Source organism: Melopsittacus undulatus, chromosome 4, assembly GCF_012275295.1.
Source record: "Melopsittacus undulatus isolate bMelUnd1 chromosome 4, bMelUnd1.mat.Z, whole genome shotgun sequence".
Lineage (NCBI taxonomy): Eukaryota > Metazoa > Chordata > Aves > Psittaciformes > Psittaculidae > Melopsittacus > Melopsittacus undulatus.
The window spans coordinates 61572426-61816218 of NC_047530.1; the positions used below are offsets into that span (position 1 = coordinate 61572426).

At 39.0% G+C, this 243793-nt stretch overlaps 3 protein-coding genes across 5 annotated transcripts in view; 1 reads left to right on the forward strand and 2 right to left on the reverse strand.

Moving 5' to 3' along the window:
- The window catches only part of MMRN2 (multimerin 2), a 20029-nt gene extending 11025 nt beyond the window's left edge, over positions 1–9004 (forward strand). The window contains exons 3-7 of the mRNA XM_005153644.3: positions 966–1072; positions 2474–2542; positions 3790–3963; positions 4990–6900; positions 7914–9004. Of these exons, the coding sequence (XP_005153701.2) occupies positions 966–1072; positions 2474–2542; positions 3790–3963; positions 4990–6900; positions 7914–8302 (2650 nt within the window). The 3' untranslated portion in view covers positions 8303–9004. The remainder of the gene's footprint in view (positions 1–965; positions 1073–2473; positions 2543–3789; positions 3964–4989; positions 6901–7913) is intronic.
- A 4137-nt stretch (positions 9005–13141) lies between these two features.
- Positions 13142–96618, reverse strand: BMPR1A (bone morphogenetic protein receptor type 1A). Of its 3 annotated transcripts, none has more exons than XM_034061737.1 (13): positions 96467–96618; positions 56951–57072; positions 39437–39644; positions 28061–28223; positions 26121–26223; positions 24272–24371; positions 23079–23178; positions 22029–22173; positions 21132–21324; positions 20463–20760; positions 19551–19726; positions 18689–18819; positions 13142–17843 (listed from the first exon to the last, which is right to left on the reverse strand). In XM_034061737.1, exons 3-13 carry the CDS (start codon positions 39501–39503, stop codon positions 17718–17720), a joined length of 1602 nt encoding a protein of 533 aa, XP_033917628.1. In that variant the 5' UTR covers positions 39504–39644; positions 56951–57072; positions 96467–96618; the 3' UTR covers positions 13142–17717. The 3 variants fall into 3 exon arrangements, with proteins under 3 accessions (XP_033917628.1, XP_030908963.1, XP_033917629.1); XM_031053103.2 differs by lacking the exon at positions 96467–96618 and adding an exon at positions 64313–64394; XM_034061738.1 differs by lacking the exon at positions 56951–57072.
- Positions 96619–111170: 14552 nt separating this feature from the next.
- LDB3 (LIM domain binding 3) lies at positions 111171–225436 on the reverse strand. The gene is made up of 19 exons (XM_031053386.2): positions 225394–225436; positions 225164–225289; positions 192661–192812; positions 176842–176917; positions 164751–164773; positions 161175–161378; positions 155077–155246; positions 154074–154110; positions 139507–139542; positions 137236–137442; positions 132927–133088; positions 131227–131334; positions 127786–127833; positions 124936–125063; positions 118507–118801; positions 117125–117305; positions 114802–114922; positions 113276–113391; positions 111171–111276 (listed from the first exon to the last, which is right to left on the reverse strand). Exons 2-19 carry the CDS (start codon positions 225254–225256, stop codon positions 111187–111189), a joined length of 2247 nt encoding a protein of 748 aa, XP_030909246.2. The 5' UTR covers positions 225257–225289; positions 225394–225436; the 3' UTR covers positions 111171–111186.
- Positions 225437–243793: the final 18357 nt, after the last annotated feature.

The following is a 243793-nucleotide window of genomic DNA, read 5'->3' on the forward strand; positions in this document are numbered from 1 at the left end:
ACATGTTTATTCATTAAAAACCAAAGACCATGGCTTTTTCACGATTGTCAGGTCATAATACACACACACACACACACGTCTTAAAAAGGTCTCTGCCTGTGGCCACCAGTGAGACCATTTACATGACAGGAGGTAGAGATGTATTATTGTCCAAGTACTCACTCTTCTCTCAGCAGACTGGCTGCCCAAAGAGTACTGGTGAAGGCCAATAGCATACCATTAGGCACCAGAACTGGCACATTTTTGAAGCTGGAAGGCAATGACTTCCAACAGACTTCTGAAACAATATTTAATACTCACCTACATGCATTTGTAGTTACTTGATTGCAAACATGCTTTTGTTATTTAATACAATTAATTTCTCTGAATGAAGAAAGTTTCATGACTATCTGTAGTTGAGTTTATAACAAATCTATTCCTTGGGACCAGTGACATTTTGGACTATTTGTTTAAAAAGAGAACTTTCTCTACAGCTCAACACAACATTACAAAAGGTCAAGCTCAGTCCAAATTTGATTGCAAAGAACTATCACAGTAACTATGAGAAGTGCTTCTCTGACAGCTACATAATTCTGCCATCTGTGACATTTTTCAGACTTGTGAGAGATCAGTGCCAAAATGCTTGGAAAAAATGTCTGCCGAAGAACAATAAAGCCTGAGGCAGACCACTGGAGCCCTGTTTGCTGAATAGCAGCTATATTATGTGTGCAAGTGAGAATGGGCACACACTGCCTGTTGTCATCCTGAAAAACAATCTTATGTAGGGGAAAAAAAATTGCTGTGGACTGCCCCAATGTTTTCCTAAGCAGCAGTGATAACGTTTGTATCATATTTCTTAACTCTGTTCTGCATTAGTCATCTAGGACACACTTGGCAGCAGGCTGCTGCTACAGTCAGTGAATTTACCCTGAGTGATGCCAGCTGAAGATGACTTGCAATCTAATGCCCAGACCCTTAATCCCCAGGTACAGGACAGCTCTGAAGCCAGTCTATCAAGTGAAACAGAAGGTTTTGAAGTCTTTGCAGTGGAAATGCTGCCCTGGATTTACTGGCAAGGAGTGTGAACAGCATGGTAAGGAAAGCTAGAGAACAAGTGTGAGAAGCAAATGACTAAATGTGAGTCACAGTGGCAAGAAATGTTAGCTATTTGGTTTTGGGGTACTTTTGAGTATCAATGCTTTATTTTCTTTCGGCTACTCCTCCCCAGATCACTGATACCTTGAAACAAGTAGTTGTAATTAGCTGCAATTAGAAGCTAACAGCATTACCAATTTACTCTTTTCTTAGTAGCACGATTGTAATCTTTACACACAGAGAGAGGTATTCATTTGTGGGGGGGTGGGCAGGGGTGCCTGTCAGATGTGCAAGTCCATCTAGGAATGCCTAATTTCAGGTAAAAAATGGTGACATCAGAAAGCAACTCTAGGATGTGAAATACCCCACGGTCAGTTTACAGGATGAAGTCACCTGGCTGGGGAAACCACAGTGCATCCAAGTTCAAACAAGGTAGGCAGCATTCACTCTCCAGCCTGTCTTGCTGCCTCCTCTCTGCTTACCCTGGCTGCACAGATAGCAGATCCTAGGATGGGGAGCAGCTCTACAATACAAGAAGAGAGTCCAGGCGGTTATTTCCATGGAAGCTCTAGCACTAGCCTTTTTACACAATAAATTACTATAACTGTTTGCACTGTTGAATAATGATGTATGCAGCTGCTAAGTAAAAGAGAAGCAAGACAGTTTGGTTTAGAAAATGGAGTGCTTCATGGCATTGGCAGAATTTAGCAAATGATGCTCCAAAAATGGAAAGAGCATTTAAAGGGATTAAAAGTAATTCCCTCCAGCAATTAAGGCAATAATAAGAAAAAAGGCAAACATTTGTGTGAAAGTTTTCACACAATCTATGTCTAACTCACCTGCAAACTCCACAGATACAATGGGAGTGCCTGCTTTTATCTCTGTAGGTTTAGCTTTCCTTCACAGACGGCTTTTATTTGTACATACCCCAGCCTGACCCCCATTTATGATGTTGGAAAAACATCACCCCACGCAATGCTTCCAGTTTAGTCTCTCCTTTGTTACACTCACTGAACAAAACCAGCTGCTCCATCTTTATCTCCTCGTTTATTCAGCATCAGTCACTGTAGCTGGTGCCACCAGAGTGTTCAGGTAACTGGAAAAGCAAAGCATCTATTTGCCATAGACTTCTTAAGAGCAACAACTTGGCATGAGTTTAAGAAAACTCCAAATCCACTCTATTGCATATTACCATTTATGCAATGTTGTACACCAGCGTTGTACTGCAAGCAAAGTAAATTCCCCAGACAAGATGTTATTTCCTTAAGAAGCCTGCAACACAGAAGCCTATCTCCGCATCAGTTATGCTACACATGAAATTGCCCTGCATTGCCTTGCTAAACTGTAGTAGTTTCTGCATCTAAAATATTTTCACAGGGTTATTCCATCCCAATTGCAGATCCTAATTTTATTCTGGTGCCTGGAAATCAAACTGAAGAACAACAAGAAGAGGAGTTCCCAAACCACAGTATGTGCTTCAAGTTACTTTGCTTGCCATTTTTTCACCTCTTAGTCACTGATCAGGAAAAGAGATGTATTTTTTTAGCTGCAATTTTAACATGATAAACTACAAACAGTATCTCTAATGAAAGCATTATTTGGGAAAGCTTTGACACAACCAGATTTTTGGGCATAAATAAGGGCTTTTGCTGTAGCACTACATGGATGCTCTTGAAAAAGCATCCAGAAGTTTCAACATTGTATGCTGCCTGGTCATCAGTGATAATACCTAGTGAGAACGCCAGCTGGTATAAAGCATGAAACCTTCTAATGGCATGGATGTTTAACCCCTTGCTCTGTGAAACAGGTTCACAGGAAAGCACACCATGCTCAGAAGTCTAACAGGTCAACCATCTATTCAAAATGCTACTTCAGAGAGCTTTGAGATTATTATCATTATAAGATACTGTCAATTCATATGTCAGGCATTGGAATACTCCTACCAATCTAAGTATCCAAGAGGGACCTTTCCTTCCATCTGGGAAATGGTGTCGTTTGCAGTGCTATTAAGTATCTTCTAGCAAATTATCTTTAGGGTAGCATTGCAGCTCTGAAAAGTCTTCTGTACATCACACTCTCAGCACTGTGTGAATGAGCAGTGGCTTTACACAAGTTTATAAAACATTAAAGGTCAAAGGTAACCACGGTGGGTAAGCTCTCCCAGACTGGCACAGCTGGAATATACCATTTTCTGTGACTCTCAGTGTACACTTTGAAGTCTAAATTAGCAGTTATTTATTTAAAATAACATCAGTTACAGGGCCCCTCAGTAAGAGTCAGCTATGGCACTTATACCCTATGCTTCTGATTCCTTAGTGGAACACCTTAATTACTCTTTCATCCTCTCCTTTTATCCTGGGTTGTTAAACTTTGCTACCCTTTCAGTCAACGGCTTGAAAGGAGTTATTATTCCACACACTTTTATGTCATGGGGAGATGTTTAATGAAGAGCATTTTACTGCCATCATGGCTCGTGTAGCTTAAGTTCTCCCACTGATACTTAAATAAACCAGGTTTTCACAACTGTTGGGAAAAAAAGGTTTTGCAAAGATATCATGAGTTAAAGCCCTATAAATCAACACCCCCTAAAGGTCAGTGTAAGTCTGCAGAGCAGAAAGTACACAAGTGTTCTCAGAGGTCTTGTAGGAATACCTGTCCTGTCGCCTGGTCGCTGCACTCGGTTGCATGACTTTGTCTTTTTAATCTTGTGATTAGTGCCAACATCAGTGGATTCAAGAGAAATGTTGGAAGTCATTCAAAATCATGAGGCTTTACTGGATGATCTTCAAAGTGATATTCATCAAGCAGTCAGCAACTTAGGTGATTTACAGAGAATATTTGAAAGCAACGGTACAAGCATGGTGTTAGAAGTGAACCAGAGCAATTCAGGTGAGAGGTCTCACACAGCCTGACAGTAGGCCCTATAAAGGCATAGAGATTGGAAAGAGAACTTGAAAACCAAAGTACCCTGATAATCCTTGGTCTGCTGGTTGCTTCTAAAAAGAGGATGAAAAAAAAAGGGTGCAATCCCCATACAAATGAATGAAAAAAAAATCGATAATGAAGTGGGAAATGAGATGAAAGACAGATTCCTTCACACTTGCCTGGATTTCAGAATACACGTTAACCACGGAATAAAGACATTGCTTATAGTTAAAATCAGTTAGCTTACTGTTCTGCTTCTGTGGCTTCTTTTATGGGGATGCAGATTTTAGAGTTGGGTTTTGTTCTGTTTCCATACTCATGCTCTCTGGAATATCAGATTAGTGTATGTGTAAAAAACGTAACATTCAACCCATAGATGGACCATTATTCCTGCTGTATACCGGAGGGGGGAAAAAAGAGCCAGTTTGACCTATGAATATGAGCCACTGGCTCGCAAAAACATTTTCTAGTGATGCAGACTATTGTAGTCAGTCAATTTCAAGGCACTCAAGTTTGAACATTAAACTCAGAAATTCAGCCTTACTGTAATTCACACCTAGTACAGAAGCTTCACGTATTTTTCAAGTTACTTAGTCCTGACTTGGAATATTCAGCTGTTAGGATGCTGGATAACTTTGTGAAGCAGTGCCTTGTAGAAAGCATCAGAAAAAGAACATTATGGGACAGTCAAATAAGCAAGAGGCTACCACTTATAAAACTGCTTGTCCAGGGGTTTGAAATGATAGGGTTTTGATTTTTATGACTTAAATGGGCAGTCAATATGTATCTAAGGTATTGTCTGCAGACTCCATGTCTTCACAGTAACCTTGATTTAGAATTAGGCTATTTTTGCAATTATGAAAGTTTGGTCAGCAAGATGGCAGTTACTATAGAAAAATACATACCTGAGTTACCCTGGTTGGATTAAGATGTGTTCCAAAAACAGAACGTAAACTTTGTTGTTGTTATTTTTTTAACCTGTATTAACAGATCCACAGGAAAGGCTTCTGCAGCAAGTCTTGTTTCCCCATGTGGAGAATTTCCTAAGGAAACATTTTAACCCAATGTGGGCAAGCTTCAACAGAAGCTTACAGAACCTCTCGAACATGGTAAGAAACCTGTCCCATGATGTTGAAGCCAACAAGAAAAGCATAGAAAGATTCCAAGAGAGCACTGTGCCCAAGAAGGAATTCCAGGAGCTGGGAACTAAGTTTGAATCAAAAGTCCAAGAAAATGTAGTGAAAGTTGATCAAGTGAAAAGAGATATAGAGAGCCATTTGCAAAGGCAGCAGGCTAGTATTCACTATAACCTCACCATGATGAAGGCAGATACGGACACAAAGCTCAAGAAGTTTCACAAGACACAGCAGTCCCATTTCTCAGCTTTAAACAACAGCATGGAAAGCATGAAACAAGAGCAAAGCAATCTTGAAAATAAACTGGAGACTTTGAAAAAGAATTTAACAGAACTCTCCTCACACCACGGTCTCAGAGATGAAAATACCCAGTTAAGCACCAGACAAATAAATGAGATTCTGACAGGGCATGCAAAGCAGCTTAAAGAACTTTACATGGAGTCAGATGTGGCTTTTCAGAATATTGCAGTTTTAGAGAGGTGGTTTAAGGAGTTAAAAAAAAATGTCTCGAAGTCTAGGCCAGAAGATGTTATAATAACTTTAACGGAGAAATCAGTTATTATGGAAGAAAACAAAGCAGCCATGGAAAGGCAGATATCAGAGCTCAACTATACTCTCTCAAATCTTCGTGAAAACTATTCAGATCTGTTGAGGTACATGGAGGAATGTAACTGCCAAAGAGTATCTTCCGACACTGATATACTGGAGGAAGACTTAAATAATATCACTTATTCCCTTGAAGGCACCCAACCGAACTTGAAGGACATGAAGCACTTAGAGTCGGTGTTCAGAGATCTCTTGAGGAATGAAATTGAGGAGTTCTCCTCAGCTTTTCCATCTATCTATCAGTCCCTTAATCTCCGTCAAGAAGAAAACAGACAGCTTCAGTCACAAGTTATGGCTGTGTCAGAAGACATAAGCTTCTTGAAGAAAAAAGATGCAGAAATTCATGGGCACATCAAGTATCTCAACAGTTCTTTTGGCTCCCTTTTGGAAGATGCCATGAGGCATGAAGCAGCACTGGAGGCTTTACTGGGGGAAGAGTTTATGGAAGTCTTGTTTGAAGAAGATCCTAGTATCCTAATATCATCAGTATTTCAGCTGCAAGAATCTCTCAAACACATCTCTGGTAAACTCCAAGAACAAAATGTGACTTTAGAATCACTTATAAAGAGATTGCACCATTTGGAGAGAGGTCAACAAAATAATCATGATGGTCATATGTCATCTAAGGATCCCAAAGAAGAAACGCAAACATCCTCTACTCTAGATGAAGTTAATAGTCACCCCAGCATCCTAGAACACATGGAACCTAACTATGAGGCTGCCAAAGATGACTCCTTGGATAGCTCAGCTTATAATGATATCATGACTTTGAAGAATGATATCAAACACCTGAGCCTGGCAATCAAGAGGCATGAATCCATAAGTGACATGAATCTCTGCTGCAACCATACAATAGCTAATGTAATTGAGCCACTCAGCACTTCTGTGGGAATTCTCTCAGCAGACTTAGCAACCACCAAGCAGAAGCTGGAGGAACATCTGCTGCTTTTTAAAAAGCTATTTGGAAGCGATGAAGAATTAGTTGCCTCAAATATAAGCCTGGATGTTACAAAGATTCAAACAATGCTGACCAGAAGAGTGAGAAAGCAACAGAAAGGTCAAGACAAACAAAAAGACAAGAAAAAGTCTGAGAAACACAGAGAAAATGCACAAATGATAACTGGAAGAAATACAGCGCAGACAGAACCTTTGGCAAAAGGTGGGCTCTTTTCTTTTACCTCCTCATGTGCAGGTCTAGCTGTTTTCTGGGCCTTGCTGCAGGCTCCACACACACAGCATGTTAGTTGTAAGGCCTGACATATATCCTGTGGGATGCTGGAGGGAGAAATTCCAACATCATTTACATCCTCCCCTCCATCAAAATAAGCCACTTGAACAAGAACCAAGCTGATACACTGCTGCATTCTGAGGTCAATAAAATCACACCCATTATAGCTGCTGGGAAAATGGCCTTGAACAGATTCAACTTTAGATGTTCAGAACACAAAGTTTGTTTGTAGATGCTCATGTTAATGTCGTAGCAGTTTTCTCTTTTGAAGCTGGTGGGAAGTGCTAGGCTTCCTAGTCTTGCATCTTTTTCCTGTTGAGTCTGGAAGGAGTGTACTCAAAACACTAAAACCTTCCTAATGAGGACAATTACATTAAACGAACAACTATAATTCACACAAGTGGAACAGGGAGGACTGACTAGACAGCACACTCTCTTATGGCTAAGCTTTGGAGAGAAGTTTTCAGCTTATACTTGTGGCCAGTTCCCTTTCCTTGTAAACATGTGGCCATCAGTGCCTGGTAATTACAACCACCGGTCTTAGCGCTGGCTTTTATGGTTGTAACCCTTGTTAAGGACACAAACCATAGAGCAAATGTCAGCCCTGTAGGCATCTGTTCTCCAAAACCAGCTGAGACTGAGTAAGCAGAGAATGCATTTCTAACTCACTCTTTTAGGGCAGAAAAAGAAAACCCAAACAAAAAACGTGCTTCCCCCCTCCCCTCTACCCTGGATGGTCTCAGCCCTACACTTTTCCACGTGTAAATGGTATTTCCAGGGAACCATTTGGTCTAATCCCAGGCACACAGCCACTTCAAGCATTTAGCTCTGCAAAGCAGCATAGAGAGATCAGGCTTGACAAGGCTTCAATTTATCTCCCACCACTGTTGCTCCCAGGGAGAGAAGTGTTCACTGCTAAAATCATATTCCTCTTTCTTTTACAGACTCATTGGTGGCATTCCATGTGGGATTCTCAGAAGGAAAGGAAAAAGAAAAAACTCTGAGGTTTAATGAAACTTACCTCAATTATGGAAACAGCTATTTCCCTGAACACGGCTACTTTAAAGCTCCACATAAAGGTGTCTACCTGTTTGTCATCTCTGTGGAGTTTAGTTCAGGATCAGCATTAGGACAACTTTCCTTTAGCCGTGGGTACAAAAGACCTCTCTCAAGTAACCAGAGGAAAACACCAAATGGGAACACCATGACTACTTTTGCTATGGCAGAAATGGAGAAGGGGGAGAAAGTATGCTTTGAATTGCTGCAGGGCTCTGTAGTGAAACGGAGTCCACCGGGGACAACAATGGGTGGTTTCCTAATATTTAAAACTTGAATAGTGACATTTTATTTTATTGATATCTTTCCATAGATGCAATGGATCAATTCACTATTGCTTCATCTGTGATGCATTCAATCCTACCGCATGTGTTTAAACATAGCATTACCTTAGATTTGTCTTCATGCTTCTTTTCTGGAAGTGTTTGGCTTTTGATTAGTTGCTTATGAGCAGCAATGGGATTTTCTTTCAAGTGATAAGCTAATGGTTTGAATTCCAAATATATCAGCACAAACATTCCCAAATCCTTCCACTGTGAGAATTTCACCTAAGTAGAAATAGGGGACCACAGGCAGTCGCAGATTGTCTTGGAAACTTCTGCTACTTACTCCAATTCAATGTTTCAATTCAATGTTCCGTGCACAAGAACACTAAGAGATGTCCAGCGAACCCAGTAAGATGCACCCTATGCTAGTGTTTGTAAGCAAGAATCTTAGAGATGCCACAGTCTATTTGCTTCTGCCCTGTGCTGTATTTCAGCTACACTGTGAAAATGTAATAGTAATATAACAGTGTTAAGATTAATTACATCTACATGTAGACATTAGGAAAATGTCAACAATATTAAAAAATATTGCTGAAAATGCAGTTTGTTTCTAAAGATGATCCTGGAGAAATAGAATTAATTTAGCCCAGAATTCAGCATACAGTATACAGTTTAAACCCAAGCAAACAAGCGAATAAAACTAGCAATAAAAAGGCAAGCTCATTGGTCTGCTGTCATTGTTGAATATAAATTAAATTTATAATTAGAATGAACCAAATAGCAGAATTTCTGAACTGCCAAATTCTTTGAATTTCCAAAATCTCAAGATTACCATGTCTGGTCGTGTGCTAAACTTCTCTTCTGACAAATAAAATATCCAAATGGCTTTCATTTTAAAGAAGTTCAATTATTGTGGTATTTTTCCCTGCCTATCCTCATGCCTTACAAAACAATACTAAAACAACTAATTTTGCCAACATGAAATGCATTTAGAAATTCCTGATATTTCTGATGAGAGAGATAATTTCTTATTATGTATTTTACACCCTTTTAAGGTAGCATTTTCTAACAGAAAACTATCCTGCTATTAAGGGGGTTTCTCCCCACCTACATGTATTCTGAGCAACACTGAACTACAAAAAAACCATATCGGTACCAACACACATTGCACTCAAGACAACAGTTTGCCAAGCAGACAGTCTGTACCTCTAGAAATAAAGCTAGAAAGCAGCTTCAGCTACCAACTTGCTGTTATTCTTGATCCTGCAAAATCCAACAAAGAAAATGACTAAAAATGATCTCACATCTGCTCCTAGCCAATGCTGATTTTCACATGAGATTAATGGGACATGTCTTCCCATTTATCCAGCACAGAGACACATCTTGCATGGCTCTGTGGCAGGTAGCACAAAGTGTCTGCATACTCAGGGTCATCTTCTGTCCCACAGATTGCTCAAATAGGGAAGGAAGAGAAGAAATATTTGAAGGGGTGAAATCTCAAAAAGGAAGAAAAGCATCACATTGTGAAATTGGGTTCTTTCAGTACAAAGCTCCTATACTGGGCTATTCCACACGTTTTTACCAGAGATCTTCCAATTACCGACTTCGGTGGTGGCACCATTCTGCAATGCCAAGCTATGTGTGCTGCTTAGGGTATCTCAAGGAACACCCCATCTCCATGCACACCAATTCTGCAGCTACCAGTCAAGTTTCACAATTAAATACAGACAGGGGTCATAGGTACTTAAAATCACTTTGCTTGTTTTCAAAGGTTTGATAGAAAACTTCATCTGGACTGAAAACCATACAGCTACTTGGAAAAAGACATGGTAGGTAGGACAGCAGTTCACCCAGACAGGACTTCTAGAGGTCTGGTATCCTTCTGCTTACCAAAGTTTAATGTTGAATAAGCCAAGGAAGTTCTGAGATAAGCAACTCCAAAGTGAACACGATGTTAATATAAAAATGTTTTCATATTTGTATTCTTCAAATATGCATTTAAGTTAGCCACCTGCATACACAAAGAACACATACTTGACTGGAAGACTCGGTTTTAGACTACGAAGCAAAAAATTAATGACATATAATGGATTAAAATCTTCTATTGGCTGCGTAAGCCAGGAAGCCTGACTTCCTTTTCAAGTGCCAAGGGAAAGATGTTTAAGCTTACAAGGTTGTGGGATTTTTTTAAGTGAATACATCAGCTTTCTAATAAAGGCCAATCTTAACTACCTCTCAGATACAAGCAAACTATTTGACTACTGGTACAAATGTCTTTAAAACCTTCCACAAAAACTTGTTTTGTGGTCTGGGTTTTTTGGGAGGGGTGGGGTGGTTGTTTTTCTTTGGCTTTCCCCTCTCCCCCCTAAGATTGATACATCTGCATCACCATGACCTGCATTTTTAGGTAACAGACTAGAGGCAACAACAGACTCCATATTAGGACCTAAAGAAAAGAAAGATTTGCCACAAAAATGGCAAGTGGACAAGGATAATTAACTGACAATTTAAAACACAGCTATTGCTTGGTCAGTGGATTAAGAACAGGGGGATTTTCAAACATGAAAAACACACCGAGGTTGATCACAGCCATTAGAAAAAGACAGTTATCTATAAAAGCAGACAAATTGCTTCAACTGGTCTCATATCAGACCAACTAGTCTAGCACGCCTTAAAGCAGCTTCAGCCATGCAACAATACACACGGAAACACATACGTTCATTCCAAGATATCCAGAGGTATCAATCATTAATCTGAGCCACATATTAAAAAAGACAAAAAACCAACAAAACACTGTGCCTCTTAATGCCTTCAAGTACTTATTTTGTCATTGAAACTTTTACAACTTTATGAAGTTAGTATCTTATAGTACTTCACATTATATAATTAGTATTTTATAGTACTTTATACATTATAAAATTAAAGTCTCATGTTTTCTTTACCATTACTAAAATGACCTCCTTACTTTATTCAAAATGCAAGTACCCATTGCATAATAAACAATTGTACTTTCTACAGAACCATCAATACCTGGATTCTGCAGTCAGATTCATCTGAACTCATTTCATATATCCATATCAAGCCAGTCTCTGAAGTCCATGGTGGCCAACCCTTCTGAACCAGATTCATGAGGTGGCCAACCACAGCAGTGGTCCTCTTGTGATTCAGATTCACAGCTGGTATTGACTCAGCTACCTTAATACCAGCAAGAAAGCCTGAAGTGGTATTCTGGGGAGAGGTGAAGACAAAGCTGCTGAGGGGATTAATGCAATTAATGGAATTAAATCTGATCCTTTATGAAATCAGTGATATGTCTGCAATTTACTTAAAAGCTTGTGATTCAGTTCAACTATTCTGTATGCTTTTTGGCTTGCGCACAAAATGTACACGTGCAGTTTTTAGACATGTCACTAGATGTAGCTGTTTCAGTTTTTACTGATGCAAGCTCATCAGTAACACATTTTTATAAAGAGATAAAAAATAATCATACATAATTTTTATAAAGAGTTAAAAAATAATCAGGCATAAGCAATAACGTTCTGATATTTATTATTAGCAGGCAGTAGAACTGACTTTCACCTATTACACACACCGCCCACCTTTCTTTCAACAAAATCTCTATTTAGGATATAGCACCATCCTGTGGTCATTTCAAGAAGCAACATTAGGGGGGACAACCCAACTCTGCTCGTCAAAACGCGTGCAGTTTGTTACCCACAGAATTGTCATGATATTCTCCTGTAACACTAATATAAAAATCCCTATTTTCAATACAATCATGATAAGTGTAATCGGTGAAAATACTCCACAAACTACACAACAGCTACAACCATAAGGAAAAGTTTACTTTGCCAAGATACTAATTGCAAAGAAACCAAACCTTCGTGCAGCCTAATTTCCTGGTATTACATATTCTGGCAAAACCAAGTTTGAAACATACAATCTAGTCTGCTACTGTACTGTCCAGAACTCCACTGCAAGAGTTTTAGACATGACCTTACGGGGGGGGAGGAAGGTGTTGTAATTATCTCTACTATAGTCATAACAGTTCACATAATGTTCAGATACCAAAACCTTCTAGTTACTCTAACAAATTTTCTTTCACGCTAATGTTATTCCTCACCAAAGACAAAAAGAGAATACAAATTGATCTTACTTTTCCCTGATTGCAAACTAAAAGTGAACACTACAAAAAGTAGTAGCTGATGCGTTTCTACAATGAGAAAGAAAATGAATTCTGAGATTTTATAGAACTGTGTACTCAGACATCCCCCCTTGACTGGTCTTCATTTGCTTGAATCATGAAAGAGTGAATTCAGCAGGCTATACCGAAACAGCAGCATAATTTTGTAAGCAACAGCAAATGTTTCATCTCAAATCTCTTAATTTTGGTATCACTGCACAAAAAGAATGTTGTACACAGCGGGAATAAAAAAACCAGTTACAGAATCACCCATTCCTTTTTCTCGTTTTCCTCCACGAGCTTAAGGCAACTTGATATGGATAAAACCAACATGTGGTAAACTTGGGTATGTTCAAATAAAAGAATGATACAATTTTTGACTTGCCTCTGGCTTTGCTATAAGGTTCAAGAGAAGGAAAACACTGATTTACTGTTGTGCCCAAATTTAGTCCAAGGAACATAGAGCACCCAAATAGTTCTGAACACCACTGCACAATACGAGTGATCACTGACAACTTATTCAAAGACAGGGTGGGGGGGATGGACACTGGGGACAGGACCATAAACAAGCTATTAGAAGGAAGGGAATTAGTTACAGTATTACGATTTCCAAGTAATTAAATTTTTAAGGCAAAATCTTATAGTAACAAAACACATTACTAACGTGTACTAAAATAAGGTTATTTACTTAAAAATGATACATTGGACATGATCTGTGTACAGAACAAGCAATTCATGGTAAACTCAATAAGGCACCTTCTAAAGCAGATGCTGTACAAAATACATCAGTGTGTTACATTTTTAGAGGAGTATTCTACACTTCTGGCATATAACACACACAAGAGTGTGACCATTTGTCTTGCTCCACTCTTCTTTCATATTTTATTTACATCTTCTCTAGGTTAACTACAATGTTATTTATTCTTCTTGTATACAATATAATACATTTCATTTTGGGCATGGCATGTCAGAGCACAAATGTCACTACATGATGTGGGCTTCTATAATTGCATTCAAATGGTAAAACAGTACAAAGCAACAATCACATGAGATTTGTTCAGAAATTAGAAGTAATGTGCAATCCACTTCTGCTACACCAATCAAGGCTAATACACCATGACTCCATAAAGCACTGTACCATGCAACACTGCCAGCCATTTTTAGACATCACTCTTATTTGGCATAAAGATCGTGGATAAAGGCTTTTGACTTCAGAAGCATTGTCAGAATGAGGAAGTGCTAAATCATTTTAATATCTGTCAGAAGAGGAGCGTGTAACTTCCCTTTAAAAATATCTGCAATAGCAGAAGAATGCGTTTTAATTTAGTATCTTTGCTTTTCAAACATTTTAGACCATTAAAATACAGTCTGTGAAGGAAGAGTAGGTGAAATAGATCCAAATTATTTGTTTTATAAACACATTCAAATGGCCATTTAGATCAAGATTTAAGATTTAATTCTAGACTACTATGAAGGTAACCTAAAATATTAATTTTACTTTTTATTAATACCGCAGATTACACCGATTAAGGAAATAATTCAGAAAAAGTGATGGATATTGGAAAAGCTGTCAATTTCTTGGGGGGGGGGAGGGAAAAACCCTGAGGAAAAATTACATGTTGAGTAAAACTCAGAATAAACTCAAAATGTAAACCTACATTTGTCTGTAGGAATATCCTGTTTCTTGTGGAACTTACAAGTTATCAAGGAACACTAAAACTTTCAGTTGTTGTAACAGTAAGAATTACGTGACTCAAATTATTTTCCACCTAACTGAAATCACATGGAGCATTGTCTTAAAGACAAAAATACCTCATCTGTATGTGAATGTTTAAGAACTTCCAAGGCACAGTTCTGACACTCCCCAAGATATTTTGATTAACAACAAACATTGAGGACACATTTGCCAGTTTAGGGGGATTTTTTTTCTTTCTTTTTTAATGACAAGTGCTTAAAATTTTGACCAAAGTGAGACTCATCATATTCCAACAGAAGGATCCTATTACCCTCCCTGACCTTAAAGGCTTCTGAACTACAATACTGCATAAAGCAACAACTTAGCATTAGAATCTGCACTAAGTATACTTAATATTATATACAAATTCTTGGGCTAGCTTTGACTGAAGGCTGGGTTGGTCTTTTTTTCCTCCAAAATAATTGTTAAAATATCAGTATAGACACACTTCAGCACCAAACAGTGACTGACATTGCATGGAATGTAGGTATGTGCTCAAGTACTTTATGCAGCCAGATCCTTTACTGGTAACATTTTTTGGAGTATCAGGGAATCAAGGAATGCTAAAGACCTAGCAGCTCCTGTTAAAGACAATGAAAACTGAGTGTGAACCTAGTAACTGAAGCATTGAAAAAATGAAGGTTAAAGCTCAAGGCAAAAATATTCCTCTTCTCTCCAAGATCATCTTTACAGCAGCCAGCTCACGTCTTCTGTGTTAATGTGTAAACCAATGTAAGTCTTAAGATGTCTACCAAAGATCAGCACCTTCTTGCTTTGCAAATGCCTAACAATGGAGGAGAAAATAAGTGAATAGTTTCAAATTATCAAAATTCACACCTCCAGCAGCAGCTGAGGAACACTCGGGGGAAATGAAGTAAAAAAAGTTCATAGCTAATAATGCTGTGGCAACTTTTAACAATTTTAAATAGGAATTGGTTAATTTAAATAGACCTCACTGCTCCGAAAGTTTAAGCTAGGAGGGCACCTCAACGTTCTTCCTTCTTATTGATATAAATCCTAGAGAAGGAAAAAAATAAAAGCTTATCCCTTACATATTTTGGCTCATACCAAATCTTTTCCAACTACTTGTGCAAAAATTATGCGCGACGACATGATTAACAATTGCAACTCATCACACGTTTCTTGGCAATGGACGGAGAAATGTTGTCTTTAAAAAGCCCTTTATCATAAGGATCGTGGTATAGTATCATATATCTTTTGCTGTTTTCAAATAAGTTAAAACCATAGTTGACACACCTATGAACTTCTCGGCCAGAATACTTATTAATACTTAAAGGCATTACTGAACAAAAGTAATGACTTTATTAAAAAAAAAAGTCCCTCAAAATAGCTAGTTTTCTATAAAATACGTAGAACAGTTAAATAAAGTCTGTACATCACAATAGAAAATAAAAAATACTGCCATCTTTTGCCTGACCATTTACATTATGTGAACTACAGAATTACAACAAAACAAAAAGAAGTTCAGTTTTAACTGTTCACAAATCACATTAGTTCTGCATTACATTGTTTTCTCTTAGTTGTATTTTCAAGGGAAATTTAAACAGATGTCAAAACAATCTCCATGTACATATTTTAAGACAACAAATAATATGGCATAAATCTGAAGTTTTAACATTTTTTCATCAATTTTAGTATTATTCTCAGCTTTTTTTCTTCAAATCTTGACTATGGCATATGTCTGTGCATGTATCTAACTGTATACATCTACCTAGGACTAGGTGGTTGATGTTTATCTTTTTTTTAGTAAAGCACAAAACACACCACATAAATAACTTCCCTTCTTAACGTTATCTAGAACAAGGTTTACAGTACAAAGTTATAGGCACTTAAATTATCAAACAGGTTCAATGCAATGGTTCCAATACTGTGTGTTCAATCTTCAGACAGTTCACGCATTTGAAGCTTCAACTTGAGTTATGGTACTGTTTTCTAACTTCAAAGTAGAAGTGCCAAAGGAGTTATAAATCAATAAATCTGCTTAACAGTAACCTCGTGGAGGGATTCTGGCTTTTAAACAACTTGTATCAGTGAAGAAAAGGAGGGTACTACAGTTTCCTGTACGTGCCAAATAGTTGGCACAGTAAGACCAAATTTTGCAATTATGTTAACTTTATCTTCATAAATTATCTTTCAGTGCCATTCCTCCCAAGTGTGCTTAAGTAGTACTTAAAATACCCACTGATTTACCTTGTCTAAAATCTTGAGTTTTGTGACTGTTCACAACGTGATCCACAGATGTGGTCTCCTGCATTTACATCAGGGCAACCCAGCTCAAAAATCTTCATGCTGTGTATCTTTAACAGTTCACATATATTCAGTTCTCCTGGTCCTGACCTTTACTGCATTGTCTAATCTTCTGAGAGCCCAGCCTGTGCTTCCTGCCTTCCATTTTTGTGTCTGTAAATTAGACTTGCTCTCAAGCCTTTCAAAACTTACCTTCTGCCTAGTTTTGTCAAATGAAAAACCATGCTCCTATAGTTGACCAATTTCCTCCTGTACAGAAAAAAAGTCAGAGCAAAATGGGCACCTACCAGTGAATCCCAATAAAGGAGAAAGGCAAAACACGTCATCAACTGTCCCTTCTGTTAGGATGTAAGGTATTCAACAGCAAAAATGCTGGTTGCGTGTGGCACTGTGAAAAATATGTCAAATTTCATAGTCATCCAATTATAAGCCCACCAGACTGTGAGGTGACCAAAGCAGTCTGTGCCTCTAAGAGAGATTGTTTCCAGCTCTTTACAGACTTAGGCAGGCACTCCTTAATCTGTCAATGTTTTTTGCAGTTCTCCTTATGACCGAAACAAGAACAGAAATAAAACTGAAATAAAATTAAAACTGAGATTAGGAAGATAACTTAATAGCAAGGATTCTGTAGCAAATCGCTTGATTGTGGAGCTACAAAATGCATGGAACCCTGATTGTAAAACTTTGTTCATTTAATTATTTCTTATCTATCCCAAATGACAGCAAAATAATCCTGGCACACACATAAAGGCAACTGTTAAACTGAGTAGTATCGCAAACAGATTCATAACCTACAGCCTGTTTCACAAAAACTTGGTATGGATTGACTAGGTTTTATCAGGTAGAAGGCAAAAACAAACAAAAAAAAGCTTATATTCTCCATCTCTGTTGAATCCATATAGCTTGTGAGGCTTTCACAGAAAGCACTGTAATCTGAACATTCAATTCAGTACCCAGAGTTTTACTGGAGACTCACTATGTATGAATGAAGTCTCAATGCAGCTCAAACAAAACCAAAACATGTATTTTATCAAGGCTGTCCATTTACGTAGCACGTAGTGTATAGAGGCTCTCAGTATCACAGTCTATGACGTACTGAAAGATTTTATTAGCAGCCTGTAGAAGTGTGCTGAGAAAATATACTGAATCTCAGTTATTTCCTCTTTCCACATAGGTCTCACTCATGTTTGAGTGACTCATCTAGGAGTCCAGCTTTGCTCTCCAATGTCAATTTTCTATGTCAAATCTTTACATCTTGTGATTCCACCATCTTGGCAAGTGTCTTCTTGATCCTCAAGGCAGTGAGCCTCGAAGCAGGATTATGAGCCCAGCATTCAGACATTAATTTCAATATTGCTCTTAAACACTGTAAAATAAAAACCAAAGGAATAGTATTGTAACAACTGACAGATCTGAGGTGTGTAATTTGGTTTGCTTTCAAGCCCAAATTATAGAAGTCTTAAGTCAAATGCATAATTTCTACATTTTCTGCAAAATTGCAGATAAGATATTATAAACAGATCAACTAAAAAAACCCCAATAAAACAAATCAACCCCACCCAACAACCATGTCCCAATCCTCCTTCTTCCCTTCACTGCCAAGCACTACTAAGTTCTGGTAATACAGAAAAAACTGTCAAAAAGGATACAGCATATCTAGCTTGCCATGTGAAATAGCTATGTCTTAGTTACTGGTTCAAGCTGTGGCCCTTTAAAAACAGTTCTTCAATTCAGTATTTTACTTATATCATGGCTTGCCCTGAAATGTACCAGTAAAAAAAGAAAAAAAGGGAAATCTACAAACACATGGAAATTGCTTCATGTTCCATGAAATACCTTATGCCACAAACCAATACACTATATACATTAAGACTAATAAAACCAATTAGAAACTCATTTAAGTTTCAGCTCTAATCAAAACTCTTAAAAATATTCCACTATCTAAAAAGATCTCAATTAGAGCAGTATTCATACACTTGTATGCTGCTGAATTGTATCTTCCCCTTAGATACACGAAAAGATACATGAAAAATACAGTATTTTGTGTTGATTTCAAACCTATCTTTCTCCTGTTGTTCCTGTGAGGTTATTAAAATATCAGAATGTGTGGATGTAGTCCCTATTTTACAATGTTTTAATATTTTTTAAACTTAAATACACTTCCGTATCAAAGGAACAAACTGAACTAATTTCTCCTTTCAGCATACTCACTTCATCACTATTCCATCTATTTGATACTACTGGGCGTAGGCGTTTGACACACACCACTTCTCTCATGTCCTCATAGGATGGATCATTTGGCACCATGTCATAATATGGCAACTGATACTCTTCAACAATACCTGCAGATAATTGTGAAAGATCAAGAATCATTCAAAAAGGAAATAAACCCACATATCTACTCTCACATTTCCTTAGCCAGGAGCAAAAATTAACTCAATTTTGTGCCAGAGCAAACCCACCACACTGTTATACTGTGGTAAACCCCCCAGATTTCACTATACAATCAGATATTTACCAGAAAATCTCCAATATTATGAATATTAATAGCTACAATAATTCCTTTCAGTCCCTTTGACTTTGACACCCAGTGCAGAATTTGACATCTAATCCACAAAGGAACAGGAAGAAAGCATAAGACTGAAGAAGAGAATACAAGGAAAGATCTGTAAGGTCATAAAAAAGTGAAAGAAAAGCAAGGGCTGGTCACAAAAACATGTATAAGGAAAAAACCTGAATGACACCAAAAATACATGTATAATAACATCTTATCATCTACTTTTAAAAAGTTTTATTAACAGCACAGGGTTAAAATAAATATGCATCCTAAATTTTTTCCCAGAGCAGGCATTCTGCTTTTTGAGCAAGGAAGAAAAGCCCAAGTTGCTTAATTCTAACAATCAAAAAGGTTTGGCACAGTGATTTTCAAGCTGTAGTCTGGACAGACTGTTACTACTGCTTCTGAAGAGCACAAGGCTGTTGATATAGCAGGCTTGTTATACTATTTCCTGGTCAAGTACCATTAAAGCGAGATAAGGGCCCCGTAGATTTTATACGGAATATTAAAGCTTACCTCCTGTGACACAGCGCCGAGCCATTTCCCAAATGATCAGCCCGAAACTGTAAATGTCAGCCATGATGTATGGTTGGAAATGGTTTTTATTCAGGCTTTCATCTAGGACCTCTGGAGCCATGTAACGTTTTGTTCCCACTCTAGTATTCAAGGGAACATCAACTTCATTTGTGTCACTACATGAAAACATAAGGAAGTTAGTGAATTGTGGACTAGTACAAGACACAATATGAAATCCTGTATGATAAGATCACTACACTGCAAAGCTCCCATTTACAAACTGAATTATTTCTTTGATTTCTCTCTGTATACTACACTTAAGAGTACTTTGTGCCTCCATGAAAAAGATTATCTAGAAAAATGGTATCAAATATGGAAGCTGACAGTTTACTACTACTGCAAGACATTTAAAACACATATGAAAACAACTGGAATTAAAAACTACTATAAAGATGAGTGTATTTGGTAACAACTCAACATTATCTGCAAAGGGCTTAAGCTTTCTTTCAGGCTCTACTGTAGCAAAAATCCAATTCTCTGGCTCCACTGAACTTAAAATGAAGAAAAAGTATTACTTCTTCAATTAAGTTTCAACTCCCTTAACACTGTTCAAATTTTCTATGAGAATATATAATGATAGCAATGACTTTGAAAGGCCAATTACTTTGGAAGTCTCCTCTTCCTTTCCTCTACAAAACTACTGTTTTTCCACAAGAAGTCTTTTCATTTTTCATTAAACAACCTATTTCCATCTCAATGATTACCAGTCTACAAAGGAAGAACAGCATTTTACTCTCAAAGTTGAAAAACACTGAAAGCATGCAACCAAATTATTCTATCTTCCTTTAAAATCAGGTATTTGGTACATTACAAATAAAAAGGTTTACCATTACAGAGGATTTGTTCATCTACCTGTTAAACTTGACTGCAAGACCCAAGTCTGCAATGCAGCAGGTTCCATTTTTCTTTATCAAGATGTTTTTACTCTTCAGGTCCCTGTGGGCAATAGCAGGCTTGCCTTGGGTCCCATAAATTTCTGTGTGTAGATGGCAAAGACCACATGCAGCAGAATACGCCAGTTTGAGGAGAGCCCTGTTGTCTAATGTAGTGCATTTCAGAAAATCATACAACGATCCATTTTCATGATAATCTGTGATCAAGTACAGCTGTGTCCAGGAGCCAGTGCCTTTAATATCTGCAGCTATGAAACCTATGAAATATATAAACAAAGTTACAATGTATTTGTACATATTTTTTATAAAACATTTAATAAAAATTCCTAAATCTATATTGGTTTGGACTGTATTGGAAGATACTTGGCCCCGTTATGGAAAACAAACAATGTAGAAGCTCGGACTTTACTATATATGAGGTTACCATTTCAGTCTTCCAGCAGAGAGACTGCAAACATGTCTCCAAATCAACACCAGCACTTTCAGTACTATTTTATTAGCATACCCTAAGAAACATGCATTTGGTTATTCCATAGAAGCTATCATATATCCCTCCCAAGCCACCCACTAAGAACTCCTTCTCCTTCCCCTTAGAAAAGCTCTCCAGTACAATGTACTGCTTCCTTACCAAGGATGTTTTCATGACGCATTAGAACAGTTTGGTAAATCTCTGTTTCTCGGAACCAACTAGCTTCTTCTGTGGTGAAGAACACTTTCACTGCAACTTTTTCACCTCTCCATTTGCCCATCCACACTTCACCGTATCGTCCTTTTCCAACTTGCCTCACCATCTGAATTTGTTTGGCAATAGTGCGCTGAACCTAGAGAAGAAGAAAGAGGGGAAAGTGGAGGAAGGAAACTCAATGATTAACCAAAAGGACTTGGAAGAGCTGCTTCTCAAGCCTGGATTGCTTTGAATTTTGACACCATTGCAAAAGTTATTCTATGTAAGTTACCCATATTTTCCACTATTCCCATTTCAAACTACTGCTGCCTCCAAGGAAGAACTGTATAACAAACCCAGAAAGACTAAATCAGCTCAACTTCATATGCATTCCATTTGTTTTATTTTAGAAATAATTACAGTCACTTGTCTCACTGGCTAATTTTTATGCAAGTACTATATAAGAAGATTAATAAAAAATAAAGAACAACTCAGCCAATAAGAAGATGATCTATTTTATCAGATAGCAGACACACACACACAAAAAAATCTTTGAGTTTGTTCAGTTCAACACTTGTATTAGCCATTCACTGAATCTTTCTCTTAATGTCAGTAGGCTCTAACTGTCCCTAAATTTTGCCAATGGCAACACTTTAAAACAATCTGATTCAGCACTTTGTTTTAGTTTACTATGTAAATATGAGCTTTTGTATATGTTTATAGTTTGTGCTGTATATTTCACAGTAATTGCATATGAAATAATATACTGTATTGACGCTTTGCTTTCTTCTAGGCATTAGGTACAAACCAAACAGTATATTTAATGGAGAGAAGTTCAGTGAAGAAAAATCTATGATTTACCAATAACGGTAGTCCTGATCCACTCCCAGAACTCTGTGACTGGTCAATAAGGTCTTTTAATGACTCCCCAGCTGGAATAAATGCTTCATCTTGCTCCAGGTCACGATTGTAACAGTGCCTCTTTGCCATCGACTTACAGTAATGCCTTCAAAAGTAATAGGAGAGGTTCAGCTGAATTTCAAAAACCTTTGTCAAAATATGGAGTAAACTGAACGAGGAAAAAAGCTATTTAAATGTACAACCTTCCTTAAAAAAACTAAAAAATAAAAAATCAGATGTTACTGTACCTTTTTTTTCTTCCAGAAATCTAACATACATTAGTTAATATTAAACAGTTGCACTGTGTGTAGAGGCACATCAATTTCCTGCGAGTCAGCTGGAAATCCAGCATTTTCAGTACTCAGCTCACAGCCAGTTACTAGTGTAACACTGCTGGTTTTGGTTTAAACTAAAAGTCTGAATCTTGAACCATGGCAGATGAGGCTGACCCATGCATATTTCTGCTCAAAATGCTAGAACACTCATCACCCCCAGCACAGGGCTGGTGCTGACAGAAGCAGGCACTGTCTCTTAAACTGCACTTGCATTAACTGCCATAGCTTGGCTGATCAATTATTCAGTTTTGAAACACAGCAGAAAAAGTTCTAAACACATTTTTGTTGCTTTAGGTTTGTAAAAGCATTTAAAAGTAAATCTTGGATGTAGATGGAATTTAACTATCAAAAGTGACTGAAGATCAAAAACCAAAAAAAGCATAAAGATATTCCTGTTTACTGGATGATATAGCATCAAAGTTAAATGTAGCTTTGAAAACTGTAAATATTTTTTAGCCAAAGGACTAAATTCACTTAAATTCTACATTGTAAACATTTAATTTTATTTTGCAATGCAACATCTACAGAAATGTGAATTTAAATTATAAGTTTCACTTCCAATCTATTTTTATTAGAAATAAATATGATTAACTGAGTATATGTACAAAATACCTGTTCTGTTTACACTCATTTGGGAAGTAAAAAACACTGCCAATAAATAAAGTGCTTTCCTTACTTGTAACAAAAGCAGCTAAATAAGATGATCATGACAATTATGCAGACTGCCATAGAAATCAACACTGCCATCCAACGAATGCTGCCATCAAAGAACCCATCTATTTAAAAACAAAACCAAAAAAAAGGAAGAAAAGATGAAAGTTTCCAAAGTCTACAGATTAGGCATCTACTGCAAGCTGTTTAATTAGATATATTTTAATATACTGTGTATTTGAGTGTGCATAAACTGCAACATAGGTTTTGTCTGAACATTGGGAAATACTTCTTTACTGTGAGGGTAAACAAGCCCTAGCACAAGTTGTCCATAGCACAGGCTGTGGTGTCTTCCTCCTTGGAGAGACTTAAAAGCCATCTAGTCATGGTCCTGTGTAACTGGCTTGAGCAGGCGGTTTGAACCTGATAGCTCCAGAGGTCCTATGTAAGCCTCAACCACTCTTTGATTCTGTGACAGTATTGCAAAATGTCAGAAAGGAGCAGGACAGCTGATACATACAAAAGATCTGTCCACATGAAATTACACAGAATTTATAGTGTTACAGTATCAAAGTAAATATTTACACTGGCAAAGCAAAGAAAATTTCATTGGGATTCCAACAACAACAACAACAAAGGATTTAACTTGAGGTTTTTGGAGTTGTTGGTTTTGGTTGATTCTTGTTAGTTTGTTTTTAAAAATAGAAATGAAGGATTTACAGCAGTAAGACTGAGAAGGTATTAAGCAACAGTTAAACTAGCATGACTTGCCTAGCAACGAATAAGCACATGGAAATATAAACTGTCTTCACTGGGAACAACAGCAAGAAGAGAATCAATATAGAGTAAGTAACAGCTAATGTCAGAATACTTTTTTTAAGATACATTCATCAAGGCAAAAACATGGCAGAGATTACAAAAACTATTTTAAAAAGAAAAGAAAATGGGCTATGCAAAGAGATGAGATATGAGCAATCTGAGCAAGAGAATAAAAATACCATGGGTGACTGATGGAGGAAAAGATTAACTTGGAAGTGGCAGAAAAGGAAAACTGGAGTAGAATATGAAACCTAGTAGAGAGCTTATCAAAATTACTTCGTAAGGAAAAAACAAATCTGTGCAATACTGTAATAACATTTTCTCCTTATCTGTTGCATCAGAAGAACAGAATACACACTACATTTATTAGTAGCGGTGTGAACATCTAGGAGCTGTTACCTGTACTGTCAAGTGGTGGTAATGTTGGTTGTAAATCCTGATTGCAGAAATCAGTCCGACAGCACTCGATTGTTCGACGTAACTGTGCTTTAGGTGAGTCCTGTTGAAGGAGAATTGAATAATGGTTCAGATTTTGAAGTGATCAGCTAGGATGTGGGCAGGTGATGCTATGGATACAACACAGCAAAGACAAAAGTTTAAGCTCTTTTATTTTAGAAAAACAGTTTAACCTCACCACTTAATGTATGAGGCAATTTCACAGTGCCAGACAGTCATTACCTCATCTATTTAGGTTCATACGTTCTATGTTCACATTTTGGAACTTCTACTTGGTGCACAGAAATAAATGGATTCTACTTAAGTTAATGATATGTTAAATAAATGCTGCTCTTAAGATAAAAAAAAATGGAGATGAATCCCCTTACAAGTTTTTCTCTTGCACTCATCATAGCAGCACTGTTTGCATCAAGAACATCTTGAGAACACCATGTAAAAGATGGAGGGACATGAAAATTAATCTGGAAGTAAGACACTAATGTAAGTACAAGAACAATTTCAGGAGGTCATCATGACACCTTCACATTCACAGCTGTAAATGAAGTAAAGAGTACTCCCAAAAAGCAGAGTTACCCACAGCTACATTATACAGAAACTCAGGTCCTAGAGATATTGGGATAGGGGGGGAGGGAGGCAAAGTTGAGGAAGCAACCTAGCTGGTAACAACCCCTGAAAGATTTGGTTAATGTAAGCAATGTGACAAAAGAAAAAGCAAAATCCAGTCATCAAAAGCAGTATATATTTGCCCAGCTAGTGCTATATGTCCATTTTATAAATAAATCCTTGCTTTAGTAACTGTGTTTTCAGTTCCAACTTTTATAACTAAGAGGTTTTAAAGGCAGCAGTCTGCTTATTTTAAAGGCCCCTTTAAACCAAGGGCAAGTTATATTCATGCAAGTTTACAAATATGTAAAGGGTGGGTGTCAGGATGATGGAGTTAGGTTTTTTTCAGTGATATCCAGTGATAGGACAAGGGGCAATGGGTATAAACTGGAGCATAGGAGGTTCCACGTTAACATCAGGAAGAACTTCTTTACTGTAAGAGTGACAGAGCACTGGAACAGGTAGCCCAGGGGGGCTGTGGAGTCTCCTACATTGGAGATATTCAAGGCCCTCCTGGACAAGTTCCTGTGTGATGTACTCTAGGTTACCCTGCTCTTGCAGGGGGTTGGACTAGATGATCTTTTGAGGTCCCTTCCAACCCTTGGGATTCTGTGAATTAACAATAGATTAACTCTTCTACAAAGGAAAAAAAGCTGTATGTCAGACAGGAAAACATACACATTTGATAAATTGTGTACATGTTCATGGAACTTTAAGGGAGCTCTTGTGTAATCTGTGAAGACAACTCCTCATGATTATGCACTTCTGTCAGATAAAATGAAGAAAGCAAGTAATTCAAAATTAAAGCAATAGAGAAATTCTTCATTAAAACATAAAATATTCAGATTGATTAGGTCAACTATAAAGTTATCTCTTCAACTGAGGAAACACCAGACAAGTAAAAGGTTAATGTTCTTTGTTTGTTTTGTCAGTGCTTACAGATACTTTCAGAGAACTCCAACAATCTAGGATTCTATTTCAGTCTTTGCACAAACACCATTAAGTGTCTTTTCTGCCACTACTCACCCACAACTGTTCAGTCTCATTGTCCTCACTGGTAAAGGGCAATAAGCAAAGTTTGTGACTGCAGTTGTAAACTACAGAGATTTAATCTGTTTATGCAGTTTCCCTACATAATTTCCTTTGGGGATCTTAAATTTTAATGGTATCTCTCTTTTTTTCTTTTTACCTTGCACTGGAAGTCTGAACCTTCATACTTCATGCAGCCAGAAGCAAGTGTGGGTTCTCCATGCTCATCTTCCTCAATGATAGCAAAGCAGTGCCCATTAGTTCTGGAATAAACATAATTTGCGCGTTATCAGCATGTTTGCTGCTACATACACAGCATTACCTAATCATAATCCCATTAAGAAAACTAGAATGGAAATACCCAGAAAAATGCTAAATTTAACACAGTGGTTACCATACAGCTTGAGAACAAAAGACCCCCACACTATTTACAAACAGAAACCCTTTTCTCCCAAGCATTCTGTCTTCTACTTCCTCACCCCTCCTCCCCCCCTTCAGGACTGCTTGTATCCAACCACATACATGCAGTTGTTTAGAAGCAACTGAGGGGGTAGAAAACCAGAGATCTAACTAAAAAGGCGTACTGACTACAATATTACAGGTTAAAAAATAGTAACAAAAAATTCACTTGTGCCTCTTCTTGAAATGGTAATGAAAAGCTCTCAAGAGATATCCCAGTATGTGAAAGGTGGCTATTTCAAGGTCAAAAGCTCAGCTACACTCTTCCAACATGAGCTTTCTCAAATATTCAGACTTAGAGCAAAACAAACCAATAAACCTTCAAACCCACTTTCTGAAGTTGTCAGTAGCAAATCTTTATTCAATCACATTAGGAAAAAAAAAGGGCATTTCAATTCTCTATTATCTCTTTATAGAAATGTTTTGATTTCTATATTACCCCAAAATGTCAACAAGATTTATATGGAATCCCAAACCAATTTGCAATAGTAGGTCCATGATTTAAATATAGGTAAAAATTAAGATTTTATTAAGTAAATCAAACCCCATTCATTCCCTCATCAGATACTAAGGAAAACAAATCCAGACATTGTTGCTTGTCAATAATTTATTTAAAGAAATGCAAGTTTAGTAAGCATAATACCATAAAATACCCTCCACGTGAACACTGCCTATGTGTTACTAACTCTCCAACAGCTTTATTATCAGAATAATAATCTATATAGCCATTGGTCTGAAGGGGGAAAAAAACCCAAACAAAACCTGTACTGACTGCATACACGAGGGGGCGATAAAAAGCAAGAAAAATACATACCAAAGGCATTAAAATACTGAATAATGGAACATTTTTTAGGTGCAGAACTATTTATAAAATACTGTGTTTACATTCTAAAAGATAGTAGTGTTTATTCCACCTCCCTGAGTATGAAGCTTTGAGGGGCTTCATACTACATGCTAAAGTGAAGACTCAAAAGGAACAAGTGATGTGTTTCCTATTATGTATCTTTATATTAATTCTTCAGGAAAAAATACGAGAGTCTTAAACACTGAACTGCAAATGAAGAGAAAAAAGGAAAACCAAGGACATTTTATGACATGACTAAAGCATCTTAAGCAAGTGCACAAATAGTGCACGGGTCTATTAGAATTCTAATGCCTATCAAAGTTAAAACTACCCTCCTGTCCCCTCATGTGTTCACAGGATTTTCTCCCCACTCATCCACCTCCCTCCCCCTGCCTTTCCTTCATACTTTACAACTAATGTAACAAGAATTCTCAGTAAATGGTTATGTTGCTAACATTACCTCTTGACTACTACATGAAGAAATATTAGACTAAGCTAGCAGGTGGTCAGATCAGGTGGTTTAGATTTAGGCCATTTAATACACATTTATAAACAGTTACAGGTTACTTAAAACCTCAATCCTTAACAGCACTTGCTGGGCTAAATGACCAGTTGAAATGGCTCTAAGGTATGATGAAAACAGTACTGTTTAGATATGGATTCTCAGCTCTCCACAGAAATACTGAGTTTCTAATCAGCTATGGTCAAATCACTTGACAGAACCTCAGTCAGCACTCTAAGACTTTCCTCTCTTACGAGCAAAAACGAGCTTCTTCTATCCTGTATGCAATACTTACATGCATGTGTTATTAATAGCATCATCTGGACAATGTCCTGAGCAGTAGCACTTAAGAAAAGGTAAGGTGTCCTCTGGAGCAAGTGTTACTCCATTCGCTTGTTTCTTCTGGTCAGGATTGGTCTTCATTCCTGTGCCATGAAGCATGCTGTCAAGATTTTGACCTGGGCATTAAAAACCAAACCAAATAAAAAATATTTTTGCATCTCTCTGGTAACTGTTCAAGAGCTTCACATGTAAAATAATAAGAATAATTATATTAACAAATAATTAAACTATACGAGACAAAAGAGCCTCCTCTCCCAAGACTGTAGCAGAAATTTGAGTCAATCACTTTGTTGCAGAAACACCTACCTCAAATACTTTATATCTTAACCACAGATCTTCTAATCATAATCAATATAAACAGCAAGAGGGTATTTTCCATTTCTGAGGTGGGACAGAAAAGTAGTGATGTAACTGGTACGAATTTTACAAAGAAAGTCTCTCTCATTCATGTGTTTAGAAAACCCAACTGCTGACAGCTTGATAACCACAACAGTACAATTTTATGCATGACTGAGCATACTTAATATGCAATTTTCTGATTTTCTGAACTGAGGTCACTTTTTATGGATTCACGGTCTCATAGTGGAGCAGTAATAACTCCAAAATTTCTTGGTTTCTTTTTTCATCTCTGTATGTATTAGTACTTCAAAATAGAGCTAAACTAAATCTTGTTGGCAAATTAATTTCAGTTAATGACATGAGCATCCACACAAATGAGCTTTCACAGAATAAAACCAGGGGTGAACTACACTCCAAGTAGCCCTCAATTTCTCAACAGGAGAGTTAAGCATCATTTCTTCTAGTTCCTACTATTAACGTGCTTTTGTGAATGTAGGCATTCAGAAGAAAAACTCTGTTTCCTTCTTAGTGAAGAACCCACAGGAAAGAAAAATTAGGACTGACTGACTTAGAACATGCTTTGTCACAACATGAGATGAGAACATCTTTATTCCTCTCCTCCAGCTCATGATTCTACCAACAGAAAATCTCTTTCTGTCCACCACCTAACAGTATTCTCTGCTCTAAGTCCTCAAGGTGTGAATCGAATAAAGGTGAAGGAGTTGTGAACAGACTACCACCTGCTCTGACACAATTTACAGCAGGTCTCTGTGTGCAAGATAACAGAGCAACCAGTTAGGACTGACAGAAGCTTTTACAAATTCAGCTACAATCTGAAAAGTGGAGGTACCTCACTACCGCTCAAAGGATTTATCACAATCAGAATTTCAACCCAGAAAACTCAGAATCTCTTAAGAGTTTCTTGTGGCTTCCTGTCAAACATACTGAACACAAGCTGTAGAGTAATGACAGTATTACAGTCATGTTGTAACTTGCTTGGAAGATTGTTGTGGTCTCTCCCTCCTCCCTGGCAGAGCATGAGCTACTGCTGAACCCATGGCAAAGATGTACAGAAAAACTTGATTAAAACCCTTTGTACATACCACCCTCTATTGTAGCATCCACTATATCATTCAGCTAAATGTGCAATTAAATATTTGTGAAATTTGATCTTATTCTGAAAATAGCTGCCTTGCAGATTTCCCATCTGATTAATAAAGCATACCCAGTACATTATACTTATTCAGGAATTTCCCTAGAAGTAATGAAACTGTGTCTTTTTTAGATACAGCTAAGAGTATATTCTAAGAAAGTACAGCACCGTTTACCTAAACCCTCAAATCACTTATCCATGGTTTATTTCAAACGTAGTTTTCAAACAGTACTTCAGTAATGCCAGAGTTAAGCATTCCCGATATGTCCAGAGCATTAACAAGAAAGTCCAGTGTTAAGATAACACGGTCTACCTGTGCAATACGTGTTTTCAATTTAGCCAAATGGAATTTTGCATGTAGGAAATAGCAGCTCCTACAACTGACCCCTCTTTCTTTCTACAGATTTCTTTCTAGCAAAAATTTTAATATGGTGCCACAGACACTACACAACATTCTATATTCACATTCACCTGCTTAGAGAACAGGTAATGCTACTTAATATTTAAGTATGCATATGTACAAATATTGCCTTCCACTTTCTAAGGTATCTTTCCTAATTAATATGGCAAAACCCCCTTTATCTTCAGGGACATTCTACATCTTAAAAGTCTGAATACTTTATGATCTATGTCTTTCAGTCACTCATCTATCTTCCTAACTGAACACAGAATGCAGCATTGTTTTAGATTTGTCAGAACAGAAACCAAGGAACCCTTAAACATGGATGGCTTCTTCTAGCTCAGAAAGGCAGGAGACAGGAGATTTTTATACAGGTCTAGAGTCTTTTAAAGCAGTATTATTTTTCGTAAAGTAACACTGAAGCATGGCTACAGTACACCAAATATTAAAACTGAGATGAAATACATTTGTCCTCTTAATTTATTATGATAGACTGTTTTAACAAGATTTATGAAGAACACATACCAAACAGAACCCAAATCAGATAACTGTATTTTCAAAAAACCAGCATCTTCATCTTTTGTTGAGTTTATACAAGCAAAGATTTTTATTCAAAGTAAAAATTATCTTTGTAATGTGAAACAGTACTGCCCTGTAGCTTGTTTTCATCCTATAGGTAATATCTGAATTACATAAAGAAGGCAGGGGAGGATAACTTTACAGTTGTAGAAAGTAAAAATGCAAGAGTGAAGAGAACACTTAATTAAACAGGAGTTTAACTGAGTATCCATAAAAGGAAAACATTTAGATTGCTTGGGATCAACTCAGAAGAAAGGTTTTATTGTCCCTAACTATACCCTGTATTGCAGTACAATGATTCAAGCTCAGTATTACAAGAACTACTGGTGTCTATCTTGAGGATGCTAGGTATGGGAAAGAGAGTTAAATGTGTAAAATTACTTGGTTTCCATGCACCTGAAATCTTGTGACACTACAGTACTTGATGATATAATTAACGGCTTCTTTACCATGACACATGCAGTTGTCAGCTCTGCCATGCAACAAAAACCTTATACAACCTTTGAAGATATAAGTGCTATGCACTAATACACACAGCTTCAAAAGAAAAAAAGCTTTCACAGAAATAGAGCATCCAGAGATTTCAGGCAGAGCAAAGCTTCTTCCTCTATTACTTCCTACCCTCCACCTGTAAACTGCTGGGGCAAAATAATATACATTAGCAGCAAATCAACTATGAAACACTGAAGGACTTGTTCCAAGATCCTGGACAAGTTTCAGCTTGTTTGTCCAGCCTTGAGGATGACAGTATCATATACATTTAATCACACAAACTGCTCTATGATGTCTATTTTACCACGTTACAGAGAAACAATACGGAAAAACGTAGAACCTTAAATGAAGTATCAGAGAATTGGTGAGCTGAAAACATTCACTTTTCACGTAAGCACAGCATGACAATAAAGAGAAACAAGCTGACTGGACTTCATGTTCCCAATTTGTCATTTGCTCTGCCCCACTACAGTACTATCTCATATACACTGCATTAGTTTTACATGAACAACTGCTACAGATAAGAAGACATTTAAATGGCTTTCTGTTTAACTTTTATTTAATAAAGTAGAACAATGCCTGCCAATGTATCATATCCAGCCCTTAGTTGAAGATCTATTCAAAGAACTACTTCCTGCAATCCTAGAAAATAAATTAGATCATAAAATGTCTTTTAAAGAAGCACAGCATATTAAAAATGCCACTAGGACAGAAATCTAAGTCTACTTGAAAGCATGGCTTCAAATACTAGTATTAACACAGATAATCTTTAAAAAGGTACTGACTGTGACAGTAAAGTTTTATTAACCACTAAAACCTGAGCTACCAAGCAGTTGCAGCTCAATGCCAGGATACATACATCATTTCATTATGTCTTCTGATCTAATAAAAGATTTGTGTAACCCATGAAAAACCCAGTTCTATTAAGAAATGCAGAGAGTAGTAAGTGAAAAACAAATACAGAAGCCAAATTATGCTTATAATTTCTTATTTAACTGCATCTCCCCTACCTCCACAAATCAGCAAATGCTAATCTACTAGCCCACAAAATTCAAGTTATTCAATGGCTTCCTGAATTGGAATATAGCTATTCCCCATAAATACATTTTTACTCCAGATTATGTTACCCTTAAAAGGGATTTATCCTATCAGAACTACAGTAGTATCAGATTTTTTTTTGTAGCTACTGTGATCCAAGCTTGTAAACTGCTATAAATTTAGTATTTAAATAAAAAGGATCTTTGTCGAAAGACTACCTCCACCTGCCTTCTTGCTGGCACTAAAGCTGTTTGCTAGTGCTAGCTGACACTCAAGGCTTGCCCACATCAGGGTCTTCTCATAAAGAGAAAAAAAAGAGATAGAAGTCGTACCAAAACTCTTTACGTTAGATACACCTTCCTTATAAACAAGACATACCTTGAATTCTTATGTGGAAGTTTTAAAATGTTTTTTCTTGCTTTAGGGTGGAGATACTGCAAAATCATTCACTTTAACAAGTACATTTCACCTTTCTACCTATCTCAGACTTTCATAACGATTTAACATATACTGCCATGAGAATGAAACCTCAGTACAACTGACAGCTAGAGCAGAATACCAGGAATTTCTCGTAGAATACATAATAATTTAAAAAAAGCCCAACAACAAAAAAATTGATAAACATTTTTATGAGTACGAAGAAAATATCTTAAATATTTCTATGAGCTCTGTGCCTGACATTTTAGCCATAATCCTCTCTATAGTGCTTGTTTATATATCATGCCTGTGATCTCCAAAGACCAGGCATGTTAGATTAGTTCCCTCTAGCAGCACTGGCTCCTAAAACTCACAGCACACTCCCAGACTACTTGGTTAAAACCTCTCTCTATGGCCCTTCAGCTTTCCCATGAGCTACACCAGTGCTCAATCAAACAAAGGCAGGCAGCCCTCACTTCCCTACCTTCCCAGAAAGCAATACCCAGCCTCTGTTCCCACTTCCCTTCACTAAAAAGTAATTTCTGAAGACTACTCTCTGTTCCTATGTGTTCAGTACAAAAGCCAGACACAAGAATATTTTATCTGTATTTTACTTTAGAAAAAAAATACACCGTGTTCTAATTTAAATGGACTTTAAAAGAACAAAGTTACTTAAAACTAAATGTGAAATGATAAAAATTACATAACCTTCAAGTAATCCATTAAATTAATTTGAATCAGACAAACATTTACGATACATGTTTGCTGCCCATGTTTTAAAGACCATGGTGAAACCTGGTGAAATCGTTAGCAAACAGAACTATACTGTCCTCAGGGAATGAACCTGCTTCTGACAACTCTTAAGTTCCTCCTGCAGATTTTAGAGAATCTCTTTATTTCAAATTAGTTGAGATGTTTAAATTCAGTAACTATTTCACCTGAAATTCTGAAAGTGCATAAAAAAAATAAATCTATATAAAAATCTTTGAATAAAAGTAAGTATGACAGTGAAATCAAATCTCAATAGGTTTTTTTGGTTCACTAGTGGACAATGCCAACTTTTTAAAGGATTTCCATTTTTAATGTTAACACTAATTATTTTAAAATTAAACTTTTAACAAACTTTTCCTCATACTTATTGAATGCTATTAATACATTTTTAGTCAACTAATTCACAAGGATTAAAATACCAGTTTTCTGTGGTGTCTCTGAAGAACACAGAAAGGGGTGATGAACCACGTACCTAACATTACATCATAGAGTGAACTGACAGTAACAAAGAACAAAATTTATGAAACACACTTAAGTGTATATTAAGTTCTCTAACTATTCTGTTACATATAGTGATTATTTATGCTAATCAATACATTATAAAAACGATGGCCTCTACTTGGAAGTAAAACTGATTCTCTGAACTAAAAACCTGCTGTAGTGGGAAGACAAAAACATTTACCGCAGTCCTCAACTGTAACTGAAGCTGAAAACCTCTTGCCTTAGATGAGCAAGCGCAGGTAGATGAAGACGCCATGTAAGTCACAGGTCTGAAGACACTGCAAAGATCTTCCACAGCAAGAAGGGAAATAAAAGAATGTTTTTCTTGCAAAAGTTGCTATTAAAACTAACCATCTGTTACCCAAGCTTCTTCTTGATCATTTCTCAATAGAAGTGAAAAAGTCCAATCAAATGAGTAATGATTATGTTCCCCTCCTCCATAGCACCAACCTGAGAAACAAAGGCTGTTCACAAACATCATGGAATTGCCTCTGTTCCCTGCTGATGTTGCAAGAGTATTTTCATATTAATTAATGTATGAAGCCACTTGGTTTTTTAAGTTACCTGTTAAGGGATGGGGTGTGTATATATACATGCATATACACATACACACTTGCTACTTCATTCTGTCAGGTCTTGATAAGCCCTGAAATTCCTGCCATTTGAAGAAGCCTCCAAAACAAGTGAGCAAACCATGAAGCTTCAGCACCAGTTACTGAAAGTAAACATGCTGGGAGTTTCTACACTCTCTGCTTTTCCCTCCTTCTTCCATAAACCACAAATAGTCTTCAATTTCTCATACCATGTGTTCTCCACCTCTACTGGTTGCTTTACGGAAGCTTTTGGGAGAACTGAATACACAGGACTTGGAGAAGGCTGAGGCTCTGAATGACTTCTCTGCCTCGGTCTTCACTTAGCAAAGGCTCTGACCGCACCACCCAAATCTTGGAAGGCAGACACAGGGACTGTGAAAATGAAGACCTTGGGCCCACTGTAGGAGAGGATCTGGTTCAAGACCATCTTAAGAACCTGAATGTACACAAGTCCATGGACCCTGATGAAATCCATCCGTGGGTCCTGAAGGAGCTGGCAAATGAAGTTTCAAAGCCACTGTCCCTCATATTTGAAAACTCATGGCAGTCAGGTGAAGTTCCTGATGACTGGAAAGAGGGAAATATAACCCCCATTTTCAAGAAGGGGAAAATGGATGACTCAGGGAAATACAGACCAGTCAGTCTCACCTCTGTGCCTGGCAAAATCTGGGAGCAGATTCTCCTGGAAGGCATGCTAGGGCACATGAAAAACAACAAGGTGCTTGGTGACAGCCAGCATGGCTTCACTAAGGGGAAATCCTGCCTGACCAATTTGGTGGCCTTCTATGAGGGAGCTATGGAAATGATGGACAGGGGTGGAGCAGTTGACATCATCTACCTGGACTTGTGTAAAGCGTTCGACACTGTCCCACATGACATCCTTGTCTCTAAATTGGAGTGTCATCAATTTGACAGGTGGACCACTCGGTGGATAAAGAACTGGCCAGATTGCTGCACGCAAAGAGTTGTGGTCAAGGGTTCAATGTTCAGCTGGAGACCAGTAACGAGTGGTGTCCCTCAGGGATCGGTGTTGGGACTGGTCTTGTTCAACATCTTTGTCAGTGACATGGACAATGGATTGAGTGTGCCCTCAGCAAGTTTGCCGATGACACCAAGCTGTGTGGTTCAGTTGATACACTGGAGGGAAGGAATGCCATCCAGAGGGACCTTGACACACTTGTGAGGTGAGCTGATGCCAACCTCATGAAGTTTAACCATGACAAGTGCAAGGTCCTACACCTGGGTCAGAGCAATCCCAGGCACAGCTACAGGTTGGGCAAAAAGGAAATTCAGAGCAGCCCTGTGGAGAAGGACTTGGGGGTGCTGGTGGATGAGAAAATGAACATGAGCTGGCTTCAGTGTGCGCTTACAGCCCAGAAAGCAACCGTATCCTGGGCTGCACCAAAAGAAGCGTGACCAGCAGGTTGAAGGAGGTGATCCTGCCCCTCTGCTCTGCTCTCGTGAGACCTCACTTGGAGCACTGTGTGCAGTTCTGGTGTCCTCAACATGAAAAGGACATGAAACTGTTTGTTAGAACAAGTCCAGAGGAGGGGCACAAGGATGATCAGGGGACTGGAGCACCTCCCATATGAAGACAGGCTGAGAAAGTTGGGGCTGTTGAGCCTGGAGAAGAGAAGGCTGCGTGGAGACCTCATAGCAGCCTTCCAGTATCTGAAGGGGGCCTACAAGGATGCTGAGGAGGGACTATTCATCAGGGACTGTAGTGATAGGACAAGGGATAACGGGTTGAAACTTAAACAGCAGAGGTTTAGATTGGATATAAGGAAGAAATTCTTTACTGTTAGGGTGGTGAGGTACTGGAATGGGTTGCCCAGGGAAGCTGTGAATGCTCCATCCCTGCCAGTGTTCAAGGCCAGGTTGGATGAAGCCTTGGGTGATACGGTTTAGTGTGAGGTGTCCCTGCCCATGGCAGGGGGGTTGGAACTAGATGATCTTAAGGTCCTTTCCAACCCTAACTATTCTATGATTCTACGATTCTATGATGCACTTTTTAGCATCCTGCAAATATTTTTCCTTGTTGAAACTACTTTTTCCACTTTCAATTACATTGCTTAGAGTTTTCACCTTAGATTTCCTCTTTCCTACAGAAGTTCAAATACTTGATGATCAACTTTATTCCTTTTTCCCCTCCCCCCAGCACAACTCCTCCACAAATCTATGAACAAGAGAGGGGCTTGACTGTTTTGCTATTCACCACCGCTAGAAACCAAGCATATTTCATATGTTTGAAGACAAGCCCTTAGGCAGCTTGCATCAAAGAACAGACATGGTTTCAGCAAGCTCAACTTTGCCATGGCTTTCAGAACTCGCTCAGTATTGATTTGAAAGTCAGAAATATTCCTAAGACAAGGCAATTTCTTCTTTAGAAGCAGGCAAAAAATATTTACACAATCTTTAAACTTCATTTAGCTATATTATTTACTTTATTTATTGAAGCATTTTTAATAAATGTGAACGTAATTTAAGTCACTAATAAGACCTGAATAATCTTATTATTGTTTCTGTTTGCATCTAGAGAAAAAATAATTGTTCCTTCAGTTGATATTGCCTTTGAGTAAAAGCTTGAATATTGACTAATGCCAACAGGTAACCGTGACTTAAGTACAAAGAACAAAGCCTATCACTCCCAACCGCTTCAAGGGAAGAAGATGTCATCTTCTGTAAGAAGCAGCAAAACTGCTGAAATAAGAGCTGAACAAGCTCCACTGCAAAATGCTATGTCTAAGAGTATTTCAGAAAGCAAAAGACTGCTAGAAGCCACCTGGTACCAACACCTGGTCAAAACAGGTCCAGCTTCTAAGTTAGACCAGGTTGTTCACAGTAAATCTGGTAAAGTTTTTACTGTCTCTAAGGACGAATATTGCACAACCTCTCCAGGCAGCTGGGTCTAATGCTTAACCACATTCACAGTGGAAAAACTTCTTACAAAAATTTCCTTTAATGTGATTTTGCCCATTACCAATCTAATCACCTTACAGCTACCTGTAAATATCTGTAAACCTGTACTATAACCTCTGGCTACACCAAAACCAGGCTATCCCTATCTAAATAGACTGAGCTTTTTCTTGACAATTAAGAATTTTATGTCCACAACAGAAAAAAAGAGACTGGCCTTGAGAATTTCCCTCTCCCAACTTAAATAATGTAACAAAGATGGAAGAATCCTGGATTTAAGTTTGTTTTGCTGCTTTCAACCTTGAAATCACTGCTACAATAGAGGAGCTTAAACTAACACACAAGCTTTTCCCCACTCCTGAAATACATGTGTGCATGTATACACACAAACACACAGAATGAAGCTTAATGGCAGCACTTAAACCACGTAGGTTTAAGTTAGCAGACACTACTCTGAGCCCCTACAGGCTAAAAAGATGAAAATGGTCGAATAACTTGGCAGTTATACAGAAATACTTGTCCCACTTTGGAATAAAAGTGTTTACAATTCTGTAGGCTGTACTCAATGATACAGAAGCCTTCAGTGTGCTGGTGGTAGCCTCCTGGACTGAACCCCACAGGAAACATGAGGAAGAGTAACAGTTTTAAATATCTTTAACAAAGTGGAATTTTGCACAGATCTAGAGAGAGGACTTCTGCTACCTAACAGCTTAGCTGTGAATGCGTGTGTGGGATGGTAATTGGAAGAGCTTAAAGATAATCTTCCTTGGGCTGAGGCACTATTAATTTAATTTGGGTCTTAATGTAGTTAACAGCTCATCCTTGGTCGATTCCAAGTAAGTATCTTCAGTGACATTTACTGCTTAATACGAGTTTGGGTTATATTTAAAGGTACAGCCTTGCTCTCTGTCGTGCTTCCCCACAGCCAGGTTAGAAGCTGCAGCAGTTCCCAAATGCACCTTGGCACATGGTTAGAAGGGGATAAGTACCAGCATATGAAAAGAGGCAGGATCAAGTGGCTTGGAAGGGGCAGGTCCATTACATATGTGATGCAAGTCTGCTCTTAAAATCATTTGTCAAGGTATGTATCAGGCATAGTCCTGATAAAGGCAGCTCCACCAAATCCTTTAATCCTTTAATTGCAGGTACACACCAGAAAAAGAACAGAGAGATTGTCACTTGGTACTTACCAGGTTTCTTCCTCTGCCAATTTAATAGGTGTATCGAGTTGTTATTCTTGAAAGTAAAAAGCTCACAGAATAGCTCAAAATAAAATCAAGCATTAAGCAAAAATTGATGTAAGTATGGAAAGAGAATATAAAACCTTTTATATTCAAGTATTAAAATGGCAGTACCAAATTAGTCTTGTTTATTTCCCCTGAAACATGAAAAGTTCTGTGTTTAAGAGGCACAACTGGGAGAACAAGAAGTCTTACACATGGACCAACGATGGATGTACACGACTGATGGACAGGCAGAGCACTACTGTTCACATCCCAAACATGAGAATGCAATACCACTAACAGCTTAGATACCATTTTGCTGTAGTGACACTTGTCTGAACTACATGCAACTACAGAATCAGTTCTGCAGTGTACAGCTGCTAATAAGTAGTAAAGAAATAATAATAAAAATGTATTTTTCCTCCCACAAGTTATAATCTTTACATTTAAGCTTTACTTCCTGGTATACCATGAGTCAGTCACACTGGGTGATTCCCAATACTTTTTAATTCAACCAAATTTGACAGAGGACTTAAAGTCCTAATAATAACTGGACTTCCAGAAGTTTTTGATAACTGGTGGCTGGAAAGACAACAGACATACAAACAAGTACCTCCTCTAAATGAACCCAGGCAATTGTGAACATCCCATGCAATCGCCTTGGCCCATTGAGTAAACATAACAAGTTTATTTAGGTTAGTTAGACCACACAATCTCTTGACTGCTGGGAACATCAGAAGTCATGGGGACCTGCACACTGCAATTTAAAACAAAAAAACAACAGACAAAACAAAAAGAAAACCTCAAAACCAACCAAAACCCCCAACCACTCACCCAACCCCCCAATAAAAACACAACTGCACTAGGGAACAGAAAAATAAACTTATTTCAAATAGTACATATTTACCTTGAACACAGAGAATGATCAGCAGATAGGCTCCAAGCAATCGCTCATAAACTCTCAATTGAGTCATTGTTCACTTTTAATCCTTCCTGTGCAAGGCAACTGGTCCTTCTGCTTGACAAATGTTAAGCTTAGTCTGTCCGGTGAAGCCTAATACAAGATTTGGTGCTTGACTGGAAAGATGCTTTTGTAACTTTTCCAACTTTGTTTCCTGAAAGGTAAAAACAACATGTCAAGAAACTCCCTTTCTAAACTCCTCATTTCTAAAATGAACAAAACCAATCAACCTCAAGAGTTTTCATCACACTGATCACAACCGTGTGAATACAAAAAATAATTTTAAAAGCATATGTTTATTAAGATTAGTAACTGAAAACATCAGCCATATTTATCATCCAACTGAATTGCAGGATTAGTCTGAAATACAGGTTTTTAGTAACAACTGACGTGAATGTTTTTACATTCCTATCAAAAATATTAGGTACATTAACTGACTAGGCTAGCCATGTATTTTAGACTCATATATAGATATGACAGGTAGTATTTGACAGATTAACATGTAAATCTGTTTGGAAAACTGTTCTATTTACAGCAAAATTTATACTTCTATTTTTCTTCAAAATTAAACTCTGTGGTGACTTCCCATAACATTGCAGTGACAAAAGCAACACCATCTTGAGCCGCCGGTTGAACAATGCTTGCAGAGCTTTACTGCAATAACCCCTCCCAGCCCAGCCAAGCAAAAAAGATCAATTTTCATTGAAGTAGTTAGTTTAGTTGCCTTATGTACTCACAATGTTACTTTTGTTTTCTAGAATAGTACTACATCTTAAAAACAAAACAACAAAAACCAAAAGCACAATCTCATTCAACAGTTGAATGACAAAATTAATTTCTCACTTAGCATCATCTATATTCTAGTCCATATTCCTGTGGACTAGCATGTTACATATATATTTTTATGTATACATATATATGTATATAGTGTTTTCTAGAGAAAATACAGTAAGCTTAGTACACAACAACAATGAACACATTTATTATTTATCTCTGTTAATTCCAATTCAGAATCCTGATATCCTTCATGATTCCCAAGTTTTGTACCAATTAATCTCTCCTGGAAAATTATGCTACTATATGCACATGCCATTTCCTCCCCGAAATCAAACACAGCCCTACACATCCAGTGGATAACACAGAGCTAAGACTGTGTTATCCACACTGAGTAAGAAGTTACTTTTTCAGACTCCAGTAGTTGTGGTCACATTCTGCTTAACGAACTTTCTACAGCCATTTGCAAGGGAAGCGTAATTGGGCCTCAGAGGACTAAAAAGGCGCTCGAACACCTAAATAGTTAATTGCAACAACAGCGATGTCGCACAAAGATGAACAGAGAACTTCTTTTGCCTTTCCTCGGCCTCTTGTTTCGGTGGGCTTGACCCCCCTGACCCCTGTCAGCCTGGCGCTTCTCATGAATGCCAGAATGGCGTTTGCTCGGGGACGGGCTGCAATTACTGTTGGTGGCCGCTTCCAGCATCAATAACTCAATGTGTCTGTCGGTGAGACCCCACAACTTTTCATTTTAATTAGTCTTCAGAGGCATTTAACATGGAGGCAAATTAGCGGCCGGGCCGGGAGGTGTCCGTCACTTCCAATTCCAGCGGGGCCGGGGCAGGCCGCCCGACCCCTGCCCTACTTTTCACACATCTCTGACTTCTCCCTAATGAAGCCACAAAGCGGCCTCTGCGCCAGAGGAGGCCTGGGCGCCTCATGGATGCTCCCAGAACACCACAGAGCCTGGCTCTGCCATGGCTGCTGCTGGGATGGACTCGGAACGACCACTACAGACTTCAAAATAAGCTTCCTGCAGAGGTAAAAGCCATGTGGTAACCCAAATATTCACTCTTCTTAGTGTTTCCTAATCACAAGTAGCAGGACCGATTCTGGCGCATGACAGGGAGGGTCCTTCTAGCTACAAAAACATCAGGCCAACAACAGAAGGCTGTAAGTATTATTGCTTTGTTCTGTGGTTCAACTGCAGTGAACTTCAGTCTCAATAAAACACATTGCAGCCAAAAACTGCCAACAACTTGTACGTAGTAAACCAATAAAGACTTTATTTACAGTATTATTTCTGCAGTCCATCCAGGGAAAAAAAAAACAACCAAAACCCACTAACAGTCTGTTTAAAGTATGTTTTAAAGATAATTTGTCCTACGGTAGTTACAAAAAATACTGTCCAAAAAATTAAAAATTGTCACAATCTCCACTTTGCACCTAAATTTTCATTAGTATTTCATTTTTCACATACATATGTATTAAAATGTAAATATGCATAAGAATGTATAAAATAGTGTCATAAAATGACACTGAGAACATGTTCTGCTATAATCCTAATTTTAAAATCATCATAATTTGAGAACGCTTATCAGCATGTAAAATACCTCAAAAATGAAAAGTGAAACCCAGCAGGGCTGCAATTACCTCCACTTTCCCTGAAATGCAGATATGAAGCCTTAATACTATTACTTGCATTATCTTTCTGTTGCTGCTACTGTCAGTGTCAAGTTTGCCCTTAGCTTGGTAAGTCTGCAAGGCTTGGGGCAGACAAGCACTGATCAGCCTTGCTGTACTCACAGCTCTCATGGTAACATCTCACTACTGGGCAGGTGAGCTTAAGCCACTGCTGGAAAACTAGTGATTTACATTAATTGTCCCAATATGAACTATGTGAACTGTGGTTGCAGACTCATGACCTATTCTACACTACACAAGTGAGACACCTGTGTCAAAAACATGAAGTGGACATCCTTTGAACTGTGCTTCTTGTTCAGCTCAGGAACTTAAATGAGAAAAAACCCTAAGACAATTAGTTCCCAAATAGGACGTGTTGCTCTTTCACAGAAATGGAAACAGTCTGAAAACATTTTGTTCTTGAAATCACCTGCCATTCCAATATAGCTATGGAGTTTAACAGCTTTAAAAAAGAGTTTAAAAACCCCAGACTAGTTGTTCTAGTGCTTCTAACAAATGCCAAACTGATGTTGTTACAACCTTCATATGAGAAGGTATTTCACTAAAAACAAAACCAACAAAAAACTACATTTGACAAAACCAAAGAGACCACAGTGATATCTTTTCGAAGCCATTTCTGGATTCCCCTTGAAGACTGGCAGTCCTGATAAGGCACATAATCTAAAGTGAACAACAGCTGGAATTTCTCCAAAACCTGCCCGGTATTAACGGTGTGGAATCACAGAATAGTTAGGGTTTCAAAGGACCTTAAGATCATCAAGTTCCAACCCCCCTGCCATGGGAAGCAACACCTCACACTAAACCATATCGCCCAAGGCTCTGTCCAACCTGGCCTTGAACACTGCTGGGGATGGAGCATTCACAACCTCCCTGGGAAACCCATTTCTGTGCCTCACCACCCTTACAGTAAAGAATTTCTTCCTTATATCCAATCTAAACTTCCCCTGTTTAAGTTTTAACCCATTACCCCTTGTCCTATCACTACAGTCCCTAATGTTAGCTGAGAAATCTCTATGAATTCCTTTTACAAACTACATTTGGCTGTTCTTTGCACATGCAGAAAGTTTCAAAGTTTGTACAATAAAATTGTCTTACGCATCCTGTAGAATTATAATACTATGAATGCCATTTGCAACTGAATTTTTACAAAGCAACAAATAGAAATAGATTTTAACATTCAGTAAGTTTCAAGCGCTATGTTTATTATCCTGTTTCAGGGTAGGAGTCAAGTTTAGCTAATATTCTACAGTCCTTTTGCCCTATCTTCAAAGAACTTTTACTTCAGCTTTGCATACTTATATCAGATTAAGAGATTAATGACACAACTAAATGACTGCTTCAAATGTGTCCAAGCACCAATTAACACCTAAAATGCTACTCTGCCAACAGAGTGATGCTGAATGAATTCAAACCTGCAAGTCAATCGGTTGATTTCCAGGTCTTCGTGCTTTTTTACTGTAGCCATAAAGAAGCGCTCAACTACAATCTGTTAAAAAGTATTTTATTCCTTAATCACAACACTCAATTTGTCTACACTGTGATTTATTATCCTTCCTAAATATAGTTTATTGAAGAAAATGCTTTTGTTATTAAAGCCGTGTGTAGTTTTTTCTAAACTTGAATTTAGACAGTGAATTCACAGCACTATCACAGCAGTTTAACCATACACTCTGTATGACTCCAAATATATGAAGCTAAAGTGTGCAAGATTTGCCATATGATACAAAACAACTCTAAAATCAGGGAATTCAGTGGTAACTGTTCTTTAGGTAGGGCTTTGTAATACTTTTCACAGCATGATCCCTAAACCAAATGAGCTGCACTGTCCCAAATTTCAATAAAGAATGGTGGTGCTGAATGTAATAAAGACAGTACTGTAAAAGAGGAACACAAGAAAAAAGAAAATTTGATATCTGACTTCGCAAGAATTCGAACATTAAATCCATTTCAACAGAAAAGATGTTTTAAAACATTTGCACCAGTATATACAACACCAAGGAAATGTATTTCCTGAAGCAAAACTTAAATATATTAAAAGCTTCTGCTATGTGCAACAGGGGCAAGGAGCAACATAGGTCACTGCAAGCATATTACCTCAATCACACGTATAGTTTTGACCATATCTCTGAGGTAGAAGAAAATACCAGAGATAAACTGGACTGTCTCTAAGGCAGTAAGCAACAACTTCTCTATTAGAGCTTAAAAAACCCCTGGTATGTTGCCACAAAGAAAATTATTAATTTGGATGAAAAGAGAGATTGTAAGAACACTAAAGAATTTACTACAGAGCAGACAACAACTAGTTTCAAGAACAGATGACCAGTGTAGTTCAAATGACATTGTTGAATCAGTTCAATTCAAGAATACTTACCCTTTTCATTAATAAACTAAGCACAAAAACTTTGATAAACCTTGCCGACAATCATTAATTTCCAGCTCAGCTGACTACTGTTTTTATGCAGGAAGATTTGGATCACATTAAGAACTGAAGTAACAGAAATGGAATGAAACAGAACAGCATGAAATTGTGAAAGTTACGCATATTGGAAACTCTGAGGAATTTCTGCTTCACATAGACTAGGAGTTCATGCACAGGACACAGCCACGTCCAAGGACTCAAGTACACTAATCAATTACAGAACATCCATGTGATGCTGCTGGAAGAAAGAGACAAACACAACTCTAGGATTTCCTAGGGAAATTTCCAAGTGGAAATGGTAAAGCATGAATAGCAGAGACAAGATGACTGATAAATTCAACACATGCCTGGAACAACTGATAATACTATCCGGAGAATAGGGAAGCCCTATGAAAGGAGACAAAAAGAAAAAGACTAATACAGTGAAAGTTGGCAGGGAAATGATTACTCTATGAAAATGTAAATAGGAATAAACACAAGGAAAGACAGCTGCTCAAGCTGAAGAAAATTACTGGTTCAACAACACTAGTTATGGATTAGACATTACAATTTATTTAGATCAGAAATGAGAAAACAATTCCTAACCACTGGTTAGCAGGTTCTAGGACAGATTTTTAAACTAAAAAGTGCCCCAAAACCTTTTCACAGTCTTTAGTTTACAAACCCTACTATCTCATGTAGCTGCAAGGTGACAGGATGGAAGCAGACTCTGATCCAGAAGAGCCCTCAAAATTCTGTTTTGTTATTCTTAACACAAGAATAGCTACAGGTTACCTGAGCTTGTTTGAAATTAAATAGTCAAATTTAACCAGTTCCATAATAAGAAAATAAGTTTAAATAAAAGTTTCAGTTCTGAATTGTGTAATGTTCTCAAATACTTATACAAGCCTACTTTCAAAATGTGTTTCTATTAGTTTATGGCAAGCCATACTTACACAAACTGTAGAAAAGTGCCATACTGAAACAGCCAAACTAGCTGTGCTAAAGTGCTGTCAAATATGTGAAGATAAAAACACAGGTCAATCCATTACCAAAATCTATGAAGAAATTATACAGTTGATGGAAAAGACTGCTGGCTATTGCAAGCTTGTTGGCTGCACGACCATCAACAAAATCTACTTCAAATAAGGTCCTACTTGTTTAGGCATTAACCTGTGCAAACTCACAAACATAATACCATTAAACTGCAAACTTTATTAGAGTTAATTAAAACTGCTAGTGACTGCATAAATTTTAAAGCCAAAAGATTGTGTGAATTATTTCAATGGTCTTTCTCCCTATGACAACTGCTACAAAATCTGAAACGTTAAATGAAGCACACACGTGTGTGCACTATATGCTTCTCAAAAGACTGAAATGAAAAAAAAGAAACCAGAGTTCTATTTGTGGGACATTTATAACCATGTGTTTCTAACACATGTACTGCAAGAGCAGCTTTGTTCATTCAGAAAACATGGTCTCCTAACTGCTTTTTGCAGCAAGAGAGTTCACAGTCTTAGAAAAGGAGTTGCTATTTTTGAGCAGCTGGAAAAGCTACCAAAATGCACCTTAGATACTCTAACAGAAGTCTTATGAAAGGCAAATTTCACACTGCTTTTAAATATCAAATGTGTGTACCTTAGGTCAGAATTTAGGAGCCAAACTACTAAATTATGATATATTTGTCTGTTTCATAAACAAAGTTGCTAACCATGAAGAAATTAAAGCCTAGCTGCTTTCTACCATGCCCAACACAATTAGGTAATTGGGGATGCCACTCACTGGACTCCTGAATGCCCATCTTACTGTTACTCTGGAATTCCAATTAAGTAACTGCTATAAAGTTTCTGCCATTATATTAACAGTAATGAAATTAAGCAAAGCTGTTTTCCCAGTGCCATCAGGTATTCAGACATATCCTACTGTATTACAAACATGACACATTCTCTTATTGGGCATACTGAAACGGGATTTCACTACACAGTTTTTATTCATCTTGAATAAAAATTTCCCCCTTTCACCTCCATCACATTAGTGATTATCTGGCTGTGAGCTTCTGCCCTTAAGACAATTGGCAAATGAACACCCATGCTCCTTCTACCATAAATGACATCGACTTCTGCTATTCTACCCAGAAGCTATAGTTCTTAAACGTTTTTATTATCTCTTTACCATTTTTCCTAGTTCCTTACTGTCATACCAGCCAACGTGAACAAGTAGAAAAGTCTCCGCATGGAATGCATTCCATCTCTACATCTAACAAATCCAAACTGAGAATGCAACGTAAACCTTTCAAATTTTGTTCTCAAAAAAGTATCTAGGAATGCCTTTTGTCCCCTGAACAGCAAGAGAAAAAGGTATTTTAATTGTTACAAATATCACACATTACTATTGAAAATATTATGGCCATACTATACCACTTACAAGACCTGCCACATATTTTGGCTTTGAATTACAATTACTTTATACAAACAACAAGCCCAGGCTGAGGAAAGGAAAAAGCTGGGCCTCAAACCTCAGTGCGTATTTGCTTACTTCTTAAAATGTGAACAATGGACCCCAAAATCAGGGCCAGAGCCTTTAAAAGTACAAATGCTTCCACAAGAAGGATTTCTAAAGTACAACATCCCTTTCAGCACTATAAAGACAAGTAATAAATACTTTCAAAACCTTGCAGTATGTTTTTTTCCATAATTTAAGGACAACTGTTCATTAATCTATATAAAAAAACACCCCCAGAACAACAAACTGTCAGGGTAAGTTTTATTATACTTGGATCCCATGTTTCTGTTACACCTATAACCTTTGCCCAATCTAGAAAAAGAAATTCACAGCTACTTTTTGCCTCCAAAGTGAAGGTGATTATGTGAATTATGGGGCTCATGCAGAGGTCTCGAGAAACTGGGGTTTTGTTCGGTGGTTAAAGAGAATCATTTTCATTTCATAGTGCCTAAGTAAAACAGCCTGTCCTGATTGGTTACTGAATTTAATCAATAACAAAGCATGCTAAACAGATCCATGCTTTTTCCCTGATGTCACTGACATCGGTTTCCCTGACAAGAGAAGCAGCAAGGAAGTGACACCCCAAAGCCCCCAGTGCCATCCTTAGGCCAGCCTGCAGCTCCAGCTCCAACACACTTCCCAATAGAAACGTTTTGCCCACACGAGGATAGTGTAAGCTAATTTCTGAGTAGGGGCACATTGCTAAGATCTACATCCCTCACGCAGAACACTGCTTAGAAAAAGTGGTTCCTATTTAAAAAAGAACACACATCACTTGAATTTCAATTTTAGTACAAAGAAAACAGCAGCAACCAAGCTGAGAGAATTCAGTAGTGCTTGTTCTTTTTTAACATGAAGAATAAATAGGCTGCAAGTACTTATCTCCCTCTTCCCCTCACTTCCACCCTTCATTCTCATTTCCTAGGCTGTAAGATGTTCCCAAGCCTCACTGCTAGCTGCCAGCTCCATGGAGTAAGCTGAGCAGAGCTCTCCCTCCCCTCCGCTCGGCCCCTCCCCTAGCAGCCCTAGGCGCCCTGCCTGACATGCTTTTCAAGGCGTGCTAGACTGCAGAGCAGACTTTCTGGCTCCACTTCCATTGTTTGCACGGCTGCTTTGCTCCTTATCCAGAGCGTGGATTAGCATAAGAATACTGTTTTCCCCCTCTGCAAGCCAGCTCCCCTCTAGAAGACCTCTACCTCTTAAGAATAAACAGGGGACTGGGTTTTTTGTTGGTTTTTGGTGGGTTTCTTTTTCCTCTGATTTTCTCTTTAAACCCTCTTCTTCTTCAAGACTTGTAGAAACCAATAAAATAACTAAATCTAAACAAGCCAGTCTGACAAGGCTCGAAAATACCCGATTGCTTAGATTAGTAATTACCAAGGTCAAAAGAGTCAACTTGATAATGCTGTTAATGGAGCCCTCGCTCCTTACACTCCAGTTGTGGCTATGATTTTAGTTATTAAAAACTGAAAACTAAACCACTTTCCAAACAAAGCAGGTAATACGTTCTATGAAAGAGTAACAAAAAAAGAGACCATAACACCTCCTTCCCCCTCCCCTTTTTATTTACCCCTGGAAGACAAGTTTAAAATTACCGAGGACAGAAAGCATTACTTATCAGCGCAACCCTCAGCCAAAATTACAAACCAATCCCCTCCAGACTGCTAGCAGCGATGCCTTAAACACAGGAATCACTGCTGCCTACTCACACAACTGCAAATCCTTTCTCTCTGGTATCCGACCAAGACGTTATGGTGACCCTTGTGAAGCAAGTTACATGCGATCTAGTCTTAACAAAGGTCAACAGAAGAGCATTTCATACAAAGCAAACCACTTGCCCTCAAAACACTTAACACTGTCAACATGGGCATATTTTTCTGTTCCACCACCTGTAAGATAACTGCTGTCCAAATTAATTCAGACATTATTTTGCCAGCAAGATAAAAACACACTTGCAAATGTTACCTCCTAAGGAAGCCACATAATTTTTGAATCACCCAATTCAGGACTCCTCAATGCACTGGGCAAGACAAAAGTACTTCTTTAGCAGTATTTGCTCAACACAGATGAACAGCAGAGACACAAGTTCAACATAATCACGATTTACTAATACAAAGCGCTGCTCAGCAAAGTAAGCCTTAACCCTCATTTTCCTCACCTGCCATGCCCACAGAGCACCATACTCTGCTGATACAAGAAACTGTCTAGCAGTTGTCACAGATCACTGTAAGTAACACACAGATATTCTCAAAGGAGCAGTCTCCTCCATGGGTCCTAAAAGAGGCCTTCTAATAACTGAATAGGCCAAATAAAATAAGTAGTAGATGCTGCTTCTTTATGCTCCTATAAAAATATCGATGTGGCAGGGTTAATTCTTTAAAGTGTTCTTACTATAAAAACAAAATTTTAGACATATGCCTTGCAAATTACATTTTAACTATTAATTTGCTTTTCATGTTATATTGCCCTTCTCACATTAAATTGCTGAAATGTATCCTTTCCACCTCTCTTACAACTCTTTTGAATTACACATATAATCAGGTAACATCTTTTCTGTCATCTGCGTGCCTTGACACTCAGACTAGAAACTCTCATTAGGGTATTTTTACAAAGTCACAAACTTCAGGCACAAAACACGAGGAGGTTACCACCTCCACAGCAAGGGCAGAAGTGAGCAAGTACTGCAGGTGGCAGGTCTAGCATAGCCTAAACCAGAATCAGTGGCAGTTTAAATTAATATGCCGTGCTCTGAACAGCTGTGGCTGATGAGCTGCCATTTGCTAGATACTGCCACAGAGGCACTGACCTCCAGTAAAAGAGCAAGGTGGACAGATAGGTTTAGTAACCTCACAAGCTGTCTCACTAGTGACCTCCAAAGCTTGCAAGAACCACAACACATGTAAGTAGGTTAACAAAGCTTCCATAATTCCAAGCAGAAAAGAAAAAAAGCAAAAAAAAAAACCCCACATCCATCTGAAAGCAAGTATCTTGTAATTACAACGTTCAGTACCTCACATGGAACCTGCAAAGTATTTGGTTATTCTCAGTATCATAGAATGAAAAATGCTTATTTATAAAGCACAACATGCTCACGCACAGTTACTTCACAAATACTTACTATTAAACCAGATGGCTATAGTAAGAAAATGCTTCCACAGTACAAATAATCTAATTCTATGCTGCATTCAGTTTCTACCTCCATCTGCAATACTTAATTTTTAGCTGTGAGAAATGTCATAAGGCATTACTGTTGTGGAAGAAATCTCTAGGACTCTGAGCTTATCTTACCCTGTTAGTATTCTGCAAAGTTTGCTCAGATGACAATACACTTTAATGCAAACCAAAGTTAAACTTCAAGTACATTGTAGATCCACTTGGTTAAATGACTACAGAAACAACATGGCATGCACATGCACACAGAATACTTCTTTTAAGTTTAAACACCGTATTTTCATCAAATATAGCTTCAAAGGCATTTCTAAATCCAAACACAGTAATCTTTCAGTAAGTAGAGTTCAAAGGTAATGTTTATACTTCAACAGTTATAGTCCCTTATTTTCCTGCATCAAGTGCTACAGTAATACTGTGGGGTTTTTCCACACAAAATTCAAAACCATACACACAAGAAGCATGACTAGAAAGCTCAATGAGATAAAATATTCAGTTTTCTTAGTATCTTTCCTATCTTTCCCAAAGCACTTCACATGCTTTCCTTTCTTTGACCCTTGTGGCACGTGACAAAGGAATAATTTGGGCACAATTCTTTAATTGCAAATGTTTCCCCTGTCACTGTTAAATGCCTCTCCTCTGGTGTCCCAACAATTCCTTTAGCTAAAAAAATATAATAGATCCTAAAAAGTAAATCCATCTGCCTCTCAAGTCACCTCTCTTCATTAATTCTGACTTACTAATTCACTCGGACTCATTATCACATTTAAAAGTAACATACACAATACCTAGGAATTAGGAGACTTACTTGCTTTACAGAATGCAATACAATTCATACTAGATTCTGAATTCCTATTGAACACAACTGACCAACAACAGCAGGAAAAGCCGCTCTCCCTGGTTCAAGACTTCCAAAAGGTATTTCCAGATGCTTTTTAAACCTTCCTTCCCCATCACAGCAGTGGTGACAGTATGCTTTCTTTTCATGATACTGTATGTCCACAAAAGGATTCCGCTACTGCTCAGGCTCTGGCTGAGTAACAGGCAGAGGAGGGAAGGAGTTGCCACCTACTGATGTACGGACACAGTAAGAGCAACAGAACTGTTGATGCTGATTTTATAAGACTGATAAGGAACGGCCTGTAACTACCATTTAAAATCTCATTAATTCAAAGATTGGGGATTCTGCCAAACAACCGATTTACTGAGGGAGAAAAAACTGAGTAGATTGCAAGTGTACATTTGCAAATCCTATGACAATTTAAAATGCACAGAACTTCAAGACACCTGTATAAACATCTCTTTTCTCATACACTGTCATCTCAAATATTTCAGGGAGTTTCCTCTCTACAGGCAGACTCCTAATCACTTTCATTGCACTGAAAGCCAAGATCACACTGTTTTACAGAAACATTTTTCATATGCTTCACCTGACAACTGAAACAGATCATTGTTTTTCAAATACCAGCAACTTGAAGAAACATGTCTGAATGAGAACAAGCCTTTTAAATCTCAGAACAACAACAACAAACTGTTCAAAGTGTGGTCAAGTGTACCATTTTGGGCACCCTTCTGCACATCTTTACTGTAAAAATTCTCCTAATGGGTACGACAACTGTCCCCTCTAGCATTACTCTAACGGATTCAAATTTTGTGTAGGTAACCGTTCAACTGCAAACACTTAAAACCTGAGTGCAAGACAACCTATCTGTATCAAAACAGTGAATACCCAGTGCACAGACACTTCCTCATTAATGTAAGCAAGCCATAGCTCCTAGGAAATTAACAAAATCAGCAACACAAGGCTGCTGTTTTCAAAAGTTTATATACATGCACAAATGCAGGAATAGGCATTTTTTCCCCCATGCAACTTCTGGGGGTAAGAAGTCAGAGGATTGTGTAAACCAAGTACTTAGTCCTAAATATGTTGTCTTTCCGATTTGTGGATTCAGAGTTGCAGAAGACAGGGACCATCCATTTCATTACCTTTACACACGCACTTAAAGTGGTAGTAACTGGGTCCATGAGAACGGATGGGTAGTGGGGTTTCTGTTTATTAAGGTAACAGTCTGTCACAGCTTTCCAGACACAGGTATACTGTTGCATTTCTAAAATGTCACAATAATGTCTGCTTTTCCATGTATAATTTACTTTAGTATTTTATTATTTCTATAGCTATCTACCTTACTACTTTAACTAAATAAAGAACTGTCTACTGTGTCAACACCAAAATCCTTGTTCCAGTGGAAAGAGCACCAAGGTACCCCTTTCCTCCCTTAAAGCAAGTATTTGACCGCAGCTCATCCCACCTAGAGTTGTAGTTTCCTTATCCTAAATTCATACTGAAATACTACTAAAGTACCTTTTGCCTTCACCACCCTTGCTTCATCAGTCATTCTAGAACTGCGACTACTTCCTTCATTTTTTCCCAAGCTATAGTATCAGCAGGTCAAGAGAAGTGATTCTGCCCCTCTGCCCTGGTGAGACCCTACCTGCAGTTCTGTATCCAGCCCTGCAGTCCTCAGTACAAGAAAGATATGAACCAGTTGGATCAGGTCCAGAGGAGAGCCACAAAAATGATCAGAGGGATGGAACACCTCTCCTGTGAGGAAACTCTGAGTCTGGGTTCAGCCTGGAGAAGATTCTGGGCAGACCTTATTGCAGCCTTTCAGTTCTTAAAAGAGGCATATAAGAAAGATGGGGACAGACTTTTTAGGAGGGCCTGTTGTGATAGGATGGGGGGTCTTAAACTGAAAGAGGGGAGATTCAAGCTGGATGCAAGGAAGAAATTATTCACAGTGAAGGTGGTAAAATACTGGAACAGGTTGCCCAGAGGTGTGGAAGCAGTGCCATTGCTGTAAACATTCAAGGCCAGGCTGGATGTGGTTCTGAGCAACCTGATCTAGTTCAGGATGTCCCTGTTCGTTAAGGGGGTTGGACTAGATGAGCTTCGAAGGTTCCTTCCAACCCAAGCTGTTCCATGATTCTATTCAACAGTTCTATGATCTTGCCTATTTTTCCTGTTAGCTTGCTTGTTAGATTATTAGTAAATACAACTATACTATACTATTACTACCTTTTGGCACCTCATCTGTTTGTTTGCTGGGTTTGGGGTTTTTTCTCCTCTTTTTAAACCATTCCATTCTAACAACAGAATATCGTTACTCTGTTTTCTCACTAATTTTGTAAGCACCTTAAGCTTATTTCTAAGTATAACTGACAAACTTACTAGCATCCTCAGCCTTTACATGGTGTCTATACTTTAAGACTGTGCACTCGCACACAGTAGCAAGTGTTTTAGGTCTTTTCTTCCCTACACATATAAAACACATCATCCTAATATTCTGATTATGGTATCGGAAATAACTACTGCCATTATTATACCAAGTCAGTTCATGACAAAGCACATGGGGAAAAAAAACAACCCTGTGGTTTGGTTTGGGGGGGATTTTATTTTTTTTTAATTAACCTGTACCATCAAGAAATTATTTTCCATTCTATTGTACAACAGATTTCCCTGTTTTCAAAAATTGGAAAAAATATGTAAATTTCATACCAGGTGATTAAGTAATTCATTAATATTCACAAATATTGCCACCTATTTACCATTATTTTTCACCAGAAGTATTTTAACAAAGAAAAGTTTCAGAACAGAATATTTAAGTTTTAAAAGATTCAAATTATTACTCAGGATTCTGAAATTCCCGTATTGTGCTGTAAATGTAGAACCTACACTCTTTAACCAGATGATAGAAGTAGGCCTTTTTAAGGATATTTCATGCCTGGATTAGAAATTGGAAAAGTAGCAAGTTTCTATCACACAGGTTTTTTATGAAGATAGAGGGTATTACATGAGGACCTTCATCTAAATCAACCTTAGATTTTTGTTAACAAGTAGCTGTTTATGATTTTAGACTACATTTTAACTGTATCCTTGGATTTATTGCCATGCAATTCTGTATCAACTACAACACTTCAGGAACATTTCATTAAACTTAGAACAACATCATTAGCCAGGAACCTCTGGAGAAGAACATTCTTGACTATTAAACCTAGTTCAGAGGAACCCAATCCGTCACTGACTTCTTAAGGCAGCTTTAAAATAGCACCATCAGAAACAAATGTTCATCTCATCAGATACACAAATAATATGCAAAATACAGCCTCCTCTTAATACATAGGAACTTGTCTGGATTTCTTGTGATCTGTTGTACATTCAACAGGATCTTCTGAGCTGAACAGAGCCAAACTAAAAACAGTAGAATGATGGCATACTTGGACAGCTTAACTCGACCTTCCTGAACCTTACAGTCTTGGTCCAATAGGAAAGGCTCTTGTTTTATGCTGAGTCAAAATCGTCACATGCCTGGAACAACCCAGGATGAGGCCAAATTGAAGTAAGGAAAGCACTGTGAGGAGGATATTGGTCAAAAGACCAGCAAAACATGTGATAGCACACTGAAGAACAGAGCAGCTCTGAAGTAGCATCACTGCCACTTCCTGTTTTGATCAACTGATTTGAAAGATGACATTGGCTTCTGGTTACTCCAAAATGCTTTGAGCACACTGACCTGCACTTCCCATTTGTGGTTTAAGCCTGGAGGGGCTCAGCCTGTTTGTTATGGAATTAACTCCTAGCAAAGCAAATTCAGTGGCAGCTAACCCAACCTTAAAGAATAACTGCTTCCTAACTGAACGGACTTCTCACGCAGTCTTGATGGTTAATAAGAAAACCATTGCAGGAACACCATCTCGTCACTGGCAGATTGCATTCTGAGACACTTTGGCATGTGCTCTTAGCTACTGAACGAACAAGCTCAATATTAAAGACATATTAAAATAAATTGACTTGAGAACTGTTAGAGATTTGTATGATCCTCTTCACTGAACCTTAAAACGGAGATAACCAGAGATATATAATCACAATTTCTCTCTGTCCACCAACTAGGAACTAATAAAAAAGTTACAAGACAGCAGTTCTAGATGCAAACAAAATGTCCCTTTCATATATAACAAACATTTAAAACTAAAGCCTTCACTTTCATGGGGTTTTGTGGGTGTCAAGTCATAAACGGGCTCAAAAAAATAAACCTGAAAGCAGGTCAGACTATGAAATACAATACCACAGATCTTCCACTTGGGAAGTACATAAAATGCCTGATCAACATCTGGGACATTGTACTCTGTGCCCACATGTGGTATTTATAGTTTTTCCCTCTTCTGGCCTTCATAACCTTATTTTTTTTCTTTTGTCTTTGTTTCCTGACTATTGACATGCAAGTACAAAGGTTTGAAAGGAGGAGGCAAAACATACACAGGAATAGAAATTATTAGCAAAAGGACTTATTTTTATTTGGATCTGATATGCTCCCTTCTTACTGTCTGTGCGCTTGTTGACTTACAAACCTGTAATACTTAGTACAAACAGGACACACTGTATCAAGGTACAGAGATTTTGTGTTGGAGTGCTGTTGCCATTTTATTTTTGCCAGATAGACTATTTACATACAGGGAAAGCATAATATAACCTCCTTCCCTCAATTGTTGCCAATACTATTACTTTTTAAAGGTAGACAAGAATAGGGGATGTGGGGGGAAGCATCTTGGGAAGGTGGTTTGGGGGTGGTGGTGTTGGGTTTCTTTTGCTTTTCCCATTAAAATCATATTGCGCCCAGCGTTTTCAACCCAGCTGTATTGATATGCTTATACAATCTGATGCTTGACACCAGAAAGCTTTTGTTCAGCCGTATCAGCAAAACAATAAGCATCACCAAAAATCCCTCTGCTCTCTTCTGCATAACAGCAGGGCAATCATGCATTTTTACCTCACTTCAATTCAGGATAGCCCTGAATAAACACTCAAGAGGGAAATACAGATGGTATCTCAAAAGATACTAATTAGCATTTACTGGTACCTTTTATTCAGAGAACTTACCTATACATGGCGTCTCCACGCACTGCCCTTCCCTCAAATCTCTTATATGAAAGGAGAGTTTTCATTAACAAAGATTACAGCACTACTTTGCTAAATACTACACCAGCTCTAAATGGGAGTGGGATCATTGAGAAAAGACGTCAGAGTGATGAAAGAACTGGTTTATGATGACCCATTCTTTACCCTCTACCAACCCTGTACCTTATAAAACCCTGAGATTTACCAAACACAGATTATCCGTTCAAGTTAGCACATCAGTCAGTCTTCTAAATGGCTGGTGTGGTTCTAATGTCCATGGCAGACCATCTAGATTAGTGAAGCTATTTAATGCTACAAATAAGTCTTAAAAGTACATAGTCTTCTATTAATATGCACATGTTCCCCAAACACTTAATCTCAATTTTGGAATTTGCTTGTATTTACAAACCTGAGAATAGAAACTGTTGTTTCTGATAGACAAAAGAATGATCTTTCAAGACAGTGCCTCATCTGCAGAGTCCTCTATTGATAAACAATCCAGGAACTGTTATTTATAGTGTTCAACTGTCTCTCTCACTGGAGGAGAAATGATCTGCTCTCCTTTTCAAGGAGACAAAAGGAAGAAAATGAGTTCTTGGGTTTGTGCCAGTGTGAACACTGTAATTTTCAGAATCAAGCCCATGTCCTTTACCTTTAAGTAGCATGTAAGTATGTTAAACCTATACTGCCTGTTGCTCTGTTTGCAGACTGTACCATATACAATTTGTCTCATGTGGGAACTTTTTGCCAACATACCTTTCTGTAACAGATGTCTCAGTAATTGCCGCTTTATCTTTGTTTGTAAGTGAAACATGGACAGAGTAGATCATACAACTCTTTCAGTATGGTATTCAAGAGTGTCATTAGCATACGGAAGTTGTGACAAGAAAGATAGGGTGGCTGCTTATCATGTTTGTTATGCCTGAAGTACCTGAAATAGTTTTGCATGCATTAACCTTACCTCAATATTGGGAAACTGAATGAAACTGTACTGTACTTCAAGCTTCCTCCAGACTGTTTTCATCTGTACTTCCACTTCATTAGTTCAAAGGTAATATTATGGAAATGCATATTTCTACTAATCTGTAAAACAGGAACAAAAATTGACTTAAGAGATAACTGAAGAAATTATATTGACAGCTTATAGCACATCATGTGAACTGTACATTGCAGATACTGGTATCTGGCATTACAGAAGCCATCTGTTATTATGAGCTGCTCCTAGCTAGGTAAGACTTCGGACTTCTGCATTTATAATAGTTGCACAGTTGCAATATATTTGTAAAATACCGACACTAAAAAGTAGTTAAATTTAATTGTACCATTAATTTATTCACTCAAATACTTGTTAAAAAAAAAAACATCTTTCCAACTTTTTGTTTAAATGCAGGTTTGCCTTAGATGAATGATGATGTCAGGGAGGAAGGAGGTTACAAATCTCCAAACAATGCACAAGCCAGTCTTTACTAAGCAGTGCAGAATCTGTACGACTGCAGTTTCACAACAAGAATCCACCGGTGTGACCACATTAGTTCCAGCACAGAAGTAACTGTGATATACCAAGAAATAATCAATAGGCTTATTGTAGCTGCACACAGGCATAATTACTCCTGGAAAGAAGCAGCAAAACAAGAATTTGGGGAAAAAGTGCTGGCAACAGGCTGGTTTTGTGTTTTCTTTGTGTTTCTGACCTGACATATGCCCAAGCATTAGAGGAAAGCACAGCACAGGCTCCTACCCAGCACTCTTCAACAGCTGTGAGCAAGTCTGACATGTCAAGTCCCAGTGTTTTCAAGTGCATTGTGGATAGCTAAGTTAGGTTTATCAGCTTTATTACTTAGATTGCATCCTGAGCGCATATCACCTATTGCCAACTATTCCCATGTTGTAAGTGTCACAATTTTTGAATGTTTCCATCATCCAAAGCTTTCAAAAAGGTGACACAAGAATTTTATCATTTATAAGTCTCAGTTTTACACCTTCAGACATAAGACCTTGAAAGTAACACAAAGGCTTACATGTCAAGTAATCCAGCTATGCTGTTAAAAATCTTACACTGTATAGATGTAAAGACTTATTTCTGAATGCCAAGGCAAACAGTACTGGGGCAGACAAGCCATGTGCCTGCATGATGTCCAGCAGAGGAAGAGTTTCAGCATCTACTTTCCTTCTTTTTTCCTAAGCACCAATAAAGACCTTTACCACAACAAGAAGGTCAGAATACTTCTGTCTCCATGTCCATTTATAAGCACTGATCCTCACACACTGAGGTTTAATAGTCTTGGTAATAAATAATAAATTTGTGTAAAATGGTAACCTGAAACCATGCTGAATATCAGATAGCACCAGTTCTTAAAGACAACTGTCTCCACTGAGCAGACAGGCTGACACTTGACTGTTATTTCTTCCATGGTAAAACTGAAAAAACATTCTTCCATGCAAAAGTGTTTGTTGAGATTATTTTCGCTTCCTTAAAGTAAAGAATCTGCAAAATATATCCATCTCTTCCTCTCTATAACCAAAGAACCTGAGTTTGTCCTCTGCTGGATTCCAAAAGAAACAACTATAAACCAGAAAAAAGTTGGTGAGTTTTCTGTTTTTACAGCATCTCCAATCCCCTTGTACTTAGTATCAAATTTAAATGAAGGTAACTTCTGTATTATTTAAAGAGGCCGCTTTACAAGGGTGAAGACATTTCTGAACAATGCCAGTCTGGGCCTTTCTTGTTTATTTTTAAACCAATGTCCTCCTGATGTTCTTTTTCCAAACTCCCAAACTGATGAAATTCTCAGTAACTGATAATTTCTGTAAGCATTCCTTGCATTTCCTCATCCCACTGCCATGTATCACATACACAAGCTCTGTTACCAAACAAAATGTAGTCAATTTCCAGATCTGCATGACTCTAGGTATGTCTATATTAGCATTTAATTCAAATCAGGGCTGCACTTTTGAAGTCGATCTCCCAAACAACCCTATTTTCCTTGCTTTGCTTTACATTACAAAGGCGTCTGCAACTACATGAACCAGATTTAAGTAAAACTAAATCAGAGAATGAGCTTCAGGTGTGCAGTGTACAAGCTCCAACCACTGACAGGAATTTAGCCACAGAATCAGATGAGGACCAGCTTGAAATAAAAGCCTCATCCTCTGTATAGTGTGGATGCCAGGATCTCAGCACATGACAGATCTGATCCAATTATATCCCACTGCTTGATAACATGGACACAGCCTCTTTTACGACTTAGAAAATTTTTGTGTCGGTTCCAAACTCGTATCTCCCTTTAAAAAAGGGGAACTACAAAACCTCTGTCAGAGATGGAACCAAAGTGAATAATAATTATTACTTTATGCGAGTGACCTCACTCGTTACTATTTCTTCCATTTCCTGCATTGGCATAAGATGCTACGTAAGAACATGCTTAATTTTATAAAAATCAATTGAGTTAAATGTTTAATACAGGCATCCAAAATGCTTAATTTTTAATGGTTTAGTTTTTCAAAATGTGTAGTACCATTCTTGATGGCATCTTCTGGAGAAATGCCATTAAGAATGCAATAAAACTATTCAATAGATTATTTGCACAACTCCACCTTCACTTTATTACAACCTGGTCCACTACAATGACTAAAAGAAGCATAAACAAATTCAAGTGCAGAGCCTCACAGTGCTTGTCACTAGTTAGTTACATATTAAATCTAGATTTATCTGGGAATTTTTCTACGTTAGGATTAAATTTGGGATCTTCATACACTATTAATTCAGAAATACCAGCATCCAATTGAGGGAAATAAAAATCTGAATTGCATGAGTACAGCAATTGCCTATCTAACCCAGAGAATTGCAAATGTGCTGCCATTGGCTGGCTGGGAACAGTCAGAGCTGATTTCTAAACCTCATTGCGGGGGAAGAAGGAAGGAACCAACAGCCATGAGCAGGCCAGACAGGAGGAACTCGCAGCAGCAAAGCTCAAGTCAGACTGACTCACCCAGAGGATGGAACTGTACTCAGACTGTGGACTGCTTTTTCTTGTCTTCCCACTTATCTCTAAATCCTGCTTCCCTTCTCAGTAGCTCCAGTTCCTCCAGCTCCAGGGCTACATCCAACTCTTTCCCTCACCTGTTTCTTCTTTTCATGATAAAACTTTCCTGGCATTTGACTTTCCCTGCATTCTGTTCCTTCAATTCATTCCTGTGCCACCAGTTTTCAGCTTAAATTACCTCTTCCTTCCCAAAGGACCTGGCTACTTGTTGCAGTTGGGGAAATATGCCAAAATTTGAGCAATGTCCTTTATTTGGGGTGTGGGATATGTAACTTTTATTCCTTCAGTACTAGAAATTTCACAGCAAAGTAAGACATCAGAGGTAGATGAAGGATTCCTGATGTGGCTATAAGCATTTTACTAAACTGACAAACCTACACTGAGTAAGCACCACAGCTTTTAGCCCAAAACCAGACATAAAAGGTTGGCACACAGCAAATCTGCAATTGCAGGAAGACAGGATGAGCAGGTGGGCTCTACCTTTAAATGAGAATTGACTTCCCACAGTTTGTACAAACAGAAGTGTGCAAATAGCAGATCTTTGTGCTATCAGACATCAGTAATTGAGGGATTCATTTTGAATGCAAAATTAAGGAACCTAAGTTTGGAAAGTAACTTTAATTAAAGTAACATAACAGTTGATGTAATTCAGTATCAGTTAAGCACATGATCACACAAGGACTCATTGCTACAGACTACAGTTGAATACTTCTCTACTCACTCCAGCTTCCAGTTATTTCTTTACGGTTCTTTTACTTCCCCCAGCCATCAGGGTTTCACTTGTGCAGTTAGCGGTTCAACTAACCACTTTTATCCCAGCCTATGAAACAGAACTTGTTTTGAGCTTCCAGTAAATTCAGATCATGTCACAGACGTGGGCTACGGTGCCAGCAGGCAAACAGTTAAATCAGACCAAAAACCCCAACAGGGCTATAAGCTTTAGTGTGTGAGATTTAGGGTGGGAGCAAAGACAAGAAAAGCAGGTGGTGCCAGGAACGCAGTGTCAGAGACCTTATGGTCAGCTGATGGCTCTGTTAACCATACACAGCAAAGGTTTCAGAAGCAGAATTACTCAATTTCAGGGAAACTACAGTCCTAAACAAAAGACTTTTTGTTAGAAATCTATGCATGAAGGAAATAAAATGGCAGGCCCAGATGGCAGCCTAGAAGATCCTTCAGTTAACAGTGTCAAGACTGCCACCAGAAAACTTAGCCAGTTGCTGTAAGCAAGAAATACTGAACAACAGTGAGTATACTGCTTTGAGAAGTCCACTAAGTCCACTGTAGCTGTGAAATTTGAGTGGAACTTTAAAGTGAAAGCAGCTATGCCAAATTTCCAAATCCTACGTCAAAGTTCATGTCTAAGGATATGAATTTCTTAAGGAAAACCCTTTCACCAAATTTACATGTGAGAAAACCCCATAGCATGCAGGGAAAAGCAAATACCATATTGCCTGTGGCACATCTAGGGCTTCATGGTTTTGGCTGTGGAACAGAAAAAGTATAGGAGAAAGGACATATTGTTGAACCAACAGCCCTTCCAAATTCAGTAGAAATGGTACATGAAATAAAATGCGAGGACTGAACAAACATGCCACTTTCCACCCTGTGGACACTAAGTTTTCCAGGTAGCAAGATGGGAAAATAAGAGTCTGAAATGAAGTTCACGCACATTTATCCAATCCTCAAGGCAAGCTAGCTCAAAATCATTCAAAATCACTTCAGTGAAGATATAGCCACATGAAACCCAAATTTATGCCCACATTTAAGTTTCAATAAACAATCACCAAATTATCCTTGCAAGGGTTAAAACTGCAAGGAATAATACAATATGCCAGCACTTTCTGTCATACTGCTCTTCACATCTGTATTGCAGTGGTTTGGCCTTTCCATGTGTCTGGTTGAGACACTCAGATTAGTTCAGGGCACCAATGATCTTTCAAGTACTTCCAGGTTGTTCTTGGAAAGCCTAGATTTTGTTCTCTTTCTTGATTACTGCACAGATCTGAGGAGGCAGAAAAATAACTGCTGTCATTTGTGGGGAGTTATACAGAATTTCAGATATTGCCTTGGAATAGCTGGGTGAAAACAAAGTATTACACAGAAATAATTCAGACTTAAACTGGGCAATGCAAGTACTAACCTAACCTGCCTGCTTGCCTGTAGGATAAGAGTGCTGCTGCCTCCAATGCAAGAACATTAGAAGTATTAGAACACAAATTCCTGAATAAGGCTGGAACTGTACAGTACCAGACAGCAAGAGAGGATGCATTTTCCATGATGACATGAATCTGCATAAATCAAAATGCACCCATACTCTCCGCAGCATCTGTGACACTAGGAATTCATTACTGGGGCATAACAATCCAGACATAAACCTCCTCAGAACTGTAATGAAAGTCTGCCTCAGCAGAAGGGACAGCAGATTCCATCAAGCTTTTACTCTGTCCTGACAGATGTAATTTCCTGGAGCAGAAAGAGTTTAAGCCTCCTGATTTCTTAGAAGGTATCCTGAATATTGTGTTTTGGCATACCTAGCTACAGCATCTGGAGTCATTTGAAGGACTCCACAGCCTGCTGTGCTCACAGCAACCTCTGCGCTTCCAGTGAAGCTGCAGTATTCCTCTCAGCCATCTTAAATGTTCTTTGTCAAATGATCCAGTAGAAGCTAAAAAATCAGCTGACTCTCCATACTTTGGGGCTAAAAAGAATGTGACAACAGCTCACTGTTAAAACAAAAGCAGTTATATAGCTGACCACCCTCAAAGGCAATTCCATCAGCCTGCAGCACTGGTGATGCACCAAAGCCAGACAGTACATTCAGCACAGAGAGGTCAAGTCAGAATATGACTTACCAAGCTCTGTCAGAATACAACTGGGTTAGAAGACTGCTGTGCAACTCCTTTCATTGTATCCCACAGCTCTCCAAGTGTCCAAAACAATTCTCTAACAACTGCTTTTGCTTTTCAAGAGATTTACAACTAAAATGGTTTATCTCAGCTTTGGAGGCACCCAATACAAAGCTCCTCCATCCACAATCTCAGACTCCTCTCGGATACTGACAACAGACTGGCCCCATGATTAACAGTCTTCTGTTTCATTTGTAAGAGCTACTAGTGATGGAATAAGGAGGAATGGCTTTAAACCGAAAGACGGTAGATTTAGATTATGTATTAGGCAGTTGTTTTTTCCTGTGAGGGTGCTGAGGCACTGGCACAGGTTGTCCAGAGAAGCTGTGGCTGCTCCATCTCTGGCAGTGCTCAAGGCCAGGTTGGACGGTGCTTGAAGCAATCTGGTCTAGTGGGAGGTCTCCCTGCCTGTGCTAGGGGGGTTGAACTAGATCCCTAGATCCCTTCCAACCCGTTCTGTGGTTCTATCATTTGACATCCCCAAAACCAAGACTAGTTATATACCATGGACTTCACACAACCCTTCCAGAGTTCCAGAGATGTATCAAAAAATACCTAAGGCTTTATGCTGCTCAGCCATCAGGCAAATTTCATAGTCAACTCTCCCAGCACAGAGTCCTACTTGCCACTTAGCTAACACACTGCCTTGCATGAATGGAAACAACAATAAAATCTGATCAGTTGGCACACAGGCTCAGAGGTGCACATTCTTATCATGATACTGATCCTGGGAATGTTGCCCAGGCCTCGGTTTCTCTCTGACAAAAGAGCAAATGGTATTTAGCTTCTGCTGTCCCACAGGACATATTAGACCACATTTTGATAGGTGATCCCCTTCTCCCTTCCCCTAAGATTGCAGCAAAAGTTCAAGTATTTCTTCAGTTTGTCTTCAATTCAAACAGTGAGAAACATCTTCAGGAAACCATTGATTTAAAAAAAGAAATTCCACAACTTCAAAATCCCATGGTCTCAGACATTATCCAAATACTACAGAGCAAAGAAGATGCCAAAACTGAACCTCTGCTCTGCGACACTGACTTACACCTCTGCGTGTGTGTAGGATTCATGTTTGGGTTAGTTTTTAATCTGAACCACAGTGTGGTGGATTGACCTTGGCAGGTGCCCACCAGAAGTATTCTCTCGCTCCCCTCCTCAACTGAATAGGGGAGAGAAAATATAACATAAGGCTTGTGGATCAAGATAAGGACAGGGAGAGTCCTTACGGGCATCACACTTGACTTGGGGAAATCAGTTTAATTTATTACCAATCAAATCAGAGTAGGATAATTAGAAATAAAACCTAATCTTAAAAACACCTTCCACCCACCTCTCCCTTCTTCACAGTCTTAACTTTACTCCCAACTTCCCTACCTCCTTCCCCCAGGGGCACAGGCAGACATGGAATGAGGGTTGTGGTCAGCTCATCACACACTCCGCTGCTCCTTACTCCTCAGGGGGAGGACTCCTCACACTCTTCCCTGCTCCAGCATGGAGTTCCTCCTACAGGAGAAAGTCCTTCATCAACTTCTCCAACACGAGTCCTTCCCACAGGCTGCAATTCTGCATGAACTGCTCCAGTGTGGGTCCCTTCCATGGGTGCAGTACTTCAGGAACAGACTGCTCCAGTGTGGGTCCCTTCCATGGGTGCAGTCCTTCAGGAACACACTGCTCCAGTGTGGGTCCCTTCCATGGGTGCAGTCCTTCAGGAACAGACTGCTCCAGTGTGGGTCCCTTCCATGGGTGCAGTCCTTCAGGAACAGACTGCTCCAGTGTGTTTCCCTTGCTGGGTCACCAGTCCTGCAGCAAACCTGCTCCAGTGTGGGCTCCTCTCTCCATGGGGCACAGGTCCTGCCAGGACCCTGCTCCAGTGCAGGGTCACAGCCTCCTTTAGCATCCCCTTGTTCTGGCATGGTGTCCTCCCTGGGCTGCACCACAGGCTGCAGGGGAATCTCTGCTCTGGCACCTGGAGCACCTCCTGCTTCCCTGACCCTGGTGTCTGCAGAGCTGCTTCTCTCACATATTTCTCTCTCCACTTGCTGGCTGCAGTGCAGCAACTTTTTCCCTTCTTTAGTACATCATCAGAGGCACTACCACCATCACTGATGGGCTCAACCTTGGCCAGCAGCAGGTCCACTTTCGAGCTGCCTGGCACTAGGCTCTATCAGACAAGGGGGAAGCTTCTAGTAACTTCTCACAGAAGCCACCCCTGTAGCCCTTCCTACTACCAACACCTTGCCATGCAAACCCCAATACCTATAGCCATAGAGGATCGTATTAAAAACAGCTTGTGGGTTGGTATTTTCTGACAAACACAGGTGAGAGGAACATATAGCTGGGAATGAGAAAACTTTTCCCAGGAGATCACTGCCTTCAGCAAACCACTACGTCAGAGCCATCATCTCCACAGCTCTGAACACATGGAAGCATGACAGCATCTTCAAGTAAATCAGGAGACGCCTCAGACAATCCCCTCTTCCCTAGGTCATTAAAGGCCTTCAGCATGAGCAGACTTTCCTGATATGTAAGTTTTCCTACAGAAAATGGACTAGACTGTTACATTAAAGAAAATAAAGCAATGCCCCTGGGGGAACAAATGCAAGATGCTAGAGCTCAAAAATTACTTTTTCATTCAGATATAAGAATGCAAACACATCCAGACATTTCTGGCAGTTTAAACAGGCTGTAAGTACTGAGAGCCATTACAATTAACGTTCTTCTAAAAAATCATAAAATACTTCTTTATTAGGTCAAAAGTATTCCTCCCCAAAAGCAAAATAAACACCTGAGTGTTCTGTTGTGAAAGACTGAGTTATGACAAAATAGGAATGGTTTTGAAGGTCAGTCATCCTGCATGTTAGTTATCAGCAATGAGAGCTATTGAAGAAGAATATGAACACTTTAAGGTCTATAAGTCTGCAGCTGGCACAGAGAGGGAGTTGACTATATTTTTTTCCCCTGGAGCTGTAAGAATGCACATATTCTATTAAACAGCCTGTACTGAAACCAAAATCCTATTGGCATTAGACACAAAAGCACAGAATTCTTGCCTTGCACAATAAAATCTGTTTAAGTTCTGCTAAAACATACAAACCTTAAAATTTGCATTGCTTCCCTCCATTGTAAAGTGAAATGAGAGAATAGGTCAGCTATCATTAAACCCTAAAACTGGCAGTGACTATGAAAGCAAGGGAAGCACATTCAGATTAAATTAATGCAGTGCACATCATATCAACAACCCAGAGAAGAGCATTAATATTTATATACTAAATCATAAATTTAGGTTCATGTTGATGTAATCCCTAGTGAAAAAAATGCCTAATTTTCTATAACTGTTTAGTCATACTTTAATTAACATTAGAATTTTATTACAAGTTGTTTTGCAAAGTGTTTTCCTTCAGAATAGTTATGAATTATCAGTACAGTTTTGAGAAAAACTGACTACAACAAGGGTGCTCCCATAGGAAGCAGGTGGGGCAGCCTGGAATGCTGCTAAAGATCTGCAAATTCTTTGGAGATTCCAGCTGTTGACAATCATATATATACAGATACATAAATATAGACAAGTTTTGTTCCCAGTAGGTCCATCCATATTCCCCAGAATACAACCTAATCACAGAATCACCGAATCCCAAGGGTTGGAAGGGACCTCAAAAGATCACCTAGTCCAACCCCCCTGCAAGAGCAGGGTAACCTAGAGTACATCATACAGGAACTTGTCCAGGCAGGCCTTGAATATCTCCAATGTAGGAGACTCCACAACCCCCCTGGGCAACCTGTTCCAGTGCTCTGTCACTCTCACAGTAAAGAAGTTCTTCCTGATGTTAACTTGGAACCTCCTATGCTCCAGTTTACACCCATTGCCCCTTGTCCTATCACTGGATATCAATGAAAAAAAGCCTAGCTCCATCAACCTGACACCCACCCTTTACATATTTGTAAACATCGATGGGGTCTCCCCTCAGTCTCCTCTTCTCCAAGCTCAAGAGACCCAGCTCCCTCAGCCTCTCCTCATAAGGGAGCTGTTCCACTCCATCATCTTTGTGGCTCTGCGCTGGACTCTTTCAAGCAATTCCCTGTCCTTCTTGAACTGGGGGGCCCAGAACTGGATGCAATATTCCAGATGTGGCCTCCCCAAGGCAGAGTAGAGGGGGAGGAGAACCTCTCTTGCCCTACTAACCAACACCCTTTCTAATGCACCCTAGGATGCCATTTGCCTTCTTGGCCACAAGGGCACATTGCTGGCTCATGGTCATCCTCCTGTCCACCAGGACCCCCAGGTCCCTTTCCCCTTCACTACTTTCCAGCAGGTCAACCCCCAACCTGTACTGGTACATGGGGTTGTTCTTCCCCAGATGCAAGACTCTACACTTGCCCAAAAGTCTTCAGAGGAGACAACCAAGCACAGAAGCCTTCTGCTTTAGCTTTTAGCCAAAGATAAAAAGCATTACATCCAGTCTCCTGCTCTCTTTAAAAGTCGCTATTCAATACTGTATAGCAAAAGAAAAAGAAAGGCATATAGAAATGTTTCAGGTTATTCCAGACAACTTCAGAATTCATGTGGTCCAAGTGCAGTATCCAAAATTCAGGTAGTTCTATGGTCTATACATTAGATCCTTTTGGATAAAACTTCAGGAAGTCATAATCTGACATCCTTCTAATGCACGATGTTCCACACAGTTATGTGAAGGGGTGTTTTGGCTTTTCTCAACTAACTGAAGTTACAGAAACAATGAAGTTTTTGGAGAGGAGATACAGAACTAGATATTTTACCAATTTTTGTAATTCAATAGTACAAAACCCTCCCCTTCTATATATAAGCAAAAGTGAAAGAGTACATTATAATCCATAAAGCCACATGAAATTACCTTGGTAATATTTGATTGTATCTGATCCCAAGTGGCCTGAACTTTCCTTTATCTGTTTAAAACAACAGGGTAGCACACTTCCTGTTCCAGTAACAGATTTGTTGGTCCCATCTCCAGAAAACACAACTCACCTTTTTGTGTAAAAGAGGTTACACATAAAAAAACCCCAAAACAACAAAACCAAACAAAAACACCTCAAAAGAAAGCTATAATTATGGAATCAGAAGTCTCTTATTCAGAAATCTGTACTAAGGACTTATTCCTGCTCAGTCACTGAAAACTCTCCAGACTTCGTTATTTCAGAAAAAAAACCCATCAGGGCAGTTAGAACAAAAATCCCAAGTAATCAGACTAGATACAGCTAAAGTATCCTTTTACACATTAGGATCTTAGAAGATATGACCATAAAAAGAACTTCCATGCTTATCACTAGGATGATGATACAGAACATGATTTACAAGTCTAAACTCAGGCCACCACAGACCTAACTTCTGCTGCAGCTGAGGTAAGCAGGTTAGAGTAAGGCAATGCTACATCATGCAGAATGTAATGCATGTGGATAGTTCAGTGGAGAAACTAAGCAGCTCAAAAATCCTCAGTCATTTCAGCTGTGAAGTCTTAACAACTATACCTTCAGAATTCTGGGATGTTACACTGCCTGTAGTTCTGTAGCCATGAAATCATGGACCCTTTCAACCTGACCTACGATTTCCAATGACAGATTTGTGAAGAACATATTGCACACAGAACAGAATTGAAGGGCACACACAAACACCAGGCAGGAAAACTCAACACCAAGTTCTTGGACATGCTGTGTAATTATCTAAATCTCATCTGGCCTCTTGCATTTCCTATCAATCTATACATTCAGAAGTAACAGTAAAGAATTCCAGTTTATCTCATGTCAGATTCCAGACATCACAGGACTACTTGTGCCTGCATCAAGAATATGAAAGACAGACAATACAGATCTCCTCCAGTTAACTGCCTGGGAATAGTTTCATTTTGTACAGCTAATCCACCCTTTATGAACGAATACTGTAAAACATGGGTTGTATCCTGAAAAGGGAGGACTTGAAGAGTGGATAAATTAAATCCATAGCTTCTTCAGCCAAAGAGAAGTTTTTGTCAACAAAGATCCATAGACACCAGAGGTGCTACCACCTGAGCTAAAAAGCTCACATCTGCTTAAACCTGCTGAGAACTCTGACACACTTGGTATTCTGCACATACCTTTAACCACTCTGACAATGGGGACAAAACTGACAGACCCTTTCCTTCAGACACATTGTAATATACTAACATGGACAGTGCATCATCCTACAAGTTCTGGATAAATATGGTATTCACAGTAGACCTGGTGAGTGCCAGGAATCATTCTCTGCTGCACCTGCCAGGGGATGTCACTCGATAAAAATGAGCACAAGGCTCATGGAAGGGGCAAAAGGGAGAAAACAATCATAAATTGGGTTTTAGCCAATTGAACAAACCTGGCGAGGGAGAGACCCCTGAAATATGACCACACATTTTAATACATGTTTTAAAGCAAAATACACTCTAAATGAGAAGTTATTTTTTCTTGAAAGATAAAGTAGGTTAAACTTCATTGTCTTTGTTCCAGAGTGGCATAAAGAATAACATAAAAGCTTTTTTACCAACATTGAGACAAATCATCAAAGAAATATGTACATTGTGATAGTTACATTGTTCAATGATGGTTTTGACAATTCCATGTTTATTTTAGTTCTGGAAAACTTGCCCTGATGCAACTAACTTAAGATACATTAAAGCAACAGTGTTAAGTGACCTTTAACAAAAAGAGAAGGAAAAACTCCAAACAACCCAAACCCCTCTGATACTACCAGCTTTCTCTATTTAGTGAAGGCACATGAGCCAGCAGCTGACATTTGAATCTCATCTAAATTCAAACAGGAAATTAAAGAGTTATCAATTACACACCAATTCACGCATGACTGCAGTGGATTCTCTATTGTAAGAACACTGCTAAAGGCATACTGGATATACTACAGGTAAGTGCATTTATGGAACGCTGGGGTAGGCATTCATGTGGGTTTTCTTTTGCCCTCAAGTCATGAACAGAGAAGAATCTCAAGTATTCTTAAACCAGAAAACACATATACCTCTAATATATATATTTTAAAAAGCTAAAATTAATTTTACAGATAAGCTTTAAATTATTCATTACCCTAAGTAACTGCTGCTCCATTGATATTTTCTGGGATATTTAAGAGAAAAGGAAAACAGAACATCTTTGCATGTTCCCTAACTTAGGTATTTCATTTCCTACCCACATAAGTGAATAAGATTCTTCTTTTAACAAAGTAAAAATGCAAAAATAGGAGTTCAGATAAACAGGTAACCTCTGTCCTCTCTACACGGAGAATCATCTGGACCTACTAACCTGTCAAGCAAGTACCACGGTTAATAGAGAAATAAAAGAACCAGCAAAGTGTTTAAAATTGGTAGCTTCCTTACAGGCCATGCTAAAGCTCTCTATGAACCTCAGCTGATTTAACACTTAAGATGTGTGACACCTATTTGTAAAATTATACAAGCAAAACTGCAGCCAAATATTTTTTCCTACTTCTCCAGGTCCATAAATCAGCTGCCTCCTCCTCCTCAGCAACTTACAGAGCTGCTTATAAAATAGCAACCAGTACTGTGACATTTAGGGGAAGGCAACAAAGACTTCCATATAAGGTTGTCAGATTAAATTATCTCATATGTTCATATGTTTTCATCTTCCGTAACACAAAATACAGACTATATATAGCACTACTCAAAGGTTCAGGCCAAAAAAAAGATCTGACAAGTATCTCTTTCTAAAGAAATTTGGCCTCATTTAGGTGAGGCTCAAGTGACAAACAGGCATATGACTTACAAACCTCACCAAGAGGAGCATTCCCTTGGAACACTTTAGAAATATAATAATGATGCACCCAAAGCATCAGACTTCAGGTAGACCTTTTCAGTATAACATCATTCCCACCAAACTAGAAGGCCACTGAATTTCCTTACTTCTTACAGAAGCAAATTTCAGCCCACTAACGACTTACTGGAAATTCAGCATTCCCTGTTTGACAAGAATGCAAGACACTTGTGAGTGTTGACAGGTTTCAACACTGGATAGCTTCCAAAAGTATTCATTGAAAATAGAAAAGAATCCCTATTCAAGGGAGCAGCTTCCTTATCAGGTGAAGAAGGATGAAAGGCTGTCCAAGAGCAAATTGAGAGTAAACAGAAAAAAGTTAGGTTTTCCTGGAGTGTTTTATAAAGAATTAGCTATTTACATTTTGCCTATGCTTTCTCTTTACAGTAAGGTATGTCAATTAAAACTCCAATATGTATACCATATAGCTAAACAATTATAAAATGAAGTCACACATACACACTATCATATCCACTTTTGCTTGTTCAAATCTGAAATGCAACTAAACTCAGTCAGCCACGTAGTCGCTTTCTCACTCCACCCCTTCCTCCCCCTGGCTCCCGGAGGGATGTGGAGGAGAATCGAAAGAATGCAACTCCCATGGGTTGAGATAAGAACAGTCCAGTAACTAAGGTATAACACAAACCACTACTGCTACCACCAATAATAATAATAATAAGGGAAATAACAAGGGAAGAGAATACAACCACTCACCACCCGCCAACCGATACCCAGCCCAACCGAGCAGTGATCTAGCCCTTCTGGGTAACTGCCCTAAGCTCTACATCCTGGCCATGAAGTGCTGTGGTATGGAATACCTCTTTGGTTAGTTTGGGTCAGGTGTCCTGTCTCTGCTTCCTCCTGCCTTCCCCTTCTCCCTGGCAGAGCATGAGACTCAGGAAGTCCTCGGTCAGAGTAAACATTACTGAGCAGCAACTAAAAACACTGGTGTTATCAGCGCTGTTCTCAAGCTGAAAGTCAAAAACACAGCACTGCACTGGCTACTAAGAGGGAGAAAAATGACTGCTACTGCTGAACCCAGGACACAATGTCTGTAAAACATAAAATAACGTAAAGAAATGTTATTTATGTAGCCCCTTTCTTATATACCACAGAATGGCAGGAAGGATGAAACAACTTTCCACCTTTTTATAAGCAGCTATGAAAATTACTAAAATTGACACAGAATTACATAGCCATACAGCAGCAGGCTCCATTTATAGGAGTGACTTTCACACTGTGCCACAGTAGTACACAGCTTCCCTAACTAGCAGTCCTACCAACTCAACCCAGGGTCAGAAATGGGTTATTTTCATGGGACTGCATTAAGAGCAGAAGATTCAGCAGAATAAAGTATGTATCCCAGATATGTCCCTGTGTTTACTTCAAATGATTTATTAAAGTATACATGACTACAAGCCAGGAAACAGCTTTCAAGTACACAAAGACGACTAGAGAGTCTGACTTGGTTCTTCTGGCTCTCTTTGTGACAAGATAAAACAATAAAAGTTACTAAAGCAAGCAGAAATAAATATGTTTAAATACAGGCTCTGCTGAACACCAGCAGTACTCTTGTACATTCCTTCTCACATTAGTATATTCTCAAAACTAAAACAGAGTAAATATTTGAGCATATTTAAACTGAACCACACAACAACTCAGTAACAAGCTTACAGCTCTTTGTATTTAAAAAGAAAACAGAACTTTAAAGATCTAAGCAATGCAATTCAATCTTGATCAAAGCAGTATGCAATCATATGCTAGCAGTCACTAGAGCAGATGCCTGCCTTTAGTGTAATATAAGCATCTCCATAACTTAACTCATCCTTATTTAGAAGGTATCAAATCTGGGGCAAGAACAAAAAATAAACTTGCAGTTACAGAAAGCCTAGGAAAGGGTGAGTACAACCTATTGTAATATATTTTGCTTGTTCATATATGTCTGAAAGTCAGGTAAGACCCAGAAATTCTCAAGTTATTCATAATACAAAATGTCTGTCTCTAATAAACCAGAATGTGATGTGATAATTCAGTGATTGGACTAAATGAGGTTTCGGGTTTGGTTTTGTTTTGTTGGGTTTTTCTAAATGAGGGGACGAGGAGCATACAGAGGAAGCAGATGATGACATGACACACATATGCATGACCCAAACCAAAACCTCTTAATCACATCCTTGAACAGGACTGCTAACTTTTACAAAGGCTTGCAGAGGCATAAAACAGCCTCACGTTACTTTGTGTTGCCTAAACCAACCTGGGAGTGAGAGGGGACAAATCCCCCTCCCCTCAATATATATTCTTCAAGATACAGCTCTAAAGGCATAAAGATTCAAGCATTTAAGAACTCTTCTGATTAATGAACAGCCTGTGGGCTTTCTTTGTCTACATGTTCACTCCGGGGTAAGGTTTATTTCTTTGTCAACACAACCTAATGCTTTGCAATCTGAATAATGACAATATCAATTCTTCTTTGCTGAGTCCAGCAAATCTCCTCAGGGGAGGTGGGATCTTCTTGGCTGGTTGTGTGCAGCATGTTTTCTTTCATTAAATAAGCTGAGACCTGCTTGTACCTCCTCTTTGTTAAAAGTAACAAAATATTTGTAAGTTATCTCAAGAGGAACATTCTTATATACTGAAAAATAGCAGCAGTCCAGATATGTAACTATTACCACACTACTTGTAACTTGACCCTAGAATTGACAAACTAAAAAGCAGCTTCAGAACCCTATTACCTGCCTTTGGTGGAAGTGGGGGAAGACACCCCATCATTTGAAACCTGGAGGATCAAGATGCTCTTAAAGATATGTTACTCCAAATAAAGGAAAAACATTAGGCAGGATGAAGTGATACTCTTCTGTTTGAGCTCCCAAATGAGACTTTCTAAGAGTTATAAAGAGGAGGAAGAACAAGACTTCACCCTCTATCAGTTTCAGAGGTCATAATGAAGAAAAGTTTATCAGCAGTGTAACACAGGATGGAGTCTTGAATAACTGAATATATTTATACTCTGAATGGGGTGAAGGAGGAAGATTGTTTAGGATGATGGAAGAGGTAAAGAAAAGCTGTGGAGAGAGAACAGCTTTGGTTTAGCTACTGCTCTTCACCAGACAGAAGTTAAAATACTCCAGAATTCAGCCCAGCTGTTCCGGGAGCAAAGTACTCACCCCAAAGCTCTCAGCCCTGCCATGCTCCTTCAGGTGCACTGACTATAGAGCATGATCAGAGCAAATTGCCTGCTGCACATGAAGTAATGACAAACAACTCTTCCATTAGTGCAGAGTAACAGCACATTATTTTTCTATGGGTCTTTCGGTACCTGGATTATTAAAAAATATATTTTATGCATTTAAAATAATAATTATTTTAGACTTTTACAATTCTTTCCCTCTTCAGTCAACTGCTCTTTCTTTCACATCATCGTAAATGTTAGATGTTTTCGCAGCTTAAGCTCTAACTTTAAAGTTGGAAGTATTCTGATGAGCCATGAGGGCTTCTTTTTATTTAAAAGCATGAAAGGATATGACACTGAACAAACTGAAGAGCCCACTTAATACTTTAGACTGTTCTGATATGTTTTAGGACAAATAATTGTGTGAAATGGTAAATACACAGCACCACCAGGACACACAGCTACTAATGAAAAGCAGATAAAGAGCTTTCCAAGCTATTGTCAGCAACAGTGAAACTAAAATAGTTTATGGAGAATCTAGAAACAATTGAACTAATGATTTCAGCTACTGCAGTACTATGAAACACTGCACAATAAGTATAATGGGAAGTTGCCTATAATCTGGTCTTATCTTTATTACATTTACCTTACTATCTTTGTTTTATCCTCCTTAAAAAGGCTCCCACTGATGCTATTCAGTTTATGTGCTATTAAAAAGAAAAAACCTCCAAAAAGCCAGCTACTCTGAGAAATACTACTGTTACAAAGAATATATGAGGGAGGAACAATTTTCACCTTTTTCATGAGCTAATCCTATGCAAGAGAACCTCCACTTCCTAACAGTAGTGATATTTAAGTTGATCATTCAAATGGAAATAATAAATACAAAAAGAAAAAGCAACAGGAAGAAAGCCCAAAATCCCAATGAATTCCAAGGAAACAGACTTTTTTGAAAACCTGAATGCAAGAGAAAAGCACAAACCAAGTCCTATGTATTTGCCTGACACTTGAGTTTTCTTTGACAAAACTACAGCTATATTTGAGAAAGCCTTCCAGTTCACAGATGAATTCTATTTCTTGTTGATGTTGTGATAAATTAAAAACAGTAAAAAAAAGGAAAACATCAAATGCAGTTTTAAATAAAAGCCAGTAAAGAAACGAAATGCTTATATTACCACTTTCTACTAATGGTATTGGTGGAGGGAACAAAACAGGCTATGGAAAACAAGTAACAGACACACAACTGCGATCAACGCACAATGTAAACAAATACAGGAACATGGGGACAAACTTTCTAGTAGGGCTTATTGCAACAGACTAAGGGATAAGGCAACCTGATCTAGTGGAAGATGTCCCTGCTCATTGCAGAGGAGCTGGAACTAAATAAGCTTTGGAGGTCCCTTCCAATGCAAACTACTCTATGAATATTCTGCTTTCTGGCTTAGATTGTACACATCATCTCACAAGTAAACATGACCTGCATGCTAAAAGTAGTCCTTTGAAGTTATTTTCTTACATTTCTATGTGCAGTCTAGAACATGTCATTTTTAAAGAGTCAAAATTGAAAGAACTAGTAACAAGAGATCTTACTTAATAACACTACATGGTTGATATTTGGAAACATATTAAAAAAAGACATGAAAAAGATTCCTGCCTTTAGTATTTGGGGAATTTTCTCTAGTTCCATTATCTGCCTTGAGGTTTCTGGTCCTCCACCAAGTTCCAACATGGTTTAACATTTTGATTTAAAGATTTAAAACGAAAGGGATTCTGGGGAGTTGAGCGATAACATTCACACTTGATAACAAAGCAATAGTTTGATAATAGAAAATTCAACTGGAAAAAGAATGCAAGAATCTACTCATGCAAGAGCTGCAGATAGCCAGAACACCAACTCAGAACCTGTCAGAATTTATTACCTATTATTATAGAAATGATACCTTTCTTGAGTCTGAAAGCCTGCCATACAGAAATTGCTGGTGAAAAAAAATCTGCTGTCAGTTTTCAATTATATCTATATAAAAATGATTGCTTACAGGCCAACAGTTCAATCTACAGCCATTTCATACCCTACCTCTCAAAAGGAAGGAAGAAAACTACTTTTAGTTCACTTCAAAGTAAACTCTCCCCTTCTAAGTCCTACAATAGGATCCTAACATTTCCAGAAAAATCATGGGATTCACAAGAAGCACATTAAGAGTTACTCCTTTCCTGGCAAGTTGTTTCTCATTTCATGAAACGCTGCCAAATCTAACGCTGACACAAGAAACACTTCAGAACTTCAACATTTTTTAAAGTCTTTCCATTGTTTCAAATACGCTCTTAGAAACAAACGTTTAACTTCCATCGTATTACACTAACTTTCCCAAGTCACAAACACTCCTAATTTTAAAAACCAGAAGTATTAAGGGCTGTAGCGAAAGATTTAAAATCAAACAAGAGCCCAAATCTAGTCAACAAAGTGGTCAGACTGAAAAAAATACAGAAAGGAAAAGAAAATGCTAGGCATGAACCCAACAGCTCCCACTGACAACATATTCAGATTGAGATCTTCAGATAGCTTGTAGCACTAAACCATTTGGCAGCCCTCCTGCCTCAGTTCTCTGTATAAAGACCAACTTAAAGCAGGGAACGGAAGGCTACCACAAACAGAAAAAATAGCCTATGTAGTTCTTCCTGCCCCAAGCTAGACCTTCAGAAAGGTAGAACTCAGGCCATTGGATACAAACAAACCTTAGCTACAAGTAACTCATTTTAGAAGTGTACTGGAGAAAAATAAGTAAAATATGTTAAGTCTTCTTCTAAAGAAGGATTTAATCTTAAAGCACACCAACCTGACCCTATAAACCGGCCATAGCTCAGTGCCCCATTTGTTAGGACAGCTCTTCCCTCAACTGTGAAAAGAAAGGAAGATGGTGGCACACTTGCAAACTGTACACTTTGGTTCCAATTTCCATTTTCAACCCTTGCTACACAATACAAATCAAATTCCACCACTGCAGCCACACAGACTAACATGGCTGGTGTTGAACAAAGTCAAGCCATTTCTGCTTCTGTTCTTCATTCACTAACTCAGCTGAAAAAAAATCATGTCAATTAAAAAGGACCAACCAAGCAATCTATTAGCCTGGGTTAGAAATCAGATGAGACCTAAACTCTCAGAGCTCCTGAGAAAGACACAAGGTGTCCACACATATATGCAACCTCACATATTCAAGCTGCTATCAGGCAGAACCATCAACCTGTAGAAGTCTCCAGAAGTTGTTCAGGCCAACCTCCTGCCCACCACAAAGCCAAATTCAAAGTTAGGTTAAGCTGCTCAGGACTTTGGCCAATAGTATCCTGAACATGCCCAAGAATGGCAGTCCTGCAGCTTTTCTCAGCAATATACCCAAGTAACTTACCATTCTAATGATTTTATTTTTTTAATACAATAAGAAATTACCTTGCTGTAACTTGTAACCACTAATTTATCATCCTTTCAACACACACTCTTGGGAAGACTATAGCTCCATCTCCCTAAAACATCCATCAGGTAGCTGAAGACAACACAGAGGTCATTCCTCAAGCTTCTGCAGGCTGAACAAACACCCTCTGCAGCAGACTGCATTCATCTCTCTTGTACTGGGGGACCCAGACCTAGAAGACCAAACATCTAGCCTGCTAGCTATGATTTCTGATCTAATTCAGCAGAAAGTGTGCCAACATCAAAAGGTTTAGTCTCAAACCCACTATTCTCCCACCAGCTGCAGACCAGAGCTAGTATTCCATGTAACCAAAGGATGAGGTTTACTCAACTCGTGATGGTTTTGGTGTCGGGTGGGTTTTTTCATTTGTTTTGGTTTGGTTTTGTTTCTTGATAAGGTGGATTTCTGACAGACCAGGACAATGAAGTGACTTAACCTGGTTACCACAATTACTACATGGAATACAACCAAAGAAGCGAAAGGTGCAGAATCACCCAATACCTCACTGCCCGATCAGATAGGTGAACAAATAACACGGTTTTACAGCAAAAGCAATGCTAGAAACATACAGCATATCCTCCATTTGCAAGGCTGTTAGCTCAACTACCGTGTTATTTTAGTGCTAAAATAATTTTGTTGCTTGCCATGGCAGATTAAGAGAAGTGTTTTGATGAAGAACTATGCAAACATTTTGCAAGGTAAGCATGCGTGGGCAGAAGCAACATAATTCAGATGTGTTCACTGCTAACTTACAGTGTGACTGCAGCAGCTATGCTGTATTTTAACTAAGGCAGAAGTTGGGTGTTGGTGATACAAAATTACCCAGAGCTCTGCCATCTATTAATTTACCCTGGATCTCAGCACAAGAGCTTCACCACTGCTTAAGACTGCTTGAAGTTTCTAAACTGTAACAAGTATCTAAGTAAAATAAATGATATATGTGCATTTATAGTCTTTTTCTCACTTCTAGGCATTATAGACACAGACATCTCCATTTGAAAATGATGGAACTATCTGAATTGCACTAAAACCCATTACAGAGGTACACATTGGAACAGAAAAAGGCGGGTTGGGATTTTTGGTTGGTTGTTGGTTGAAGTTCTTTTTAATCAATTACCTTTATATATTCTCAACAATAGCAGCTGTTTACTGCTTTTTGGGAATGGGTAACTTTTTTATTCAACACTACACACATTTTCACATATAGCATGGGACATACTACGTTGAGAAAACACTGAGAAGAATTTGGCTACAGAATGCATGAGGTGATGGAGTAATTTATTTTTCCTATATATAGTCTTACTAAGAAAATGGGATACAGCATCCGTTTTAATTTTTGCTCTTAAGGTCAAATTTTATTGACTTTCAGGTAAACTCAATCCTCCCCAAAAGTTTATGTTTGGATTTTAAACTTGTGGAGCAGACAATAACCAGCTGAAACTGGATTTCTCATGTTCAAGCTGAGGAGAAGAAAACCTGTACATGACACCTCAGCTGGGAAAGATAAAAGAGACAAAAGGCTCCCTGCAGCAAACCAGAAGAATCCGTTTGGGTCCCTTTGGTTTTGGGGGAGCTCCTGAAGCAGCAGCAACATTCAGATATAATCTTCATCAGAACAAGATTCTCTCTACAAGAGCTTCATTCTAACTAAAACAGCTGCAGGATTTTGACGTAGGACTCCCCATTTCAGCGAGTGATTGCTTTTATTTGTGGGAGGAGGGAGGGGAATAAAGGAATTCCTTTGATGAGAGCTGCACTGCTAACCACAGCCAGGATCGTTTTACCTCTTTTGCTACAAAGAGGTTACATGACATGAAGAAAAATCCCATGATCTAACAACTTTATTTCTTTTGTTTAAACAAATACAATTCCAACCAGTTTCTAGAGAAGATATTTGTGCAGTGGATTTGCTTTGTACATTTCACAGCACTCAATATGCAGCATTCATCATTTAGGCTCCCATAAATGTGGCACCTCATGTCCCTGCCGAGCCTTCCATGAACACAGCTGTGCTTAGCTTTTGAAGGAAATCCAGTCATTATTTATCTCGTACCTGCAATAGCATACAGGGGGCGGGTGGAGGGTGCTGGTCAACAGTTCTGGACACCTGCTTGGCAGAATGATTCACAAACTGAACTGGGGGCAGGGGGGACAGGACGGGACAAATCACCAAAAAACACAATAAAGACTTTTTTTCCCCTGAAATTATTTATGCAGCCTCAGAGTAGTACACAAGACATGTTATGAGCCTACAGGAAGAACAGATATAAGCTGACGTTGCTATATCTTTGCACTGTAACAACTGCCATCAATAAATATTCCACAGAGCATCCTATTCCAAAGCCACCTTGAAACTTCAAATACAAACATAGCTCTATCATGAAAAGCTTTAATGATATCCTCCCGCAGTTTGGTTGGGGTTGTTGGGTTTTGGGTTGGGTTTTTTGTTTTGGGGTTTTTTTGTTGTTTTTTTTTCCTTTTTCTTTTTCTTTAAATGGTGAAAGCTTTAAGAAGTGTGAACTAAGTACATAGCATTGTTGTGCCGAGGAACAACTGAGTACTGCTGCAGTGCAAACATTAAATGGAAATTGGACGATCTTGAAACATATTGCTTCAAATTGCTATTTTGTATCCATGGGAAGAGATGGGAAACAAGCAAAACACACAAACCCACATCTCCATGAAAAAGTAAATATTTATACAGAATTTACATAATTCTGTAAATATAGGTAGCAACGTGAAAAATGAGTAGGCAATAAATGCATCAAATAATTACCTTTCTAGCTCTCAAAGAAACATTTTACGCACGTTTCCACAAAGTCCTTATGAACAGTGTTACAGATAACCAAAACTAAACAGAGCCACAAGGATTCCTGATACCTAAAAATACTTAAAGTTCTTTCCCAAGAAGTTCTTCTGGTCACTCGGAGCCAACCCAACCCCCCGAAATCCGCGAGAACGGCAGACACCGGCCAACCAAGGCGGGGTCTGTCTCACATCTCCACTGCCTTCAACGGTGAAAACGGCCCCAAAACGCGAGGAGAGCCTCAGGAGGAGAACTGCGCTCCCCTTCCCCGGCCCCCACGGAGCGCACCTCCCCGGGGCTCGCCCCGCCGACAGGGGCAGGGCCAGGGGGGACCGGGCCGGGCCCAGCCCCGGCGCGCAGCAGCGGCGCTGGAATGCGGAGCCGGTAACCCGATCTCCTCCGCCCCTCCTCCCGCACCGCAGCATTTAGAAGTCATTTAACCTCTCAAAATGGCATCCGGCGCTGCCTGGCTGGGAATGGAGCTGCTCCGGTGCTGCCTGCAATAGGAACGAAAGCCGTCCGGGGGTTGTTCGGTATCTCTTCCCCGAGGGGAGGCGGAGGGGATGCGCCACCGCACGCCCGGAGCGGCCCGCTGCAGCCCAGGTACCGGTGGCTGCTCGTCACACCGGCGCGCTGCCAGCCTGCAGCAGCCGGCTCTGCGAACAATCGCTTCTGTGTTAAGCCATGAAGGTCTCATTTGTTCGGGTCATCTCTACCCCGACTAGACATTCACCTGACTTCCACTGAGCTTAGGAACGACCACGCCTTACTCAGAAGCAAGGAAAGCCTAAGAATAGAATAGTTCTTTCATCTAAGAAACCTCGCATCTCAGAACCAGAACATTCATGCATATTAAGACAGACGGAGTTTCATTCAGACAACCTCGGAAACCCAAGTGAAAGAGACAACTTTGCTACAAATTCACGTAATTTTTTCAGACTATCTGTATTTAGGGTGCAGGCCACTGCAATGTTCTAAGTTTCAGGCCAATTACATACAAATAAACAGTGAAGTTAACCCTCAAGGGGTGTATCTGATTTTACAGATACACAAACTGTGTGTTGCAACTTGGAATAAGTGTTTTGCTGTGAACAAAATAGCCACAATTTTTGCCATCCTGAAAGTACTGAAATGACCAAGATACCATTCTCCTACTAGATAAAAGACAGATTTGGGAAAAAATAAGTTATCAATCATTCTAGTGATAGCACAGTGTAAGAAAAGAGTAACTTGAAAAAACCATTTTTCCAACAGCACTAATTTTAACCATTAAACATACTACCAAATGCTATTATTCAATGAGGAACAGCAAAAAAAGCAGTCCTCAGGGTATCTTGGGAGGGTGCAAATCCTTAGGTCCATCAATGTGGCAACAAGAGTTCACACTGACTTTCTCCTGTATGATTTCCATAGGAGGTGTTTCCTACTGTTATTGTCCTATCTAAATATGACCCTGCAAAAGACTCATAAGGGTGGCAAATCTTCTGAACTCTCCCACCGGGAGAGACTTTTTGGCTATAGCATCTGTAGCACCACTTTGGTGTAAAAAGCATCCTACAAACAAAGGCTTCCAGAAACTCTAACTATCATCAAGGTCTGGGCCTAGGTTTTTAACTATATTTAAGGACTTGAAAACAGAAAATCAGAGCTGAGGGATCTTTAGATATAAGTTTCTTCACTCATACAGTTCCTCCTGTACTGGTCCTCAACTACAAAATAGGAACAAATTCTAAATGTTGAGATGTAGAACTGAAGCACTGTTTTCACGTTAAAAACTCAGAATCTAGTTAAGAATGTCAAATACCACTACAAAGGGATCTTCCAGAAGATTTTAAATCTGAACACACACACACACCCAAAAAAAACCCCAAAACACCAACACCAACCAACCCCAAACCCTGGAGTAGACAGCATGAGTTTAAAAAACCACCCTTATTAAAAAAAAACTACGAGTATTTCTTAGCCCTGGTTACTGCAGGTCAAGCATCAGAAGCACTACAAGCTGGTTACTTTACCCTTATACTCTAGCCAAAGTAAATGCAGGGTTGTTTGTTTCATTTATTTTTTTTCTTATGTATTGGAACAAAAATCTACTCTGATGCTTTTGTTATTCACAGAATATGAGCACTTTGAACATAAATATTTTTGTGTACTGCAACTGCTGACCTAACTTTGCAAGATCTTGTGTTATGTTACAGAAGGCAAAGTACAGTCATTTGGCCTGTATGCATCAATATACAATACATTTCATCTTTCAGATTATGCAAAACTCCATCTTTTAAACCTCTTCCTGAAGGAATCTCTCATCTACAGAATTTATTTATGCACCACTGATTTGCAATGTATAATCTGCATCTGATAACAAAAATTCAAACAAGAATCGCAGCCTCTAATCGACAGTATTTTTTGTTAACTCAGCATTTCTCTATTAACCTCAAGGTAAGAGAAAATGACCTGAATAGTCTTACAAATCAGTTATTTTTCTTTTAAAATATATTTAATAACACTTACTCAGTTGGAATAAAATGTATTCAAATTGTTGGTTAGAAGTGGAAGAGCAAGTATGTTTACACATTAAAACTGAAGCTCAAAACACCATAACGTGATTACCTAACAGCTATTAAATGGCTTGCAAGAAGTTATTAGTGATGATTCTCTTTCAGAAGGCCTGCATAACAGTTCCACCCTTAGCATCCTCCCTGTAGTTGTACTTTGTTGTGTCTTTTTTTAACATAAACTTTCCCCTCACTCCCACGGGTCATGTTTTGGTCTTAAGACCTACTATTGGTATATTTTACACAGGCACTATATATAAAGAAAATTAAGACAGCCTTAAAAATACGAAGTAATCCTGAAGGCTTCAATGGGGGTCAACTGTGCTGAAAATAAAAGAATAGATACAAATTTTACTGAGGATTCCTTGCTTCGAGGATGCACTGTATTCAAATAAAGAAGGCAGAAAACACAACTGTGATGTTTTAGGACATTCACAAGTGCCTTTAGTACTTCAGTTCAGCACAAGTTTTGTGCCAGCAGAGATTACAACCAGTCACTGGAGGAAGGGGGGGAGCCCCCACATGACAAAAACAAAGAAAGACCAAACTGATCGAAACAAATTCCTAGCTCATGTTGCTGATGGAAATGAACTGTAACAAATGAAGAGCAGTGCCAGGAAAGATACCTGCTTATAACAATTTTAATGTTTTTCACAATCATAACCTTCTTTGAAAGCTACAGACCACCTATCACAAAAAAAATATGTGCATGGTGAAACAACAACTATCTGCTAAAGACACACACAACAGGCTATATAAAGTACTGTTAAAAAGGAATACTGAAATGGAAAATGTCCTCTAACTTCTCTTAATTGTACCACTCTTGGGTGCATGAGCAATACAGGGCTCGGTGGGTATCATTCTAAATGAAGCATCCTGTGAACACACCTCATTTCATGTCAGAAACATGACAGTGAACATTAACTGTTTTAGCAAGTGCCACTTTAGACACCGATCTCTAACAAACCTGTGCACAAGTAGTCACAGTGCTCTATAACTGAGCTCTGTGCATCCAGCCAAATGAAGCTATGCCTATGCAGTATGCTTTCAAGAGCAGAGAAACAATCATCTGAAAGATGTATCAACATTTCTGGTTAAATAAAGTTATTTATAAAGTATACTTTTAGAAACTTGCATTCTAAAATAAAATTAAAAACTCAACAGTACTGTCAAGTTTGTCTGCATGAGAGTAAAAATATTCCCTAATATACCTTCCAAAAGCACAAGTCCTGGATTATAATGCTTCCTGAAAAAAGGAATTCAGTGCAAAAGAGCAGCATTTGGCAAATCCAGCATTTTCAAAAACAAGTGAATCTGCAACAAGCAGTTTATAGAGAATCTGTTTTCTGTTCCAGTATAATGAGTTCAGTAGGTGGAGGAGTGTGGACTGCAAGCATACTAATATATAAACATGTGGCTGCATCAGTACTCCTGTGACCTTGTCAGACATTTTAACACTGTATTTTTAGATGATTCTCTCATACCAACTGCACTGTTAAGATGGCATTTAATTCCATTATGTCCATTGTCAGAAAGCTAGTCTTCTGATTCAACTGCAGCAGTCCTCTCAAAAATACATTATATATATATACACACATATATATATATATAGTTAATTCTCAGATATAGTTCCCTATTCATAGCCACGAGCCAGCTTTGTGTAAGACATAGGAGCATCCACGTTTCACTTGCTAGATGCTGTGTCACTTTAAGCTCCTTTTGCCCAACTCTGCAAAACTCCTTGGATATGGGAATAGCATGCATGTTGTTATATCCGTCCCTGCTATATAAAGATTTTTATTGTGCCTTCTAATAAAGCCTAGGTAACATAAGGAAAACAGAAGAAAAAAACTCAGCTGAATTGATCCCTTCTGTTATGGCAGTGATGCCAAACACACACGTATGGTATTTCTGGTTCTTATACCTCAAGTGATTCTTTAATCTAAAATTTTCCCCTTCATTGTGGGGTGGGGAAAGTCATCACATATCAAACAACCTGCACTATGAGCAACAGACTTAGGAAGGCCTGGTTTACTACAGATTTGGTTTCTTTTTTGGTCTGTATCTTTTCTCAACTAGATCCAGTATGAATTCACTCTCCCTGTTCTTTGCAATATATCCATTTCCCTACTCACACACATACTCCTCTAACCACAGTTCTCTCCCCCTTTCCCTCCTACATCCTCTGGTGCCAAACAACACATCTCAGTGGCTGGACAGTATGTGCATACTGACCTCCCCCTTTATCAGGCATAGCAAGTTTACTGAACACTGCTAATCACATCATTCACCTCCAGGGACATTAACACAGCTCAAGACCTTTGAAACTGAAACAGTGCGACATCTACTCCATTATCTTACCAGACATCTAATCTTCAAGCCTGCTGACACATGCAACTTGTCTTTGAAGTTTTAGGTATTAGGAATTTGCCAAAATCCAGAACTTCACGTACTACATCAGGAACATGAAAACTACAAAACAAAGGACACAACTGCAAAAGAAGGGCAAAGAGGAAAGTGCAGATGGCAAAGTAAAGCTTCTGCTGAACTCATTTTTGCTTTGGGGAGGGGGAATATACTCAAGTTATACATTAAGAAGTTACAAAGGATCAGTATTATTCAAGCTAACAGAAAGAAGTGTTCCAAAACGTGTAATGCTCCCAAACGGCAGCCTTACCCACAAGCACATTACACTCCAACTGATCTGTGTTTGGAAGGGGCACTCTTGTTCTGTGTGCCAACACTGGCACTTGGTCTGCCCCCACAATTGTAGCTACAATGGCACGAAGTGAAGCCTACTGAAAAAAAAAGAAATGTTGGCTGTCAGCCTGTTTAAATTCCTACAGCATCAGAGGACTGACAGGCAGTGCTGCTGTGAAGGAAAAGGCAAGGACCCACAAGGTCCCATTAACAGGGAGTAGAACTGGCCCTTCGGGTGTACCCGGCTGCTAAGCTTGCTTATCTGTAGCACAGAACTGCCCTCTTCATCTGCTTGCTAGTTAGTTACTCATCTAGCAAATTTTCATTGCAGACATCAATGGGTGTCTACCTGGCTACACTGCTCCTAGTCCTTAGGAAACTGTATTATCAGTCTTTCCACACTAAGCAAAACAAAGTACCTGAACAGAAAACGTTCAAGATAAAGCAGACACTAAAAACATGTTACTTCATGTTTGACGGCAGTATCATTAAACCAAAAGCAACGAATGTGTCAATGAAGGTAGCTAGATGCCAATGCAATATAAAAAAAAAGTTGTAGGCATTACAGACACTACTGGATGTAACAGCAGAGGAGCTGACATGCCTGGGTGCATGTGGGTGTGATAAATGGCATACGAATTAGCCTGCTGCACTGTAGCAGATGTCTAGCCAAGCACTGTTTGTGACACCGCCTGCTATCAGACCAGTTGTGAAAGAAGGAAGAACAGTCCTCCCTTGCTCCATCCAGAAGCCTCTGTAGTTCCTGACCTACAACTGCACACGATAACTATGCTATTTCCATGAGCAGACACATCCTTCAACAAATGTGTGTGGTCACCAACCTGAACAGCACTTTCATCCCCAGCCACATACTCTGGCAGCATCTCTTCAACTAAAGTATTCTAGGTGAAAAAGGAAACAAATTTCGTATTTTACTGTGCTTGTGACTTGCCATTCCCTTACACATGGAGGGGGAAAAAAAAGAAGATAGTAGTGAAAAATTATTCCTCACCAGTTTCTTTTCATTGAAGGTTTGGTAAACTACCACCACCATTTCCTTCTCTGCTATTTCTCTTGCCCTGACTCAAGAAGCCAGAGCCTATTCAGTACTGCATCCCATTTGTTCTGCTGGGGGAAGAAATAAACCAAACCAAAACACCTACAACAACAACAAATAAACCCCAACCTTCTAGTTTTAATGGGATTGTTGAAATTGTGTTACTAAAACTATATAACATGCTTGTCCATATATAATGAATGTGTACAGCTGCATAATCACATTTTCTAAAAAACTTCTAATTACTCTATAGACTGCTGCTTCAAAATTGGCTTAAATTTATTTAACACTGTGCTACTTCTAAGAAGAAGTACTACTCCTCCTCTTCCCTTAGTCCGCATATGGCATCACAGTGCGCTGGAGCTTCTGAAAATCCTGGAGTTATTTACAGGGTTAGTTTTCAGCCAGGTTAGCAAACAAATCCAACCTTCCACCTGGACACAACTACACAAATACAAAAGTGACAGTAGAAACACAGCCAAAGGGAAGAAAGGAGGAGGAGTTTTAAATGCTGTAAGCAGATAGGTGCAATCTGAAGTTAGAGCTTCATAGCAAAGAGCTGCTTGGAAAATTATCCAAGGCCTCCCCAAGTGTTAATACCTAATTTAGAGCCTATTGCTGGTTTTCCTCTGTCTTAATTAAATTGCACTGCACCTACAGCACCTCATCTGATATTTTATCATCCAGGCATTCAGTACTGCTACAACCAGTTCAGTACTGCTACAACCTGTATTAGCTACGAGTTTCACCACCTCACCATCCACTCCCCTTTCCACACTACTTCGAAACACATGGAACAGAACAGGACTTGTCACTTGTTTCCAGCGAGGCTGTTAGCACCTCTCTGCCACAGGGGTACCTGCTGATTTCCTCCTGGGAGCCCAGAACTGGCCAGTGTCTCCCAGATACGTCCCACCAGTGCACATTGTCCCATCATTCAACTTATTTATGAAAATGTCACACCCTAGTGGTACTCAGCATTGACCCCTGAATGGTCTCCAGCTGGGCTTCACACCACTGATCGCAACTCTATGAACCTTGGAGCACATCAAGTTTTCAGTCTATCTCACTGTCCATTTGTCTAGTCTGTACTTCCATCAGTTTGTTGATGAGGATGTTACAAGAGGCACTTTCAAAGCCTTACTGAAGTCAAGATAATCAATATCCACTGTTCTCCACTCATACCATGAATTGGTCATTTCATCACAGAAGGCTGTCAGACACCTACCAACATCATCCGTGCTGCTCATCCTGACCCATAAGCTCCCAACTGACTCCTCACCCTCTCAAAAGACAGAGCTCCACAAATCACAACACCCTGCACCCTTTGCCATCCCAGCCTGTCCTTACTGGAGAGCCTGTAACTAGTCCTCACAGCACTCCAGCCATGTCAGCTGTCCCACCACATCTCTGAGCTCAGTAAGACTGTTCCCATGCAGCTTCACACAGACCTCCGACTTCTTTTGTTTGTGCCCAGTGTCTTCCACAACTTCCAGCAAGCAGAGTGAAATCCAAATGAAGTATTAAACTTATGTCTGTGTGGAGGGAAACTTCATATTGGCCACACTTTAATAGCCTGAAACCTTATTTCATGCTATCACAAAGTCACAGAAGCTGGAGCAAAAAAAATAGCGACAATGTAAAGGAAATACATGTATAGATATGAAAAAAGGTGTTATGCAGCTATATACAGACAAAGAAGATACACAGTTCTGTTGCTCCCGCTCCCAGGTAAAAAACCTGGAGGAGGGCTCTGATGAAGGATGACTCCCACTTTTGCTCACCACTGCACTGCTCCTCTGCCCACTTTCCCTGTTACTTGATTCCACACACTACCCTGCCCGAAGCCCCATTTCTGCCCTTTCAAATCCTCAGGAGAGCTTACAAATCTGTATTGGCAGCACACAGCTTCTTTTCTCACTGAAAGTAACCTGAAGGAGAATTATTTCACCTGCAGTTGCTCCAAGTACACATAGTACAAAATACCTTCCTGTAAACAAGTACTTCCTTCAAAACCAGATACACTTCATAAACAATATTCAACATTTCTGAAAAATGGGACATTTATCTTACGTAACCTCAAGTTTTAAAATTTTGGCTTAAATTCTTTGAAGCAAGAGTCAGCTTGGTTGTTATTTTTTTACAGAGCAAAAAACATCCTGGGCTTTTAGACTAAAATCACTTTACATCAGCACTCAAGGCAATTCCTGCTCAAAGACCTGCTATAACATAACGTTCATCTCAGTACCAACAGGTAACTCTGATGAACACCATCAAAACAGCACAAAGAAAAGAAGAACACAAAGGAAAATGTACAATTATACATTTTATAACTTACTTAGAGAATTTCTCTAACTAAAATAGTTTAATATTTTAAGATACTGTATAAAAACATGCTGTAGACATATACTTAAATGTATTTAATGTGCATTACAGTCTCAACCAGCCCCTGGTTATTAGGAAGAAGCTTCCACACAGTGGTACAATGTCAGTCATCTGTTGCAGACTGTCATGCACTTTGTCCTGGAGCAATACCACTGGCCATTGTTGGAAGTAAAACACTTGAGGGATATTTCTTCATTCATAACATTCTTTTCGCAGCAGTGTGCCATCATTTCATATAGTTTTATTTGGTTACTTTTCCTGTAATCAACCTCACCTCCAAAATCAAGGCAACAGAAATGAAAAGATTCTCATAAAGAACCACCAGGAAAGAAAATCACAGAATTTCACTGCAGTGAACAACCATACACACCACAGATGCTTAAAGACAAAGAAAATTCTAACATCAGTTCACCAGCTTTTCCATACACCTCTGCTCTCCCCACTACCATAGGTCCCCAAGGCTGTTACCAAAAGCATTACAGAGAGATGTAAATATTATACAACAGCATTTGAAACTTTCAGAAAAAGTTGACTAATGCCATTTCTCCAGCAGAAGCTCTGGCTAAGGAATGCACAGCTGCAGAGCAGATGTGTAATTTCAGCATTTAGATTCCATTATTTTAAGGACAATTTTTTTTTTCTAGATGTTTTCAGATTTTCTATTTCCATCTGGTTTTTGACCTCCCTCAGTTTAGTCCCCTCCTTTCTGTTTTAGTTCATTATACCAAAATAATTTTCTAAATTAGAAACATCTCTACATTTAAAAACTTGTGAATTTGAAGAGAGGTGGGGGAGTGAAGCAGGGCCAGGGGTGGAACAAAAACAGACAGATCAACAGAGGCTTGGGTTTGAATAAAAACTGTCCTGTCTGGGTCAGGTTTTATTTTACAGTTCCTGGTTTAACCCAAGCTGGCGAGTCTCTAACTGCATTCCTTCCAAGAAATCGTAAGAGCAGGAATCTGAATAGTATCAGCTATATGGCAATGTTCCTGCACCTCATAAGAACCCTCTGCCCTAACTTCTGAGTAGAACATCATTCCAGGTTTTGATTCTTCATCTTAGATTAACTTTTTTGTCTAAGAAGAATAACTTCGTCTTATGATTAACTTTTAAGTTTTTCATAGTTGTAAGCTTCAAAAAAACAAAAACAAAACAAAAAAAAAAAACCCAGGAGTTTTACAAAACATATAGAGATTAGTGTTAACCAGTACCTATGGTTGTCAACTTAACTTAGCAAAGAATCAGTGAACACAAAAGTAGTAAAAAAAAATATATATAAAAATTTAAATGGAGTTAGCATTGTTCAAAAAGAAACTTCTGTTCCTCTAACTAAAGTAGAAGACAGGACATACAATACTGTCTGTCTGAAACTCTGGCCCACACTGTAGGTTTTAAAGAAGAATTATCACTAGTAGGATCACTGGTTCAGCTCAGCAAGTGTAAAACCTATTGAATTGTTATTTTAGTTTTATACTCACAATAACAATTTGCCTGGGCGAGAAAGGGCACAGTCCTCAATCCCACTGAATAACATGCACTCCAGAACACTGCTACAGAAAACTTTCTGTACAATATTTTCAGAAAAAAAAAAGGTTGTGAACTAGCAAATATAGAAAATACAATTGAAAAAAAAGCATCAATACATAAAATGAAAAAAAAATACTTTTTTTGTTCTGTGGGATTTATTGTTTGCTTTGTATTTAAGAGTAGAGACATTCAAAACAAGTTTCTAAAAGGATACTTTAAAGCAATACAAACAAAAATTCTTAATCAAACCTCCCTTATCGTCTACCAACAGAGGAATTTGTGCTTAGCACTCAGTACCACTACATGACCAGAAGACAGTCCATGTTTTGGGTGTTGAACCTAAGAAGAATGGCTGCATCTCACAAGCTGGCAATGACCTCCTATGCCCTGTCCCAATCCCAGAGTATAATTAACACTCAGTTGTCCAAACCAGTGTCTGACAACTGCAAAGCTTGCCCTTCAGACAGCACAGAGAAGGGTACGGGAGGGTTTCTGAAACCTTCTCCAAGACACTTCTAAATTAAGAAAATTATATCTGAGCTTATTCACGACTTGTATATCCCTGAAACTCTGACTCTAAGCACATAATGTACTCATTTCCACAACAAATCTTTCATGGGCAGAATAGTCATTCTCAGCAGAAGCAAAGTCTCTAACGACTTTAGTCCTCCAGAAGTTATGTGGGTTCTGCTCACTATTTCCAGTCAAGCTTGGGATCAGGCTCTCACAGAGGGAGTACGAAGGCCTACGAACATTTTTAGGCTTTCTCCAAATCAAGAAAAACTTTTAACAGCAGAAAGGCAAGAGAGGATCAAATTTAGACCATTTCAACAGCTGCAGCAGTGAAAAGGAAATCACTTCCATGAACCAAGTCTGTATCCTGGCACATACCTTCTAAGACTTTCTTTGATATTTCTCTGACTTATCCCTGCTACATCTGCTTGTATTTTTATCAGCCAAAACATGGCAACATTAATAGTTTTCTCCTTAAGATAGTGAACTGAAGGTACACAGGCACAAAGAATTGCTAGTTGCTTGCACATTTTATGCTAAGAAAGTTGACTGAAATCATCATGTAAAGCAATTATTTGAGGACACAGAAAATTTAAGTAATTTTTTTTTGCAAAAAGCATTGCTGCTTTTATATGATGCAAATTAAACTATAGTACTGCAGTGCTGTGTTAGTAATACTGATTTTTTTCTCCTTTATAAGCACAGCCAAAGTCATCACCTACTGAAATCATGCTTAAACCTACTATATTTTCCTCTGTATTTTGGGAAATTCTATTTTGGAGACAAAATGAGCATCAGAGCATACAGCCACTTGCTGCAGGTATGCATGCGATGAACTACTACTTCACAGATTTTGTCTTATCAGAACCTTATAAAACACTTAAAGTCCATGCCCTTCAGCTACTCAGAGCACCTCTCCCAACCCCGAATACAACCACCATTAAATCCAGTACAGAGAGCAGACTCAGCTGATGACTGAGGAATAGCTTCAAGTCAATCGTCTTCAGTGTAACAACAGATGTCCCTGCAAAAAGACTAAGGTGCTAACACAGTGGGCCTTAAACAGGGCTTTGCTGTTGCTTCTCCTTTCATCATACATATACAATCTATGAATATTATCCCAATCATGAACAAGGGCTAATTTTCCTGCTTTAATACTTTCAATTTTATTTACCATATATAAAATGGAAGTGTATATTATAATTATAAAGCAGTAAACTTAAGCAAGAAATTCAAATGAAATGGGAAGGCAACTACAAGATACCAAATAGAAAAATGGCAAGAAATAAAACTATCTGGATGGTAAATCTAAAACAGATTGACCATATTTTTCATACCATTTTTGTACAGCTGAAACAGCAAAGTCATAACCAGAAGCTCATGCATCTTATCATTACCACAATAAAGTTCACAAGCTTCTTAATATATCAAACATACAGTGACCTAAAATGTTTGTGTCACGATCCCAACACAATGAATTTCAAAATACATATTGCAGAGATATTGAAGACTACAAGACTAATTATTCTGTTTTTCTTTTGGGGGACAGTAGGCATAAAATGCACCTAGTATGTTCTATAAACACAACCCAGTGAGGTGCTGGGAAGACCATTCCGGCGAGTTAGCAGCTTGTTCCCTAGCTGATTAGCCTGATCAGCAGCAGGCTAGTTATTTGTATCAAAGTAAACCTCTTGAGGATTACATACCCAGCCTACAAAGTACTGAGCAGATGTTTCTGAACTGAATCCCTCACAAAATGGCTACCTTCATATATCTTCTCAATAAGAGCATTCAGAACATTAAAATGATGTTTTCTGTACAATGAAGACAAATAAGGTCACTATCTGAACTTTTTCCCCAATTTTAAGGATCACCTATTTCAGTCTCCATACTACATTCAAAGGATACAATATAGCAAGTTAAATTTTACTTTTGTTTTCAGTTTTAAACATTTTTCAGCATAAGTAAAACTACTTTATGTCAAAAATATCAAACCCTCAACAGATTTCACAGCAACTTCTAAGGTACTGCAAGAAAATCGGGCATAAAGAAACTCCCCGCTTTCCTTTTAAAGCACTAACCATTGTGGAAGGCACAGAAGTCATGCCCGGGGACCATCAGAATGAGTGTGGTGGGGTGACCACAGAGGGTTCTTGTCCAAGAAAGGAAAAAGTGGAACTACTAAATGAGAAGCAGCAGAAGGTGAAAGTTTGCTGTGGGACCACTGAGCACATGCACTCTGTGCCTGCCACCAAGTCCTGCATTTTGGGAATATCAGCAAGTGAGCAAGGCTGCAAGTACTCCATCTGCACACAGGTACAACTCTGACATGCTGCATCTTTAAATTACTGATGACAGTAAGGCAAATGAAGAAAATTTGAGACAGAAAAAAAATGTCCTCTTCTTACTAGGGAGCCAAGAAATACTAGACACCTTCCCAAATATCCAGCTAGAAAGCACAGATCTGCAACTCATCTTCAACAGAAGCAAGGGAGAAACATACACATTTGTAACACATTCCCTGCCACGTACTGTCTGGTCTCATTCATCCATCTATGCTTTTCAACAATCTACCAAAAAAGTCACTGCAGCAACATGTGGCAGACCTTTACCTGCTCTTGGGAAGAGGTACTGTCCCCCATCATAAGTTAGCAGCCCCAACCACAAACAAAAGAAGAAAATAAGGGGTGTTTTTTGCCTTTTGTTTGTTCTCTTTTACGGGCTTTAGAGAAGATCAGCTTGTTTCTTTTGGAAAGCCCAGCTATACCAAAAATTACTGCAAGCACAAATACCAGTTCTTCGATCCCTTCTGTGAGAAGGATGTATGTGGATCTTCCAATCTATATATTTGTGCCTCAGAGTTTCTTTGAAAGTTGTAAATTTCTTCATTACACTGACTATCAGTTTAAGAGATATTCCATTAATTCAGTTACTTAATATCACCGTTTTCAAAACACTGTTTCCTTTTAAAATATTTAGGGACATAGTTTAGTGGTGGACTTGGCAGTGCTAGGTTAACAGTTGGATTTGATGGTCTTAAAGGTCTTTTCCAAGTTAAATGACTCTAGAATACAGCCCGCACTGATTTGTCATTACATAAATATAATGCCATTAATATTTAGCAAGTCCTTCCCTAGTTTTTTTTTGGTTGGTTGGTGGGTTTTTTGTTGGTTTTTTTTTTGGTTGGTTTTGTTGGGGTTTTTTTTTGGTTAATATTGCATAGCCACAGAACCTGTATACTACTTCTTGGAAGACAAACAACACATTATCATAATTGCCAATTTTAAAACCAAGTAAAAATAATAAGATAATCAATTAAAAAAAAGCCCACCCCCCAAAAAAAAACCAACAACCCCAACAACAAAAACTCACACAACACCCCACCAAAAACAAACCAAACCAAAACCAAAGCAAAATCATTTATCCACTATCATGTTGCCGCTCAGAACCCTGGGAAGTAGACAAAGCTATCACTTGCTTCTCCAAAATCCTTTCCTTTTTGTAATGCAATACTTCATGACATTTCATACATCAGTAATGCTCATCTATGACAAATGCATGTCCATTTGGAAAGAAGTTAGCAGACACTGTTTACTGCACATCTGAACACAAGCCATATTCAATCCCAAACACAATCATTATTTTGTTAGCCCTGACTTGGAATAGTTCAATAAGCACACCAACTACTATAAAGAATAAAGTTAATTACTTTGGTTACATGACTTACACTTTAGATCCTCAATTCCTGAACGCTGGTATCGCAAAAAAGCATATGTTGTTTACACACTACCATATTCAGTAGTTTTAATTCTCATAATGAAGCACAGAGTTTTCACTGCAAGGATCCATACACCGACTTTAAGAAACTCTACGGTCCAGCTACATATTGTTTTAGTAAATACTTATTTGACCAATGAATTCCAAGTAGCATGCTATTTCAGGCTTGAAATTTACCAACAGCTTTCTTCTGGGATTTGAAGAGGGGCTGGACCAGGTAACATCCTTTAAACCTAATTACTTCACAATTTAACAAAAATCAAATTAAAGAAGTCTGACCCAGGAACATGTATTCATTATCCCTGGGAAAGAGCAGGCAGTGAACATAGGAAGAACTGGCAGCTGAATCTCACAGCTGTGTGAGAAAACTTCAGACTACAAGTCAAAGCCTACCAGGCTGTATGTCTCTGTATAAATACATACAAAACACATACATAACAAACGAAATGTGGTGAATAACCTAAGAAAAGGCTACAAAATGAGCAAAAGCACAAAAACAAAGAACAAATACTTTGCCAGCAAAAATTTCATCCAGATTGCTACAAATGCCACAACATGGGGTATTTCTGGCTAGGGACTGGATAAAGTATCTGAATATAAACTGCTCTCATGTTAACGTCTTTTATTCCAGGATTACGTTCTGCTACAAACCAGGCAGCTTTTGCAATCTGGCCGTCTTCCTCGTCCACTAAAGCAGCTTCTGTATTCCTACACATAACAGGTTTGAACAATCCCTAGGACACTAACTCGATAAAAGAACTCAAAATTAAGTACCTGTCCAGAGAAAACAAAAACCGTAAATCAGAACCAGAATCAAGTTACCGTAGGAAGAACCATCACACAAGTTTCCACACAAAGTAACAGGACACTGACGAATGAAAATACCATCATTTACTATCATTCCCTGCTGCTGAATTCCGTCTTAAGTTCATCAAAATTGATTGAAGGGTGGTAAAGAACCATTTATGTTTTTAAATCCTATTCAACAGAATTTATAATCAGTTATGAAAACATCCTACTTCATCGGTGTTGAACAGCACAATCCTTTATGATTAAGGTACGCACGAAGATCCGGGTTTATTCTTCCTTCAGGTTTCCATTTCACATCGCGAACCGGTAACAGACCCGAGAAGCCGTTTCCCAACAAAAGGCAGACGAAGCACCTTCTTCCTCGCCCCGTCCCCACCACAGCCGCTGCCTCTCGCTCCGGCTGGGCCGCTCGGCACCGAGCCCGGCATTACAACACCAGGGGCGCAGACGCGGGGGGAGGGAGCGCACGGCGAGAGGAGGCCGCGGCGCAGGCTGCCAGGCGGCCCGGCCCCGCCAGCGCCGTGCCGGCGGCCCCCGTGCCCACGCAGGAAACCGCCGGCCCCGAGCAGCCTCCCGCAGGCCGACCCCCGCCGGCCGGGGAGCGGAGGGGCACCGCTCACGGCCCCCCTGAGGAGAAAGGCCGGTGAGGTAGAACCGCCGCCACACAGGCGAGCCGCAGTGGGTGTTCGCGTTCGACGGCGCTGCCCGGGGCCGGGCGGCAGAGAGCGAGACTCGGGGAGGTGAGGGGGCGCAGACCCTGCCAAGCACCGCCGGGGGTGGAACGGCCGACGGCGAGAGGAACAGCGCCCCGCGGCCCCGGCCGGGTGAGGGAGGGCCGCAGCGGGCCGCCCGGGACGCCCCTCAGCCGCACGCACGCACAGCCGGGGCCTCCGCGCCGGAAGGGTGGCCCAACCCAACCCAACCCGGCCCGGCCCCGCACTCACCGGCGGTGCGGGCTCCTCATCCTCCGAGGCCGGAGGGAAAGCGAAGGGGGAGGGGGTCCGCTCCCCGCCGCACTCCGCAGACGGCTCCGGTGAGACGGAGGCTCGGGCGGCACAGCGCGGCCGGAGCTCGGCGCAGGCTCCGTCCCGGCAGGGCTCCCAGCGCGGTGCGGGGCGGGGCGGGGCGGGCAGGGGCCGGATCCCAATCACTGCAGCCGACGGCCTCGCGGGAGCGCGCACGGCGGGGGCTGAGAAGGGTGGGCGGGAGCGCGCGCGCGTTCGCGCAGCCGCAGCAGCGGCCGACGGCGGCGCGTCCTCGCGTGGCCCCCTCCGAGGCCCTCGGCGGGGGTGCCGGGCGCGCTCTCGTGTCCCCGCGCGCGGCGCACCCCAGGAGGGCTCCCCGCCGCCCTGCCGTCAACACGGGCCGGCAGAAACGGGCCGGGCCTGCTGTTCCTCCCCCGGAGCCCCTCCTCGGGCAGGAGCGCAGGCCGCAGCCGGCCGCCGCCTCAGTGAGCTTGGCGCTAGGCTCTTTGCCCTGCTCGGCCACCCTCACACCGCCCCGGCACCGAGGCGTTCCTTACCCCGCCGCCACCGGGAACCGGAGAATCAATTAGGGTGGAAAAGGCCTGTAAGATCATCAAGGCCAACCTTTACCTCAGGACTGCCAAGTCCACCACTAAACTGTATCACTGAAGGCCTCGTCTGAAAGTTTTGATCGCTTGTAAAGATGGCTATTTTACCACTTCCCTGGGACAGAAGAAGTGGTGGGACCTTTCCCTTCTCTAGGAAAGAAGGGTTTTCCCAGTGAAGAGCATGGGGAGCTCCTCTAGGGAAGACCGGGAAGCTGTGTGGGCAGAAACTGGCCAAGTAGGTGTCATGGAGGCACTGCTGGCCAAGAAGAGGCACTGGGAGATGGGAAGCAGCTGGGGCTGGATATGGCTACAGGGCCCAGAAGCTCCATCCAGATGCTGGCAGAGTTGCCGCTGTGGAAAATGGACAAGCTGCCAGGACTGAGAGTAGGTGGGTGGAGGATTACCATAGCCACTTCCATGTGAATTAAAAGGGAGCCTGAGCGTGAGCTGGGGTGGGCAACGAGCAGGCAATGGTGGCACTAGCACAGGGAAAAAATAGAGCCTCAAATGGGCCTTTTAGCTTTGTGGGAAAAGAGTTACAAAAAGGTTGACGCTGCAGTGCCCTATGAGAGATAGAGTTCCATTGCAAAGGACAGGATTATTTGTTTGCTTTTTTCCATTACCTGTATCTCTAAATAAATAAGCCCAGTTTGTTAGATCGGAATACATTATAACTTCTGCAATGAGCTGCTTTGCTCACTGATAAGGTTGCTGAAGGCCATGATTTGCATTGCACTTCCAAGCTCTTCATCATTAGGACAAATCAGCAAAGTAGTAATTTGTCTGTCTGTCTTCAAATGAGGTCTCCTAGCAGTAGTGCAGGAGTTTTAATGACTGTATGTCATATGACAAGGAGACCACACTGTTCCCACCTGAGCTGCTCCTTTTAACCCTTCACTCATCAAAGCGGCAGCAGTTGTGTTGTTGAAGTGGTCTTGCCTTTCGCATCTCCTGTCACTTGGCTATTCTGCATCAAGGACTTTGTACACAAAGCCAACTATAGGGGGAAATGAAGTTCATAGGGATCATACAAACCTACTCAGTTTCCCTTTGCTGCAGACCAAAACACCCTTCAGGTCTTCAAGACCAGCAATTTTTAGTGTCAAGATGCCTGTCCAGATAAACTGTTTCTAGAGAATAACCAATTGGGAGGCAATCTCATTTACCGGTGCCAAAGAACTACATGTGCATAGACTGTGGGAAACACAGGCTTGCTTATTTAGTTGACCTCTCTGCAGCCTAGCTCCATTTTAGCATACTAATATTAGATAGGTCTTGTAAATACTGTGTACTGCACTCCAGAGTGGCCACCTCTGAATGTAAGATGAGAGCACTGCTGCTGCAGTATCATCACCTGCGTTATACCCATGCATTGCTAGGTGAGTGCTTAGCTGGCACACTATCCTATATAGCAAAACAAAAGAGGATGTGTAAGTTCAAACCTAGCAACTTTACAGACTCCTTTAAAATGTGAGCAGCTAAGGGCACACCTAGGAAGTGTAGGTGGCCAGATACAACTGTGATATGTATTTAAAAATACAGGTCTCATCTCACTAGACTTTTAGAAAATTTTTTCCGATAACCATCATCCAGAAAAATCTGTCAGTGTCCAAAATAAAGACAGCCTGCAAGAAAGACAAAATCACAGCTTTCATGCCAAATAATACAGAACTTGAATACTTATGTTTATAATTTCAAAGGAAAATATGAGTCTGCTGTTCTTCCACTCTGCTATCAGACTGTACCAACAGAATAGACACTTAATATGGAAGAAGAATGCAACATGTGTGTGTGTGCTCCCAACCAGAACCAAAGCTGTTAGAGCTAGCGTCTCTTTAAGTAGTATCTGTGTGGTTATATATTCTTGTACTTTTCAGATGCTGGATACTTGTTTAATAGGCATGAATTTAGCAAAAGCCACTAGCCTTGAAATTTATTTGATCCTTTGGGTGAAATGGATCAACCATTTCCACCCAATTCATGGTGAGTAAATCTGCACCTCACAGAAACTGCGGTTCCAGCTAGTACTTTGCAAGGCACTGAAGATGCCACAGGTGGTAGTCCCCATCAGGTCAGAAATCATGTTGCTATGTATGAAGCTTGCACTGCCATGGCCTATATGCCTATTCTCTGCATAAATGAGCACTGTGTAAATAGTTGTCTTAATCACAGAATAAAGTCAGTAGAAGAAAACCATCACAATGATATTAGGGCTGCAGAACACAGAATTGAACCTTGATCTAAAATGATGAATCATAACACCCTTAAAAAATATTTAGATTGTGATGGATATCTGGTGAAACATCACATGGATAGTACTGGTGTCTTTCAAAACAGTGTAGAACTTACAGTATATTTTCAATTTCATACAGGTATAAACTGTCATTTTTGAAACATACAGATTTTAACCAAAGTATGAAAACAATACAAATAAGCTAAAATTACTTATTTACAATCATACAGCAGTCTGTGTATGAGAAAGGGAGTGTTGGCCAATCCTGACACATGAGATGTTCAACCTGGTCTTAGAAGAGTCTTCTTATGTGCCACCTGAAGAACCCAGTTGTATTTTCCCAAATGAAAGTAACTGGAAGTTTAATCCAAGATTTTTTTGTCAAACTGTGAAGAATCAAACCTGGGTTTTTTTTTTGTTTTGCTTATCCTTTCAGGATAAGTAGAGATATCTATTTAAACCAGAAGATGAATACTTTAGACGACAGACAGTCAGAAAGACACAGGGTTCAAGTGAGCTAGTTATCATTAACAAACATCTTACTTGTTGAAGATTTTGGGAGTCTGCAAAAACGCGGACACATCAGGTTTTGGTAACATTAAATATTTATTTTGTTAATTGATCAACACTCAAAGACTGTAATCTGAGAATCTGAATATATTCATTGTAAATTTGGCCAGGATGGGGTGTGGAAGTCTAACATGAAACAGAAGAAGCAGTTCAGGACTGTCTGTCATAAGGAAGAGAGCTGTATTTGAAAATGTATAAAAAAAAAAACATTAATAGGATAGTCTTCCAGCTGTTTTCTTTGTCATTTCCTTTCCAGGAATTTCTTAGTAGTTCTTGGGATCACTTGGGAACTGCAAATCTTAAATATTGAAAGATCTTTAAGAACAAAGAGGCATATATAGGGAAGTCAGCCACATGATACGACTTTATCTTTGTAGATCCTTCTTCTCTTCAGTCTCTGGAATTCATATGTCTTATATCTGTGGTCCAAATACATTTTTGAAAACTGTTTGCAATTAGATGAGTATTTCTCTCTTACTGTTACCAAAATAAATATTCTGTGTTACATATTAAAAGAATATTATCCTTCAGCCAGGGACACAATTTTTTCACTTGAAATGACATGAATTTGGCTTTGTCTTTTTTCAGAATTGTTTTACTTGAAAGCATATTTTTTGATTATAAATTTATTCAGCTGTTTGTTACTTAGAGATGTCATGGATTTTATTTATCAAGTGTTGTAAATGTAAGTATAATTAATTCAATAAGGCAGAACCAAATCTGTGAGGAAATGCGTTTTTTAAAAAATTCTGCTAATGAAGCACTCATAGCAAAAAAGCAAAAGTCTTCATCAGCACCACAAGCCCTGGCGAACCTTCAGCCCACAAAGCACAGCATGGAGCTGAGCACAATGCAGCACTGCTCAATGTGCAGAGCACAGGCACAAGGAAACAGGAAACTGTTCCCAGGGCTTAAGAACTTGATGTATTTAGAGGTTACTTCTGGGCTCCTGCAGACCAGATTCGTTTTTAGCTTTGTGCAGGTGAGAAGAAGGATGTAATGGCTATACCTGTCATGTGCCTTACACAGCTGCTGCAGGACGTGAACTGGTTCCTTACTGAGCTGTGCAGTATGCAGCTCAGTGCATCAGAGCACTTTTCTTAATGTTACAAGTTCTCTAGGAGACATTTTGCCAGTCGAGCAAAATTTCCGGTTGCTTTTTCTGTTTCTTCTCTCTGTGCCTAGTTGAACTGTGTATTTCTGTTTTTAGGGATTCCCAGGTACAAACCCCGTATTGCAGTCTTTTCACAAGGGCATAATAAACCCTGAGATAACTCTCCTTATAAGTACAAAGAAACATTTGAAATTATTTTTTCTTAAAACCAGTGTTGGATAGCAAGAACATCAAAAGTCTTCACAGAAAAAGAAAGTGTTTTCAGGCTCAGCAGAGGCCTCACCTGGGTGCTTCACTCACATCAGTTTGTTTGGTGAACTAGTACTGTGTTTTCTTTAGAGGCCTGCAAATAAAATCCTGAAAATCTAATTTTGTCTGAGAAGATGAAGTATTTAGATTTAGTCTCTTAGTGCTGATTTTAAAGTGTTAATTCTGATTTAACTATCAGTCTGCAGTGCCGAGTGCTCTACAAGGAAGTTTGAATTATCAACTTCTCTCTAAGAGTACATCTAAGATATATTTGTGTGCCTCCACCTCTCATTATGAGGTATTTGTTAGTTGCTTTTACAAGTTTGAATAATCCTTAGATTGAAAAGTACGTATTAACATTTCTTGATTAACAGATCTGAATTCTTTACAAAACAAATGAACTAAATCATTTCAATTTATCAAATCCTTATTTTTTTCTAGTATAAGTATATATTTAATCATGAATGCATTGCTGTTAAATAAGAACAAATGCAGCAAAATTAATAATATGCTTGTATTTCAGTCACAGCCATCAACTAGTGTGTCTGAAAATACATAATGAAATTAAAGGCATAGCAATAAAGTTTTTCTCCCTTAGTCTGCAGCATACCTGGAACTGGAACTTGAACAAGTTAAAGAAACACAAACTACTAAATGCAAATCCTCACCAATAGTCTATAACCTACTTTGCTTCCAGTGAGGAACTGGCCTGTGTCTGCAAATCTCCTAATTTGGCAGCTATACCAAATTCAGTTTAAATTCCCACTGGCATCAGCAAAAATTACCTGATTAGCGATGCAGGATTGGAACTAAGATAATAGCATATTAAAATTCCACTATAAAGTCAAAGCTACTAATGGAAATTAAATCCCAAAAATATAGCATGTTCAAAGCAGTTAAACACTTTTCGGTTTACATACTCAAAAACTAAACAATAGTAGCTATTGCATGCGTGACCATCAGGAAACACAGCTGTGCTTCTTTGTGTTACAATTAATTACTTCCGTTGTATATAAAATTGAAAGTATTGGTACGCTAGGGCGGAAAAAGGATATCCTGATACACTGCTCCTATTTCCTTAGCAAGGCCTATTAGTGAATGTTTCACCATTAATTCAGTTACAGTGAATTATCCTGTAAGGAATAAAGGAAGGGTAGATTGAGTAGTTAATTGTTATGCTAAGAGCTGCATTCCTTTGCATGTTCACTCTCCTTAGTTTTTATCTCATTTTATGACTTTCACATGTGCTCTCTTTGATAGCAATTCACTTTTAAGTGAATTAGTTGCACTTAATAATGAAAGTCTAAAATAAATGTTTAGTTAACTATCCTTTGATTTAAATATTCTGGGGTTTTAAATATTCTGGGGTTTTTTTTTCTTCATGTTATGGGAGCAGAGAAAGCAAAAAGCTCTGTCCCTGTCCTTTAAAGGAATGAGGAAAATCTTGTCAGCTTAAGTATTTGTGGCCAGGTTCTCTGAAGCTGGCACACAGAGATACCTTTCTGTGCCAGTGATTTTCCCTAAGCTGGAGGGGGATAAGGATTCTTCCCCAGAGTTAGAGAGGAGTAGTAACAGCCCAGCATTTCTGTTATGCATTGGTTGTACTAAATAGTGACAGTCTGGACCCTAAGGATATACACTGCCCCCAAACTTTAGTGCCTACTTTTTAATAACATTTACCCTCTTTTTAGAGAACTTCTGAACAGAGAGCAGCTTCTGCAACTGCTTAGGAAGTCAATCAAGTCTCCAACAACTACCAGCCATGTAAGTCTATAAAAGGTAGATAATATGTTATGTATTTGATACTAGGAATTTAATCTGTCAGGATGCTCCTTCTAACCTAAAAGTACATAGTTGTGTGCATAGGTGTAATTAACACCACCAGTCTGTTTCCAGTCCATTACAAGATATGTAGCACAAAGCTCAGTAAATTACATGGGGGAAATGTGGAGTCCCTCAATGTGAGCACAAATAAATCCTTCAATCTTTGCAAGTTTGGATTCAGCCTACTTGGTGTCACAACAAAGTAATGGAAGAACGACAATACAGAAAAGCTCCCATAAACTGGTTTACATAATACAGATGGCAGAAAATAATCATCCACATAAAATACAGCCCTACTCTCCTTTTGCTGCAGAGCTGGCACTGGAATAAGAGACTCAAAGGATAACTATGTTCTGTCATTATTTCATAACAACACAGTTTTGATTCAGGTATGCTACATTTGATGCAACACCTAGAACCTGAATCTCGCTAACACTATCACATTTTTGCAAGGGTTTTTTGGCAGAAATATAGCGCAATATAGCATAGATGCTGTGTAGCATATATGCAGTAAAGCAGAAACTTCCAATTAGTGTCATATATATTGTGTATCCACAATAAATCTCAGTAAATCTGGTATTTCCCGGATGCATTAGGCTGACTGAATACACTCACTTGAGCAGCACAGCACATTGTATTTCTTTCTACTCCACACTGTTACCTAGCTTACAAGAATGTTTACTAGTAAGTCTGGTCGGGCTTCCATATGTGCAGAAATCATAGGGAAATTTATAATGTCCTCAGTCCGTACAGAGAAAAATTTCCAGGAAGAAAAAGGAAAGAAAATGGGTTAAGGAACATGCAGGCCTAGCAGTGGCATTGGGTACTGCAGGAGAACATTTAGTTGTGAAGGAATATATTTAGTCTTTGGTTATAATGCACAAATACATTTTTTATTCATATTTTTCATATGAAGTCAGATTTTGGCAAGTGTGCCCTTCTTTCTGCTCCCACATCTTCTATGCTATCAGAACAGTAAAGATGTTACCTCAAAGCACAAAGATATTGGTAATGAAAAACTGGTAACAAAAACTAGGTCTCTAGGTGCACCTGGTTTAATGCATTATCACTATGCTATGTATAGTAAATGGACTATATACCAACAATTTAGGCCCAAATACTGCAGGTATGAAACACATGCACTTAACATACATTTTCCATACATGCATATTGGAATGTTTGTATTCATCAACAGTAAGATTTCTTTAAATCAAACTAAATCATCTGAACAGTCTTTTCCAGACTACGTATTATTAGGTCTTAAAATAATTAAAATCCTGTGGTTATTTTTTGTTCTGAAATAGATCCTTAATTATGACTATGGATATTTATTAATCTTCCTAAAAATCCTAAACATCCCATTCCATGTAAGAATAAAACATTCCAGAAAACAAGTAAATTCTCTAGCTTTCCTGTAGCAGCAGTATTCATTCCACAACCACTGGAAGGACCATCAAATTTATTCAATTCAAAGATGTAATTTTATCTAGATCTTCTAATTAAAAGAAGAATAAATCTTTAATTCAGCTTCAGAAAGGCCTCAACTTGTTTTCAGTAGCACTACACATAGGAAAACTAAGAGGAAGCAGAAAAATTTCCATAAGATCTTTGTCATGAATGAAAATAATCTGATTTCTAAAGTAGTAAGATTATAAAGTACTTTTGAGGTGGAGGCAGATTTATCAGTGATACCTGATGCATACTAATTTATTATCCCCATAACAGTTAAAATCTATAAACTTTTCAAGAAAAGCATGTTTTGTTCAAAAGTTTAGCTTCCTTCAAAAAAACTTCATTCCACTTGTCCTTATTACACAGAAAAGTCTTCTGACTCAGTCTGACAGTCCTTATTAGTACAACGCATTTGTTACTGTTTTCTTTTGATGTAATCTTCCTAAAAGGAGGAGGAACTGTATTTTTAACAGCAATCCAAGGCATGTTTTATAGGCATACAGCACAGAATTTATGCCTGAATATAATCTGAATCTCATCCATAACTCTGATTTGGCTGGGAGAACAAAGCATTTCATTGTGTATTCAATAATGGTTTCAGCAATCTTATTCACACATTCCTTCCTTTCTTAATCAACAGAAACTGGCTGAATTTAAGATTCATGACTGGGGGGCGGGGGAGGGCGGACGGGACAGGGAAACAATGCCAAAGCCTATAGTTTTGAAATCACCACTTTTTTTGGAGCAAACCATAATCTCACTTCTATTAAAAATCTCTTAATGCAACTCTTGTCAAACTACTTTGCACTGTGCCCTTTTCTAACGAACTTTGCTCTATACACTTTCTGCACCCTTTAGCTGGCACAGTGCTATGCTTTTGCCTCTATTGCTTCCACTTCAAACAGCTGAACTCTCTGGGGATCACAGTGCACAGTTTAGGAATCACTGTCTTGTGCAAAGGTTAAAGGTCAGAACGGACAATCTGAAAACCAGCAATTGCAAACTGTCAGAAAACTGCAGATGTTCTGTTCATTCTTTTGAATTGTGTTTTTCCTTGTGCACGTTGTAAACAGAAATTAGGGCTGTAAAATAAAATCAAAGTGCACAAAGTTGTGATTCCTGATGCTGTACTTTGTAATGCTATCTAAAGCCAAGTCTGTTCATTTATCATCTAACTTCCTAATTAGGTTTAATATAATTACTTGTATCTTTAAAAATCCTGCATTCCTGAGGGGTGTGCATTAGGAATGCTCAAAATGGCTGTTTTTATAAACCACACAGTTATACGAAGCTATTCTTTCATTTGGAAGTATTTATCAGCACTAGAGCTCAGTTAAGATGTTTAAAGCTTTTTGTGTATTACTTAAGTCACTTCTGCTAAGAAATGGAAGAACACTCACTTGAAGTTAGGCAATCAAACTTTGTTCTCAGATGCATCAATGTAACCTAAGACAGAATTTACCCATTCCTCATAAAGTTACTATAAACAGTATTTGTTGACACAATAAGGTCTGCAACTATACAAGCCTTGCTAAGTTACAACATGTACTGTTAGTACATTACATTTTTAAGCAGACTAACACCATCATATAATCATAGAATGGTTTGGGTTGGAAGGGACCTTAAAGATCATCCAGTTCAAACCCCCTGCCATGGGCAGGGACACCTTCCACTAAACCAGGCTGCTCAGAGCCCCATCCAGCTTGGCCTTGAACACTGCCAGGGATGGGGCAGCCACAAATACTTCGAGCAACCTGTTCCAGTGCCTCCCCACCCTCAGAGTGAAGAACTTCTTCCTTGTATCTAATCTAGACCTATACTCTTTCAGTTCAAAGCCATTCCTCTTGTCCTATCACTACATGCCCTTGTAGTAAGTCCCTCTGCAGATTTCATGTAGGCCCCCTTTAGGCACTGGAAGCTGCTCTAAGGCCTCCCCAGAGCCTTCTCCAGGCTGAACAAGCCCAACCCTTGCAGCCTGCTTCACAGAAGAAGTGCCCTCAGATCATCAGCATTTGTTTAAAACAGTATTATCTGGATAACAAAACATTCAATATTGATACATGACAAATTTGAAATCAGTGCTTTTATTTTTTCTTTTCAGGTCCAAAGTAGAGAGAACAAGCTTGTGTATGCTTTCTTATCAGTATTACGTGGCTGAAAGCTGCCAGCTGTTCACATGCCATATTAATAAATATGCCCAAATCATAAAGCTTTAACTGTATTTGCACATTGCTTTTATTACGAGACTGTTTTATTCATGTTGGCACAGGTAATCCATGCAAGGTAGTTACTCACACCTCATAAACCACACTACATTCTGTTTCTGAAATAACTAGGAACTTAGGAAAAATAAATGCATCTAAAAGCAAGGGCACTTGTGGCATCAAGTCAACATGTTAATATATTATAAAACCTAGACTTCTAATATGATCACTGCAGGCAAGAAACCACTCATTTTCAAATTCTGATATTTATAAATACGAAAGAAATTAAGATCTGCTACCAGGAGACAAGTACTACAAATAAACGTTAGGGTGCCCAGCAGTAGACACTAATGAGTGTGTTCAGTGCAGTGGACATTCACATTATTAAACATAAATACAAATAGTCTTTAACAAAACATTTCACCAAAAGCACTGACCACTGAAGGACCAAAAGAAAATATTTTTTCCTTGTTTTGAATTGATTTTAGAAATGTGTAATGTGTAAACCCAATATAGTAAAAACTAACTTCTAAAAAGAAAAAAAAAGAAATAATAAGAGTGGGTTGTTTTTTTTTTTCAGGTAATAAAAGCAGTCTTCTTTGGAAGCATTTCATTTACCCTGTTCCTCAAAAAGAACAGAGGAAAAATCATTAAGACCATTTTTGCAGCATTTCACTGAAAAGTTATTGAACATTTTTTAATTAGATAAAAGACTGGTCTTTTTATTTGGTCATTCAGGGGTACAGTATCTTTATTATGTAAAACCTGACCTTAATTTGAATGAAAAGAAATATTTAGAGGAACTTAGAACTTGTCCCTGGCATCTATTACAAGACCTAAAACATAAACAAGTATACGTTACTCATCTTGCATATTTTTGTACAGAGTGTACATTCAGTGATAGTTGAAAGGCCCTATTCTGAATTACATATATCTATGTATCTTTCCCCCTCCATATCACAAAGGTGACATGTAGCAAAAGAGTGTCAGCAGTTATGTAGTATTCTACCCCTGTGAAAGTCAAAATACTACATTATTCTTCACAAATTTCTGGTTCAGATATGTGCAAAAATTATATCTTAATATAGATATCAAGGGCAGGTAAGTGGATTCCCTATTTTTGGACCATATTATGAAGCAGCACAAGTCAAAACAGGAAATTTATTACATGATAATCCTCAGGGTATCTCTGTTCTTCATTCAGAGATACCAGTGTACCTCATACAGTGATATGTAAACTAGCTTTAATCTCACTTGCTCAGACACCAGCTGGAGTCAGGGCATGTATTACAATGCAAGTTATCTGCCCAAGGAAATTTTCAGGACTCTCTCAAGCTAGTACGGCTCCCATTGAAGTCAGTGCTGCTGCATTTTCACTGTTGCCACTCTGCAAGCTAGCTCAGCTACGCTTACAGACATTGTATTCACCTTTCTGTCGTACTGACTTCAAATTTACTAGATTGGATCCTGTATCTCCCTTGCTCACCTCTTCTATAAGTATTCATATTATCTCTCTGGGCTGTAAGCTTGTAAGTTTACTTTACTTACAAGCTTACAAGTAGCTTGCAAGCTACTTGTGCCCTAATTTCTTGCTTCAAGCCCTTTACCTGACTGCAGTCAGTCACCCTGGCTATTACCATCTAAACCCCTCTGCCCCACCCCAACTATCTAACGTGTCATCTTAGTGAAACTGGCCTTACCTAGCTATTCCCCCTCCTCTGACATCAGCTTCACTAAGGGCTTCCAGTCTTCACAATGTGTCATCTTTTCACTCAACCAGGTGCCCCCAGAGCCCCTACATTCTGGCTGCCACAGGTGCTCTCCCTTCTCTGATCTAAGCCCCCCTTCCCCTGCCCACACTAAGATTCTTGCCTCCCACACCTCTGTCCACTGCAGCAGCTCGCAGGCTGACCTGGACCACTTCCACTGGCAATCTGGGCTCTCACGTGAACATGAAGAAAAGACAGTCCCAGGTGTGCTTCCTACCACCATCTCCTCACAGACTGTACCCCTGCCTAAGCTGCAGACCTCCATCTCTGGTCATCTCCTAAAATGCTTCCTTTACACCACCAGTGAAGAGAGAGCTTTTAGGACTTTGAGGGGAAAGGTGGAGAGAGACACATATACACACATGCAGATAAAAATGAAATTTCACACATGACATTCTGAGGCATCACAAGTCTTAGCATTTTGTGTCCTCCCAAGGAGCCTGACTCCCTCTTTGATGCTGATAGTCAGGGACTAGTCCTACTCAGTGGATAACACAGAAATCTTCAATGCAGTCTTAATATATAAAACACTCATGTGAATTTTCTTACATAACAGAATAATAAACAGCATTTTGTTGAATTACATCCAAAAACTTAAAAGGAAATCTGGAATTGTCTCACTGTTATGAAAAGGTATTCAATGAAGTCAAATATGAGTGAAAAAAATACTTCCATGATTACAATTTATGCCTCTAGAGAATATTATGAGCTAGATCTTTGGATTTTGTAATCAATGGAACCATATTCACACCAGCCCAGCACCAACTGAAAACAGAAAATTTGCTTGCTATATTAAAAAAAGGGCTTTGCATATAATGTACTAGTGGTCTAGAATAATTCATGCACACAAAAATCTAACCCTGTAGCACTCAGATCAGATCACTGCTAAGATCAGTGAGAACTAAGATACCAAGATACCCACTGAATAAATACAGGTCATACATATCAAAACTGCCACAGGCAGTTCAGGTTGTTATTTTTGTCCAAGATGCAGACTGCTTGCAACTAACATAACTCTCATATTAGGGCTCCAAATTCCTTTTTTTCTGCCACCAAGCTTTGGATAGTTCTTCATTCCTGAAAAGACTCAATCATTTCCTTAAAAAGGGCATTACCCATAGGAGGGAAAAGGCAGACAATGCTCTGCAATTTCTTGTTACTCAAAAAAAGTAAAATAGGGTGGGATGGCATCAGAATGTGGCCCATAGAATGCATCCTCAGCCTCAGAAACACTAATTCAAAATTAGTGAATTCAAAATGCTGCAAGCTGTCAATACACGCATCATAATTCTCACTTAAAGAAATAAATAAAACTTGAGTACTGATCAGCCTTTCCATTTTAACTTAGACTGCTATCTCCAATACAAAAGTCATTGATATTTAGAATTCAAAAGTATTATCAGTAGTACAAGTATTGCTCTTTAGCAAAAAAAAAAATTATAACTAACTGTTCGGACAACTTCAAAGTTGTTCTTAAAGTATTAGAAAAGATGACTTTATGGTTATCATCATTGTCAGATCCTAACTACTGTTTTACAGTGGCAAACAGCTACTACCATTCAGGATGTGTCACATTTAAACTAGTAAAAGTGATGAAGAGTGTGTGCCTATTATGCTCCATTAGGAATTTTTAATCAACATTAATTTACTGTAGGGAAAAAAAGAAAAAGATGCCCTTTTCCTAACTATATGGGACACAATAGGGAACTTTTGCAAGCTATCTCCCACTTCCTAGCTGTGCTAGACGGATGCGTGAATTCTGTGTTCATCAACGTGAAGATCCATACATAGATTCCTACTTCCCACTGATATCAATGGGAATTAGAAACCAAAGCAACAGGAAAGGAAAACTGGTTTTGAATTAAAAGCTGGCCTTTCCTGCCAGTTCTATTCCATTCAATGTAGGAGTAATCTGGAGAAAGTCAGTTGTCCTTTTCCATGAGGATTTGAAAATGAACTAATCTATTGTGCATGTATAAGCCAAGTGCTAGTAAGATGGACCCAATGTGCTTCTGTCAGTGTTACTGGGCTATAGAAGGCATTATTCTGTTTCCACTTTATTTTCAAACTAAGTTATGGTTTATCTCCTAGGCTTCCCAACTACATATGGATTTCAAGGCAGAATTCATATTTGTAAAGAATCTAAAATGTTTGATGCTATGAGGTGGCATCACAATGTAATGGAATAGCACTCACTTTTCATAGAGGAAATTCTAATCTATTTATTCCTGTTGGAAACCTATGGCCTTTGCTTCTCCAGATTATTGTATATGTGGCACTTACTCATTCTTGTTATGAAAGAAAATTACTTATTTCAAAAGGTCTTTTCCAGTTCTTAAACACTAATGTGTGGTCTAAGGAGTAAAACTGCTGTGAGTAATTAATTTGAAATTGTATTTGCATATTACTTTTTATATTCCAGTTTTTAGTTAATTTCATCATTTTTCCCCAACTGTTGCACTAGTTTGTATGTTTTTGATTGTTCATTCAGTAGGTTCCTGTAGGAACCTTCCAAAAGCATGTCCTGCTTTTACAAAAGAGGTTAAAGTTAAACTTCAGAAGCATCAACTTCCTAGATTTTACCAAAAGAAATGCTAGCCATGGTTATCAACTTTATTACTGCCCAGTTAGCTGTCTGGGTTTTTTCAGCATTACTGACTACCAGTTCCTCTTCATTTAAACATTGATGGCATGGGCATGCTTCTTGCACAGTGGCTTATCCTTCTTGGAGTAGAATGGCTGACCTTCCAAATTCACATGGCATACCTAGAATTAATAATAAACACAATCAGGAAAAAAAAAAAAGAAGAAAAGAGAGAGAAAGACGATTATTACAACTGTATTTTTCTTCTGCCTACACATTTCTTTGGCAGAAGTGCATCTGATTTCCAGGATCAAAGTGCATGCCTTGGTAGTTTTCCTACTCCATGTTGAGATTAAGCTCTAATTTGCATCTGCTCTTCTGCTCTCTCTACTTTCTTGCCATCACTAACCACTAAATTCACTAGTTTCTATTAAAAAAGGGCACACAATCCCCTTCCCTTTGCAGCTCCAGCATGTCTCAGCAGTGTTTGTGCAGAATGTCAAAGGAGAGTAGAACACTCAAGCACATGCAGCTAGCTCATCTAAGACCTAGCTTCTTTTCATGTATGATTTTTCAAAAGCTCCGGTTAGGTGCCATGGGCCCAGAGGTACCATACTTCCATGGTACTATTAGACACTCATTCCTATCATTACTTTGTCTTGGTATCGGTGCTTATGTGATCAAGGAGTCATTTGGACATCTGGTATCACTGAAAAATAATTACTTATTCTTACCAGGTTATTCTTGAACAGATAGAGTTCTCTGCCTGACTGCTGAAGTGCTGGTGTTGACATAAAGCACTTGAGAATGCATGGCCCAGGCAGGGCAGCCCAGGTTTAGATAAGCTTAAACAGCCTTTGAATTGTATAGGTATCTACACACAGTAGTGCAACACTGCTTGCAAGGTCAGAGTTGACTAGAACCACTTAAGAAAGTCCATACATCAGAAACTAGGAATAAGAATAAATGTGCATAATGCTTATGGCAGGCTTAAGACCAGTGAGCGACAACATCAGTGATGTGCTTCTGCAAGTGGAAGAAAAATCATGTGAAAAGATATGGGGATAGCATGCTAGAAATTAAGAGTTATGTGTTTATTTGCATTTGACTTAACCCACTGAAAGAAATTAGGTTAGTGCCTAACAAAAAATGCTGTGAGAACTGCATTAACAGAACTATCACCTCCACAGAAAATTGGGTTGCCAATTTAAATAAATACATAAGAATACAGTTAAATGAACTTACAAAAAGAACACGAAATACTCAGAGAAAGCGTCTAATATAAGTAACTAATAGCTGTTAATTTGGGAAGGAAACTCACTGTCTTAGTGTTCCTTTCTATGTTAGAGTTTCAAAAAGACTTCCATTTTCACAGGAATTTTTTTCTGTCACTCACTTCCATGTACCTTAAGAGACCTGTAGCTAGTTTAGCTTTAGATATTTATAAACATTTTTATACTTTCTACTCTTGAACCTAAATTTTAAAGTTAACCAACATTACAAATTGTCACTGTCATTTTTGGTGTGGCCAGCATACTATTTTTAGTTAATTAGAGGCTCTAGATATTATTACCTTAGGAATGATACATTGCAGAGTAGCACAGCTGTGTTAGAACCATACGAAGTACTGTTTATCATATGGATTTTACTATTTTGTGTGCAGAGTGTGGGAATTTGGCCACACTACATAGCTGTACATACACCACAGATTGATGAGTTTGACCAACTTCTATGCTAATTACTATTCATTCTCACTAAGCATACTTCTTTTTACAAGTTTCAACAAGCATTTTGCATGGAAATATGAACTGCACTGCTTTGTAAGTAAGATTGTGGCTATACTGTTGGGTATGGTGTTAATCTATTTTAAATCCTGCTTTATCTTTATTTGGTAAACATTGGAAGGAGTAACAGCAATACTGGTATGTATTACTGTATGTACTCTCTAAAACTGGATGCTTTATTAGAAAGCACTCAGTTGTGATGGTCAAATATAATAATTCTAGTAAGAGTTTATGGAGGACAAAATGATTCCCATCCTCCATCTGTAAGTAAAAAAATGAAATTCAATCCCTCTGCATTCTTAGTCATATGTTAGTCATTCTTGCTTTCAGGTCTTCTGATGTTATTTCACAATTTATGAGTATAAAGAAATGAGATAGTATTTGGGATAGAACCTACAGCACAAATAAAGCAGGTATCATGCCAAGTGTGTCCAAGTGCTTCAATGAATTTATCTCCAGCTTCAACAGGAAAATCACAGCCATGGCATTTTGTGCTGAACAAAGCAATATAATCTAAAATAAAACAAAAAGCAAATTTAGAACAAGCTCTTAACATAATTGTATTAAATCCAAGAGAAATAGAAAGCTTCCAGAGGATTATTTTTTTCTTGGTTTTGCTCAGTTTCTTCCTACATTCACTGAAACACACTGAAATCTGTTTCTTTTCTTTCATTACTTTAATACTAACTCAGTGCAAAACCCCACATCAGCATGACAGCTGTCATCACAAGCACTGGAAACAAAAAAATCATGAAATACAAAGTTATGTTTCTCCCCGTTTTAAATTAATGTATGTGGAAGCTATTAATAAGGACAAATATGGCCATACAAAACACAGTTTAATGGCCAGTGAGTGTTGCCTTAAGGGTGTTATAGAAGCATAATTTAAGTTTCTATGACTGGATTTATGTTCTCTCTGCAATGAGAGAGAATAGTGTGGAAACCCCATACTGGCTGCTTAATATATCTTTACTTCGAACATCAAGTGCGGTCTGAAAGATTTGGCATTGAAAAAGGTTAGCAGAAACTCAAAAGGTATATGGAATTCATGAGTCACTAAAGGTAATGGCAAACCCGCTGATTCTAATGGGTAGGTGCCAAGTCAGTCATGCTGTATGGTTTTCATTCTTTACTAAGAGTTACTCTGATTTGTAAAATTTGATTTGCACAGCCATAAGGAAGGAATCTCCAGAGAGGAAGATGCCAGAAGCTCATTAGATAGACAACACAGGGCTAACAATGGGAATATCACTTAAACCTTAACCTGTTTCCTGACCATGTCATGCAACTCATTTGCATGGCAAGCGCCATTTATTGAACTATATTACCCTTTCCATAGCTTGGAAGGCTCTTCCTTTCTTAGCTGGCAAGAAGCAGTTCATCTGTTGTAACACTCAGAAAACAACATCTGCACTACCATGTGTTGCACATCTAACAGAGCTATCTTTTCATATGTTGGTTGATCAGTTTTAGGGTGAGGTAGCAGTACCAGAAGTCATAATTCAAGCAACTTTAGTAGAGAGAATGTGGGCAGCAACCCACACATACTGTCTAGAAGTGCTACCAGAATCCTAAAAGAAGAATTTTTCACCCTATCACATGTAGATTTCTGGTGAGCAGAATCTACCAGGAGAGGGAGGGGGATAGGGGGAAAAGTGCAGGGAGAGAAGTAGAAGTATCATAATATGTGAGGGGGAGAAATGAGGTAAGCATTCTGGGACAGAGGCAAAAGACCAGTGGCTCTGCCAGTCTATCATGTAAAGTGGAGAACACAAGGGAAACACTTGTATATGCAGAGAGCGGAAGCAAAATCCATGCTGGATGGGTAACTGATTTTATTTTGTTTAGCTACTTCACTTTTATGTTGCTTCCATAAAACATGAAGCACATGATTACTGAGCAGAACGGTCCAGTTTGCCATACCTTTCTCACAGTAAGGTTCCCCATCCTCCATGTGAAAGAGGCTATTCCCAAATGGCATCTTACAAGCTGCACAGACAAAGCAACTTGTGTGCCAAGTCTGTCTTAGGGCATGCATCACTTCCTGTAAAGCAAACAAACAAACAGAAATCTCCAGTGGAATAGCATAATACTGTGACTACCTACTGAAGAACAACCAGAGGGCAGAGATGCTCTAAGTTTTATCCAATTCCCCCCCCTCAAAAGAAAGAAGTATGACAGAAATTGGGCTCCTCTGGAGAGAAAGAGGAAATAGGAGTGCAAACTTTCTGGAACAACGTATTTGCCAAAATGAAACAGCATAGTTCAGCCAGCTGTTTGTATCAGCATGCCCAGGCATTGTTGCAGGAGAGATTCTGCACAAAGATTCTGATTATTTTCCCCTTTGTTTTGACATGACTAGTATGAACTCTTCAATGCAGGAGTATGATTTGTTAAATAAATTTTAAAGCATAATTTTCTGAGACCCTGAAATGCATGGAGGTGATAATATTTTAATTCTTATGTTTCCAAGTAACTTATATTATGTACTAATTTCTTTCAGCTGCTCAGAAGAATGCTCCACAAACTGATGTGAAAATCTAAAAAAAACCAAAAAAACCCTGAAAAATAGGTTCTTAGATTTCAATGTACGTGATCAGTAGAAATGAATCTGTGTTGTCTGTTCCTAGGCCATGTGCTCAGCACAGGAAAACAAATTCTGTGCAACTGATTGACTATCAGGATTTTTATCAGCTTCTTTCTTTTATCCAGTATAGAGCAATGTCTATTACTGACAGCTTAATTACTATCTTGTCACGCAGAAGCCCTCCAAGTCCAAAACCTCCTGTACTGAGCTCTAGCTTCTCAGTCTTACTTGTACCCAAGATGTTGTTTGACAATATATCTCTGTCAAACAGTCCAGTTTTCAGAAGGCTGCATAACAGGTGCAAATTAATTTAACTTCATTAACTTCAGTGAAACAGCATAGATTTACACCAGCTGAGAATCTAGATCCTATTTTAGATTGCTTCCAGCTATATACCTAGACTCTTATTCTCTTCTAAAGATTATTTTTAATCTCCACTGGCTATAACAAAAGGGATTGAAGTCCTCTTCGATCAAGTGAATAGACAAAATAGTCTAATTTATGTTTGCCATATATCTCATTAGAGAACCACCATTTGAGATTCATTAACTTCTGTTACTGTTTGCAAACAACTATCCCTGATAAATAGGTTTGGATCCATTTATGAACCTCACTGGGCTAAGAAGCAAAAAACAGATTGAGAAATCTTATTACTATAAATAGAGGCAGCTGGCATCTTGGCTATTTTCCTGATGAAAATCCATAACAGGGAACTGATTTGTGCCAGCATTAATTAGGTAAGTTAAGTCAGTACTCTGCTGTAAAATTACTGCTGCAGCAGCAAACAAGAGTTGGTTGGAGCCAGAGCTTCACCATAAATGTCTGATGCTGCCATGCCTAACTGGCAATTGCAGAGAAAAGCACCTAGTCTGTCAATGCTAACATTTTGACAGGTGTCAAAAGGTGGCAGCTAAACAGTGAAAAACCACTGCGGTACCACTTGCTTCCTTGTTTAAGAGAACCATGTCATATGTTCTCTATAACTGCAGGCATAACACCCCTGCTAAAATTGTTTTATAGTATTCCAACCTCATCACCATCTAACTTATATGTATAGTAAATTTACTTGTACCTAAGCATGAGTACATTAAGATAAAACTGGCACCTAGTTTTGCCTTTCTGGAATTCAGATCTTTGTATTTATTCTGTATTTTCTTAACTATATGAAGTCAGCAGAATTCCTCTCAGCAGCTGTGTTGCTAGCTGCCAGTGAGGTGCAGCAAGAGCGATGGGCCTCTTCCTAAGATCACTGACTTTTCCATTGAGATTTAGACTAAGTCCTGTGTAAGAAAAAAAACCCAAAACAAACCCAGTTCAAGTCTTTTACTAGAAATATAAGGAAAAGATAGAAAAAAGTAACAGTATGTATCAGATAGCAAAGATCTAGGAAGTGTTACTTATTTTACACTCAGTGAGATGGTAGCTGGATTACATATTCTCTCTAAGACTTGAATACGGTACCGAAATATCCAAGATTTTTGCTAGATAAAAATTACTATAAAATAATATAGTTTTCATTTTGAAATAATCAAGAGGCTGGGGTATTATGATTAAACAGGGTAAATAATTAAGTATCTACATTCACTACTTACAGTCTAAACTACTTCATTATTTCAATGAATGATGCAGCTGGAGAAAGGGTTAAGCTTGTTCTCTTACCCCCATGATCTTAGTGTGGCATCTGGCACAGGTTGGTGCAAAGAACTGTTCATAACAGCGCTCACAGTACACACTATTCTGCTCTTCCACAAAGCACATATCAGCCAACGATGTCTTGCAGTAAGCACAATTGAATTCTTCTGGGTGCCAAGAGCGACCCATGGCTACCAGGAAAGGACCCCTGTAAACAATTTAATTATCTTAATAGATAAAAAAAACCCATTGAATGACCCTGATTACAAACCCACTTTGTTACACATCACATACATGTATAACAAGCATTCTACTTAAACCATGAAGGTGTATATTAAAATAAGATCCAGAAGCCTGAACAGAAATGGTCTTTTTCAAGATCGTTACTCACGCACTTTGCCAATTGGTTAAAATCTTTCATTATTGTTTAGTCATATCTATTGGATTTAACAGACAACTATGGGAAAAATAATTTTCCTATCTGCATAGCTATAAGTAGCCTTTGTGAAGAACTGCATAGACAACAAGAAAAGGCCAAGGGCTGTAACACAGAAGATAATGCTACTATTTGAAAGCATGAAAAAGCAGGCAAATTTCCAAACAAAAACACCCATATCTCACAATAGTTCCTCAAGTCTCCTGTCTTCTTTTCATCTGAGAGAGCATTGCATGTGGCATATTCAAGAAATGTCAGACTATCAGATGACAGCTTGCTGTTTCATTATACTGAAGACACATTAAATTCATTTTGGTGATTTACTCTTGATTGTTTTAGATACAGTGATTATTCCTGGAATCTTTCAATTCCAGAATATATAAAGGGCAATAATCAGCAGTTCCACACCACCAAACTAGCTCCTTTTAGTGAAAGGAGACTCATTTGACATGGATTACTTAAAGTTGGTTAGCAGTCCACAGGGTAACAATGGGCACTGGTCCAGCAGAATGAACTGGGAAAGGAGAAGGGAGAGGCATTCTATGAATCACTGGTAATAGAGCATAGGCATTATCTTTCTCCAGACACAAAAGCAACAATTACATTTGGCTGCTGTTCCAAAATGATGACTTCTTCCCTTTCTCTCCATTATCCTCCCCTCAGCCCCCAAACTCTCCCAATGAAGCTAGATGTCCTTCCTTCAAAGGGTACCTTAGGACCAGAAACTTGTTTAAAAAACAAACAGCAATCTGCCACAGCATCCAAAAATCAAACAATTAGCATGTATAACTTTGCAGTGATAAAAAGTGAACCACAGAATAGCAAAATGAGCTCTGGAAATGTTAAATGAATGAAGCAGAAAACAGACATCCCTACTAGGCAATTTAACTGACTGTTAGGCTCTGGTACTGTATATTAATATACAATAACCAGTGTCTCTGCTTCATCCCTTTTCAAAACCTGATGACCTTACCGAATTATACTGTTACAGTGCCCACAGAGAGGAGTTCGGCTGCTGGCTGGAAAACGCTCAGCCCTCTGAACTGTTCCTCGGGCAGGAGCTTGGGAAGAAGTTGAAACTGGAGATGGGTAAGCAGAAGTTGAGGCAGGAGATGGTACCGGAGCACCCCTTGGTAGGATGTGCTTTGTGACAGTGGTGGTGGTTTTTCCAGGTGCAAATTTCTGGGAAAAGGAGTCATCTGTTACCCAGGGAGGGCGACTTGCAGGCTCAGTGTTGGCAGGGGTGTAGGAATGAACTGGTGCCGGTGCTGTTTTAAGTATCCCAAAAGAAAGCAAGAAGTATTTTAAAGTCTTTTTATGGCAAAACAGCAACCAGATGTACTCATAAAAAAGTGACACATAAAAGCTTCAGGTGACATTTAATTATGGTCTGTCACATATTGCTCATTAATTCTGGACTGAAGCCAAGGATATCAGCACAGTCACTGACTTCTAATGCACATGCATTACAGAAGTCAGTGTCTGCTGGCTTTTACAGATTTTATGGAGATCATTTTTAAGGACATATCTTCATTTCCTAGTAGGAATGGATATGACAATTCTGTGATAATTTCAAAGACAGCCATATAATCTATTTAGGACAAGTTAAAAGTAGAAAGGCCAGATCATATAATAAAATTTCAGATGGAATTCCCCACAATTTTCAATAAGAAGTTATGCTTAATTTTTGATCTCGTTCTATTCATTAAAATGCAGCATTGCCAGAGATGTCACCAACACAGGCTCCCTGAGGAACCCAGAGATAAAGAGCACTAGAAGCAATATTGAGAGAGCTAGTTCAGCTCACATGACCAGCAAGGCAAAACCAAGAGCGCTTAGAAGAAGGCCTGATTTGTGGTTATGACTGATCACTGTTCAGTTCTTCACTTTCCCACAGACTTCCTGTATAACTTCAAGCAAAGCGTAGTATCTCTGTGCCTCAATTCCTATGTATAAAACTGAAATGTTACCCTTCTTTTCTTCCACCCTTTGACTATCACATGAAATCTTAGTGCAGACTGCCTCTGTGTTTGTATGTACCAGGCTCTAATCTTGGGTGGAGCTTTATCACATAAAAATAAGCAGAAGCTAGAGCCTGCACATACCAAAAAGCTTTCCCATTGCCCATCTCTTTTCAAAATGTCAGATCTTGTATTGACTGAAGTCACTGCCCAAGAAACTGCCTCGCTTTGCCAAGTACAGGAACACTAAATGCAGTTTGCCCTTTGCAAGGAAAACAAAGTGAATGATAGTTGGTTTGTGTGAGAAGGAACAGAAGTTTGGAGAGTTGAAATGTTTTGACCAAATAAGAGCACAGATTTGGGAACAGAAATCAGTTCTCCTGCAGTCTACTCAAACACCCTGCACCTTGTAGATCACAATGCCAATAAAATGATGCTCAAATACAACATTTACAGTTTTAAGGAGCTTGCAGGTATAAAGGTATTTCAACCAAGAAGGTTCTGAGTGTAACATGGATCTTTCTGCATAATTAAATGGCAAGATTGTTCTACTTAACACTCCTCCCTGAGCCCACACCCATCCACACAGAATACTGATTATTGGCAATTACAGGTACTTAAATTGCATATATATCAATCCACTGTGATCACCCCAGTGATCTCTGATTTTCTTCTTTTTACTGAGTTCAGAGTTGAAGCTAATGAATCTTCCTGATAAAATTTCCTTATGCTACACTATCAACAAAATTTCTGCTTCATAAAACTGTATCCCACCTTAGCTTCAGGCTTCTTTTTTAACTTGGGTATGGTAAACAGTGTTTAAAGATTTCAGAACTGAGTTTATATGCAATCTCTTTAAATCCTGAGGCTGTTGCTATTTATGTATTAAGGTATTAAGCTAGGCAAAATTAGAAGGCAATATTTCATCTCTAATTGGTGAGTTCAAAAGGCTCCCACCTATGGGGCTCTCTAATTAAATAAGGTGACTTCTAGCTCACTCAGTTTTGTGAAAGGATTCTCCCTCTCCCAAGAGCCAGTTCTCGTTCATGCAAAGAACAGCAGTGTATCCCACAAGGGGCCTAACAAAATGGTGACACATTCGAACCCAGAGTTCCAGAAGTGAAAAAAAAGTGCAGTCCAGGTACCATTTTTAGGATATCTTTTTCTATGACTGTCTTTCATAAATGCTTACAACCTCTTAGCTTTTCAGTTTTTCTCCCTTAATCTCACAATGACAGTGTTTTATGTTTCCAGTTTGTTTATTCCAACCAGTCTAGACATCATATGATTTATCTGGGTTCGGATTAATCTAGACTCTTTTGAATCATAGAATCATAGAATAGTTAAGGTTGGAAAGGACCTTAGGATCATCTAGTTCCAGCCCCCCTGCCATGGGCAGGGACACCTCACACTAAACCATGTCACACAAGGCTCTGTCCAGCCTGGCCTTGAACACTGCCAGGGATGGAGCATTCACAACTTCCCTAGGAAGTTCTATTAGAGCTGTAAACTTAAGCTTATATGAACAACTCTTATCTTAGTAGCTTCTGCCATACAAATTCACCTTTAATGTTTGTGTATTTCAAAGTCTTGCAACATACATGCAGCGGATAAAAAGGTGGTGTTTGCTGTTAAAATGTACTAACATTCAGTATAGAAGAGATAATCAGAATATTGGTACTGTGTGAGCTGACCCTTGACTGTTCAAAAACGAATACTTACAATAGTTTTGTAACCCAGCCTCTATCACCTTCTTTCACTCAGTCCTCAGACTCTCTTAGAGTAGGAGAGAAAGAATGGGACTATTGTTATCTTGACAGAATGGCAGAAGAGGTTTCTCTTAATAGCAGTAGGAGCAAGCCAGTTCCTTGCTTCTGGGGAATTTGGAATTCTCCCCATCAGCACTTCATTTGTGATCAATGGATATCTTCCCTCCAGAAAAGAAGGTGTGTTACCAAAGATGCATTTGATAAAGAGTCATATTATCAAATACTTTAGTCTTACATAATAGCTCACACTGTGAAAACAATTTCCCTTTTCTGTTTTCCTGTTAGTAAAATATGTAATGGTTATTCTTAATTTTCCAGTAACAAATATAATTCATAATCACAACTGATTTGGATTGTTCTACACTTAATAGCCACATCTTTGAAGGCCCAAATTTTCCTATTTACTGTTCCAGTACATAGTAGATGAAGAATAAAGCAGATATCACAACATGGAAGTTCAGATTAGATCTAAGGAGGAAGTTCTTTCCTGTGAGGGTAGTGAGGCACTGGAACAGGTTGCCCAAAGATGTGGCAAATGCTTCAACCCTGCTAGCGTTCAAGGCCAGGCTGGAAAGAGCCTTAGGAGACATGGTCTACTGTGAGGGGGGTTGGAACTGGATGATCACAAGGTCCTTTCCAACTCTAACTATTCTATGATTCTGTGTCCTTTGTATTCTTATTTAGAGGAATTTAAAATGGAAGAGGGTACATAACTTGCTGTTTTAGTTTTAAAGGTGCTCAGGATTGAGTGAGAAGTTCATTTGAGATCTGTGGGAATTTTTCTACCAGTTTCTAAGAGAGCAGATTAGGCCTTTACACTTGACCACTTCTACATACATGAGTAGCCCTATTAGGGCTTGGGATTTAAAAGGAAAGATTTGCTTTCTTACTTTAGGTATCATGTTACTTCGTAGTATAATTCTGGCATTTGAGTTGCTTGGACTGTATGCAAGCACTAGTCTAGGCTTGGAAAGCTTACAAGAAAGGAAACACCAGTATTTTTCTGCCATCTAGTGGACCTTGTTCAGAAAACAAGTACGCTGCTTTTAAAAAAGAGAAGGGAAAATAATTTGGAGTTCAGATTTTTCCCTGTAGGAAGAAAACAAAGATTTTTAGCAGCAGCCAATTCCTACTGCATTAGGTGAGTCAAAGTAACACTCTTTCTTTGCTTTCAAGCGTAGATTACTCAGATCTAAGTGAGATACTTACCAAATGCAATTGCGAGACTGTTTTCAGTATAAACAAAATTTAGCCCCATTAATTTATTTATTTTCAAACTGACACAGATTAAAACAGTCCTGTAAATTCTCTTAGTGATTGTTTCAGGTTTGTGGATATTGCATGTATGAGACTGCTGCTGCATGTTTTAATCTGGAAGTTGCTGGTCTACTTTTTAAGGGAAAACAGTAATTTCATTCCCATTAACACTGCTAACTAGGATAAAGACATTCTTCTAAAGTCTATGTTGCAAATCCTTAGAGTAATCTCCACTATTTCGGCCTTTTCACACAGTAGATTTAGAAAAATAGAAGTCTAAGAAATTATTTGATAAGTGAGAGTATAGTTATTGCAAAAGCCTGAGGTTGTATTCAGATTGGAAGAAAAGTAGGGATTTTGTGATCTCATTTATCAATTTGAGAAGAGCTGGTCTCTCAGATTGAGGCTGATTTTTATGCTTCTGGACAGAATTTATGTGCATTGACAAGGCTGAGTGAGGAAGTTTTATAACTGTCTTGATGGCTTGTTTCAAAGTACTATTGAACTTTCCCATCTGTGACAGGAAATGCCATTTCCTCCATTTCTTCCCAAGTGACAATTTCCTGTTTGTTCAGGGCTGCAACTGCAACTGTTTCCATCCCAAAACCATGAAGTGCTGCTACATCACATATATGAAACTTTAAAAAGGTACCAAAAGAAAACCCAAACATCTTCAGTAAAATCCTTGTCTGTGATCTCTTTTATACCTGAATAACTTTGAGGTTCAATTACAAAGGTATTTTAGAATCCTTTATTGGATAGTTCGAAGTCTTGATCAATATAGGGAGACTTAACTGTTTCTTTCTCTGCCAATCTTAATGCTATTTGAATTTTGTCTTTGTAATATATCACATTAGGTATTATTCTGAATTTTCTCCTGCCCTCTAAAATACACTATATCATTGCAGTGCCTGCAAAACAATTTTCCACATGCAGTCAGACAATATGCGCAGCTGAAGTAAATTTGCCTTATAAATAGCGCCACGGAACAGAGTTTCCACACTGTGTATTTTAAGCCTTTATTGCAGTGGGCTCAAAACCAGCAATATAAGGAGTTGCAAAGAAGACGCCCCTCACAGGAGAGAACAAAAACATTGCCTCTTATTCCAAGTCTAATTCAACAGCTAACTTTTTCTTTAGCAGATACAGCTACTAATTTGATACAGCTACAGATTAATTTCTGTGGCAGGTTTGCATATTTAGAACTGGAGTTTATAATTCCCCCAAATGAGCATCGGGCTTAGTATCAATCAGTGTATTTTGGAGACAGTTTGACTTGCCACAGTTTGCTCTGTTCTGCATTATGGAAATAAACCTTGTCTTCATCTTTCCTTCTTTTGCAAGACAAAAATAATAATATTTGCCTTCAGTGAGAACATGGTATATGCTGACACACTTAACCAAAAGCAAATGAGAAGCTGAAATCTGTATTTACTTTGAGACCCTTAAACAGGTCATGATAACTCTGAACTGGCTTTTACCACCTTTATATCTCAAATACAAAAATCAAGCAATTAATCTTTCTGTCTGCTTTATATCTGAGTAAAATTTCTGCATTGGTTTCATTTCAGTAGATCCAGAGATAGAACATTACAGAAGACAGAGTTGAAGCTTGCTAGAATTCTTAGCCTTTTCATATTTACTTGACTGTCAAGATATAAATCAACATTTTAATCCTTTTGCTAAGATCAGGAGAAGCTTAATTTGAAACAGAACTGCGTTTAGACTTATATTGCTGCCTCATTTAATTTATTCATTTTGAGGGTTCACATTTTGGTCATCAATGGTTTTAGTTCACTCTGTTGGTATCACATTAATACAAGGGGAATTTAAATAACATCAAGGAGTACATTTTCCGCATGAATGAATTATCAAATATATTCCTTCAGAAACTAGGTATGTGGGAAACACAAGTACAGCGTATGAAATACCTTAATAGGTTGATCTTTATTTAAACTATAAGCCTGAGTTTGGGAAGTTCAGTATGTGGCCCTGTCTATTTTGCAAATACATTCTACTCAAGCTGCCTTTACTTATTTTATTTCCTTCCAGAGTTGTGCATTCTTAAGCTGTTTTAGCAACTTTGAAGTGTAACTGGGCTCCCACCTGGGCACACTGGGTTATTTAGCAAATGTATTTCGTTTGAAAAACCAGGCTACATATTTTTGTACAGATTTCCTACTTGCTTTTCTTCTTTTCCCATTTGTTCCACATTTTCACTCCAAAACAGAACACAAATACAACATAATCCTCGATCTTCAGATAACCTGAAGCAAAACTACAAACTAGCAGCATTTGGTTCCACGTGTGTAAATCTTTCCTAATGTGTGTCTTATTGCAAGATGTGCACTCTTTGCATTTTCTCTTTCCAAAAAAAGCTCGTGCATTTCTTTTCTGAATCCTCTCAGTACTTACCTGGCTGGTAGACAGAAGGCTTTATGCTGGCAGTAGTAACAACTCTCATTTTGGAAGTAGCAGAAGCAGCAGGACTTTCACCATAGCTTCCAGAAACTGGCATTGGAGTATATGACTGGCTTGTGTTTCTAAAAGCAAAATGAAGGTATGAGCAACTTCACAAACAGCAAAAGTTACTGATACTGAAATAATGGATTTGGCAGCTTCCAAAGCACTGGGAGAGGAACTGTCCTTGAGAGCTATGGAGAGAACATAGTGAGATTCATTAGCTGTCATTGCTAAGATAGGTTGAGACAATTCTTTGGAAAGAGAAAATAGGCAAATAAGGATTTTGAATAATACCTAGTTGCTCTTGTTGTCACAGAAAATAGCTTACTGAAGGAATACAAGAAACTTATTAAAGGAATTCTAAGTTTAACAAGGGATCAGACTTCAGGAATGTGCATACAAAGTTTGGATTTTCTGTCCCTCTATAAACAAACAGGCCTATTCTTTTGTAAGATAAATCAATGAGGGATATCTCCTCGACTTAAAAAGATCAATTTTAAGAACAACTACTGCTACTACAAATACTAACTGTTTATAAGCATTGTACTCTTTTTCAGAGAGATTGTAGTGACCTTTGAAAACCCATTTCTGAAACTAACTCTTTCCCTGTTTAAACTGAAATCAGAATTTACAATAATTTTTCTAATGTTCAGATTCAGATAACCCAAAAGCACATGATATGCAATATTATGATACACTTGCTGCATCCTCAGGATTTGAAACATCAATGAGAAATAGCTTTTCTCTATTTTTATGGCTCGGATAGTGATTCTCAGTTTGACCAAAGTAATGCATTGAAATACATGCCTCTTCTATTTGCCTGTTACTTAGGATGATTTTATTTGTAGTGACTTTGCTTCATAGACCACTAAAATAGCATTATAAACAAAGCAAGCAAAAAAGAATAAAGTACAAGGAAGGGAAGCAACAGATACTGAGATGCGTGCAATAAAAAAAAAACAATTCATTGTTGAACATCATTCTTACTCACCAGGAAAACATACTTCTACTTTGTTTTCCCCTTCAGTTTCACTCTTTGTATGAACCAAATCCCTACCCATTTGTGCTGACAGCTTAGGAGTTATTTCCATATTGGCTTTGTCTATAGTAAAACAGCTGTCAGCACAAGAACCATCCAGCTTTGCAAGACCACTGGTCCATCTTGACTTGTACATTCCTTAGCAGTGGAAATAAATGCCATGCGGAGAATTTTTACATATGGCAAACCTAGCAAATTCCTTTGAGTCCTGGCAAAAAAAAAAGCCATTCTGACACATGTAAATGTTTGATTTTTAACTTTGAGCAAATCAAGCCTATCCTCGCAACAAAGCATTTTGATACTCTGACAGTGCTTATACTGTAGGTCTAATTTGCATAACATTACTGCCTCAGGATAAATTTATTTTGTCTGTTTAGTTAGAACTAGAAACTTAGCTATTGCTACAATGACTACAACTGATTATTTTTGTACTTAGTCTAGGGCTTAGGGCTATATGAGTGCACTATACCATGAGTGAACAGGATTCTCCCAGGATAAACAGTTTTAGTGGGTTTGTCTTCACTGTAAACTGTGTTGTGAACTATGCTGTGATTTTGTAACCACTAATGCTATTCTAAGCACAGTAAGACTTTTTACTTTTCATTCACACCATCTATTTCCTATTGATGCCTCCTTACCTGCAGTACACAAGACTGCACTGTATTCGGGGTCACTGGACAGAGGATCATTGCTCCTACCATAGCACAGTCAGGAAGTTGCACACTTCAGGTACACTGGCTTCACATACAGCTTTCAAAATGCCTTTAGCTGAACACATACTATCCAAGACTTTTCCTTGTTTAAAATTTACTATTCAAGGTAAACAAGACAGAAAACCAGTAAAACATACTTACCTTTACAGGATCAATGATCAATATTTACTATGTGGATTAAAAGATTTTACATCATGTGTCATACAGCCTTAATCTGAAAATGGCATACACTCAGGAAAGTCTACTCCCAGATGTGCAGGTCCACTGGTAGAAACACTCATTTGAAGCTCTCTTAATGTACAAAATACATAAAGAAGTTCTGAGCCAGACGACTGATACTTAGACTGTCATGAAGAAAAATGGTTATTCAAAATTCAAGTGCTTTCCAAAGATAACAGCATGGTAAAATGACACCACTTGTATATTCAGGGAAATAAAGTTAAAAAACCAAAGAACACCACACATAAATCCCCCCACATATTCACCAAAATCATGGCAAAATTAAAAGAAGTCAATTGCTGAACTATTTTACAAGTGTATGATGCATATTAATTACAGTGAGGAAGATCAGAAGACTCGTCAAAGAGAAATAAAATGGTACGCTACATTATTAAGTGTTTTAGTGAAGTTAAAAGATTTATCAGAATTTCTGCTGAACAGATGCATGTGATGAAAAGAAAGAAGGAAAGAAAAGAAGGGAGGGAAAGAAAAGAGGAAAAGAGGAAAAAAAAAAGAAAATAATAAAAAAGAAAGAAGGAAATGAATAAAAAGATGTCCTAAGGATCAAAGATGCTTAGACAGGAAGCAATGGAGCAATAGCACCTTGAGAAGCAGTGAAAGCACCCTTACTGAATTTATCTGTAGTAGCCAACGACATGTGACAGGCAGCAAATTAAACACTGGCTCTGAAAACTATTAGTTGTCAGAAAGAGTAAATATTTCTAAGCAGATCTTTTTTATGTTAACACTTTACTAGATGCCTACTAGAAGCAGAAAACTGTTTTGTTAAGTGCTTTTAAGGTAGTGGAGCTGCAGAAAACATATTTATACCTCTTCTGTGATTGGTAGTTGATGGAGGTGGAAGAATGCCGGTTGAAACTAAAATGAGACAAAAGTTGCATTTGAAAAAATATACCAAGTAAATTGGGTATCTTGTCCTACAGTGAATTTCCTTATGATTAAGAGGTGCTCTTAAGTGCTAAAGTAAACAACATGTACATATTTATAATCATATAAGCTCAGTATTACTTTACAAATTACATTTTGCTTGCTTATCTTATTTAAGCTAGGAATCATAGCAAAACCTCAATAACAGTAACATAAGTAAATAAATGAGCTGGGTGTACTGCTCCCTAAGTCATTCTCATTCTGTTTGTCTCATTCTTTAGTTGAATTTTAACTCAACCACTGGATTGTTTGCTTTCACATTCACCATTTCTTTGTATTAGAACAGAAAAAAATATGAGTTTTTTTGTCAGTCTCATAAGCTAAAGTTGCATCAAATCTTAAAAGAAAACCTTGAATAAACTGAAGTCCAAAGACCACCTAAGTTTCCTAGCTTATGAAGCAACTAGGACAACCCCACAGAAAGGACAGGCTGAAGATAGTTGCAGCAATAACTTCAAGCCATCCCATTAAACTTTTCCTTTGCTGTACCATTCTCCTCTTCATTTACTAGAGACAGTCTTAGGGACACAGGGAGATTTTTTTTTTTCCTTGGGGAAACAGCATCGTTTCAGAACATGAATGATTCTTTTCTATAAATACAGAAAGTACTTAAAAGACTGCGTAATGTATGATACGAGAAACGAGAGTATTCTGAATGAACACTGCTCTGGTTTAAACACAGAGCAGAGCACGGCTGCATGGCATCAGTCATACCCCACAGAAGCACAGCCCACATTTTCCAGAATTACCGGAAGCCTATCATATGTATCAGTCATTTCCATAGCTTCTGAAGAAGAGATTTTCTTCCCTTTACCACAGACACAGTGCTTGGATTAAAATCCTAGGATCACAAAACCTACCCCTTCCCTTTAGAACCATAGTTGTAACTTTCTATGATTTCTCCTGTTTTTGTATCCCCTTGGTTGCCCTGTTTTTATCTTCCAGATGGAACAGCCACTTGCATAAAGAGCTTCATTGTGTATTTAAAACCCTCCGGCTATGCTTTCCTCTTTGTAAGTAAGATTGCAAGTGAAAAAGTAAGATAACATTGCAGATTTAAAAGTAAGTGTAACACAGTCAGTTAAGGATTAATGACTTAGTTCTATCATTCCTCTTTAGGAACATTATACAGATTTTACTCTTGTTAGATGTTATGCATACAGACTCGTTCACAAAGGCAAAATCACTATAGAAACTGGATCTACCCAAGTTTAAAATCAGATTTAAATAGTTAAGGACAGTGATCGAGAAATCCTCCCACATTTTCTTGGTGGACCTTTTTAAGGTATCTAGAAGGAAAAAACAAACCAAATCAAAACCAAACCAATGGACACTGAAACAATGGTGGTAGAATCTCAGCCTCATTCTATCTGAGCAAGTTTTACAGGGTGGGGATACTGTTGTAACTAAGGTCATCCATGTTTTATTCTGAACTAAAATCACATGAAATGCTGCAATGTTCCAATGGTATATGTGAAGCTGAAACTGGATTTTTAAGTCTGTATTTTTGCATGCTTTGAATTACACATTAATTTAGAAGTCAGTTTTAGTCCCTTATGTTTGAATACACTAGCTATAATATATGACAGTTTTAAAAAAACATGGAAGTAGTGCTCAAAAATAAAGAATCTATTTCAGCTACAACACAGCCCTCCAAAAAACAAACAAACAAATAGGGTTTGCTTCTTTATCCAAAGAAATCATGGATGTGCAATAAAATAAATCTGATGAAGCTTTTACCAATGGAGTCCTAAAACTGATAGATGCAATGCATCTGTGATTTTATCTTTCTGCATTCCTCCAAAAAGTTTTCTTTAAAAGGAAGTCTTATATTTTCTGATTGTTTTTCTTGAAGGAGAAAAACTAGGATCCTCTGTGACAGCAATGTTAATCTCAATGAAATATGCATATACTGGAGAAGTAAGAAGTATTACATGCAGAACTACTACTACATGCAGGCTTCAGAGTGCTATTGTTAGTTACTACATATAATTCTCACTGAAGGCAGTAGAATACCAAGACAATCTCTTATGCAAGTGAGTGAAAATATACCTCTAATAGCAAGAGAGGTGTATGGGTCCCAATATAGAGACTGATAAAACATGAAGATGTCTTCTCTCCAGCCAGAGTAGTCACCAAGGCTTCAATCTAATCTTCTGACTGATGGATACACTGCAGTACTCAACTGAGAAAAACCCTAAAACTGAGTATTTTCTGTAGCTCAGATATTCACAGTTACCTTTGCTTAGGCAGTGAGGGATTTTCCCTGGTTATAAGAGACTTCTAATGTTCTCCTGCAACAACCATGTACAACCCTCTTCTCACAGAGAGTAAGTGACCATTCCAACTGGCTAAAAGAGATTTGCTACTAAAACAAACAGTGGATGAACAAGTACTGGTGATATTTATGAGCTTAATCATATCACATGTATTGAATAAAAAGCAATGGAAGAATTAACTCTGAAAATCAGTGAGTACTCTCCCAAGTAACAAGCCATAGGGCAAGAGAAACCAGCATTAAGTTGCATTAGGGGAGGTTTAGATTGCATTTTAGGATAAATTTCTTCACTGAGAAAGATCCTTTTTCACTCTTGAGAAAGATCATTATACTTCTTGATGTATAGCTTTGGAAGGTGTCCCTGTCCATGGCAAAGGACTTGGAACCAGGTGATTTTTAAGGTCCCTTCCAACCCAAACCATTCTATGACCCCTTTTCATATCAAGATCAGAGAGACATGGATAATTATAATCTCAAATGTATTGCTGATTCAGCTTTTCATGAAGATTGTGTTCAAATACTTAATCTTAAAATATACTGCTTTATCCTCTGTTAGTCCTGACAGAGTGTTAATGAAAGCAGTGAAAAGGCTTAGCAATGAAGCAGTACAGCAGCATTTGCTCTTTCTAGTGATAGATGCTACCTTTCCCTATCAGTGGTCTTTCATTAAGTCATGATGAAAAGCATAATAAAAGAAGGCCTGTGATTCCTGTGACCCTGTTTTCACCAAGAAAAAAAAGTGTCATTCTCACCAGTGTCACAAGACAAATATTTTCATCTTAGGATGGCAAAACCAGCACAAACCAACCAAATTAAACACCTTTGTTCCAAAAGGCTATTTTGGTCACATATGTTAAATCTAAAGCTTAGGTGTTTCCTAGCTCAGTTTTAATGTGAAAGATAAGCAAGAAAGCTGTTCCTTTAAACACGTCATGCTTTTCAGTGGTCTTTGCTAAAGCCAATCTCTTAAGAAGGTGAAAACCTTAAATCACAGAGAGTAATACAGAATAAAAACAAATTAAAAGAAGAGAGCTTTATAGATATACCTAGACTGAGATGAGATAGCAGATGAAATAGTGGAAGCTGCTACTGACATGTTCTTGGACCCATGATAAGGCTTAGGCTGTGAGAGAGAGCTGGGGGCTGCAGGCACTCTGCAGAAGACACAGTAAAAGCATGAAAGCATGTACAAAACAGTTTCAGAGGGGCAAAGATAGCGACACCAGAATGAAGCTTTGTAGGAGTTCAGATGCAGGAGGACTGCTGCGTAGTTTCCAGGAACAGGTTTTCTGCAGCATACAGCTGCAGACTTACAGAATAGCACAATCAAGCACATTCCTACAGAACACAAGACACATCATATAAAAATCTTAAACCCAGAGTCTATTGATTACTCAGAAAGACAGTACTTCAGGACAGGACTTTTGTCAATGATACATGTTTTGATCTGCAAGATCTGAAGATGTTTGAGCCTGAATTTGAGCTAGACTTTTTAATATGAAAGTAGTAGTAGACAAACAATTCTCCTATTTAAAACACCAAGTCATCAGCATGATTAGTTTAGTAAAGGCATTTACTTTTGAAGCATATATTAGACAATCCATTTTCTTCATGTTACAGTTTCAACTGGGGGCTAAAAATTATTTAGACCGTATCATTAGTTCACATAAAAGTGTCTTACAGCGCCATCTAAAGTATAAAGTAATACCTTATTCAAACCTCTTTTGCTGGCTGGATGACTGCTTTTCTTGCACTGAAATAAAAACACTGGAGTCCGGTAGGTCACAGTTTGGTAAAACTGACTAAAGTGAGAAACTAGTTTGCATATGTAAATCATTTCAGTCAACTGGAAAAATTAAGCAAGAAATAGACCTGCGAGAACATTTCCAATCCCATTCACACAAATGGAAGCTATGACAGACTGCACCTCAGATCTCAACTATTTGAAGTAGTTTACAATTCTGCTTGTGTTTTTCTTTGGACTTTTAAAGCATGCTACATCTTTTAGAAATGTTCAGGCAAAAAAAGGGGGGAGGGGTCAAATTCACTTACTGTCTCCAAAATTACTGTAATGTGACAGCAATATAAACACCACACATTTCTTTACGGACTGCCTTGACAGCTTTTAATATACAACTCTCGCATTATAAGTGTTCTGAATATACACCTCTTTGGAGCTCACTTTAGCTCTAGGGCTGAATCTCATTAGAGAAAAGAGAACAGAGAAATCTAACAGAAATTACTTAATACCTTACAGAGCAAGTCAAACATCAAATGTGTAGTTTCACTGACATATTGCTCATTGTCCACCATGTTATACTGACTTCTACTATGATATGGTAAACTGAATCACAGGAGTAAACAACATTTTCTAACTTTGCATTTCATGCCATACTGCAGAAACACTACTAAAAGTACCCTCATTCACTGTAATTATTATGAGGAGCTGTTTTAGTTTTATTACAAGTGGTGAAAAAAACAGTTCTAGTTTTAACCCTTGCCTTGCTTGTTGAGAATGTAAGCTGTATTGCAGACTTAAAGCTACATCTTTAGAGAAGTTTTATTTTGCAAAGTTTTTGTAAAATGAACAATGTGCTTCAAAATAAGAAAATGCACTAAAATATACAGAAGCATACAAAAGATTCCAGCTTTTACATACTACATTCTTAAGTTAAGAATGTGTATGCAGCATTTCCAGAGCCATACAGGGATGTATTTGCAAAAGGACAAAGCAATGAAGCATTACCTTTGGAAGGAGGATGAGAAAGACTCTTGCACTACTGAGGTGGTTGCTGGTGGCATCATCAGACAGGCTGTGTTTTGAGTAGCAGCAGGCTGATGGGCTGAAGCATGTGGTGCAGGAGCAGAGGCAGAACTGGTAGACACCGGAGCATGCTCAACAGGGGTACTAATTAGAGTTAAATTAAATAAAACAAGAAGCATCTTAAAAGGTGCATATTTAAATGTAGAACTACTATGTTTGAACTTGCAAACATAGTAGCAGGCTGTGTTACCAAGGGGAAAGCACAACTATGCAAAGAAAGAAAAAAATAAGACATCTGTTAGGCCTTCTCAGATGTGCAGTTAAGACTAATGCAGTTTTGGTGCTGCTTGACTTAAATTTATCCCAGCTGTTACTCAGTACTTAAGTCCTGCTTCCACTGAAGCCAGTGGAAGGAAACATGGTGTACGTACTTAAACGGTTGCAAAGAGCCTGTCACAAATTCTGAGCTCAGGTAAACTTCATCCAGTATTTACTCTGGGAGCTGAAGCTTATGTTAGGAGTAAACTTTTTAATTAGGTGAAGAAAAGCAATTTAAAGGGTCCTATTTCAGCATGTTCCTGCAAGCTCTGGTAGTCTAGGAATCCAGTCAGCACAGTCTTGTGTTGGGTTCAGGCAGTTTTGTGCAATACAGGTAGGAGGAAGAAGTTCAGTAGGAGTCAATCTCTGACCTAGATTCACCTTACATTACACTGGACAACCCATCAAACAATAAGATGCCTTTTTACACACAGCAGACTATGCAAATGGGAAGATGTGGAATAAAATTTTACTACTATGGGTAATGAGCATGAGTTTTATCCTTGTGGTGCTCCTGTGTTCTTGTGGCACAGATAACATGGAGTAGAGAAATATTAATGTCTAATTATTTCTCTATTTGATTGTAAAATAGATTAATTGAAATTAATAATAATAATAAAAATTCTGTGGTTATCCTAGTAGCCTACTGAACTACCAGTGTCTTTCATCACCTGCTATCAGAGCACCCAGGGCTTATTGACATATTTCAGCCTTAGAGCCTGACTCAAATTAGAAAGTATTAATCATCTCTTACAGACAGGCAAATGGGGCAAAGTTATCCATTAGAGTTTTGCAAGATAGTTTAGTCAAAGCCATTCACTGCTAAGAAATGAACCAATCTTTTGGGAGATTCAGTTTACTGTCTTCCACTCGCTCTGACATCAAATGAAAAAATAAATTATTAAGTGGACTTACAAGAATCAAGTTCTTTGCTGACTGTTTCAATAAAATTAATATAAATGAAAGAACAATAATATTTACCTTTGTTTTCCACTTGCCAATAAACCTAATAAATCACTAGGTCATTTAAAATTAAAAGAGGATTGGGAAAGATAAAAATAAACAAAAGACAAAAGCTTTATTTTATGTTTAGGCAGCTTTTACTGTGGATTTTTAAAATTATTATCCATAGAACAAATAAGCCACTGAAAAATAACTAATTGCAATTGGATTTTCCAGATTATTGCATACTATTTCAAGGCACAGACCTCAGAGGCAATATAAGCACGTGCCTCCCAGGCACAAGGGATGTTTTTCTTGATTCCATATTATTGTGCTGTAATCTTCCTCAGTAGTTATCCTAATCTTTTTTTTTCCTATAAGCAGGGCATTACTGTACATAACATGGTTTTCTTGTCCATAAGCTCTAAGAACAGAATGGATATGTTTTTACTTCTTTTGTCCAGACTTGTAAGTATATTGCCACATCTCAGTTCTTAGAAATGACTCCTTTGTGATCGTTGATGCTGATGAAATTCAGCAATTCTCTTGCACTGTGTACAAAGAATACCCAAAATATTCCTTCCTGAGCACAGTATAAAATAACAGAAGAAAGCTTAGAGTTCCACGACTGGTTTTCAGCCAAACCCTACCTCTCTAACATTCTTCCTCTCAGCTCTTTTCCTATGTGAATTTGTCACTGTGCAAATATTTCCTCTGTCCTTCAGCCATTCTATCTAATGTTTTCTTTGGCTTCTCTCAGAAGCAAGGATCCAAGAAGTTATACTCCTAAGGACCTACAGTGACTGCTTGGTGATTCAGAATTTGTGACACCCCTTGTTCTTCAAGGGACTGTCCCATTTCTCCTGTTCTCCTTTCCTCCACTTTCTTGTATGGTTTAGTAGTCTAAATGATGGTCTTTTATTTCAACTGAGTATTCTACTGTTTGATTAGCTGAAATGGAAGCATGGTTGTTATGCCTATCAATTTCAAAGCTGAATGCAACCCATGACAAAAGCAGAAAAGGAGTTATTTTCTTCCTTATGAGTTTCATCTTCTACTATATACATAACAAGTGAGCTCCTGAAAATACTCATCCTGTTCACAATTCTGCTTTTCAAATCATTACACCAAAAGTTTTGCAACAGTTCTGCAGAAGTTTGCCCATCATGACATGCATCTAAAATTCAGATCAGTTCTTCCACCTTGATGCACCAGCTTTATGATGAAAATTCTCCTGCTTAGCTAATACGGTATCAATTACATAGACTACATAGCAGGGTAGCTGTATATTATACATCACAGCTATGGATCACAGGCAAGTCTGTGACCAAGTTTTAATACTCACATTAAAAGGGTGTTCAGTTAGAATTTAGTACTTACATATCTTTGATTTCACAAACAGGAAACAACTGAAACTATACTGCACATTAAAAACGACCTTAATATATGTCCTGAGAACAAATATAGACTAGGAGTTCACATATTTTGTGCTTATTTTCACTGATGTAAAAGGGAATTTGCTACAGATTTCAAAAGAATAAGGACTTCATACCTTGAACAGAAGAAAACAGTAAAGTTACTTAATCATTGTAACGCTCTCCAAAATGTTAAGTGAAACACATAGTATACAATATGTGGACATGAACCTCTGTAGAAACAGGTTTGAACTAGACAAACACATATAGATGAAATAAATGCAACCAATACTGGAATACCTTATAAAATTTAAAGGAAATAAAACAAATTTTATCTTGCATGCTATTTGTAATGGCTCTTTTATGTCATTAAAATGTTAAGAGACTTGATCACCTTCCTGCGGGGTAAAATATATTCATTAACAGAACAAGGAATTGCAATAAGTATAAATGAAGTAGTTGTAACCATAAAAATCAGAGTGATCTGGTTATAGAAGTTATTTGCAGCTGGTAACTAGTCCTCTCCTCAATTTTATAGAAAGACTGAGACTATCTTGACTGGTTTTAGTTTAATCACTATATATTTTAAATAATTTTATTTAGGTTTTCAAAGAAAATAACATAACTTTTTATCCCCTTAGCTTGCCCCCATTTTAGATTTTCAATCTGGGGTTTTTTAGCCTTTCAGGTGCAGAAGAATTTAGGAACTGATAAATGTAAATGCTATTTTATAAAATAGGTAATTTATTATAATAACCTCATTTTTACATATGTTACAGAAGTCTGTGGCTTTTTCTTAATATAATTATTCTGTACAGTTTTAATTTTTATAGGTTTTTGTATTTTGAGGAAAATGAAAGGAAATGGATCTTCTCAAACATCTCCATATTTGTGGTAACAGATAAACATATAATGCACAATGTGAGTAAGTTAGGTGGATGAAAACAAACACATCTCTCTCCTCAGCTGATTTTCACTCAAGGAACACAGATCAGTAGAGGTTAAGTGAATAATAATGGTTAACAATCATAATGAGAAACCACAGCAACAAATGCACTCAAACATTTTAAAATAATGAGTGCTAATTAACCTGTCTTTCAACAAAGTCCTAAATTCTGAGACTTTCTGTGCAAATACCAATCAAGTGGATTATTAAAGCAGTACTTGGTCTCCTTTATGTAATTCATAAAGTTATTGTGAATACTCCAACAGATCTCTTGTAAAGAATTCAAACTACAGTGAGCAAAAATAAAAATGAATAGGCAAAAATTATTGCTTACTGTGGCATTTGTAGAGTAAACTGTATTTAGAGAAAGACATAGCATGGAAGACCTTTGCATATGAGTACAGGATGTTTATAGAAATACAATAAACTTCATCAGCTACTATTTCTCTGCAGAAGGTGCTTAATGACTGTTGTCTCTATACAGTAGGTGCAATCTTTAGCAGTGCCACTTAAAGCCCACATGAACTAGAAGTTGCTGGAATTTGTAGAACTTCATCATCTGCCTTCTAGGTAATGGACATTTCCATCTGAAGGAGTTAGAGGTTGTTATTACCAAACCACTCCAAAGCTCCAAACCAGGTCAGTTATGCAGTTACACGTCACAGTGTACCTTTGATGACTGGATGAAGTAAGAGGGAATTTCTGGCCAGTAGTAGTGAAACTGACCTCCCTCTGGCTTGTACCCGCTCCAAGCCTCACAGACCCCTTTGAGGCCACTGGCTTAGCATTGTCAGTTTTGGCATCCGTGGTGCATGATTTAGGAGGATGCCAAATACTTGAGGTCACATACTGTGGCGCATGTGCAGTACCTGTAGGCCTGAGTAACAAAGATTACAAGGGGATTTGTAAATGAGGTATTTCTTAGGTAACAGTAGGTATTTGAGGGAGAGACAGAAATCCAGCCCCAGAAGAGGCTGGTGGTTTAATAGAGAAAGGTTTGTTTGATTATTTTTAGTTTTCAGAGATACCTCTGCTTACCGTCCACCATACCAAATACAGCATCATTTTAGAATGCTAATGTCTGGCCCTTTGAGACAGCAGTTTATATGGAGCAAAGCCTTCAGAAAAAAAAATGAAAAACAGAAGTGCTGAACCTCATAATTGAAAAGTTAAGTCTAGATTTAATAATGTCAACTTGAATCCTCTGTCTTCTGTTTCCTGGAAGAAGATTTATATCTTAAATATCCAGTGTCCTCTTAATACCATAGGAGATCACCATGATATTGCAGACAAAGTCATGACAAATACTGACAGTAGGCTGTTGGATCAAGTCCAGAGGAGGGGTATGGAGATGCTCAGAGGGCTGGAGCACTTCTATGAAGACAGGCTGAGAAAATTTGGCTTATTCAGCCTGGAGAAGAGAAGGCTCCGGGGAGACCTTAGAGCAGCTTCCAGTACCTAAGGGGAGCCTAGAAAAAAGCTGGAGAGAGACTTATTACAAGAGCCTGTAGTGGCAGGACAAGGAGGAATGGCTTTAAACTGAAGGAGGGGACATTTAGATTACATACTAGGAAGAAGTTCTTCACTTTGAAGGGTGGGGAGGTGCTGGCACAGGTTGCCCAGAGAAGTTGAACACTGCCATGAATGGAGCAGCCACAAGTCCAGGTTGGATGGGGCTTTGAGCAACCTGGTCTAGTGCAAGGTGTCCTTGCCCATGGCAGGGAGGTTGGAACTAGGTGACCTTTAAGGTTCCTTCCAACCCAAACTATTTTATGATGATTCTATGAGAGGTTTTAAGAATTAAAAAGTACCTTGTGTAAAATCTGGAAACCATATTGATAGGAATATCAAAATATAACGCATAGCAGAGCTATGATGATAATTGTGGTGGAGAAAAGCTATGGCATGACAAACCAGTAGTATGACATGAACACCAGTCATACATCAGAAATTGTTCCTGATAAAATGAAGGAAAAGAAAACAGTATTTCAGTTAAGCAGCTGCATAGTCCTGTAGGTGATTTTGCACAAAAATAATTGCTGGTGGAACTGAACTAACATGTTAGTTGTTTTTTCAGTTTAATTTATATTCAGATGTTATACAGGAATCAAGGGGTTTATTTCATTCTTTCGATATCATTTAAAAATGAAACTAAATTTTCCTACTGTTCCAAGTGCCAGTTGCCATTGCTGGTCATAAGTGATGTTAATGTTTGCACTTGGATTTAACTGTATGCAATCTTTGTTCAAATCTGAGTTGTCCTACAAAACAAACCAAACCAAAACTAAAAAGGTGAGAGTCAACAAGGCAGGAAAGGAGTGCTATAAAATTCTTTCCATGACAAACTAAAAAGAGGCACTTCTTTGCTCCATTAAACAATTGGTCACGTTCACTCGAGAAGTATCTGTGTTTCAGTACTTGTATGTTTTAGTACATGAACTAATAAAAAGAAATGCATTTCTATATGTAATTGCAAAATGTGCTGAGCATGTCTGGGAGAAAGCAACTTTGAAATGCAAGAACTTACTTAGAGACATAATATGTTTTGAACCACATGACCCACTGAGGATCAATACAGATATGCAAGAATCTGATATATAAATGTTAATATACCAAAAGGATAATCTTATGTTTTAAAAACACCTCGAACAATCTAGACAAAGTTTAAAATGGAAATTCTTCTTAGAACTCCATCACAAACTGACAATTACTTGATAAAAGCTTCTTACTTTTTAGGTTTGTAAGTTCTGAGAAACATGATCCCCACCTGCTCCATCTCACAGAGCTTTTTGAAGGAAAAAAATGCCTAACAAACCCACTTAGTTGAAACCTCTACATTCATTGTCTGCTCAAACAGTGTACACACTTCATGTTTTTGAGGTAAGAAAGCAGAGGTAAACTCCAAATAGCAGGTAAGCTAAACACACATATCAAAAGTTACCTGTTTTCTGATGCTGCAGCAACATTTTCCTTGTCTCTGTGAAAGGAGGGGATATAGTATGAATAAAGTAAATGCTATTGCCAGTGGTGGCAAAAAAAAAACAAACCAAAAAAAAACAAAACCAAAACCCAGGGAGAAAGAAGATGGTTTGAGGAGAAATGTTTGGTTGCAAAAAGCATCCTAGAGTGGTTGCTCATAAATATAGTAAGAAACCTCTTCAGCTCTCCAAGCGAAACCCATCAAATATACAAGTTTACTGTATGCTGCTTCTCAGTTACAAACAACTTGGTTTCAGTATTAAAGTAAAAGGAAGGAAAATCAACAGTTACAAATTAGACATTTTATGTGTGTATGTATATAATTTCAGGCATAGTTTTGACTTTAGTAAGTTCCTCCTTAAATGTCAAGAATATTCCAGCAGGACACAGTCTGACACCAACTGCAAGTTTTGTGCAGTCCTCAAGAATCCAACATTTTGAGGTGATAGGCAGTTAAATGGTTAGCAAAGACTCACACAAGAAGCATTATGTTTGGCATCACTTAAACATTCTCCACCCTACCCAATTCAGTGCTAGTTTTCTCAATCTAAGTGAGATTAGAAACAAGTGAAATCATTCCTTCATTGAGGCCAAGAGTAAGTCAGCCCCAATTTCAGTGATAAGAAATCTGGTTGTTATTCTGTAAACACACATACAAGCTCACAAAAATTACTAATCAGTTTAAGTGCAAACAATTGTGTATCTGTAAGAAGTTAAGACATAGGAGTCTAAGGCTAAAGGATTTTAGTCTTTATGAAAATATCCAAGTGTGAAATCCAGTTTAGCAATTGAGATGGTCTCGATATTTAGCAATTTAGTGGGTGGTTGCATCCTTTCCCATTCAAAAGATTGTGCTGGAATTTCAGGATATTTAAAGTTGAAATACGTGAAATAAGAACATTTTTAACTGGGATCTAGGACCACAAAACACAAAGCAAATGAGACCTATTTGTCAAAAGACTTTTCAGAAGGAAGGTTCAATTGGGTAAATTAGGACATGTATTTATTTATATGGATTTGTCGGGCTCAAATTATTCTCTTACATTAACTCTGGAAAGCTATCCTTAATATTTTCCACATTATTAGTAATATTTAACACATTTCTATGTTTATGTATGCACATGTACATATTTATGTACAGTCACATACTATTTCCTTGGCTTAGCTCCCACAAAGTTATAAAAAACAGTCTAGTTTTTATCAGCAAAGGTTTGGGCATATGTGTTCTCTACTAATTTTTAAAACCTCTAACTTAAAAGTAACCCCTAAAATATATGACTTAAAGCTGGAGTTTCAAACCCAGAATTCTGTAGATTTGGAATAACCCTCAGATGTGGCTAAGAATGTTATTATGGTCAGAATGGGAAAACCCGTCCTGAAAGTAAATACACCAATAAGATCAATTGGTGCACCACTCTAAAGCAATGAGAAACCAAACACCATCTTTAAGGTAACCAAGCCATGAGTTCACTTGAACACCAGGCACAGGAAAGCCAGGGTGTAACAAGGCAGAGAAGGATGGATTAGAAACTGTGCAGGTGTGAGGAGGAAGTGTTAGTACACCAAGTACCATAATCATGCAACAATGTCAAAGCACCATCACAGCTTGAAAAAGAATAAAGCCTTGTTTAATTCCAGTGTTACCAAATATTCTATGAGAAATTACAGTCAAGACCAAGTTGAGGGTCAGGCAGAAGCAGTGTTACTATTAATTAGTAACAGCATTACTATTAATCTGATCCAAACATTTCTGCCCCATTAGCTGTGGCTATACTGAAGAATGCAAAAGAAAAGGTCACTTGACTTTGAAGTCAGAATGGCACAAAAACCTTTTCCCTGAGAGTACAAGCATAGGATAACACTGAATGACAATGGCAGGGGGGAGTTGTGACGGTTAAAAAGAGAGTAATAAACATACTTCCACAGAATAAAGCAAAAGAAAAGCAGAGAGTAAAGGGAAAGCTGGGTTCAAAGGTACACAATATTTGTTCATGGTTTTGCTTCCACAAACTACTCCTCTTCCCAGTCAACACGAGTTAATTCCCATTTGGCTAACAGTGAGAAAGGCTCACAATCAGATGTGTCTCTTGTTGGCAACACCTGTATTTTGTGGAACAGACTATTGAATTTCCAGCCTTCACTATCAAAAGTTCTTTAGCTAAAACTAAACGCAGAAGTCGTTTTACTTTTGAGTCAAACACTCTGGGGGAAGGCTCAGTGGCTTTTGGTAGAAGGGCCTTAGTCAATGACTTCTGAGAACAGTGCAGCTCCCACAGATCTTATTAAATATGGGACATATATCTTAAACAAGTTTTATTTATGCAATGTACTGTCTTCCCAGTTACACAGTATATAATTTAATTATTAAATGACAGTACATAATTGAATAATTAAATGTTTCCTTCTCATAAGAATATGCTACATGATAGGGTCTTAAAAAGACAGAGTTAATGAAATTACAAAGAATTGTAATAGTTGGAGTAGTAAAATGTAAAATTTATTTGCAAGCCAGGCTTGTGTGTGTGCACCAGGATCCTAGAGAGAGCCTAAAGAAACTTGGTGGAGCTTGTGCATTCTGTCTACCTTCTTCTTCGAGAATGACAGACCTAGACTTTATCTCTTGAATAGCTCCTCTCTGATCCATTAAAATGCTGTAGACAGAGAATCATTTAATCTGTAATGAAGACCTGATGACATAAGGAACATTAGGCATCCTGAGAGGTCACATGGTCCTTCAACTCTTCTCTTTCAGTACTGAAGCAATAAGGCTGCATGGAGACCTCATAGCAGCCTTCCAGTATCTGAAGGGGGCCTACAGGGATGCTGGGGAGGGACTGTTCGTTAGGGACTGTAGTGATAGGATAAGGGGTAACAGGTTGAAACGTAAACAGCAGAGGTTTAGATTGGATATAAGGAAGAAATTCTTTACTGTAAGGGTGGTGAGGCACTGGAATGGGTTGCCCAGAGAGGCTGTGAATGCTCCATCCCTGGCGGTGTTCAAGGCCAGGTTGGATGAAGCCTTGGGTGATATGGTTTAGTGTGAGGTGTCCCTGCCCATGGCTGGGGGGTTGGAACTGGATGATCCTAAGGTCCTTTCCAACCCTAACTATTCTATGATTCTATGACTTGTTCCTCCATATTCTCATGGAGAGAGAATTTCTTTTTCTCAGTGCACAAATGAGGAACTGAAACTTACTAGAATTGCTCATGGTCAAAGAGAAGGTCCCTAGCAGGGCAAAGAACTGAAAGAACTCCTGAATCCCAGCTGAGTATTTAAATCATCAGTTCACCCTCTTTAATAAGTGATTATGGATTTTTAAATAAATATTACTGTTCAGTTGATCAGTATTTTCCTGTATTGATCATCCAATAGTATTCTATAGAACCGTACCAACACATACTTGCTTTTTTTCAAAGAAGAAATAGTTATCAAGACTTAGACATTATTAATGCCTATATCTACTGAAATTTAAAAAAACCCCGGTTTTCTAGTAGTATATTGTGGATTTGCAGGACTTGTCCTCATTACAACAGCTTTCCTACAAACAGGTACTTATATTTATATAAACATGTTTGCCCACAAATAAGATTTCCTTTTGAGAAGTAGAAGTCACAAAATACTATAAAAAGAATTCTTATAGGGTGGCTGGGAGTAAAGTTATGTGAAAGCTGTTTCATAACTACCTTCCAAACATTTTTGTCTCAAAGGTACAAGATACTGACACTGCTGGAAGATGGACACTGAGATAGATTAACTGCTGTTTTGATCCAGTGAGGCTATTTCTACCATTCTATGGTCAGATGAATATAAAGCTATTAAGACTGCTTGTCTTTTTCTTTCCTCCCTCTAAGCTATATTTTTGTTATCTTAACAAAGACATCACAAGACACACAAAGATATCACAGGCAGTTAACTGGAGAGGAAAGAAGACAACTATCATGCTGGTCTAGCGAAAACTTGAGCTTGGAATCAGAAAAAAGAGGTAGAAGAGCTAATCTCTCTTTTTCAGCCACTGTAGTTGAGAATGTGAGCAGCCCACACCAAAACAATTGCAACATATCCTACCAGTATGCCTCCACCCAAAATGGGGAAATACATTTCTCCCAGAAGGCAGCCAGGTTTGTGCAGACAGTGTCCCATAATAGGAAAAGTATTATCATATATTCAGGGGGAGAAAAAACAACCAACAACTTACTTTCTACAAGTAGTATTGAACTCAGTCAAAGCATCTCACTAAAATCAAAGCAAATGCCTCCTCTGGAAGCATTTTAGTGGCATCTACTGGTATGCTGTTTTATTTAACTGTTTAATAATAAATGCATAAATGCACCTGGAAACATGGCAGCATCAGTGTTGGAGAAAGTTTACTTTTCCAAGATTTACACTGTGATATTTGGTATGCAAGCGTATGTTCTCCAATTTATCGTATTGGTAAACACATCACTTTGATAAGATCAAAGACTGCAAAAGGTGGAGCAATTGAGCTGGGATATGTTTCAGATCAATATTCCCTATCTTGGCCTTAAATGTGCAATTCAACTTATCTGGATGGTTCCCTCTAACTTTTGATAAGCCCACTGTAAAAGCAAAGGTATCTGCCACCAGGCACCTGAATGCAGGATCGGGACTTCGTATTTGTGACCATTATAGACAAACCTAATGCATAACACGTGTAGGTATTGTACACAAGGAAGTTATTCCCCTTTCACTGAAGTGACTTCCCCTTTCTCATCAGGACTTCACTTTTCTCTAGGGAAGCTAAGAGAGAACAAGAGCCCATCAATCTCATTTTCAGCCGGTAGTTTTTAGAGCTACTTTTTAATCTGTGCACATCAATAAGAAAATTCATACTTCCTCTACATGGTATTATCCTAAGTTTGAAGCTGCATCTGAAATACAGTAATATGTATTTTCTATTCAGTTCCTGAACCAAGGTAAGTGATACAAATTAGAGCAGTTGTCATTCCTTCAGAACATGGACTACATTTAATTTCTGAAATTCTCTTAAGTATATTCTTACCTTCCCTCTCTCATTTGTTATCATATAACATCCTGGTTCAGCTACAACAAATGGATAAGTGGAAATGAACTATTAGGAAGCTATTAGTATTTAGGGTAATTTTACTGACATTAATGCAATTTAGAAGCAGAGTAAAAGGAAGCTGTGCCAGAGCTATGCTATTTGCCAGTTCCCCAGCTCATCCTAAACAAATCTCTGTGAGCCAGTCTGACGATCCACAGACCACAGCTGAGTACCTCTGGGTTACACACACCTGCTGAAAAGCCTGCTACATGCAAGAACTGCTATTTCCTTGTTAGACTGAAGGCAGTGCAAGGGAGTAGTCGGAGAGAAAGATGACATTATGCACTGGTATCTTAGTTAGCCATCTACATTAGAGGAAGGATACATATCAGAATCTTAAAGGTTACACAATAGGAATAAAAGTGAAGTTAATTTTTGCCCATGCAAAAGCTCAGTGGTAGACAGAAACATGCAGAAAACTGAGATGGTAAAGACAAAATGTTAAATATAGGTCAGTACGCTCAACCCATCCTCCTCCTCCCTGCCCACCCAATCGAATCTGAAGCTTTAACAAGCTTTGTTAGCTTATGCACTACTTTCTCTATAAACTATTTTGAGAAAACCTTCATGGTATTTGCTGATTTCATTTGGAGGCCTCACTCTTAAAGTTAAGAGAGTTCATTTGAGTGGATATACCATGTCTTATGGTCACCACCTTTGATCAGTTGGTTCTAAAGTGAACTGGCTTGAAAACAAGGAATTTATGATCTCTAAATTAATTTTCCCCACAGAACTTCAAGGAGTATTTTGGGGAAGAAAGGCATTATAGTTGATCAGTTTTCCCTTCTGGTTTCACTCAGAATTCACAGAGACAATTGTTTCACTATAACTGTGTTTTTCTCACTCTCTGGGTGCTAGAAGGTAAGTGAAGATCAGAATGTAGTGAACTGATGTGCTTATTATTATTTACTGCAACTACGTTCCTTAAATGAGAAAGCTACCTATACAAGTCTTCATTATTTCTGAGACTGCTGTGGAAAAATAAGGCAACTCTTTCAAAAGGATTCTGGAGATCTGATTAGCATATAGATAGGAAGTTTTTGGCAATTGGGCAAGTCAGCAATGCTCATCATTGGAAATGAAGTTTTGTGTACATTTCAGAAAGCTGTTGGTCAAAGGCTTATAGAAGAAATTAATTATCTGGTACTACCACATACCATACCAAAATTCTAGGTTTTTAACTTTGCAAACTAAACTTCATGCAAGTATCCATGTATTTTCTTATATGTGGAATGACAGTTCTGGTCACTGAACAGTGACACTGCTAAAGAAGCTACAAAATCAACCCAGTCCCTGCAGAACCCGAGTGCACAAGTGAAAAAAGGTGTCATTTCTCCTGCTCCTGAAGAAGGCTTCAGGCAGCAAGAGCTGGACTTTCCATAGGCAATAAAGTAGTCCCTAAAATACGTGTTCCTTGATCCTGAAGATATACTCCACATAGTTGTGCATAATGAAAGCAAAACTGCAATGAAGAGAAAGTGACCTCTGCATTTGTTACATAGCAAAAACTTACTCTCCTTCCCATGCAGGCACAGGCATGACAAGAAGGAAGCAAGGGAAGGAGCCACCACAGAACCTTTCTGCTTTTGTATTTTTATCATGCACAAAAGGAAGAGAGGTCAAGTTCTCATGCCTGCTTTCCTGAAGTCACACTCGAGCCATGTCCCATCAGCACACACTGCATGCACTCAGTATTCTTGCGCACACTAAGCACAATTGTTGGTGAGGAGAAGCTGATTTGAGTAGAATACAAGGCAGCAGTATTCAGTAAACAGGTTAGTTTGTACCAAACGCTTTTATATCACAGCAGAAAATGAGCATTTCCCTGTGTCATAACCAGACAAGCAGATTTACCTGGAAGGTCTTTTGGTTTTGATTTCCTACTGGCATCAGCTTTGCTGTATCTTCATTAAATGCTTATAACACTATGTTTTACTGGCAATATTGGGAAGGGCAGGGGATTAATATCACTATCCACATCCTGCATTTTGCTTTAATTTTGTCATGGAGACTATTTAGAAGATAGTATTTGTCACCAACCATTGTCCTCTGCTCAGCAGAACAGTCATGGTTCAAATTATATTCAGCATGGCAGATACACCTGCCTAACATCAGTGCTATTTCAAAGGATTACATGACTCATCAAGTCTTCAATCAGGAACCTATTTCAAGCCTCACCATCATTAACTGAGAATATTTTTCCTAGGCAAAGCAGCAAATGGTCAAGAAACACTGCAAGATGGGGTTGGTTAATCAGAAGCAACACAGAGTGAGATAAGCCTAGACATATTGAGAATAGGACATAATGAGGCCACACTTGGCCTTTTGCTGGAATGAAGCTAGTGGTTTCTTTAAGCTGTTCGGGATTTCATATCAGGCCTATGTCTGTTACAGTCTCTAGCAATGAGATGTTGTAGAATGAGGAATCCAGCCCAATTTCTCCACCTTACAGAAAAAGCCTGCCCCCTACTCAGGAGGGGAAAAACAAGACCTCTTAATAGTATCAAGAAAGACCTATAATGTTCATTTACTGGGTTTGAAGATCACCATCCCAACAAAGAGGCAGATTTTTGAGGAGTTAGGGAATTACTAAAACATAAACAAGAAACTGGATAGAAAAATTTGCCTGACAGTTTAATTAACAAAGCCCATCCCTTGGGAGGTTTCTTGAGAGGGACTGTACTAAGCAGTACAAACATACTGTGGTAAACAACCTTGCCTTAGGGATTGGTAACAGCACCTTCACAAAAGGTCTTTATCATTGCAAAAGTTCCTAATGTTACCAGATATTGGAAGATTTTTTTCCAATTGTTTTTTTCTCTTTAATTACATAAATAACTGAAATTTTACAAGCTTGGAACATGTTTCGATCCTGGTTTTTGTGTACTCCCGAAAACAGGATTACAACTATTTCCCTATCTGATTACATGGTTTATATGTACTCAGTTTTTCTGATTAAAGTTATCTGAAGCAGAGCTAAGGGGGAGGGTTCCTTAACTACATCTCCATTAATTTCGTATCTGATCAAACTATGCTTTTTTGATTACTCAAAAATACCTTTAAAAATAACATTAAGTGTAAACATTGATATAATCTAGACATTTTCTTCTCCATTATAATACATGCACTAGGACTATTTGAAACAAATAGTGTCTGTACTATGTTCATAAAACATTAAAGTTTACAATTCCTATTCATGTGAAAATACTATTAATACTTATTCAGAAAAACATTACATTTGATTGAAAATTAGAACTGGAAGATTTTTCCTTAGGTACATTTGATGCTTATGAAAAAAAATTATTGAGATGTTAAATTCAATCAGAATTTCCCATATATAAGTAAAATCCAGCCACTCTGAATCAAAGTTTGATGGTAGCAACGTTCAGGAAAAGTTAAAGTTGCTCTTATTTCATGCAGTTCTGCTGACTTTCCGCAGGCACTACTAAAATGGTGTGATCAGAATCTGTGTCCCCATAAGGAGAATACAAATCGATGTTGTGCACTAAATGGCATGCTTACAGAACTGCTATGGTAATTACCCAAGAAAAGTGAAAGGCATTTTAAAAAGAAATAGTGCTCATTTACTCTTAAATAATAGTCAAAAAATATTATTTTTGTTTTGATGGCTAGATCTTTTTTCTTTAAACACTCCATTATTTTGTTGGTTCATACAAAATTCCCCTTGAACTGTAGCTTTTTCTTCCTCCACATAAAGCAGGGGAAAAAAAAGGGAGTTGGAGTGAACTTTGCTCTTGTATAGACTGCTGATGTGAATTCCAGATGTTTGGAAGCAGCAAAAAGTACAACAGATTCAATCTAATCTCAGGCACTTATCTCTTTGATCAGAATCCCTGCTACCAGATAAAGGTACCTAATTTGCAGTTTACAGAAGTTAATGGGAAAATAAAATATTGAGGGCTGTAAGCAGGGCTGCAACGGGGTCAGCCTTTCATTGCACAAAACAGTGTTTTATCACCAGAAACTTTTGCTTCAGTCAGTGCTGAGGACTCCTAATGCAGATCCTTCAGGGCTAACATCAAGTGTTTCTGTGGAAACCACAACCAGTTTGAGTTGCATTTTTTGTTTCATTTAGTGGTCAGAGCATAAACTTGAAAGGGACTGACACTGCTCTTGGTGTACTTCAATGAGAAAACAGGAAAACCTGGGGGCCTTTGGTACAGGTTCACCATATCTTTTCTGACACAGCTTAAAAGCAAAGTGTGATAATGTTGAAACAAAGAGAACCGGTTCTAAGCACCAGCAATGTCTCTGCTGCCTTCACCATGGGCACAAATAAATAATCATTGCCAGAGAATTAGTACTATTCAAATGGAAATGCTAAATGATATCATCAATAGGTTGTCATCTAACATGTATTAACTATGCTTTGTTCTCATTCACATCTAATACAACATTTGTTCATGTCTGTTGCTGTTCTTTCAACTGCTCTGACAGGTTTATTCTAATTCAGATAACCCAAAAGTCAGTAATAATTATAGGTAATAGGAGAAAGCTTTTTGACCGAATTTTCTATTGAAAGAAGAACTTTCCCTTCCACAATAATCAGCTGAAGTAGTTATTGTTGTGAAACAGAATAAAGTACTCTGTAAAACAGGCACATAATTATTTTAGTTTTAAAACCTTTTATTTCAGATAAAGCATGCTGCTATATACAGAAGAAAGATGTGGGTCAAAGAGTGATACAGAATGGGCAACATAATCCTTTAAACCTTACATATTCCTTAAAACTTGTGGATGCTTTTACAAACTTGAGTGCACCAGTAGAACTATATATTCTTCTCACTCCTAAATCACCTCTAGTAAAATATCATTTCCTCACAGATCCTGAGCAACCACAGCTCTCTCTAGCATTAATATAATGACAAACTGAGGTTTCCAACAGAAAACTTGCAGCAATGGTTTCAGCAAATGACTTCTACCAGTATAATATATTGAAGAAATATCACTTCATGTTGCTAATATCTTATTTCAAACAGCATCATTCAACTATGCAGACAAAGTATGTTGTAAATTTAGCAAAGTCTAGGCCAGACTCGGTTAGTTCTCGTCTTTCTTCCTCCTACTTAATTATCTTTACAGCAGTAAAACTCAGTAATCTCTCATTACTCTTCCTCCTAACAAAATACTGTCAATAATTCTAGAAGAAAATGGGAAGGAAGTTAAAGTCAAGAGAGTACAACAGGGATGTTCTCCTGTCTACTGAAGTTACATTTTATATAGTAAAGGACAAAAGCTAATCTACTTTATAATGAAGAACATGAACCAGGTTGCATCATTAGTTTCATTTCTGGTGACAGCGAATGGGTAACAGGCTAACAATAGGTATCTACAGAAGACAGGCACGCAGAAGAAGAAAGGCCCTAGCAGTAAGTATTTCCTCTGTGTGTGACACTCTTAGGCTCTAACTCAGGACAGCGGTTAGTTTTCTACTGCATTCTCTGTCTCATGTATTTGGCTGCTAAACGTGGGCTTTTAGCTTTTAACATTAAGGATTTGCGCGGACAGGCCGTGATGCCAGTTGCGCAATTTGGCAAAGCGTGGGCTGTTACGTTCCGTTTCAAACCTTTCCCTGTGGCATGGAGAAAGGGAGAGAGAGAAAGACAGAGAGAGAGACACACACAGAGAAGAAAGAAAGGAGGGAGAAAGAAAGGGGTTAGGGACCATGGCTACCACTCCCCTGCCTTATAACTAGGGCAATAGCAATTTATTTGGATTTTTTCTTTGGCTTTCAAATCAGTGCAAGGAAAACTGCAGGATCCGGTTTGGAACATGCACAAGAGGTTCTGCAGTTGTTCATTTCTGAGAAGTAACTTGATGCAACTTCATATTCTTTGACTTGTGCTTGGTAATACAGGGCTGCTTTTGCTAGAAATGCAGTATAATCCCATTGTTTCCCTGCCAGCAGATTCTCTCAGTTTTTTTCCTCTCTCCCCCCAGCTGAGCAGTCAGTGAAAGTTAACTCCATACAAGAGCAAAACGAATACAGATATTTTCCATTCTGTAATACCTAGGGCAGCCTATATATATATATCCTGCTGTCCTTCCTGGAAGGAGCACCAGCCACCAGTTCAGCAATACTTTTCTCAGTATAATGCAAGTGAGTACATACGCAAGTCTTCACATTTGCGTATTTCTGGTCATTTGTGTCAAAAAGCATAATAACACAGGATTTTCAAAGCATAGTCCTGTGAAGCACTGGCCTCCTCCCACCAGTACCCCTAGCTACTTCTGCTTGCAAGCTGGGGTGCTCGAGCAGGTTATAAGCAGTATTCAGCACCTCTCAAGGTTTTATCTTTTCTAGATGTTCTATAGTCTAAATTCAGGTTTGGTTTTGGTTTTTAACAGAAACAGGAAGAGGAGGCTGTAGGATGCAAGCACAGCCAAGAAGTACATCAAACAGAATGGAAAATAAGCTAATAAACTGCCCTGGTTATTTGCAAAAGGTCATTGATTCACTGCAAACAAGGTAATTTTCCTCCCATTATTTACACTCAAAACACAAGACAATTGTGTTAATGCAGCAGAACTTAAGAGTGAAACCAGCCAAACAGAAATGAACAGACTGGGCTGCTTTTACTCCTCAGGCTGAAGAAAGCGCAAAACAATACACAGAGTAAACACCAACACATTCACTGGTATTTCTAAATTCTTTGTTCCTAATAGCATAGTGCCATGCAAGTAAGCTCCTGAAGGAGTCCTGGTGTATGGCTTCTCAAGCCATCTTTCATGCTTTTAAGAAACTCAAAGATAGTAAGTATTCCTAGCTGAAATGCTGAAGCTTTATGATGGCATTTTTGTAAGTTACACTGGAGCATATTAGCTACAGTGAGTCTTGGGGAAATGTAAGAATTCCCTCTCTGCTTTAAAGACATACCCCTCCAATCATGGAAAAGGTATTCAGAAGCATCTGTTTCACTTGAAATGGATACCATCTTTCTGGAAGATATTCCATAACAATCATCACAACAGCAATGGAAAGGTTTCATAGCAAGTTATAATCTTGCACGTGCCTTCAGAATAGCAGTAGCATGAGCAAAGGAGAATCATGCAGTGCACTCGTTAACTGAAAGGAATATTCTGCCACCTGAAAACTCCTGAGCTTTATAGGTTCTGTTCAGAGCATACATTGTGAAGTTAGAAGCAGCAATCCAGAAATGACTGTGTGTGTGTAAAACACTTCCACCAAAACTCAGCTGTATGGGGTTTTCTCTTACTTCCCCTCCAATCATCCCCTCAATCCCCCCATTTCATGCAGTTTGTGCTGATTACACTGAAGAGCTGACACAGAGAGACAACGGAAAGCACCAGAGGGAAATCACTCACAGCATGCCCAGAGACCAGAAATTCCTACCCTGTGAAATCTCTGTCAGCTTCAGTTTTGGAATATGAAGGATTTCTCCAGAATGCCAGCACAGCATAGGATTAATTCATGCTGAATCTAGCAAGACTCAGGTTCCACAGTTCCATGGAAACCTGCTTTTGGGAGCCCAGGAAACCTTCCAGGTGATCCCAAACTGTGGGCAGGGAGGAAGGCATCACTGTACAGGCTGCCTAGAGTAGATACCAAAGATGAGTTTCTACTCCATTTTGTACTGGAAGAGGGGAGTTAAAATACAGACTCTATGCATCTGACACAGATACTTCTATCCTTTACAGAATCAAAAGTGCCAGGGGCCTTGCAAAAAGATTAAACAGAAGGGGGGTCCAGTATGCCCAACAGAGCGGTATGGGATAGATGCATGCATAACCAGGACTGTTGCTACGAGATCTGCAGTGGAGGATGTGCAATGTTTGAGGCATGAGGCCAAGACGGGCAAGCACTATCAGGTCGGAAGGAGACCCCATTTCATTCCTTTCACCAGAGTCATGCAATCTGCACTGTATAACTACCTAGTATATATTCCCTTCTGTTTCTACTACCAGTTAATGCCCTTGAATCTCTTTGGGTAATGCAGCTGTGTTTAGCTATAACCATAACTGTTCTTGTTAAAAAAGGATAACACAGTGATACCTCAAGACTGCAGAAATAGATGTGAAGCACAGTAGATATAGTCATGTACTTTCAGTCACACTGAACAGAACGTGCAATTTACACATGTTGATGTGTTACTAGAAAATTCTTTTCAACGTATCTGATACCATGTTAAGTTCCAGTATCTATTATTTTCCAAAGCCACAGACTACAGCTAGAAAGATTATGTCTCTAAAACAACAGACTACTCCCAGACAAATATAGGGTCTGTTAAATTCAGCACAATGCTTCAAATCCCATCATAAGGATTTGGATTTACACTATTACATCAAAACAGATAATGCACAATATATTTAATCAGAATTAAGCCTGCATATTCGAGAGAAGAAATAAATCCCTTAGGGATGTAATACCAAGCCTGATGTTCAGGCACCTAGCCATGAATTTCAGTGAACTGCAATGGGAGGTTTATAGCAAACATAAACTGAAAGTATACTTGTATTTTCACAGGGAAAGATGACAGACATCTTTCTCACTGATTCAACATTTGTAACTTGCACAGAGATCAAAAGCTCAGAACCTTTACAGAAACCACATGGCTATTCAAAAAAGAATTAGAAAAAGGAATAAGTGGATTGAGTATCAAAACCATCACAGACCCAGCCAGCAGCTCAGAGCACCTAGTGTGATACAGGGATTTGAAGTATGGAAATAGAAAACCAGGCTTGCATGCAGGATGCTCCCATTCAACTTCAGTTTTGAAGCTCAACAAAAAACTCTGTAATAAATCTATATCTATTTCCTGGCAGTGCAAGACAACATAAGATGATAAATCTTTAATTCCTTACTATGCCCCTGAATATATCCACTTTTTCAGTGTTCTGGGTAGATCATATGAAGCAAATATATCTACCCACTAGCAAAAGCAGTCCTGTGCTTCCATAGTCTACAAATCTGTTTGTATTTATTCCAAGCAAGACATAAGCAAGTGATTCTGGATACAGATGGAAACAATTCATTTACAGTATCTTTTCAGGAGAATAAAATGTCACTCACAGGGTCATCCAAATAAATTGCTCGCAAATTTCAGTGCTATCACAACATTATATATTGTCATCCAGTTACACAATCAAGTAGTTACACAAGGCTTGGTCTTAGGAACTATTGCATTCACAGACCCAGTAAAGTATGCAAAAGTTGCATGTGCAGAGAGTGTTCAGGTTTGGACACACACTTTAGGAATTTTGCACTGTCTTTCCTAGAAACGTGCTCATTTGTTATCCTTTTCATTCAAATGCCTCTCAGTAACAGCACTTTTAGTGATTTAAGTAAAGTATTAGAATGTCTGAAGACAAAAATATACTAATGCATGTTCATATTAATGCTGGTTTAAAACATTTTTGGTTATCAGTAAGTAGAAAACCGTATTTTTCACAAGGAGCTGCCTACCTTGACCTCCTCAGGGCTTCTTCATCTGGATCTTGCACTGCAGGCAAAAAAATGCTTTAGTTAAGAAAGGAAAGAAAAAAGGAAGGAATTTGCTTTCTGATGAAATTTTCAAGTTCTTTAGAAGCATATCTAAAGATACATTCATGCTGACTTCACAGCAGCGGATTTTGTAAGAACAGCATGAAGAGGAGCAAGCCCCTACAGCTGGGAAAGACATTAGTAGGAAAGTGACTGTTGCAAGTACTTCCTCATTCATTTATAAGCAATGTTTCACAGCTGTAGACAATGATCCTACAGAGAGCCACCTGTTCTGCAGGGAAGTGTGAGAAGAAACAGCAGATTTCATTTAATGAGAAAATACTAAGTATTTCCCCCTGGTGGGGGAAAAGTTCCTGAACTTCCTTCTGTCTAGATCAGAAACAAGCTCTGAGGTTAGTATCAAGCAGTCAGAAAAGCACTTCCATAAGCACAAGGAACAAAGTTCAAGCTCCCAGGACATTCACAGCAGTTCTGGGTTCAGATAACAGGGCTGATATAGCCATAGGTTCACCACAAGTAGTGATCCATGATTTTTTTTGACCTCTGGGTGTCACTCCTATAAGACTGTGACAAGAGACATAAGTTGTTCATCTTTTTCTCTAATGAATGGACAGTTTTGTATGTCTAAGCTGCTGGAAAATGAAAGATTATGCTGCAGAGATATGATTTGCAGCTAAGAAGAACTATGGGGTCCCAAATGCTCTTTTACTGTAGAGTCTGTCATATTTCCATGGTGAGATCCACAGCAGATCAAAGATTTTTCTTCGTAATGCATAAGGCTGAACATTTTGATTACACAGTTCCCTCCAGTTACACCCAGGGTTCTCTGATCTTAGCCCTCACTGACAATGACTACACACTGGATGTGAGTCTTCCTTGAGTATCAGTTGCTAATACTGACCTAAGAAAATGAAAACATGAGTCTAAAATCAGGATGAGGGGGATGTTTTGTTATTCCACTTACTGTACTCAGTTCCAGTCATCTGGGCAAGGATGCGAAAAGACTTGGACTGCAGATTGGCAGAACGGCGACTCCAGTCTTCACTTTCATCTTCAGGCTTGTTCTGAGTTTTAAGCACAGCCTGATACACCGGAGAGGCACTGTCTACATGCGGGTCTTTAAGAGGAAGGGTACTGCAATTCAGAAAGTGAAACATTGTGAAATAGCACATGGTAGCTGTCTTTCCAACCCCTCTCTGGTCTTAGCTCCTCATCCAGCATAACAGCAATCTAAAACATGGCTTTGAAAATACCATTTTTCAGAAACACCCCACAGAGATAAATTTTATGTGAATGAAGAATATTGTGGCTCATTCTGTCTTTGAAATGGCCTGTTATCATTCAAATCTGCATATTCAAACCAGTGTGAAAATGCTTGGAAATGTCTGTTCATGATTCCTCAGCCAATGCAGCCACCACTTCACAGTGGTTAAAATAATGGGTGGTGGCAAATGAGAGTATGCCAGGCAAAACCATTATTCCTCTGAGCATTCTTGTCCCATATTATTTCTTATAAAAACAGCTTCGTGTTGATACTGTTTTATGTCTTATTATAGTTTGGGGCAGTGTCTTTTAAGGATGCAATTAGAAATAAAAACTATATCTCATTATAAAAATAATGTGATAGGCTTTTATAAATTTCTCTAGAGATTATTATTCTTTCCAAACTCTGAGTTAAACTCCCAGCTGCCATAACTCTGGATTCATTGTCTACTAAACATGTGAAGCATAAGAAGTCTATACTTGTACTCCACTTGCATACATATTTTGTATCTGAAATCTTTAACAGCAGAATGTATCTCAGAGTCTTATGACATCTCTGCAGTATGAACCTGCAAAGTGATATATCCAGGACGAAAATCCCAGTTTTGCACACCTAAAGTCAAAGCTGCCAAGCTCTGTAGCACAAGTGTCCCAACATCTCTTTGATTTAAGATGCAAGATAGTAACAGACTTAGTAACTTAACAGCTTTTGTTTTTCCCTGTGAAAATAACTTCTGCATAGCATACAATTAAAATTAACAGAGCTGCAGAAATATATGCTGAGGGGATGATGTGTGCTTGGCATAACCTGGCTCTATGACTTCTGTAAACAGAAGATCTCTTTTTCAAGCATGTGATTTATGGTAACAGCTTTAATATGCTATTCCATACAGAGCTTTGCAAGCAGCATGCTCAACTTCATCAAAACTGTGAAATGGCTTAAAAGTTAAGGGCCATTTGTTCCAGCTAAGTCACTGCCATAAAATTCCAGCAGTTACCTGCTATAAAAGTTGCTTTCTTGTTAACTCAGTGTTCTCTAAGTTACCATTCTACAGAGAAAATCTACAGAGAAGCTGGGTTTGAAAGCCTGAGAGGAATTATGAACAAGCCAAGAAGCACGTCTGATGTCCTACATACACCAATTACTGTCATAAAAAGCTATTACCAGGTTGTGCTGTAAATATCAGTATTTCCAGCTGACACACTCCTCTTCTTCAGCACTGTGTAATATATGCTCTTTCAATTGATTTGCACCTAACAATAGTGCAGGATGTGTTCTTTGAGTAAGACTGGAAGGGGCTCTGGGACATGATGTGCACTTATACACATATGCTACGGGATTTTTTTCCTTAGAGGAATATTTATACTCCTCATAACCCCTGGGTAGATGCAAACTTCTCACTTCCTTGAGGATCCACCAGGGTACAAAACCCAGTTATTTTTCTTTTATTTGTTTCGCCACAATCGCTTATGTGATGGAGCATAGCTTAAAAAAAGCCTGACCCTTGACTTTAAACTCTGCCACAGAACATAAAAGTTACATAAAGAAGTCCCTCAGCATGGAGGCACTTCAGGCCTATGTCTTGGTACTGGCTAAAAGCAGACAGCACCTGGCCCTGTAATACTGTCACAGGCAGTTGCCTGACTGTGGCCAACAGTTAACTTTGAATCCCCATACTTACTTTTTAACCCCACTGAAGTTTAAAACCCTGCTGTGATAGCAAAGTTCACAGCTGCAGACTGTTGTAGGGTGCAAAATAAACCACTAGATAGATAGCACTACCAATTTCAACCATAGACTACTGTGGCAACAGCAGTGTGCAAGTCATGCACAGTTCTAAGTCCTGTGTTTAAATCCTCTAGCTGAAATGCTTTGTTCTTCTATTATGAAATATTATCTTCTATAGTATACAAAAAAGCAGTGTAAAGATGTATGCATAGATAATGTCATTAGCTCAAAGGTAGTTAAAAACGCTAAAGGTTGGACCACAAATTTCACAGTAGCAATGTGTGGCATTAATATGACATTAATATCCTTTGGCAGATGATTAAGGCAGGAAATGGAGCTTGGTGAATTAACCTTCCCTAGCAGAGTGAAACATGCTCATATAAATTGAACTAAATACATTGGAATATTTCCAACTCTGTCTTTAATGCAACAGGCCTTTTTCATTTTTTAAAATCATAATTATATTGTAGATGAGTAACTAGGATATATAAGCCACTCAGCATGGAAGTGTAAAATAGAGCGCACTGTTGATTACGAGCATTTAATAAACCTAAATGTGACAGATCATTCTTACAGACAGCATATAGATGCACATAACCATGTTAATACCTCTGTTATATCTCTTCTTAATTTAATATTTTTCCATCTGGGTGTGTATGTGCAGAAATACCATGCATCTTTAAGCATATTACTTTAAATTGATGTTATTGAAAAACTCTTACAGCTTTTGAGGACTTTCCTTATTATAAGCTATTTTAGTAGGTTTTAATAGAAAACTGTCCCCTTTTTTCACATCATCATACAAGTCACACACTAATAACATTAAAACAAGCTTTAAAGATAGTCAAACCTCTTTGAATAAGTAGCAATGTGATTTTTTTCCTTGCAATTCATTATAAACTAAGGCTTACCATGTGAATCAATCCCTGGAGTCATTATTCAGATTAATGTACATAAGTAGAAATTTAGGAACACTGTAGTGTTCTACCCCTAGTGTAGACATTTGATAAAATATTGTGACTTCAGATATTAGACTGATTCCAGTCTAAATTAAATTAACCCAACAAACAAACAGTTCATTTAGACTGGTAAACTATCTGACCAAGTTGACTTATTGTAGAGGATACATTTTGTGCAATCACATTATTGATCCTGCTACTAGAACTGTTAGATCTTAATCCTGACAAAGTTATTGGATTATGCATACTTATATGACTTTTGAATTTGGCTAAAACTGCATAACAGAATTTAGAAGAGGTTTGACAGAAATGTACTTGAAATGTACTGACCACATAGTTATACTGCAACTCTTGGCTCTTGGTATAGCAAAATCAATTAAAACAAAGCAACATAGAGGAGAAAAGATATAAAGTCAGGGCATTCTATTTTTTCTATTTTTAAGTTCCAGCATGAGGTCTGAATAACTGCAGTAGAAATAATTTATGTGCTTTCCTTTGTGTTTTCGATTTCCATGGGTTATATTTCTAAGTGACATGAACCTGATTCTGATCTCACTGACTTAAGTGAAAACATCACCAATTTCAAATGGTCAAGCTAGAAAATGAATTCTTATCCTAAGCCTGTCTCTTCATCACTGATAAAAGTAGTAAGCAACATTTCCAGCTATTGTCTGCCACAAAGAACAGAAGCCCTCTAGATCTGCAGTCTGAACATGCTTACCATCACCCTGTGGCTTCAGGGCTTATCTCTAATGTAAAATGAAAAGCCCAAAGAAGAGCAATTAAATGCTGAGACCAAATGATAGGCAGTGAATTAAGACAAACTGAAGCAGTACACAATGGTCTACTTTTATATGACAGTCTTCTCAGACAAATACATCTGCATAAGCATAATCAGTAAGACTATCAACTAAGCAAACTAAAGAACATCCTTGGTTTCCACAGCAAATTAAAGTTCAGAATATCACAAAGGTCAAAGCAACACCTTAAGGAAATGAGTTACAGATTTAATTAAAAGCTTATCAGTCAATGGGTAGGCCATTGTATCAGCACAGAAGACCTTGTCTTTATATCTAGACCAAAAATTCTGTGTTAATGGTAATAAAACAATCTACTGAGGAAACTGTTTAGTCATTGTTACCAGTTTAAAAACCAGAAGTTACAAGACAGGCTGTAGCTCACAGCACAGTAGATTTAGAAATTCCCCTGCACCTGACCCTGTATGAAAATAGGAACATTAGTTTATTCTGGGGCCAGGTGAATGTCAGGCTTAGGAGTTGTATTCCAAAATGAAGGACAAGCTTAAACAGTAGTTTATATACTGGATCTTGAAGAAAAACTTTTTTGCAACATTACAGGGGAGAACACAGTCATGGAGTTAGTTGTCTGCAAAGACTGGTGTTCCTCTAGAACCACCTGATACAAAAGGATTAATGGAAATAACCATTTTGAAACCAGCCATGCAACAGGTGTATTCCATGTTCAAAATGAGGATAAATAGTTAGAACAGAGCTTTTGTTAGTGGCATTCAACACAGCTCTTGCTGTGACTGGTGCAATGACTCCATGAAAACCTACTTTTTATTTGTTATCTATGTATCCATTCATTTAACTCTTTTCAAGATATAGGTATATACCAATATAATAATTTACCACATTATGATTTATGATTCAAGCCTCTCTAGTTTTTCAGATTCTTTACTTCATAATTTTGCATGTTAAAACAAATCCCTGCCCCTCAGAAGTGTGCTGTTCTTCCAGTTCTAGTTGCACTCGTTGGCCTTCTCTCAGTCTATCTGCATTTTCTCCTCCCCATAGTACAGGGTGTGTTGATCTCTTCCACTGGTGGGAAAAGATTATAACATTTTCCAGTCCATCAGACCCAGCCCCGTGACTGGAAATGCATTTCAGAGATTCTTTTAATGTGCTGTTTAGAAAATGAAAAGGCTCCACATGCTCAGTAGTGCAACTTTATAATCATCTAGCCATTTAAATAGGTAAAACTTTTAAACATTGCTATTCCCATTACAGTATTACAGCATTTAGTAGAAAATGACAATATATCACAAAATGTCTCTCATAATCCGTGCCTATGAAAGACACCAACAATTATAAAGAACACTTAACTTTTTCATTCTATTGTGCTAACTGGAATGAGTCTACATACCCCTGTGGAGATTCACCAAGTCATGGTCAAAACCAGCTAAAGGTGTTGTTTGGAAACCATCATGAGGGAGAGTTGCAATGAACAGAATGATGTTGGTGCAAAAAAAATCAGTGGGGGGAAAAAAGGAATTAAAAGGAAAAAAGAAAGAAATGGCCTGTAAAAGACAGAATAGGCAAATACATAAAACTATCCACCTGTTTAACAGGCCTGCAGCTAACTTACCGTAAAGAAACTATGTTAAAGTGTGTTGCTATACCTGTATTTTGTCACATGAAAAGAAGGAAAGTTCTCTTTTGGGTAGAAAGATATCAAGGAAGAGAGAAACCTGGCTACATTCATCGCATATGTAATTTCAGTTTAGTCATCATAACTGAGGATAAGATGATCAGCTAAGATTACCAGAAACATGCATTAGAAAAGCAGGATTAAAGATCAATGGATTTTGCCATAGTCCAAAGCATGTGTGTGAGACACATATACACTATGTGAACTAGGGCTAGGAATAATACAACCAAACACTCCATTCTGAAGAACAGAACAGTAGCCAGTACTAAATAAATACTTTGCATTCTTCATGGATCAGTACAAATTCCATCCCCTTTTTCTGTTGAGTTGTGCATATAATACAGTGCTTACTACAAAGCACAGTCATCATAGATGAAAATTCACCCAATGTCATTTATAGAGCACTAGATATATTTTTGTGGAGTTTACCAGTTCTAGAAAGAATACCAAAAGAGAAATGTTACATTTCCCAACTATCCATCCTTTTAACTTCACAACGATTAAGTGCCCTCAAACACTGTCTAGGATTTGTATTTTTCACGTGTAAGATACTCCAAAAGTAAAACAAAAGGCCCAGGAAGAGCTGCTGTGTCATGTGTGCAGGGACTGTCAGACGTATCATGCAGAAAACCACCATTACACACAAGGAAATAACCTTACCCAGCAAATTCTCCACCCTGGGCTTGTGCCTGGCCTGCAATGGCATCCATGATAGCATCTTGGGAATACATGCTGATCGGGGTGTTATACTGGGCGTGAATTATAGTAGCCTTCCCGCCTAGGCCTTTCACCTCAATGGGTTTGTGTGTAGACAGAGCAGAGTCCTTCAGGACATTGGGGTTGAACCGTTCCGTGAAGTCCGTGCTGGGTTATGCAAGAGTGAGGGTCGACAGGGAAGGAAGAGGAAGAAAGGAGAAAGGTGTGACAGTTAAGTGAGAGAAAAAAGCACCGAGAGAGGAGCGTGCATGTCTGTTCACAGCATCTCACCACAAAAGCTTCTGATCAGAGGGTAAGAGACAACATTAAAGTAACAGATAAAAGCTGTCTGTGCGAGTGGGTGACATTTTTGTGTTGGCTCAAGTATAAAGAGACAAAAAGGTGAAACAGTTGTCACTGTATAACGGCTCATGACAAATCCTTAAGTATTTATGTGATGCTTACATATATTAAAATCCTATTCTTACATGCATACATACATGTAAGGGTATATAAACATACACACACACACACATATATCTGCATGCCCATACATACTGCAGGAATTTCCAGTTTATTCATCCATTCATTCATTTGGAAGGGTCTTACAAAGTGTTACAGAATGCAGTGGGGTGAACAGATGACAGGTCATCTATAATTTAGGTTTCAATACTTTCTGTCTGGATTATTAATCATAGTGAAATTTAGTACTTGTGCCTTTTAATCTTCAAAGCTTTCCTAACAAAGACTAAATTAATCTTCCCAAAACGTCAGTACAACCAGCCGTGTTACCAGAGCATGATAAATGCTCAGCCTCAGATCAAAATATCCTACATTGCAATCAACAGAACTGCACTGGAAGAGTAGCCATCATATTTTCCAGGGGCTCCATTTATGAGGAAGGACACTTATTTGAGAAAATGAGCCATAAGCAAGTTAATCAAAGCTCCCATTTCAACAGAGTGAGTCAGGCTTCAACTGAAGAGCCCCTGGCTTCCTTGCAGTGCCTTGTTGTACGTGCTCTAGCCTAAGAGTTAGGACCAACTATTGCCTGAAGTTTCAATGAGCAAGATAAACCTCAGCTATCAGTCACTGGAGTAGATGCTCTTCCCCAGCCTATGGGAGATCAGATGATTCTCTACTCTGCTGTTCCTGTCCTGACAGCAGCAGGATGCCAGCAGTATAGATTTTATATGCTCATGAAACTTGGCAAAACTGGTAATTCTGTCCTTTGGGAAATAATGGGTATTTCACAAAGGTTTCACTTTGAACTGAGCCCAAAAGCTGGAAATGGTTATGTGTCTCCCCCCCCCCCCCCCCCAGATCTGCAAAATGTAATCCCGTTTGATTGGAACATTCTTCCTTTTCATTTTGAAACCATTACACTAAAAGTTTATCAGCTAATATAATGTCTTTGTCTTATTTTTTGCTGTGGCTGAACAGCTTCTCTGGTTGGCAAGGGAAAAATACTGTGCCTGTCTGCTGTGGGCTACCCCAGAGGAGGAGTGTTCAAACTGAACCCTCAGCCTGGCATGAAGGAGAAAGGAAAATCAAGTAAAGCTGGCAGCCATCTAATTTAGTTTTCCCAAGATGATCAAAGGTGATGTGCCAGGTGTGAACCCAGCTAGCAGATTCCTCTATGTTTTCAGCCTTTTTTTTGGTGGGATGCTCTGACTGAAGATTGACAGTAAGAGAGATACAGTCACACATCATCCAACATACCTGATAGAACACTAAAAGCCACATGCTCAAGGAACAAAGACATAAATAAGCACATGCTGCATTACAACCACAGGCTTTAGTTACATACATCAACATTTTAAGGGAGGGGACTGGGAAACTACATTATGCATTCAAAAAGTGAAAATCATCTTTTTAAAATTACATTTTCACACTCTGTTCATCAACCGTGACAATATTATTATTACACTGACATCATCTGTTGGAGGGTGATGTGCAGAGACATGCACGTTGTTATTATCTGGACTTTCTAGCATGCACATGCCTTACTTTAACAATGGTATCTCTTTTCTTCATAATACCCTAAATGATCACATGATGATTACAAACACACAGGTCCTCAAGAGCTTGAATTTAGTGTTCACTTCCCCCCACAATGTTAGAAGTATGGAAGAGATTCTATACCAAAAATCTGAGAAGACTGGATGAAAAGACAAAGGTTAAATAGGCCACTTTTAGAGAACAAAGTTCAAAGCAACTGGTTTCCACAACTAGAAAAATAAAGCTAGTCATCTTAGAACACCCTATACTTCCCTAACAGTAGCAGCAGTCATGATCTAGGCTTCCACTCATGGTATTTAAACTATTTCAGTGGTGTTTTTCAAGAGGTTTTAGTCACATTCCACACACCAAGGCAAAACTTCCACTAAAGTTAACAGGATTCCCATTAAAAAAAAAGAGAAAAGCATACAGTGTTTTCAACTGCAGAGTTTTTGTAGTAACTCTGGACATAAACAGAGGAGATGATTAGTGTTTGTAAGAGGTGCTGTGCAGAGACACCCTAGAGAAAGCTGGAGCACATCTGCAAAATAAATGGGATTTTCCTACTAAGCTGCAAAAGGGACAGAAAAAATAAATCCCAAAGCAGGTAAGATTAAAAACACCCCAATGTTGTGACTTCTGCCTTCTAAGATAAGTGTATCAGAGTAATTATCAGTGTAAATTGTACAATTTCATCACTCCAAAGGAGTTACATCCTTTGCCTGACATCACACCCACACCTCATTAAAATCAACAGAACGCCAGGTCAGTGTGAATGATATATATTAAATATTATTTCAGCTTTATGTATTTTACTACTTCTGACCTCTTGTCAGTTTAAACTTGACATTTATTTAATAAAGTTATTTCTTTTATGCTGAATTTAATGCAGTCTCCAGCAATTTCTGCACAACAATCAGTTCAGAGACAGAAAGCAGGGACTGAGAGACAATCCTCTGCCCCTAGAAAATTAAACATCAAAGCTGAAGACTCTGAATGTTCCTAAATAAAGCAGACCAATCACACTTACAAATCAATAGTTGCTTCTTGTTTGGGTTTACTAAGTTAAATTACTTTTTAGATATTTTCCGTATCAGTATCTTATACCAGGAGTGGGACCTTGGAAATGAATTTTGAGGCTAAAAATACACCACTAATAAAACACCAAAAAAGGCTCAGATAAGGTTCTCCAAATCCTGAAGACCTCAAGACTGCTTGAAGAGTTAGGAAGAATTAAACTCTGGCTGTAGAAATTAAAACATCTGAAACCATTTACAAGAACTGAGCAGGCTCAGATCCTAACTCAATTTGCAGCATTAGAACATCACGAAGAAATGCTGAACACGTGGTGTGCTTAGAAGGGAGCCCCACTGGACACCAGTGGCAGTGCCTGACGCTTGCCATGCCAGTAAAAGGTTCTTAAAAACACTTCCACTTGCAAGCAGACACAGCAGGAACACAAGGGATCATGCTACCCCAGAAACGTTCACGCATACAGCACAACACAAACACTTGCAACTATACAGAAGTGATACTAACTTGGCAGCAGTGTTGGTTATGACCTAAAAGAAGAGAAAGAGAACAAACAACATCAAAACCAACCAGAAAAAGTCAATTGTTTTTAGAGTGCAAAGGGCAAAAGGTATTTACAGAAGCTTACTAAAGCTTTTCCAGACCATCCACAAATAAGAACAAAAAGTAAATGCATGCCTGAAAACCCCAACATGATTAACAAAGGAAAAAATATAGAGAGTATATAGTTGATCCGCTGGGACTTAGGAGGTACCATGGCATTTTGGCTGAGCTTTGAACATTATTGCCATGCATCCTTAAAAGTACTATTATCAAAGTGTATGGGGAGAGGGAGCAAAGGGAAGAAAGAAGCATTTGTTGAGCATATTATCATTTGAAAATATCAAATGAGTGGTCAGATACTAAATATTCAGGGATGAAATCTTCTCCTGAAGCTGCCTTCAAAGTTGGTATTGAAAGATTGATAGTTTTGTCTTTTAAATGCTGGAGAATATCCAAAGAATATATTGGTGAGTGTTTAAAACCTAAAACTAAGGAAAACACCTTTGTATTTAACAAACTACTGGCCTAAATCTGACTGTACCTACATTATGCCAACAGTGGTGCAAGCTGATTAATTTCAGAATAGTCATTCCTAATTTATTCCATGTGAAAGGAAGCAAGTCTATGCATTCCGTGGTTTTTTGGATACCTATATCAGGATATTTTATTCCATCTGGTACTTACACAGTATGAAAAAACTCATATGTTTATGCTTCACTGCATGAACAAGCAGTAAGGGTGGCTTGCACAGCAATTCCAAAGAAACCTAATACAAAACTCAACATAGGCCTAACTCAGCCCAAAGCTGGGAGTGATGAACAGATAGCATGCTCAGACTGTTGCATTGCACTATTTGCTAGTAACTTTCTTTTGGTTGCACAAATAGCATTAATGGGCTATGACACTGACTTTAACTTATTTTTCTCAGAGCTTAGAATACCCATATTTTGCTCTCATATTCTTGGGTGAAGAGTAATTGATTGTATTTTGCACAAATTAAAGAGGAAGAGAGTCCAGGATCAGTTAATAAACATTTCTTCTTATTTAGCTGCACAGAATGCTGTTGATAGAACTGGGCACTGAATCTTCCAACTTGCTGCTGTAACATTTCTGGATCTGGGATTGATATAAAATACTGGACAACAATGTCATACTGTTAGAGTGACATTTAAAGTGGATTTGTCCCCTTCTGCCTTTGCCTTGCAGAACCTTTGATATTACTGCTTCTTTCTACATAAAGTCCTTTCGCACCAGCTCATCCAGCTGCCTCTTCCATGACGTAAAACACTCTAATGAGCCAAAGCTGCAGTACAGGCTTTGCACTTCTGCATTCCCATGGAAAAGCAATCACATACTATCGGATTTGTGAATGTTCTAACTTTATAAACCCTACATTAAGCCAAATATATCAGTCTGTCCCAGGGGCCAGGAGAGATATATTAGGAAGCACATCAGTGATCCTATATCCATTTTAGGTATGTGCAGGACAGCTGGGCACTCATTTACAACAAAACATAGTGTAATAGCAACATTTTCTGAAGTGGACTTCGATGTCTGCTTTTTAATCTTCTAATCCAGGTTGTATTATTCTAAAATAATACTTTAAAGGCAGAACTTCCTTAATTAAAGGAACCACTGTTTTGCATATAACAATATGTTCTTATAATGATATAATGATAAAAATCATTATGTACACACACTAAAAATAGCTCGAAAAATCTACTAAAAATCTCAGTAAAGATTTTTCTAGATGTGAAAAGGCTACTACCGCTTCCTTCAGAAAGAATAGTAAAGCTTTACTGCTCCTCATGCTCAGTACATGATGAGAAAATCCTCTCCAGTTCAGAGACACACATTATTTTAGCTTGATTCTAAATACAGACATGTATGAAACACCCAACTTGCTGCTCTCAGAGGTCACACAGTCAGAAGCTAGTAACCCAAGCCACCCAGCACATACTTGTGGGACAGGTATTTACTGCCCTTGACCTACAATGTGAAAAATAACTTACACTGGAATGAAAAAGAACCATGTTACAAGCTATTACTCACTCTTCGTATTTATTAATACTCCCCTTACCAGGGCTTTCAGCACATCAAGTTCCACACACTTAACAGGCCACATCTGTTTTTCACCCTGGGCCAGGGTGATAAAGCTTTAGTGTAAAACTGCATCGAAAATCAGATGCTTTGTTATTCTTCACAGATCAAGGAAATAATCTCAAAATTTATTTTACGTTTCTGACAGGATTTTCCAAAGGGTTTAGCTAAGCTTCTAACAGCAATTCACGCAATAAAGGTTAAATGATTTGGTGAAAAGGACACCAAACTGGAATATAAAACATCCTTTAAGATCAACCCCAGACCTGAATTTGCTTATAGTGCTAAGTGTATGTTCATGAATGCTTAAGAGATTTGGAGCACCATAATTTCACTATCTGTACACAGCATCTCATGTTGTACTAGATGATAAAAACATCCACAACAAAGGGCAGAGATGATTTTGCAGAGCGCACAGTGCTTTCTTTGTGCACTCTTCCATGTATATCCATAATGAGATCACGGATGATACCAAGTCCAAGGGTAGTTACTTGTTCCAGGTTACTCTCTAAAAAGCAGTGAGGAAGATGCCCCAAACTCCATTGGTAACACCCAAGTGCGAGCAGGAATGACAGGATTCTTGAACTGAATTTTCTCTGCGTGTAAACAGAGATGTACAATTCTCTGCTCTCAGAGGAACTGTCTGAAAAGACACATGTACTTTGGAGCTCTGGGCCCTTTCATGTTTTCAGAATGTTTCTGGGCTGCAGGATAAAGACTGATTATTTTTTAATAGAACAGTTAGATGATCTCTCATAGATTTTCTGATGTGTTCATTGGTGCAGCAGATATTACAGGCAGACAGACAGCAACTCCCTACAATTCTGATCAAAATAAAATATATCTCAGACTTATTCTAAGGTAGACCCTTGCTTTGTAATTCAGTGCACTGCCACAGGCATGCACTAACGTGTACATATAAAGGAGACACAAGCCATGGAAAAGCAGCAAAGTGAAGACAGTGAAGTGTTTTCTGCAGGTTCACCTTTTATGCACCCCAGCACTCACTGTCATATTAATGTAGTCCAATCACAATGCCCTCTGGAATCAAGAGAATGGATGCAGCTGTGTTGTAATTTTGGTAACAAAGCCATAGTCAGAATGCTGAGCCATCCAAAATACAGCCCCTTCACCCTTGCCCTTGCAGATGTTAAGGAGATATGTGAAGATAGTGCAAGAAAGATAGTGAGATATACTCCCCAGAAACTCTGCATACTGAAATAAGTCGTTTTCCTCAAGCAAACTGTAAATTAACAGGGAAGCATTCTGAGGTTTATTTTGCTGATCTTGCTTACTAACTGAAATGATTTTCTTTTAAACACTAATTGCTTTTCTTAATTATCCAGTAGAAGAAGGAAGGATAGGATTTTTTCAGATAAGTTAATTAGGACTGTTAATGCCAAGTGCTCAAGAGAGTATCAACAAATCATCTAAACTGCCTGAATCATCGAGAACATGATATATGCTCTGTAATAAGGATAAAATATCCTTACTCGCTACAACTTAACAACCCCCTAGTTTTACTCTTGCAAAGAGCTTCTGTAGTGGGATGTAACATACTTGAATATATGCATTTGCTCTCAGACCTCAAGTGGATTGTCTGAATTTCCTGGTTTTGCTCATACAGCCAAGTCCCTAGTACACTATTCCCCATATTCATAATAAGAAATTTATCTTCATTTTAAATAAACCCAAATAAACAAATTAGAGATCTGTCTGCAAATTAATACATGAAGACAGGAAAAATAGGAAAACTGTTTCACACTGCTTTTTCTCACATGTTATAGTTCCAGTTCCCCACTTCACAAACCTACTAGTTGATCTGCAACAGAGTTAACACTGAAAACTTTGATAGCATGGATCAAACTACCTGGGTAGCACCTAGAAATCATTCCTTGTTACATACAAGGTAAGAGCAAAGCTAACAGATGTGAGATGAACAATGTTCAGATCAGAGGATTCAAAATACTGCAATTTTGACTCATTTTGCATAGGAAGGCAAGAATTATAGCAGACACACCAGCTGACTAGCATGTCAGATTTGCAATTTCTCTTTCAGAAAGTACAAAAGATCAGATCTGTTTTATAGCAGCTTCTATAATGGCCAACAGTGATAGCTGGTTATATGAGACTACATGCATTAGTTTAAATCACTTAATGCCAACCCTTAGATGATCAGTTACTTCAGTCATAGCGTGCTCCTCATGCTCTGGTGACTATTGCCAATCCATATTGCAATTCAAATACCAAAGACCAAGAGTTATTCTATAATGGTTCTGTGTGTATGTTTTCAGGAGTACTGGAAAATGTAATGATCGTTCCAGACCTTAATCATGATTACCAGACAAATACACAATAGGGTAGGTACTATTACATTCATTTTCAGCAAATCCATTACTTATTTTAATATTAAATATTTTACCATATTACCTACCCTCTAGGAAGTCCACCTTCCGAAGCCCTTCGGTTGAGACTTAATTTATGCATCTCAGCCATTTCCCTTAGAGTCTCTGCTGAGTAAAGGCCAATAGGGTTGTTATACTGCCTTGCAGGGCTCATCTGGTGTACAGGACTATTGCCATCAGTCAATACTGGGTTTAGTTTTGAACCTAGATTATTCTTTGCAGGTGAAATGTCAGGAGTCACAGACTGAGAGGACATGGAAGATCTAACTGTGGTAGTCTTTAAGTAGGAAGAGCTATTTGAAAAGCTGATCTCTTGCTTGTTGTGGTAGCCTGAAAACGTTCCATTGGTTGCTAAAATACTACCCACAGGCCCAGTCGCCGTGTTAGTTAGAGGACTGAAGGTTGTTCTGCTGCCATTGATTTCCCAAGCAGGTTCCTGTAGTAGCAAACATGCAAGCCAAGAAAAGAAAAAAAGAAAAGAGCAATCATAGAACACATGCAAAAATAACATATCTGCAATTACTGCTTTCTAAACATATTGATAAGCTTGCAATAAATAGATTGGAGTCAAAGCACCCAACCTTTCAGGGAAGATTTCAACAAAGAAAGGCATTGTTTCAAAATAAGGGAAGCAAAACATACTCAGGCGTTTTTTTTTTAACAGGGTTTTAGTTGAAACCAACAAATAAAGCTTAACATTAAAAGAGCATTTGCTACTAGTCAACCTCATAGCAATGGTTTTATATAAAGACAACACTGCTCATTAATTTCTATGATAATTAAGAAATCTTAAGGTCTTGAGGTCAGAATCATTTGTGATAGTATACATACATAAAAGTCAATGCCATTATTATAAAAACATGATTGTAAACCACACCATTCTATTTTCCATGAGTACATTTCAAGTTACTGAAGCCCACACACTGCATTGCTTTCATAGGCTCTGGTTCATGCTCATTAGGCCATGCAGCATGGTTAGCAGATAGACCAACAGGACTCGAGAACAGGTACTGCTCAACAGACAGGATGCCTCTATTCTGATCATTTCTGCATAATTTTCACCTGAAGGAATATGTGCATGAGTATGTAGATGATGAGTGTATGATCCCACAGTCATGTCCCAGGTAATATTCCTAACAAGGACAGCGGGATGTATTGTTTTAGTTGAAGTCACCGGAATCTCCCACAATAGCTGTACCCATAGAAGTCTATGCTGGTGCTCAGATTAGAAACATTCTACCAAAACCCTATCCTGGAAAATGAAGTAGGATGCTTTCGTTTCATAAATGATTTGCTATTAATGCAGCTTTGTGAAACCAAAATAAAAGGCAATATCAAAAAGAGAAATACTGCCTTTTCAGCAACACAACGCAGGAAATAAGTTGTGGCACGAATTCTAAGGAAGTTCATGTAAAACTTCAATATTCACGTTGCCTAAAACACCCTATCACTGCTTCAACTCCTTCAGGTGCAACACCATTTAAATCCCTAGGACTGGAGGGCACTCAACTCTCTGTGGAAGCACAGAGCTCCCTTATAGTTAAATTGCCTCATTTCACTCCAGCTACTGGCAGCATGTAGTAACCACAGCTCTGTTCTCTTTGGAAGTATGGACAATTTTCTCCAAGGGGCATGCAAACTTCCCTTTCAGGTGAGCATTTTATACCTTTACTCTAAGTTATCTTATTCTTTAACTTCTAAAGGTTCAGTGATCGGAACATGAATAGCATGATTCTAACACCGATTATCTTGAACATCTCTCTAATGACTGCCTTTTGAACATAGCCCTGAGTGGGGGGAACTCATTAGCACATGTTTTAAAATAATGAATCTTATGGTTTCAAAAGCTGTTTCATTTTTCACTGCTGTTTGCCTGTAATTACATGTTTTGGGTGAAAAAAATAACCTCCAGCTGAGGTACCCAACAAACTATTTGAATGCTTGGCAAGTTACAGATTTCTCTAAAGCTATAATATCAATTTGTTGTTTATTGCAGAAGCTCCTGGCTCCAGCCTATCTTGGGCTTTTTTGCTGCAGGCAAAGGATTGCTTCAACCTCTCCCTCTGGACCTATATTACACTGCAGCCATAACTGGTACCCAGATGCCACAGTGCACACTCACAGTTAAAAGGCCCCCCAGTAATGCTAGCAGCATGCTGAAGTCCAGCTCTGGAGGACAGGGACAAGCAGGGGATGTTATCCTGAAGAAGGGATGGAGTCCACAGTCTACCCTCAATGAAAGCCAATACAAGAGCAGGTGGTGGCCTGCAGTGACATTTTTCCTCCTTTGGGCTGGCAACTGCTCCAATCACCATTTTTAACATCTTACACACATGTCCCACATAGCCTTGCAGGAAACATAGGCCTGAGAGAATAATTTGGTCTTTGATTTTCTACTTTAGCTAGTATTGGGTATTTACTGATAATGATACCAAGGATCACTAGAAAGAGAAATATTTTATATTTTTTGTTTGGATTTTCTATATTGCATATTTAAATTTAGGGAGATTACATTTGAAAAATAGAGATAATACTGCAAGATTAATTAAAATTCATAAAAAACCCCAAAACTAAAGGTCTACGGATACAATTAATCATGACATTAAATACATTTGTTTTGAATCAAAAATGTAAGACAGATAAAATGAATTGAGAACATTTTTCTTAGGAATAAACAAGAAGATTTTAGCTGGCATTAACAGCTGCCTGAGGCTGCAGAAATACATAATCCTAAAAGCATTTTACAGGCTATGCCTTCTTAAATAAATACATTTGAATTACACCAGTCATTATACTCTGACATCAACACCAGCAAATAACCAACCGTTAAGTGGCCTACTATAAGGGATTCTCTCTAAAAATGTGTTGTAAAAGTGGCACAAATGCACAAGGACATGTTCATAAATTAAGCCACCACTTGTGCAAATGACTTTTACATGCGAGCAGAGAGGGACAAACCAAATATTTAATAATAAAATGCAGAGGCGATAGAGAAGAAAAAGGATATGCCACAATTATACTTGTTTGTTGCCCTGAGAAGTCTGTGGCTTTTATCTAAGTTAACTGTGGGGTTCCTTTCCATACCCCGTAATAAAAGGACTTGCAAGGGGATCTGATTTTAAAGTATTATTTTTGACTAAACAATTTCTAGTTGTAATACCAGCATGCTGGCACCTCAACACTAGAATTCCCAGGAACCCAGCAATGCCAGGTTGGCATTCTCCATTTTGAGTTAATATTTATGGTAGCTTTAAGGTAGTTGCTTTTGCTGTGTTCAGGGGGAAAGGGATGAAACAGGAAGTGCTCAGATAGCAGCTGCTAAAGATTCACTACCCAATAATCAGCTTATTTACCTCTTCCCTTTTGTGATTGTCAAAGAATCTCTCATTCAGTTTATTCCCAGTAGATATTTTAGGATTCTTTTTCTTTCCTCCAGTTCATTGGCAAAACCAGCTCAGTGCAGCACTTCTGAAAGCACTTCTGAATGTGAAGGTCACATCTCTAACGCTAAGCAGCAGCACGGCTTTTAGCATTATATCACATGAAATGCAGCCAACGGCAACAAACGTTCCCCTGTTTCTAAACTCTCTTATTCCGTTCTGTTGCATTCTCCGCGGCTGGAAAAGCAAGCTAACGTTTCGAACTCTGCACATCTGATGCGAGCTTTCGGCCGACCAGAAGAGGGGGCTCTGACACTGAGCAATGGGCTTCTTCCCTTGAGAAGGATGCTGAGATCTACAGCAATCCCTCACTAGAGGGAAATTGCATTTTAATGTCCCACTGTAATGTCAGTGAATGAGCTCAGAAACTGATAAATGAAGAGAAGTCTCAGACTGTTGCCTTTACGAAATATTATTATTCTTTTTCTTTATGAACATTCAGTTTCCATGAAAGGCAAATGCTGCTTATGTATCAGGAAATAGAGAAACAAATTCATATTGGAAAACAGAAGTTTTTCAGTGCCTCTTCCTTTGGCAGCCCATGCTCTATTGGTCATATTGCTATGACCGTACAGTCTTTATTAATTTCTTGGAGAACAATTTTAATACTATACTAATGAATTTGACCTCCCAACACACCAAATTACTACCTTAAATGTTTTGCAGAAAGAAGGAAATGATGGCACCATGACATTAAATGACTGCACAAAGACATCCAAGAAATAGCTTTTAGCTTAGCCAGCTCTTTCATCCTGTGCTTCACTTTAAAAGTTAGTCACTCCTTCATCTCTTTTCTCTTAGCCACATAGATTCCCAAATTTGTCAGGAAACAAATCATAAGCATCATGAGATCCTCACTGAGTCTCTGAAATAACTGTGTTCAGTACTGTTCCATAAACAGGACAACACCGAGTCATATTTTTACAGTTAAAGAGGCTGCCTTGACAACTTTATGTAAAGGGACAAATGTTAAAGCTATGCTCAGCCTTATAGCTTCTGCTTGACCATGTTTTGTTCCCTCTGAAAAGCTTCAGGAATTCACCGAGGCTTTTTTTCAGTCCCTGGAATCATGCTGACTCTTCTTGTTACTTGAGTGCTTTCAGCATTAGTTATACCCTTCCTTCCAGCTATGCCACACCTATGCAAAAGACGACTAAATATTTTGATTCAATCCAAAAGATTTAACTAGACTAAATTAGAACTGTTTCAAGTTTGAGACTAATGTCAGGTAAGGAAATAGTGAAACTGCAAATCATTCCAGTAACAGCCCCACAGCTCATTAATTCCATACCTATGGTTGCAGAACCTATACCATCCATAATATTGATCAGCTCAAGGAAGTATGGAGAGAATGGAATGAAATGGAAAGGAATGTAAAAAAAAACCATAAAATCATGGTGAAGAACTCCGTGGTTTTTCTACCTTCCTTGCATGTTTCTAAAATAACGTATGCTTCTTTTCCTAAGACACAAAGAACCATAACCATAGCAGTCAAAGGAGACATACATGCTTGAAAATTAGTGGAAGCTGCAACTGGATCAGCAACAATGTACAAGAAAATGTATGGTTTAAACTAGATACTGAACTTGCACATGCAGATTTTTTTAGCTGACACTGCCATGCCTTAACCTTGACTCAGAGAAAGGTGAGAAAAACTTCTCTCGATGTTTGAAGACAACACTGTCATGACTGTCTTGTAATGTGGGTTTTTGCTCTTTTATGAAATGCATCAAATTCATTTCATGTGACCTGTGAGAGTCTAAACACTGTCAAGCAGCGATGTGGAGGTGACAGCTTCTGCCTATGTGACACAGAATTCTTCATTTCTACAGTGATACTGTTATTAGAAATAACAAAGGGACAAACACAGAAACCTTGAATTTTAAAGTATATTTACCATAACAAACCTTATTGCAACATCCCCAGAGCACTGTCTGTATCAGTAAAGACTTTATATTCCAGACTTTGAGACTTATCCAGTGATTCAATGCCTTCATACCCTTCCAAACCACCCTCAGGGAAGAATTTTTCTTCAGTTAAAAATTGACTGTTGCCTGCTAGTGTATATTAGTGACATAAACGTCACTCCAGCATTCTACTGCTACCTGTTCCTCCTGGGCCAAAGACCCTGCACTTAAGACCTTTCTTAATACTGCTACTCTGTTTCCCACTATACCTTGTCCTAGATACCACTGTTTTCCTCCAGAAGGGCTCTGGTAAATCTCTTTTCCACTGCAAGTACTGCCTGTAGCCCATTCAGAACAGGCAGCCTCCATGTTCCAACTCAAACCACCCTATGATTCTATGATTCCTAAACACTGATGCACACAATTCTCAAGTGTAAGAAAATATGCTCCTGAAAAAGCATTGAGTTCTTTAATCCTCTTCACTCTCTGAAGAGTTAAAATAAGAAATGTAAAGTGACTTTACAGCATTCATGCCAAAGGCACTTTTAGGACCTTTAGAAAAAAACCTGCAATGGGCGAAGTTAACTTTTCTATAGGGTAGATATTTAAGAGAGAAAACTGTTTGTGTGGTAAACAGCTTTAAATACATATGGTAGTGATTTTAAAATTGACACTTGCCAGGGAAGAAATGCACCCGATTGATAGAGAGTCATGAAAATCTCATGTATAGAAGCCTGTGTGCCTGTGATGGAAGTAAGGTAATTGTCATACCCGCACAGGTGCTACTGAGGGTCCCAAAAGGTAACTGTCAGTCTTGTGCTGGTGAATTACTCTGAATAGACTAACAGCATTGAAAACTAACAGCATTCTGTGTAGTTCATGAGAGAAAATAAGTACTCTCTTCTCCTTCCTCTATCTATTACTTTGCTGGTGCAGCTGAACTCCAGTCTAACTGGAAGAATGATCCATTGTTTTTCTTCTAGGAATCTCAAAGTACTGTTTGGTGACTCTTCCAATAACTTCCTCCAAGCTAAATTTTATAAGGTCAAGATAGAAGCAGAACCAACTCTGAGCAAGATCAATTCTTAATTTCATTTCCTCTGGACAAAAAGTTTACTAGATCCAGAGCAAAAAAAAGATATTATTTCTTTCTCAACTAATAAAAAGCCAGACAGGTTCATTTCAAATTTGACAGAATAAAATTGAATCAAATTTATCTCCCCAAGTGTGTTCTTATCTGTTATTTTGCACAAATTTGCAGTGGTTACAGGGATGATGTTATCTTCTGAACTTTGAATGTGGAAAACATGGTTTTCATAATAATGACTTAAAATTGTATCTATGGAAGTCAGAACTGCCAAAACTAGTAGAACATCACCTAATTCCCCATGTATTTTGATCTTCAGTATTTCTTATTTACACAACATATTAGGGATGACACTGGGATTCACAGAAGGGATAAAGTTGCAGAAATTGAGATTTCCCTCTCTCCATTTATCTAATTAAATGTATCAGGAATAAAAATGTCCTACCTAGTGCTTGAGCCTAAGGATATATAATAATTTTCCGGTACCCTTGCTCCCCAGTGCCTCCCAAAGATACAGATGGTGAGTTACCAGGTACAGTCAATGAATGCTATTTATTCTAATACGAACACTTATTTTATGGAAGATGACAAGATTTGACAACAGAAACCAAGCCATCCAGTTCCTCTGCCACCATTATTCATTAAATTGACTTATCCTTTTTATTTTTTATTCCCGTGTCTTTTGAATAATGTAACAAGAATACAATATGATGCAAGCTTCCAAATGCCTTTAATGTTCTCATTTCAAATCAGCATCTTTCCAGTTGTAGTCAGGACTTCAACACACTCAGGCACAGTCTAATGCTTTTTTCCCCAAGAATCTACAAAAGCAAATGTTGAGAAGCTTTGGCAGCCTCTTGCAGCCCAGATGAAAACAAGCTGCTCAGAATGGGTTAGACCAGATAACATCAGAGGACAGCTGGATGCTTTGGTTCTGCTAATCAGAAATTAACAACAGACAGATCACATTGCATTATGACAGCTTTGCTGACTGTGCATTCATTCAATGCTTACTTATTTGGGGTGGGTAAAAGCTGTTTCCTGTAGTAAGTATTTACCTTCACCATGGCAGATAAAAATGGTATTAACTTTGGCTGAAGAGAAATTGACACATACCTTCTGGTGGGGAATTACAGCCCTGGGAGTATCAATTCTGGGTGCTGTGGTTGAAATTGGCACTGGACGTTTAGATCTAGGGATAACCCCCCCACCAAAAAAAAAAAGAAAGAAAAAAAAGAAAGAACAGGTTAGCAATCTGGACTCCTGTTTTTCAGCTCTAATGTAATGCAAAAACGCTGCTTCTTCTAGTGACCACAATGCTTCTTCTACATCCTCATTATCCTCATTTACAAAGGTCTTAAATGTGAGAAAACGTTTGCTATAGTTTCTCCGAATGATGAAAAGCCACCAGCTACAGAAGCAGCCTCTGACCCAGGAGATAATCCCTTTTCCAGTGCTCTGTGACAAACTGCATGCTCATAGATGACAGTCAGCCACAACTAGATAAATACAGGTTTGGGCAGTATTCTGGAAAAAGGGACTTTCAAACTGCAGAGACTAAACTTTGGTACTGAGGCATCTCAAGATCAGCTCCTCAAAAGTTTATTATTTAAATAGCTTAGGTTGTATAGCAACTGCCACAATTTAAACCTCTCTGCAGGAAGAAACTGGGCTTCATTTCAGACAGTTTAGTGTAGTTTAAAAAAAGGCCAGATCACTACTGAATTAACAACATTCCACTCCAAATGCCTCCCTTTCACCTGTATTTGACAAATATACATACATCACCATTTAAAAACCAAAACCTAACTCAATTAAAATGCTTCCAAAACACACAGTTTGCCCTTTCATTTTCCCTCAAAAAAAGCACAAAGATACATCCTGACTGAAGCACTCTAGGACGCTCAGGTAAGTGAAGATGTATTTGTGGGTGGTGTTGCAAGAAGCTACATGGCTGTGAACATCCCCTTGAAGTCTTTCCAGTACACACGGGATCACCACAGAAAATGAAATGAAAAATGCAAAAATAGTTAAACAAAAGAATCAGAATTATATGAGTAATATCCTGTTGTCAGATCAGGATTATGCCTGGAATTCTCATCTTTCAAAAGTACATTTAAAATTAGGACAGGTACAAAACCAAAATACAAATTCTTAAAGCATGCAAAAATCAAGTGGAAGTGACTGAGGCATTCAGAATTGTTTGCTTTAGAGAGATAAGTAAGGGAAGACAATAGCAAGGTTTAGAAAATACTGAATGGCAGAAAAGGGGAAGTAAAGCTACGTTCCTGGACATTCAGTGAAATTAAAAAGACAACACCCATAAAATTGATAAAGTTAATAACTTTTTCCTATAGTACTTGATTAACCTGAAGTGAAACTAACTGTTACAAGACACCACTGAGACTATGAGAATAGCAGGATATTAGAAAGGATCAGATATTTATACTTGCAAGAAAAAGCCCAACAGCTGCTGTACCTTGGATAAAAATAAGTAGGATACAGACTCTCATTTGTTATGGCACAACTTAGAAGACCAATAGTGGAAGAGCATTATTTCCTTACTGAAGCCTGTGTTGTACTTTCCTCTGAAATACTTCCCAGTGGCATCTATCAGATAGAAAGCTGAGCTAGACAAAAACTTGCCTCATCCATAGTGGCAATCCCTGCATTAATACCTAGCTCCACATGGAGCTGTGTGTTTAGCTTTAGCTGCCACATCTGTAATATTTCCATAAACAGGAGTAAACGAACAAAGAAACAAAACTAAGAAAAAGGAGTAATTCTTACAGGAACTGTATGATTTCCATATAGAAAATATATAAGTTACACTACTTTGAGAGCTGAAAACAGATGACACGATAGATGCTTACCTCATAATGAGATACTATGAAAGTGAACAGTTTAAGGAGCAATGAAAACTGGAGTTTTGTTTAAAAACAGATAATTATCCTGTGAAATTCACTGACAAAGTATTCCTGAAACAAGAAGCTAGAAATGTAAAAGGCACTAATGCTGATACTCACAGTTGGAATCTATCACAATATACTCCCTAAGATATAATTATCTGAGAAACATACACCTTTAAGTTCTAAAAACAAGAGTTAACCACTAACTGGCTAGAACAAAATTTCCTCAGGCAAGTTACCAACTGATCTTCACTCAGGAGAGAGTGCTGTACCCTTCCTCCAACCACTTCAGCTTAAAAAGAGAAACAATAAACTATATTCATGCACATGTATCATGAGAGACAGCAAAAAACAGTGTCCCCCTTACTCTGCTCACTGATCATGAATTTTAGTGCCAAAGTTGCTCAGCAAAGTAAATGGTGGTTGTCATGTACAGAGGTATAGCAAACAACCATATACTGCATGTTTGACTCATATTTGGAAAATACTGGTATTGCAGCAAAGGAATTTATTTACCAAACTACTCCATCACTTCGATTGTTTATGGTATGTTTATTTTCTACCGCTCATTACCTGACCAGAGAAGATGATGTTAAAAAGCCGTATTTCTTCCACATTACTGATAAGTTATATCTGTCATTCACAGTGCTATCCAACCAAGGTATTTCACACTGACTTTGAGGTTTCAAGATGCTACTTTGAAACAATGAGTTTCCTACATAACTCAGCCCCACATGTTTGCAGCTTTGAGATTTAGAAACAGGATGATGAGACTTGCTAGATTTAGTAGAGTCTTGAAACAGCAAAAAGGGCAGAAGAGGTGAAGTCAACTTGTGGAATGAAAGTGTATGCACTTCCAGAATAAAGTGATAATTTACATAAAGGCCATTACTTCTCTTGGAAAAATATCTGGAAGTTCAGGTCAGTTTTTTCCTCCTGCTTTTGCTAGATGCAACACAAGTTTGCTTTTCAGCTGACAATGGTGCTGTTGTAAATGTGTGTGTCCAGATTTACATCTTAATCCATTGATTACAAAATTATTTTATTCTAAACCTTCAGGGAATGCATTTGCTTAGCAGGGCTATGAGGAAGATGAAAGTCCAAATCTCACAAACGACGGTGACAGTTTTAGATTTGATGTTGAAATGTTCCATCAAGATTGGCTTTGTGATTGCAATTGAATCTCAATTGTTAGACGTTTTCTCCTATATTTTCAAAGTTAAAAATGGAAGCAAAAACCTCATTTGAAAGTGAAAACTCAGAACAGTTTTAATGATGAATACATCATTCTGGTATTAAGTCTCCTTTCCACAGATACACCTTCCCTCTTCCTGAACACTGGTTCTCTTTCTTAGCGACGTTCCAAACCAAGATGGATGTAGTTTTGCAAAGCAGATAAATTTGACAGCACTGCAGATATGGCTGTCAAAATTTCTAATTGTTCCCACCTATATAAATATATCTTTACTTGAAGAGCACTTCAGTCCTGGTATCTGCACTCACAACAGAGGTTCATTTGAAGTCAACTGCATCAAGAGGAGCTGCCTGTCCCAGGAAGGGCTGCAAGAAAGTTCTGTAATGCACCATCAGTTTAACCCATGTCCTCAGGGGAGCACAATACTTGCAGAGAGGTGACATGATCTAAGAGATAATGGCTCTTTTCCATCTTCATGTGGCTTTTCCAAATTTCGTATCTTCATCAGTCAGTGTCTTTCTAATTCTCAGGACAGCTAAAATAAGCATTTCTTTTCTTACAGTAAGATTTTCCTTTCATTTTAATACATTTGAGCACTTATTTAGACCTTGTTGAGCATCTTAATAATGTTATCTTAATATTTCAACCACTAGAAAATGAAAAGGGGTCAGGTGCATGGATAGGTAATGAAACAGATTAGATTAGGTTAGAAGTGCCTAGAAAACATTTTATGTACTTTACTTGTCACCTAATTGAAACCAAGTCATTCTGGAGTGGAGCAGGTAAGCACATAGCAGGATGCAAAACAACAGAGCATGCAGAATTGGGCTTTTGCTATGTATCTATTTTAATGCAATAGTATCCCTGACCATTTGGCAGGGGTGATGGGGCTAAGAGGCATAGAGGGGACAGACCAAATATTACACATGGTTATCAATTTGAGGTGTCCATTTAATAAGTGATAAAATCAGTAATCTGTCACTTAAATCTTCAGCGAATTAAGTAGCCAAACAAAAGCTGCTTCTTGTTTGCAAGTCTTGCACAGAAAATCTTCAGTCTTGTGATACCACGGTTTAATTCTCTAAGCCCTGCCTGGGACATCAGCAAGCACTGTCTTCATGATTACAATGAGGTTCACAAATAAAACCCAGAAACACTTGATGGTATTTAAAATGTAACTGTGATCACTCTGGGGCTAGGATGAGACCTGCTTTCCCTCTCAGGTTATCATCTGTGCCTGCAAGAAAACTGGGAAAGTATTTCCATCAGCAGTTTTGCTCTCTATATATTAATGGTGAACACAAATGTTAACACTTAGCTGGATGACTGATTTCTTAATTATTTCCCTGCATTGTGCTGCAGTTAGATTGCAAGACAGGCAATTATGCTTTCCAGACCTAATGGTCATACCCACAGCTATACACGGACAAAAACTTCTTATGTACAAACAGCATCAACCTAAAGGGAAACTGCTATTAAAAAAAATCTATTAAAGAATTTGTTTGGAAGTATGTAGTACCCATCATCCCTTAGAAGGGAACCGAGTCAGGGGCAACCACAAACATTATGGGATAGAAAGGGAAAGGAAAAGGGAAGAAGCCGTGGAGATTTTTGTGAGAGGAAGGGAACTGGAGACATTTTGCATAAAGATGAGATTTTTGAAAAAGAGTATGTATCAAAAACATATATTTTGAGAAGAAAATTCTACTCTCCTGGTCTCTCCTTGACCGTTTCTACTTCTGCGGCATCTGCACAGTGCCTGTTGCATCTTCTTAACTCTTCCTCTTCCTCCTGCTATGCAAATTCTGTTTTTTCTCAAAGTGCCCTGAATTCTGTCCTCCAACCTGTTCCCTCCTGAATGGAGCAACTACTTCTTGATGCCTCCATCTCTTTTCAGTTGTCTTGGGACCAACAGTAAAATTCCTCTGTCCCAGCAGCTTCTAAGGGCAAACTGGGATTCTCTGCCAGTATCCCTGCCACTCCGCTCTGTGTGTGACAGTTCTCCAAAGGATACTAAGTATGGAAGATGAGGATGTGCCTGGCACTCACCCAACACACACCGCAGGCTCTACACAACCTCCATGGAGCATGGACACCTTTTTATCAGGCAGGTTATTTTCTTGTTGTCCTCTTCTTTCTGTCTTTGCACTGGTTTTAAACCATCTTCAAACCTTTCCTCCCTTTATTGCTACCAAAAACTCAACTCACGTAACCCGTAAAGAAAGGTGGATTTGTCCTCTGCAAGTTTCATCAAGTTATAGAACTTGTGCCTGCTGTCCTGATTGAATTTGTATGTAGAGATGTACTGGCATCAACACTGTTGAAAGCATACATTAACTTCTATCAAATCTATAACTTGGTTTCTATATAATAATAAACAGATCATAAGAATTTGAAAATGAGCTTTACTGCCGAATTACACAGCGATCAACTGTAGCTCACAAAACCTTATTGACATCACTATATTGTCATTCAAATGTCATCTCACACCACTAATTTGCTGAGTTGCTTTGTTTTAAGCTTAAATATGTTATTTTCCTATTTTGCTTAAGACTATTCATCCACAGATTATAATCACAATGGTACTATCTAAATTTCTAATGTTAGCCCAATCCAAATTCACATTTGACTTCAGATTTCATTACAGGAGTTTTGCACATCTTTTCTAGTTACCCTTACTAACTCAATTTGAACAGCATAGGTTTCACAAGTGAAACACATTTTAACTAGGCTGAAACAGAAGTCTATTAGAGGGAGGAGATGGGTTCTTTTTACTTTCTACTTTTCATTTACATGTTTTCTATGGCTATTACGGATAAGCTAAAAACATTAGAAGTTCCTCCCAAAGCTTGCTTTAAAATAACAGCAGAAACATTAAGGGGAATAAAAGTGGTACTTTCAGCACAGTACAGGCAGAACTGCACTACTTCAGACATTGAGAAATTATAAACAGAAGGCACTATTCTCACTTTAATAATGAATTGGCTAAATGCAGAATTTGGATTGCCTAGCTATAGAGAATGGAGTTACAGAATCAAAACAGACAGGCTGAAATACAATAAAAATTATCAGAGAGGGATCAAAGCTTAATAGTATATATTCAGATACAGTGTCTCACTTGAAATCTCTAACTTCAGCATAGAAATTTGTAATAATTTCATGACTACATTCATTATTTGTAATTACTGAGAGATGCTAAAAAATCTCTTTAAGGCAAACATACAAATAAGAAGATAATCTTAACAGATCAACTGCTTAAGAGCAGAAAAGAACATTTGAGTTATAAAAGGATCTAATAGCATAGTGCAAAGAATCAGCAATTATCAATAAAGAAGAGAAGAGGCACAGAATCCCAAGGGTTGGAAGGAACCTCAAAAGATCATCTAGTCCAAACCCCCACAAGAGCAGGGTAACCTAGAGTACATCACACAGGAACTTGTCTTGGAGGGCCTTGAATATCTCCAATGTAGGAAACTCAACAACCCCCCTGGGCAACCTGTTCCAGTGCTCTGTCACTGTCACAGTAAAGAAGTTCTTCCTGATGTTAATGTGGAACCTCCTATGCTCCAGTTTACACCCATTGCCCCTTGTCCTACCACTGGATATCACTGAAAAAAGCCTAGCTCCATCATCCTGACACCCACCCTTTACATATCTGTAAACACTGATGAGGTCACCCCTCAGTCTCCTCTTCTCCAAGCTAAAGAGACCCAGCTCCCTCAGCCTCTCCTCATAAGGGAAGTGTTCCACTCCATCATCTTCAGCACCTGTATACCCTGGTCTTGAGATGTGACTCAACCGTGCCCAGTAAACATAATAAATAACAATTTTTAACAATGGAGGTACAGACTTCAGAGCAGCACTGGGGACTGCTGCATTGCATCACCCTAAAGAGACAGCTGTCGAATCAGGGAATCACAACTGAACTTCAAAGATAGAACGATTCACAGAAAAATAACAGAGAGCTTTGTAACTGCCTTTTGCTCATACAGAGGAGTTCAAGTGTTGTCCAAATCTAGATTTCTACACTATGCAGATGAATTCTTTCCCTTGCCACTCAACATCTTCAAAAAGCAAAAGCTTAAGTCAGGATAATTTGAGCATCCTGACCACAAATTACTTTCTTTAGTCCCCCAAAGATGTTAATGAAGCATATTTACTCAGCTGGTATTCCTGTAACTCCTCTTACCTCGGATGTGCACCTTATCATGTGCCACATAGCTTTTAGAGTATTTCTAATTGACATATATGGGAGAAAAATTAGTGACCATGGAAAATTAACTACAGTACACCTCATTTAGGTCTTAACTTTTTCTGTTGCCAAGCTAAAACACTTCAATGAGGTTTCCATTAATGCCTGCATCTGAGATGCTTTGACTGGAAAGAAAGTCAAGAAAGTTAGGCAGGACTTAGCAAAATAATCTGTTTCCTTTTGAGGTACTCAAGTCCTGTTTGAAATTGCCATTACAGTAATGCAGAAACTCTACATGGCCAGCCTATACCCAGGGCTCAGCCTTGCCATGCTGCCATAGCCTCCAGCCAGGGAGATAACAGACATGAAGATGCCTAAAAGCCAGGCAAAACAGACTTTGGTGTATCACTGCTCTTGCTGCAAGAAACAATGGGACCATCAATACTTTAGATTTTGTGAAAAAAGAATGAGCCCTGGCAGCTTTCATGGTGGCTGGTGGGCAAGAAGCACCAGTAAAAATGATCCAAAGGAAACCATGAACTTCGCATGCTGTCATGGTTTGAGCATGTTTTGAGGGTGTTTTTGTTCAAGGTTTTTTCCAGCCAGGTGGAGGAGGGGAGTCCGGGAGGAAGGAGAGACAGGACACCTGACCCAGGCTAGCCCATGAGGTATTCCATACCATAGCACGTGATGCCCAGGAGGTATACTGGGAAAGAGAAGGCTGGAGGGGTAGAGCTGTGGAGGAAAATGGAGGAGGGAGCACATGGTGCTCGGCCAGGCAGGGTGGAGTGAGTTATGGGTCGGTGGCTGGTGGGGTGTTGTATTCTTTTCACTTGCTGTTTGCTGTATCATTATTATTTGTAGTAGTAAATGGCAGTAGGGGTTTTGTGTTATGCCTTAGCAATTAAACCGTTCTTATCTCAATCCGTGGGGGCTACATTCTTTGGATTCTCCTTCCTAACTCTCAGGGAGTTGGGGGACTTGGTTTAAACCACGACACATGCACAAATAACACATTACAAGATTGATCTAGTAAAGCTTTAGTATTTCACCTGATTGAACAGCTCCTCATTCCATTTCTAAAAAATACTCTATTATCCATTCCAATCAGCTTCAACCATGTAATTTACATTGTGACATAACCATGCTTAAGCTAATCAATATTAAACAATAAGAAAAGGTCACAGCCCTAATACATTGTGATCTTCCTGTTTACTATAACATTTTGGGTAACATCGACTTCCTCATTGTAGAATACAACCAGTAACTGTCTGAAAGAGTACAACTGTTGTGTACTTAGTAAGCTATGTCATCCCATTGACTCTGGTGAGATGTGCCCATGTTTCCTCAGCTTGACCTTTCCATGGTGGAGTGCAGTGTAATATGTGAAAAGATCATCACAGAGATAATCTTTCTCAGACAAGTAAGAACGATTTTCTTTAACCTCACCTCTAAGCTGGTATTTGGGGGAAAAAGAAAACTGACATGCACTCAGAAGAGTTCCAATCCCTAAGTAGAATCTTGTTCCCATGAAAACTTCATTGCCCTTTAAAGTCTTGGCACATATCCACAGTTTCCAGACTCTTTTCTAGAACTAACAAGAACACTTTATGCAGTGAGTGTAAATAGCAGTCCACTCAGTTAAACTGCTCGTGTAAGGAATATATTTATATTTATTGCAGTGACTGACATTGATATTTTATTTCATTTTCCATGGAAAAAGCTGCTCATTAGTTTTAACAGCATTAAATGTTACTACTCAAAGACAGTAACTCACAGCCCTTTCCAAATCCTAGCCTGACATCTGTTAACTGTCCTCTCATATTCACATACAAAGACAACTGGCTATGCAGTAGGATTCTCCTCTATTTCATAAGGAGTGAGAGAGGACCACCTCTCAGCTCACAGTAATACATGGTAGCTTCTTTAATCCACTAGTAGGATATGCTATTTTTAATGCTTTGAACATACAGCATCATCAGAAGTCTAGGCAGGAAACCTTGGTTACTGGAGGCAGAGGACTCAAGAGTTCAAGAGTCACATGCCTAAGCAAAATAAACTAACTAGTATCACATTTCACCTCCACAATTAGTGCTCCTCTTCTTTACTGATTTGCTTAAAATTTTAAAGTTATATCTCTCTGTGATTCAGGAAAGCACACAAGCAGCTGCTTAACTGCTCTGCTTTTCTTGTTCTGTAACACAGAGCACAGGTACATGCAGTTACCTACAGACTAAGGCGCTCACTGGGTGAATGGAGAGCTCCAGCATGGACTGTCCACATGGTCACAAATCTGAGTACTTGAGTCAGTCTAGGTCATAATTATTCCAGTGAACAGCACATGGAATATCTAACATTGCATGAGTTTTGACTTTCTGATATTTTTCTTTCTAATATTTAGCCAGTATTTTCTTAATTTAAGCATTAAATCCTACTGAGACTCATATTTAAGCAAAATTTATGTAGAACTCAAGGGAATGGGTTAAAGAACAGAGCTTTGTTTTCTAATTTTTTCTTTTTATACAGTTTTTTCTGAAGTGTCCTCAAATTTCAAGCTATATTTCTACAGAAATACGGATGTATTTGTACTTTAAAATAGGATGAGTTCATAATTTCTAGTGAATTGTTATCAAACACAAATGGCACATCTTTGTCAACACTTTGCTAAATACTGTGTTCCAATAGGAGGCAGGCATTCATATCCTTAATCCATGGTCTGGCATGGTCACAACCACCTCACTTCTGCATCTAGTAATTCAGAGATCCTTACTGGAGTCTTGATGTGGTCCTTGTTCCCTAAACTTTTAAATGCTGCTACACTAGCTGTTGAGTCCCAGGTGGGACTCCTGAGTGTGAAAGTGTTGCTGCAGCCTCACCAAAAGAGCAGTCATTTGGTACTGGGCATTCAGTTTCCATAGCTTGAAGACTACAGTCTGAAAGACAGGAACATCCAGGGAAAACTTAGTCACTCTAAGAATGGATTTCAGGAGATATATTCACAATGCTGAACATGAACACTAGTAAATTACCACTAGCATTAGTGTTCCTTTTAAGAAACCAAAAGTCATATTTATATGGCCTCAAATCCTACCTCTAGTCTGTAAGCAGCCTCTGAATGAAAACATCATTAGTCTGATGAATGTAACAGAATCAAATAAAGTAAAAAATTCCAATTCTGTATTTTAATTTTCTGTTAGTCTACAATTGTCTGCAACACTACAGTCCTATGATACTTTTAGGAAACATTTCTCCAGAGCAGTCTTAGTACTGCTATTTCAGATTACACTTTCATCAGTATTGTTTATATAGTTTTAATTTACTCTTAAACTGGGTCAGATACTTTCTTCTAATTCTTCTGATCATAAACTCAGCCTAAATCTGAATCCAATTTAAAATATGCCCATCAGCAGACCTAATACATGCAAAGAATTGGTTACTATTCACAGCTTCAGACAAAAGAAAGCAGTTTGCCATAACCACTGAATTCCCCTTGCTTACAGTTTGCTGTCATCACATGCCTTATTTATAGTAGGCCTGAAATAAATACTGCAGGATCAGCCATCTTTTGGAGCTGCACAAAAAAGGAAAGCTATTAAATATTTACCAGAAGTCTCTCACAGATTTATTTCTGAGACTTTCCCTTTCACCAGATAAAAGGATTATTTAGCTCACAATTTTCCAGCAAAAGACAGTCAATTTTGCCTGTCTGGAAGCGAATGGTAGCACCATTGGCATGCTCTGGGAGGGAAAGGTTGTGTCAACACACACCAAGCACAGAGAGTCTGCACAACCCCTGCTCCTCTCCAGCAGGGTGACACCAAGGCAGGAGCCTTAGAACGTTCCAGGAATGTTTGTACCAGCAGAATGAGGCGCGCTCATGTTACAGCACTTTCCAAAACCAAGCCAGTACATTTGGTGAATCCTTTCCAAGGAGGCTGATCAGATTCCTTGAGTTAAGATCAAATGAATGTTACAGATACTCCACTGAAACCGGCTGGCAAATAATATTGCACTCTAGTGCATTGCATTTACTGTGGATTTTAAAAAGAAACCCATTTGTATGGAACGATAATAGATTTTGCATGCATTTTGTTTTTCACCTGTGAAGTGCAGGACAAAAGGTTTGTGGCCAAGTATGTGTGGGACAGCCAGCCAGTTGAACTTTGACTGGCCTAGAACTAAAAATGCCTGGGGCAGCTGTGTAGCTCAAGTAACTGATTAGAAACTGATCCTGAAAAATGATTGAGAACTAAATTCCAGGAGGTCACAAAAGACTAAAAGCACACCAATGTCTTTTTCCACCACAACCCAGGTCATTAGAGTATGATCACAGCCTCCCATAGCATGGTCTAGCAGAACTTGTACCAATTCCCATCAGTTACGTCTACATTAATGTAGGTTTCTAAGGAAAGAGCTGCATCTATTTAAGTACCTAATGGTTTAGAGTATCAGCCTTTTTTGCCTCAATACTATCACACCTTATGGAGTTCTACTGGGTAACAGGGCACATTGCAAAGAAATTTCTTTTCCTTCTCCCTTCATTGCTGCTCTCTTCAACAAAGAAGATTTAGAAGACCTAGATCTATTCCGTCTTCTACACTGAAGGAAGCAGAGGTGGTCTGGAGGATCCATACTTTCCACATCTCTGGATCACATGCTTCTTTCTCCAAGAATGGTCCAAATAATTCAAATCCCTGCCACTTGCCTGTCTGCAATCCTTTAACTTCCCTAAAGCAGCATGGGGAGGCACACTTCAGGCTCTGGAGAACTGGGTAGCCAGACACTGAAAATAAGCAGTCCTAAAATTTCACGCAAGTAACAAGACAAGTTCTGTCCGCCTGATTAAACCTCTGGCACAGCTGGTGAGACCTCCATCCTAATTTTCTGGTTTCCCATGAAAACATAGCATGGATGAAGTGATAAGAACAAATTTAACAGGGAGCTTAGGGAAGGCAGCTGCCAGAAAAAACAAAAACAACTTGACATCCACAATTCCCAAACCCATTATGGATTTTTACATGGATATTTCAGCTCAGGCCAGCACTGTGCACTAAGCACTCACTGAAGAGCTGTGTTAGTGCACCTTGAACAGTGCAGACTGATGGTACTTGAAGAAAAATTAAGTTGGTATAGACAGAGAGTGCAGACTCTCACTGTGTAGGGAGGTAAGTACAAATGGGCAGTCTTAATGTTTCCCTTCTCCTATGTCTGATGTCTTGCAATTTGATGTCCTGCACAAGTGCTGACACCGTGTACAGCTTTTCTTGACAGCCATATAAAAACTAACCAGTTCCCCACCCTGAAAAAAAGAACCCCACAGGAAAATTGAGTGTGATAATAAAAGTGAGTAGCAGCAAATACTGTCCAAACTGTCAGGTTATAAACAATACCCATGAAACCTTCATGGCCAGGATCAATAAAAGGAAAGGCCATTGCTCTTGAGAGCCAAGAGCCATTAGAAAAATAAAAAGCTTTCTGTCTCAGAGCATTTATGTCTAGATTTCACATTCCACTGCTCCTTCCATGGCCTCCTAGGCTAAACAAGCAAGTTCACTTATACTTCCAGTGCTGCAACAGGGAAACCAAGTCACAGATTGCCTGGTACGGCATTCCATGACTTTGGAACATATTGTGTAGAGCTATGTGACTATTTCACGTAAATGTCCAAGATCACCAAAATTTAGGGCTAAAGTTTTCCCATCACAACAGTGAATTTCCTAATGCACATATATGCATTTGTATTTGAAAGGATTTCCAGTGTTTCCAGACTTTTATGTCTGGGTGGGCTGTACCCATCTCTACCATCTTTACAGAAACTAGATCTGGTTTTTCCATAGTAGTGGAACACTCCACTCCAGTTTTATTGCTGCAAGCCATGTCTAAAACAGTTAAAACGATCTCTTAGCACAGTCATTTTCCTGGTAACCAAGTGCAGGCAATTTTGCCTTTCTCCTGGTTTGTTCTTACTTGGTTGAAAATTGCTATCATTAGTGACTGCTCCCATATTTTTCATGTTAACTATTTTTCCTCTCACCAATAAAATTTTCATAGAATTATTTTTGTTGAGAAAAAAATTCCTTGTAAATTTTGTGCAGGTGACTAAACTGCCACAAGCTTTTGGTGCTTAAGCAAATTAATCCATTTGTGCTTAGGAAAACAATTTTTCAAGCTGAGATTAAGCTAACTTCCCAAATATTGTGGAGATGCTTTTTGTTCAAGACATTGGGATGCTGGACCTGCATAACTGACATGCATATGTCAGCTGGCCGAGATCACATGCTGATAGGGTTTAGATTGTACAAATACTGACTTGTGCAAAGTGAAAGCCAGCTTAATGCCTCTGAGCACAACTTTCTGAATAGCCCCTAATCATCGAAGAAAAAACACTCCATTAAAAATAATTACTTTTTAGTCTTAGTTTTTCCCATACAGCTCTAGCAAGGCTGAATGAGTCACCAATGCAATCTAATAGCTCACATGAAAAAGCAACTGTCATACCGAAGAGGAGACTTCATGAATTGTATACACTTAGAGCACAAATATCATCCGTAAAAGTTCTCATTTGCTAACAAAGAAGTTGTCTGACCTATTAGTGCTTAATAGTATTTCATATCACTTTACGCCATTTTTCTTCTTTTCAAAATGGATCTTAACTCATCTACATCTATTATCTATGCAAGCATATTTCAGTCTGTGAAACGCTCCATTACAGCTTACTTTGGCTGTCCATTATCGACATAACTTGATTATCTGAATCACATACTACTGTTTTGGAACTGTGGGACAAGGCAAGCCTTAAAAAAAAGAAACAAAACAATAGATGAGCAAGAAAGCAGTAAATAATGACACTTCCACTAGAAATATGTGGACAAAGAGTAATGTATATCACAATAAATAAGTCTTCAGCATTCTGAATAATTTTAAGAAAACTAGCAATTACTTTAATAATTCAACAATAAATAAGTTGTCCTGGATGAGGTAAATCACCTTCTTTTTTTAATGATGTAGCAACTAGATTTGTTGCAATTTAGATGTCAGCAAGTACAAAAGCAAAACTATTACTCACATGAGATGCCCCTGCCAGCACTTGATCAAAAATATGGTTTTAAGCAACTTACATCTGTGATATGCATTAGGATAATCTGGTTTTGTTAGTCAAAGATTTGAGAATCCATCCTCTGTGTGGAAGGAGAGATGATTATTTGTAGTTTTAAATGCCAAGCCACAGAGACAGCCACTGGACCATTTTTCAGGGCCCATATTCAGGAAAATTAACCCCAAATATGCAACAAGCCTAAGCACAAAAGGAAACATTTTCTTTCAGTGAAAAAACACGAGGATTCAACAGAAAAGCAGACAGAAGTTCTAAAATAAATTATCAGAAATTATTTTCCTTCATTTTCAAATCCAAAATAATCCAGAGCAATGTAAATATTTTTAAAAAGATAACATACATATACTCATAATATCACCAGCATTCGTTAGAACAGAGAAAAAGAAGCTGGACTGGGCTATAAGAATTCAATTACATGCATAAAAATGGCACCCATCTACCCTCAATAATTTGGAAAGACCATTTTCTTCTGGTGTCTAATATAAAGCCCATTTCAGTACATTTAGGATTAGGCTCCTGGTCTCTAACTCTGGCTGAAAACCTTCCTAAGTACACTAGAGGCACACATGCACATCCTATGAGGCAGCAGAAGTTACTCCATACATCTCCCTGCCTCACTTGCATTCACTGAAACAGCTAGAGAAAAATCTCAGGTTTTTCTTTGAGAGAATCTGGAACATCTCAAAAGTTTTAATTTAAACTCTTTTCTAGAAATTATCTAAGTCTACCCAGTGTTCTCTCAGAAACTAACAAATGTGTTGCAATTTTGTTAGCATCTTTCTACTTTGTGTACTTGTTTTATACATTATCTGGAATGCCCACTTACAGGCAAAAGTGGGAGTTACAAAGTCATGTGGAAAATTCAGGAATACATTTTGCTTTAAAGTACCCTGCTCTCTCTTGGAAACCTCAGGTAAAGATCTTTTTCCCTTAGGTGTTAGTCTGTTCCTGATACTGTTTTAGCTCTATTGCACACCCATGTATGAGATTTTCTGGTATATTCTCAGAAATTATACTTCCACATTACAACCTGCTTTCTGTACCAGTCTTTGCCTAGCCTCTGTAAAAATTACCTTCTCCAGAATGCAATAAAAATAGCAATTACTTTTTTTATAACATCATGGATCTTTAAATATTAATGCAACTATTACAGAAAATCTCTGTGCAAGGTTATCTGACTTGAGAGTAGGTTTCCTTGGAAGCAACATTAACCAGGAAGAGCTGAGAGACCTGTTATGTATTCTGGTTTAACAAATTTTAAACAGAAGCTTGAATGGATACAGGATTACACCTGAATACAGTAGGCTAAATTCAACACAGATACACGCAACATATCAACCATACTGATTTCTGTAATAATCTATGCTGATTTTGACAAGAATCAAAGCAGATTTTGGCATTCTATCTCATATCTGTGCATTGAACACATCAAGTATATCTAACAGACAGAGAAAAAACACTTATATCACTTAGTCAATAGGAAACCCTTAGTTAATGCAAGGACTTTTAACTTGTATCAACATACTTCTGAAGAGTGAGGCTCAAGTTGTGGCTGGCTGACTTGATCTTGTTCTGGGCCTCTAAGTGGGTCATGCTGTCAGTGTTGACTCCATCTATGGCTACCACAAGGTCGCCTTGGTTCATCTGTGACTGTGCTGCCTTACTGCCAGGGGTGATCTGTGTGGGAAAAGGAAAAAAGTCGTATCAGGATAAGTCATTCTGTATGTAAAGCTCTTACAGAGAACTCAACCAGATTTTTAATGAGGAATAGATGCAGCAATAAGTACAGTAATAGACACAACATTTAGCTATATCTGTTATTGTATGGGTGGAACAACAAAATTTGCAGAAATTAAACTCAAAGTTAACTCACATTTCAGGACAACATCTACTTGCTATTACTACCATTTTGAGAGGTTAAGCCCAATGCAGTGGTTCCCTTACCACATACTATCTCCTCCTCAAGGAAATAATAATTACTATTTATACTGGATTACTATATAGACACATTACTCAGAAGCAGAAAACCAATGAACTACTGCAGGATTTTATTGTGTTTTTCCTCCTAAACCCCATTTTTCCTAAACTGATTCATTACATTGAGCAGACAGAAAATCAATGTGTGTGAGGGGCTTTGGACATGCTTTGCATCTTTCATAGCAAGCTTGATAGGAAACCATACCGCTTACCCTTACCCACATACAACTACAGCTTCATTACCAAGACAGATTCTTACATACCCGAGATGACCTCATCAACCTGTTGGACTGACACTCCAAAGGCAGACCAGCACTTTTAGAAATAAGAAACCACAACGCTTCAACTACAAACCCAACTACTGAGACAACAGCTCAAAAGGTCTGGTCATTCACTATGGCATCACATTTTGTTATCTCCAGATGTCTTGTGAACTGCATCTTCTCTGAATGGACAGTGTCCTGACTTCACTTTTACAGAGTCCTCTCTGCTTGCATCAGGATGACTGATACAGTATAGCTACTTAATGAAACTTGACTCCGTTAGGGAACTCCAACTAAACCAGAAGAGCTTTCACATACCATCAGATTTTAGTGAGCACATTAGAGTTGTCCTGTGTTTTCAGAACTCAGTACTTAAAGGGTATGGCCATAAGCTATAGGTCTTTGCTCTCATTTTTAAATACTCCCCTACATTCCTCACTTCTAAGAAAACCCTAGGATAATCTAAAATACTAGAGCAAAAGCTACAGTCAAAAAGTCTGTTCCTTCACCACACTGAACATAAAAGAAAGATGTGTCTGATGATGAGCCAGAATTCACCCGTGAATTTAGCCAGACTGAAACTGGGAAGTTAAATTCCTAAGGAAACCAAAACCCAACACAAATCCACACACTTTTCATCATCAAGTGTTAAGTAAAATGCTTTAACCTCCCTTTCCCCAATATGAATTCCAAACACGTAAAAAAGTCCTTCCAAAACAGTTCCCTAGACTGTTTCTTTATTCTCTTCCACTGACAAAGAAGAAAAAAAAACAGAAAAAAACCCTTTCTTAACACCTCACTAAAGGTGCTCAGTACTGATGTTGGCAGTCTAATTGACAGTGTAATCTGACAATTGGAGTTGTCATTTTACTAGACAGGCTCTAGTATCGGGATGCTACAACACAGCACCCCAAATACTTGGACACCCTACATAAAAATAGAGATTACTTTGGAATTAGGCACTGTAAACAACATCCCAGAACTGATCTGACTGGAAGAGACAGCTTTCTATTCCTTTTAATTAGAGATAAGACCAATCAGAACTCCATGCTTTCCAAGTGAAGGACAGCTACAGATACAATGTTCTAATGCAAAGCAGAGTTGACTGATGATGGCAGTGCCATTCCCTGATGTATTTTTCTGGTGTTAAGGAACTGAACAGTGGGGAAAATGCTTCCTCATAGTTTCAATGATGGAGTTTTATTCTGCTGTCTAATGCACCCTCATGGAAAGAGATAAGTAGAAACAAGAGACTCATATTACAAGCATTGTTTTCCTAGCCTATTATACAAACATTAGCTTCTATGCTATGTAATTTCATTGACTTGCATGGTGTGAAGTACACAGAATCCATAAGCCTATAAAGAATATGGATTATTTGCAAACCTACTTGTATAGTTACTGAAAGACCCTGGATATATAATCTGTTTAAAATATTCAAATCGAAGTACAAAATTACACCTATTTTAGCTAGAAGCTAACAGGCTTCTCTGAGATTTTCAAGCGAACCCACAGTGTGCATTTCCAGGAGACATTAAGAACAGTCAGTAATTGCTGGGGACAAAATACCAGTGTACAGATGGAGATACAGGCAGCCAGATCTGAAGTGTCAAGGCACACTCAAGACGATCTTGTTCCCATTTTTAAAGATCCAGCTGAAAGGAATGGAATGCAAAGTGTTTATCTGTTGGTATTTTCCTTTGAAAACTCATCTCTGATCCATTAAAAATTTACTAAATATAATCACAAGCAGAGAAGATCTCACTGTGCCTTTGAGAAACCTTTCAGGATTATTTTCTATTTAAAAAGCTTTTTAAAAATATTTTTATAAATGAAGGGTGAATGATCATTAACTCTTGGAATCAGACTGCAAATCCAGATCTGTCCATACAGTAAATTCTAGGTTGCCCTCATCTCAGCCTCTCTTCTATTAACAGCAGTAACTAAAAGTAAAGAAATACAGTACTATCTAGACCAAATATGCATTTTCCAATTTGACCACCCATGTATTTTTCTTAGAACTTCTCTGGGCAAGATCTAGACAGAACTGTTTCAGAAAACCTTTGTAACTCACTTGCTTTGTATTACAACACTAGCTTTCAGACACTAGGTGCTGCAAACACCTTTATTCAAGGCTACAGTGATATCTTCCCCAGAGAGTCAGGGTATAGTTATTTCTGTCAACTGATTTCCAAAATCCAATCCAGGATACCACTGACATCTAGTTTTAACAGTATTTCTTTAGCACCTCACACCCAAGCACAGACTTCACCTTGAAAAGCCAAGTATTTTTCTCTCAGAAAAGCAGAGGAACACTTGCTGCTTCAGATACGTGAATTTTCAGCCCTCAGATTTCTTATGAGGCAGGCATCTGACTTCCAATATTCCCAGCCTAAAGCAAGTGAGCAGTCTGGAAGTACCACATGTTGCTTTCAGTGCACTATAGAGAATTCTTACTACGCTTTGTTGTGAGCAGATCTGTATACTGGGTGAATATATAGTACGACAGTGACAGCTGCGCCCTAAACATTAAGTCTGCACTGGGTTCAGAGTAACTACTACTTAGCAGGAGCTCTGGGAGGCAGTGTACAAAGTGCAGCTGCTGCACCACCTTGAGAACAGCAAGTGTTCCCATTCAAGCCCACTCAGCTACACTCCAGAGGGGGACAGAATAGGGATCAGGCATCATTTGGATGGCTGTTAAAATACTAACAAGAATGCTTGTACAATAGATGGATGGACACAGCTTTCCTACCCCAAGGAACTCCCCATTTACAAGTCAGACAAAAATACACAGAGAGGCCTATAGAACCGAGAGGTGTTAATACAGTAGCATGCAGCATTAGCTAGGGTATCTTGTTTTATCAGGACTTGAGTTATGCCTGACCCCTTCCTGACCCCAACCCCAAAATCAACAAGTTATATTTTCCACTTTTCAGAGGATCAAGTATTTGCTAGCACTAGACATGTGCTAAAGCACTAGGAGTGAATACTTTCTCCTTTTCAGGATCCCTGGAATAGAAGAAAATATTAAAAGAAAATACAGTATAATACACTTTTACAAAAGTAGACTATAATATACTCTTACAAGAAAATGAAAGGACAGGCAATAAGGATTATTAGAAAATATGCTTCCTTTATGGAGAAAACAGCATTTAAGTCTCCCCGTTAAATTTTCCAAGTGGATTTTCGTACAGATGCTTCCAACAAGCCTTCATAGGCTTTTTAAGCACTGAGGCTCACGCCAGCTCAGTTAGCTTCCTCATCTAGCAAACAGGAGCACGATCTACTGAAATGAGGGAAGACATGCTCTGAAACCCCACCACAGTACAGTCATGCTGAACTGGTGAATGCCCATATGAATACAAGTAGTTATGTCTGGATTGAAGACATCAGTTCCTCTACCACTGTGAACAAGTTGAGGAAATTTATATTAATGTTTCCTAAATCATACAGTCATAGAATGGTTTGTGTTGGAAGGGACCTTAAAGATCATCTAATTCCACACCCCCTACCACAGGCAGGGACACCTTCCACTAGACCAGGTTGCTTAAAGCCTCATCCAGCCTGGCCTTGAATGCTGCCAGGGATGGGGCAACCACAGCTTCTCTGGACAACCTGTTTTAGTGTCTCACCACCCTCACAGTAAAGTGCTTCTTCCTAATGTGTAACCTAAACCTCCCCTCTTTCAGTTCAAAGCCATTTCTCCTTCTCCTATCCCTACATACCCTTTCAAAAATTCCCTCTCCAGCTTTTTGTAGGCCCCTGTTAGGTAATGGAAGCTGCCCTAAGGTCTCCCCCGAGTCTTCTCCAGGCTAAACAAGCCCAACTTTCTCAGCCTGTCTTCATAGCACAGGTGCTCCAGCCCTCTGAGCATCTAAATGTGTCACTTTCTATAATACTACTCAAAGGGAAAACACTGGATTTTCCTAGAAAATATAAGACAATTCAATAAAACAGCAAAGAAAAGGAGTAAAACCCACTAGGACAAATCACAGGCAGAAAATACACCATATTCTATGATTCTATGATTTCATGTGACACATTAGCAGAAGACATGAAACAGGAACAGAGAAAGAAACAGCCTAGATAGTGGGATGCTTGTTCTGTTGTGTAGACTACCTTTGATGGTGATTTTTACACCTTTCAGTGTCAGCTGATAAATGTAAAGACAGAGAATGGCAAGAAACCGGAAATAAAAGTCTGCTTGTACCACTAACCAAGCCTAAAGAAAATTCCCTTTTTGCAGCTACCGTTTTCCTCAATAATATGTCTCATTGCTTTCAATTTACTACCAGGCTTTTTTTTTTTCTCCTTTCTGCTTTTGCTTTTAATGAGACAACAAAACCTGCCTTAAATGAACACTCATGGCATCTGCAAAATATGCCACTGACACCTTGAAGGGCTTCCGTTTATATAAAACAGAGCTGACCTGGCAAGCTGCAGAAACACTCTCAAGTGGCCTCTCAGGCTATGCTTCATCTGTAGTTAAGAAAGCAGATTACAAGACATGTGAGAACACCCAAAATAGCTTTAATCTACCTCTCTTAGGTACTAAGAGCCATGATGCTACAGCAGCACAGAGATTCCGTGGGGCAAACAGTCAAAACACTTAAAATTCAGGACACCCTGTACTGAAAGCTGTACTGCAAGAGCAGAAGGGCTACCCTCAGTCTCAGGTATGCCAGGCCGCATTGGAATGGTACCTCAATTAACACCAGAAATTTTCCTTCTACTTAATGTTTTTATAAGACTGCTGTTCATATATATAAGGTTCTTCAAGGAAGAAGACTGACAACTAGTCCTTCTTGCTAAGCTACATACACCCAGGTGATGAAAATAAGCCAAATGGAAAAGATTTTCAGCTGGGAAATAACAGGAAGTATATAGCCAATGCTTAGGAGATTTCCCTAGGCAATCTGGGGAGTTTCTTGGGAGTGAGTGTGAATGCTCTGGTTCCTGCTTGGAAGGAAGATCTATTCCATTCCTTGCTCCAACTCCACATCACCTAAATGAAAAATGTTCAGCCCTTTGTTATAAAAGAAATATTCTGCAGCTTAGCCTGTTAGAAGCATAACTCGTCTATGTACAGCAGCTATACAGATGAGAGTAAAAATGTGGATGTGGCTTTTTAATGGGATGTGTTGGCACAGCTATATAACTATGCAGCTCTCTAAATCTTGTATGGTGTGACTAATAGTAATCTCTCTTCTCATAATCTTCATCTAAAAATAGCTGTTAGATCTATTCAGTCTATTCTCAGTTAGCATCACATACTGTGCCAAGATAGTGTATGCTATGTATCTTACACAAGTGAAATGGAAGCAGAGAAGTGAGTCATATAATAACAAACCTTGATTATTTTGTTACAACAGTTTTTAAGGAACAAGTGAGTAAGTTCTTTGGTATCAAAGCTTAATAACCTTAATGCAAATGAAAACTGAGACTGTTAAGGTACTGATCCTTAGTACTCTGGCAGCACGTGTACCTGAGCAGTTCTGTTGACTTCCACAGGGCAATTCCCTGCAGCAAAGCAACACTCAGCTTGTAAGTGCTTGCAGGATTGGAACTGGCGAGTTTCTTCAAAGGTTCCCCTTCCTCTTCCCTATTTTTTTTTCAAATTCTAATTAATTTCAAGGCAGTTTCATAAGGTAGGATGTTTCTTTGTGTTTCAACTAGGCAGATCTCAGTTATCAATATAGCTTTTCACATTTTCACAGCTATCAGTTTCCTTAATTTTACATTCTGTGCAGCCTTTTTACCTCCTCATACAAAAACAGGTTGTCTTGTCTCCCTCTACAAGCATTAGCAATAAACTGAGAGCTTTGTGTCTTTTGCTATTGGCCTCTATGATAAGATGTTTTTTCTTTCAAGTTCATCCTGCTTAATGCAGTCCACTGTATATAACTAGGACTGCAATGCTTTATAACTTTGAAGGGCTCTTGATTGGTTCAGAAACAATAAGCCCTGACTAAAAGAGCATTTGAGACAATACTGTGACTTTCAGTTTGGCAGTTAGTGGCCTGCAGCCGCTTGTGATATTAAGCAACTTAAAATAGCTTTGACTTTGAGTAAGTCCTGAGGTTCTATCATAGATCTGACAGATGTGTAAGTGACTCTTCTGCTCCTGTGTGTTTTTAAATTAGGGTACTTATTATATTGATACAGGCTTACATTTAACTGTTCTTTAAATGTCCATTTGTTTATTGAGTTCTTTTTGTTTCTGGTCATCAGAATACCAGGGGAGTAATTCTTCCTCTGATCACTAAAACACAAACTGCTAGTTTGACGGCAAATAGCAGTCCTGCCTCTAAACCATAAATATGTGGTATTCGACTCCATACTTCGCCTACAGATGCTAGAATAGAATAATATACATAGGCATCTGTATGAAAGAAGACAAAACACAGCACATGTACACAGTGACAGAGGTGTCAAATCAGAATTAAACTGTGCCATTACATTTACATCTAAAATTTTAAGGAGCTATACAGCTCAATATTGATCTGTTTCAACTGGATGGCCCAGCATTAACCATCCATCATATAGCATCAATTACTCAAACACTCTCCTTATCCATAACTGTTTTGTACGTGTAGCATTTATCCATGCTCTGCGAGAGAATAAACAAAAGCACAGGCTTCAGACTTCAGAGAGTGAAGAATTCCTTTCAAGATCCAAGTGAATAGAAAAAGAATAGAAGAAACGTTCCCCTGAGAAAGTGCAATGCAAATTTTTTCTGTAATATGCTGTATCATGTTCAGTGCATAATGCGACATCCTGCAAGGCATCCCAGCAGGATCCCTGGAAATTTAGAGACATGGCAGTTAAAATACAATCTTGTCACATTTAACAGGTACAAAAGTTTCTGGATGTTTTAGGAAGCAAGGGAAGTTATAGACTGAAGACGTTCTTTTTAGGTGTTATAACACAATACCTTAAGCTTTGTTTTCCTAGCTTTTCAATGGATCACAGAGATGCCACTTCCCTTGTGAAGCCACGGGAACCACATTTTTTTAACAGGAAATAATTTGAACCACTGACGTAATCTTAAATCCATAGAGTAAAACTTGTTACATTGAAGATTGTGAAGACTAGCAGAATAATAACTAAAAGCAACACAATCTGAATTTTTGAAAAGGAAGCATCTTGGTTTACCACTTATCTTTACTGAGGAGGGATGTGGATATGGCTGAAGACAAGGACTGCACTTTATTTATAGTGTGATGATGCAAGTGCTGGTTTTCAACCCAGTAAAGTGGTGGGTACAACAATCTTCACAAATATCCCACTTAAAGCTTGCAGAGTACAATACCCCCCCCCCCCCCCCCCGATTTTATTTGACAAAGCACAAGCTAGTGACATATATGGTTTTTTAAAGGTAAAAGCATCCCTCTAAGTGAATTTTACATCCATCAGCTTTATAATCCTATAGTGCATAAATGTAGCTGAGTACCTTCCCACACATCTCACAGTGGCTTCAGGGCACATAGCAGTAGTAAGATGGAAAGTTTTCAAAGTACGTTTTTGTCTTTTTTCCATATACTAATTTTCCATAACTCTACAATATCAATTTTTATGTGACTTTAGAGTGGCTTCCTGTTTACAGAAAAAAATGAAATAATAGAAATCAAATGTTTAAACATACTTACTGACTGTAGCTAAAGGCTATTTCAGACTTAAAAGTAACATGGAAAAAGTACCATTTGTTGAGAAAAATACAGTGACTACTAACACTACTAATGCAACATGGGTGGATTCAGTGACCTACTTAACTTCTCTCCCCTATGAACCACAGAGAACTATGAACTTAGAGAAAGTCTTCATTAAACATCAATACTGTTTATCAGCCGACACATCCTGAAAGGTACATCTAAAAATACTGCTAAATTAAGAAAATGCAACACCAAGAAGGGTGCACTGAATTAAGGTTGACAAGAATGTCCCATAAATCTGAGCAGCTGTTTGAGAAGCTGATTTAGAAGCAGGTTATTTAGAAAGAGCTTTAAGAAAGTAATAACCACAGCCAGTTAACATTAATTTTCCCATGGTGAATGACTCTTCATTTAAACTGACCTGTGTCTGCAGATCCAAACAATGCCACTCACCTTCATCACATCATGTCTTCTCTTTTGGGCTGAAATGATTCAGAAATTCCCAACTACTACTAGAAAAGCTGTTCTTGGGGAATTTCCACTCCAGATAAAGGCAGGAGTCTGTGATCTCATCCAGCAGAGCGCATAGTTTAAGCAGCCTCAATTATCTTTGGATAAACTACTGGGTTGTTTTGGGTTTTATTCCAAATATTCACTGTTAGAAAAATAAGATGACTTCTATACAGGACTACTTCTATAATAGGAAAACTAGAAACTTTTTGACATTCACAGAACTTGTTTCTTGTTGTGACAGAGATGACATCTGGAACTCTTGCCAGCGGTAATACCAGGTATATTACCTACTTTGTCAACATTCACCCAACAGTCTTTCAGGCACACAGAGAAGCACTCCCCTGTGGACAAGCTGATCTGTTGTCTGATGACAGGTTTTGTATTCCCCAAGGAGTTATGCAGCATGTGTGTATGGAATGGGATTTCAACATGCAAAGACTATGACCAGTAACTGGCACTTGAAAGAATGTATTAAGGCAGGAAGAGAAGGCTAATTAGTATTTCCTATGCAGCTGACATGCTCCTGTGGACAGCCTTTCACCTTCTGAGCTGTTCACCCTGCTGATCAACAGGTGGGGTTTAGAGAGCTTTCACTTTGCATCAGGAATGCTAAGTGGGGTGTGTCCCATCTTAATAAATTCTTCAACTCTTTGTACTACATTCCAGAGGATCCAGTGAAAAGTCTCCATTGTTACAGTTGCAGAAGGCAAAGCAAGCACCATGAACTGTGAATGAACACTTTCTATCTAACCAAAAGGACCCAGCAGAACACAGCCTGCAGATTTGCCTGTGGTACTGACATTGCTGGTTAGTGATAGTTTCACCTGTTAAACTTGGGAGCAATGTTTCTGTCAATTCCTTTTTGGGCACCCTGCTTCTCTGCTGTTTTATCTCATCTAGACTTGGTGTTCACCATTTACTGGTCAAGCAGCACCAAGCTAAGGCAGGATTACTTTTCCAGAGCATGTAGGTTTTAATAGTGTTTCAGGTAAGGCCTTGAGGCACACTGTTTACATGTACTCTGACAAATCCTATTCCTCTGTTCATTCCTATTTCTTTCAGGTAGTTAATTATACTTGGAAGGAAAGTAACAGTGAATCATAAGGATTTCTACCAGTTTGGTAGCATGATCAGTGGTTTAGAAGCTTAGGGTAGAATTTCAAATTCAGCTTACACATTCATATCTAATAAATATTCTTGGGTAACAAAGATTAGGTGCATAAATTATGTGTGAAAATCGTCATTACACTGGTTGGTGTAATTAGCCAGGCTTTATCTAGATGAACATGGTTCTGATTCTTAGTTTAAGATATCCATTCATCTTTGAGTCACAGCACAGCTCCTTATGGATCATCAAGCTGCACAGCAGAATTATCCTGCAGGGTGCTTTAGTTCCATTTAAAAGCGCTACTTTTGTCTCTATTCCTTCCTTGATAACTATAGACATATTTTCAGAAACAGAGGTTGTAGTGAGCTACACACCTAGCCACAATGAACTGCAAAATTCTGCATGTCTAAATTAGGAATTTTCCTCCCCTAGTCCAAGTTACATACACTTAATTATGATAATCTGATTGAATATTTTGTTACGGAAGAAATGTTCACAGCACATCTATTTAAGTCCATGGAAGGAATGCAATCAAGTTCAGAATTTGGCTTAACAGTGTTTTCCTTGGCTGTGTTAGACACTGTAACTTCTGCAGTGGAGCATGTCAAAGTAATTGGTTTGGAAGAGGCAACAGTAAGGTTGTTGTTTGACCAAGACAGAATTTCACGACTTCTAAGGTGGTCTGGCTTTCTGTGCCCAGTTTGTCTTTTTTCCTTCATCTTGCACCAAATGAATTGCTAAACAATGAATTGTGTGGATGACAAAATATGACAGTTACTTTAATAGGGATTCCTGCTGCTAGTAAAACCATTATCTGCCTGATGCAAATGAGGAATGAAAGGAACACATAGAAAAAAGTTAACCCTCCACTTTGATCTCAAATGAGGACATAGCTAAAATGCATGACAATGAGCTTCATCGCTCTATTTTGTCAAGCAAGCATCCGAATATCTAAATTTAAGTGACATTTTGGACTGCATAAAGCAAAAATGTCTTTAAAGATTGATGTATTCCCTCATACCAACATGCAAATCTCAGATCCAGTCAGAAATATGACAACAGAATTATGAAAGCTCTCTGTTGTGCAATATTTACAGTAATATTTTTCAGAGCTGTACAGCCATGTGCAAAGTTTGTAGGAGTTTTGGAGTTTTAATATGTTGTCAGAGTCCAATCTTAGCCAAGTTTCTCCAGAACCTCTTCAAGCAAGAGATTACTTAGTGGACATCTGGCTCCCACGCTCCCTGCTTTTTATTTTTCACCTGTTTCCTATTTTCAGTATCCTTCCTTCTCTCACAGCATCTTGTTCGATAACATTCTTAGTCTCATGAATTATGTTAGCAGAGAAAATATTTTAAAACTATCAGTGACAGAACTTAGATGTGCTTCACATCAAGACTATTCCAACCACAACAGCAGCAGAAAACATTTCTCAAAGTGAATATGCACTTATTTAACAACAGGAGGCTTTTACTTCAGATGCCAAGAAGAGGAAATAAATGAAAATTAAGAATGCCTGGATGGCTACTGGGCAGCTGGGGATATTCCTGGGACAGACAGAAGTGCCAAATGGAGCTGTATTAGTAAGCTCTCTTTATCCTAGGATGGGCTTTCTATTTATAGAATTAAACAACTTTTCAATAGACTATAAGATTACATATGTATATGACAGGGGAGCAAGACCTGCATTTTGTATGTAATTGCCTAATTGTCGTAGTTTAAACCCTGTTGGCAAGTCAGCCACACAGTCTACGCCTCCCCCACCCTTTTCTTCCCTCCCTCAACACCTCCCTTCCCCCCACCCCCACTCCCAGAGGGATGGGGAGGAGAATCAAAAGAATGTAACTCCCACAGGTTGAGATAAGAACAGTCCAGTAACTAAGGTATAACACAAATCACTGCTGCTACCACCAATAATAATAATGATAAGGAAAATAACAAGGGAAAAGAATACAATACCACCCGCCGACCAATAATACCCAGCCCAACAGAGCACTGACCAATACCTAGTTCAACCCCGCAGTGAACTAGCCCTTCCGGGTAACTCTCAGTTACATCCTGTGCATGATGTCTGTGGTATGGAATACTTCTTTGGTCAGTTTGGGTCAGGTGCCCTATCTCTGCTTCCTCACGGCTTCGCCTCCTCCCTGGCAGAACATGAGGCTCACAAAGTCTTTGGTCAGACTAACCATTTGAGCAGTAACTAAACCCATCGGTGTTATCAGTGCTGTTCCCAGGCCGAAAGTCAAAAACACAGCACTGCACCAGCTACCAAGTAGGAGAAAAAAGGACTGCTACTGCTGAACCCAGAACACTAATAAAGTCCAAAGATGCTCCCAAACTCTTACTAAACCTATTTTAAACAGTACCACAGATTATGTCCATCTGGTTCTCTCAGCTGGTGACAGGCATTTTCTTCTGAATGGCCTTCCCCTCTGCCTTTTTGTGTCATTTCCAAGATTGAAAGAAGTTCACCCTCTACCTTCTGTTTCCATTTCCTGTGTATCACCTATCTAAAATCCTCAGAAAAGAGCTCCTTCGCAAATCCAGATCATACCAATGAGTCACACTTTGTCCAGCATACACTGAAGTAAAAGTAATTTCTATTCAAGTTATATCAACCTCCTATTCTATAGCTACAAAGCAACAATTTCATAATGATGCTATTCTTCAACAGCTATTCAAAGTCAGAACTAGAAAAAGACTTACATTAGTCCATCTTAACATTGAGACACTACTGGAAATAGTATTTTACTACCAAAATTTTATTATCAAATTGGAGTGACTTCTGAAGCTGCAAATGGAAATATAAAGCATAAACTGTAGCTGATATTAAAGCTATGTGCATCAACAACACAGAAAATGTAAATATAAGTTTAGATTAATCTGGCTAATTTTCTTCTCTGATGGAGACACACCACATACCTGAGGAAATTCTCTGGGTTTAAACAGTGAGGCACTGACATGTCTCTTTGACATATATACAGTGCCTAGCACAAGAGGGCCCAGGCCTTCCCTGGCCCTGTACTTCAGGGTAATACAAGTATTGTAAATAAAGAACCAATGAGTTTCACAGAGTGACAAACAAGACATCAAACAGCATTTTTGGCAAATAGTACACAAGACTGGTATAAAGAAATCCCCCAGTTATTAAAATGAGTTCCTAATAAAAATGCAAACAGGAAAAAAGGAGAATCTGAGATAAAAAGATAAAACTTGTTTTACAAGATTCTGGCTATGACAGAGAAGAACAAGACACTGTCTTCACTCTCTACTTCAAAACATCTAACATCATCTCATCTAACTCTGCTACCCTGTGTGATGCCACAAACAGAACTGACATGAAAGCTTGGACTTCAAGCTCTATACTACTTGCCCTTGTAGTCTAGGCAATAATTCTAGCACCTGTTGCAGTCTCTGTGAAGAGATTTGCAGTGGCAGCCCAGAAGTAAAAGCTCCACAGACAATAAGGTAACAGTCACGTCTCTTTGGAGGTCCCTTATCCTTTTTTATCATAGATGACCCTGTAACAATGTGCAATGCGATAGTCCAGAGGGTAAGAGCACTAGGCTGTCAATCTGAAATTTTGCTGGCTACAACTCAGATATGACACCAAGTCATGCTCATCTTATGTAAAGACTGATAAGGTGGCCATGCGTTGTTTATGCTGTATCAGTCTAGTTAGAAAGTGTTATGCTTTTATTAGTAAGTAAACTGATAATCAGCCATCAGAAAAGAAAGAAAAAACAAAAAAACACTAAACCAAAACCCCAGAATGAAGAACTGGAAGTCTGAATATTGAAAGTGGTGAAATCCTTCTAAAGAAGGAACAGCAAAGAACAGAACTGCTCTATGATTAACAGATTTTGAAACAGCAGGATTACAAGCACCTTCCCCAAGGTGTGAATCAAGCTGTTCAGAAGTTTGTGAGTCAAGGAGTCTGAAGCAAGAAATTAATTCCATTGTGCATATTCCTCACATGAGCCCAGCCTGTTTGCCTGGAAGACCAGAGAACTTGTGTCTCTTGGCATATTATTTTTCTGTGCTGTCAACACATTAGAAATAAAGCTTTAGCACAGCAAAAACATTAAGGTCCCAATTCCCCATTACTTAGCACAAAGTTATTCCCTTCAGAGCAGATGCAAATATTTCAGTTTCTCTGTTATAACTGCTTTGTAGCACTACAAATGACTGCAGAGCTCCCTGGCAATGGTAAACAAAAGTTTGCATTTTCACCTCAGGCAGAATATCAATGATTACTTCTCAAATAACATCTGGACAATATACCTTTAATTTACAACAGGGTTCTCAAAGCTCTTCTACTCCCTCTACAGTTTTATGTTAATGTTTGCTGGTTTTATGAGTATTGAAGTCAAACCAAGCTTGTGGGCAGCCTAGAGTTGAAGTCCCCATTTCCTTCTGTCCTGAAGAGCAATCTCCCTGCTGCTCTTACCAAAAACGACAACTTGCAAGTCCACCTCACCTCTACCATTTAACCCCATGTCTGATGACTGCGGCTAGGGCCACAGCAAACTCACTTCACAAAAAAAGAAAGCTGGCAGGACTCACACGTAACTTCCCATCTTGCAAAGTCAATGTGTGTAACACACCTTCCTCTTTGTATCAGACAGTCCTTTTCTGCTCCAGTGCGTAAACACTCAAAGCACACAATCTTTGCAACTTTTTGTATTACATATAAGCCCAAATTCCAGAAATTAAAGTTTGAAGATGCCTGTGTTGGCAGAATGCAGACAACAAGCTCATGTTAGTGGCAGTAAGTGAGAAGAATGGTCCATAGGATCAAAAGGAACTACCTACATTTACCTGAAGTTCGCTTAAGCAAATCCTTGTCATGACAAACCTATGATGCATGGAGATCCATTTAAGAAAAATAAAAGTATAATGGATTTAGGAGAGATTGGATTTTAGAGTTGTACACTTATCTCGGTGGGAAGAAAGGATGACTACAGAAATTTCTGAGGGAAATATGAGTAAATACTAAGAAAGTACCGCTGTCCTACCCGAAAAAAACCCCAAAATACCATCTGTTGTTTCCCATTCTAGCTTTATGTAATAGATACAACAATCAACTCAGAAACATCCACATGTAGATAGTGCACACTCTCAAATTCAATCACAATATTCAATATGCCAAAGAGGATGAGGGATGTGTATGTTTTTGTATAAGCTACAAAGTGTCCATAGAACAGGTATTTCCATATATATTTCTATATAGTGGACAATGATATTCTAATCCACTATTTTGTTAACCCATCATTTGAACTATGTTAACATCAGTAAAGTAAACAAAGTTTAATCTATTTTTGTTATAAACTTGTAATTTAGCTAAGATAGTACTTCCAGTATTTAGTAATACAGACTGATGTTTCCAAAGCCTGACTTAAAAGAGTATTCAGTGCAATGGCACTTGCTAATTTATTGACTGTCTTAGGAATTTTTTTAGAAGTGGAGTTTATTTGTAACAGAAATTGATTTGCCTTGTTAAAAATGAAATTACTCCTACATGCGGCCTGTACTTACATACATGGCTGTTTCATGAGGGGCACTAATCCAAATTATTACGTGTACTAAATGCCAATTAATTCTCCCTTATGAGTTATGATAAATTATTATTTTAGGGTGAAGCTATACAGTTTCCAAAGGGTCTTTATCACAGCTATGTTGACAGGACTTCAAGTATGGTGGTATGCTTAGTCCTACCCTAAAGTAGCTGAAGTATGTCCCACAGCAGGTGCCACAAGTAGAACATAGATTTGCTTTGACATTAGAACGTAGGGTATAGAGTGAGTGTAGGATTGATGGATTTGAAAAGAGCATATGTTGTGAGTGGTTTGGAAAAGCAGAGCCTTCAGGGTACAGCATAAGAGTCAAAGCTAACTGAATCTGAAGAAATCCTGCCTCTTCATGGCAACAGCAGTTCGTATTTCATGATCATCAGGGTATCTGTCATTAAAGATACATTTTGCCACTTCTAATGGAAAAGATCACTGAAGTGTAAGCTTTTGGCAAAAGTAAAACCAAAGTATTAAAAAATGCTGTTTGAACTTTAAATGATACATTTCTGCCACACAACTGTAAAAATGATAAACTGCACCTATTTTACAAAATGTAAACATATTTCACATCTCTTTCACATTCTTGTTAGTGTCCTTTTCGTGAAAACCTAATCTTGAATTTTTGCACCAACCAGTGTTGGTAATTAAGGTACCTCCAGTCTTTCAGGCACAAAGAGGCATAGAAGATAGTCTTTACCAAAAGATCTCTCTGCATCTTTGAATTTCTATGTCCCCAAACTAGACTGACCAATTCATTCTAACAATGTAGGAGATAAAAAGCCCCTCATTGGCCTTCCTGCTGACACACATACACTTCTTGTATCCATAAGCACGTCTATGCTCCTCCACTTCTCACAATGATTTGGGGACAGTCAGTGTGGTTGTGGTCTGTGCAAAGTTTCTCCCACGAGAAATTTTTCACAGATTCTAGTAGCTTTTGCAATGTCATTCAACAAAGATATTGATTCTTCCTTTCCTAATACCTGAGCAATGGTACAACAGTATTGTTTTCATGTTCAAAAATTACTATTGACTTTTCTTGATCCATCTGAAAAATCAATTTTTTGCTTTGTATATGAAGTAAGGTCATAGATAACTTGTAAAAATTAAGTCAAATATCCTACTAGTCTGCTAGATAGTCAGGTTATGGACTTGAGGTATGCCAAAACTGTAGCTAAAATTACAGGTCTATGAAAAATAATAGAATCATCCCAAATGCCACTAGGACAGCACTCTAAGTAGTGCATACATTTCCTAGATAATCATAAAATACATCCACAGCCAGAAACCCTCAACCTCATCTCTGATTAAAAAACTAGAGATAGATTCTCAGATACTAGAAAAAGATACCACATCCTATGGTGCCCAGTCTCCTTAATGGAGTTATGCTGGAGTACACCAGCTAAAAGCATTATTCTTATCTTAGTGAGTACAGCATTTCTCTTGCAAAAGGAATTTTAACTGTACATTAAATGACAGTTTTTCCAATCTCCTTTTACACACAAGTGATTGAGAATAGCGATATTATTCTTCAACTTGTAAGGCTCTCTTGTCAAATATATTTCTCCTGCAGCTTCACAGAACTAGTGGAATTATACTAGGAATAAATCTGTTCCAGTATCTTCAGTTACTCTATTTGGAAACTAGTCATTTGCCTGACCTTCAGTGCAATGCTAAAAACAGAGTTTGTCTGTCATCAAGAGCCAGTGAGATTTCAGATAAAACAGAAGTCATGGCTCCTGCAATGAAATTCCAGGAGTGTTCATCAAAGGCTTGCCAACAATAGCATCTCACTCAGTCAATATGTTCATACTTCGATAAAACTGGGCAAAAAAAATCAAAGATTTGACTTTTGGAACTCGGCATTTACTCAGTCTGACATATGTGTAAGCAAAATGTTTTTTAATTATATAATGATATTCTACCTAAACTTTTATGACTTGAATAGTTTTGGTTCTTTCAGGGCCCAATTTCTCACAATATTGAGAATTTACCTTTGGGTTTTTTTGGTGTTGGTTTGGCTTTTTATTACTTTTACTGAGGAGCATTCCTTCTTGCTATGAACACTAAATAAATCAACTTTGTTCTAAACCTCAATGGAAATATTATGAGCATGCACTGAAGTGGAAGCGGGGCTATTTATTCTCCAAGCTTCCAAATTCCTTGTTTAAATTAAAATAGATTAATCTTGTGTTCATTAAAACAGGAGTATTGTTATAGCAGGAAAGCTACCAGGCAAGACTTCAAACTCATTCCTTATGGTTCTGTGCCAGTACATAGGCTTAAAATGCTCTCTCTTCTTTCAGACTTGATCCTGGCATTTCTCTCGATGTTACTCAATCCAAATACAAACCCCAATATACTATCCCAGTCCTAGCAGAATACTGTCAAATGCTTTGACAGTGAATGACAGGGAAAGCAAAAACTACCAGTCATTTCCACATGCATCCTAGATGTCCATTAATATGTACATAATTTGTTAGCAATCTCACTGTCTTGGAATATATGCCTACATTTCCAGTATTCATGCAGTTTGTCCAGCCTTGTAGTTACTTCTTACTTGGGTTCAACTTAGAAGATATAAACAGCTATGTTTATGATAAGACTAAGTATAAGACTGGGTTGGAGTGAAGCTAGAAGAAGGACACCATGTTAACTTTAATGCGATATTCTCATATCACAAAACAGACAATGTATTTTTAATCGAAATATAAAGACCTGTCCTCTCTCTCTACTAGTCTTTGCAATGAAAATTAGCCATAAAAACCCCCAGAAGATGGAGGTGTTGGAGAAGAATAGAAAAGAAAAAACCCACTAAACTTCAAGACAATGTGGGGCATTACAGCAAGCAAAAGCTGTATTTCGAAGCTAAACAGGTTAAGATTCATACTATTAATTTTAAAGTACAGCTTATAGACAGTTCTCCTTAAATATAAAGCCATGGCACTCTCTCTTTTATCTAATTAAATTGAGAATTGTCACAGTGCAACCTATTTGCAACAGGTCACTGTGACAAGTCACCAGAGGAAAAGAGGAAAGTGTCAAGAGGCACAATCAAACCAATGGCTATTTGTCCTTGCTCTCACAGTAATGCCCACAAGTTCAGTTGGAGATGTTGAGCCTGTTGTACAAGTTTTGCAAATTCATCCAAGAAGAAAATATCCACAGCTACCAAAACTGTTGTCTAACTATGCAACGCATAGAAAAAGATTAGCAAAAAGAAACAAAGCACTGCGGCTGGGAGAAAAATCCATGTTCTTGAATCCTAAAGGAATGAAACTGGACAAAAAGTAGAAAGATACGATCAAAACAGCCTAGATATTTACTTATTCTGGCAGCACAGCAAGATAAATGGGGCAAAATGTAAGTCATAGCATGACAAACAACAGCGAAAGAATATATATATGTTAGAGAGTACCTGCTCATCACAGGCATACAGAATAAAGTAGGAGATATTTTTATAGGCCATTTGCATCCAAAGATAAATACATAAGTGACAAGCAGTATATATTCAGGAGGAAAACAGGAATAGGGAGAGCACTTCTTGTGTATTAACAAAAAAATGTAAAACTAAGCTGAAAAAAAAAGGATGAAGGACATTGCAAGTCACTACCTCCGTCAGTTTTTCTTAGGCTTTGATATCTTTCTAAAAGAACACGCTTTTACTTGATTTCATATTTCCTTTTTAAAAAATTGGTATTTTCAGCTTTTAATATTATGGCTTTACTCAGTAAATGTATGAAAATATTCAAATAAATATTAAACAAGAGTCACAGAATCATAGAATAGTTAGGGTTGCAAAGGACCCCAAGATCATCCAGTTCCAATCCCCCTGCCATGGGCAGGGACACCTCACACGAAACCGTGTCACCCAAGGCTCTGTGCAACGTGGACTTGAACACCACCAGGGGTGTAACATTCACAACTTCCTTGGGCAACCCATTCCAGTGCCTCACCACCCTCACAGTAAAGAATTTCTTCCTTATCACAGAATCCCAAGGGTTGGAAGGGACCTCGAAATATCATCTAGTCCAACCCCCCTGCAAGAGCAGGGTAACCTAGAGTACATCACACAGGAACTTGTCCAGGTGGGCCTTGAATATCTCCAATGTAGGAGACTCCACAACCCCCCTGGGCAACCTGTTCCAGTGCTCTGTCACTCTCACAGTAAAGAAGTTCTTCCTGATGTTAACGTGGAACCTCCTATGCTCCAGTTTATACAACCTAAACTTCCCCTGTTTAAGTTTTAACCCACACACGTGTCAACTTTGCCTTTTCAAGATGGTCACTATCAGCTCTTGTAGGGTGTTAGAATTTAGCCAGAAAAAAATGCTTTTCTCTTACAACACACTGAAAAACTAATTTTTACTGAGTAACACACTAATGTAGTGGTAGCAATAGTGGGAAGATAAAAACAGCTTCAGAAGATGGTGTGTAGGTTCTTCTTTTTTTCAAAGAGATTTTGGCAATTTGAATAATTTTCTTGCTAGTTCCTGATCCACATTTTGTTATTGTAAAATTGGTTGTCTGCAGTGGGAAAAGATAATATTTTAGAGAGTATTTTCAATGCATCTCTCTTTACAGCATTAGTATATCAAAGTCTCATACTAGTGTGAACATATGACCTAGATAGCCACTACTCAGACAGCATCTGAGAGCAGATGCTTTACGGGAAAATAAAAAAGTAAGGACTTCCGTCATCCAGGTGGATGTTATAAAATTAAATACCAACAAGCAAAGTTTCTTCCTAAGCTCTTTATCTACACGTTGAACAAAGGGGCTTCACAACCAATTACATGGCAAGAGCTCTTCCTTGGCCTCCTAAGCTTGGAGATTCATTTAAGGCAAATCATCATAATTGTTATATTAAAACTACTCCTTTGTGCTGTTTCCTGGCCTGCAAAGATTTTTAATAAAACAGAAAAAGTTAGAGACCTGTCATGGTTTAAACCAATCCGCACAGCCCGTACACTCACTCCCCATCTTCCTCCCCCAAATCCCAGAGAGTTAGGAAGGAGAATCCAAAGAATGTAGCTCCCACGGGTTGAGATAAGAACAGTTTAATAACTAATGTATAACACAAATCACTACTGCTACTACTACTACAAATAATAATGATAAAGCCAATAACAAGCGAAGAGAATACAACACCTCACCAGCCATGGACCCATAACTCACCCCACCCTGCCCGACCGAGCACCGACCTATACCTCCTCTATCCCCCTGAGTTCCAGCCCTTCCGAGTAACTCTCCTGGTTACCTCCTGGGTATGATGTGCTATGGTATGGAATACCTCTTTGGCTAGCCTGGGTCAGGTGTCCTGTCACTCCTTCCTCCTGGCCTCCCCTCCTCCCTGGCAGAGCATGAGGCTCAGAAAAGGCCTTGGACAAACCAAACATTTGAGCAGTAACTCAAAACATACTTGCTATCAGCAACCGTTCTCAGCCCGAAAGTCAAAACACCGCCCTGCACCAGCTACCAAGAAGGAGAAAAAATTACTGCTACTGCTGAACCCAGGATATGACCACATTAAGTAATCAAACTAAACACTCAGAGTGGCAAAAGAAAGAAATACCTAACCATATAATCAAATGGCATGAAATTCAGATCCAGCTCTGAATTCCTTCCCCATGGGAAGGATCAGCATCTCACACTGTACTTATAAAATATAATGCTGTACAACTGAGTGTCCTGCCTCCTTTCCAGGTTGTCATTAGGACACATGAACACCAGGGAATCATGGGTGGAATGTATAAAGGATCTTATTGCAGCTGCTTGTACTGCATCTGTTCAAGGGATAAATAAAGCAGCTAAGTTCTAGTTTTGGTTTCATTCACTGCGGTCCCTTGATGTGCAAAGAAATTATATACCACCTCCTCATCTTGTCAATCATATTGCAACAAATACGTCTTTAATATTGTGGAAGTGATTTTTTGGAGGGGTTTGGGGTTTTTGTTTGGTTTTTTTTTTTTTGCCAGGAATATTCCTATAAACTGGGATAACCTCTATGACAAGTTACACACACTAGGAAAAACTAAAACCACTTCATATTCTTCCAAACAAGAACCCTGTTTGTGTAAATCAGACTTCTTCCTATTCATACTAGGAAAAGAATTAAAACTGTGTCTAGATGAAACTGATCTGAAATTAAAACTGCATGCACATACTGCATAGAGCTTACAGAAGGTTTATTCTGCTTTGTTCTTTCCCACCACTTTATTCACCTCTGACTCCTGAAGCTTGAAACACATTATCATACTGTATAAAAAAATACTCGATCTGTGCTAGTTGAAGATCCAGGCCTTCTTGATGTGAGTCATGGGGGTTTCTCCGTTGTCATTTAGGGCACATGTATACATGCACATCTTCACTTGACACATTCTTCACAAAAGCTTATTATATTATTCATAGGGCAGATTATTTTTTTTTCCATCCGTTTTGCTCACCCGCCTATTTCTTTAGGTCACCTAAAGACTTTTCTAGAAATACAATGAAGTAAATGATGTTAGCCTCATGGCCTTAGAAAAGATGCACATGTTCCTGTGTTTTGCCATGAATACCTTATGGAAAGACTATCTGCTTGAGGTCTTTTCAGTTCCTCTTTTTTTCAAGAAGATTAATGTGTCCTACTATCTATGCTCAGCACACTTTCTTCAGAGAAAAAGTTTTAGGTTACAGTCTAAAATGACATTTTGCAGGGTGAGCAAGTAAAGCTCTGCAGAAACTTAAGCACAGAAATGTAGGAAAAGGGAATTGCTGATGAGCAGGATAAAAACATCATTTTGCAGGCCACAGGCTACTTGGTTGTAAAGGGAAAAAAGTCTCTTTCAGGATTCTCAGTGGGCATATACTCTATTGTCAATGCAGAAATTACATTGGTATTAGCTGCAGCATGGGTTCCCCGACAGAGGGTATGTATATAATCAGAGAAACCCCACAGCTACACACAGAGCAGTTGTGAGCGTTCATAAGGTGCCTGTTCAGCCAGTCCTTCCTGCAGCCTTACATCAAGGCATATGGAAAGACACAGCAGAGTGCCATCCCACATGAAGCAAGGATGAACACAAAAAGCCAGCATTAGGGGTCTCCCACATGACCACAGACCACAGCAATAGCAGCACTTGTCCTTGTAGCCAGCCAAGGCAGTTACAAGTAGGTACAACTAAGGTATACAGTTCTCAAGTGTAAGATAGTTCCTCCATCAAAAGAGGAGAGTTCTGCTATGTCTTGGGCATGAAACAGTCAAACAGTTCCATCACCCTTCACTAGGTTGACTTTCTGTCAGGGGCTTTCTTTCAACAGCCTGCTACCCACAACTCAGTGTGCTCATCCTGAACTACTGATAACTATATAGCAACACAGAACACATTTTAATTTTAGAAATGCTACACTGAAAAGCAGCAGCAGGCAATTAAACCTAGACTGCCATTCAAATAGGTTCGGTGTATTGTTCAAACAACTGATGACATTTAACAGACTTCTGACCACTTCCTGTTAACAAGAAAGAAAAGCCATGTAATAGAGATCCTCATCTGCCCCACCCCATTCAGCTGACCAAAAGGATTTAATCTTGCATAATTTGTTCAATAATTTAGGAAAACAACTGAGATAATCTTCTGGACAGGAAAGCAGTTTTGACAGTAGGTCAGAAAGGTACTTGTACTTCGCAATGCCTGTCAAAAAAATAGCAAAAAAACTACTCATTTATTTCCTAGAGTAGTTAATCTTGGCCAACCCTGACGAAAAAGAACATCTTGTTTCAGCTGCCTATTTCTTTTTTAAACACCTGCCATAGTACCAACTGCCCTTGGCCATTTTTGAACCAGCTATGACTAGGTAAGGAGAGAATGCTGACATTCTCAAATAGAGCAGGATGGTCCCAGTGACCCCCAGGATCAAGATAAGGCAACCCAAATTCACCCTAATACCAGAGCATTCTGATTTGGCACTATGTACAAGAATCTGGGGTTACATGTAGTATTTTTGGAGTTTTGGACACCATGCCCCATTCCAGAAGCTTGAGGTAAATGCAGCATTTGTTCCAATTCAAAATAGCTTCCTAAGTTACAGGATGCTTTAAATATAGCATGAGAGTCCCACAGAGGCTTCTGAAGAGTGTGCATGGCACCCTAAACAGGTATAATAAGCACCATGATGCCTCACAGTTATTTTTCTTCATGCCAAAGGCTAATTGTCACTAACACTGGCTTTAAACTGAAGAGCCATAAATTGCTTAAAGTAAGTGTATGCCCTTAAACCTGTTACCTTTAATGAGAATAAGGGTTTATGTCCGTGTTAGCAAGTATGGCTAACCAAGGGCAGGAAGTAAGGCAGCCAAAATAGCCCAGCAACTGGAGTCTAGACTCTGAGCAAGGGAAAGGAGGGGATATGGTGCGAGCATATGAAAGGCTGTTCCTCCTAATCTTCAGCTGCCATTGCTACAAATCAAGTGCATTTGGAAGGATTTTGGGGAAAGGTTAAAACCTATTTATGCACAGTGTCCAGGCAATGAACACCTGTGGAACCAATGATCACAACACCAGCTATGCATGTGGGAGGTGCAAAAAGTAACTCTACCCTTACCAGGGGATTTGCATGCCTTTAAGACATTTCACGCATTATATCTTCCTAAAAGAAGAGCAAGATCTCATTGACTTTTCTGAAAAATGGCTGCTAGCCACTACTAACAAAAAGAGGAGTCTCCTTGTATTATGCACACTCAACATGTCACCTGGAGCATTTCATAAGCTGGAAACAAATAATTTCCAGGGTAGCTAATTCCTGAAACAGAGTGCTTATGCTCAAAGTCAGTGGGTTAAAAAAATTGTAGTTCTTTCTTCCCCCTGTAATAAGAGCTGGGTGCTTTTGCTCCTGAAAATCTCTCAGAAGAACACAGAAACAGCTTCATGTTTGTGTGAAATGTTACACTTTTCATAGGTTGGAAAATTGAAGTTTTTAGAACTGTTTCCAAAGGTTGTCCAACAGTAGGACTGGACTAAGCTTCAGGGCCAGGTTCAAATGATCAAGCTTTTATTACATTTAGGGCCTGATGTTATAATAGCAGGTAAACAAAATATATCACCTATGCAGTATGTTTTAGAAGGTGATACCTGCCTGCTTTTAAATACATATTATGTAAATGATGGGTCAACACAATGTGATGGAACAGCACACTTGTTGATATCCTTGTCCTCACTCTGTACCAGCAATAATTAAATTCTGTATGAAGTGCCATTTATTATATATCATAGCATACTTTCATCAAATTAAGATTTAGGAATTTAGACAACTGTAACAAAAAGCCTATCCTGAGATTTTGCTCTTAGGTAACCTTTTTATTAAGGCTTTAATTACATTAGTACAGAAGAAAGAGCCCTTTAACATGCTGTATATAAGCCATCCTTTTTCAACTAGCATTACTCATTTCAAAGCATATCATAGGTGACATTGCCAGATAATATTTTAAATTAGTTTCTTTCCTCAAGACTTGCAAGTATTGATTTTTACCATGTTCAGCAGACAGGCTGAGAAAGTTGGGGCTGTTCAGCCTGGAGAAGAGAAGGCTGCGTGGAGACCTCAGAGCAGCCTTCCAGTATCTGAAGGGGGCCTACAAGGATGCTGATAAGGGACTATTCATTAGGGACTGTAGTGATAGGACAAGGGGTAATGGGTTCAAACTTAAACAGGGGAGGTTAAACTGGATATAAGGAAGAAATTCTTTACTGTTAGGGTGGTGAGGCACTGGAATGGGTTGTCCAGGGAGGCTGTGAATGCTCCATCCCTGGCAGTGTTCAAGACCAGGCTGGATGAAGCCTTGGGTGACACGGCTTAGTGTGAGGTGTCCCTGCCCATGGCAGGGGGATTGGAACTGGATGATCTTAAGGTCCTTTCCAACCCTAACTATTCTATGATTCTATGATTCTTTCAATGGGGATTAATAATTTACATGCACATTGAGCATCTGGCTATTCCTGCAAGAAAACGCAGGAAAAGTAAAAATAAGGCAGTACCGGATATTACACTGGACACCATCTAACACTGTATGATACATTAAAATGGTGACATCTCAGGTACGTATGTGCAGAAACTTCTAGTTATGCACAAATCAGACACATCAAATTGTGTTGTCGCCAACTCCAGCTCACTACGAACTAGATTACAGGGAAGATCATTGTATCTTGCACACCATTTTGATCCTTTCACAGTGCTATTAAAGGTTTATAGGTTTCATTTTGGTTTTTTTAATACATACATTTTACAGTTATAAAATAACATGCACTTAATGCTCCTAATTAAGCAACAAGACTGACCAGAGGAGAACTGCTGCTGCTGGTATTGAAAGCTAATGTTAATGTATTTTCAGAACTAATTTCCCCTCTTTGTGTTCCACTGGCTGGAGAACATTTTGCAATTATGTATTCAGAATGGGGCTAATGACAAGGTTATCTGCTGTGTTAGAAAACAGCCATTTACAGAGTTCATATAGTAACAAAAAGTTCTACCTGAAAAAAAGCTTATTGTGCATTTTATTTATAAAGCACTAACTGTTCAGCAGCTTTAAATTCGTAATTTAATGGTTACCTCCTCTTGTATTTACTAGTTCTGAAGGATCTGCAAAATTATTAACTTTAATAATAATTAAGTAAATCTAAGGACTTCCCAAAATACTACAAGAACTACATTCTCAAGGAAACTAACTCTAGGCCAAAGGCTGAGCAATTTGTCAGACTAGGTTATCCTGTTGCCAGGAAATGCTTTTAAATGTTAAGAGAAAAGTGAACATATCTCATGCTGTGGATCTCGTTCCTCAGATTAAGATACCTCCTCCTTCTCCATAAAAACACAACAACCAGGGTTATCCCCACTCGTGAATGTCTCAGTTTCTCACCAGTCTTGGGCCCAAGTTTCTCACAGATAACACTATGCCTCCTGTTCAACCGAAGAGTTCTGTTGCCCTCCCTTTTGTAGGAAAGAAAGCTGTAAAGTTACTGCAGAGTGGGTTGTTGCTTTTTTTTGCTTTTATTTTGTATGAATAGTAAGCTAGCACCAGTAAATACCAACTGGGTTGATATATATATATATATAATGTATATATATATTGGTATGTCAATATAATATATATATTATAACTGAGTTGGTAATTGTGTAGATGCTGTTCAGCCCCACTAAGCTCTTTTGACAGCTAATGCCGCACAGCATTGATGATTCAGATACAACCACATCCCAAAGAGAAAAGCTGCATTTAACAGGTGAAATAAAGAAAGGGCTTCAAATTCAGAGGTTATGTATTACGTGTCAGGATAGTAACAGCAGCAGGTTTGATGATGTAACACCACTTAAGCCAGTACCTCAGCTATTGAAGGTCATTATTCATGTTAATGTGGCCTATATTCTAATAGGGCTATATGTTTCTCCTGCAATTCAAAACATGGATAGAATTAAGAAACAGAGCATTAAATAGAGCTGTGAGTGATGGCTGCACAGACACAGTGCAGAGTACAAAATACTCCTTCACCAGTGAGCTTAGTATTTAGTGATTACTTTAATCATACAGAAATACAAATATTTCTGATAATGGTGGCTGTAAACATACCAGAATTGGCTTGCAAATTAGTTTGAAAGCAAAGATACCATTTAAAGTAGCTAGTATTCTCCCATGACACTGACACATTTGTACATATAACAAATGACTGCACATAGTAAAACTCAGAATGCTATAACTTTGGATGGTGCGACTGTTGCTCAAGGAGTGATATACAAGTTAAGCCCATTATTCCAAAGAAATGCTGATACCCACGGAATAGATGTTTTATCAAAAAGAAACATGAAAGTTTTGAAGTGTACTTGAAAGTTGGCCTGGAAGTATTTTATTTTCCTCTCACAAGGAACTAGAGTGAGTTAAATTGTAGAAGACTGGAAATACGTGAAACCATTCATGCATAAGAAATTACTACAGTTTATCTAGACATAATACAGTCATTACATTAAATAGCTCATTTTCCCTCTCAGAAGCTGACTCAGTCATTTTAGTTTGGGGGAAAAAGGAAACATCTCTGCTGAATAGTAGTTAAAAAGGAAGACTTTCACAGGACAAAAAACTTACCTGTTAGTTTTGCAGAATATCAACTATTATAAATACTAATCTATAGTTTTTAGTATTGTGAGGGACTTTGCATTTGTAAACTAAAGCAGAAACCAAACCCACACTCTCAAAGTTGCCGTTGTAGCTGTAGGACAACTACTCAGCAGCACAATTCACCATGGATGCTTAACAGATGATGTGGAACCAGCATTTCAAGTGAACTTGTTAATTTGTTCAATTCAGTCTAACAGGTAAACAGCACTCTTTTGATTAAAAGTTATGTACAGCAGCACACGGCTATCTAAATGAAAGTTGCAGGATACATAGTGCTTGACCTGAATAATCTGAGGTTTCCCGTCATTCAAGAATAGAACAAAAAAACCCACAAATGGACTCCATTCATGCATCACTTGACCATTGTAAGGTGCTGATACCCCATATGCATCAGGCTTATGGGAAACGAATACTCTCACATTGCTCTTCTAAAGAAAATGCAGTCACAGCAAGAGGTTGACATATGCATGTGTCAGAGTGGAGGAGGGACAGGAAGCAATCAGGAAAATATTCTAATAAAAATGAAAGAGCTCAACAAATGTGAGAAAAGCCTTCCTGCTCCTCCAGAGATATGGACTGCAAAATGCTAAAATAGATCTCCCCCAAAGAGCTGCTCCAGGCTGCTTGTATCAGATAAGCTAAATCTCATTTTTTTCCTATTAGTGTTTGCCATTTACCCTCAGATATGTAAATCATATCACCAAATATCTTCCTCACTTCACAGAATAGAGCCAAAATAGTCCTCTAAACTTTTGTTTTGTTTAAACACTATCTTCTTCAGCTTCAGGATCTAACTTTTGATTGGAAACCCAGGCAAGATTTGTAGGAAATACAAAACTGTATGGATAATCACAGAGTGAATATACTAGTTATGAATTACCACACTGTTCTTCTGCTATCATACATAATGATATTTCTTGTGTAACTTCCAGGTCATCATATCACCTGCAAGCCAGTCTGTCTCTCTAGAGAAGCTTGCCATTCAGCAATAATCATTCAGCAATATGTGAAGAGACTCTGCTATTGCTTCTATCCATGTGCAATTGTAACATTTTAGGTAACAGGGCAACTCAGCACTTCAGGTAACTGACCATACCTAAAAGCCTTCTTACAGGCAATTAGGTCTATAAAACGAGTGAATTCTGCTTGCTTCTAGACAGTGAAAGCAAGCAGCAGGAGAAAACCTGCTTTGCTGCCCACATCAATTTGGAAAGACCAGATTTATGCCACTGGTGATAGCTCTTAGCATTGCCAACAACCTGTAAGTCTCATTCATTTCAGTAGGATTGACAGATGCTCAGCTTTACTGATGGTCTATCAATATTGTTTTCCTACCTCTGCTACCTCATGACATCTTATGACAGAGCTTCTTCTAGAGGATAGGATGGTCTGTAGGGTGGGGAGTGGAAAAATATTTTTCAGTATTCCTAGATTAATTTCTAATGCCATTGCTAAAGGAATGTGAAAGCTGCAGAGTGACCTTAACTCTTCTCCACTTGTTTCTGCCTTGTCTTTTCCTCACTCCACCCCCTCTAAGTTAGTCAGGCACTTATTTTTAGACAAAGAACAGATAAGCAGAACAATCCATTTCAGGGGAATACATCTTCAACTGTCACTCAGCTCACTGACTATAACTCCTGTGTCTTAGGCTGTTGACTATTAAACAGTGAGCTGATAACCTGAACCTACCTGAAGGGAAGAAAATAACAGTATCTCAGCATTTTAAAAAGGGTTCTTTAAAACTGAACTGTTGTGCCAAATAGCTTTGATTAATTACCTTTCTTGCCTACTGTTTTAAAAGCATTTTCCTTAACAGAAGCATTTGTGGTATCACAGCCTCAGATTGTGCTTTTGTCAGGCTTCAAAGACCTTCATGTTTTCTCCCCTGCTTCTCAGGTGAAGTTCAAGCTGAGTGAGAATTGTAAAGTAATGGCTGACAGAGTGCAGGTCAACAGTTGATTAAGCCACAACCCTAGTTCGTAAGCCCAGTGTCGCCACTTTATGTCTAAGTGTGGGCCAGCTTCATACTAGCTTCCTCTTTCAGGGAAGTTCTTCAAAACATACATGTGTAAGACTATAGATGGGATGAACAATTCCAGTGTGGTAGACTGTTGTCACCATCTTTCTTAGGTGGTGTGAGAGAAGAGCACAAAGCCTTCATGAGAAAGGATGAGCCTTTTTCTTTCCCTCTGTGGCTCACCCAGTCAGCCTTACTGTTTTTGGACTGTTAGAAAATAATAAGCATGTCTACATATGAAGTCTATCTGCCTACATAGAGGGATATGATGCATATGTAGGCAAAAAGGGCCACTGCACTGGTATTAAATTCCATCTGGTATTAAAAGCAATCATAAGACCCTTAAAACTGAAGTGTTTGGGGTTTAGGACTCATCTTGCACCTAGGAAGTCCAATCCTATCTCAGGAGAGCTGTGGATCAAAACCAGTCCACCTGTAAGTGTATGGCATCCACTGGCAACATTTAGAGCTGTGTGCCTTTCCCAAGAAAGGGATTTTCTTCAGTTAGTTTCCCTCCCCAATAATATCTTGAGAATGCAAGTACATCTTTCCTTTTCCTCCATGGTAATATTGCAATTACGGCTAAATTCACAGCTCAACTCATTTATGATGGCAAATTTCTGATTAAAGGGAATACCTGATCTGTTTGGAGATATATTTATGTGAGAGATATTAAACTAAAAATGGACTTTAAGAATGCTATCATCACCATGTTCCAATTAAAAATCCATCAGAACTAGCAGTATTCTCTGCTCCAGCTCTCCCATGCTACGTAGCCTAAAGAGGCTACGTTCATTTCTGCATGCCTGCTTTTTCCCCCTAAGGCAGACTACAAATCGAATCCAACCCCAAAGGAACTAAAAACTGGGCCTCACTGGGAAAGAGTTCAAAACATTTAACAGTGCTTTCTGACACTTCTACTGCTGGAAATGCAGCCAGCTGTGTGAAGAGGTAATTTCTCCACACCTTTGGGAATGCAGCCTTTGCAGTTTCACTCCTACTTACCATATGCTCTCAAAAGCCCTATGAAAATCTATAGCCTTTGGGCATAGTGAGTATACTTTAAGAGATTATAATCTAAGAAAATGGGTTCTTTGGGAAATGACTGTTTTTTTCTTTCTGGTTGTGTCACATATAGTTCAAGTGCCACAGCCCCAGCCTTTGACTGACAGCCTCTAGGTATGACTGATTAAAAAAATCAATACCATACAGTACACACTGCAAAGTGTTATGAAAATGCCTACAGAAATATGTTGACACCTCTCCATACTTACCTTGGGTGGCAAGAAAGAAATACCAACATTATTTATCATACTGAAATCGGTATAAGTTTATTAAGTGAGTTTATTTTTGTGCTCCTTTTAGTTTGTTTTTTCTTGTTTGTTTTTAACACTGACAGAAGAGCTTTCTTTGCAATTACTACACCTCTTTTTCAAAAGGGGTTATGAAATGTTCCTCTTACCATCACAGGACCTAGTATGAAGTTAAATGTAGCTCTGTCTTCAGAGAAAAGAATATTGTGCATAAGAATAAGGGAGATGAAATGATAGAGAGCTTTATAGTATGAATATGAAATACTGCAGTTAAGATTTAAGAAGGTCATTGACCACTGAGTCATGATTGTTGCAGGGCAATCAACTTGGTACCCACAACTTCGCAGACTCTGTTTTCCTTAGGCAAAAAAAGCCACAAGAAACAACAAACCCAAACAGTTTTCAGGGTAGTGTAGTGGCTTTTTTTTCTTTGCAGTGGAGCAGACCTTTGGTTTGCATTCTATTTGTTTGTCTGATGAAATCATCCTGGTATTCCTTCCAAACACTCATGTAAGTAACCCCTCTCATCACTGCCCTGCAAAACAAGCCTTCTACAGGTGATTTGTGGGGAAGCAAGACGTCTCTAAAAAGATCTGAAGATTCTGGAACAGATTTGAGATTGTCAGAGTAGAAATAAAAGAAAGGAAAAAAAATAGAGAGCCACAGGAGAGTAGAAAGTAGTTTCCAAAGCTGAAGTTACACAGAACTATCTAGCTTGATAAGAAAAATGTAGGTAAGGAAACACAAATTTCCTGAAAACTGTCCAATGATTAAAAACCTTTAGGCAACTGAGCCAATTCAGGTAATAAGTGCACTCCACTCTAACAACTTAAAATACTGATCTTAGAGGAGTCAGCTAGGAAATAAAGATACAGCAGGTCATTAATTATTAAATCACATGTTGTTTGTCAGCTGCAAATGGAAGGCTTCTACATAATTTAAGACAGTATTTTAAGTACTGTTGAGACTTCTGCTTGACATGTCTCATTTTCATCTGATTATTGCTCCCCCCTCAAAAGAGGGGACATGTATCCCTATCTTTGTCCAGTTTTAGCACCTAGACTTCACATATTTACAAGTAGTTACATGATCATTTTCTAAAAATATAGCTCTATAATCCCATTCACAGTTGTTCTATTCCCTTCCCTCCAAATAGGCAACACCATATCATATCATTGAGGCCCCTATCAGCAAAAAGAGAGACACCACCACACAAAACAGAACTGGAAGCTTACTTAAAAGAGACAGTATAATCATTCTCAAAAATATACTAATGAGAACTGTCTTCCTGAGGTATCAATGCCAGGTTGTACCTTGAAGTGGTAAATGTTAAGCCCACATTATATTCTCTTTTTTCAGACCTTGCTGCAAAGATCCTCTATCTTGCTAGGCCAGGTCAGTGTACACATAACTAGTTCACTGCTATTTTCCAACCTAAACAAGCTCAACAAGGCTTTTTTGCTCACTTACTCTGGAGATGGTCAAGGGCATATTGAAGTCCTTGCCCCCTTGCAGTCGGAAACCCCATGGTCCAGGTCCATTCAGAGTCACGCTGTAAGCCATTGTGTATCTCTTTCACACAGCAATGAGAAGGCACTGCAGAACAGAAGGATAGGGTACACAGAGAAAGTGAAAAAAAAAGCCAGAATGAAAAGAGGGAAGAGTTTTATATAATGAAAGTGATTATCTTTCTGCCTTGCCTGTTCAGTTGTGCTCTGATATCACCTAAGAATAGATGAGAGCTATAATGCAGATGCTGATATCCCAGCTGAGTAGGGTCCATAAAAGGTGTGTAACCAGACACCTACTATGCAAAGACTTCATGACTCAGATGTCTAATATAGCCCCCAGGGAAGGGGACAGATCTTTCTAGGCTTCTCGCCCCTCCTCATGCTCAGTTACCTTATGGGCAAAACACATCATGTAAAAAAACAAAACTCCATGCTAAAATCACAGACACCCAAAACTCTTTACTAACCTGTTAACAGCTACATAGCTATTTTTAACAGCTACATAGCCATTTTTAACATTCTGTTAATGTTTATTGCACTGTGACATACAGTGTTCTACAAACAAGGTTTTCTTTTTACACAGATGTTTCCATATGTAGCAGGAAAGGCACCAAAGTAACTGTTTACCTTTTTTTTTACATTAGTTTGTTAAACTGAAAAAAGTATATGCTACATGCATTTAGCATCACAAACCCCCCACCACCCCAATTTCATGCTTGGCTCTTCATTCCATAGCCCTTGCCTTCCCAAGGGAAAAAAATAATTAGTTCTCTTTGAATGCAGACAGAGGTATTATGAGTTATTTATAATCAGCATTTAATTTCCGTGGCAAAAGCACAGTTTCAGTACATACTTGTCTCATTATTTTGATGCAAGTGTTCTAAAGGTGTGACACTTAAGCAGAAGGCTAAGAATACAAATAGCTAGCTAACTGCTTCCTTAATTCATTCCTCAATTTTTCATACTTTATATTCCCATGTTAGGTGTTCCATAAAACTTTAAAACTTTATAATTCTTGTTCAGTAATGCTGGATAGCACTTCTGCCTTAGATTTGCAATATCTACAATACAGAGAATATGAGGGAAGGGAAGAAGTTGTTGGCAGAACTATAGATACAAACAAAAAGCTTCTGCTTCCATGGTAAAGCTAGAAACATCAAATAATACTCACCCCTTTCAAGTCATTAACATGCACAGGATCTCCAGAACCACTCTCCTGTAACTCCACAGCATCCCTGCCTTTACCCTCTGGTTAGAAAGAAATTCCCAATACATTGTGGTGTGGGTGACAAAAAAAAAACCCAACAAACCATGGGTTCTACTCTGATAATCAAAAAGACAACCAAAACCACATAACACACTGGAATGAGGTACCGCAGGTTGAACACTGATAGCAGGGCACTCTGCCCATACAGCTACCTTAAAACATGGTAGAAAAACTGATGGTGAAATGGCAGACAGCAAACATTACCAGGAGCTCAGTCTTTATCTGAGGAGATGGTCAATCATTTTTCAAAACCATGGGGCAATGTGTTTAGTATTCACAGAACACTAAATGGCAGAAAAGCCATTTTTACAAGGGAATAATTAAGCTCTGCATACACACCAGACTAAACCACATAACTGTATTTTTCAGTCAGAGGTCCAAATTAAACCACAGCAATTCACGTGGATGTGAATGAAAGTTACATTAAGCCAGTAGAACTGGCCCAAACCAAAACCAAAGCAAATAGCAAGACACAGCTTGAAAAGAAAATGGGTTTCTGATGTTTCACAAATGCCTCTAGGGCACATTTACATTAACAGCTGTAACCTACTCTGTATGAGTCCAGAACCAGTGATGTTTGGATGATGACTTTAAGGGAAAACAAAACCAAATTGTTGCAGTTCAAGTGGCAGAGTTTACATTTTTTGTTTGTTTTGGGTTTTTGGTTGGTTGGTTGGTTTTGAAGGGCATGTGCACACACAAAAGATCGGACGTAAATTGTCATTGCACTATTCTTTCCCTAAGAATTCATTTGTGTTTTTTAGTGCCCTTTCTTGGCTCCATTTTAAAGATTCAGAAAAATAGAATAAAACCAGAAGACAAACATAGCAGGTCATTGCTTCACTAGTAAAGACAGTACCACAGAATAAAAGTATTAGAAGAGAGGTTACTTTTTTATGGATTGTTCTGTGAATGTTACCTTCCTATACCTAAACCTTCAGTCAGGGAAGAGGGGGAACAAAACCCAGAACACAATAAAACTGCACAGCAAGCTGAAGAGAATAACCATTAAGAAACAGAGATGCTGCTTAATCAAAGTTTATTCATTTCTATCCTGTTTTCACATGTTTAATATGACATTTGCTTATCAGTTTAGGACATTTGAAAGGATCTGAGATCCATCAGGCTGGGTGGTGTGCTAGGAAATCACAGCGGTAATCTCATTAGAGGCACTGTCATTTGAATGAAATGTTAAACTGAGGTCACTCTTTCCTACTCCTTTGGTTTCTGTCCGTGTCTGCATGAACGTTCAGCATAGCTTGGCACTTTTTAAAAGAAAGTGTAGATGATATTCCAGTGTCCTGGCCAACATTCCCCTTCAACACAACAGGACCACAGCTCTTTCATGTGTCTGTACTATCACTACCAAGTACATTTTTGAAATATAAATATTCTAGAGTTTTCTTTCTCTAGCCTTCTCCAAGTCCTTCCCTCCTATGTTTGTTTCCCATCTGCCTCACTGGAGAAAGCTTTGTGCCTAATAATGAAATGCAAGCAGTAAAGGAGCTCATGTTGTAGTCACAGCTTCATTTGCTGAAGACACTCTGCATAGGTCTCACTTGTCTTCTACAGACTTTTAATAAAATCAGCCTTAAAATAAAAAAGCTGGTGATCTAGGCAGATGACTACTTCAACCCTGCCCTCTTTCCAAAGGTGAGAGACATGGGTGTTCTCACCATGTCAAACATCCAAAGCAAACCCAGCAACTGGACTGGTGCAGCAGGCATAGCTCCAACACGGTTACCAGCAGAAACCTCAGGAAAACCTCCTGGAAAACCTGAGGATGAAATAAACTGTGTGTACTGATTCGGAGAAAACTCCAGGAACAAACTTGCCAACAAAGTTTTCAAGCTGGCAAGCAGGTATTCTTTAATTCAGCGCTGGGAGACATGAGGGGGATAGCTCCTCCTAATGTGTGTCTCTATTGCTACACAAGCTGTACTTATATAGTCCCTGGACATACATACATATTCATGAGGCTACGTATGGATGACATCATTTTCCAGAAAGCTCCCCGCATGCGTACAGAATTGTGGTGATGGTCTCTGAGGGTCGTTTACTTCTTCCAACAATCTTCATCACTCCTGGCAGCCTCTGAAGCATGCGAAGTAGATGCTTATACCAGTTTAATTGGTTTGCTAGCACCAGAGACATAATAGCCCTCCTATCCTCCTACTTATCAGTTAGTTTACCCGTAGCATATCCCGGACACCTGCTATTCCCAGATACTTCTTATCCCGGCGTCCTGTTTTTCTACACTGTTTTTCTTAAGACTACATCAACTATAACGATTTATCTTGTGCCAGTATGTTCTCTAGCTGTGCTCTATTTTCTTTTCTATGTACCATGCACCTCAGTAATTTTCCATTGCTACTGTTACAAAGCTATAAAACTTAACATTGCTTAAAACTAATTCAAAAGGTTTATATATTCCATTTTGTGATTCTGTGTTCCCCTTGTTTCAGTACATAATAGAGAACCCGCTTGTTTTCAGCAGCTTGTGCTGTTTAGATAAGGTTTTAGTTGCTCTACATAACTGCCTGATAGATGGTCCCAAAAATAATTCTGTTTGCTCAAACAACAGGATTTTGTTTCTTTTGGTGAGCCTTCTTCCCTACATTCTCCAGCTATGTCAAAATCTTGCTTAGAGCTCCCCCCCTTCAGACAGAAGCTATGCTGAGTCAGATGAGGTCACTGGTGTAAGGGGTGACATTTAAAGGGAAAAAAAAAAACAAACCCCACCATATTCCAGGAGCAGGGTGACATTTTCTCTACAGACATCAAGACAGAGAATTGTCCAGACCTCACCAGGTCCCCTGCAGGGCTGACTGATGGGAACAGCTGTGAGAAAGCTGGATGGACACCTCTACAGCAGAGGAGAGTGCCACCACCTGCAGCAAATATTCGGACCCTGAGCAGAGCCATCCTTCCACATCAGAGACTTTACACTAGTGGAAACAATTCACACATGCTAAAAGACCATGTTGTATTACAGTGAATTGACTTTAGGAAAGCTACAACTGCATGCTTGGAAGTGTGTCGCCATTAAGTGAATGAAATAAAACCCACTAGTGTCCATGCTAAATTAGGTGAAACAAGTAATGGAAACTCCAATTGTTCAAGTTGCTACTACTTCATTAAGCTGGCCACATTACTCACCAGTTATATTTTAGCTGCTGTGCTAGATATGCTCATAGAGAAGCCTTGAATTACTGTTACTGCAGCAACAAGGTTGTATTATCAAGCATTTCAGAGCATCTCATGCTTGAGAGCTGGACTTCTGATCTGCAACAGACTATGTCTCTTTGGCAACATGCACCATTATAACAAACATGTCCTTTTTCGCATGGATTCCTGCACTGTTCCCACTAAGTTTATCTACACTCTTTCAGAAGAGTGGGAAGACAAGAATGTATCAGGAGCATGTGAAGAAACTACTCACCTAGACACTGCATGAAGAAAACTCAAGCTTTGAACTAGATGTCTGATAGATGCAATTCTACAGGTTACCAAAATTTTAAATAAACACAATATTAATTATATTTTATGTGGATTAATGAGGAACTGTATTTGAGGACTGATCCTCACTGCAATCCACAAGACAGAATAGCTGATCAGTGCTACAAAATTTGAAACTGACATATCAGGGATGTAAAAGCTTTTAAGCACTGAATGTCAAACTGAACATAAAATTACCAAGAGCAAAGATTTTTCCCACAAGTTCAGCACAAGTTCAGTGTTGCTTCCAACGCAAGACTATCTACAATGCAAAAGAGCTCACTGCCATCTCCTTTCCTACAACTAATCCTACTTGTACTTCCATGTATAGCTTTATTTCACTCATTTAATCAAAACCCTTCAGTTCTCGCAGAACTCTGGTTTTGAGTTCCTCTTAGCCCCTTTATCAAGCTGTCTGAAGTCCTGCATTCAGATCTTTCCTAAGAAGCTACATTTCCTCTCATGCTTGGCTTCACCAAATTCTACTTTGTCCATGTCATTCTAGTTTGTAGGCCCCAACAGAATATAGTATTGCTAGAGAGATAAGCCAGAGCAACGTAATGATGGAATATTATCTCCCTTCTCTGTAATACACCTTCAGAAATTCAGCTCAAACTGTTTCCTGTTTGGCTGTTTGATGCTGCCAGCATCACCTTACCAATTCATCAAATTTGCTCTTTACCCTCAATTCTAGATCCTTCACCATGACAGAAAAATGTCATTTCACATTTTTTCCTTGCTACAGGGCCAGTTTTGTTTTTTTTTTTTTTTTTTTTTTTTCTTGCCATGACCTCTTTCCACTACTACAAAAGGCTGGGTATATACCGTAGTGTAGACAGAAACTTTTGATCTTCAGAAGATTTGAAGATTTTTGGTAACTGTGTTAAAATACAAACCATACCTGTGGGGAGATAGGCTACCAAGGAAAAAGACACCTGTCCAGCCTGTTTACATAGACGTTTTTGCCTCTGTATTACAAAAAGACCTAAGTGTATGCTACCAAGTTCTCACTTTACCAGCATCTCGGCCATTGTTTTTAAAGGTACCCACTACAGTACGCATTACTTAACACTTTCATGGAACCTTTGGTATGTTGCCAGGATATCAAATTTCCTTTTTTTTTTTTCTAAGGTAAAATACACCTGAACACCTGCTGCTTTACCATGTCAATTTACATATATAGCACTTAGGTTACCAGCTTCAGGTCACAAATGAGTCAACAGCAGCAACTGGATTACAATGCAGGGCTCAGTTTCTAATACAGGTACTTGAACTAGATAAAGAAGGCTGCAAAATGTGCCACTGTTCATTTTTTATTATTCTTCCCGGACTCTGGGCTGAAATCGGGGAAGTTGATTGGAACCCTGTGACTACTGTAATGTGTGCTTTACTGCAGGGGATCCTAATTGACTGTTTTGGCTTAACAGAGGAAAACAGCAAACAAAAAAAACCCAACCAAACAAACCCAAACACACACACAAATGGCTAAAGAAGTTATGTGCAGATCACTGTTAACTCCACACCGATCAAGGGACTCAGCCACGGTATCAATGTCACAGTACCTCTATGGTGTTGGCATGACCCCAGCGAGCCTGCGATTTGGCACAGTGCAATGAACATATAAGGCTCACAAGAAGGTTCCCGTGCCACCAGTGCAATTTGTCTACTGCACAGATTCCTCAAGGATGACTGCACCACGCTGATGTAGCAGTGTGCCCCTTTGCATATGCCCAAATGACCAAGGGTTCAAGCTTTAATCTTGAATTGATCAGGCTCACAGAAGTTAGATTTCAGCCGAATGACTCACCTATTCTTTGCTGCCTTCCCAGTAAATGCTCTACTAGCTAACATTCACCACCACTACAGAAATTCCTTACACCTGCAGGTTGGACTCTTAAAGACAGCAAGTGGCTGCACTCCACAGCCGTCGCTCGCTCGCAAGCCGTCTTTGGCTAGCACAGCGCCAGTGCTTTCCTGCCCCTTCGGCTTCTGCTGACCTCTTAACCGAAGAGCTCCCCCTCCGCAGAGGCGGAGCGCTGGGAACCGCGGGGCTCAGCATCGGCCGCCGCCCCTGGGCCCACTCTGCCGGACAGAGCTCGGCCCTTCCTTCAGAGCCGCGGCGGGACCCACCTTGCCCACTTGCAGTTATCTCGAGCAGTGCAACCGGTAACTCTAGCCCGGCCGGAAGCCCACCGCTACCTCAGGCCACACACCGCTTTACCGTGACGCGGCCAAGCCCCCAGCGGCCCGGCGGGCGGAGATCTCCGCCCCACGGGAGCGGCGGCTGCCCTCAGCGGGCGGTGCTTGCGGTCACAGCGCCCACGGACATCCCACAGGCATCCCACCGCCCGCCGGGCCGCCAACCCCGGAGAGTGGCCGTCAAGTCACTTAACCCCCGGGGCTGAGAGGACCGGGAGAGGCGGCCACGCCATGGGTGCCACCGGCACGCAGGGGACCTCGATGCGGGCAAGGGGGAGCTTTTAAAGCGCCCACGTCCCTTCCGGGCGCAGGGGCTCCGGTGCCCACCGGGAGCCGCCGGCGCTGCGCTGATCGGAGGCCGTCTGTCAGCCAGCGGGGCGGCAGCTTCGCCGTGTGGCCGCGAGGGGGCGCCAGGTGGGCGAGGTAGAGCGTTGATGGCTTGTGGCAATGGGCGGTTGTGGAGTGACCGTGAAGCGAGAAACTCTTATTTGCGGCGTCCGAACACTTCTTAACAGATCCGGTTTTGAACGGAGATCACCTCTTGGCCCTGGTGGAGGAGCAGGAAGGTGACAAAGATGTAGGAGCGGTGCGGCTGAGAGCAGGGGGAGCAGGTATCCGGGGGGCCGCCGGGCGTCACGCGTCTGTGTGCCCTCAGGGAAGAAATGGCGACGGCAGCAGAGGGAAGGGAGATCTGGGGAGAGCTGTACCCTCCGGAGGGACCTGGAACGTTCTGGAAAGCGGGGTGATGCTCCGGCTTCCCGGCATTCTTCACAAGGGGCATTGGGCTCCTGGACTGCTGGTGGGCTGGAGAGGTAGGCAGGAAACTGGTGATGTGCTCAAGCTCTTAAGCATGTGTTAATGCTTTGCAAGCTTGGAGCCTGCAGCCTTCAGTTCCACTTACCCACATCCAGAACACGTGAAATTTCTGTTCTCTCCTTACAAAAAGTGGAAGAGACCTTTTTCCCCTCCAGTGGTTCACTGGTGTTGACAGGCAATGGTCATTTTAACTGAGTGGTAAAGTTAAAACGGCGGCCTAAGAGAAGCCAAAGGATTTGGAAGACCATTTTCCAAAAGTACAGAATAAAAAAGGTAATTGCCCACCTGAATTAAAAATACTTAGCCTTGTGGCCACTTTGTATAACTGAGTTTTGTCAAGATCCAAGCTACCCGCTACATATATTCCTCTATTCAGTGTTATTACAGTTACGTGGTTTTTTAAAAATACGCCCTAAAAAGTATCTTCCAGATAGACAGCTGTTTTCTCATTTGCTTTACGAGTTTGTTAAAGAGAACAACCAACAACAACAAACTCCAAACCCAAAAGTTCTCAAGCACGTAAGACACTGGAACCTGAGCCATCCGAACTGCCTGGGACCTGCACAGGAGCACTAACACCCTGAGCATGGGAAGCTCGCCGCCTAGACGGGAGTGCCACTGATGCCGGCTCCTCCGGTAACCGGGACTGGGGCGTGGGGAGAGGGCTGTGGAGGGCACGGGTGTGTTTCCGGGGCCGCGCTTGCAGCTGGGGAACGAGTGGTTCACAGCCGCCGGTGCGCGGCCCCGTCAGCACCAGGGACAGGCGCCGCGGCCGGCAGCGCACCTCCGCTGGTAGGGGCCGTGACGCTACCAGCGTCAACGGGGACAAGATCGCCTTCCTTACGCTGGGTCTCGGGTGGCGGCGCTTAACAAAGCCTGTATCATGTAAGAGTCCAAAAGTACCTCTCTAGAGTACACCCAACCACTGTGAACGCTGTCTCAGTGCACTTAAAAGACTTGTAGTTGAGGTTTAGTATTCTTGCCTTAAGGAAACTAGTCTTTTTACGCCACATCTACACCGTGATGCACATTAAGTGGGCTCTTTCGGTCTGATACACAGGATGCACAGACCAGGGCAGGAAATCATAATTTAAATTATTTCTGTGTTTATACTTGGCCAAAGTTCATATTCAAATGGATTGTGAGTTAATGGTAGTTACAGAAATATTCCACTGACAAGTCAGCTTACATCCCCAGAGAAACCATTATGCATCTTGTCAAATGCCTGAACACATTGCTTTTCATGGAGCACTGAAGTTATCAATGTTACCACAAGAAGAATGCAGTTTACATGACAGGTTTGTCACATCTAAGGCAATACACGAATGGAGCAGATCAGTTTTACCATGGATTATAGTACCAAAATCCTTGCCACTGTTGTTGGGTTTTGGAGGGGTGGAGTGTTTGTGGGTTTTTGTGTTGTTGTTTGATTGGGTTTTTCTTTCCCAAAAAAACATCACAAAACAGAAAATAAGGGGATGGTTGTAGTGGAAGAAAAGCATACTATAGTGTGTGCATACTCAGTTTTTACAGATCACTTACTTTTTAACAGCATATTAGATACCACTTTTCTCAAAATTGTTCATAGATAAAATTATACATCCCATTGGGGGAAAAAGTGATTATGCTGAGAGAAGTATATTTAGTTTGTTTTTTTAATAAAGCAATTAGAAAATTGATGCTGTTTGTGGCCACTGGTGCCTTGAGCCATGGAAATACCAAAGGATTTTGTTTAGAATTGCTTCTTACTATACCGTTCCCAGAGCTATGAACAATTGCCTGTTAGATTGGTCCTGAGGCAGCAGTGAAATTGTATGGTTAAGAAATATCTTTGTTTACAATGGTGATGCTAATCAATTCTGATGATGATAGATACATCCATATCTACAAATTTATAAAAATAATGGACATTTTCTGGGTGTGACTGTGCAATGAGATGCTTTTCAAGTCAGTGATGATTTCATTCCAAAGTTGGTATAACAAAAGACCTAAATATCTTTTACTTTTTTTTTGTGAGAAAGCTTCAGAACTCCAAGAAATATTTTGTTTTTCAGCTTTGAATAAAGCTTTTACCCTGCTGTAAGCCTCCCTCTTGTTTAAGTTCATATCCTGTTTGCATCAAGGCTGTTTGATTCTCTTTAGGAAGATTAGGTGAGAACAAATGAGGTCAGAATCTGATTTCATTTTCTGTGGCACATGGCTAGGCACTTCTGTGTGCTCTGTACTAGTTTCATTATATTCTGTATGTATATGCATTTAAAACACTCCTTAGACTGTCAGTAGCATATTTAAGGGGTAGGAGTTTTGATTGTCAGAGGCTCTTTGCAGTGGGATCTGTGTTAATGAGTATCAGGATGAAAATACATGCTTTGTTATCCTTGGAGTTAGTTGTAGCTCTTTGTCATCCTTTGAAGTCCTCGTCGACTCTGCTGTCTCTTAGAAGCCCTCTTTATATAACAAAAGCTGAAAAATGACCACAAGTAGTTCTCCTGCAGATTAATAAGCCATGTAAAGTAGCATAAATGATGACTTAAACTGGAAAACACCATCCAGATGGAAGGAAATAATGTCTATTTTATTATGAATAGGGTGATGATCTTTTAGATTATTCTATTCTACATGTGATTAAAAAAATCATATTTAGATTTAAGGGCTTATACCTGAATCTTTACAAGGCCTTTAGCAACCTGATTTTCTGCTCCCTGCTATCAACGATGATGACTGCACATTGGCACATAATCCTGTTCTGATAAGTGGAAGATCAGTTCTGCTTCAGAATTTTATTTGTTTGAAACAGGGTGGAATCCAATGCATGTTGCTCATTAAGTCACTCACAGCCAGGGAATTTTGAAACTATGGGAGCTCTACCTGCTAAGTGCTCTCTAAAAGAGCCTATGAACTTCTCAAAAACTTGTGTATGTCTTTTGAGGGGAAAAAAAACCCTCTATACTCTATTTCAAGCAAGGACTAGTAGCAGTATTAAACTTGCACTTTAAATATTGTTTAAAAATATGTTGCTGCTCTACCAATGGCCTTGGAAGAGTTCTGTGAAACACCTTCAGGATCACCACTTACTTTGCATAAATTTCACAGAAAATCTTAAGGAAACGTAGCAAGCACAGGTCAGGTGAGAATAATATCTTTAAAGCGATTCTACTTTGGTGATTTTACCCTTGTAAGACAGAGATCCATCATTCCTATTTTCAGTCTTATCTTAGCAGTTTTGCAAAGTTCCTAATACTGCACACATAGAAGAGCAAACAAACAAGCAAACAAAATGATCAAAACATCAAGCTGTTACATAGAGTTCAATAAAACTCTGTGAATTGCAACTCTATAGTTTTACTTAACCAAAAAAGAAGTCTGTTCATGTGGTAACCTTGGACTGTTCCTGTCATTTCCCTGAGCTACGTGATTAGCATAACATTCCTAGTACAGGGTACAAACAGAGTTACAGCAGTAGGTAATTCAAGATGGACTGTCAGCAGAATGAACCCCAGCAGCGCAGCTTGACTAGTAACCCAGGGTGCTTTCATACTTGGGGCCAATCCAGCCTCAAAATGTTGGTGTTGACAACTCAGATCTTGTGCTTCCATTGTAGACAGAAGAAAAGCTGCAATTCTCTTTAAATTTAAACTTGATTTATTTTCAGTTACTTTGTCTAAATAAATGTCAGCCTCTTAATTCTAGCTCACTGTTCAACTGTAATTATTCAGTTGTAAATGCATGCTATTTGTATGAAGGGACAGGTGAATCTCTTTCCACCCAATTTACTCAATATCTCTCTGCATCTCTCAGTCATAGTCTGATTAATCCATCATTGCATCTTCCTTAAAACAGGCACTGCTAGTCCTCTTTTTGAGTATGGAAAAGGGTTAATTTGCAATGTTCATGCAAAACCTTCCTAATTTTGCCTTGCAGCAGACTAAGTGATATGGTCATTTACAGATAAACTTGGGCACTGCAGTAAATTGAATTGTCAAAGTCACAAAGGGAGTTAATGACTTACTTGTGCTCAAAACTGATTATCTCGGATACTTACCACAAAGTAGTGTCAGCTGTGTATCAGTCTTGTTCAGTTTGGTTACTCAGTGCCTTGATCTGATTACTTGTTCAGTTGAGCCTGTTGATTTATTGAAACAGTTTTAATTGTGATGTCTGAAGACCAGGATAAACTTACCTGAGAAAACCGTGAGCCAGCTGTCTCTTCCAAATAAGGGCTTACTTAACTCAAGTACCGTTTCCTTCAGCACTAAAAAACTGTCTGAGCATGAAAATATATACCCAGAGCTTTTTTAAAAAGATATAGACAGAGGGATATATGACCTCTAGATTATCCAAATGAAGAAAGACTTTCGAGCTCACCTACTTTAACAAACAAGAGTTAACAAATATTTTGCTTTGCTGCTGATACAGTCACTACATCCAAGCAGTAAAGGAGGAATATAATGACCCACACTTTTCTGAGAATTTTTCATTTAACTGTAAATAGCACATGGCTCAGCAGCTTTTCTCACAGTGGCCTACAAGTAGTGCTTTAGTCACTTTGTAGTTACAGATAAAGATAATGATTTTAAAATACATTTAGTCACTGGAGAATTACTGCTCTATATGGGTATTTTTCAGAGAGTAGCATCTTGGTGCCCCACCTCTCAACAACGAACAGAATTTTTCCTGGCATTTCAAGCATAGAGTAAATTTGTTTCACACCACAGCTCAACAGATAATATGGTGTAAGCTATTATAGTAGCAGTATGTCTGTTAAAATGGAAAGAGAACAAATTAGATTGAAACCTAGCACAAGTTTTCATTTAATACATTTATGCTAGCAATCTGTCCTGCCAGTTACCTAAAACTACAGAAGAGAATATGTGCAAAAGCAAATATGCTATTCAACATCAGTTTGGAGACTGTAGCCAAATGCTCCAATAAAATACAATGGCAGAACTGCTTCATATGATGATTTAGCTATTTAATAATTATTTAACCAAAGTTGTCTCAGTTTCATTCACACATTCTTCCATTCCTTTCTCAATGTTTTCAGTTGTATTGGGAATAAAGGAAGAATTGAACTCAAAGCAAGAAGGGCAGGGTAAGGTAATGTGCTAGCTAACTTAGCTTGATTCTCCCACATGGTAATTGTTTTGTTATTTGAAAGGTGTGTAAGGAAGACTGTTTCTCAGTTGAGAAGAAGAAAGATCAGGTATGTCTTGAGGGTGAGATGTGAAATGTACAGCTCATGTAAGACAGGAACTAGCGAATCAGCTATGTAATTTGCACCTGCCCGGCATTTTCATGCAGTTGGTATAATGAGGACTGGGAGAGAAAGGCACACCATGTCAAAAAACTGTTCTTGACTGCCTCTGTTCAATCAATGATAAGTGAAATAATCAAATTATTTTAATACTTAGCTTTACTGGCAGTTTCGATAATAAGTTTACTTAGGGTTAGCTAAGCTTTCCAACAGAGTTTCAGTGGCCTATGGGAGGAAAAATGGGATACAAATTCAGGATTCTGTTATAAGGGTAACCACATTTGATTCCCCCATGTTTAAAGGAATGCAGGAATTAACCAGAACAGAGTTCCCAGACAAGTCAATAGGTATGTCTTATTCCAATTATCTTACTTTGTTCCTGGGCTCTTTCCTTTATGTGTTGAATATCAGTTGTAGAGGGACCAGATTGGAAGTTCCAATGAAATGTGTACTCTGTGACGAGCTTTTTTTCTTCTGACGAGATCTTTCAAATTGAGAACAAGTAAAATAATAACAGTCAAATTATTAATGAAGTCAAATAATTCTGCTGGAACCAATGTTTCTTAAGTAGAACCAATCCACTAGCTCTTGGAGGGAGAAAGCAAAGACATGTGAGTTACTCACATGTTGAAACAGAAACATTATGGTGTCCTCTTGACTTGTCAAATCAATATCTTGAGTGTAATTTGCACTGAATGTGTAATAGCTGGGACTGTTGTATTTAGTACTTAGGGTGAGACTTCCTGGAAGGCTGCTATGAGGTCTCCATGTAGCCTTCTCTTTTTCAGGCTGAACAGCCCCAACTTTCTCAGCCTGTCTTCATACGGGAGGTGCTCCAGCCCCCTGATCATCCTCATGGCCCTCCTCTGGACTTGGACTAGATGACATCAATTGCTCTACCCATATCCATCAGTTCCACAGCCCCATCATAGAAGGCCACCAAATTGGTCAGGCAGGATTTCCCCCTAGTGAAGCCCTGCTGGCTGTCACCAAGCACCTTGTTGTTTTTCATGTGCCTTAGTGTGCCTTCCAGGAGAATCTGCTCCCAGATTTTGCCAGGCACAGAGGTGAGACTGACTGGTCTGTAATTCCCCGGGTCATCCATTTTCCCCTTCTTGAAAATGGGAATTATATTTCCCTTTTTCCAGTCATCAGGAACTTCACCTGACTGCCACGATTTTTCAAATATGATGGACAGTGGCTTAGCAACTTCATTTGCCAGCTCCTACAGGACCCACATATGGATTTCATCAGGTCCCATGGGCTTGTGCACTCTAAGGTTCTTAAGATGATACTGAACCTGATCCTCTCCTACAGTGGGCCTAAGGTCTTCATTCTCAGAGTCTGCCTTCCAAGACTTGGGTGGTGTGATCTGAGCATTTGCTAGTGGGGACTGAGGCAGAGTCATCAAGAACCTCAGATTCTCCAAATTCAGGGTAGCCAGTTCTCCCCTTAGCTTCCGGAGAGGGTCCACATTATCCATAGTCTGTCTTTTGCTTGCTAGATACCTATAGAAACCTTTCCTGTTATCTTCCACATCCCTTTCCAGACTCAGTGTCATGGTTTAAATCAAGTCCCCCTACTCCCGGAGAGTTAGGAAGGAGAATCCAAAGAATGTAGCCCCCACGGATTGAGATAAGAACGGTTTAATTGCTAAGGCATAACACAAAACCCCTACTGCCATTTACTACTACAAATAATAATGATACAGCAAACAGCAAGTGAAAAGAATACAACACCCCACCAGCCACCGACCCATAACTCACTCCACCCTGCCCGGCCGAGCACCATGTGCTCCCTCCTCCATTTTTCTCCAGAGCTCTACCCCTCCAGCCTTCTCCTTCCCAGTATGCATCCTGGGCATCACGTGCTATGGTATGGAATACCTCATTGCCTAGCCTGGGTCAAGTGTCCTGTCTCTCCTTCCTCCCAGACTCCCTCTGGCTGGAAAAAAAAAAAACCTTGAACAAAAAACACCCTCAAAACATGCTCAAACCATGACATTATCCACCCCTTATTCCATACCATTCACGTCATGCCCAGATCCCACATTTTCAATACACCATCACTCTTAAGTCCACCCCTCGATCATGAGACATCTCTAAGTTGCATCTCTGGACTGATAGCCTGAAGTATCTGGGCCCACCAAAATCATTCACCGTCCCCTTCAGCAGTTCTACAGCTTGCTGCTGGGGACTCCATACAGCTGCCTTCCACCTCCAATGCTTCCAAAGCACTGGAGGGGCCCAGTGGATCAGATACCCGGCTATACTGTCCCACATGCCCTGCCACTCATGACTGTCCAGCCTTGGGAACAGTCTACTGGTGCTCCTATGTACTTGTCTAAACTTAGACAAGACCCAGACCTGACTCTGCTTAACTTTTGGGATCAGACAAAATGGTTGTGGATGGAACACACTCTGTGTGTGTGCCACCATGCCGAAAACCATCACAATCAGCAGGCAGGTCCCAAGGGCACCCAAAAGCCATTCATAACCGTCAGAACTCTCAGATGATGCTGCTGCACTTGTCACTGGGGCTGATGTAGCTGCCCTGCTTGTCAGCTCTCCCACTATCAGCTTCTCTTCTCCCGAGTCCGGATCTTCCTCCTCTGCCTTGCTGGGAAGTGCTGCGTAGTCTCCTGCATCCTGCTGGGGGTCGGCGGGCGACTTCCGGGGGACACTCTCGGCCGTCGGAGGGTCGGGAACGGCCGCAGGACTCACCCGCCCGGCTGCCTGGTCCCGCTGCTCAGCTACCGTCCTGCTCCGCTCCTCCCCCGCCTGCTCCCGCTGCTCTGCCACAGCCGTTTGGCTCCCCGTGCCGCTCTCCCTGGCAGCCTCAGCTGCCGGCAGCTCCCGGGGCCGCTCCTTCCTGGCTTCACGCAGCTCCACACAGACGACGACGAGGATAAGGACAAGGACAGCGAAGAGCAGCAGGACGGCCTGGTACAAGTTCAAGTCCACGGCCACGTCCATCCCCCCCTGCTGCCGGAGCCCCACCGTATTACAAGCCTCCGACACAAACACAAACACATCCAATCCATACACCAAGTACCCGGTAAAATCCCGAAACAGCGAGATCCAGAGAAAAACCTCTAAGAGCCAATAAATCAGCATTGTGACAAGAGACCATAAATCCGCTCAGATCTGTTCTTATCTCAATCCCTCGTGCCCCACGTTGGGCGCCAAAAATGTCGTGGTTTAAGCATGTTTTGAGGGTGTTTTTTGTTCAAGGTTTTTTTTTTTCCAGCCAGAGGGAGTCTGGGAGGAAGGAGAGACAGGACACTTGACCCAGGCTAGGCAATGAGGTATTCCATACCATAGCACGTGATGCCCAGGATGCATACTGGGAAGGAGAAGGCTGGAGGGGTAGAGCTCTGGAGAAAAATGGAGGAGGGAGCACATGGTGCTCGGCCGGGCAGGGTGGAGTGAGTTATGGGTCGGTGGCTGGTGGGGTGTTGTATTCTTTTCACTTGCTGTTTGCTGTATCATTATTATTTGTAGTAGTAAATGGCAGTAGGGGTTTTGTGTTATGCCTTAGCAATTAAACCGTTCTTATCTCAATCCGTGGGGGCTACATTCTTTGGATTCTCCTTCCTAACTCTCCGGGAGTAGGGGGACTTGATTTAAACCACGACATTTTTGGCGCCCAACGTGGGGCACGAGGGATTGAGATAAGAACAGATCTGAGCGGATTTATGGTCTCTTGTCACAATGCTGATTTATTGGCTCTTAGAGGTTTTTCTCTGGATCTCGCTGTTTCGGGATTTTACCGGGTACTTGGTGTATGGATTGGATGTGTTTGTGTTTGTGTCGGAGGCTTGTAATACGGTGGGGCTCCGGCAGCAGGGGGGGATGGACGTGGCCGTGGACTTGAACTTGTACCAGGCCGTCCTGCTGCTCTTCGCTGTCCTTGTCCTTATCCTCGTCGTCGTCTGTGTCCGGCTGCTGGCCTCGTGGCGGCGGGTGGTATCGTATTCTCTTTCCCCGTATGTCTCCGGGCCTTAGCTTTCCTACCCTGGTCTCTAGCTTCCTGGGCAATATCCCTGTATTCTTCCCAGGCCGCCTGTCCTTGCTTCTTTCAGCTTATATAAGCTTCTTTTTTCCCCCTCTTTCTCAGCAGCTCCTTATCCATCCATGGAGGCCTGCTGGCCCTCTTGCCTCATTTCCTTCTTGTCAGGATGCAATGCTCCTGAGCTTGTAGCAGGTGATCCTTGAATCTCAACCAACAGTCTTGGGCCCCCCTGCCCTCTAGGACTGTATCCCATGGAGCCTTACTAAGCAGGTTCCTGACAAGGCCAGAATCTGCTCTCTTGAAGTCCAGCTTGCTGCATGCTCTTCACAGTGTCCTGAGGATCTCAAACTCAACCATCTCATGATCGCTACAGCCAAGGTTGCCCTGGAGCATCACATTCCCAGCCAGCCCTCCCCATTGGTGAGCACAAGGTCAAGCACGGCACCTCTCTTAGTTGGCTCCTCTATTACTTGCAAGAGGAAGTTGTCTTCCGCACAGTCAAGGATCCTGGATTGCTTGTGCTGGCCTGTACACTTGCTCCAGCAGGTATCGGGATGTCTGAAGTCCCCCATGAGGACAAGGGCCTGCCAGCGTGAGGCTGCTCCTATCTGTCTGTAGAGTGCTTCATCCACAGAGTTCTCCTGATCAGGCGGTCTGTAATAGATCCCCATCGTGATGTCCACCATTGTTGTTCTCCCTTTGACTCTGACCCACAAGCTCTCTGTTGACTCATGACTTGTCCCCAGACAAAGTTCCATACTCTCCAGCCTACCACTGACATAAATGGCTACTCCCCCTCCTCACCTGCCTGGCCTGTCTATCCTGACGAGCCTATAACCTTCCATTCTAACAGTCCAGTCAGAGGAGCCATCCCATAATGTTTTCGTGATGCCAATGATATCACATCCCTGTAGCCGTGTACACATCTCTAATTCCTCTTGTTTATTCCCCACACTATACCCTTGAGATTGGGTCAGGCCAACAGATGGATACCTCTGTGCCTCTTGAAGTAGGGTCACCTACTACTATGATCCACTGCTTTTTTCTGGAGGCACCAGGAGTGATCATCTTCACTGGTGCACCAGCTGGTTGCTCATTTGGTGTGGTGGGTGTTTCCTCATTAGGCCCCTGCAGAACTGTGAAGCTGTTCTGGGTGAGGATGTCAGATTTTGGAGGCAGCCCCTTGTAATTGTGGTGGGGTTTTTGTTTGTTGTGGCTTTTTTGGGTTTTGTGGGGTGGGGGGGGGGGGGGTGGTGTTTGGGTTTTTATTTTTGTTCCTAGTCCACAGCTTCCTGGATTACTGCTCTTCTTTATGCACTGTGGTGGACACTTGAGGCCCCTGCACAGTTTGGGCCTGGAGCAAGCAGTCCACCTCCTTCTGGTTTAGTGTGAGGTGTCCCTGCCCATGGCAGGGGGGTTGGAACTAGATGATCCTTTCCAACCCTAACTATTCTATGATTCTGTGATTCTCAGCTTCCCTGACATCATTCAGCTGCTGCCAGTGCCTCGCAGCTCAGCCCCTTGCTTCAGAAGGACCTCCA

Coding starts and splice junctions, on each gene's coding strand:
- LDB3 (XM_031053386.2), bottom strand. CDS start 225,256: ATGGCTTACAGCGTGACTCTGAATGGACCTGGACCATGGGGTTTCCGA. Junction 192,813..225,163: donor TGCCCTTGACCATCTCCAGA/GTAAGTGAGCAA, acceptor TTTCCCACACAG/ATCACCCCTGGCAGTAAGGC. Junction 161,379..164,750: donor ATAACCAACACTGCTGCCAA/GTTAGTATCACT, acceptor TGCATAACCCAG/CACGGACTTCACGGAACGGT.
- BMPR1A (XM_034061738.1), bottom strand. CDS start 39,503: ATGACTCAATTGAGAGTTTATGAGCGATTGCTTGGAGCCTATCTGCTG. Junction 23,179..24,271: donor ACCACCACTTGACAGTACAG/GTAACAGCTCCT, acceptor GTTTTTAAATAG/ATGGGTTCTTTGATGGCAGC. Junction 19,727..20,462: donor CTTGCAGTCAAGTTTAACAG/GTAGATGAACAA, acceptor GTTTTCATGTAG/TGACACAAATGAAGTTGATG.